We start from the raw sequence: 234,182 nt of genomic DNA on the forward strand, positions 1-234,182 counted from the left end.
GAGTAACATAATCGGAGACAGCCTCGTGTGTTATGTCACAGAACGCTTGGGTTTTGTGGTCCGCATGCCTGGGGTGGAGTCACAGCTCTGTGACTTGACAGCCTCTATTTCCCCAGCTGTGAAATGGAGACAGCGTTGGGTCTTCCCCGCAGGGACTCCATGAGGACACTCGGTGCCAGGCCTGCAGGAGAGAAGAGCTCCATAAACCTGCAAACGTTGGTGGCTGTCACCTCATTGTCTCTTCACTCCCCCCGGAGAGGGAGGCACCGGTGTGAACAGCCCCACTTTACAGATCAGGAAAACTGAGACTCGGGGGGCACTGTGTGCCTCCTCACACCCGAGCCTCTGGCTCAAAGCACAGTGGTTTGAGCCCGCACTATTTAGATTCAGCGAGACCTGAGTTCTCATCCTGCCTCAGCCATTGTCTGGCTTTCTAAGTGCCCCCCCAGTACGCACACTCCAGATGCTGCAAACATTGTGACTAGCAGCTCAGTGTCTGACCCGGGGTTACGGGGTGATGGGCGCAGTCCCGCCCTCCAAGAGCTCACAGCCCAGCTGCGGACACAGGCGAGGCTCGCCATTCAAGGCGAGACCTGAAGAATGATTAAGTTAGCTGGGGGAGCGGTGTTAACAAACAAGAATTCAACCGAGTAAATTCGACGATCTAACTGGCTTTATTCAACAATTCATGAATCTAGTAAATAGAGCGGGCTCGGAGGAGCTGGACAAAATGGAAGGTATTTATGGGAGAAACTGGACAGACAAGACAGTTGTTAGCAAAAAAAGAACAGACCATTGCAGGCAGCGCACCCTCCTTTGGGGGAGGGCTCAGGCGTCCTGTCAGGCAGGTGACCTCACTGATCGGGAATTTCCAGACTGATGGATGAAGGTCCCGTTCCTGGGAGGAGCTGACACTGTAATTAAGTCCAGTTTGCCGTCCTGGGGCAAGTGATTCCACCCCACGCCTGTCGCTTCTTTCATTGACGATTGTTTCCCCTTTTCCTTTGGATCAGACTCTCGGCCTGAGAGATGTGACCAATTCAAGGCATGTGCACGACTCTCGGCTCCCCGCTCTGCACTTCCCGAGGTGTTTGCTGATCCCCCGCGTGACAGTCACGAGTTATGGCTCCAGCTTCACAGTCTTTAAGTTGGTCATTCCCTTCGCTCCTTTTTTGACCTCCAGTCTCAGGGAGACCATTTGCCTGGTGGTCAGTGGCTATGAACACGCATTTGAAGGTTTTGAGAGGACACAGTGCCCCAGGGAGACGGTTATGATTACAACAAGCAGGATCATGCCAATGTTCGGAGGGCACCTCCGAGCCGTAGTCCCCAAGACTCCAACCAATCAAAGACCCCACTGAAGGAGTCGCCCTCTTAAGCCAAGTGGCTTGCTTAGCGGTCTTCTATAGCTGAGTTCCAACCTCCCCAGAAGCGTTCGCCCAGGCGCAGCAGGTGGTATTGGCTGCGGCACAGACGCCTCCTCGCTCAGCTAAAAGGTAACCCAGGGCTGTCTTGTTACCAGGAACAAGCTTGGCCAGCGCGTCTAAGGATCATTGCTGGGCAGCTCCTGTCTTAGCAATGGAATCTGCAGTGTCTTCAAGAGCTAAGGAGACGGTCCTGATCACACTCTCATTTGTACTCGCTCCTGACCAGGGAACGGCCTATTCACAGGGCTTGCCGCGTCTACCCCTTCGAGCCCGGGGTCAGCCAGGTGTTAGCGCATGCGGGAAGGGAATCTCCTGGCCTGAAATAGAGTCACCCTAAATCCCCCACAAAGACAGGTGCTGCTGGCGAGGTCTCTCAGCGAGGGAGGGCAGATCTGACCTGACAATCATGGGAACGTGGGGGTGAAGAGACTTCTAAGGGGGGTTGAGCGTAGTTTTTGGTCACATTAGGGAGAGAAGAGGAATTGGGCACAGGGAGGACCAGGGCATCTCTAGCATCATAAATAGATGAGAATCTTTGACGACAAATCCAGCTTCTGAAAAGTTACCCCCCTTAGCGATGGCCTGGGAGATACAGAGGAGGGCATTATCTTTCCAGGCCAACGCTGGGATAAAGGAAAGAAAGAGAAGAGGAATGGGTTTCACGTTTAGTTAAAGTAGGAAGTCTCAATCCCCTGCCTCGGGCAGAAGCAATCTACCACGTCCGCTGCTTCTCTTCCCCGTCGATCTGATTCGGAGCTCGCCAGCGTCTATCCAGGACCGGGTGTCGGAAGGAGCCTTCTTCAGCTGTGAGACGTGTACCCACAGCTCACGCCTCCTAGTTCTTCAGCAGTGTCTCGGTCAGGAGCACTTGGTAACGTCCCTTCCAACAGGGCTCGAGGGCTGTCTTCCTCTGATGATGCTTCCAGAAGACCCAGTCCCCAGGTTCCAGACTGTGGCCAACAGGATCCCTCGAACTGGGATCGGGGAGGCCTTCTTTAGCCTGTTGATGACAGGCTTCAGTCTGAGACATTAAAGACTGGCAGTGGCTGGTCACACCGGCATGGAGTAACAAGGGATCAGAGGGCGGTCGTGTGCCGACCGACTCCGGTCTCCCAGTGGCTATCTCATGTGGAGTGAGTTTATGTCTCCCAAAGAGGGGACTGCAAGCAGTGGGCAAGGCCGGAGGCAACACCTCACGCCAGGGGGCCCAGCAGTTTGAGCAAGTTTAGAAATCTTGAGTTTGAGGATCCCGTTAGTTCTCGTGACCTTGCCTGACGATTGACAGTGACAGGGGCAGTGATCATTCTGAGAGGTTTGGAGCACTTTCATGAAGGCTCACATGATTTGCCCAGTGAAGTGGACACCTCGATCCCTGGAGATTGTGGAAGGTATGTCCCAAGTGGGAAACACATTTTCCAGCAGTTTCTTTGCTGCTGTGAGGGCAGTGGCCTTGTGGCAGGGGGAGGCTTCAGCCACCCAGAAAACAGCCAGACAGTAACAAGAACATACTGATCATCCATCCTGGGTGGCAGTTGGATGAAGTCCAGCTGCAGGTGCTCGAAGGACCAGAGGGAGGAGGTCTGAGGCCTCTGGGGACAAAAATAGTTTTTCCAGGATTATGCACCTGGTAGGTCAGACATTGCTGGGAGGCTGTTTTCACACTTTAATAGAAGTCTCCCCACCAATGTCGATTCATAATTTGAGTCATCTTAAATGCACTGTGGTGTGTGAGGGAATGTCCATTTTTGATTGGGGTCCCAGAGGACATAAGAAAATCCCTTTGTTCCCATAACATCCCCAAATCAGGGACAACCCCAAAGGCATCCGGGCTGTCAGTGTCAATATCTGTGGTTTGTCCTTCGGATAACCGGCACGCTCTGCGAGGGCACTGGGCTAAAGCTGGTGGGAGGTTTCCCCGCTGAAGTCGTTGACATCGCGTCGTAACAGCAATCCAGCGTGGAAAGTCCCTTTCCCGTGTCTACAGGGTGACCTATCAACAAACGAGATTACATGAGGATTAAACAGAGTCTCACAGATCAGGACTCGGTGTCACAGAATGCAACGGTATTACCCGCCGGGCGCAGGGCTCGCCTGCGTCGGGCAGAAGCGGTAAGGCAGCCGGATTGAGGACGTCGCAGCAGTTGAGATGTAGACTAGCCGGTGAAAGCAGGAGGGTCTCGTAGGAGCGGTCTGCTTGCAGAGAAATTTCGAGTCGATTCACATTTAAGACGACTTTGGACAGTGTGTGGAGTTTGCAAATCAATGTCATTTCCTAGAGTTAAATCTGCTCAGGCTTCCACTCACTTTGCAGCTGCGGCTACGGCCTTACGAGAGCTGGGACGGGCATGGGCAACAGGACCAAGACGTAGGCGACAAGACGACAGGCCTGGGTTTACTGCCATGCTCCTGCCTGGGCGTCCCCAGGGCTGGGTTCTCTCTCTTCTGCACAAATAAAGTGAAAAGACTAAATATTTAGGTAGCCCTGGGGTAGGCGGTTCTTACAGAGCCTGTTTCAGTCTTACAAAGGCCTGCTCACATCAATCTTCCCAAGGAAGGGGCTCAGGACTGACATTGTAGTAGGCTCATCGAGTGGGGAAGCCAATAGAGGAAAATCAGGAACCCATGGTCTGCAACAACCAGCCAGGCCTACAAATCCACCGAGCTGTGGCTTGGTTGTGGGTCTAGGAAATTCCTGGATTAGCTTAATTCTTTCTGGAGCCGGCTGGATTCCATCAGCGCTTAGATTATGACTCAGGCAATGAACAGCGTCCAGAGATGACTGTAGTTTCTCCTGAGAGACCTTGTGTCCTTTTCCAGCCAATTGTTGCAGCAAATAAATGGCATCCTTTATGGCCGCCTCTTTGGTCACTGCGCACAGCAAGAGTTCCTCCACCTGCTGTAAAAGGGTCGACCTCCTGGGTGCTTAAAGCTTGGTGGAGCACTTGAGAGAAGTGAGACGGGGCCCCAGTGCACCCTCGAGGCATGATCGTCCCAGTATATTGTTGATTGTTCCAAGTGAAGGCAAATACTGTCTGTGGGGGTCTGCAGGGACACTGAAGGAGGCTGAGCGGGGTCCACAGCAGTGACCCACTTGAGTCTGGTGGAACTTGTGACACAAGGGCGTTCAGGTTCCGAACCACCAGGAATCGGGTTGTTAGTATAGTAACTACCTTGTTAGTAGCTCTTGAGTCCTGGACAAATCACCATCTGCGCCCGTTAGGTTTCTGAACCAGCAAGATGGGCATTACAGCCGCTGTGCAGGCGTGACCAGCCTCTGGTGAGTAGGTTTTCTCCCACGTGGACGAGGTCCTGTGTGGCCGCAGGCTCTAATGGACACTGAGGCAATTTGGGGAGAGGGTCAGTCACATCTATCTGAGCCATTACCGTTTCCACACGTTTTACTCTCCCGCTGTCAGTATTAGAAGTAGCCACAGGTTTTCGGGCACCTCAATCAAACTAGGGCACGTTTGCTGGATTCTCCCTTTTCTGTGTCAAGGATGGATTGTAAAGAGCATAACAGGTCAGGTTCGGGTTGGTCAGGACATTCTAAGGTGAGGTCTCCAGCGGAGGCAAAAACGCACCAGGCCTTTTAATTTAGAAAGGAGACCTCTGCCTGACAGAGGGACAGAGGCTGTGCCACGTGGCAAGGAGGAGGCTGATCAGTGAAAGGTCCCAGAGTCATTCGTCCTGGTTGAGACAGAAATTCTCTCTGAACTTTATTGGATGCCCCCAATATGGAAACTTCCTTTTTACTTCAACGATTTCCCGTCCTACGGCGGTGGGGTCCAAAGTGGAGAGTGGAGCTCCAATATCAACTAGAGGTGGGCAAGCTTTAATGCTCGCTTTACTTTCCCCTTGGCTGTGTAAGGGAATTATTGGGAACGGTGACTGGGGAACCCTTGGGGTCCTGTCCACTGTGGGAGGGGCCCTCCTTTGGGGGGAGGTCTGAGGACGTGGGATAAGAGTTTCTGAGTGCCGTCTCTTGGCCAGTGCCTGAGGTGCTTACAGCCGAGGTGGTTGCAGGTGTGATCCTGCTCCAGGCTCCTTTCAAAATGCTCAGCTCTAGTCACGAGTTCAGCCAGGTCGTGGCCTCCCATCCTATTTTCTGCCTTTTGCTCAATCCGCTAATCTCAGGAGATAATCCATTTACACAGAGGGCAGCTAGAGCAAGCGGGGCGACCTCATTTACTGGATGGAACCCAGAACGCTGGAGGAAAAGGGCTTCCAGACGGGCTTTAAACTCAGCCACAGGGCCGGCCCGGTGGCACAGCGGTTAAGTTCACATGTTCTGCTTCGGCAGCCCAGGATTCGCTGGTTCGCATCCCGGGTGTGGACATGGCACCGCTTGGCAAATGCCATGCTGTGGTAGGCGTCCCACATAGAAAGTAGAGGAAGATGGGCATGGCGTTAGCTCAGGGCCAGTCTTCCTCAGCAAAAAGAGGAGGATTGACAGTTGTTGGCTCAGGGCTAGTCTTCCTAAAAAAAAAAAAAAACTCAGCCACAGATTCACCTGGTGGTGTTTGCCTGTTTGTGCAACAGATCAATCCATGTGGGCAGAGAAGACTCCAGAAACAGCTCATAAAAGTTCAGTTGCTATTTTCCAAACCCTTTCTGGTCAAGGAGCTCGAGCAGCATCCTCGGGGCCTACCGTCCTGCTTCCTGTGTCCGTTAGTGGGGCTTCCCCGGCTCCTCCCAGGGCGCACACAGCTGGGAGCAGAGGCCCCAACAACGGCTCTAAGTTCTTCAAAAAACCTTGGGGGCTCCTCCCTGGGTCTAGGAAATTCTTTTACTCTGGCCCTCAGTTCAGGCTCTGACCAAGGGGTGAAGGACACCTGGGCGGGGGGGGGGGGCTCGTCTGCAGCCTCAGGTGGTTTCATTTTAAAAGGTGACTGTCTAACGGTCTCGGAGCGCACAGGCGTTTCAGACAGACTCGGTAAACAGAGCGCTCGGTGAGGAAGGTGGGCGGTCGGAGTCACGTCCATCCTCTCATCTTTTCTTTTAGGAACCTCTGTCTCCTTAAGTTTTCACTAGCCTTTTGTAATGAGTGTTTCAATGACGTTATTTTGGAACCTTGAAGCCTTTTGGAAGCTTCTGCACACCAGTTAAAACAGGCACTCCATCCCATCTCTTCAGTGTGGGATCCCTTGCTCTCAAGGGTACTTCCTCAGTGAACAGTCTCGTCTAATTGGAACGGTCCCCACCGTGGCCACTGTCATTCTAGGCTGTTTCCAGCAAAGCTTGGTCATCTTGCTAGATATCTGAAACGTCTGGGACTATAGTTATCATCGTCCGGTGTCACTTTACAGGGAAACGTTCTGAGAAATGCGTCACTGGGCAATTTCATCATCGTGTGGACATCAGAGCGTCCTAGCTGGTTTGGCCTACTACACACCTAGTGACACGGTCTGGTCGTCTCTTGCTCTTCAGCTACAAACTTGTACAGCATGTGACGGTACTGACTACTGCAGCAACTGTAACACAGTGGCAAATACTGTGTATCTAAGCATATCTAAACACAGGAAAGGTACAATAAAAATACCATGTAAATGATAAGCCAGGGTACACCTGTACAGGGCACTTACCATGCACGGAGCTTGCTGCACTGGAAGTCACTCTGGGTGAGTCAGTGAGTGAGTGGGGAGTAAATGTGAAGGCCCACGACGTTACGGGACACCACTGCACACTTTATAAACACTGTCCACTTGGGCTACACTACATTTATAAAAACACATTTTTCTTTCTTCAATAAGAAATTAGCCTGAGCGTACTGTAACTTTTTTTACTTTATAAACTTTAATTTTTTTAACTTTTTGACTCTTTTGTAATAACTCTTGGTTTAAAACACAAACACATTGTACAGCTATATAAAAATATTTTCTTTCTTTATACCCTTATTCTATAATCTTTGTCTATTAAAAATTTTTTTATTTTTACTTTTTAAACTTTTTTGTTAAAAACGAAGACACAACACACACGTTAGCCTAGGCCCACACAGGGTCTGGACCATCAATATCACTGTCATCCACTTCCACCTCTTGTCCCCCGGAAGGTCTTCAGGGCAGTAACGTGCCTGGAGCTGCCATCTCCTACGATAACAATGCCTTCTTCTGGAACCTCCTGCAGGACCTGCCTGGGCTCTTCTTGAGGAGGTTTCACTCTTTTCAGAAATACGTCCTTGGCGGTTTGCCTGGTTTGTTTCTTTTTTTCATTAAAGATTTGCTTGCAAGCAGGTAATGCACCATGAACATTTCTCTCTATTAGAGAAAATCTTTTGGTATTGAAGTCCGTGTTTTCAAACTTTTTAAGGAGCTTGCTGAGGCCTACAAAAGCTTCTGCTAAAGCCTTCCCTGAGAATTTTCTTGGGGGTTCTTTTTGTTCTCCTGCAGTTTCCTTTTCTCTCGCCTCTTCTTCGGCTATGAGTTCCTGTTCCAGTCCCAACAACTCCTCATGAGTCACTTCCTCAGGAACCCCCTCTAGGAGCCCCTCAGTGTCGTCCTCATCCACACGCAGGGTAAAAGCTGTTTGCCACCTCAGCCACAGCCTTGTGGATTTCTGCAACCTCCTCATCCTCGGCAAACCCTTTGAAGTCATGGACGAACCTCTTGAGGGTCTTCTTCTAGACGCCAGCATACACTCCTTGGTGACACCGCCCCAAGGCCCAGCAAGGTTCTTGATATAGTCCGAGATGTTATACTCCTTCCAGAATCGCATCAGTGTCTTCTCAGTGTCTTCCTCAGTTGCAGCAACAGCTTGGGCAAAGGTCCTCCTCCAGTAGGTGGCCTTAAAAGCTTCTAGAACTCCTTGACCCATTGGTTGGATCAAAGAGGTGGTGTCTGAAGGAAGAAACACCACTTTGATATGGGGATAAAGATCACCAATAAAAAGAGGATGTCCAGGATCATTATTAACAATAAACAAATTCTTGAAAGCTATGTTATTTTCCAAAAAGCATTTCTCCATTTCATTGGTATAGCAATTCAGGAGAGCGTCTTGGAAGAGGAGCTGGGTCATCCATGACTTCTTATTGCTCCAGTAGTACACTGGCACTGTGTGCTTCTTGGCTTGAAGTGTGTGCTTCCACCCCACGCTTGAAGGCCCTGGGGTTCTCACTGTGCCGGACCACAAAGGGTTTCAACCTGTAGCCTGCAACACTGCCCCCAAGCAAGACTGCCATCCTGTCCTTAACAGCCATGAAACCTGGCACTGACTTGGCCCCCTTATGGATGAAAGTCCTTTCAGGCGTCCATTTCCAGAATAAGGAGGTTTCATCCATAGTGAATACTTGTTCTGGCAAGTAGTTTTCCTCCACAATCGGCTTATCTAGAGTTTCCAAAATTTCTTCAGCCCCACCGCTCGCAGACTCGCCCCTCCCTTTCACGTTGTGTAATGGGTAAGGATTCTTCAATCGTTTAAACCACCCAGAGCTGGCAGTAAATTCAGTGCCACAGTCGGGTCCAGCCTTTTCCTTCAATATTGCAAACAAACATTTTGCTTTGGCCGTGATCATCATAGTGCTGAGAGGGACCCGCTTCTGTGTCTGGTCTCCAATCCAGGTCACTAGAAGTTTCTCCATGTCCGATCTAGGCTCTTCTCAAATTTTTGTTAGTCTCATTGCCTTCATTGAGGTAGATCCTTTAACAGCTTCTGTCACTTTGTTCTCTTCTTCAAGACTGTAGCTATGATGGAATGGCACCTGCCTGACTGGCAAGCAGTAACCATCACTGATTTTCCACCTTCGTGGTTCTTAATCACTTTCAGTCTCATCTGCAGGTCCATCACTCGACATGGCCTCTGACTGGCAACATTAGCAGTGGATTTTGTGGACTTAGGGGCCATGATGAACAAAATGACATGAGATGAAATCAAGCACAAGAGAAAATGATGCAATCAAGATACATGGTAAGCAAGAGCTGTATGAGGCTGCTGCCAGCAACGGCATACCGTTTCACAGTAAACTTTTTTTTATATATAGAAAGACTACACTCTAAAATAATAATAAAAAGTAATGTATAGAAAATACATAAACCAGTAACATAGTCCTTTATTATCAAGTACCATGTACAGTCCATGATCGTACGTGCCATGGTTTTATGTGACTGGAGCACACCAGGTTTGTTTACACCAGCGTCACCACAAAATGCAAGTAATATGTTGCACTATGACATTACGATGGCGACGAACATACAATGGCCACGACGTCACTAGGCAATAGGAATTTTTCAGCTCCATTATAATCTTATGAGACCACCATCATATATGTGGTCTGTTGTTGACAGAAACATCGTTATGCGGCGCATGACTGCACATAAAATCAGCAGGTGTGCCAGAATGTGGAGCACTCAACTCTGGATATAAAGGATCCCATCTGAACAAAATTTTATTCATCCGAGGCCTCCCAGTGGACCCAGTCCAGCCTAAATCGGACCCAGTCCAGTTTTTAAGTTGGACCCAATCCAGCTCTGGCGGGTAACCACCAAGAATTCCCATGGAACTTTGGCAAAAGCCTGGGGTTGCCGTCTGAGAGGCTAGGGGTGTGGCTCTGGGCAGACCTCCACCAGCTCAAGCCGACCTCCCGGTAAAGGAAAGCCAGTTAGATCGGGAGCTCGAGGCAAAGACAGTGGAGCTCAAACCGAGAGGAACTCACCAACGGTCCCGGAAATGGCGAGAAAGACAGAGAACTCAAAGCTTTCACAGGCACCACGCCTGTTTCTCATTGTCCCCAAAGCTGCTGGAAGTTTCCTTTGGTCCTGCTGCTGCCACCAAATCTGTTAATGCACAAAAATTCAACAGACTAAATTTGAAGATTTAATTGGACTTATTCAACAATTCATGAATCGGGCAGCATCTCACCTAGCAAGTAGAGAGTTGTACAAAGTGGAAGGTATTTATAGGCAGAAACTGGGCGGGACAAGAAAGTTATTAGCAAAAAAAAAAAGAAAAGAAAAGAAAGATTTGTCACAGGCAGCTCATCTTTCTTTGGGGGAGGGCTCAGGGGTCTTATCAGGCAGGTGACCTCACTGGTGTTGATCAGGAATTTCCAGACTGGTGGTTGAAGGTCCGGTTCCTGGGAGGGGCTGAAACTGCAGTTAAGCCCCGTTTGCTGGCTCCACCCCCGGCCTGTTGTTTCATTCCTTAACACCATTAGCAGTCACTCCCCATCCTCCCTCCCTCCAGCCCCTGGTAACCATGCCTCCACTTCTAACTCTACCAATTTGCCTCTTCTGGACATTTCATGTAAATGGAATGTATTAGTCAGCTCCAGCTGCCATAACAAAATGCCATAGACTGAGGGGCTTAACCAACAGAAATTACTTTCTCACGGTTCTGGAGCCTGGAAGTCCAAGATCAGGGTGCTGGCCTAGTCAGGTTCTGGTGAGAGCTCTCTTCTCGTGGATGCCACCTTCTTGTGGATGCCACCTTCTTGTGTCCTCACATGGTCGGCAGGGGTGGGGGGTGGGGGACCACGGGAGGGAGAGATGCGATGTGGTTCCCTCTGGTATCTCTTCTTATAAACATCTCATTCTTTTCTGTGGCTGAGTAATACTCCATCGTGTGGCTAGAGCACATTGTGTTTATCCATTCATCTTGTCACCGAAAATAATCCATAACCAATCTATAAATGAAAATTTGGGAGAGTTTATTCTGAGCTGAAATCTGAGGACCATGGCCCGGGGCCTTTCTTCCTGAAGGAAGAAAGGGCACCGAAGAAGTGGGGTGCACAGAGTGGTTATATACCCCCAAACAGGGTGTTTTACATATGATTGAAATGTCCCTCCCACAATAGTCACAAGATTGCCCTGTCGGCACAGCGCTTGATGGACACAGCAGGTAGTGGGTCTGCTGTCTCAAAGGGCTAGAAGGAGGCAAGTCTATTGTCTCGAGCTGGGCAGTCACAGGTGAGCGCAGCAATCAGTTTCTAGCCTAAGGAAAGATGCTTAATCCTTAAGGAGACGCCAAAATTGGGAGGGGGAGGGAAGTTGCACCTTTATCTCAAGGGCCTTTGTTCTTGCCATGGGGAATATCTAAAGCAGATATACAATGCATGCTCAACAGCCACGGTCAGGCCCTTTAGGAAAGACAAGGTCAGGCTGAATTAGGTTTATACCAAATGGCTTCCTCATATTCTCCAATATATCCTATTGCTTGCCATTTTTATTTGTCAATTTATTGATGGACATCTAGGTTGTTTCCACTTTGAGGCTATTGTGAATAGTGCTGCTGCGAACATTTGTGTACGGCTATTTTCGTAGACACGTTTCATTTCTCTTGGGTTAGATACCGAGGAGTGGCATTGCTGGGTTATATGATAACTCTGTTTTTTTGTTTTGTTTGGTTTATTTTTCCTTCTCCCCAAAGCCCCCCAGTACATAGTTGTGTATTCTAGTTGTAGGTCCTTCTAGTTCTGCTCTGTGGGACACCACCTCAGCATGGCTTGATGAGCAGTGCCAGGTCCAGGCCCAGGATCCAAACTGGTGAAACCCTGGCCTCTGAAGCCAAGCGCCTGAAGCCAACCACTCCTCCACAGGGCCACCCCCAGTAAGTCTATGTTAATGCCTTCATTTCTTCCCCTGTTCATTCATTCATTCAGAAAACATGGGGCAAACATCCATGAGTTATTCAACTTCACCATATGCCAGACATTACAGTTGGAGGCAGACTGGAGGCAGGCTGCCCCAAGGAGGAGCCCTTCTTAGTACTGAGATAGCAGACCCACTACCTGCTGTGTCCATCAAGCGCTGTGCCGACAGGGCAATCTTGTGACTATTGTGGGAGGGACATTTCAATCATATGTGAAACGTCCTGTTTGGGGGTATATAACCACTCTGTATACCTCACTTCTTCGGTGCCCCTTCTTCCTTCAGGAAGAAAGGCCCCGGGCCATGGTCCTCAGATCTTAGCTCAGAATAAACTCTCCCAAATTTTCATTTATAGATTGGTTATGGATTATTTTTGTTGACAGTACTTACTGCAGGTTTCCTGGAGGAGGAAGATGAGTTAGGAAAGGCCTGCTCTGATTGCTATCCCCCAAAACCCTTAGTTATTCCCCAGGACAGGCTACATAATTTGCAGGATCCAGTGCACAATGAAAACACGGGCCCCTTGTTCAAAAATGACTAAGAATGTTAAGGTGTGAACAGCAGGGCATTCAACCAAGGGACCCCTCTAAGCATGGGTTCTTTGACTCCAAAATGGAGAGCACGCTATTACATCCCCGATCCCCACAGGGCCGCTCTAGGAGGCTCCAGCCTGAGGGTCTGTGGAGGCAGTTAGTGAGCTGTAAAAATGCTCCAAGTACCACATGACGTCCTTCTGATCACGGAAAGGTTACGTTGGCTTAAGTTCTTCACACTTAGTAAGACGCGGAGCCATCAGTCCCATAGAAAGTTTTAAAATTTTAAGCTTTGATATTTAAACTCAGTATCTCAAAAATAAACATTAATCAAATCAATCATTACTTAATCAAATTAATCTGTGTTGAACTGATTATATTTAATAGAGCGGGAGCTATTTAGTCCCACGGAAATAGTTAAAAACTATAAGCTTTGATATTTAAACTCAGTATTTCAAAAAATGACTAATTTTTGTGTTGAGCTGATTATTTTTAAGAAAGGGGAAATAGTTAAAAACATTTAAGCTTTGGTATTTAAACTCAACATCTCAAAAATGATTACTTTGCCAGCTGCTTATGTTTAATAGGGGGGAGCTCTGTCCTCCGATCAAAGTAACTAAAATTTGAAGCTCTGAGGGTTAAACCACCACCACTGCGAAGGGCCACCTCCCCACGGGGGCACGCGGGAACCGGCGGCTCCGCGCGGTCACGTGACCCTGCGGCCCGTCACCTGACCAACGCGCGGCGCGCTGAGCCCTCACTGCCGGTGTCGTCGGGCGGCGGGCGGCGCTCGGGCTCAGAAACCCGTCACCGGGGGCAGGGCCTCCGGCGGCGCCTGCGCTGTAGTGAGGCCGGGCGCGCGCGCCGCGGGGGCGGGGCCGCGCGGAGGCGGCCGCGCGGAGGCCGGAAGGAAGCGGGCGGAGGGCGGGGCGAGCGAGGGAAGCCCGCCGGCCCGCAAGACGGCCGTCGCGGACTGATGACGTCGCACAATGGCCGGCCCCCGCGGGTAGTGGAGCCCGTTTGTTCCGCCCGCGTCGCGCCTCGAGCCGGAGCCTGTGAGGAGCGGAAGGGCCGAGGGACGCTTTCCCCGCGCCGCCCCGACCCCAGCGGAGCCGTGGCCCCCTCCCCGCCCTCGCGCTGAGGTAAGCGGCGGCGGCGGCTGGAGCCGGGCCGGCGGGGAGGGGAGGCCGAGGCGGCCGGGCGGGGAGCGTGGCGGCGGCGCGGAGCCCAGGCCTGGGAGCCCCGCCGCCGCCGCCTCCGGGGAGCGCTCCGGGCTGCGCCCCCGGCCGCAGTGTGGCTCCCGGGCCCCGGAAAGGGGCCGTGAGAGGGGCACGATCCCGCGTTCCGTCCGCGGCGAGCCAGCCTGGGGCCCTGGACGCCTCGGAGCCCGAGCCCCGCGCGGCTGCCTCGGCGCCCCGCCGTGGAGTTGGTTCTGCCGGAGCTGTCATTTCTCTTCCGGGACGTTCGCGGGGCACATGTTTGCCGCCCGCACGGGGGGGACACGCAGGTGGGCCCTCGGCGGAGATCGGCGGGGCTGTCGATGGGCTCTTCAGGAACTTTGAGCTCGCTGGAGCCTCCTGGAACTTGCGCCCTCGGCGTTACAGTGTGCACAGGTTGGACGCGTTGGCGGTGCCCCAAGACGCGCGCCACTCTCTCAGGATATGAAACTTCCCTGCGCCTTTGGTCAGGAGCACCAGCGATGCCGGGTCCTTGGGATAAACTACTGCTGCTGGGATGCTGGGAGACTTGCCCCTGCGGAGACTTAAGTTTTCCGGAATGCTTTATGACGGCTGAGTTTGCCGGGTAGAGTGGTTGATCATTTAAGTAAGCTTTGTCCAGGAAACTCATTTGCAAGAGTAGGTCAACTTTCAGATGCATTTGGGGAAAAAGGAAAAGGAGGGTGTTTGACATCCGAAGTATTATTTGGGGGCGTAGCAATGGCTCTCATCCTTTCTCCTTTGAGACTCACCTTCATCCTAGTGCCCGCAGAGTGGTCCTTTCCCAGAGCAAAGGTTGGGATTTCAGGGTGAGCCTGAACCCAGGCTGATTCCCACCTCCAAGCCCTGGGAAGGGAGTCTTTGTCTGACAGTTTTACAGTCGGAGCACATGTGTGTAGCCCAGCCAGCTCTGGAAACCAGTCCTATGTGTTCCGAAGACTGGAACTCGTCTCCGGTTTGGGGTGGGAAATGTTCAAACATTGTAAGAAAGCCTTGTGGAATCATTTCAGAGAGCAAACAGGTAACCTGTGGCCTTGCTCATGTTTAAAGAGGTTGTTTTACTTTTTCACAGCTACAGATCGTCTCAAGGTGAGTACTTTCTCCCTGGGGAGTTTTTTGGTGGGCAAGCTTAGTCACTTTCGGGGTGGTATCTGTCACCAGCCTTGACATCCTTCTTTTGGATGTTGTAAATCCATGAAGTTACGAATCAATTTTAACCGGCCATCCTAGAACTGAGGCATTCACACAGTGTCTGCTCTATTGAAAGTTGTCATCCGAAAAGGCTGTACTTGGGTTTCATTGGTGCTCCTTTGCCAAAACCTCTTTAGAATTCCTGTTTCGGTAGTGAATGTATAAGCCGTATAAGGAAATCCATCTCATTCAATGCTCATGCCCCATTTTGACCAAAAACTGTCTTACCTGGTTTGGTAACTCACCTCCCTTACCAGACCAGGCTCTGAATGGCTTCCTGCGGTTTCTCAAAGTGAAGCACTTTGCTGCCCTTGAGAGTGCCAAGAGAGTGTTCTGCACGCTTCTAAAGGTCACTCAGAGAAGTACCCAAAATGCTGTGTGCTTTAGCACTGCCATTGGAATCACTGTGCAGCCTTCCAGGGTGACTGCTGGGAAATGAGACAGCCCTCACTCTACGTCTGAGTTCTGGTATACTCTTCTAAAAATAAGGCACTTGTTTCAAATCTTTCTGGTATGCAACAGGTAGTTTATCAAGTAACGAGATTTTGCCATTTATTCATTCATTTATTCATCAAGCATTTATCAGTCACTGTTTGCCAAATGCAGTAAGCAATGGAGACACAATGATGGAGACTTGTTGTTCCGCCTTGTGGATCAGAGGACAACAGTGTTCTCAATTTTGCCAAGAATGGCTCCAGGGTGGTTGTGTGAGAGTTGTGAGCCTGAGGAAGACGTGACCAGAGGCCCTCCATTTCCTTGTCTGCACTTAGGAGGCCACGTGTTTTTCCTAGTGCCTGACATAGAGCATGCACTCAGATATTTGCCACATGGAATTAATTTCACAACAGGACACAGGCGCCCAGAGAGACAGTTAACCTGCCCAGAGTGGGCCTGGAATGCAAGCCACCTTCTGACCCCAGTGACACTTCTCTTCTGTGCAGCAAGGTGTGACTCAGGGTGCTTCTAATAAACAGGTAGATTCTTCAGCATGGTTTCCTCTGCCAGGTGTTCAGTTCTGTGCAGCTTCAGATTGTACAGTCTCAAGAGGTTCCATAGGAAAGAAGAGCTGTGACTTCTTTCCTCAGGAAATTGTCAGGGCCTCCTAAGGGTGACTGTATGTCCCAGTGTGCCTGGGACAGCTCCTGATCATGCCTGTTGTGACTGTTACTAGTGACCCGCTCAGTCTCAAACGTGTCCCAGTTTAGATGACCAATTTTGTGATAGCTCTGCTCCTAAGTGCCAGCCACTTGCTGCGTTTGGGGAATACAGAGGTGAGTCTGAGCCCTTCCACTCAGGCACTTCATGAGGGGGTCTCCCAGCAGACCTCACAAACAGATAGCCTCAGTACAGCGTGGTAAGTATGGATACCTAATAGACGAATGTGCACTGTACTTTGGGCAGGAGTTCTTAACCTGGGGCCTGTGGGTGGACCTCAAGAGGTTTTGAACTCCCTAAAGTGGGAGATAAATTGCATATGTCGAGGATTTTCTAGGGAGAGGACCCATCCACTTCATCAGATTCTCAAAGCAGTGCGTGCTCCTGGAACGGCTGAGTGAGCACCGCTGACAGAGCGCTGGGCCCCACATAGTGGCAGGTGCACTCAGGACCGTGGGCTCCGCCACCTTCTGGTCAGCACCGAGAACTGCCTTTGAGAGTTGGGAAGTTACCTTTGCGTCCTTGGAATGGTGAAGTGGTTTCCATAATTTAAGCTGTGGAGGGCATGCAGGCTGAATAACATTCTTAAAATTATTTTCCATGGCACAGCAGCCTCTCGGGATCTTACTTTGAGTCATCGTTTCCTGTGGTGTCAGTAGACAGGTGTGCCCTTGGGGGGGTTTCTTTGATTGGATTCACGTTTGGTTTAAGTGCCTAAGATTCAAACTTCAGACAAGTTCACAATCATGAAATGAATGACTGTTGTCACAAGCCGAATCTCCTTGTGGTCGTTACCATCTTTACCTGATGGTCTATACAGATCACATAGTAACTTTTCCATCTATATGCAAATATGTGTTTTTCGTTCTAGAAGGGCTAAAATAGGAGTATAGATGGACCAGCGCAAACTTTAGAAGGGAGAAAAGAACAGACAGAATCTGCTGGTTCAGTACAAGTCCCCAATTTATGTGCGGGCTGTGTTCCAAAAGAGAACTTATGAAATCACTTTGGAACTCAGGTCCCATTTTCCTACAGAAACCATGGCAAGAAGTGGGGCTTGGTTCCTAGGCAGTGAGCAGAAGCTCATTTCACGTGTAGTACCGGGCTCCGACTGAGCACGCGCTCCAGAAGCAGCTCTGCGTGGCAGTCCTGGGATACGCACTCCATGGCCATGTGGCCCAGTTTCCTTGTGTAGGAAGGGGGACATCACTTATTTGGAAGGTTGATGTGAGGAAATCGGGCAAGAGCCAGACACAGAGGAGGAGTCTCAGCGGGCGGCCGGGCGGTGGGCTTTATTGCCAAGGTGGCTTTAGTAACCGAGTCCTGCTTTAGTATAGTAGGTCCTCAGGCGTTTGTTGAATGAAACTGTGAATGAATTACTGCTGAGTGCTCCAGGAGACTTGAACTGAATCTGACAGGGGTGATAGGAGGATGGGTTTGGGAAGTTGAGGATTACCTTTACTCATCTTCACATTAATTCAGTTTAAATTAAAATGTGTGGAGCATGCGCCAGGCACATTATTAGGCTTATCTCATCTGCTTGTTGCAACACCCTTGTAAAGAAGATTCTGTTGTCCCCATATTTCAGATGAAGAAGCTGGGGCCTGGCAACTTTTCATAATTTGCCCAAGATCCTAAAGCTGGGAAGCAGAGCTGGGGGTCAGGTTCTACTCAGAAGCCCATACCGATTGCACTATCCCGTATGTCCTGGAAAGGCACAACACCCCAAGAGGCAGACCTCCCGCCTGACGCTGGCACACCGGCACTGGTTCAGATACTGAAGTTAGGCACTCTTCTTCCATTTCCTACTCTGGGATTTAATGTCAAGTTTGCCAAAAATATAAAAAGCAATTTGGTTGGACCTAATCATAACAATGAAAACAAAGTAGAAACCAGTTTGCACCTGGGCCCCAGAAAAGGGCTGTTACCGGGTTATGAGAGTTTGTGGCTGTGAACAGGATAGTATGTTGAGAGGCCAGTGGTAGGTTCCAGGTTCGAGGGGTGTTTTCTGCAGAGTATCAGTTGTGTGATTTTTAAACTAGTTTGAGGGGACATTTGATTTTGGATAACAGTTGATTTAAGAGGTAACTTTGTTTCCAAGGTTGCACGAGGTTTTACAGTCATTATACTGTAAAATGAGAGCATCAGAACTTGTCAGGTTTCAGTTTGGGAGGGAAAAGGCTCACTAGCCAGTTCTGTGACTGCCTGCCTCTAGGCGCTGGCTCAAGCAGTTGGGGAGGTGAAAGCCGCTGCCCTTCTATGGAGAAGGTTTCATATATACAATCTAATGAAAACTATACAAAGATAAGGCATAGGATGTCATACATAGAGGAAAATCTTACATGTTTTATTAGTCTTATTAACTAGGGATGGGGCGAGGCTGCCAGTTTGCCGCTGGCCCCTGACCAATTGCTGTAACCACCCCCAGGCTCTTTCTGGAGCAGTTGAGAGTGCAGGGCCTGAGCAGCCGGCCCTGTCCTTGGTAGCATCTTCACCTTGCCCATTGCTGTGGCCGTGGAAGTACTGTGTGCAGTGATAGGCTCTGCCCTGTGCAGAGAGGCCAGAAAGCCACGGGGTAGCCTCAACTTTATCCATTTTCAGGAGAGTACGCCATTTTAGGACTAGCTGCTGCTGCTGCCTTTTTTTTTTTTTTCCTTGCTGAGGAAGATTTGCCTTGAGCTAACATCTGTGCCGGTCTTGCTCTATTTTTTAGTATGTGGGCTACCAGCACAGCATGGCCACTAACAGGATAGTGTAGGTCTGCACGTGGGAACCAAACCCAGGCCGCTGAAGCGGAGTGAGCTGGACTTAACCAGTAGGCTACTGTGGAGGGCCCAGGACTAACTTTTTAATAATTCTTTCCAATAGTCCTACCTCTGGAAAGTGCAGTTAGAAGACTGAAAAGTGAATCATTTTCAAAGCTGTCTACTTTTAAGTGACTTTGAGTAAACTGATTGGTTGTAAGTTTCTATTACTGTTTACCACTTAGCTTATCTAGAAAGTGATGAATTTTAAGTGATTTGTCCTAATGTGTGTTCAATTATAATAATTTCCATTAACAGCAAAAAAATGTTTTCAACTCCACGTTCAGATACCAACTTTTGGTATGTGTGTCTTTAAACATAGGTTGTCCTTTTGACAGTATAAATTTTAGATACATATTTATGTGATATATAATATATATATAAAACTATCATTGGTTATATAAGTATGTAAAATAAATTTATACATTTAAAGTATGTACATATACGCATGTAGGTTTCCAGATCTCACTGAGATAAGAAGTGGCATGACTGTGACATGCATTATTTTAAATAAAAAATTTTGAAGAATCATCTGAATGTTGAGCCCTGCACTCTGTCATGTCAGGCTGACTTGGTGGTGACTTGCTCTGCCTGCAGAGAATGGTCAGTGTTTGCTTACAGACTGCTTGGTGTCGGTTTCACGCACACACACGCTTGCCCCACCCGATGCAATCTGTGTTTAGAACAAATGGAGCCAGGTCATGTCTTTACACATTGAGGTGGGAAAACCAGAAAATACTCACTTTATAATAAAATCTAGATTAGTAAAAGTAGAAATGAAGTCTTCTCAAATCACACTGTTAGTCTTTTTACATAAGAAGTTACTTAAATATGTAAACTTTCCTGGCAGATTTCTTTTCCCATACATACCCATATTTGAACGGTGCTTCTCCACTTTCTCGTGAGAGTCACGGGGTGCGTGAACACCTTCTCGGCATCTGATGGCAGCTCCAACGTGAGGGTCTGTGCTGAGGCCCAGGTCTGCAGTTTTGAAGGCCATCCCAAGTGATTCGGATGGGGCAGTCAGGGCCTTACGGGGAGAAGTGTGTTCAGGAACAGGAGACGGCCCTCAACCTGGAAATTCCTAAAGGCGGGCCCGGGTTTCTGCTCCAGACCCTTCGGATGGCTCTAGAAAAGTAGTTGGAAGCGTGCCTTCAGTTTGGCTGCCTCATTCCATAATGCAAACTTTCTGGAATTTCAAAAGTTGTTCAAGAGTCCAGAAAGCTGTCCTTGTAATTTGTATCCTGTCGCTCACTCTCTTAACCGTTCTGGTTGCACTTGAGAGGGGAAGAGCTACGCCAGGTCTTTGCCAGCTTGTTCAGAGGTGAGGCACTTCACGCATGGCTTAGGAGCACAGTCCAGCTCATGGTGGCCATGTGTGTGGCGGCAGCCTCCATTCTCCCCAGTGGGACAGCCAGCAGCAGTGGTCTGCGGAGTGGAGTCTGGGCTTTGGAGGCGGTGCACAGGCCCAGCGAGGTGCGGGTCCTCATCCCGCCTGCAGGTCGGGGTGGGTGTGGCCAGGAAGGCCAGGGCAAGGCTGACTTTGCGTTTTCCTAAGTGCCGTGAACCTGTGTTCTCTTTTACAGAACTGTGGGTACCGATGGATGTGGCTGAGAGCCCTGAACGGGACCCTCGCTCTCCAGAGGACGAAGAGGAGGAGCAGCAGGGCCTCTCCGACGATGACATCCTGAGGGAGAGTGGGTCTGATCAGGATTTGGACGGAGCTGGGGGGAGGGCTTCTGATCTGGAGGATGAGGAAAACCCCGCCCCGGGACTGAGCCAGGAGGAAGAGGAGAGTCGCTCTGACGAGGAGGACCAGGACCAGGACTCGGAGGCTCAGGAGCTGAGCAGGGGCCCAGCAAGCCCCCCACGTGTGGAGGAGGGAGACGGGGGGGAGGAAGACCGCACGAGCGACCTGAGGGATGAGGCCTCGTCGGTCACCAGGGAACTGGACGAGCATGAGTTAGACTATGACGAGGAAGTCCCTGAGGAGCCGGCCCCTGCAGGGCAGGAGGACGAGGCTGAGAGGGCCGGGCCTGAGGGCGACGAGGAGAAGGGGGCAGGAGCTCTCGGGGAGGAGGGGCCCGCAGGTGCTCACGGTGTGCAAGACAGGGAGCCCCTGGAAGCTGCCAAGGAGAAAAGGAAAGAGGACGACGACGGGGAGATCGACGACGGGGAGATTGACGTGAGTATGCTCGAGCTGTGAACAGGGTGCCACGTAGCACCCCACCACAGGGACACCAGGACCAGGGCTCCTTCCAGGGTTGACTTGGGATTGGCTCGTCGCTCGGAGCACAGTGGGGGCGGAGGAGTGCAGGGAAGGGAGAGGACTGTTCTGGGAGCGGTCACCATGGTAATCGGGAGGTGCTAAGAGCCAAGGAGGCGAAATAGGCGCTTCAGAAAACTGGTGCCTGTAGTCGGGAGCTGGCCCACTCCCCGTGGACCCCCACTCACCTGTCTGTCTCTCTCCGTTGGATGGTATTCAAATGTCCAGCCCCCATTTTTTTTTAAGTTGTGAATTCCTTTTTTTAACAAGTCAAGTGGTAATTTCTCCCTTTGTGCCTGCTATCTTTAAGTAATATTTGAGTTAGCATTCAGCTAGAGCCATCATGGGTTTTAGTTCTTGTCAGGTTCTTAAGACGGAAAAGGCTCAACCGGCTTGGCTCCGGTTCTCTCTTTTTTAGGCGTTATAACTGTGCCCCATGGCCTGCCCTCTGGTGAGGGTCCCAGCTGGGCCAGGCTTCTTTGGAAGTGTCCCTGAGGAGACCCTCGGGACTGGATAAAATGGGCGTGTGCGTCAGAACGCCTCTGCTTTTGATCCAGCCGTCACACTTCCTTATAATTTGTGTAAATGATCTGGCCTTCAGGTTGAGGAGAAGGGGACACTGGAAATATATCATCTGAGATATGGGTAGGATTTTTAGGACAGATAATGCTGTTGAAAGCACTTGAATCGTGATCGTTAAGAAGCCTAGTTTTGGGGAGAAAGAGTCTGAAGTCCTCCCGAGTAATGCTTTTACTCAAAGGAGTTGCGAGGGGCAGGGCAGACGGAAGTAGCCCCGACAAGGAGACTGCTCGTCTGAGAGTCAGCCTGGTGAAAGGCATGTGGAATGTCCCAGAAACGTGCTAGGTTGAGGAGGGAAAGGTTGCTGGTGACATCCTTACCCTCAGGTTTAGCAGAACCTCCCACTGCTCTGGTGGTGTGTTGGCGTGTGTGTGCTCAGGTCATTTTAAAATGTGGCGGTGGCCGTGGTTGTGCTGGCAAATTTACAGGCTTGTAGACATCGCTTATCTAACTTCGTTCCTGAGAACAGAACTTTGCGGGCGTGTGTGTGTGTGTGTTTGTGTGCTCACAGCTTAGAATTTCAGATCTTGTATATTCTCACAACTAGGCGTAGGAGGTGGTCTCCTGAGTTACTAACTTTGCTTAGTCTTACCTCACTTAAAAGGATGTTGTCGGGACGTTATCACACAGGTGTCCTTAGGTTTTTCCGGCTCTGCTTCCTGTCCACTTTTGGAAAATTCACCTCTACCACAGGGTCGGCAAAGGGAAGAGAGATCCTGTGAGGCTCAAGTTAATCAATTTGGATGAAATTTTTGGCAGAAGATGAAATCGTTCGTTGAGGTTGCCCCTGAGTTTGGTTTTTCAGTGTTACAGAGAAAAGCCACGTCTGTGTCCTGCCACCAGGGAATGTGGGGTGGGCGGAGCTCCTCATTTCCGGGACGCTGCAGCCCAGGGGTTCTGCATGGCCCGTTTCCTGTTAAGAGAGGACCAGTTGCAAACTCTTTGTTCTTCAACCGTTGAATAAGTCTTCAGGGGACATTCGTCTACTCTCCTGACTTTCCATGATCATATGGGGTCAAGTGTCTCCCTACAGCTCCTGGGGGGCTTTGGCATCGTCACACCAGTGAGCTCTCCCACTGTGCTTAGATGTAGCGGTGTGGGACGTTGGGTCGAACTGAGCCAGCCCTGGAAAGCGCCCATTGTTTGGAGATTGGCTGGTTTCCCCTAGAAACAGCGTATGAAATAAAAATCCAGTTTGCCTTTCTTGCCCACTCAGATCCACGGTTGGTTGGCTGGCTTGGCTTGTTTTGCCCTGCATGGCAGTCTCTTGCAAGGGGCCCCACAGCCCAGTGGGAAACAGCGCGCTTCTGCGGGGACCCAAGCACAGCTTCCTTTAGCCACGGGTGGCGGTTTCCTTCCCACTCGACAGACATGCCTCCAACCCGAGTGCTCCCCGCAGTGTGCGAGGCTCCCTGTAACGGACTGGGGGGTGACAGGGCAGAGCAGAGCCCATCCCCACTCTGGGGACTGGCAGACTTTGGCATGGGGCAGGGACACTGAATGGTAACTTGGGCCCTCACGTGAGCACACCTGCCGTCCAGAAGCTTCTCTCCTTGAATTTTGCTCTTGCCCATGCCCAACTGCATTGTGGGCTCCTCCCCGTCCTTACCTGATGTCTTAAATGTCACCTCCTTTACGTAGGCTCTGCCCCCACCCCTGACTCTCCGCCATACCTGCTCTGCACCTCCATGCTTCCACAGTCTCAGTTAACCAGGTTGTTAGTGTGTTTGTCTCTGCTGCTCCCCCACCATCCCTGTCTCCAGGAACACACGTTCTCTAAGGCCGGACCTGCCTGGCTTGCTCCCCTCTGAGCCCAGGACCTGGCACATTGCAGGCGGCCAGTGACTGCCTTCTGAGCAGACAGCTGAGCCCCCACTGCTTTGGGGCGTATTACCGTGGAGTGCCTTGGAGATGTGGCGTGGCAGCAGGCAGGTCTACCCTGGGAAGCTGTTCGCATAGAGAGGGCAGGCAGTGCAGGCGCTGGGTGTGGGTGACCAGCCCCAGCCCTAACCTAACACTGTTGGAAGAAACCAGTGTAGATGCCTATCAGCTTGTATACAGATAACTACTACCAATTCATTTTCCTGCTCTCTGTCCCAGTTCCAACCCTTCACTCCCGGTCAGATCTCTGCTACAGGGTTTGCTCTGTGTCCCCAGCAAGCACGTATTCCTGTATCTTTCTTTCCCAAGATACCCTGTTAGCATTCCCACACCATATCTAGTTCCCTGACCCCATACATTTCTCAGATGGAGATGGAACCAGAGCTGTGCACTTGGGTCCATGAACAGCTTGCTCCTGGCCAGCTTTTGGCCTCGGCCCCATTGGGTGAAATCTCTGCCAAGTAACTCTGGTCCTGATGGAAAGCATGGGCTTCTTCCTGGTTGCTTTCGAACGCAGCTCTGGTATCAGGCGAGCTCCCTGGATGTTTTTATGAGGAAGAAACTTGCAGTCTGGCTTACACCTCAAAAATGTGTATTTGCAGACCCCTGAGAGTTTCTGTGCCTGGCAGGGGTCTGCGGCCCAGTGAATCCAAGAGGCTCGCTTGGTTCTGAGGGCCCTCCTGGGCATCTTCTGCCTGTTTCCTGCCCTGACTTGCTGGAAACAGCTAGGTGGAGGCATCTTAGAAGCTGTGTAGTTCACCCTCCTTTTAACTTGGGGAGCTTTTCTCTGCTGTCAGGGCATGCTGTCCTGCTTCATTCCCTTTTAGATTTTGGGTCCCTGGGACAGGGGAACTGATTTAGGAGGAATCACCCCCACCCTCCCCAACTTTTCTGCTCTCTTGCTAGTCTCCTTGATAGTGACATCAGTTTGTACAATAAATCCTTGAAATTCTGTTGTCTAAACAACACAGTTTGTGACTAAGGCCTTGAATTACCTCTATGTTTTTAGTGTGCTACCAAAATACCCTTCTGATACAGATGCCCTTTTGGAAGTGCCCCTTCTCTGCTCCAGTGGGGACGGGATTTTGCACACAGGACTGTGGGCCAAATATTTAAAGCAGGGTCCTGACAGTGGAACCTCAGGTGAGCCTCACTTAATCAGCTTTTTCCATTTTTTTCAATTTACCTGCTCAGGAAGCCACATTTATGAAAACCAGACGTGCCTGTGGTTTTGTTCCTACCTGTGCATCGCCCAAAAGAGTGAGCAGAGCCCACCACGATCAGCTGCCGTGTGAAGGTCTTCCTGTCTTTCTCTTGCACTTCTGGCTTGTCTTTCACCAGAACTGTTCCTTCCTTCTGGGTTTGTCTAGCAGGTGGATTGGTCTGCATGGGTCTCTGATTCACCTGTACAGGCTCTGGTCCTCCCGTCTTGGTCTCTGTACCCCCTCCTTTTTGATTACTGGGTTCTGTTTTTATATCTTACTTGTCATCTGGTTCACAGAATTTCGGCCACCTAGAGTATACCATCCCTTTGGAAGAGGGTGGGGTGTCTGTTTTATTCTGTTCCTCCTTTCATCGGTGACTCTCATGCTGGTAGGGTGGCCCGTCAGAGACAGCGGGACAGCAGCCACGTCCTAAGTGGACAGTCCACATGACTCTGGTGAGAAGTGGTAGCTCTCTGCCCACCCACATACAACAGGACTTTGAAGCATTTTCTCTGCTGGTGGTATTTTATATTTTCTCCTGTCCACTGCACCTGTTCCTTTTATATCTGGATACATAATATCTTCTACACAAGGTCTTCCGTAGCTTACCCTGGGGGCTGAGTTGTTCACTCTCTGCGAGGGCAAGGGCCCGTTCCTCTCAGGAGGCACGTTCATTGTGTTCATGCTCCTCCGTGTCATTTAGATGCTGAATAGCAGCGCTCCCCCGTACCCCGCCCCCAAAGCCTAGGAAGCAGCTGCCTGTGCCTCATTTGAGAAAAGAGCCCATGCACTGTCAACCACTTGAAGGACTAAGGCCTTCTGTGTCCCTCAACTCGGTTGGTCAGCACAGCCGCGTGAGTGAGCACAGGCCACCGTCCTTACCCTCGGCTGGGGGAGCCCAGGAGCTCTGAGAATGGAAAGGTTTCCTCCTTCGTCTGGTGGCAGACCTGGCCCGAGCTGACACGAGGCTGTGTACTGTCCCGTATTTACCCCATCATGGGGCTGGTCACACATCTCCTCAGAGCGATTGCTGTGTCCACCACAGGGTCCTGTTTCAGACCCCACTATATCGCCTTTCTGAAACCAAAACAGTTCTCAACTCCCGAAACATGGTTTGGGGTCAGGGCTGGTGGACCTGTGTTGTTGCCTCCGTTTCGCAGATGCGGAATCGGGGTGGAAGGAGACTGCACTTGGCCCAGGTGGCAGCACCAGGGTGGCGTCTGGGTCTCTGCCCTGGGGCCCGTGCCCTTGGCCGCAGCTGCTGCCCTACACGGCAGCTCTGCACGCTCGCTGTCTCCTTAGCCACAGGTGCTCCGGAGCCGCCGTGTTGCATGTGACTTCTCATTACATAAGTAATATACAGACCTTGTTGGGTTTTTAAGGAAAGTAAAAACCTACACAAAGAAGAAGGTAAAAATTGCCTAGGCCAGCGGCGCTCGGAGGTGAACACATTCGGGCGCTGCCTCTGAGGCGTTTCCGTTAGAAGAGGGGTCACTCGCGTGCTCGGGCTTTAGGGGAGGCCCTGGGCCTGTGCCTGCCACACACAGCATCTGCTTAGCCCCACAGCATCGCTGTTCCTGAGGAGACTGCAGCTCACGGTGGAGGGGTATCGGTGGCCACACCACCAAGATTCGAACCCAGGCCTTCCCCCAGCATACATATTTTATGAAGGCATTAAAATTGAATCTGCCTGTGAGGAATCACTGACAGGTGCGCCCGTGAGCCGTGACTGTCCTCAGCTGTGTAAACTGTGGAGCGCCTTGCACATTCCCACATTTCGGTGTTGGTGCCGTCTTAGCCAGTCCGGGGTGCTGTTTGCCGAGAGCCTCGCAGGCGTTGTCATTTTTATAGAGCCGCCAGTGTGCTCTGGCCGGACCACTAGGGCGTCTCCTGTCCCAGGCTCTCAGCTGTCTCTGGTCCGCTCCCACGTCAGGAGGCCTGAAAGAACCATGGACGGGCCATGCGTGCTGTGACAGCCTGCAGACAGCCGAGCACCGTGAGCTTGGCTTCAGAGATCCCTCTTGAGTTGTATTTGCGTGAAACTCTTCATGAGATTTAAGAGCCCATTTTAATCATCCATCCCTTGAAGAGCCATTATGTTAAATGAATGGTTAGTTGAAAATTCAGAATGTTATATTGCTGAATGAATTATTGATTATTTTTGTTTGTTTGTTTTTAATTAAAGGAGAGACCATAAATCCACCACACTGATGTGTACAGCCCTGTGTCTCAGTCCCAGCAGGTGTGGGGACTAGATGGTGGTGGTCCTGGCAGATGCTGTTCTGCGATCTTTGAGTTGACGTTAAATCATGAATTGTTTGCTGTGTGTGTCTAAGTCTGTTTACTGACCGTTTTAGTCGCTGCCTAGTACTCCCTTGCATGTTCGTGGGACTGCGCACCAGTCTTGAGATGGGTGGCTGGTTCTGCTGTGTGCTCTTGCAAACATGAGAGCATGTCACATCTTTGCAGAAACCCACACCTCTCTAAGTCTGCTCTAGCGCACTTACTGTGAATCCTGATTTCTGAAAAACCGTTTTTCCGTACTCATCATTTCAGCTGCTGTGCGTTGATTTCCAAGTAAAGCAGGTAGATTTGGATGGGTTCTAACTTTCCAAAAGGGTTTTATTTTTCTAATGAGCACAGAGAGAATCTGCTCCCAGCTGAGATTGAGCTTATGTGAAATGCCAGGCTAAGGTTTTCGTGTAGTGATCATTACTGTCAGGATGGTGGTACAAAGCAGGTACAGGCCAAAAGACCGGAGGAAAGAGATGTTCTGTCCCTTAGCATAAAATAAGCACGGTTGCTCTAAAACTTCAGGAAGTCGTTCTTCAGTTGGAGAAAATGGGGAGATATTGTTGAAAGGGTACAAACTTTCAGTTGTAAGGTGAATAAATTCTGGGACTTAAAAAGACTTGTATAAATGATTGACTCTCAGAAAAAAAAATCATTCTTTTGGCTCTCTTAAGGGATGTAGTTCTGAGGCATCTGTTCTTTTCATTATAAAATGCTTTTGAATAACTAAACACTTTCAAGGCAGAAATTATACAAATATTTAAGCTTTAAAAATAAGTCATCATAAATCCACGGTTTGACTTCGGCATTCCTTCCTCCAACAAATACTGACATTTACTCTGAGCCTGCCGCTGTGCTTGGACCAGTGACACAGAGTGAGCAGACAGACACAGGCCTGCCTGGTGGAGCCTCCAGTTCAGTCAGGCAAACCGTGACTGCATGACTAGTGCCGCAGAGGCAGAGGGTCCTGGGGAGCCCCTGTGAAGGGAGACGGGGACCCCTGGGGAAGGGGGCTCAAGCTGCGATCTGAAAATGAGAAGAGTTCAATGCTAAGGGAAGAACATGGTCAGGGTGGGATTTGAAAAGGTCACTGTGCACTGTGGAGAGAGTGAGGGGTGTCAGTTAGGAAGTGGTTCCCCAGACCAGGTAGGACTGGGCAGGAGTTTGGACAAGGGTGGCGCAGCAGGAGGAGAGGAGAGAGGGGTCTCCCTGATCTCTGCCCTGCATGACACCTTAGGTTGATTGCCCTAGGGCACTCAGGAACAGGCTGGGACATGGCAGCACTGAGGCGTTCCATTCTGGACAGACTGATAGATGTCAGCAGGGTGACCGGCTACCTACTTGGGCTGGGGCGATCCCAGGGGGTTCTCAACTGATGGGCACAGGTGGGAGTCTGTGTAGGTTGGAGGTGACTGAAGGGCGCAGGTGGGAGTCTGTGCAGGTCGGTGGTGATTGAGGGGTGCGGGTAGGAGTCCTTATGCAGGTCAGTGGTACTGGGCCCTGGGACTGGGAAGGGCACAGAGCAATGGTCCAGGTCGAGACTGCTCTTCAGAATCTCTGAGGGTGAGACCCACCCAGGCTTTGGTATTTTAAAGCTCTTGTGTTATTCTAAAGCTGGACAGGCAAGGTTAGCAACTCTGGACTAAGAATGAGAAGAGGAGGGCCTAGATCTGAGACGAAAGGTGGCTCCACAGAACTGACCAGGTGGCCTCAATGACCTGAGTCACCTCACTTCCCTTCTCCCAGCCCCCAGACTATTAAATCAGAGGAAGTTAGTGTTTAATTTTAAGGACATAAAATATTTTGTTTTATAAATTTTGTTTAAATATACAAAATATTAAAAACCTGAAGTGGAACCATGTCCTGCCCACAATTGCTCATGAAGGGAAATACAGAAGCCCTGCTTTGTACCATGCATCATGTCCCTCACAGAGTATTTTCACTCAGTGTTCTTTTGTGTAGTGCCTCAGTCTCCTAGGTAAGCTCTGAGACATCCCCATGTGTGGATGAGGGATCTAAGGGTTAGAAGATGTCCATGAATTGGTGAGTGGCCGAGACACAGGTCGTGTGAAAATATCCTTTCTGGTTTGGTGAAAACCATGTCAGTCGGTAGAGGCCCTTCCCACCCCTTCTCTCTTGTTAAGATGATTCCCTCTTCAAGTCACGTTGTCCTCTGTTTCAGGATGATGATCTGGAAGAGGGCGAAGTAAAGGACCCCAGTGACAGGAAGGTGAGGCCTCGTCCCACCTGCCGATTCTTCATGAAAGGTAATTGTCCAAGTGGGGCCTTGGTCCTTGGTGTGGCCTTTTGGCTTTCCCTGGGCCTGTGGTGGTGGTTCAGCCGTGTAAAGTGCCCTGCAGCCTACGCAAGGCTGTTCTTAGGGCCAGACGGTGGTAGTCTGTGGTGGCGGTGATGGTGGCATTGATGTTAAACAGTAGACCCTTGTACTAGTCCTTTCATCACTTTATGACTAACTCAGAGGGGAGCCAGCTTGGTCACTGTCACACTTGTGGTTCTACCGCACCCATTTATAAGAGCCCCATGACTGTAAGGTGGATAATATCAGTCATCTTTCTAAGTGGGCCTTTTTATAAGACCAAATGCCCCAGGCTCCAGTTATGACATCCTCCCACCTCTGTAAGGAGAGTTACTATTTTTCTGCAGGATGTAGCACAGCACATCCTTCATTTGGAATGGATTTCTGAGTAGAAAGGGGTGGCCTCTGAGCAGCAAGGCCTCTCTCCTGAAGAGTGAACAGTGTGAGTTAAGTAGCTGTAGCAGGTGGCAGTGTGACAAAGTCTTGTTGAAAGTCTTGGGAGATTTGGAAATGGAAATGAGACTTCCCATCTGGAAGTTTCTTGGATGTGCAGCAGCAGGTGGCACATTTCTGGTAGTTCAGCGTTTTCCGTAGACACGGGTAGGAAGGTGTTTTTCTCTTTCCCTTAATTGTGCTCTGACCCTGGATGACTTTGCTCGCTGACCAGCCTGCGTGTGCAGTCTCAAGTTCACGAGAGCTTCCTGTACTTCTCTTCCAGATGTTGTGACACCATTATCCACTCTTCTTCCACCAATATCAAATTCCATACCATTCAGAGGCCAGGTTAAAGGTACAAAATATACGATATTCACTCTCTTTAGAACCTCAAAGCCCCCCCGCTCCGGAGACCAGACTTCTCTCTCCTGGATCCAGAACACTGCTGTGAAGCCAGAAGGAAGGGGGGGCTCTGAGGGGCGGAGAGCGGCTGTGAACCTTAATGCCCAGAGGCCCCTCATGAGGCTCGGGGCTGCGTGCTGGCGGCACCGGGCGGGCGGGACCAGTGGGGCATGGTGGAGTCCCATCTTAGGGAGAGGGCAGGCTCTGCACTTCGGGTGGCCCTTGAACGATCCTATCCCTAGTGTCGAGATGACCCGAGGATGAAGGCACATAGACCTGAGGGACCAGCACACTGGGGACCCAGGTCAGCTTGCTCCTTGGGGCCTGTGGTCGTGGCCTGTGCTGTTGGCACGCAGTTTGACTCATCTGAGTGAGATGTGCATGTGATGTTCTCTACTGTGCGACCGTGTGCGCTGTGCCCTCAGGAGGGCAGCCAGCAGTCATGTGCTGTAGAGCAGACGTGACATTGTGAGCAGTGTAGCCACCCTAAGAAGGCAGATAAGCATGTGATACGTTTTAGAAAGCAAATTGTTACAATTGCTTAAAAGCTGGGGTATTTGAAGTATCGATATTTCAGAAAATTTGAACTTAAGCAGCAGACCTGTTTTTCATAATAATGAGGGAATAAATAATGTCAGTCCATCTCTGAAGTTTCTAGATTAAAGCAATGGACACAGATGTGAATACATACACGTGTTTGTAGTCGTTTCCAGTTAGCACTGTTCACAAACTGTGTGGTTCAGGAGCCTGGCCGGCCAGTCAGGACTAGCCAGAGGCTCCCATTGTGGGAGGCACAGTGTCCACTGTTCCTGCCACGGAGGCTCTGGTGCAGGAGCCCGGGGGTCACACCACTGAAGTAGTTTCCAGAATTTAGCACCAGAAGCACACAAACAAGTGAAGTGAAGTTATTCTGGCACTGCAGATCAGCACCAGGAGATGCCTGGACAGACAAGGATAGGAGGCCATCTCCACGGACGTCACCGGGTAGGGGCACATTGCAGTAGGAGGGGAGATGCCTCCAGGGTCAAACTGAGTGCTCAGTTTGTATTTCCAGGAGTTGAGACCCGTGGGTAAGGCTCTGCAGGAGGAACAGCTGAAGCTAGTGGCAAGCAGCCTTTTTTGCAGCTTAGTTAAGCTGAGCATGATCAGTAACTTGTTCCAGGAATGTATTTTTTGAATATATATTTACCTTTTCCTCTACTTTTTATTTATTCTGCAGAGTAATATGATATAGTGTGAAAGGAAATGGTTCATTCTGTAGGTGTTCTAGAACATATTTCCTGCTTTGTCTTAGTTATAAGAAAGTTTTTGGATGTAAATATTTTTACTTACCAGCAATTTATAAGCTTGGTGTTAAATTTAGATGAAATCCTTTTTTTCCCCCTGAGGAAGATTCGCCCTGAGCTAACATCTATTGCCAGTCTTCCTCTTTTTGTATGTGAGCTACACCACAGCATGGCCACTGATGAGTGGTGTAGGTGTGTGCCTGGGAACTGAACCCAGGCTGCTGAAGCAGAATGCACCAAACTTAACCACTAGGCCACTGGGGCTGGCCCAGGATGAATTCATTTAAAGTCCCTCCAATAGCAAGAGAATTGACTTTAAAAATAAAAGGAAGTTTGTTGCATTTGGCAAGAACATGGAGAAATGGAACCCTTATACAGGTCTGAGGGGAATCTGAAATGGCACAGCTGCTCTGGAAAACAGGCTGGTGGCTCCTCAGAAGGGGAAGGATAGCGCCACCACATGACCTACAAGTTCCACTTCTGGGTGTCTATCCAAGAGAAATGGAAGCGGGTCACAAAAACTTGTACATGAATATTCATGGAAGCATTATCCCCAGTGGCCAAAAAGTGCAAACAACCAATGTCCGTCAACTCATGAGTGGATCAACACAATGTAGCACATCCATACGGTGGACTGCTATTCAGCCGTAAAAGGAGTGAGGTCCTGACACTGCCAGATGGGTGAGCCCTGAGGACATCATGCTGAGTGAAAGAAGCCTGCCCTAAAAGGCCCCATATTGTGCAGTCACACACATATGAGCTTCCAAATTAGGCAGATCCATAGAGAAAGCAAGCAGATCAGTCATTGTCTAGGCAGGGGGTGGGGGGTGGCTGAGGAGTGCAGAGTTTCCTTCTGGGGTGATGAAATGTTCTGGAATTAGATAGTGGAGATGATTGCACAACTTTGTGGCTATACTGAAACCCACTGGACTGTAGACTTTAAATGGGATCGTTTTATGGGATGCGAATTATATCTTAATTTGAAAATTCTTTTTAAAAAATTGGTTAGTTATATTTCTATTACAAGTTGTAATTTGCAGATTAATCATTTAATTCCCTTAGCGCACACATTGACAGTTGTGACCATTGACAGCAAAATATACTTAGAAATACAAATTGAAACATTTTAAAGCACCGATGCTTTGATAGGTATAGTTTTATTTCTCATGTGTTTGAGTTGAATCATCAAGACACGAAGTTCTGTCCACGAAGGCATAAATAGCATGTTCTTTACACTGTGTCCTACCATGGGTTTCTGGTGTGCCCAGCTGTCATCAGTGTCCAGCCCAACTGTGGGCCAGGCTGCCTTGTCTCTGCTCCTTCCTATTCCCACGCTCTCTCTTTTAATTGTGATACAATGCACATGATATAAGATTTACCATTGTTAAGCGTACAGTTCAGTAGCGTTGAGTACGTTCATCTTGTGGCCATCACCACCATCCACCTCCAGAGCTTTTTTTTTTTTCCCCAAAGATTGGCACCTGAGCTAACAACTGTTGCCAATCTTCCTTTTTTTTTTTCTTTTCTGTCTATTTTTTCTTCCCAAGTCCCCCCAGTATATAGTTGTATATTTTAGTTGTGGGTCCTTCTAGTTGTGGTACGTGGGACGCCACCTCAATGTGGCCTGATGAGCGGTGCCATGTCCACGCCCAGGATCCGAACCTGCGAAACCCTGGGCCACCGTAGCGGAGCACTCAGCCACAGGGCCGGCCCCTCCAGAGCTCTTTGCATCTTGTAAAACTGAAACTCTACCCCCATTAAACACTAACTCTCCATCTCTCTCCTCAGCCCCTGGCTCCTGCCATTCTACTTTTCTGTCTCTGAATTTGATGCCGCTGAGTACCTCTTATAAGTGGAATCAAACAGTATTTGTCCTTTTGTGAGTGGCCTATTTCACTCAGCATAATGTTCTCAAGGTCCGTTCATGTTGTAACATGTCAGGATTTCCTTCCTCTTTAAGGCTGAGTGATGTTCCATTGTGTGGATGGACCACATGTTTATCCATCTATCCGTCCAACGGTGTTCACTTAAATTGCTTCCACCTTTTAGCTATTATGAATAATGATGCTCTGAACATAGGTGTGCAAGTATTTCTTCAAGACCCTGCTTCACATCTTTCTGGGTCTGTACCTAGAAGTGAGATTGCTGGATCATATGGTGGTTCTGTTTTTAATTTTTTGAAGAACTGCCAGCCTGTTTTCCACAGCAGCTGCACCATTTTACATTCCCACCAGCAGTACACAAAGGGTCCCAAGTTCTCCACATCCACGCTAACACTTATTATTTTCTGATCTTTTGATAGTCCTAATGGGTGTGAGGTCGTATCTCATTGTAGTTTGATTTGTATTTCCTTGATGATTAGTGATATTGAACACACTTTTGTGTACTTTTTGTTCTCTCAGTGTTCTCTTTTGTGTTTAAAACAGCAGGTCTCAAAGAGTGGTCTGTGGCCCGCTAGGGGTCCTTGAGATTGTTTCAGGGGAGCCCTGAGGTCAAAACTATTTTCATAATAATACTAAGACTGTACTAGTAGTCAGCGGTCAACCACTATGCACTCACAGTTAAAGAATGCCAGTTTCACTCAATTATGTCTGTGATAGAGCAGTATGAATTATAATTAAATTTCATACTTGAGTACGGATCTTTTTTTTAAAGATTGGTACCTGACCTAACATCCGTTGCCAGTCTTTTTTTTTTTTTTCCCTTTTTCGTCCCCCCAAAGCACCCCAGTACATAGTTGCATATTCTAGTTGTGAGTGCCTCTGGTTGTGCTATGTGGGACGCCGCCTCAGCATGGCTTGATGAGTAGTGCCATGTCTGCGCTCAGGATCCAAACTGGCAAGACCCTGGGCTGCTGGAGTGCACGAACTTAGCCACTCAGCCACGGGGCTGGCCCCCTGGATCTTTTCTAAAAAACAACTTTATTGAGGTATAATTTACATGCCATAAAATTTGCTTATTTCAAGTGTACAATTCAATGATTTAAAATTTACCAAGTTGTGCAGCTATCACCACAATCCGGTTTTAGAACGTTTCCATCACCCCAATAAGACCCCTCAGTACCTGTCTCTTCAATAATCAATATTATGATATGGGAAGCGCACGTGGAGCCCCTCGCTGTGCACAGAAGTATGAAGCCTGTCTCCAGGGAGGCCGCCCGTGTGCGGTTTGTGCTGTGAGCTGAGCCAGCCGCTCTCCCCAGGGAGTGCCAGGTTCCATCACAGGGACAACTGAGCCATGCCATAGTGACACAGAACCAAGTCTCCTCAAAGACGAGCCAGGTGAGCCTGCTGCTTCAAGGAGAACAGCTGCCAGTGTCTATGACTACCGAGAAGATTCCAGCTTGCACGTGAAAATGAGAAATTTGGAGAGCCTGTGACCCCACTGTGAGCCTGACAGCTTTGCAGTGTTTAATGACTTGCAAGTGACCACTCCCTGGTGTTACAAGGTCATGCCTGGGTAGGAGCTCCATTACCCGGTCAAGACAGACCAGTGGACTCCAGTGGATCAGTTGGAAAAGTAACAGGACAGGGTTATGGAGCCCACGTGGCAGCTCTGAAGAGGCCTTCACTTGTCAAGTTTAGCATCAGAGTATCCAGAGCATCTGAAAAAGCTGTTAAAATAAACTTCCTCATCCACCTACATCTCTGAGGCTGGATTCTCCTCACCTGCTTCATCCAGAGCAACCCATCGCAGCAGACTGGATGCAGAAGCAGACGTGAGAATCCAGCTCTCTGCTGTTCTAGTGTCAGCCTTAGATTTGCAAAAAGGAAGATGGTGCTGCTCATCTCAGCAAGGATTTTTTTAAATATAGCTATTTTTCATAAAACGTTTATGTTAACCTGTTACATATGTATTATATCTTTTAAGTTTTCTCAGTTTTAATTTCTACAGTAAATATCGGTAGATATAACCTGTATAAACAAAGGCTTTTTGGGGTCCTAAGACCAAAAAGTGAGAGAGCCACTGGTTTCTAGTCTACATTATTTACAGAGAAGAGCCCAGAGTTTGTATGCAATTGTTGGATTTTATGCCTGTTAGAATACGTATTTGTAGATGTTAGGTTTGTCCTTAATATTTAATTATTAGATTTTTATATATTCTGCCTCCTTTTCATGAAGTTTTTTTCTTTCTTTTTTTCTTTTTTGTGAGGAAGATTTGCCATGAGCTAACATCCGTTGCCAATCCTTTTTTTTTCTGGTTTTTTTTTTTTTTTTTTTTGCTTGAGGAAGGTTAGCCCTGAGCTAACATCTGTGCCAGTCCTCCTCTACTTTGTATGTGGGACGCCTCCACAGCATGGCTGATGGTGGAGTAGGCCCACACCCGGGATCCAAACCTGCAAACCCAGGCTGCCAAAGTGGAGCATGCCGAACTTAACCACTCAGCCGCGGGGCCAGCTTCTCATGAAGTGTTGTTTAAAAACCACAAAGCACATTAAAGTTCATTTTGACTGTCCCTGTATTTATTACCTATTCTGAATTATTCAGAGTAGCAGGAAATGGGACCAAGGAATATTTAAGTAAGACCATTATATCCGAAAGTCTTTGTTTAAAATTCTATCATGAAGTAAGTACTTGGTTTGGAAAATAGATATTATAAAATTATTTCAACTGTTCCAGTAGGATGCATCGCGGATGCAGTGACCATGCAGTCTGTAAATGATACCCGCACTGCACTGGACTGCTCACCAGTCTGACCATCAGAAACTTAAAAATCTGGTTTCCAGACCTACCACACACACACTCCCACGTGTGCCACAGGAGCGGGTATCTTCTTCTCCTGACCTTTCACACCTTGGGAGAGATGGATTCCTTGGGTTGGTCCAGCGTGTGGGTTGTGACCAGCAGGTTGCTGGCATGGGAGACGTGGCTCTCGCTTCCTGTCGTCCGTGTTGAGTTTCCTGGATTTCTGCTGAGCGACCCTTGCAGGTTTTCTGCGTGTGTCGTGTCTGTGTCACTGATAGCTTGGGTTTGTTGCTATTGAGTTTGCACGTTCCTTTTTTGTAGATATATTGTTTAGTGACAAAAAGCAGAGTTCAACATGGAGTGTCTGATATAACCAGGAAAAATGGGGATGGACACCCAGACTGATTGATGACCCCTAATACGTTGATAACCTCAGATGGCAGCTCTGGAGACGGAGACTTCACAGCCTTCCTTTTAGAGTCTCTGGATGCTTTGTTTACGTGGATTCCTTTTACTAGTCTTATTATGAAATGTTTCACATACATAAACTAATATAATGAGACAGGCATAAGGACTAATAAAAAAATAAAACAATTCCTGACATGCCCACCATCCGTTAAGAAAGAGAAGATCTCCAGGCCTTTGAAGCCTGCGCACAAGGTGACGGAACTCATCCCGCCGTCCTGCCCCCCACAGCTCTTTGCATTTCGCTTGTCCCCTCCGGCTCATTGCCACGTCCATATACAAAATCCTTCCATCATTTTTCCTGTCAGAGTCACAGTCCACAAGAAGTTTATGTTGTGAAATTTCATTTAGAAGCCGAAGACCACATAATTTTAAAACCAGAAGATCTATTTTTGCTTTCATTTCCTGAAGAATTTTTTTTCCAAACAAATTCCTTTTTTAGATTATGAAAGTAATGTGTGCTGACAGAGTCACGACAGTAAAAGATAAAAGTCTTTCTCCTTCCACAGTCCCAACAGTTTGGGATATATCCTTCCAGACTTTTTTCTACACAGATAAAATTCATCTTTAAAAGGCTGTGGGAGGGGCCGGCCCCGGGGCCGAGAGGTTAAGTTCACGCGCTCCGCTTTGGCGGCCCAGGGTTTTGACAGTTCAGATCCTGGGCGCCGATATGACACTGCTCCTCAGGCCATGCTGAGGCAGCGTCCCACATGCCACAACTAGAAGGACCCACAACTAAAAATACACAACTATGTACCAGGGGGCTTTGGGGAGAAAAGGAGATAAAATCTTTAAAAGGCTATGGGATCACACCATTTCTGCTGTTCTGTTGTGCCCACATTTGCTGGACATTGGTCCGTGCCGTACGTGGGGACAGCCTGTACTTCTTCCTGGAGCTGCTGCTTCTCTTTGGTGACCGGGGTCCAGCATATGCTCAGCAAGGATCTTGGTGCCCAGGAGCAGGGCGCCCAGGGAGTTGGGCTCTGTCACCCACCGCCCGCATCTCTGGGGGTCACATGCGCCTGCCCTCCCTCTCACTTTCTCCCTTGTTTCTTCTCATCCACTGGCTCCTCTGTCCTGCTGCCAACGGAGCGAGCGACCTTAAGCACTCAGCCACCGGGCCAGCCCGCCGTAATTATTTTTGAGCCTGTGTGCATATTACCTATTCAAAAAATTAAATTTTTAAAAAGTGATTCATTCCCTAATTGAGTTAAAAACTTAGACTTCTTGCCTTCTGTGCTGAAAAGTCAAATGATTTCCTTGAATAGTGTTGGTGTTCTGTTGCTGAGTAATGCTAAAAGGTGACCTTTATTGTTTTCTGTTTAACACACTTTTAAAGTACCAGAAATATCCTGAAATGGTTTGTGAGGCTTTTGATAAGAGAAACGCACATGTACAGAGCTGGTAAAGATAATCCTGAGACAGACTTGCAGACTTCTGGTTGTTTTTAGGCATCTTGCTGATCTTTCTTTCAGTGTGAGTGGTTTTTTGGGTCAGAATGACGATCTTGTTCCGGGAGTGCCCTGAGCCCCTGGGGCACAGAGTCTCCTAAGCAGTGAGCCCACAGAGCGGGGTCCAAGAGAAAAGCTCTTGGACTTTTCTGTTTTCAGGGGAAACGAACTGTTCACAGAGTGACTTTGGAACAGGGCCTTGTTTCCTCTAACATGTCCCTGGCCACCTCCAGGCACCCTTTAGCAAGTGCCACTTGCATGAAGTCCCCCTGCCTATAGTCTGGCCCAAGACTGTCCAGGGCCGCCTGCTGGGGAACTCATGTGTGTGCGCGCATGTGCGCACATCCACGCACACCTGCTGACAGGTGAGGGATGGGGGATGCTGTGCTCGGTTCAGGTGTGAGGAGTGAGTCCACGCACTCTTGCACAGCTGCCTGGCCTCATGGGGGGAGATGACGGCCCAGCAGCCTGCTCTGAGCCCTGGCCCTGCCACTGCAGCCATCCATGCTCTGGCTCGTGCGCCCCGTGGGGTGGGGAGGGTCACACCCGTGGCCTGTGAGTGCCCTTAGTGCCATCTGGCACATCACAGGCCCTCAGTACAGCTGCTGCTCCTGGTACCGGGAACCTGATTCAGGGACCCATTCTGACCTCCTTGTGTTTCCACAGGGAACTGTACGTGGGGGATGAACTGCAGGTTTATACATCCTGGAGTCAACGACAAGGGCAACTACTCCCTCATCACCAAAGCCGAGCCTTTCCCGCCTAATGGCGCCCCACCTCTCGGACCTCACCCACTGATGCCGGCCAACCCCTGGGTGCGTGAACGCCTCTTCTCTTTAATTGCTAGCAAATCAGACATCTAAATTCTGTTTGTGAATCTCCAGCTTAAGGCACATTAGTATGCCATGTGTAAAAGTTATTTCTGTGATATCTCAGAGTCACAGAGCCGTCTTCCAGATGCTTCCATGGTCTCTGTGTAGTGGTAATCTTAGACTCAGAGCTGCTGTGCTGGGGCGGAGCCAGGCTTGGAGGAGAAAGCAGGCAGTGTGTGGCCGACTGATGTGTTAGTTGATGTTTTGCTCCTCTGTTTCTTTATAGATTCTAACGTTTTGTTTGCTTTCTCAACTTTTCCCTTCTCGTTTTTTAATAGGGTGGGCCAATAGTTGATGAAATTTTGCCTCCACCTCCTCCAGAACCCCCCACAGAGAGTGCCTGGGAACGAGGACTCCGGCATGCGAAGGAGGTAACAGAGTTCAGCAGACACCTGAGAAGAAAAATACTAGTGGTGGTCCTTGCACAGAACTAGCATTTCTTTGGTCCAGAGACAATGATCAAGAATTCAGTAAAGCCTCCGAATTGAGGGGTGTATTTCTGTGATTTCTCTGAAGAGTGAAAGAATGGAAAAGGATGTCTGACTGTCTCTCCAAAATGTGCTAGGTCATGACAGAGCCCAGGAGGCCAGAGAGGCCCCTCCTGGAACACAGGCCCCTGTCTTCATGTGGCCTGAGCAGCACCAGGCCTCCCCTCTCCCCACGCCTCCCGCGAGGCAGAGCTCTGGCCCTGGGTGTCCAGGCTTGTCATGTGTGGGCACCAGGCCTGCTTTCTGAGCACCCACGTGGGTTTCTCTTCACTGAGGTGGCAGACTAAAGCAAAACCGCTCTCCTCACGCCCTCAGCGCACACTCAGCCACCCCTTCCTCCAAGACTGGAACGCTTCCGTGCGCCTTTTCTGCCAAGAGCAGACTACTTACTTTCATCTCCACAGTCGGTCCTCGTCACTGATGGAATCTCTGGGACTCCCTGGTTCAGGGCTGGGACTATTTCTAGGAAGTGACAAGCTCTGTCACCCTTCCCCACACAAGGGTGAGCTCCAGGGCGCTGCTTGGTGGGCCTGTCCTGAGTGCTGGGTGCAGCTAGGTGTGCAGAGACGGGGTGTTCCAGTCCCCGTGGAAGGCGCGTGGGATCCTGCACCCACCCCAGGCCCACAGCTTGGCGCACCTCACCCGTTGAGCACTCCCCATCGGGCTGCGCCAGCCACGGCTCTGAGGGCCAGTCCCTTTGTTTTTCCTGCAGTAACTAGTTTTGGCTTCTTTTTTCTTACCCTGTAGGTTTTAAAAAAAGCAACCATTCGAAAAGAACAAGAGCCCGATTTTGAGGAGAAAAGGTTTACAGTGACCATTGGTGAAGATGAACGGGAGTTTGACAAAGAAAATGAAGCTTTCCGAGATTGGAACTATCGGATCACGAGAGATGTCAGAGACACAGCGTAAGGACTGGTTCTGCCTCTTCTTTCCCTTCTGAGAGAGAATGGCATTTCCCCAACTGGGGGGCCGGGCTTGGGAGAGCAGTGGCACGGAGGTTCCCCGAGGCCTGTGGCTGGTGCCCGCCCCTCCCTGCACTGAAACCACTGCCCTGCCCTGAGTGAATTGCAGACGTTTTGCAGTTGGCATTCCTCATTTTTTTGCTTCTATGAAGGGAATGTTTCAGCTCTGTACGGGCCCAGGTGACTGGGGAGGGCTTGCTCCCATTTGGGTTCTTACCAGCTCTGAGAGTTTTCCCAGCTGTTGGAAGACCCTGAAGCCCCTAGCTCTCCAGTCCTCCTGCAGTCCCCCAGGACCCGGGGAAACGTGCAGTTTGTCACTAATGCCCAGGAGCATAGCAGGTGGGACCCTTTTCATTGTAAATGCTGCCTTAATTATTTTTCTACCAGACATTTGATTATGAGTCTTTTAAAAGATGATTACAGAAGAAGTACATGTGGTTGAAAAACCTGAGTCAAATCCTCAGAAATTGTGTGATGTACTAAGTACAGCTCTCGTCTCCCAGCGCTCCTATTCCAGGGGAGCCTGGCTTTGTCTTGCTCACTTCTGAGGCGACAGAAGGGACCAGGCTTCTGAGCAGCCAGTGCAGAGTGGGCTCGGGTCGGGGACGGCCCTAACTCAGTCACCTGAGCTGGCTCCAGCATCACCCTGGTCCGTGGCAGCACTTGTGCTTTTGTGTTTGCTGCTAGAAAGCCATAATCGCTGATTCCTGGCTAAAACAACAGGAAAAGGTACAGAAAATAGGCACACATGCAGTGCTTGCTTCAGGATCCAGTCGTGTTGACCTGGACCCGTGACAAGGCTGTCTCAAGGCCCTCTTGGCCCATGTTGGCTCCCCAGGCTCTCTGCTTGCAGGGATGGGAGGGGAGGACGCTTGAGTGGTCCACGCCTCTTGTGGCAGGTAGCAGCTCAGCGGTCAACAGGTGGAGATTTAAAGATGTCATTCAAACTGCTCTGTGTTCTAATCGTGTGTGTGGAGACAGTGTTAGATCACAGACAGGAGCGTGTGAGTCAGGCTGCGTCTGCCGTGTCCCTGTGGCCATATCCCTACAAGTTTTGAGGCCTCGCCTTTTTCTTGAGTAAAGTGAGGGTGGTGCTACTGTTCTTCCTGCCTCCGGGGCGTGTGGAGTCACAGGAGCCAGTGCGCACGGAGGCACTCAGAAGAGCACAGCACCTGCTCTGTGTGGTTACTGTGCCTGTGAGCAAGGAGGCTTTAGAACCTCGGGGCCATCCTCGACACACTACTTCCCGTCCCTGGCTGGAGCAGGACCTTGAAAGTGCCTGGTGGAGCAGCCCGAGGGGCAGATCTGTGCTGTGCACGGTGGCTGCACAGGAGCTGTGTTCTAAGGCCTGTCCTGGGTGTAGGGCCAGGCTGACTGGCTGCTGGCTCCGCACCTTCCCTGCTGGGCCCTCAGGCTCTAAAGCCTCCAGGGACAGGCCTCAGAGCCAGGATGTGACTTGTGTTTGTGTTTTGTTTGTTTTTGAAACATATGCTGTGCATCAGAATGAACCTGGGCCTTTTGTGACATGCATATGCCAGGCCCCACCCAGACCTGGTAAGTCCAGACCTCTGGGAAGAGGGTCTTGGCATGTATCAGGTGGGAAAGTGCCTCAGCTGTTTCTGCTGGCACTCAGGGCAAGGGCTGTGTCAGTCAGGGTCCACCAAGCGGAGGACACACCCGCCTCCTGTCACGGAGAGCACTGAACATAAAGACCTGCTGTCTAGGGGATAACAGAAGCAGAAAGAGGGGTAGCAACTGCAGGAAGGAGCTGCCACCCCAGCGGGAGGGAGGGAGAGAAGAGTTTGGAACTGTTAAAACTGAGAATCTGGGAGAAGGAGCTGGAACTCAGTCTGCTGAGGAGGGGACACTGGCCAGCTGTGGTAGCATCTCCAAGGTGGGTGATGAGGCCAGGCTGGGGAAGTGAAGGGAACTGCTGCTGCTGGGACAGAAGTCCTGCTGACGGGAACAGAAAGGAGACCAGGACAGAGCGAGCCCTTCTCCGCCCCAGCCGGCCTGCTCCCTCTGGCACCCGCTGTCGGCCAGCCCTCGCTGGAACAGCTGGCACAGCAGGGTGCACTTGGCAGAGTGTGAGGAGGGTGGCAGAGAAACCCGTCGGTAGTTTACCACCGGGCTCGAGGGCCATCAGTGGAAGACTCAGCAAGACCAAGGCTCCTGGTTCCTGCTTCCTGGGACCTACTGTGCCCACGCACTCCTTACCCAGTGGCGCAGTAGGCCTGTGATAAGGTTACAGCCTGTTGCACAGGGGAGGGAGGGTGGTAGAAGGGACTGAAGGCTGTGCTTCGCAGGTGTGGTTCCTGAGCCAGCAGCAGCACCCCCTGGGGGCTTGTTAGAAACGCACTGTCAGCAGTCCTAGGAAGGGTGGAGCCCAGCCGGCTGTTGTTAACAAGTCCTCCAGGAGACTGCAGTGCCACTGAGGCCTGAGGGCCACGGTTGCAGTTCTGGGGTGTAGGCCCACTGACCTGACGCTGAGTTTCAGGGAAAGAAAAAGTGACTAGTTGTCACACAGCCTCTCAGCATGGTCAGGTTCTGGTAGTTAGGAACCAGGTGCTGTGTTGTAGGACCAGTGGGAAAAGGTGCCCGTTCTAGAACTCTTGAGGAAGTGTTCTGAGGTGGTGTAAAGACCAGGAAAATGGGTTGCTTCTTTCTACCTTGTTTTGGAATTAAACAATTTGTCTAGCAGGACCACTTAAAGTGATGGAAAAATACTGCTTTTCTAGACAGACACCCCCCAATTCATAGCTGTAAAAGTTCCTTTTCCAGCACCTCAAGCACTTCATTCAGATGCCATCTGACCTGTGAGACCTCATGCGCAGGAGACATTATGAAATGTCTGTGCCTGGGGCTGCGGAGACAGTGTACCAGAATGCTCCACTGAGTCCCACGCAGGGGGAGTGCAATCCAGAAGACATAGGGACCCCCAGGAATGCATAGGGTGTCACCTGCGAGGGGTAAGGTCATTGGAACAGAGCTTCATAGTAAACCAGGACCACACTACCAGGCACGTGTCCAGGGCCTGGGACTGCGCACCTGCCAGGTATGTCCTCCGAGACGTGCCCGAGGAGTGGGCTGTTGCCTGGTTGTGTTTCGTGGCAGCATTTTTGTGTGTTCCCGAAGAGAGAGGCCCTGCCGGGCTGGTGGGCAGCCCAGGCTTGGTTCTGAGGGAGATGGGCTGAGGGAACACCATGTGCCCTGTCCCTCTCGGCTGTATCCTCAGACTCCGAGAAATCCACAGGAGAGAGGCCACTTTCATTTGGCTTAGCAGCTTCCTAAAGGCATTTGCCCGTACAGCCCTCCCTTGTGAGGAAGCACACCCTCATGCCCACCTGGGAAAGCATTTTCTGGGGTCTTAATTGGCTGTGTGTGGTGTTAGTCCTATATTTTTAAGATCACAGGAGAAGTCTATGCTTCGGGGCCCGCGCTGTCATCTCTTCCTTTCTGTGTAACAAGATGCTGGGCTGCCGCAGGCCTCTGCAATAGGCACTGTTTGTTGTAATTAAAGATTATCTGAGTAGTGTGAAGATTTGAGCATGAGAAAGATGTCTGCCTGTTTGGAATGGAAAAGAGCTGTCATTAGCAGAGCCAGCCGTGGGTTAGTCCCTGCCAGAAGTGCTGGAAATGCTGGAGGAGAGATTTCCTAGAAAGCAGCCAGCCGAAGGCCATGTGGACAGCTGGAGATATGCGGCAGTGAGGGCAGCATCACAGCCTGCAGAGCAGGGGCCTCCCAGAGCGGGGCCTCTGCACGTATGGGCACCTCAGTTTCCCCATCATTTTACCCAAAGGAGAGAGTTGGTCTGGAGCCAAGAAAACCCTGAAAGAACCTCCTGGGGTCCACCTGTCGCCAGATGCATGTTTTCCTCTCCACCGCCCCCCTGGGGTTCACAGCACCCCTGGGCCAGGTCCTCTGGGTCGGCGTGCACAGCATCTGGCCCTGGTGGGCAAGGTGGGGTCTGCTGTTAGCTTCTTCCCAGTGGTTGGTCATCTGTCCTGTCCCTGTTGATCAGAAGTCCACCTTTGCCCAGCCAGAGGCGACCTTTATGGAATGTATTGGTCTGTTTCCAGACTTGTGCTTTATTCCTCTGGTCCACTTGTTCCTGCACATGCCAGGCTTCCTGTAATGTTGTAATGTCTCAGAGGGTGTGTCCTATCTTTTCCAGAGTCGTCTTGGCTGGTCTTACCTGTCTGTTTCCATGTGAACTTGGGGATCAGCTTGTCTAGCTCACTGGTGTTTTTACTGGGATTGCCCTAAATTTGTAAATTAATGTAGGGAGAGCTGACACATCTTAGTGATGTCCAGTCACCCTATCCACAGACCAGGAACGTCGTGTCATTCATTCACACATGCTTTTGTGTCTTCCTAGAGTATTTTACAGAGTTTTCCTCAAGTAGGTCCTGCACGTTTCTGGTTAAATGTGTTTTGTTCTTAAGTATTTTTTCTTCTTTCTTGCGGTTGTAAATGAGGAGCACTTACCATGTACCCGTCTCCTAACTGGTTGTCATTTGTGTATACGAAGGCCTTGGTTTCTGTAGGTTAATTACTGGGCTCTTCTGGCTCTTGGAATTGGCTCTATCACCAAGTCAGTTTTCTGGGGACAGCATCATTTAATTTGCAAATTGGGATCTTTTCACCCCTTTTCCCCTTCATCTGCCTCTCATGGGCTCCCTCATCTGACAGCGTTGGCGGAGCCTCTGGCACACTTGGTGGGTCATCAAGGAGGCATCAGCCTCCTCATACTGATCCTACAGAGATGCCTCCTCTGTTCCCGTTGAGTAAGATGCTGGCTTTAGTTCTGAAGTGTATATGTATATTTTATCACGTTAAAGTATCATTCCCTGTTTTCTTGAGTATTTTCATCAGGAATGGGTATTGAATTTTTGTCACAGACATTTCATCATCTGCAAACGTAATCCTTTGACTTTTCTCTTTAGGTCCATTATGATATGTAGTGTATTCACGAATTCCTAATATTGACTCAACTTTGCTTTCCTGGAATAAATCCCACTTAGCCGTGGTATATTATTTTCTTAATGTGGTGTCAGATTCTGTTTGCTAACATTTTATGTAACGTTTTGCATTAATATTCCTAAGAGATGAGATTTATTTTTTACTTGCTCTTTTTTCAGACTTGAGCCTTATGCAGATCCTTATTATGACTATGAAATAGAGCGGTTCTGGCGTGGTGGGCAGTATGAGAACTTCAGGGTGCAGTATACAGAGACGGAACCGTACCACAATTACCGGGTGAGTGTGACTGGAGTGTGCACATCTCAATTGCATTCATCAATTCGTTAAAATCACCCCTTTTGTTGTTTATAGGACTTTATATGGGCTATATAGTGTTGGCAAACTGTACCAATTTCAAGCCCCAGTTGAGTATAGAGAACTAATTCAGATCCGTGGATTAAATTTGGTAATTTGAACAGAGACTTCCTTGAGTTTATCTCCATTCTAGTCTGGTTTTTGTAAAATTAGATTTGCTGGTTGGGTTATTGATACGCATTTGCAGGGGAGTGTGCTGCGCCCTCTTCTGGCGCTTTGGCGACAGTGTTCATGATGATGGTGCCCTTCCCATGTGGCAGTGAGCGGGCTGAGTGCGGTCCTCTGGCCTCCACCAGCCGTACCGTGTTGGACTAAGGGAGGGCTGATCTGCACTGGCGCTCCTCTGAGGGTTTAGTGTCTGTACAGATCCTCTGTGCTTCAGGCTTCGGGTCCCTGATCTGGTGCTCTTAGGGTGAGATGATACAGCTGCCACTGGGAAGAGATCAGTCAGAATCAGTTCCGCAGTTTTTGTGCTGTGACTTAAGTGACAGAGTCATGAGTTTTCAGGACCAAAGGGAACTGCCTGGGAACCCCTCAGATGGTGAGCTTGTGGAGAGGAGAGGACTTGGTTGACCATCTGAGCCCCTCTCCGCTGTAGAGCAGGCTCCTTGCTGGGGTCGGGCTGCAGGAGTGCGGTGCCTCGTGCCAGGCAGGGCAAACTTGGAGGTACCAGGGGCCTGCGGGAGTCTCTTTGCACCACGTTCCCTGCTGTGTCCAAGGGGCGGCCAGCATGGGGTCCGGAGTGCACATCATTTCCCACGGGCCACCTGAGGCCCAAAGCCTGTCTGTGTGCTGCAGTCTGGGCTGGATTCCGTTTTAACTTTGAGTATTAGAGCAAAGGAATGAGTAGGAACAGAGTAACCGTTCAAACAGGTGTTGGAGGATTGTGCTTAGGAAAACAAGAAGCCACCGTGTTGGGGTGCCCACCTGTTGCAGACACGGCTGAGCAAGGTGCTCCGGGCGCTGCCCGAGGCTGCAGAAAGCCTGGCCTCTGTTCCCACCGCGGGGGCTGCTGCCCGGGCGCCCGTGCAGTGGGGTGGGGGAGCCCCTCTAGGTTGTGTCGCCTCTAACCTGGCGCTGATCGCGTTTGGCGGCGCTGCGGGAGCACTCGGCCGCCCTGCGCGTTCACTCCGCTCTGCTTGCTTCCGCAGGAGCGCGAGCGCGAGCGAGAGCGGGAGAACAGACAGCGCGAGCGCGAGCGGGAGCGGGACCGGGAGCGGGAGCGGGAGCGGCGGCAGCGGGAGCGCGAGCGCGAGCGGGAGCGGGAGCGCGACAAGGAGCGGCAGCGGCGGAAGGAGGAGTGGGAGCGCGAGCGCGCCAAGCGCGATGAGAAGGACCGGCAGCACCGCGACCGCGACCGCGACAAGGAGCGCGAGAAGGAGAAGGAGAAGCCAAAGCCCCGCTCCCCGCAGCCCCCAAGGTAGGCGGCCGGAGGAGCGCGCGGGGGCTCGGGCTCGCGGGTAGGCGCCTCGTGGGCCGCGCTGCCCGGGCGCGGGGAGGCCTGGAGCAGGGCGGGTGGTCCGTTAGGAGGCGCAGAGCTGGATGGAGGGTCTTGCGGCTCGACCGAGGGTGGCTCCCACCCTGCGGTACGGCACGCCGTCTACAGTGCTCGGCCCGCGTCCAGCACAGAGGAGGGCGCGCCAATGCCGGCCCAGCGCCGGCCTGCCTCACCCAGTGAACACGTAGCTCAAGTCCATCCGCCGGTGTCCCGCATGTGCGGAGTGGTGGCGCCGCCGCTGCGACTTTAAAACGCTCTCGTTCCCGAGAGGAGGCTCACAGCCGGCGGCTCCACGCTCTGGTGCGCGCTCCTGGCGGGGCGCATCGCGGGTCAGGACTGAGGGTCCTCGTGGCTGCCCACCCAGCAGGGTGTCCCCGGGCTCCTCCACGCGGCCCTGCGCCCCTCTTCGTGCCCACCGGCGCTGCGTGGGGGGTCGCGCGTCCTCCGGTGCGGTTGTCTCCGCCTTCTGGCCGCCCTGAAGGTGAACGTCCCGGGCGCGGCTCCCTCTCTCTGGGCGCACGCCTCGGAGGGACCTGTGCGGCCCGTGCTCCGTGTTTTCCCCGGAGGAGCCGCCGGACCCCAGCGGCGCCGCGCTTACGTTCCCGCCTGCCGCGCGCGGGCCGCCTCTTCCCCGGCCTGCCCTCCGGTCCCGTCCGCGGGGCGCGCAGTGCTGTCGAGCATCCTGTCGTGTGCTCAGTGGCCGTGGGTATGTTTTTTTTGGAGAAACGTCTACTCAGATCTCTTGCCCATTTTGTAGTTTGGTTGTCTTTATTTTTGAGTTGTAAGACTTCTTTATATATTCTAGATACGAGTCCCTTATCAGCTATGATTTCAAATAATACTTTATCCCTTTCTTTGGGTTGTCGTTCCGCTTTCTTGATGATGTCCCTGTTTTTTTTTTTAAATTTTTTTTAAGGGAAAGCCTCTTATTTTTTTCCCTAGCTTTATTGAGCACAGTTGACCTATCACATTGTGCGAGTTCAAGGTGTGCAGTGTGATGATCTGATAGAGGGACATAATGCAAAACAGTTATCACAATAAAGCTGGTTAATACCAGCATCACCTCACACAGTTACACTATGTGTGTGTGTGGTGAGAACATTTAAGACCTGCGCTCTTAGCAACTTTTAGGTGTACAGTGCAGTATGCCAGCTCTAGTCACTGTGCTGCACATTAGCTCCCCAGAGCATATTCACCTCATAACTGGAAATTTGTGCCATTTGACCACACCTCCCCATTTCTCCCACCCGCCCCCCCCCCCCAGCACGCGGCAACCACCATTCTACCCAGCGTCTCTGATTTTGGCTTTTTTAGATTCCACATGTAAGTGAGATCATATAGTGAGAACAGAGAGTCTTTCTCTGCCTGACTTATTTCACTTAGCATAATGCCCTCCGGGTCCATCCGTGTTGTTGCAAATGGCATGATGTCATTTTTTATGGCCGAGTAATATTCCCTCGTATATACAGTCATAGCTTGCTTAATGACGGGGTGCATTCTGAAAAATGCATTAGGAGATTTTGTCATTGTGCGACCATCATAGAGCATACGAAAGGAGAACAAAATTCGCCATCCTAAAATGTGTCTCTTTAACGTGAGGATTATTTTAGACTGATTTTTTTTTCTTTGGCTCCCCAAATCCCCCAAGTACATAGTTGTATATTTTTTTTAGTTGTGGGTCCTTCTGGTTGTGGCATGTGGGACGCTGCCTCAGCATGGCCTGATGAGCTGTGCCATGTCCACACCCAGGATCCGAACCTGTGAAACCCTAGGCTGCCAAAGCAGAGCGTGGGAATTTAACCACTCAGCCACAGGGCCGGCCCCTAGACTGATTATTTTTAAGAAATAAAAGACTCACAGTTTTTCTTCTCACCTTCCCCTTAACTGCCTAAATAAGAATTCAGTCAGATAAAAAAAAAACTTGTCTCAGGAAGTGAACTCTCACCTTAGCATCACATGAACTAGGGGGAAGACAAGGAAGAACCTAGAAAAGCCGATTTGTTGGGCTCCCCTCTGTGTTCTTCTGTTTCTAGGTGGCCAAACACTTGTTTTCCAAACGTCACTCCTTGTCACCTACCTGTGAATTGCCTTCCTTCCCTTTGAAGTCCTTGACGCTCCCCAGCCCCAACATCATCTTCTGTCTTTAGCTGAGGATGGTATTTAACGTGAGGGCTTCAGCCATTTTAATGAGTTACTGTTTTCCTGGGTTTCTCCCAGGTATACATGTTACTAATCTTTTGTTTGTTTTTCTCCCCTTGATCTGTGTCATGTCAATTTAATTCTTAGACCAACCAGAAGAAACTAGAAGGGTACAGGAAAATTTCTTCCTCCCCTACAGCACTTACACAAACCTACATGGCAGAGCCTACAACACACCGAGGCTAAATGGCAGTAATCTTAGGGCGCTGCCATCGGTGACTGACATGCCGTTATGTGGCACGTGACTCTTGATACCGCCACTTCTGTATCCGTTCATCTGTTGGTGGACACTTGATATTGTTTGCAGGTCTTGGCTATGGAGAATAGTGCTGCAGCAAACATATCGCTTTGATAGTGAGATAGTGCAGATATCTCTTTGATAGTAATTTCATTTTCTTTGGATAAATACCCGGAAATGGGATCGCTGGATCATATGCTAGTTCTACGTTGTGTGTGTTTGTGTGTGAGGAACATTAACCCTGAGCTAACGTCCAATGCCAATCTTCCTCTTTTTGCTTGAGGAAGATTGTTGCTGACCTAACATCTGTGCCAACCTTCCTCTATTTTAAGTGGGATGCTGCCACAGCATGGCTTGATGAGCAGTTTGTGCTAGTTCCGTGCCCAGGATCCAAACCTGCAAACTCCAGGCCGCCGAATCAGAGCACGCCAACTCAACCACTCTGCCACTGAGCCAGCCCCGTGGTAGTTCTATTTTTAATTTTTTGAGGAACTTCCATACTGTTTTCGTAGTGGCTGCACCAATTTACCTTCCCACCAACAGTGCACAAGGGTTCCCTTCTCTCCACATCCTCTCCAACGCTTGTCACCTCTTGTCTTTCTGATCACAGCCATTCTGACAGGTGGGAGGTGATGGCTTATTGTGTTTTCAATTTGCATTTCCCTGATAATTAGTGATGTTGAGCACCTGGTCATATACCTGTTGGCCATCTGTGTCTTCTTTGGAAAAATGTCTGTTCAGTTCCCCTGCCCACTTTTTGATAGAATTATTTGGTCTTTTGTTGTTGAGTCATGTGAGTTCCATACATTTTTTGGATATTAACCCCTTATCAGGTAGATGGTTTGCAAATATTTTCTGCCATTTGATAGGTTGCCTTTTTATTTTGTTGATGGTTTCCTTTGCTGTGCAGGAGCTTTTCAATTGGATATAATCCCACTTGTTTATTTTTGCTTTTGTTGCCTTTGCTTTTGGTGTTATATCCAAAAATCATTGCCAAGAGCAATGTGAAGGAGCTTTTTCTCTGTTTTCTTCTAGGAGTTTTATGGTTTCAGGTCTCATATTTAGGTCTTTAACCCACTTTGATTTAATTTTTGTGAGTCATGTAAGACAGGGTCTAGTTTCATTCTTTTGCCTGTGACTGTCCAGTTTTTCCAGCACCATATGTTGAAGAGACTGTCCTTTCCCGCTTTGAGTATTCATGGCTCGCTTGTCAAGTATTGATTAACCATAGATGTATGGGTTTCTTTCTGGACTTGCTGTTCTGTTACATGTTCTATGTGTCTTTTTATGCCAGTACCATACTGTTTTGATTACTGTTGCTTCATAGTACAGCTTGAAATCAAGGAGCATGATGCCTCCAGCTTTGTTCTTCTTTCTCAGGATTGCTGTGGCTATTTGGGGTCTTTTGTGGTTTCGCACAAATTTTAGCATTGTTCTGTTTCTGTGAAAACTGTCATTAGAATTTTGGTAAGGATTGCATTGAATCTGCAGATGGCTTTGGGTGTATGGGCATTTTAATAATGTTGATTCTCAGTCCGTGAGTACAGAACATCTTGCCATTTCTTTGTGTCATCTTGAGTTTCTTTCATCAGTGTCTTATAGTTTTCAGTGTCCAGGTCTTTCACCCCCTTGGTTAAATTTATTCCTGGTATTTTAGTCTTTTTTGGCTCGGTTCTAAATGGATTGTCACCTTTGTTTCTTTTTCAGATTATTTGTTGTTAGTGTGCAGACACGGATCTGGGTCTTACGTGTGGGTTTGTGTCCTGCAACTTGACTGCATTGGTTTTATTGGTTCTAACAGTGTTTGGTGGGTGAAACCAGACCCTCATTCCTGTATCTTGTCCTTTTGATTGGACGAGCTCCTTTCCTGTGTGCATCTGTTTCTGACAGTAGATGTCAGGACAGGAGTCTTCCGTTTTAAGGTTATCTGTGGCTGCAGCAGGGCCCCCGGTTTGTGTAAGTGCCGCCTCTGACTGTTGTCATCCTCGGGGTTGCAGTGAACTGACCTCCCTAAATTTGCTGGGTTTTTTCATACTTTCCTAACATTGGGCAAAGTAATGTTCTCAAAGAACACTCAGAGTAAATCCCATAGTTTAGATGCGCTGAGAGTTTGTTCTTTAAGAGACTGCATTGATGAATCTTTTTTTACAGTAATCACTCTTTCAGTTATCTTGACGTTTATGTATTCATTTGAATGGAACAGCCTGATCCTGACTCTCTGTTGTTGGTCCCTTTGAAGCCCCTGTTTGACAGAAGCCCTTTCCCCTAAGCTGCACAGCGTTTCCAGAGTGGACTCGGTCCTGGGGCTGCGGTCCCCGTGGGAGCACCGCTGGGAGGAGGAGGCCCAGCTCCCTTCTGCTCACGGCCGCCTCTGCACTTCATCAGCCGCACCCCAGCCCAGCCTGTTCTCGCATCCCCCACTCACTCCTGTCTCCCTACCCTGCTTTATTCCTCATAGCTCTTCTCACCCCCTGGTGTCATACAACTTGTTTACTCATCTGTTGCCATCTGTCACCCTTCTAGAATGTAACCCCCTGGGGAGCACTGCAGTCTCAGAACATTTGCTGGGTACGCTGAGTTGTGGCTCTGGTCACAGCCTGCGTTTTGACCTTATGTGATGCAGTGAGTGTTGTAGGACAGGGAAAATCACAGACTGAATTCTGCAAACAGAACTAACTCAGTCTGCTTTCCAGCCAGATTCATCAAATGGCTGTTTTCATGCTTATACAGACTGTTGGTCTGAGAAGCAGAGACACATGTCTAGGTCAGAGTGTCACTCTGCCCATGTGACTCCATGGATGCCTGAGTCACATCAGCAAGTCCACTTTACTGGTTTTGTCATTTACAGGCGTATTTACTCTGGCCACAAACCCCCTTCCCCAGCCCCTGCTAACATGTCCTGTTGTTTCCAAGAAGCCAGGCAACTCTTGCAAGTCAGAGGTCTATATTTCCAGCTCAGGGACACTTACACACACGAGTGTGCTTTGAGAGTGCCTGTTGGAGGGCAGCTGCACAGGTCAGCTGTGTGTCCCTGCTCGTCAGTAACCCAGGGACAGGACGGTGTGTATGAGACAGGCCCATCTGGTGCTCATTCCTGTTTCCACTGCTGCTGACCCCACGAGAGGAAGTGTCACTTGAACCCACAAAGAGGGTTTTAAAGGCCGTAGCATTTATTGGCTCGGCCCCCAGGCAGCAGGTCACTGTGAAGAACAGCCTCCGTCGCTCTGTTTGCACAGCCGTGGGTTCTCAAGTGAGGGAAGGGGTCGCTGAGGACTCAGCCGCTCCAGCAGGTCAGGTTCAGGAGGCGGGACTGAGTGAGTCCTTCCTAAAATCAGAGCAGCTCTCTGCTCTCCAGCGGGTTCTGGCCTGGTTTGTCTCCTTCTGTGGGGTTCCGGCCTCTCCTTTTCTTCCCAGAACTCTCAGCGGGCTCCTGTGGGCCTGCGCCCCCAGCACCTGCTGCCACCAGCAGAGGCAGGGCACTCCCCATCACTTGGTCTGAACTCAGCCTGTCTCACTGGCACTAGGGAGTCCCGAACCCCAGCTTTGATCGCCCTGGCTGGAACCCTGCCAGCCCACTGCCAGAGCAGAATTTCTAGCATGGTCCTCCTATTTCCTTTTCCTTGGATCAGCCAGAGCGGGCATGCCCACTTGTTCAGGACGTGGCTGAATTTCCCTACAGTAAAACGTTATATGATCTCCCTTCCATACTATATACTATACTATAAAGTAGGCTTTATTTGTTTAGCTCTTGACAGGTTGAGGATTTTTCATCAGCAGCTGAATGAAAAGAACTTTTCTCACCTAAAACAGAAGAATGACATAACTCCATCCAGGAGGAGCCTTGAGAAGCTTTTGTCTTCAGCCACTGCCTGAGGGACTGTGTACAGTGAGGCAGAATCCACTGGGAATATTACTTGCAGGGTCCAGGGGCCATCAGTCAGAGTAGATGATGATAAACTTTAATGAAGTGTGATGATTCTTCTGTTTTGTCTGTGGCCAGCAAGAGCTCTTTAACCCCAGCCCTGCCGTTGGCCAGGAGCGGGAGGCGCAGGCACGCACCAGTGAGCCGTGGGATGCGCCATTGCAATGCCAGGGGCCCCCTTCCTCTCGCCCGCCGCCTGTCAGCCGTCTTCCCTTCACTTCTCCCTCACCTGCCTGAGCTGCGCCCCTCTCGGGCAGGCGGCGGGTGAGCTGTGTTCTATCAAATGGCCGCCCCAGGAATTCCTTGTCAGCTTTCCTCCAGACCTTGTAGGCTCAGTACAATGTAAGGATGTTTAGAGATTGTGTCACTGTCTTGGTCCAGGTTTTCCTGCGGTAATTACGCCTTTTGAGGCCTCCTGTCCACTCCCACATCAGGGCTGTTTTTAGACTAAACAATTCTATGGAACACATCAGTGTAAACAAGGGAAACCCCTTTTGTGAAGCCTCCTCCTGATCCTTATAGCCAAGCCAGTGGGGCATGCTGTATCGGGCGGGGCCGAGGCAGGTAATTGGGGTGTTGATTGGCATGTGCAAATTAATTTCATTCTCAATAGACATAGTAATTGAGACTTCCTGGAGGAATTGCCAGACTGCCTGCTGTCTTTAAAGATGTTGACTAAACACTCCAGTGTACGTTTGAGGCCTGACGTCCCTTGGGGGCGAAATGACAGGCTTCTTATTTCCTAGGGGATCCGCTGCACTGTTCCTGCCGTATCCTCACCCTCACTGAAGCCTGCTCGTTTCCCACTGGGGTAATGGGCCGTCTCAGGGGGCCCTCGCCCCGCACAGGCCATCAGTGCAAGTGCTGGGCAGGCTGTCACTTCGCCCTGAGACCTGCTCTGGCATGAGCATGCTGACCTACCTGTCTCCAGTTTGGGGTACACTGGGGATCTTGGTGCATTGGAGGCGGGCAAGTGTACATCGCTTTCTTCAAGGGAATCTGTGACTCTCCCACTTTTGAAAAAAATACCTATCAGATTTCCCTCTGCTTTCGGTGACTGTTTTCCTTCCCTGTTTTCTTGGGCGCAGCTGCTCCCCAGGCCTAGCCCAGTGCTGGGGCTGGTGGCTCACGGCTTCCTCTTTGCTCTGCCTCAGCAGCCGTGGCTCATCACCACCTTTCAGTGCCATCTCGTCCCATTGGTGTCCTCATCTTGCATTTTGGAGTTCATTGATTTCATGGACTTGACCATTACAAGTTGTGATTGATTGCGTCTAGACCCCTATGTGGTGTCGCACACCTTTGCTGCTCCTGAGTGTGTCAGACAACCATACCCAGATGGCTGTCAGCAGCCACACAGGATGTGCGTGACCTGGGGAAGCAGGATGGCGCCGTCTCCTGAATGCCATGCGATGGGCAAGTCACCCTGGCCTCGAGCTCCACTCCCAGCTCTGGCATCACAATGCTCCCTGATGAGCCAACGTCCAGAGGTGGCTCAGAGAGGCCCCTCAGCATGTCACCTTGCCTTTAAAGCAGTCACTCATCTTTCTCTTGCTGCACAGGACACTCCCCTGGGAATTTAATAAACCTTTTGCCTTTCTGATCTCTCATTCGAATCCATCCTGGGCTTGGCCTAATTGCTTGTTTCTGAGAAAGTCATTGTGCCCAGGGCATTTTTGAGGAAAAATGGATCCTGTTTTTTAACTTCTTGTTTACGTACCCACTGAATTGTCCAGAAGTTGCCCAACTGTTTGAGAAAGATGAAAAGAGAGGTAAATAGTGGTCTTTCATGTACGCATATCTAAGTATAGACATCTGACGTCACTAGGCATTAGGTTAATAGAGACAAATACAAATACAGTCATGAATTAGAACCAGGTATTGTTGAGCCTCTTCGAACAGTCCTCTCCACGGTTATAGCTGTGCATTCAGTGTGGGGAAGTAGAGACCTGATGTGAAAACCTAACGCAACGTTAGTAGTCTTGGAAATGTCGGAAAATGTATTTGAGGGACAAGCCCTCACCATTGAAACAGAAAGTCTTAATGACACTTGCCCACCACTTGAAACAGTGCAGGTTTTTCTTCTTTCTGTTCACCCGGAAATTAAAGTGTGAGTGGGTGGGAACATGTGTCTCACCCTTCTTAGCAGTTGCCTTTCTCTCAGGCCAACTTGCTTGTGATTCAGTTGAAGTACATATTCAAAGTCTGTGCATTACAGTGGCGGCTCTCCAGCCCTGGTTCCCCTTGCTGGAGAGGGCTGTCTGTCTTGCCCCACCTTCTCCAGCCTCACTTGGAAGAACGGTCGGCAGTGAGGGCAGCCCTTCGTGGGCAGAAGCTCTGTTCGATCTGAGGCCGTGGCTCAGGACCAGGCTCTGGGCTCCTGGAATTGTCAGGGTTCTGGGATTTTGCTCTGTGCCTCATCGGGTCAGCGTGCACTTGGCCTGTGTTGCAGGCCTTCTGCTGGGTCCTGTAGGGATCACAAGGTTGAGAAACGTGACTAGGAGATAGAAATTCTGTCACTTTCTCACTTTCCCTGAGAGAGGGCCAAACAGCTTGGTGGAGGCTGGAGGAGGGTTGTAGCCAGCTGGGTGGATCATAAAAAAGTCATAGTCCTGGACGGGGGACTCGTGGGCTTCTGCCGGAGGTCGGTGTTCCAGAGGGAGGGACTGGCTGCCAGGCTCAGGGCTGCTTCAGCTGGCGGGCGTCCACCCCGCTTGGGGGGACGGGCGTGGTGTTTGGGCAGAGAGGGGGGCAGCTGGCATTGGGAGCTGCTCGGATGTCCACAGGGGGCTGGGCGGGAGGGGCCCACCCAGGAGTCCAGGAGAGAGATGTGGCAGCCCTGAGCCAGCACTTGGGGACACAGGGACTCCATTTGGGACCCTGTGGGCGGTTTCCTTCAGTTCTAAGAGAGGTGGCCAGAGTACAGGTCTTTTGTTTCATGCCCCACAAAGGTTCCGATTCAGGTAGTATAGAGCTGCTGTGAAGGGCGGCGTTGTGAGCTGTTCAAGAAACACATGTAAGCAAGTGCAGTCTGGGAGAAGTCCATGTGCTTCGAAGGCCCTTCTCCCAGATCTGTATCAGATGTTGAATGTTTTGCTTTGAGAAGAGGCCTTCATTCTTTTTATCTTTTTTCGTCTTTGACCCCAAACCTGGAGCTGCTCAGGTCGGAGTTTCCTGACACTCTTGCATCATGGGCACCGCACACCTGTGGCCGCTGATGTAAGAGTGAGGCGTGTCCTGAGTTGACTAAGGGCCCTTTGTTGTATTTGTGTGACAGTCGTCACAGGTACAGGTACAGCTGACCTTTGCTCCTTGGAGTCTCTCCCCTGTGGCCTTGAGCACAGGGTCAGGTGCCTGGGAGATAAGATTGTGTTGTGGCTGCATCTGGGGAAGGCACTTGCTCCCTCCCAGGGTACTGGAGGGTTTTTTCCCCTCTCTGTTCAGAAGTGTTTATGCAAATTCCAAGTCTGTGCTGCCAGCTTTGGGTGCTGGTCCTCCTCACCGAGGTCCTCGCTCCCCATTCGGCTCCCTCTGCATCTTCACATGGCACAGGGGCTTTGGTGGGTGGCCGTGTAGAGGGGGTGGCAGGCCTGTTGAGGTCGTGGTTGGTTCATTGGTTTCTTTGTCTTTCTGGTTTTCCAGGTCTCATTAGCCTCTGCTCTGGCTGTTGCCATTCAGTGAGAGAAGGGCTTTGGCTTCAGGTGCCTTGGGCTCTCTCAGAAAGCAGAGGTCCAGCCCTACTTCTCTGCCATCAGCTGGAGGCCCAGGTGTGACCCCAGCCCCACAGTCAGAGAGCAAACCTGTCAGGCCACCTTGGACGCAGGTCGTGGGCCCGGTGGTCAGAGGTGCCGGCCTCCTCCAGGAGTTGCGGAGCACGTCAGCCTACGCTGTGTCCTCTAGTTACTGTTGCCTTACCACCTGGGTCGTGTTTGACCTCCTGATGGGTGCGGGACGAGTGCTGGCCCCGAGGGTGGTGAGCTCAGAGAGCTGAGGACTGACGCCAGCAGCACTGTGCTCTTTAGGAGCCCTTGTGCTCTAGCACCTTCCGTCAGTGAGCAGGACCTTGCCTCTCCTCGGAGGTCCCCACGAGAGGTGAGAATATGTCACTAAGACCAGTTTTTAGTAGAATGTCTAAGTATGTACTAGTCAACAGTATTAAAAGATTTTCTTTACAGAGATGGAAAAAATTTTAAATAACGTTTGAGATGTGTTCTGTAATAAATGTAAAACATGGCAATTTAGGAAAGTTTGGAAAACTTTCTAGAAATAGAGAAGTAAGGAAGAAGAGATGGCCTGGAGAGGATGGCTGCTTTTGCATGGTGGCCACACTCCCCAGATGCCGCACACAGTGGCTGTGGGGCCAAGCATCTGGGGGCATTGCCCATCTTGCTCTCTCTCCCCTCTCCAATATTATATTAGCATTTTCCCCAAATGGATTTTTAGTGGACTCTTTACTGACAGTTCATTCGGTCATTTTTTTCTTTCCAAAACATCTACCATTAAAATTGATGATTTTAGTTGTGCATCCAAGTCTGAAACCATTTCTTCCTGGTTTGGGTCCCCAAGTCTGGGCACTGGCACAGTGAATGAGAGGCTTTGGGGCTCCTCCAGGCCTCTTTCTGGCACTGTTCAAGGAGCCAGCTTTTATTTATTCATTTATTTATTTGAAGATTGCCACTTGAGTTAACAACTGTTGCCAATCTTCTTTTTTTTTTTTTTTTCCTGCTTTTTCCTCCCCAAATCCCCTCAGTACACAGTTATATATTTTAGTTGTGGGTCCTTCTAGTTGTGGCATGTGGGACGCCACCTCAGCATGGCCTGATGAGCGGTGCCATGTCTGCGCCCAGGATCTGAACCTGCGAAACCCTGGGCCGCTGAAGCGGAGCGTGCGAACTTAACCACTTGGCCCCAGGGCCAGCCATGGAGCCAGCTTTTAAAACCTGTAGTCTTATCCTCAGAGCAAGTGAAGGAGTCTTCCCGGTGAGTGTTGACTCTCAGAACCTGTGGAGGCCTGTGCTGGCCACGTCTCTGGCCTCATATGGTTTTCTTTTCGTGCCATGGTGGGGGCAGGGTCCCCATGGCTACAGCAAGAACTTGAGTCCTGTCGTGGCTGCATCATGAGTCACTCCCTGGGTTTCCGCCTCCTTCTCTCTCCCTGTTAGAAAGGCTGCAGTTGACAGAGCTGGGCCATTCTGGTGACTAATGGGAAACCTGGTGGCCAAGGAATTCCATTTCCTGTTGCAGCCTCAGAATGACAGTAACCCAGGAAGTGTAAAGGTGAAAGCAGCGCCCGGGCTGCCTGGAACAGGCCGGGGCTGTCCCACAGCTTCACTGCCTTCTTGGGCTTTTCCAGGAGGCCACGCTGAGGAGCTGGTGTGGCAGCAGCTTTCAGGCTTTGGGGCTGAGATAGCAGGGATTTTAGGCCTCAGTTTACTGTGTCCCTGGGGCAGTGTTAAGTGTTAGGTGTTGGGCCTGATAGGTGTGGAACTTGCTAGTTGTAGATTGACTGACTAAACGGTTCAGAAAATATCAACAGGCAATGGTTTTTAACTGTTAGGATGTGATCTAACTAGATGCTAGTCACAGCAAAGCCAGGTGTAGACCAAGATGCTGGTGGTGGAGAATCCGCAGTAACTAAAAATCAGTCCCAAAAAGGCAGGATCTTTTATGAAGAAAACTATTATCCTTTGCTGACACCCGTAAAAGAAGACATGAAGAAAAGGCAAGATGCTGTTCGTAAGTGTAATACAACTTTCAAATGCAAAGCCCAGTGGGACTAGGGGAGCGGGGTCTGACAGCGCTGCTCAAGTTCCTCCATAGGGAGACATAGGCAGGACGCACCAAGAAATCTGTGAACATTAAGAGTATTGGGAATTTTGACTATGTTGTGGCCCTGTCTGCAGATGGGCTTTCAGAATGAGAGTAGATAGATTAATGGAGAGCAGAGCCCGCGAGCACTCCCCCCTCCCAGTAAGAATTTATATACATCAAAGGCGGCCTTGCATCACACGTTCAGGACAGAGAAGCTTGTCAGCCAGCCCTGCGGCGATGGTCAGCAGGGGAGGGTCGTGGATCGTCCCCTTGTGCCGGACCATACGTACCAGATACTAAAACAGACTAATTCCAGGCACACCACAGAGTAGGGTTGAAAGGCAAGAAACTCCAGATCAGCTAGGATAAAATGTAGTGACTGTGACCTGGAGTGGAGAGGGGCTCCGCGAACCTAAAGGAAACTACGCAGAGAAGAGGTTGGTTTGACAACTGAAAGTGTCAGCCACCACCGCCAACACGGTTCACACAAATAGCCTGGGGAAATGCAGGGCCTTCGTGTGTGAAGAGCTTCTGGAAGACTGGCCAGGAACAAAGCAGGCCGCCAACACTCACAGGTGGCCAGGAAGCCCGGAGGATGAACCTTCCAGGCCTTTGGGACCTCAGGCAACAAACGGGAGCCATTTCTGTGGACGCTGTTGCCCAGCTTGGGGCTGATTTTCGACTGGGTGGTACTTGTGGTCTTTGTGGCGCAGGAGCCCAGACTCGTTGAGAGCGAGGTCACTGGGAACCTCGCACAGCTGGGGAGTCTCACTTGGTTTCACTTTCAGGGAAAGTAGTCAACAACTTACCAAGAACCTGTAAAATGCTCCTCTCCTGTGGCCCACTGACTCCACTTCTGAGGAATTTGCGCTTAAAAAGACAAGACGTCCATAAGGATTTATATATAAATGGTCATTTTTTTTTTCTGCTTTATCTCCCCAAATCCCACCTGGTACATAGTTGTATATCTTAGTTGCAGGTCCTTCTAGTTGTGGCGTAAAGGGTCATTTTAATGTTGCTTTTTTTTAAGTTAGAAACAGCTAACAGTATGGAAATGTTCGGATGTTGTGACGTGTGACAGTGAATTATCACATAGTCAAGACCACGTGTCCACAGATGGACGACGTGGGAAGAGAGAGCCCCCTTGCTGGCCGAGCAGTATGCAGGCAGGTCCCAGTTGTGTTCAAAATTAGTGTGAGTGCACACGTGAGTGTTCATCAAGGAAAATACGAGAAAGGTGGGGAGGGGACGCAGAGATGCTGGCATTGGCTGTCCCCAGAGAAGAAGATGATGAGATTTTTATTTCCTTGTTTCTACTTTGTGTATTTTCTGAAAATTTTAAATTATATGATTTTTTTTTTTTTTTGAGGAAGATCAGCCCTAAGCTAACTACTGCCAATCCTCCTCTTTTTGTTGAGGAAGATTGGCCCTGAGCTAACATCCATGCCCATCGTCCTCTACTTTATACATGGGACACCTCCCACAGCATGGCTTTTGCCACGTGGTGCCGTGTCCGCACCTGGGATCCGAACGGGCAAACCCTGGGCCGCTGAGAAGCGGAACGTGAGAACTTAACCCCTGCGCCACTGGGCCGGCTCCTATATGATTTTTTAATTAATAAAAACATATATCACAAGGCCAACAGATGCCTTCACATTAAACTGCCATTAGTGGTTCTGGGCCCCTGCACTTTGGCTGTTTTCAGGGAAGATGTTTTGGTTTGTGGGGTGTTTCTGTGGGGCGCAGGGCACCCTGGCTTGGTCTCAGCTTCCGCCCAGCACGGCAGAGCTCCCTGCTCCCCCTTTCTCTCCACCCTGAGCTCCTGATTGGGGTGGGCGGGCTCACATGGTCAGGACTCCGTCGCCAGCTGCCTCCCTCCTGGGAGGAGGGCTCCTGGGTTCTTCTGGTCCACTGGCTACCGCAGAGTGTGGCTTTACTGTGAAGGCTTTGATCTCGTCTGCCCACCGGTCACAGCGTGTGCAGCCCCACCGGGATCCCGGAGAAGTTGCTGGTCGGGCCTTGTACTCTCCTCTCACTAACCCACTAGCCCTCAGTCTTGACCACTGGCAGTTAATGGCTTTTCTCTGGGCGCCCCTGTGACCTTCTCTGGGCTGCTGTCTCCTTTCTCTCTCTCTGGGGCTCTCTTCAGGATGTTCTCTGGGTGAATTAAACCAGGCTCTTTAAACCTAAGTCAGAGAACAAAGGAAATGTTTAAGGCTTGGGTTGATAATTCACCAACTTTCTAATGCATTTGAAAACAAACGTACTTCATTACCCTTTAATTTCATAAGTGTTTGTTGTGCACCCCGGGTGCTGGCTCTAGAGGGAGTGTGTTGGAGGAGCCAGCTCCGTCCCTGTCCTACCCAGAGCTCGCAGGGTGGTGGGAAAGATAGGAATTCAGTAAGTACCAGTATGGGAGGTGCCATGAAGGAGAAAGACATCCCCCTGAAAAAGCTGCGTGTGCGTGGAGCCTTGTGGAGAGCTCTGAGGTTCTGGTTCACGGTGAGCTTTGTTGTGAGGGGAGTATCTGCTGCCTCTTGTCCAGGACCCTTTAGTTTTCAGGCATTCCCCAAATAAGCCAGTGCTGTCACAGTCCTCACCTCTCAGTTTCTTTCAGCATACAGCAGTGCTGTCAAGTGGAAGGTGGCCTGGGAGTTACTAATAGCTCTGTGATTTTAGCCGTCAAGCTGAACCACCAAAGAAGGAGGTCGCCTCTGCAGGGCCACAGGTGAAGCGAGCCGACGAGTGGAAGGACCCTTGGCGCCGGTCCAAGTCTCCCAAGAAGAAACTCGGGGTGTCAGTCTCCCCTAGCCGGGCACGGAGGCGTCGAAAAACATCAGCCTCGTCAGCCTCAGCCTCCAATTCCTCCAGGTAAGGAGGCCGCTGCCCCGAATGGCTGCTCCATAAGCGTGGCAGGCCGCGCTGCGCCCTTGCTGCCTGAGGGCGAGTCGGTGGGGCTGAGGGGTGTGGCTGGCCAGCAGATTGTGGAGTGACTGGGGCGCTAGAGCAGCAGCGGCCAAGTGGACAGATGGAGGAGCTTCGCATAGCCCAAAATAAACACCGGGTCAGCCAGGACACGGGTGGCCCAGAATGGAGCACAGACCTGGCCTGGGAGGCAGGGAGGAGCAGCGCTGCCCTAAGTCGCTCTGGGAGGGACGCTGTGAGGCCGAAGAGCAGAAGAAGGGCTTGAGCCCCATCATCTGCTCTGTCTGTCCCCTTCTCCTGCGATTTTGGCTAGCAGCTCAGAAACGTGTGTGCATGCTGGGCCTGAACGGCCGAGTGAGGATGGCGGGTGAGAGCTGAGTCTCCTCGCCAGAGACAGGAGTACAGATGGGAAAGGGGCACCGGGAGGAGTCTGGGGTGTTAGAGGGGCCCGGAAGGGTCAGTTTGGGCTCAGGGTTCACTGCATGCACGGGTGGACAGATAGAGAGGTACACACACGGGTCAAACATGCTTACCTACACACGTGGCGCACATGTCCTGGCTCTGTCCACCAAGGGCCCAGGAGCTGTCGCTCCGCAAAAATGAGCATGCCAGCTGTCAGTTTCTAAACACCGTTCCCACCAGAAGGGGGACTGGATGGCAGTGTCTCCACACAGGTGTCAGGGGGTGTGCATGCACGTGTAGCCGTCATCCAGCACAGTGGGCAGGCGGCCAGAGGAAGACTCAGCCCCCGCCCCTTCCTCGAATTGTGCAGGTCATCATCACGGTCGTCGTCCTACTCTGGCTCTGGCTCGTCCCGCTCCCGGTCCAGGTCCTCGTCCTACAGCTCCTACTCCAGCCGGTCTTCCAGACACAGCTCATTCTCAGGCAGCCGGTCCAGGTACGTCCCCGCGGCCCAGCAGCTGCAGTGGATGTGGGCACCTCTGGGTGCGACCCACAGCGTCTAGAGGTGCCTGGGTGGTGACAGGTCTGTCCTGACGTGTTTGTCCAGGGACTCAGTTTTCAGAACAGAGTCGCTAGGTTGTTTGTCCTGTGGTCGATTCTGAAATGGAGCACGCAGCAAGATGCCAAATAAACTGCAGGTGCTGGGAGTTCTGAACACAACGCACGTCAGTCGGTGGTTCAGAAGCAGCACCAACGCTGGCCTGTTTTGGGGGTTTGCTAAAGTGAGAAATAAGGCAGCTATGGGGTCAGCGCCAGCCCCAGCCACACCATGTGTAGCTGCACTGTCCACTGGAGGCGGCCAGCCACACGTTGCAGTTCACTTTCCAGTACAGTGAAAATTCTGAAGTCTGCGTGAGCCCCATTTGGGTGTTCACATGTAGAACATTTCCATCTTCACGTGGAGTTCTCGACTGTTCTAGGAGGATCAAACAAGTTGTGTGTTTTCCCAGTTGAAAAGAAAGAGGCAGACTCTGTCTGGAGTTGTAGAGGATTCTTGGTTGTTGTTGGTGGGAACAGTCTTTGGTTCCGTGATTAACAGGAAAGTGCGCTCTGTCTTTGGTTCTTGAGCTTCCCAGCGGTCACGTTGCCATGTGGCCACCTGTGCACAGACCCGATGTCATCGCGCCCCCTGTCCAGCCCTGGAGAAACCACTGGCTGGCTTAGTCCCTTTCTGTCTCGTTCTGCCAGCCTGAGTGAGATGCCCCTGTGGGGACCCCACCCGGCTCCCCTTCCTCTCCCTTGGCCCCGTTCAGGGTTTAGTTGGGAGAGGAGAATCCTAGCCTGGAGGGAGGCTGCTGTCCTGTAGCTTCCTCCTTGACGACGCAGACGCTCACCAAGCTCTCAGTCCTGTCTGCGCCCTCTCTGAGCTCCACTGTCACTTTGCTCTGTCCCCGCACGCAGCACAGCTCTCCCTGAACGCCACGGGAGTAGCTGTGGGGGCTCTCATCCCAGTGAGTGAACAGAACCCCACGCAGACCCCCCACACACACTTCTTTGGGAGGCCTGTCAGCAGATGTGCCAGCTTGCGGTGGGCTGTTGTCCCCAGTGTGCCCCTTGCTGGCAGTCATCTTAGGTTGCAGAGAGGACCAGAACAGCATGAAGAGACCACCGAAGTCACTAGATCTGATGTTCAAGTTGACATTTTTAGTGGGGCAAAGAACAAATGGAGTAGATTACACGTGGGGCCTGTTTTCTGTGAATGTTGGATCTTGTGCAGAGTGACAGCTGTGGGAAAGAAAAGCACACTTCTTTCTAAGGATGTCTAGAGGGTCAGCTGTGGGCACCGGGCCTCACGCCCTTCCTGCCAGGAGTATAAGCAGCACCCAAGGGCAGCAGAGGAAGGCCGCCAGTCGTGGGGCAGTCAGGGTTGCTGCATGTAGGAGGCGAGGTAGAAGGCAGAAAGGACGCTGATCAGAGCATCAACGATAAGAGAAACCATGTGTGGCTTCATTTCAGAAACAAGACTGATGAGCCGTAGGGAAGAACCCTGAGCCACGCTGAGACATTTGGAGGTTTAGGGAGTCATAGTCGGGGTGAGGAGTCACCTCCAGTCTGTCCTCCATGTGTGCAGTTGGTGACACTAGGCGAGATTGGGAAAAAGGCCTGTGGCGTTGTCTGAGGTCAGGGCTGGGGGCAGCTGTGAGGAGGCCCAAGGTTTCAATGGCGGGAGAAAGAACCGCCAGCTCGGTTTCACGGGTGGCCAGGCCTTCACACTGAGTGAAGCACGGGGCTAGCCTCTGGGGCCAGTAGGAGGAATTCGGCAGGAACCTGGCTGCCCTTCCCTGCGGGTGTACCCCAAGGAGGGAGCTCGACTTCCTCATCACCCAGCTCTGAGAAGCTCCACTCGGGACCCAGCCCTGTGTCCCAAACTGTCCCTCATCAGCTGCAGAGTAGCCTCCCAATTGGATCCTAAGCTTCTTAGCCATTTCCACAAGATGGAGCACTCTCTTCACTGCTCACCTCCCCTCCGGGCCCCGCTGACTGCCAACCAGGACCGTTCCTGTGTCCGCTCACTCAGCAGAGCGCTCCCCTGGCCCATGCCGCGGCTGCCCCTGGGTGCATGTATGTGGCCACTGCGGACAGTGACAGGAGTGCTGCCCTGCCTGCTCCCCGCATGGGGGCACTGGCTCTGCAGCAGCCCCTTCTGAGGAACGGGCACAGGGAGGGAGTGACCCCGAGGAGGACGTCTTGGCGGGGACACCATGCTGCACTGTCTTACAGAAGCTTCCTGGAAGTCAGCTTGGGCATTCTTCCCCATCTGCTGCCGCGGCGGCCCCTGCCAAGTAAAGGGGTCTGAGGACAGGAGAGGAGACAGGCGTCTCTCCTGTGCGGCTCTGTCTTTGAACATCGCAGCCGGTGTGACTGCGGGAGTCTGCTGTTACTTTAGCTGTAGTGGTAGTTTTGCTGAAAATGTTGAAAATCTTATATGACAGATTCTAAGTAGGGGAAAAACCGGCCAACCCATGAGCCTTTCGAAGGCTTACCTCCTGTGTGATGTCATCGTGAATCCCAGTACAGAGGAGTCAGCAGCCTGGCCAGGCCGTGCCTCCTGGAACCCCTCCCAGCCCAACGGCCCTTTCCCAGCACTCTTTATCCATCCTGCTGACACCTGAAACTTGTGTCGAAATGGAGCTCGTCACAGTTTCCTTCAGCTGGAACACTCCCCGGGCCAGCCCCTACCTCTTAGCGCTGTCACGTCTGTTCACAGGCCTGCCTTGTCGTGCTCAGAGCCACCCTCAGCCCCTGCTTCAGGTCCCCACTCAGCCCCGAGCAAATCTGCCCAGTTCCCCGGCTTGGTCCTCGGTCCCTTGGTCTTGCCATGGCCAGGTCAGGCTGTGTCCTCTTGTAGGAGTTTCATAGGAGCATGGAGAGCAGAGCCTGTGCCTTTTGCATCTTGCCTTGGGCCCCACGGCCTCCAGGAGGACCACCAGCACTCTCCTTTCTCCTCTGATGGTGTACTTCAGGGAATGACCAAGGACTGCCTGAAATCCATTTTAAATCTGAGGCAAATCAGTAGAAACTCGTGGTGGCCTCTCTGTGCATCTGGGGCGGTGTCCCCAGTGTTCCTAGGCGCAGACCAGGCCGCATGATGTTCCCTCCTCATGCCTCTGTTTCCTCCCTAGGTCCCGGTCCTTTTCCTCGTCCCCATCCCCATCCCCGACGCCTTCCCCACACAGACCTTCCATCAGAACCAAGGGGGAGCCAGCCCCGCCTCCCGGGAAAGCAGGGTAAGTGCTCGTTGTCAGCCTCTCAGGAAGCTGGCACCCTCCAGCCTTCTCCCTCCCTCTCATGTCTCATCTGGGGAGAAGCCCAGTGGGAACTGCACACGGGACCCTTGGAAGGTGTGCAAAGGCCACAGGGCACAGACCTGGCCTCACTGCCCGCTGTGGACCTCAGGGCCACATGGTGACAGCTGTGCTCCTAGGAGCAAGTGGAGGGCCCGCAGGCAGGTCGGAGGTGGTTTCCCACCATGCTCCCCCCGGAGCTGTGTCTTGCCCACAAAAGGAGCAGCCCTGCCAGACTCCCTCTCGTCCTGCACCTTTTTTCCTGCTCCTGGAACCGGTCATATTGATCCTTCTCAACAGATGCGACTAACGTGAGAAGTTAGAAACATTTAGAACTTATTATGTGAACGTCATGACACCTAGCATGCAAGGCCTTGGGTCGCAGCCCCAGAGTGAAGGTGGCCTCCCCTCCTGCAGCTTCCTGGGCACTTCAGGGCACTCGGAGGTCAAGGTGGCCCTGATACCGGAGGGCCGAAGCAGCCCACGTCTGCGCAGACTGGCCTGGCTCCTGTTCCTGCCACACCGCCGGTCCTGCTTTCGGACTCGTTCTCACGTTGGTTAACTGGTTAGCAGGAAGTAGCCCGGCACCTCCTGCGTGGCAGGCAGTGAAAAGCTCTACACGGCAGGGTTTTTCGTCCTGAATGGAATCTGCTAACAGGCCTCAGAAACACTTAGAGAACCCTGAACAGCTCACTGTTAGACAGCAAATGGTGTCGAGGTGTGACATGTCCGATGCCCCACACCATCTCCGTTGTAACGTTCAACGGCCTAACAGACGTGAGAGCCCGCCGTTTGGACCCCTCAGCCTCTGCAGAGGCTGTGCCAGCGCAGACTTCGTACAGATGACGTCACATGGGCACACGCTTCCTTCTTTGCGTCTCTCTCGGCACAGACTCCAGCTGACCCTGATGCTGTGCTGAGCGGCTCGATTCTGCCCACGACTGTTTGCTGCTGCATCCACTTGTTGACAGGGTTTCTCATACAGTGCTGTGCGCCGTGCTCCAGCTGAGCCACGAGTTCAGTGCCATGAAGATAATTTGCACAATACTTTTGCCACGCTAACAGTACTAAGAGAAGCTCTGGGGGCCATTTTCTTCACTGCAGTGTGGTTCCCACACGTGAGCGCACCCAGCACCGTCAGAGGGCCACCTCATGTCTGGGCAGGAGGTCGAGGGCAGCCTAGGTACATGGTCTCCAGCGAGGCTGTGTGGGGGCCACATTCCTGAGGGAGCACGGCACCAGCTCTCAGTTCTTCTGTGGGCTCTTCAGAGGCACCTCCTGTTCCTGCGTTTCAGAGGGAAGCGGGATGGTGCTGGGCAGAGACGCTCCAAGACCTCAGAGTGACATGGGATTGACAGGAAATGGCCTCTCGTGTCTGTGCCGACCTCGCGTCCCAACGATGGGACGCCACGCCCTGAGGTTGCCAGCAGGGCCTCCTCTGCTGCCCAGCCACGTCTGACCCTCCCTCCGTCTCCTATCACAGAGAGAAGTTGGTGAAGAAGCCAGCCCCACCTCCAGCCCCACCACAGGCCCCTAAAACCACTGCTCCCGCTCCTGAGCCCGCCAAGCCAGGAGACCCTCGGGAAGCCAGGAGGAGGGAGCGACAGGCCAGGACCCCCCCCCGGAGGTGAGCGTACTGGCTCTCGGGGACCCTCGAGGGGATTTCCACATCTTTGGTGCCAGAGCTGTCAGGGGGGCACTCCCGAGCCAAGCGGCTGAGGCTATGGGACTGTTCTGACCCTGACTTGTGTGTCTTTGGCAGCCAGGTCACCTCACCAAGCCTCAGTTCCCCCATGAGCATGATGGGAGGTGTGAGCCCGTCCCACTGCTCCACTTGAGGAGAGAAGGCACAGTTGTGAGGGACACGGGCACTCTGGACGTTAGAATCTTCCTTGGACAGAGGCGTTGGTGGGGCGGGGATGCTGATGAGAAGAGCTGCACTTAGAGTAGAGCCCTCCCCTCTTCAAGTCGGTACAGGTCCCCTGCTGAACATCTGTGCCAGACCTGCAGGGAGCCTGGTTCTGAGGAGGGGCTGGGCCTCTGTCTGCTCTGCAGAGACGTGAGTGGGGGCCTTTGTCTTCTGTTGCAGGCGGACCATCAGCGGCAGCGGCAGTGGCAGCAGCTACAGCGGCTCTAGTTCCAGATCCAGGTCATTGTCAGCATCTCTCTGGCTCCATTAGCTTCTGCCTCTGTTCCTTCCTCCCAGTGAGGTCCAGGAAACCCTAGGAAGAGGTCACCTCAAGCATGGCATCCTTCTCCCTCAGGCAGCCTGTGGCCTTCTGCTGGCGAGGGCTGGCTGTCTCCAGTCGGATGAAGAGAACAGACTGATGCTCACATAGTTGGCAGGCCTCCCCAGCAGCTCCAAGCGCAGGCAGCTGCCCGGCTGCAGTCTGTCCCAGGAGCGCCAGGACAGGCTGGGGGAAGCCAGGTGCTTCAGCCCAGCGGGCCCAGGAGAGGCTGGCACAGAGGCAACCATCCTGTCCCTGTATGAGGGCTGGGTCCTGCCCTATCCTTGGTGCCCAGGGCAGCCAGGGGACAGCCATTAAAAAAAAATCTGAGAAAAGAATTTTGCTGTTGTTTAAAAAGATGACAGTATTCAATCAGTCCTTAGATTCCTTAAGTCAAACTTTCTCTTCATTTCCAGCGAGCGGATATTTTACATTTGCCCAAATCTTTCTAAATAGGTTTACAGTCCTAACCTTTAAAAACAAAATTAGACTCTGTTCCTACCACCCCATTCTGGCATCTGATGGCCTTAGGAAGCAGTGGTTGGTGTTTCCTGGAAGTGTAAGAGACTGACGTAGCAGTTTTGTGCCTTTCAAGTCCTTGTGTAGCGTGAGCTGTGACAGAACCGAGGACCTGTGAGCTTGGCGCTGCGTACGAGCTCTCCTGAGCCACGCAGGGTTGGGGCGTCTGCCTGGTGTCTGGCCTTCCTGTGGGCTGAGGCTCTCTCCTCCTGTTGTGCATTGTTAACCAAGACTCTCAGTTCTGTCTCGCCAACTTTGGGGTCACGCTTAGTGTGTGGCCCTTCCCCGCAAACAGCATCGCTGCTCATTGTACAAGGGGGCCCGCGACTCAGTGACGTGGGCGTCCCTTCACTGTGTGCACCTTTCATGAACTACCCAGAGCCCCCCTGAAATCTCAGGCTTGGTGGCTACACTTTAAAAGTGGGAATTGGGGAAAGTGGACCTAGAAGCCTGCACCAGTTTCGCGGCCTCCAGCCCTGTCCCATGTTGCAGTCAGGCCTGTGGTCACAAGCATGCTTGTGTGTGCCCAGGTCTCTGAGTGTGAGCAGCGTCTCCTCGGTGTCCAGCGCCACGTCAAGTAGCAGCTCAGTGCACAGTGTGGACTCAGACGACATGTATGCAGACCTGGCCAGCCCCGTGTCCTCAGCCAGCTCGCGGTCCCCCACCCCAGCCCAGACCAAGAAGGAGAAAGGTACAGTGGCTCCAGAGAGGGTGGCCCTTGGTGGAAAGAGGCTGTGTGTGGAGCCCCCAGTGCTGTCTCTGCACACATGGTGCTTGGCTGGGACCTCATCCCTCCTCCAGGTGGCACACGGGAGGCCGTCGTGCCGCAACAGTCATGGTGACTGAGCGTTTCTCATTGGCAGGAAAGTCTAAAAAAGAAGATGGTGTTAAAGAGGAGAAGCGGAAAAGGGATTCGTCTACACAACCGCCCAAATCCTCGAAACCTTCCGCAGGCGGTAAATCCTCCCAGCAGCCCACGACCCCCCAGCAGGCGCCCCCCGGGCAGCCCCAGCAGGGCGCCTTCATGGCCCACAAGGAGATCAAGTTGACACTGTTGAACAAGGTGAGGCCGCGGGCGCTGCTGGTGGGAGCCCCGGGGAACGCAGCGCCTCAGGGTCGTCCTGCTGCCGGAAGCCACTTTCCTCCTGAGATTGAGACCAAGTGGGGACCAGCAAGTGGCCTTTGTGCCTTCGCCCCTGCTTGTCCTCCTGCCCTGGTGGACAGCCTTGTGGGAAGTAGAGGGATGTGTGGGCACGGGGTAGACGAGTCCCCATCGCACGTCCTGGGGGATCAAGTGTCCGGGGCTGTGGGTGCTCTGCCTGTCCCCAAGGACGTGCATCCTCGGCCGTTCTCCATGTGCCTGGGCCCAGCCAGTCCACAGAGCAGCACTGGGACAGACAGCAGAGCACACTTGCCCTCTGCGAGTTGATGTCCCTAAGGCCCCGTGGGACTGGAGGAGAGGCCAAGTCCACTGGAGCCCCGTCCCCGGCTAGTGGCCCCCACAGGGAGCGCAGCATCTCTCAAGACACCTTCGCTACGGAGAGTGAAGGCCCTGAAATCATGGGCCCTGCTTCATTCGGGGGCGTGGGGGAGCCCCAAAGGAGGGACTGTGGGAGCAGAGAGCCGGCGTGGGTATGAGGACCCCCTGCTCCGCCCCTGCGCTGTGCGTGTCCGCCCCGGTGCTGGGCCAGCCCAGCCGTCCTCAGGGTGCTCCTTCGTCGTTTCAGGCGGCTGACAAAGCGAGCAGGAAGCGATACGAGCCTTCCGACAAGGACAGGCAGAGTCCTCCTCCAGCCAAGCGGGCTAACGTGTCCCCAGACCGAGGTGAGCCCCGCCTCCAGAGCTCCAGCCCTCCGCAGGGTCTCCAGGCCACGGGGACTAGGACCCCGTTTGTTCCCAGAAAGTATTGAGTACCCCAAGGAACTTAGCGTGTGGGTTCCATCTGTCAATATTTACGGTATTAGAAGTTAAAACTAACAAAAATTGCTTAATATTTGTTTTCAAATAACACTGTGAACCACTGTGCTTACCACAGACAACGTTCTTATGAAAAATAAGAATGTCTCCCAAACAGAAGTTAGCAGAGCGGCGTTAGCCTTTCTGTCTTGTGAACCTCGTTGATGTCTGGCTGGCAGACGCCGGCCGGGTTCCCGTCTCTTGTGATGGCACCAACCCTGGGCGTGCGAGGATGAGAGTGCAGAGGGCAGGCCGTGTCTCACTGTCGCTCTGAGAACAGTGTGACCGCGGGGACCCCATGGTCTAGCAACCGCCCTGCTGGCCCGGGGCAGGCAGAGCGCCTTGCGGCTGCGGTAACAAGCAGTTTGCGCAGCCATCTTCTTAGATCGGGGCAGGCGGGGGTGCAGGGCCCGGGGCCGCCCCCGGCACAGCCACCTGGGCCCAGAGCCTCCGCCTGCCCCAGGGAGCCCGCCACCCGGCAGCAGTGTGGCGCACACGCCCGATTGCTGGGCTCACTTTTACTTTTTAAATTGCCTTGCCTTTTTGTTCCCCATTTGAAGACACTTATGAGTTTCTTCAAAGCAAGGAGAGAGAGTTTTGTTTCCTTTGGATAGTGAGAGTTCCGTGGCCTGTTGGACGCTGACTCAGGAACCTGGAACCCAGATCTGACCTCAGCTGGGGTGGTTTTCCAGTACAGTCCACGCTCCCCTGACCCCCGCTCTGCCCTTGGCCTCCTCCTGTGACTTGGGGCAGCTGCACTGAGCTGCCACGACTCTGTGGAACAGGGTCACTGGTGTCAGTGAGGCCGCCCATCCCTGTCCATGCACGCCAGCCCCTGTGCTGCTGCCCCATGTGTAACTGGGACCCTGGTCTTATTGGCCCATGTCACCCAGGTTCTCGGGACCGGAAGTCAGGTGGAAGACTCAGCTCCCCAAAGCCAGAGCGGCAGAGAGGACAGAATTCCAAAGCATTGGTGGCCCCACCAGACAGGTGAGTGCCCTGCCTGGGTCCTGGGCACACCACATGGGCTCCTCTGCCACGGGGAGGGCTAGCCGAGCCTCCCTCCCCAGGTGGAGGCCCCAGCCTACAGCACGAGCCGAGGGGCAGGCCCCGAGACAGCAGGAAGGTGGCACTCAGCTTACATCTGGAGGCAGGAGAGTGGCCTGGCCTGCTTCTTCCTCTGCCCCAGCAGCCGGCCCGAGAATTCACAAGGGCCCGTGGCACCCGGCTCATGGGCTGCGGGCAGGGGCAGGGGGTGTGGGGCGGGAAGTGGTTGCAGCTCTTTCCTGTCGGGCATAGGAAGTAGCTTAGGTTTCCTTTTCCCAGGAAGTGGGCTCCAAGTCCCTGTGCACCTACGCTGTGTAGCTGGGGGTCAAGGGGAGGGTGGGTACAGGACTGGGTTAGCTGTGCCATGCGCCACACACACCCCTGCCCTCGGCCCACAGTGCTGCTTCAAGCTGGGGTTCGGCCTAGGGGAACCTCACGCCCTTGGGGCTCCTCCTGAGTCCACAGTGACAATCTGCCTTACTGCCAAGCGAGGGCGCATCCGAGGCCCAGAGCAGGAGGAACAGGTTAGCACATCACCAGGCGAGCCCCAGACACTGGGCCCCCTTCACCCTCCAGTCTCTGCTCCACGAACTAGGGGAGCAGGGGGCAGTGGGGCCCACACCTGACTGGCTAGGACAGGTGTCCCTCCACGGGAGGGGCTGCCTTCTGCTCGGCAGGCACAGCTTCTGGGGTCCTGGCCCCCAGCTAGGCCTGCCACGCCTGGCAGGAGGATCATGGCAAAGAGGGGAGGGGCCCTGCAACCCCCTGACGACCTCCTGCCCCTGCAGGAAGCGCCAGTTGTCACCGCAGTCCAAGAGCTCCAGCAAGGTCACCAGTGTGCCCGGCAAAGCCTCAGACGCTGGCGCCACCACTGCCACCGGCACCAAGTCAGGGAAGGCCAGCACGCTCTCACGGCGGGAGGAGCTCCTGAAGCAGCTCAAAGCCGTGGAGGATGCCATCGCGCGCAAGCGGGCCAAGATTCCCGGGAAGGTGTAGGCCAGCCGTTCCCGCGAGGGGAGAGACTCAGCTGTTTTTATAATAGGGTAAGCACAGCCATTTTGGATTTTGCAGTTAATGTCTTATCTTGGCTGTGAGTCTTTTTAAAAATTAAAAAAGAAAAAAAAGTTCCTCAGCTGGAAAAGAAGCCACACACACACAATGAAGATGACGCTGAATCCCAGCCTTCTCCCGACCAGACCGACAGTCCCTCCCAGAGCAGGAGTCCCGCCGGACAGGTGGACAGGCAGACAGGCCGGCCGCACGGCGAGGGCACGGCACCAATTCCACGTCACTTCTCAGGCCCTGACGCCCCGTCTGGCCTGCCGCTCCTCCTCCTCCGTCTCCTTTTCCTCCCTCTGCTGTGTCGTGTTCACACCACGCCACCCTCCTCGCTGTCGACAGGAACGGACCGGAACACCGAGTGCTTCTGAGCGGCCTCTTCCTGGCCCCACCGGGCTCCGGCTCAGAAAATATATATATTCTTGACTGAAGTCTGATTGGGAAATACTTCCTGTCTTTTATTTTAAGCATCAAATTGTTTTAGTTGATTTAAAAAGGAAAAAAAATACAGAAAAAGACCAAAAAAAAAAAAAGGCCAAGGGTATTGTTGGGCGTCTGTCTAATGTGGAGGGTCTTTTTTTGAGGGGTCTCCTAAAATAAAATATTTTGATAAGCAGCTGTGTTGCCCCAGTGGTGCTATCTGCATGTGCCTGTCGGGCCTTGAGGGGCCCTGACTGAGGGAGGCTGAGAACGCAGGGTCCCACTGGGAGGCCCCTGAGAGTCGCTTAGTTCTGCCAGCACATGGCTCTGCCCTCCGGCCCCAGCCCCTGGAGCCCCACGCCTCGTCTCGCTCCGTGTGGCACTGGCCTGGCAGGGATGCATGGGTTCTGGAGTCCTCCCACGGGAGCCGGGGTGCCTTCCCTGCAGTGGGCCCTGGGCTGGAGAGGGCAGCAAGGACACTCCTCGGGCCAGGCCGACCCCAGCCCGACAGCCAGTTCCCCAGTGCCTTAAAGGTACCCTCCAGTCCCCACGCAGATAGGCCGCTGTGAGAGGTCCGGGCCCGGGGCCACTGTCATCTCACTGCAGAGCAGAAATGGGCCGTCAGCCGTTGGAGCGGGGCCCCGCACGCCCGCTACAGCCCTTGCTCTCCGCTGGGAGACCCGGGGCTGGCTTGCGCCTTCCATGAGATTGAACTCGCAGCACAGTGCCCGTCGGCCGCCAGCCCCCTCACGCCTGCACCTCCGCTCTCAGATCACTGTGCAGCGAGTTCCACGAGCACTCGCGGGCCAATGCCCCCAGCCCACGCCGGCACCCCCGCTCTGGTTCTGGGCGGCCCTGCAGGGCCCAGTGGCAGGAGCACCAGGCTGCACTCTCGCTGAGCAGTGACCTGCCAAGCTGCGTCCAGCTTCCTGGGTGCGTGCCGGGCGCTCTGCCCCGAGGCCACGTGGCAATTACGACGTGGGCCGGGAGAGATGGGAGGGAGTGCCTGCCGCCGCGGGACGGGCCTGGGCCTCCTGCATGGACTGATTTCCATTTGACGTCCGCCTCCTCCCACAGCACAGGACACGCAATACATCTCTCGTCACCGTGACCTCAATCGTGTGTCTCAGCAATTTTTGAAGGCATATCTGACTTGCCAGCAGGTCAAAGCCAGGTGCACAGAGAACTCCCAGTGTCCAGGTGGGTGGCCTTTGAGGATAAATGGAGCCAGAATCCAGGACACTTGGGTACTAGCCTGTCCCTTTGCACTCTGTGCCCCCAAGCCACTGGGCCCACAAGCCAGCCATGCAGTGACTGCCCCTCTAAAGCTGGAGCCCCCAGGTGAGCCCACTGCACAGGTCTCTGCTCTGAGCCCTCCTTGCCGGCCTGACGGGTCCCTTCCTATCCCAAGCAGCTGACCCCAGCCTGGCCTCTGACACCGGGGCTGGAGCCACCGCCCTGGGTCCCCTCCATCCCAGCCGGGTTTAAGCTAGCTGCTTTCCCTTTGCCATCTGGGGTCGCGGCGCCTGGGCTGGGCTGGGGCAGGTGCCTGTCCTGAGAGGTGAGGGCCACACCCCAAGCCAACTCTGCCCCCTCCCCAGCCTGGTGGCCTTTGGGAAGAGGAAAGTGTCTTATGCGTCATGGCCCTCCGGGGAGCCCGAGGGCTGAGGGCTGAGGTCCTGATGGGGTGACCATGCCCAGAGTGGGCGTGGCAGCCAGGGCCTCCACTGGGGCTCTGCCTATAGGCTGCTCCTGCCCGTCCACAGCCAGAGCGCCTGCTGCGCTGCGGACCCCCACCCCACCCCCAGACTGCCCCTTCCCTTCCCACACAGGCTCCTTCCAGCTCCAGCTGTGCTCAAGCCTGCAGCCACCTGCCCCGCTCCTGATCCCCCTCTCTCTCGAACGGATGGAAATAAAAGGGAAAGGGTTTGTTTTTTTGGCTTAAATTTTCCCAACTCAAATGTGGAATCTAACCTCCAGCAGCAAGAAGGAATACATGACACCCTGCCCCGCCCAGCCCAGCACCGCTGTCATCTACTTCCTGCGCTGGGACCTGACCCCCCGAGGCCTGGGCCTCCACCTGCCCAGCTGCCCCCAGCGCCGGCTCCACCAGCACAGTAGCCCCTGCTGGCCCGTGAGCCCCACCCACGGACAGTGCTTGGCCTTGCTTGGCAGGAGGGCTCGCGAGCTCAGGCTGAAGGAGACGCAGGCCCTGGCCTAGGCCCCAGGCAAGCAAGCAGGGACCCTGCCCTGGCAGCGCCCTAGAAGGGTCATGGACAAGGGTGAGGTGAGAGGTCGTTCCTGATGGTGCAGAGTGCTGTGAGCACAGGACACCCGGCAGTGTCATCGACTGACCATGGGCAGGGCTGCTGGGGCCCAGGGGTCGGGAAGCCATGCCCATGGGAAGGGGGAGATGGTATTGTCGTCCCCGCTTCACAGATGAGGGGGCTAAGTCCTGCCACCGAGCCTCCCTCGAGGATGGGGAGAACTAGCCTCGAGCCTGAAGAGCCTGGAGCCAACCCCTCCTGCAGGCCGCCTCCCAGAGCCAGGTCCCCTTGGGCTGCTTCTGTCCAGCCGCAGCTGCAAGGACTCTGAGCCACAGGCTGGGCCACACCAGAGGTGCCCAGAGAGACTGGCCCTGGTGCGTCTGTTCCTTTGTCCCCAAGCTTCTGCCTTCCTGCCTTGGCCTCTGCCTTTTCTCTCTTGCCTGCCTTCCATCTGCCTGTCTCTGCGTTTGTGGAGTCTCCTTGGCTCTCCGCCTGTGCCCTCTGTCCATCTCCCCCTCCCGCATCCCCTCCTCTCCTCCTGCATCTCCATCTCCTCTCCTTGCACCTCCATCTCTCAGGGCCAGGACTTAGGGTGTGGTCAGCCAGGCCTGGGACGGGGGTCTTCTGGGACACTGCCTCCAGGATGCCCTCCGGCCTTCCTCTGGTGGCTCCTTTCCAGTCTTGCCCAATCCGGGACTTCTGTGCTTGCCTCAGCCGCCGCAGGAATGAGGCACCGCCCAGCCCCCGCCCTGCGTCCTTCCGGCCTCGCGACCCCAGCCCCCGGGCCCCTCGGGCAGTCCTCCCAGGCCCGCGGGACAGCACCCCGCGCCCGGGGAAGAGTGGGCGCACAGCCTGGGGCCAGGCCCCACCCGCGGCTATTGAGAACGGACACGGAGAATGCCGAAGGTCACCCCGCGGGGCACCGGCCAGGCTGCGCTGGACCTGCATCCGCCACTCTCGTGGGTGGGGACGCCGCAGCAGCCCCTGCAGGCGACACATTCACGGCCTTTTCATTCCTACGTGAGCCTGCGTGCACGGACTCCCGGCCCAAAGGAGGGTGAGGCCGCGCACCTCCCTCCTCCTGCCTCCGGGCACCTCCCTCCCCTCCCTGCCAGACTGACCTCCAAATGGCCCCGCGAGTGGGTGGCACTGTCACCCCGCTTTACCCGCGGAGGAATCCGGGCTCGTCCCTCTTCCCTGCATTCTGCGACACTCATGGAGCCCCTTGGCGCCGGGCGCAGCTCTGTGCTGGGGACACACAGGTCCGCTGCAGGTGCGGTCCCGCCCCTGAGGGACTCACCTGCTTCGTTGGGGGAGACAGGAGGGACTGGAGTTTTTCTGAGCTCCCCGCGCCCCTACAGGGAGGCCGGGCTCAGCTCAGCCTAGGGAGGGTCTTTTCTCCATCGCCCCAGCGGAGGGTGTCGGGGCTCAAGTTTGTCCAGATCTGTTGAAGCCCCAGCCCCAGCGCCTGTGAAGAGCGTGCCCCTCTCTGGGAAGAGGGTCTGAGCAGATGTGATGAAGGGGAAGCTCTTGAGATGAGGGCATCCTGGAGGAGGCGCAATGGTGAATGGCCTCAGAAGACAGAAAAGGAGGGACAGGCACAGGGAGAGGCCACGTGAACATGGAGGCAGAGGTTGGGGTGACGGGTCTACCAGCCAAGGAACCTCAAGGATCACCAACAGCCACCAGAAGCCAGGAGGGAGGCAGGAAGGATCCTCCCTCAGAGAGCCCAGAAGGGACCAACCCTGCTGACACTGATTTTTGACTTCCGGCTTCCAGAACTGGGAGACAATAAATTTCTCTTGTTTTAAGCCCCCTGGTTTGTTATGGCAACCCTAGCAAGCCAATACAGGGGGTGAGCTCCCCATTGCAGGAGGTATGCAAGCAGAAGATGGATGGCCATGGGCAGGGCCATTGTAGGGAGGAACAGCCCTGGGGACTGCATGCATCTATCCACATCTAATGGGAAGAAGTAGAGAAAACGGTCATGACACAGCACCTGCTGCCGCGGCATTTCCTCCAGGCCACCTCTGGGCAGGCTCTCCTTCCATCCTCACCTGCTCCCAGGAGAGCAGCGAAGCACCCTTCCAGGTGCAGACACTGGGGCCCCGAGTCACACGCTGCTGAGTGGAGCTGGGAGACCAGGCGTCGCTGCCTCCTCCGGCCCCTTCTCTTGGGGGTCTTCATGTCCCTTGAGTTTGCAGCTTCAAATGCAGAGAATGGCGCCTTAATGGTGTCCGTCCTGGCACCTGCCAGCGGGTGAAGAAAGACTGGAAGGCACCTTGACCACCCTCCCTCCCCAGACTCTCCTCAGCTGGGCATTTCAGGCTCTGACTTGAGAGGGCCAGGGCAGATGCCCTCGGGGAGGGTCTGGGAATGTGGCCAGGCCCCCGGGGGACCCCAGCAGGCCCTCCCCAGGACAGCGTCCAAACCCTAGACATTCGAAACTTTGCAAGACCTGGCCCCCAACTGTCTCCTTTTCGGAACAACAATGGTGCCGCCAGCACCCCCACCAGCCAGCAGCTCTGGGGTGGGGGGGCAGGCTGGGGGCTCCTGCACCTCCTTAAATAAAGCTCCTTAGGATGCACCACACTTTAAAGTTCCCGAGGCATCCTCACCCCCTCCCTCTCAGACTTTCTAGCTTGAGCTTCTGTTGAACAAAGCCACCAAGCCCAGCACAGAAACCCGAAGCCACTCGCCGGCAGCCCCCGAGTCTCTCCCGGAACCTGCCCCACCTGGGCAGGAGGGCGCGCTGTGCTCCACTTGATCTGGATCATCTCAGGTGAAACATGGGACCAACCACACATCCACCAACAGAGGACAGGAGAATCAACCCCAGAGAAGTGCCACACAGCACATGACATGAGCAAGCCCACACCCCAGCTACCCGGGCCACCAGGTCCAGACAGCAAAAACCTAAAAAAGCAAGTCGCAGAAGGATCCTCAGGACGAGACCCTTTTATAGAAGGTTCGCGAATGTCACACAGGCAGGACCTGGTCACGGCTCCCTTTGCAGGGGCTCAGCCTTGGATAAGGTCCCTCTGGTGATGGGGGGAGGGTAACGGGGAGGGTTGGGGTGGGGTGGGCATGGCCTGCCCTGGGCTGTGAAGGAGGGGACAGTCAGAACCGCCGGGCGGGAAGGAGGAAGCACAGCCGGGCACTTCCCCAGGAGGAAGCGCTGCCCGGATTTTCCCCAGGTGTGGCCAGAGGTATAAAGGGCGCCATGAGCCAGCCGCCACCAGGTCCGCCACCAGGTCTGCCACCAGGTGCGCCCCAGGACCGCTGCCAGGTGTGCCAGCCGCTCCGAGCCCAGCCGCTGCGATGGTGAGCCGCTGTCTCTCCCCAGCCCCCACCTGGATGGTGCCGCCTGGACCTGAAGCGGTGGCGGTTCGCTGACCCCTAAGCTGAGGATGTCGGGATGGGGTCAAGGAAGCCCCTCAAATCTAGGGGCAGGAAGCATCCAGGACCCAGGAGCCTGGTGCACTGAGGAGCTAGAGCTGAGAGGCTAACCTCTTGGAGCCTCAGTTTCCCCAACTGTAGAGAGAGGGCTGTACCCCCTCTTCCCACAGGGAACAGGGCAAGCTGGGGTGGCAGTGAAGTACCCCTTCCCCGGGTGCCCCCTGACCACCCACCGCCTATTCCAGCAGATCCTCCCTGGCCTCCTGCTTCTGCTCTGGCTGCCCACCAGCATGGCCCGCCACGGTCCCCCACTCTGGGGCAGCCTCCACACCCATGGGACTCCGCGCTGCTACTCGCCTGAAGAGCTGCCCCCGGGCCAGGTCCCCCCACACCTGCTGGCTCGAGCTGCCAAGTGGGAGCAGGCTTTGCCAGTAGCCCTGGTGTCCAGCCTGGAGGCAACAGGTCGCAGGAGGCGGCAGGAGGGGCCTCTGGCTGAGACACAGTGCCCGGTGCTAGGGCCTGAGGAAGTACTGGAAGCTGACATCCACCAGCGCTCCATCTCGCCCTGGAGATATCGGTGAGGGCCGTGGGGCTCGCTGGGCACCGGGGTTCCCGCTGTGTGACATTGAGCCGTTCCCTCCCCTCTCTGGGCACTGGCTTCCTGCAGACTCTCTGTGCCTCAGTGTTTTGACCCATGAAATGAGATAATCGTCCTGACCTCCAGCCAGCCAGCCCCACAGACCCGGGGGGGCAGGGCTCCATCAGATGAGCTCCTGCTTCCACTGATGTCTCCGAGGCCTCAGCCCAGACCTCGGCTACCAGGGTCCCCTAGGAACATCCTGGGGCCCCCACTCGAGCCCCTGCAGGGGTTGGGCTGGATCCACTGGGGAGGTAGGGAGGGGGCTCCTGTGCTCTGGGAGGGCATTGGTGGACGTGGGCAATCATCACTTATTGAGCACCAACTGCATGCAAGGTGCGTGCCACATCAGCCTCGGAGCCCTACCCCCTCCCTGCAGCCTGACCCCCTTGGCTGTCTCAGGGGAGCATCCCTGAGCTCGCAGGCAGCCCGGGCTGCTGGCGGGAAGGGATGTGCACCGACTGCACAGGCCCCCTGTCCGCCCACCGCCCACTGGCTGAGGCCCTCTGAGGGCCGGGACACTCACCCTGTCTGTCCCCGCAGCGTGGACACGGACGAGAGCCGCTACCCGCAGAAGCTGGCCTTCGCAGAGTGCCTGTGCAAGGGCTGCATCAGCACCAGGACAGGCCGCGAGACTGCCGCGCTCAACTCCGTGCCGCTGCACCAGAGCCTGCTCGTGCTGCGCCGCCGGCCCTGCGCCCCGGACGCCACGGGCGTGCCCGTGCCCGGCGCCTTCACCTTCCACGTGGAGTTCATCCGTGTGCCCGTCGGCTGCACCTGCGTCCTGCCTAGGACGGCGCGGTGACCGCCGGGCTCAGCCGTCCCCACCGTGCTGTGGGGCAGGATCGCCTCCCGCACTGGACTGTCGGGGTCTCTCAGAGGCCCCCTCTATTTATATGTATTTATTGGTTATTTATGTGCCCTGGCGCGCCCCAGCTCTGCTGCCCATGGGGTCCCTGGACAGGCACTGAGGCTCCAGGCCTCTGGTTTGAGGAAATACCGGCGGAGACCAGGTGCTGGAAGGGCCGCATCCCCGGTGCCCCGAGGGCTGACCCCGGCGCTGGGCAGTCCCCATCTCCAGACTCAGTTTACCCTTTCACAAAAACAGACAGTTGGGCTGGAAGGAAACTTTTACTCTTCCAGAACTTCTTAAAACAACAGAAAAGGTGCTCTGGTGGCTCCCTCCATGTCGGTGGTCCTCCAGGGTCCCCTCGCCCCATCACTGGTCTCGGGCTGGTCCAGGCCCCCCAAGCTCCCTCTTCCCAGCGCCCCCACAAGGAAAAAGCACCCTTCTATTTGTAAAACAATTATTTATTTTAAATGTATTATGTGGTATTAAATTGATAAACACTCCCCAGAGCACAGCATTGGATGGATGCGCCCCTCGCTTTCACCCCTGCCTGGCCCTTGACACCCTGCCGGCCCCACGGGGGCAGCCACTGGCCCAGATTCTGGTGTGTCCTTCCAGAAAGGTCTCTGTGTGACCCCCGGCTTCGTCCGGGGTGGGGTGGGCTCTAACAGAGTGGGACACGGGTCCCCTGCCGCCCCTGCAGTTTCCATGTGGTGGTCCCTCCCAGCCTGGGGACAGGTCTCGCTCCACAGCCCAGCCATGATGCAGGCAGGCCCCCTCCACAGTGGGGTCTGGGCGTGGCCAGGCCTTTGCTAGGACAGCGAGCAGCCTGTGGACAGGCGTCTCTGAGTGTAAACTCCTGGGGTGTCGGCTCAGGGGACGCGCCTTCGCTGCCTGGCTGAGCACCATCACCTTCGAGGTGTCTGAGCCCCCCCAGCCCCAGCAGAGGCGTGGGCAGATGTGAAGACCAGTCTCGTGGCCCAGATGCCCCCTCAGGCTTCTGCCCCTGCCCCGGTGACCTGCCAAGCTGGTGGCCAAGCTGGCTGGTGCCCCCAGGCCAGGCGCCCCACTCTTACTGAGAACGTCCAGGATCGGAGCACATTCGGGCTGTTACAGTCGGTGGCATTTTGTTAAGGGGCACAGGAGCGCATGGCCTCAGCAGAGGGAAGTTGTGGGAAGGGGCTCTGGGGCAGTTGTGGCTCAACGCCCCTTTGGAGCCTCAGTTTCCCCGCCTGCGATGTATGGGCCTGGCCTGCTCAGGGCTGACGTTGGGCTGTGTCTATGTCAGCACCTGCCTGCCTGCCATCGTCACCCACTGACTGACGCCCACTGCGTGGGTGCCCAGCAACAGCGGAGGAGGAGACCTTTGTCTGAGCCTGGAAGGGCTCCCTGGCGGCACGTACTTGCTGAGTTTTCACTCTGTGCCTGGCACTGGGGACAGCGCCATGAACGGCCGGCAGTGACTGCCACCACACGGCCAGCAGGAAGGGCTGGTCTGCTGTGGCGAAGGAATTAGGGACAGGGCGCAGGGACGGGGGAGGGGCTGCAGCTCCGCACCGAGGGCCAGGGTGGCTGCAGCCCGCGCAGATGGAGGGCCACCCAGGGGCCCGTGTTCCAGGCAGAGGGAGCAGCCGTGCCAAGGCCCTGAGGATGCGGCGTGCCCGTGTCTTAGGCTCCAGGGAGGTCAGTGTGGCTGGAGCCTACGAGCGGGTAGGGACAGTGGACCTGAGCTGTGGGACGGTCCTGGGCCAGAGCTGGGGCTTCAGAGCCGCCTGGCGGGTCAGCGGCAGTGCTGGGGATGGCCTGCAGGGGGTGGCAGAGTGGGGAGGTGACAAGGGCCATCCGGATTCACGCTAGACTGGGTGTGGGGGCGTGTAAGGGGTCGAGGTTTTGCTGACCTCCCAGAAGGCCAGAGCAGCCGTTCCAGCCGGGCTGCATTTAGACACTGGCCCAGTGGTGAGCGTCGCCGACAGGGCAGGATGTCCTCCCCGGAACGGAGAGGACCCCAGCCCCCAGCGAGCGTCGGAGGTGCTGAGAGGTGAGGGGTTAAGGGCTGTTCCAGGCTTTGGGAGATGGGCGCCTGGGGGAGCCCAGCACAGGGAGGGGCTGCCCAGGCTGCGTGGGGGCCAAGCCACACAAGCCTCAGCCAGGGGCAACCGGGAGGACCATGCCCAGCCCACACGTGGGGTGTGTGTGTGTGTACGGGGGAGGGGTGTGTATGGGGCGTGTGTGTGTATGGGTGTGTGTGGGGTGTCTGCAGCACCAGGACTGCAGTGAGGGGAGAGGACCGGCCAGAAGCCCCCCGCTGGCCTGGTGGGGGCAGGAAGGACACTTGCCCCAGCAGAGGAGGGGCTCTCCCCGCCCCCGGCCCCGCCCCCATCTGCTGTCCCTCTTCCCTCCACCCAGGCGTCCCTGGTGCTCTGAGGGGACACGGCCCCGGGAAGTTCAGTTCCAGGAGAAACCCAGACACCTGGAATTCCATGTACCGTATGTCACAAAATAGATGCCACACCCCGATTCCCTGTAACACTGAGAAGGATGGCACCACTGCTGCTACTCAACGGGAAACAGGGCCCATGGTTCTGAGGGTGACCCTCGGCACCTGGGGGGCCACGCACCCCCTGCAGGAAGAGCCACACGCAGCTTTCATTTCTTTATTGTGAGGCCGCTGGGGAAGCGGCTTGAGGCTCTGGTCACACACGGTCACACGACCTCATCGGTCACCGGGATGGGGTTTTCCTGGGGGCCGCTGGGGACACTTGTGGCGGCCGCGGACTCCTCCTCGCTGAGCTTCTTGCGAGCCTCGGCTGGGGGGCGGGGCGGGGGGTTGCTGGGCGGCTGCTTGATGGTGGTCCCGACCTGGGGGCGCTCTTTGGGTTTGGGCTCGATGGGGGTCCACTGCTCACCACGGATGGCCGCCTGCAGGACACGAGGGGCTGGGCCAGGGGGCCTCCCGGGGCCCACCCCCACTCCTGCCCCCACCCCTGCCAGGGAACAGGGCGGGATCCAAGTCCGAATCTGCTAAGACGTGAAGGGACTGCGGCTCAGAGAAGTTAAGTGACTGGACTGAGGCCACACAGCCAGGACCAGGCTCTGCCTGACCCCAAACTCGAGCTATTTCACCATGCCAGGAGGGGCCCACAATGGGGAAGGGGCTGGAATCGCTGGGCTGTGCACCACTTCCGGGTGCACATTCCACGACCAGGGACCAACCGCCGGCAGGACAGGGAGGCCAGGCCTGGGCGTCCAGCACACTGAGTCAGGCCAGCCGGGCAGCTGACAGGGTGGCAAGGCCCAGGAGGGCGGCCAGGGAGAGCAGGGTGCCCCTTTCTGCCCTGGTGGGCGGCACCCCCTCACCCTGGACCCACCCCAGCCTGGAGCCTCCCGGGGCACCCAGGCACGTTGGGGCTTGCAGAGCGTGCAGCCCACGGAACTGCCTAAAATGCAGGCTCCTGGGCCCTGCACCCCTGCGGCGGGCCGAGCAGGCCTGCGGATGTGTACTTTTAGTTGTATAGCCCATAATGTTTGCCAGCTTAAAAAATACGTGATACCATATAATTTATGAAGCATAAGAATAAAACGAACATCTCTGATCCCACCTCCTAACTTGAAGACGAGAACATTCTATCCTGAAAAGTAAAACTATGAACTCGATGGATGAGAACACAGGAAAACACGGCGTGTGGGCGGGAAAGACATTTTGAACAAGCACAAACCATAAAGCAGATAAACCCACAGACAGATGCACGTCTGTGCCCTGCTCAGGGGAGGATGTCCTGGGGGGAGACGGCAGACCCTCAACAGGGATGGAGAAAACATTTACAGGGTCTAAACTCACGCAGGATCATAATCAAAATACACAGGAGACTCCCGTAACTTAGAAAGGAAAAGACAAACCCTAAGAGAAAAATGGGCCACGGCCGCGAGCCGGCGTCTGGGAGGAGGAAGATGAGCCGGTGAAGCCGGAGGAGGTGCCTGGAGCCCCACAGCGCTGAGAGGGGGCGGAACCGCTGCGGGGCGGGCACCTCGGCCCCCGGGGGGAGGGGCTCTAGGCGAGGAGACCACTCACTCGGGAACGCAGGGGCTGACCCCTGACTCCGCAATTCCGCTCCGGTTTAACCCAAGGAATTCTGGCTCAGGGCCCAGCCGCGTGTGGCAGGGAGCTGGGGGTGCGTGGTGGCCCCGGGGGTGCAGAGGCTGGACGTGGGGATACACACTCGCAGCCAGAGAAGCAACAGAGAGCCGAGCAACAGGAAGGAGTCCCACGGGGGAGCAAGCCCGCCAAGGGCTCCTAAGGACACACACAGACAACAGACGGGCATGGAAGGCTGGGGAACAGCCGGCATGGGGCCCACGCCCTCTAGAAATTCTGCTCTGGGTGTCCTACACATCTCAGCCCCCGCAAACCTGCTGGGCAGCTTGGGAGAACGGCCACGTGCGTCTGCACTGTTAACGAGCCCCCAGGAAGTCTCCTGACGGCCCCCCAAATGGGAGCAAGGCTGGTTTAGTTGAGGAGAGTCTGGTAAGTGGGTCCCAGTCCAGGCTGGGCCTCAGCTGGCTGTGTGACCCTGGGCCAGTGCCGCCACCTCTCTGAGCTGGGAAGTGAGCACAGCGCCCCGCTCCCGCCCCCGGGCAGGGCTGTGGTGCAGATTAAAGGAGACATGCTGGGAAACAGCCAGTGCACACTAGGCGTGCAACAGACAGCAGCTACGGTCGTCACCATCCCCACGAGGTGAGCAAGGACACAGGCTCCTGGCCTTGGCTCGCCCTGCAGAGCCAGCTTCAGGGACCGAGGTATCAAGCACCAGTGGGGCTGACCACAGAGGACACTCACCAGCAGGTAGATGCCGCTTGCGATGGCCAAGCAGGCTGTCCCCAGGATGGTGGCAAGCAGGAAGCCCGCAGGTACCGACAGCCTGGGGAGGAAGGGAGGCTCAGAAGGGCAGTCAGAGGGGGTCTGCAGCCCCAGGCCTCGGTCAGAGGCCACAGGATCTCAGGACAAAACAGACGTAAGCGTTCTGCCCCAGGATCCCAACGGAGGGGACGCCCAGCCCGCCAAAGGTCGGGCTTCCCAGCTTGGGCCCCTTGAGCTGCTCTCTGCCTTGATTTGGCCGCAACCGTTCTGGAGACACCGGCTCTCGGCCCCCAGCCCCCACGCTGGGAAGAAGCCCCAGAGCCGGAGGGCACACGGTGTCCCGGCCTCCCCGGCAGGAACCACAAACACATGTGCAAGGCAGCCACCCAGAGCCGCCCCGGTGAGCCCAGCCGACCCCAGGACCCTGACTCCTGACTTAAGCTGCTAAGGTTTGGGGTGAATTGTTAGATGGCGAGAGATGATGGGTGTAAGTTTGGGGACCTCTGGCAGAGCCTGGGACCTGGGATTTTGTTGGGAAAAACATCTGGGCTGGGAGGGGACTGGAGCTCTCCTGTGCGGGCAGCCAGGCCAGGGCCGCGCGTCCCGGGGAACTCACCCAAGGTGCAGGAAGGCCCGGACGTAGTAGTTCCTGGTGAGCGGCCCGAACAACTTCACCACCTTCGTCATGTACTTCTGTCCACTGGGTGGGGGTGGGGACAGACCATGTCCTACTCAGCGCCCCCGCCGCCCGCCCAGCCCAGGCGCCCCGCTTCTTTCCGCCCAGGACCATGAGGCCACAGCAACTGGGCGGGCACCAGCCTTAGTTCGCCCAGGAGGACAAACGGGTTGGCACTGGAGCCTCGGAGGGATGGGACCAGGCTCCTGCAGGGCCACTGGCAAAGCATCGCAGCCCTGGGACAGACCCCAGAGCAGCGGTGGAGGGGGGGACATACACACTCACCATCTCTCCATGGTGGAGCCCTTTCTCCTCTTCCCCCGGGGGTACTCCAGCAGGCAGACAAACACACCTGCTGCACTGACGCCGCAGTCAAGGAAGAGCCCGGCTCAGCCTGAGGGCCACACTGAGCCCCCTTTGCCAATGAGAAAACAGAAAGGTGCAGCCACTGCCTGGGGGTCACACAGCTGGGAAACAGCCTGGTGGCCACTTTGCTGCCTGTCCTTGGCTTCCAGAGGGCCTGTAACAGCCAGGCCAGCAGGGCCAGGAGGGGACGGAGGGTCCAGTGCACTCCTGGACAGGCCCAGGCCGGCAGGGGAGGGTGGCTGAGAGAGGGGGGAGCAGAGGGGACCCCAAGCATCCTGAGGCCTCTGCACCGGCCCTCAGGGCCACTGGCCTCCCACCCCCTCACCAGGACCCAGGGACTTGAGCAGCTCTCGGCACACTGTGAAGGGCTGTGCCCCCAGGGGCAGCAGCATCTCTACCCCAAGCCCGCCAGCGCTGCCCATGGTGGTGCCGGGCCCCGCCCCGCCCTGGGGTCCACGCTGGGAGGATACATGGAGTACACGCCGAAGTACCACTGGGCGAACTGGGCAGCAGTGGCCACGATGCCCCCGGTGATGAGGACTGCGGGCAGAGGAGAAGCGGGTTAGCAGGAACCCCCGGGGAAGGGCGTGCCCGGCCATCCCTGCAGGGCTGGGGTCCATCGGCCCACACAGCGGTGCCTCCAGTCCGTCAACACCTTTGCCCAGGAGGGGGCCCGAGGCGGTGCAGAGCCCGGGGGAAGGGAGGACGCCTCCCCCGGGAAGCACCGGCCGTGACGGGGGCAGGGCTGAGGGAGCCGCAGGCAGGAGGCGGCTGGGACTCTGCCTGGACGCGCTGCTGGAGCCCCGCGAGCCCTTGTCGTTTTGGGTTTTGCTGGACGCACTTACAGACCACGCACGCTGCTGACTGTGCGTCAGCTCCCGGGGCCTCGCACCTCGCAGGGCCCCGCCTGTCCCTGCACGCTGGTCGGATTTTAATACTCCCACCGCCGCCTTTCAGTCGGCGTTTGCCAGCTAGCCGGCCCCTTTACCCTCAGCCCTGTGGGCCTGGCTCTCTGCAGGCCGACGAGCGGCAGGATCTGCACCTCTTCTCCCCAGGAATTCGCTTTTTGCAATTATTTTATCGTGGTAAATAACATAAAACTTTCCATTTTAGCCTTTTTAAAGTGTCCGGTTCTGTGGCATTAAGGACATTTATATTGTCGTGCAGCCACCACAATCCATTCCCAGAATTTCCAACGACTTATGGCGGTATAATTATTATACAGTAAAATGCACAGGCGTGAGCTTGGTGATTTTTTTTTTAAAGATTGGCACCTGAGCTAACATCTGTTGCCACTCTTCCTTTTTTTTTTTTCTTCTCCCCAAATCCCCCCAGTACATAGTTGTAGATTTTAGTTGTGAGTCCTTCCAGCTGTGACATGTGGGACGCTGCCTCAGCGTAGCCTGACAAGCGGTGCCATGTCCATGCCCAGGATCCGAACCCGTGAAACCCTGGGTCGCCAAAGCAGAGAGTGCGAACTTAACCACTCGGCCACGGGGCCCGCCCCAAGCCTGGTGAATTCTACATGTGTTCCCCCAGAGACGTCCCCCCAAATCAAGATTTCCATCATCCCAGAAAGCTCTCTGGTGGCCCCAGCCAGATCACACCTAGAACCTGAAGTCTGGCTTCTCTTGCTCAACAGAAGGCTGTCAAGGCCGTTCCCATGGTTTGCGTGGATCACTCGCTCCTGAGTTTTCTTTTTTTAAGGAAGATTAGCCCTGAGCTAACATTTGCCACCAATCCTCCTCTTTTTGCTGAGGAAGACTGGCCCTGAGCTAACATCCGTGCCCATCTTCTTCTATTTTATATGTGGGATGCCTGCCACAGCATGGCTTGCCAAGCAGTGCCCTGTCCGCACCCGGGATCCAAACCAGCGAACCTCTGGGCCACCGAAGCCAACCATGTGCACTTAACTGCTGTGCCACCAGGCCGGCCCCTTTAACAGTGTCTTGTTGCTTCTCCTGCCTTCTGCTGCCCTGAATGAACTGTTTAATTTAAATCCTTCTTCCTAAACCACATGTGGGCTTTAGGATGTGTAACTTCAATCACAGCCTGTTATTAATTATTATAGTCGATACTTACTCACCGGTGTCTTCACTCTTGTATCTTGGATCTTTCTTCTGGATTCAGTTTTTCTCTTGCAGAGGCATACCCTTTAGTAGCCTTTTCAGTGAGGGTCTGTGAGTAGTAACTCTCTAGATACCTGAAAATGCCCTCATTCTGGAATGAGTTTATCTGGGTATAGAATTCATCTTTTTCTCTCAGCACCTAAGATATCATCCCATTGTTTTCTGGCATCTATTATTGATGATGAGAAGTCTAAAATCAGCCTGATACCAATCCAGTGTTTTCTCTGATAAACTTTAAGATTTTCTTTAATGGTCTGTAATGTCACTACAAAGTGTCCAAGAAGGGATTTGTTTTCCTTTATTCTGCAAAGGACTTTGTTTTCTGCTTCAACCTGAGATTTCTGCATTTCTGGAAAATGCTCTCCACGATCCTCTGTGTCGCCCCCTTCATTCTACGGACTCTCCCGAGACCCTCACGCTACCTGTGGTGGGTCTTCTTGTACGTCGTACACGACTCGGCTTCTGTTTACCACTTCCCACCCCTTCACCTCTTTGAGCTGAACTCCCTGAGGCTTCCTTCGATCCATCTTCCACTTCACTGCTTCTCTCTTCATCTCCATACAGTGTTCACTTCATCCAGTAACCTTTAATGACTTTTCATCTTTCCTATTGCTAGACATTCTGTTAGTTTACTTTTTGCATCGTCCTGCTCTTGTCGCATAATTTTCTGTTCTTCCATCTCCTTGAACGTGTTTAAACACGCACCCTCACTCCTGCGTCCCTCCCAAAGGGCACTAGAAGCGCTGGTTCTGAGGAGGGACATCCTCCTGTTGGTGGCGCCTGCTGACTCTCCCTCCGAGTGTTTGCTTCTGCAAGGGGTGGGACGCTCGCATGCTGCACCCAGCGGGGTCTGTCTGCGTCTCGCGTGCCCTGGCTGAGGAGACGCCCCAGAACACGGCTCCACCGGGGCCTCTGCTGGGGGCCTGCAGGAGTCTCCAGTCCTGAATCCGCTGGTTCTGCATTTCTAGGTCCCAGGGTGGAGGAGACTCAGCCTCACTCGGTGCGCAGCACGGGCCAGCTCTGGGGTTTGCCTGGTCTGTGGCCATCCTCGTCCAGGCCCACGCAGCAGGCAGCGAGCTCCCCGGAGGACGGCTGTCCAGCGCTTCTTGTTTTGCATGGAAGGATTGCCCTGAGGGAACATCCTCTTTATTTCCCCTCCCCAAAGCCTCACTGCACGGTTGTAAGTCCTTCTAGCTCTTCTCTGTGAGCCGCCCCCACAGCACGGCGACACACACAGGTGGTGTGGTTCCGTGCCCGGGCAACGAACCGTGGCCTCCAACGTGGTGAGAGCACAGCGCCTTCCCCACGAGGCCATCAGCCTGGCTCTCCCGCTCTTGCTTCTGCAGGCAGCCCCTCCTGGCTCCGGCCTGCAGCCTCGGCACACAGCTCAGTCTCGGCGCTTCTCCACACAGAGGCCCCAAGCCCCAGGCAAGCCTGTCGGGCCGCTTCCCCAGGCCCCTTCCTTCGGCCCAGCGCACCACCCTGAACCTCAGTCTGCTGTGGCTGCCAGCAGGTCTCATTCTCAGTGTTGAGCTCATGACACATTAACTGTGGGCTGCGCGTCAGCACTTCCGCGAGCTGGAGGAGAGGAGGGTGGCCTCCTCGTGCGCCCAGGCTCACTCGTCCCGGGTGTAATCGCCCCATCTCGAGCTTCGGGTTTGCTGCCTGCCATGAGCAAGAAGGCGCCAAGACGCCACCGGCTCACCAGGGAGCAGGAGGAGGGCACCCTGACAGAGCTCCTACTGCGTGCACGGCTCCTAGGAGGCACTGGGACGCAGCAGGGACAAGACAGAAAAGGCCTCAGCTCTCAGGGGGCTTGCAGTCTCGTTGAGGGGACAGAAATAAACACCACGTAGCAGTGACCTAGAACAGGGGACGTAAGGAAATGTAGATTGGGTGCTCTGGAAAACTTCTCTGAGCAGGTGACATTTGAGCTGAGAAATGAATGGAGGAGCCAGCCATGGAGGCTTCAGACAGAAGAAGCCGCTTCTGCAAAGGCCCTGCGGTGCACAGCGGAGATCCGAGGACAGAGAGGGGGAGGGAGGGCGCCAGGAGGCAGTGGTGGCAGAGTGGCCAGAATCTGGCTATATGTTTCGAGACGGGAAGCTGCGGAGGGTTTTTGGCAGGAGGTGACACGATGTGATTAGATGGTTTTTTTCTACGATAAAAAGGAAGCCTGTTGGACGCGGCTGTCGGCAGGGCCTGGCCGGGCCCGAGCAGTCCAGGAGGCTGCAGTCCATCCTGAGTCACGAAGAGAAGTCAGCACAAGGAGGAACTCAGAGCAGGAAGGGCCCCATCGGACAGTGGCCGAAACTGAGCCATGGCTTGTCACTTCCCCAGGTCTTGACCTCGCCGTCTGTAAAGTGGACGAGAGCACAGCTCCGGCCTCATGGCGGTCGCACACCAGCTAAGGCAGGGCGGGCAAGCCTGCACACATGGGGCACGCCGTGGCCGGGCCACTGGGCCATCACGGTCCGTACCCACGGGGACTAGCCCCCAGGCCCCCAGCCCTTGGCATGCTGCCTGCTGTCACCCTCTACTTCTCGGGGTGGGGCAGGGGAGGAAGGGAGGCTGGTCCGCAGGGGTCTGGGGATCCGAGGCCTCCCAGCCCACAGCAGGCGGGGGGACAGCCTAGGAACAGCTCTGGGGAGAAGTGAGAACTACCCGATTCACTGAGTTCTCAGCCACTCGAGATGCCGAAACAGGGGTGACCTGTCTGGACACAGAACAGACTGCTGGGCCCCACCGCCCAAAGCTGCCCACCCCAAATGTGACCTGACGGGGCGGCCGGGGAGCCTGCGTCTCCCTCTGCTCCTTCCCCTCCCAGAGCTGCGCCCCGGCTCCTCCCGTGCCCAGGTGGCAGGGGGGCCTCAAGGTGGGTCCCCGGTAAATGGTGGTGGCTGGGACCCTCCTCATGGCCACATTCTCACACTCCTCCCACCCACTCCCACTGGGTGCAAGTCCTTCCTGGGAGGGGCAGGTCCCCAGAGGCAAGGGGGGCAGAGCCTCTGAGCAGCTTCCTCTTGTCTCAGACCCTACACCCTCCTGAACGGTTCCTGCTTCCAATTCCAGCAGGCAGCAGACCCCACTGCTCCTCAAGCAGACCCCTGAACACAAGCTGGCAGGGTGGCGGGGCCCTGCCATCCTCCCCAGAAGCAGTCCCCAGGAGTTGAGCTGGGAGGGGCTCACTCTGGGTGGCTTCCAGCGGCCTTGTGAAATGCTAGATGTCCTTCCGCACAGACTGCGGGCTGGGCCCCAGATGGAGAGTGGTCACCCCCACAGGCCGAGCCCAAGCTCCTGGCCAGGAGGCAGGAGGAGGCCATCCGTGCAGCCCAGGACCCCAGGGAGGGAGCCCCTTATGACCCCTGGGCAAAGCCCTCACTCCAGGGCACCAGGGGCCACAGGGGCGGGTCATCCCTGGGGTTTTCCCAACCCTGAGGGGTGGTGACTCCCCGGAAACCACCGGGCTGCAACTTCCTCTTTCACTCCCGGGTGGAGGAGTGAAGAGGAGTCAGGTGGGGGGTACAGGGGATGGGGGTGGGAAGGGGGTGGCACATGAGTCTGTAGGGGCGAGAGGGTCTCCAAACCCCCTCTGTAGCCCGAGGTCCCTGATAGCCTGGCCAGGCTCCAGCCCACCCCGCCCAGGGGCTGCCCCACAGCTGCAGGTCCCGGGCGGCAGCGTCTCAAGCCCTGACCCCAGGCTGGCACTCCCACTTCCTGGCCAGCAGCCTAGGGTCTCTGACCCCTCAGGACCCTAGCTCCCCACCCCATCTCCAGCCCGCCCCTTTCCTCCGCCTTCAGTCTGGGGTCTCCAGCGCCCCCACTTCCCCAGCCCGCAGCCTGCAGTCGCTGACTCCCCAGCCCCGGTTCCAGCCTGCACTGCCAGGCCGCAGCCTGGGGACTGGGCGCCCCCGGCCCAGCCTGGGCCGGCCCTCTGCAGCCCCGTCCCAAGCGTGGGGGCCCGCCGCACTCACTCAGGCCGGACGCCAGCGCCTGCTCGTTGGCCCACATGGCCCACTCGATCTGCCCCATGGCGGCGGCGGCGGCTCGGCTCGGACTCGGCTCGGACTCTGCGGCCGCGCTCCGGGTCCCTCTCCCGCCCGGCCTCTCGCCCTCCGCCCCTCCGCCCCGCCCCGCCCCGTCCCGCCCCGTCCCGTCCCGTCCCGTCCGGTCCGGAGTTCCGGCACCGCCCCCGCCCCGCCCCCAGGCGACAGGCCCAGCCAGGCGGGTGGGATAGACTCGGGTGCTGCCGCAGGAGCCTTGCCCCACGAGAGCCTGGCTGGAGCTCAGGATGCGGCCCTCCCGGTCCCATCAGGCCGGCTTCCTCGGCGGGTCGGCGCCGGCGCAAGCTTCTCCGGCCCAGGCGTCCCGGTCACTTCCTCCTTCCCGGCGCGCTGCACCTGGGCGCAGGCCACCACTCTGATGCTCACTTTGTGCCGGTTGCCTGCCCTGCCTACTCGCCCACCACCGTTAATCGGGGTCCCCAAGCATCCCCTGGCCGCTAAGGACAAGGGTGGTTCCTGTGAGCAGGTTGGGTTCCTAGAAGGGCTTACAAAGGTCGAGCCTTCACTGCGCCCACTGCAGGCTCCCCGCCAGGCAGCAGGGCCTCAAACCAGGAGCCCCGGAGCTGGGGCCTGGGTGGCCCCGCCCTCTCTGGAAGTCAGCTACTAAGGACAGTGGTGGGTCCAGTGCCCACTTCCCCATCATGCAGGTGTGGCCCAGGTCAGACTGCAGGCAACCCTCTGCTCACAGGACTGACAGGGGAGGGGCCAGGATGTGCAAAGCTTCTGGGAAAATCCCAAATACACGAGTGCTGGGTCCTGTGCCTCCTCCGCCCACCCCATTCAGGGTCACAGCCCAGGACCCGCTCCAACTGCAGCCTCGCTCACTCTGGGGCATCTGACCCTCCAGGGAGTGAGGAGAGGCGGGTCAGAGAGCACAGGCACCCAGCTCCTTCCCCAAGGCCCGCACTGCGGTTTGGGAAGCAGGCGGGGCACAGGGCCTCCAGAGGCAGAAGGCGGCTCCCTGGGCAGCAGATCCGGGGTCAGTAACTCTCCATGTTCCACGTCCTCACACTGCCAGGCCCTCGCCAGCCCCAGGGTGCGTGCTGCCCACTGTGTGCACAGGCCCTCTCAAAGCAGGGACCCCGGTGGGCAGCACCTCCCGGGGCAGTAACTCTGCATGTTCCACGTCCTCACACTGCCAGGCCCTCGCCAGCCCCAGGGTGCGTGCTGCCCACTGTGTGCACAGGCCCTCTCAGAGCAGGGACCCCGGAGCACTGGAACCAAGAGGAAGCACGCAGCCAGGAGTCAGCCACACCAGCTTTATTGCCAGCTCGCACCTTGGTGCTGCTCTCCCGCCTCCCACCCGAGACACGCCACTGGTCTTCTTATAAAGAAACGGTCCATCCACACCTCGTGGCCCGAGTTCGAGTCCGGTCCCCAGTTGGGTAGAGGAGCCATGGGCAGCCACCATGCTGCGAGCACTTGGGAGAGGTTTCCAGAGGCCTGCGGAGGCTGCTGCTCCCTGCACGGTGACTGTCCTCCAGCTCCGAGGATGGATGCCCGACTCCCCCTCGTCTCCACTGATCAAGCTGCTGTTCCGGGGCAGTGGGAGTGGCCCCAGAGCACGGGGCCAGAGATCCCTTCCCTAGGGGGCAGTGGCAGCTCCACCCGCCGTTGGCTCGATCCTCCAGGTCTAGATCCTGATCCCAGCTCCTATCCCGGCAAAGCGCTGGGCGCAGGCCAGGAAAGGTGAGGCACGTGATGGGGGGCCCGCTCCTGACCGCCTGGACACCTGCAGGTGGCCACTCCCCTGCCCCAACTCGGCCACAGCCCACTGCCCAGCCCAGAGCCAGGTGGCCACCCACAAGTCCCAGCAAGCACAGCCCGGCGGCCGCCACACCTGGCTCCCCAGTCCCAACGAAGCGGCCCCTTCTCCAAGCAGCGGCCAGGGCTCCTGCGGAGGCGATGGTCAAGCAGCTGGCTTTGGTAAGCCGTCGGGGCCCAGGAGGTGAGCGTGGGGGTCGTCCAGGACTTGAGGCCCGGGCCCCACCTGGGGTGTGGAGGAACTGATGTCAGATCAGAGATCAGGGAGGGACAGAGTGGGCCCCAACCTGCTGGCTAAGTGCAGGGCAGAAGCTAACACCTACGTGGGGATACCCAGGCCCTGTGCCCAACTCCTCTGGGCAGAGCGACATGGTCTCCCCATTGCGAGTGCCCGGTCAGTCAGCCCCCATCCCCCAGACTTGGGGTGGACAGCCAGTCACAGGACGGAAGTAGAAACCTCGGCCTGGGTGCAAAGGTCATGGGGCCTGAAATAGGGCGGATCCCAGGGAAATCCCGGCTCAGCAGGGAAATTCCTGCTCTGAGTAGGAATCCTGATCTGCTCCTGGGTGGGGGGGTGTGCATGAGCCCTGAGGGTCCCCAGGACCCCCAGCACCTGCCTGTACCCCGAGGCTCCGCCTCCCCAGCCCCACTCTCCCCACTCAGCGGCGCCCAGCGCAGGGCGTCCTTAGATGTCCGCCTTGAAGGCGAGCGAGCGACTGAAGGAAACAGACTGCAGTGGGCGGCACCCTCTGAGAACCGATGGGGACGTCACTGCCGCGCCTGCTGTGTTGTTAGCAAGTCGGCTTCCCGCTGAGACAGGGGTGAAGGGAGCTCTTCGCATGGCGGGCGCCCGCCCCCGCACCGTGCCAGGCTGAGGGCTGGGTACCAGGCCTCACCTGAGTGGCGATGATGTATTTGATGCCGCCGGGGGTAGGCTCCATGCCCAGCGCAGCTTTCAGCTCGTCTGAGAGCAGGGCAGGCCTCACGGGCAGCCCCTTCAGAAACCTGGAACGGGAGGGAGGACACCTGGGGGTCCATCAATGGGAAGTGTCAGAACGGGCAGGTCCATGGCAGGAGGCGCAGAAGTGGCAGCTGAGGGTGGGGGTCGTGCCTGCCAACAGGTATGGGGTTTCTTTTGGGTTGATGAAAAGTTCTGGAACTAGACTGAGGTGCCGGTTGCACGCTGACTGTATTTAATGCCGCTGCACTGTACACTTCACAGCGCGCGAGACGGTCCACCGTGCGTTACCTGTGTTCCCACACACACAACGCTAAGCAGGGCTGGCCAAGGGCCTGCCTGGGGCACGTGAGGGGAGGGATTCAGAAAACCTTGCGAGGTTTTGGGGTCTTTCCTTGCATGCCTGGCCCACAGCTACCTTTATGCCCAGTGGGACAGCTCCACTTAAGAAGGAAACACCTCAGCCCAGGGGCATGTCTGTCCCAGGTCCCTCAGGACAGTGAGAACCTGTGAACCACCCCTTGGGGGACAGGGCAGTGAGCTCAGAGGGCCCAGCCTCCAGAGCCATCCCACCGGGGGGAGGTGAGGATCCCCGCCCACCCCAAGAAGTCAGTCCTGCCCCGTGACAGTGACAGACGAGAGGAGCCCACACACTTGCAGCACGTCCCGCAAGCAGGTGTCCCCACACTGAGGAGACAGGACGTCAGAACAGCTGGATGGAAGGAATCTAAACGGCCGTGACAGCGAGGCCGCAGGCACGTCCACACAGGAGCTGTGACGCTGCACGCAGGTGCGTGTGTGTGTGACCACGGCGCTGGGATGTGATGGTGAGGTGTCTGTGATCACAGCTAGGCACACTTGGTGACATACTGCCTGTCGTCCCCGGGGAATCAACGCCTGCTGCGGACGCCCCTTTCTGCACCCCGATCTCGGCAGAAGACCCTGCTCTTCCCTCCATGGCCTCCCAAATGGGGGCACCCATGAGACTCACTTGTCTCCATTCGACTCAGGGGGGAAGCTGTGCCTCACAGCAGCCACAAACTCAGCCATGGTATCGTCCAGGGTGAAGATCACGGCGTTGGGGCCCGCGTCAAACGTGTATGCCACCTGGAAGTGCAGGTCAGCATTACAGCCTGCACGGTGGCTCTCATCTGCCTTGGAGACCCGGGCCTCCCACCCCTGGGCTGGGGCCTAGACCAGCTCCCAGGCGCCCACGGGGCCAAGCTGGAGTGGGGTGGTGGGGTGAGTGAGGGGCTTCCCACACCAGAGCCTCGATGTGTGGGCTGCGATCCCCCGGGGGTAGTCCAACCAAAACGAAATGACAGGACAGGAACCGCCGGCGCCCTGTGCAGCAGCGCCCAGCAGGCTCTGCGAGGCCCTGTCACAGACCCCTCGCACGTGTCACCACCTGGTCTCACTGCAGCTCCTCCCTCAGGAGTGCCCGCGCTTTCCAAGGGGGCAGGGTCAGCGCCAGCCCCTGCCTGCCCCTCACTCACCTTGGCCTGCCCGTGGTGGGCATTGAAGCGGTGCACCAGGTGGATGATGCGCCTGGAGGTGTCGTTGAGGTAAGAGATGGGTGGGAAGGTGTCCAGACAGGTGGCGTGGAACTGGTTGCTGTCCTTCATGGTCAGCTGGCCGAAGGCCTGGAAGTCCCGCTCCATGACGCAGCGGGCCATCTCCGCCATGCGCGCTGGCACCAGCGCCTCGGCCCGGAACTGCAGGCACACGCCGCCCGTGAGGCACTGGCTGCTTCACAGCGGAGCGTCCAGAGCGCACTCCGGTCGGAGCTCCGGCTCGGCAGCAGCCCCACCTGGCCTCCGTGCCCAGTGTCCACAGGGCCCACAGAGCAAGGAGCTCGGCTTCAAAGGACGTGTGCTAGGACATGCAGGACGCGCCCTGGGGAGCTGCACGTCCCCCCCCGTGCTGGCCTTACCCGGAGCAGGGGGCTGGTCTCCACGCTGGTCTGCATGCCCACCGTGCTGCCCGTCAGCTTCTTCTCGGCACTCACCTGCGAGGAGCAGACAGCCTGGACCATGCCCCGAGGCCCCCGACCCGTGCCATCCCAGCCCGTCCATCCTTCCCCTGCACTGGAGGGGGAGCGGGCTGGGAGCCAGGGATGTGGCAGGGATGACGCAGCTCAGGGAACAGGGACGTCTAAGTCAGCAGCCCTCCTAGCACTCCGTGGGGGTCCCCTCCTCGCCCCGGTGAGCCCGTGAGCCAAGCAAGCCGTGCCCCTGCCACTCCTGGCACGCCCGCAAGGACCCCACCACGCCGGCCTCACTCACCACGAGAATGAGGACTCGGAGTTCGGGCCAGTGCGACTCAGGGGCCACCTGCCGGGCGACGCTGTCCTTCCCGTCGGCCCGCTGCCCCATCTGCCACTCCACGAAGCCGCCGTACAGGCTGCGGCAGGCGCTGCCCGAGCCCCGGCGAGCCACTTCTGAGAGGTCGCCCTCGACCCCGTAGACCTGGGCCAGGGTGTAGGCTGCAGGCACAGGGGGAGGCCGGGCTGGGCGGGGTGCCGGCTCAGGCTTGCTCAGCGCCCCATGAGGACACGCCCCACGGGAGGTTAGAAATCCCGAGATGACGGAGCTCCAGCCGCCAGCTCCCGCAGTTGGCATTCGCCCACTCACCCCCCCGGCCCGCACTCAGTGTTCTCAGAGGCGCCAGACACGGGACCCCTGGAGCCCTCGGAGCTGCCCAGAGGGGACCCTGAAGGCCGAGCGCCGAGGGGCCAGGGTGAGCTTCTCCGAGGAGAGACAACAAACTTGGCCCTCAGGGTGCCATGTGGGGCAGGGACACAGGCGCAAGGACCTGAGGAACGTGCCTGCACAGGGTGCCGGCAGCGTGGGGCATGAGGGAGCAGCGCTGGGCCGGTCAGGGGTCAGATGCCAGGATGGAGATGGGGGTCCATGAAGCAAGCTCTCTGCCCCTCGACACAAGCCCCCTCCTGGCCTGGCTCATGCAACCTGTCACCGAGGGTGGTTCAGGCCCGAGCACAGGAGTTGACTCGGGCCACAGGTCTCAGTGGCTATGGGGACGGGATGAGCCTGCTGGAGAGTAAGCCGATGCAGAGGAGAGCAGAGCTGGGACTGAGAGGGAGAGAGATGGATCCCTAACAAGGCTGTCAGAGACCCTGGAGCCAGCTGCACCTGAAGCCAGCCGCACTCTGTGGAATTCTGTTACACAAGCCAAGAACCTGACCCTGCTTTAGGCGTAAGCTGGTTTGAGGTGGATCTCTGTCATGTACAACCTAGAGAGTCCTAGACATGGAGCCCCCAGAAGACTTGAACCTTCAGACCTGTGAGTGACCAAGGCCTCGGCCTCGTGCAGCGGGCTCCCTGAGGGCTGCCAGAGCATAAGACGCCAGGAGCCGCAGCACAGCACTGGGGGGCTGGGTCTCCCTGCGGGCACCCACCTAGGCAGGCATAGCCGGCTGCTGAGGAGGCCAGGCCTGCAGCCGTGGGGAAGTTGTTCACCGACGCGACGTGCACCTTGTAGCTGAGGCTGAGGGGCAGCGGGTCCTCGTCACCAGCGCTCCTCCGCTTCCGGGCCAGGCGGCGAACTGCGGGGAGGGGCACGGTCACCAGGCAGAGCCGGCCCCCACCTGCTCCTGGCGCCTGGGCTGTCGTGGGTCAGGGAGGGCGGGGGCACAGCTGCGACCTCCTTCTCGGGGCAAGGCCCAGACCCCAGAGCCGAAGCTGGCCGGTGCTGACAGGCACTGCACTGTGCCCAGGGCGCGGGCAGCCAGGTGGGGTGAAGCGGCAGCAGCATCCTCAGTGCCCAGGGCAAGGGAGCGCCAGGGGGAGGAGCAGGCCTCGCGGCCCCCACTCACTCTCCCTCAGGCAGGCCTGCAGGCGTGGCTGCCCCACATCCTCCTCCCGGCCATTCAGCCAAATCCGGTCCTCGGTGAAGTCCTTGCTGATGGCAGCCGTCGTGGTGGTTTTTAACTGAGAAAGAAAACGCAGGGCCACTTCAGGGCAGGTGCGGGCCAACCCCGATCTGCAGGGGAGGCCTGTCCTCCACGGCCCTTCCCAGGCGCCTGCTCGGGGGCAGGGGCGGCCTTGCCGGGACACAGGGAGGTGAAGGCCAGGGCGGCCACGCCAGGTGATGGGGAAGGCCGGCAGACACGGGGCAGGCTCGCCCAGGCCGGCTCGCCACACAGGACGCGGCCCACACTTCCACTCCCACAGCAGAGCCCCAGAGCTTGGCTGGGGGAAGGAGGGGACGCGGACCTCCAGAGGAGAGCCGGGGGCACTGGGGTCTGTGTGTGCGCGCCATGAGCCTCTAGAACGGCGGGCGATGGAATGGACATTGCTCACTGGCTGGGGATAAGTTGCTGCCAACTGTTTAAAAAAGTTTAACAAAAGTTTAGTAAATATTTATTTTGGGGCCGGCCCAGTGGCGTAGTGGGTAAGTTCCACTTAACCCGGTTTGGATCCTGGGCACAGACCTACACACCGGTCATCAAGCTATGCTGTGGTGGGAATCTCACATACAAGAAACAGAGGAAGATTGGCACAGATTTTAGCTCAGAGAAAATGTTCCTCACCAAAAAAAAAAATGTATTTTGGTGCTTACTGCCAGTCCAGCCCACACTAACCTGGTCCTGGTGCAAAGTGACACTCAGAGAGGAGTTGATGGGCAAGATCAGCTCCTCATCTCGCTTTCCCCCTGGAACAGACAACCCAAGGCAAAGCCAGTCAGTTTCCCGGCCCTGCAAACCAGTGCACTCTTGCCCTCATCCACCAGTGCCCCACCCCTCCCCACCTGAATTCCCCAGTCACCCCTACTCCCATCCTACAGCTGCCCCATCCCCCTAGACCCTGTTCTCTCACTGCACAATCTGATTCCTCTTTCTGCTGTGCCCCCGCCTTCAGGCAGGCCTCCTGGATTGCTCCTCAGTTGACTGAGCTCCAGGTCCCAGATTTGAGCTGGAGGCCAGTCCATCTCCCTGCTTCATTGCTTCTGTTTTATCTTCTTTCGCTCATTTGACAAATCACCTTGGATTTGTCTAAGGCTAGCAGGTGCTGGGCGCTCTGACTGTCAGGCTCTTGCCGTCTCCTCCCCAAGAGGAGCGGCCCCAGTTACGGAAAACTCCTCACATCTCCCTGCCCATACTCCCTGGAGACACAGAATCACCCCACTCTGCCGAGCATTTCCACTCCTGGCAGCTCAGAGCAGACATGGGAAACCTTCCTGAAAGACCAAGAGGTCTAAACTCTTCGTGAAGCACACACAACGCGCTGCACTCTTCTGTGGGGGTCTCTGGGGACGGCGGACAGCGACAGGAGACAGTAAAGACTAACACCTGGCGGGTGATCTGTGAGAGCCCAGAAAGAGACCCACATACATACCCCGACCTGGTTTTTGACAAAGGTGCAAAAGCAATTCAATGGCAGAGGAACGGCCTTCACAGCAAACGCTGCTGGAGTAAGTGGACACCCACAGGCCAAAAACGGGACCTGGGCCCAAGTCTCAGACCTCACACAAAAATAACTCAAAAGGCATCGCAGACAAATTCAACACGTAAAACTATAAAACTCAGAAAAAACACAGGAGAAAGTCTTCAAGATGTAGGGCTGGCAGAGAGGTCTTGAGCTTGACACCAGAAACATGATCCATAAATGGAAAAAGGGACACACTGGACTGCACCAAAATTCTACAAACTTTGACTCTTTGAAAGACCCTGTGAGGAGGATAAAAAGACAAGCCACAGCCTGGGAGAAAATATCTGCCATCTTCACATCCCACAAAGGATCAGCACCTGGAATACACAACGACCTCAACACTCAATGGTAAAAAGCACACAGCCAAGCAGAACGTGGACCAATGACACGAAGTGACACTTCACCGAAGAGGACACACATGGGTGGCAAATAAGCCCTGAGAAGGTGCCCAACGCCACTGGCCAGCAGAAAATGCAAACAAAACCCACAATGAGATAGTGCCACACACCTATCAGATCGGCTGACTGACACCAGAGACAGCGCCAAATGCCAAAGCTGTGGATCACACACAGCTGTTTGGGAACGGAAATGGTACAGCCACTGGGAACACAGCCTAACGGTTTGCTTGAAAAAACCCCTACACCCAGGCGTTGCACTCCTGGGCATTTATCCCAGAAGAATGAAAACTTAGGGTCACACACAAACCCACACACAAAAGTTTACAGCAGCTTCATTCGCGAGAGTGCCAAAGTGGAAACGAGCAGCTAGCTACCTTTCCAAGTTTGCGAAGCACCCTGCGCCGGTCCACCCCAGGAACAGGACCCAGCGCTAAAGGAGGGAAGAACGGGTGCCCGCAGCCACCCGGACCAACCTCCAGAACTAGGAGTGAAAACAGCCAATCTCAAAACTGTGTCCTGCATGATTCCATTTACCGACCATTCTGGAACGGACAACATGCTAAGGCAAGGTGGGCAAGATCCTCGAGGATGGACATTCTGTGTCAGACCGTGTCCACGGAGCATCCCGGCCCCCCGGGGCTGGACGTCCATTAGGGACCGTGTCCACTGAGCGTCCCGGCCCCCCGAGGGCGGACATCCCTCAGGGACCGTGTCCATCCAGCCTCCCGGCCCCCCGGGGCTGGACATCCCTCAGGGACCGTGTCCACCCAGCCTCCCGGCCCCCCAGGGCTGCACATCCCTTAGGGACCGTGTCCACAGAGCGTCCCGGCCCCGCGGGGGTGAGTCTCCTGACCGCACGCGGACCAACCACCACCCGCCCCTGGGAGCTTCGGCCTCCCCGTCCGCGGCCCCCACGCCCGCGCACTCACAGTATTTGATGACCGCGATGTTGACCGGCGCGGTGCAGGTCACGGCCACCAGCGGCTTCTCCGACGCCATGCCCGAGCAGCACGGCGCCACGAGCCCGCTGCCGCCTGCCGCTGCGACCCCAGATGTTCACGCGCCGTCCAACCAGCGGCGGGCCAGCCTCACGCTCTACCTCTCAGCCAATGTGCGAGATCGGACGATGAGCTGCCGACGTAGAGCCCGCCCCCGCTGGCCCGCGGACACACACTGGCTCTGCGCAGGCGCGGGAACCTATCCAGACACGGAGTCCGCGCAGGCGCTGACTCTGCGCAGGCGCGGAGCCTCCCCAAGGGCGGGAGTCGGCCCAGGCGCCGGGACTGCGCAGGCGCTTGGTGTAGCCAACCCGCGAGGGCCTGGGACCTCGGCTGAGGGGGTCTCTCTGGTGGGTGATCCTGGGCTGAGACGGGAGGCTGGCCCTCTGCGGGGGTGGGGCTGAGCGGGACGCGAGAGGTTCGACGCCCCCAGCAGCTCTGGACCGGAGGCTCGGAGTGACCGCGCCGGGGTGCCGCCGGGGCCGAAGGGCAAGCGGGCTCCCAGCACGCCAGGACGTGGCGCCCCGGCGTCTCCCCGCAGCGTAAGGGTCCCCCGCGCCCCGCCGCCCGGGATCCTTCCAGCACCCCTGCAGCCTGAGGGTCCCCTGCACCCCGCCGCCCGGGGTCTCCTCGCAGCCTGAGGGTCCTCCACGCCCCGCCGCCTGGGGTCTCCCTGCAGCGTAAGGGTCCCCCGCGCCCCGCCGCCCGGGGTGTCCCCGCAGCGTAAGAGTCACCTGCCCCCCCCAGCCGGGGTCTCCCCGCGCACCACAGTCTGAGGGTCTCCCCCGTCACGCCGCCCGGGGTTCCTACGGGCTCCCCGCCCCATCGGCGGATCAGTGCCGCTGGGTGGGCGGCTGCTAAGGGATGAGCTGCTTCAGAGATGGACGCCTTCAAGCCCCACTCCCCTTCTGAAGCTCCGTTTGAGCAAGGACTCTTTTTCCACGGTTGAAGTGGATTGCCGCATTTGTATTGCCTTGGGTTTTCTGTTGTGGTAAAATAGACGTAGTGTAACTTTTACCGTCTTAACCCCGTTTAATGTACAACTGTGTGGCGTTAAGCACATTCCCGTTGTGCAACCGTCGCCACCATGCTTCTCCAGAACTTTTTCGATATCCTGAACTGAAACTCCATATCAAGCAATAACTCCCAGTTTCCCCCTTCTCTTCATAAAAATTTATTTTTAGCTGTAAAGTGATTGCAGTGTCAGTCAAGATAGGAGTCCGCAATGTGAAGTCTCCCACCCTGGCCTGGGCCACCCAGTTCTGTTCCCGGAAGTGTCAGTGTCGTCCATTCTCTGTGTACCCATCCGTCAACATTTTATGCATCATACAGGCAAATAGCTTTCTCCCCACCCTGTTGTTTCCTCTTATGTGTTTCTTGGAGAACATCCGATTCCTACAAAAGAGCTCCCCGGTTTTGTTGTCTGGAAGTCCCATAATTTGCCCAGCTCGTCATCAAAAAGTGAACCGCCAGCCTCTACCACTCGCTTTGAGAACCCCGACCAGTCCAGGGTCCCGGTGCGTCGGCCGCTGCCAGCTCGTGGCGGGCCCTGCTCTGTTGCAGGCTGAGCAGCGCTGCACCTATGCCCACCTTGCTGTTCTCATGCCCAGTTCCATCTCTAAGGGGCACTACTCTCTTCACAGGACAAAGTCAGTGTTGTGGGGATCCAGGGCCGACTTGGCTGGGGCCGAGCATTTCCAGCTGCGGAGTACCTGCCAGCACCCTGGGGGAGAGGGCAGGAGAGGGCAGCGGGGCAGCAGCAGAAACGGAAAGATCACCGCGTACAGAGCGGCCGAGACCGGGAAGGGCCGGGACCAGAGCCCGGCCGGCACTTGGCGTGAGCACTGGTCTGAAGGCCCCCTGGCCGGCCTTCCTGCTTTCAGGCTTTCAGAATTATCCTTCCGTTCTCTCCCTCTTCCAGGAGTGGTTGGAGAGCTTTCTTTATTTTATTTTATTTTATTTTTTATTTTGAGGAAGATCAGCTCTGAGCTAACTACTGCCAATTCTTTTTTGCTGAGGAAGATTAGCCCTGAGCTAACATCTGCTGCCAATCCTCCTCTGTTTGCTGAGGAAGACTGGCCCTGAGATAACATCCATGCCCATCTTCCTTTACTTTATGTGTGGGACACCTGCCACAGCATGGCGTGCCAAGCGGTGCCGTGTCCGCACCGGGATCCAAACTGGCGAACCCTGGGCCACTGAAGTGGAACGTGCACACTTAACCACTGCGCCACCGGGCCGGCCAAGTATAGAGCTTTCTAATAATCACAAAACAAAAGTCCTGAGCCTCGGAGTCTCTTCTGAACCTTGCTGAAGTTGTGTATGCTCCTCTCTGTTCATTCGCTAGCTTTTATTGGGGTCCCCCTCCAGCAGGGCACAGCATCAGGTGAGGCAGGAGGTGACAGCCTCGTAGTGGAGATGAGACAGCTCCTGACAAGTGAACAACAGTACGGCAGAGACCTGCTCCAGAGGCCCCAGGGGAGGCAGTGACTCACGGAAGATGCTGGGACTGCCGAGGTCCCACAGCAGAGACAGGGCTGCCTTTCAGTCTGCAGAACGACTCGGTTGTCACTGTATCTTGAGAGCAGAAACTATTGGTGACATGGATGAGTTGGAGCAAGGACCCCCTCCAGGCAGGGAGACCCCTAAAAGCTTATCTCGGCAGTCGGTGACGTCCGATGTCTGTAGGCTGTAGGCTGTGATAGTCGGTGGCGTCTGTCGTCTGTTGCGACACAGACCATGGTAATTCGTGTGTGATGGAAGAGCTGGGCCAGCAGTGGAGGGGGCAATAAAAGCAGTGTGAGGCCTCGAGGAGTGTGATGGGAGGAGGGCCTGGGGGCAGAGCCTGAGGGCAAGGTGGGTGAAAGATCATGGCAGATTCCCTCTTAACAGCTCTAGAAGATGCCGACTAACCTGCCGGGGCAGGAAGTAGATCAGTGGTTCTGGGCTGGGCTGAGGGGCGGGGGCAGAGGAGGTGCGTAGGGGCATGACGAGGAAGCTTACAGGGGGTGGGATGTGTCGTGTCGACTGGCGTGACGGCTTCACAGGCGTGCACAGATGTCAAAGCTCATCACAGTACACTGGGCACACGTGCACTTGCCTGCAGCCGGTGACGCCTCAGCAAGGCCGTGTGATTGTGCCGAGCTTGTGTCTGAACTGCCAGGGGCAGGGGTATGAGCTGAGGGCTCAGAGGGGAGGGAGTCTGGCTCCCGGCTGCTTTAGGTTTATTGACTGGAATGGGTTCTCCTGTTGTCCGAGGGTGACTAATGTGCTCCTCGTTTCAGAGCCATGGATGTCATCTTTGCTGAACTGCTAATCTAAAAATATTTGCCCTTCAGTTTTGGAACCAAAATACACTCTTTGAACCGGGCATAATGCCTTGAAAGTGGCGTTTTGAACTCAGAATCAAATGATGATAGAGGCAGCACAAGATGAAGTCCCCCAAGTGGGGAAGTGGAGCTGAGCATGGAGGAGGGAGAATATGTCACTGATGGAACGTTGAGTGTTGAGGCTCCCTTCCATCATTTCATTATTCTTGTCTTTGTTAATCCATCCTGGAGTGCAGGATCAGTGACATCATTTGAGGGGCCCAGTGCAAATGAAAATGTGGGCCCCTTGTTCTTGTTTGAAGAATTTCAAGATGACAACAGCGGAGCCTTCACCAGAGCACGGGGCCCTCCTGTGTGGTCTTCACCACGATGTGGAGACACAAAGAGGTTGTCCCTGCCAGGACGGGCGCCTGAGGCCTGGCCTTATCTGTCTGCATGGTCCCTACTCCTCCCTTTTGAAATTATTGACATTTTTTCAGTGCTCCAGGAGCAGTTCATGCCACTTCTAGATTCCACTCGCGGCTCCCCATGTCTGCCCCTTGGGGGAGGGGAGAACCGGGTTGCGTCTCCGCTCTGCCGCTGGTGGGGTGGACTCTGCAGGCCCCAGGCCCCTGTGCCCTCCCACTTCCTACAGAGTCCTTTCTGCTGGGAGCCTGTTAGCAGGTGTCATGCCTGCAGGGAGCAAGTGTTGATGGTCCCACTTTCTATCAGCAGAGACAGAACAGAGGAGAGGACGTGACTTCTAGGTTTTTAGTTTCTTCTTTATTTCTCCTTAGGGATTAGTCTTGGGGATGCGTGATGGGTGTGGGTGAGGAATTGATGCTCCAGTCAGAGCTGCCAGGAAGCCTCTGCAAGGGGGTGGGCAGCCAGGAGGCCAGGTGATGGTGTGCCCCCCCCACCTGGAGCGCCCTCACCCCGGAGGCATGCTGAGGAAGAGGAGGGACGACGGTTCCAGACCTGTGCCAGGAGGCCAGCGACTGGCTGTGCCAACAGCGGAGGAAGCAAGGAGCCCGCCGGCCTCTGAAAGAGCTGCTGTGTCCAGCAGGAAAGGGGCATGAGAAGCATTCTCAAGTTCTGGGGAGGCGGAGTCTGGCAGCTTCAGATCCCGGTCCCAGCACGGAGCCAGGAGACTCGGCAGGTCAGCTCCCCTCCCATGCTGCGCCTTCCACCCCTGAACCGGGCGAGAGCAGCCTCCACCTCAGAGGACCAAACAGACTCCGGGAAGGGTGCTGGGGGCGCCGGTCTGGGAGGGCTGCATCAGTGTTGCGTTTTTAAATAAGACAAAGTGGGGCCGGCCCGGTGGCGCAGTGGTTAAGTTCGCACGTTCTGCTTCAGCGGCCCGGGGTTTGCTGGTTCGGATCCGGGATGTGGACACAGCACCGCCTGTCAAGCCATGGTGTGGTAGGCGTCCCATATATAAAGTAGAGGAAGATGGGCACGGATGTTAGCTCAGGGCCAGTCTTCCTCAGCAAAAAGAGGAGGATTAGCAGCAGATGTTAGCTCAGGGCTGATCTTTCTCAAAAAATAAATAAGATGAAGTGGTTTTGAAAGGAAGCTCTTAGGCACTGAATTGTGTCCTCTGAAAGTTTGTGTGTTGAAGCCCTAACCCCCAGGACCTCAGAATGTGACTGTATTTGGGATGGGATCTTTAAGGAGGTGATTAAGTTAAATGAGGGCACTCGGGTGGACCTGAATCTCACAGGACTGGTGTCCTTATGAGAAGAGGACATCAGGGGCCCGCCCTGAGGCTGCCTGGTTAAGTTCATGGCTCTGCTTTGGCGGCTCTGGGTCGCAGGTTCAGATCCCGGGCATGGACCTACACCACTGTCAGCCATGCTGTGGGGGTGACCCACACACGAAATAGAGGAAGATTGGCACAGATGTTAACTCAGGGACAATCTTCCTCAAGCCAAAAAAAAAAGAGGAAGATTGGCAACAGTTGTTAACTCAGGGAGAATCTTCCTCAGCAAAAAAAAGGTGAGCAGGACACCGACACATACAGAGGGACAACCACATGAGGACACAGGGAGAAGATGGCATCTATATGCCAAGGAAAGAGGCCTCAGCAGAAACCCCCCTGCTGACACCATGGTCTCACACTGCCAGCCTCCAGGACTGGGAGACACTGAAGGTCTGTGCCACAAGCCGCCGGGGCTCTGGTGCTTTGTTACGGCCACCCCAGCAAACTGATGCACAAGTTATGATACAGTGTGTTCCTCAGGTCCCGAGGAATCAGGGCACAGGGCAGGTGTGCTGTGCATACTTAACTAGAGGCAGTAACGGGGCCCCCCATCGCGCCTCCCCCCCCCCCCAGCATTCTGCGGGTCTTCAGAGGCACCTTCCAGCCACGTCGGCCAGTCTGATCTTCCTTGAAAGGTTTATGGTTCCAACAGAAACAGCTTCCAGTCTCATTGTAAACCAGCAAGACAGAACTGTGCGCCCGAGTGCGGAGGGCTGAGTATTAACTGAGCGCCTCCTGTGTGCCAGGTGCTGTGATGCCCTTGGTCCCGCAGCCCGGCTGTTCGCGGCAATGTCTGCCTGGCTCAGCAGAGTCCACTCCAGGTCCGTCTTCGGATCCCCTTGGTCTCCCCGCCACCCTTGACCTCCCCTCTCTTCTCTGCTCTTTGCCTTTTCTGTCGTGTTCCTCAGACCCTGGTCGGCTCTGTAGGATTCAGAGCCCTCCCTGTGTTCTCAGACTTCCTCCAGCCCGTTTTCCTCCTGCTCATCGCACCTGCTCTCCCCGACCAGGGCGAGGAAGGGAACCCGGCTTCCCATTCCCATGCTGGAATTCCAGACCCATGAAGTGTTTCCTTCGGGGTCCCGGGCAGCTCCCCTTCCTGCACATCCTCCCAGCCACCCTCTGACCATCTATCTCCCCCTACCCTGGCCCCAGGATCTGCCATCCTGATCTGGAACCCTATTTCTCATTTCCAAGTGACAGGAAAGCTCAGAATTTCTTGTTAAGTGGCAACATAGTTTAGTGGCTAAGATTACAGACTGGGTTTACATCCCAGCTCTGCCACTCACCTGCTGTGTGACTTCAGACCAGCTGCTCAACCTCTCTGTGCCTCAGTTTCCTCACCTGTCAGAGAGGGATAAGGTAGTTCCTCCCTCACAGGAGATAAAGCCCTCAGAAGGGTCATGTCAGTGTCATGCCACTTTGATCACGGTCAGCGTTCATTTATTATTGGTCCCAAAAGAAGCTCCTGGATGAGTGCAGTCGCCTTTCAGAAGAAACAGGCTGTTCATGTGGTTAAATCGGTGAGTAAATAACACGGCTGCTTCTAGACCTTCCTGTTTTCCAAAATGAGAGCTCCTAGCAGGCCGTTGCTTACTGTGTGCACATGGGTGGGCGGCCTCGCCAGCTGGGCCGGCCGCTGCATCCTCTCCACGCTCACCTTGGCATCTCTCTGCCTGAGCCACTCATGAGGGAACACTTCCTTCATCGAGGGGCTGCGTGCACCCCGCTCACCCGCCTTAAAGGCCTGCTTGAGCTGTCCTGCACCACAGCCCGCCTGGATAAACTGATCCAGGGCTGGACTCACGCAGCCTGGATGAATACGGGAGGCTGCTGGCTGGGCCTCCTGGGCTGGGGATGGTGCTAAAGAGAGCAGATCCCTGTCCAAGGATGGGAAAGGCCGCAATTGTGAGATTAGCCCCCAAAATGGAGAGAAGAGAGAAAGAAGGAAAAGGCTGGTTTCGGCTGAGCCTGGCCCTGCTCCATGTGTCCCATCAGCCGCTGGCGTCCGTCGAGTGGCTGTCCCAGATCAGACGCAGGGTAGGCACGTGCGATACAGACGTTGCTCCCATACGGTGGGGTTCATGGGAGGAGGTCACCTCACTCACGATGCCAAGGATTATGGGCTTGAGCCTGAGGCTGCAGGGGGCTGTGAGCGGGTTGTGCAAGTGCACTGGGGTGCAGGGTGGAGGACAAACCAAAGGTGGAAACGGGGGAGCTAGAAGGATTCTTAGTTGTCCAGCTGAACTTGCAGGAGCCTGAACTAAGGCGATGGTGTGAGGATGGAGATGAAGAGATGGTCTGAGAAACTCTAGAGAAGCAGTTGACTAAACATGGGGTCGGGCATGTGGGGGCCCCTCGTGGTGTGTATCGGGGCCATTCTCACCAATGCAGCAGGTCTAGTCTGCACGTGTGATGAAGTCACATGGCCTCAGGGATTCCTTTCTAGAGTCAGTGGATAAAGTGGAAAACACATAGGAGTTACCCCACAAAAGCCCCTAAAGCCCCTAAGAAAGAGGGCAGAACCGTCCCCCGCTGAGCACCGCAGGCTTCTCCCGCACTGGGCCGGGCAGCTGCTGCTTTGGCGCCAGTGGGTTCGAGTTCACACGCTGCGATCACGTGGGGGGTTCACCTGTCTCAGAACCTGTCATGCTCTTAAAAATTATTGAGGGCCCCAAAGAGCTATTGTTTATGTGGGGTGCATTTACATATCTACATTTACCCACATTAGAAATTAAACTGGAGGGCCAGCCCGTGGCCAAGTGGTTGGGTTCCTGCGCTCCTCTTCAGTGGCCCAGGGTTTCGCTGGTTCAGACCCCAGGCGCGGACGAGGTGCCACTCATCAGGCCGTACTGAAGCGGAGTCCCACATGCCACAACCAGAGGCACTCACAGCTAGAATACACAACTATGTACTGGGGGCTTTGGGGAGAAGAAGAAGAAAGGGGAAAAGAAAAGGATTGGCAACAGATGTTAGCTCAGGTGCCAATCTTTAAAAAAAAAGTTAAAATTAGTACATTTTTAAGAGATTTGTTTATTCATTTTATTATTTTTTTAATTAATTTTTTTTAAAGATTGGCACCGGAGCTAACATCTGTTGCCAATCTTTTATTGTTTTATTTTTATTTTTATTTTCCGTCTTCTCCCAAAGCCCCCCAGTACGTAGTTGTATATTGTAGTTGTAGGTCCTCCTAGTTGTGGCATGTGGGATGCCACCTCAGCGGAAGCTGTGCCATGTCCACACCCAGGATCCAAACTAGCGAAACGCCGAAGCAGAGCCCACGAACTTAACCACTTGGCCACAGGGCCAGCCCCTGTTTATTCATTTTTAAATCAATAATAAACCCATCACACGCTAACATATTTTCGTGAAAAATAACTATTTTCTGAAACACATTTTAGTGGGGAAAGTGGCATTATGTCGCATTTTTGCAAATCTCCATAGCGTCTGACCACAGGTGGAGCCACCAGCTATGCCGTCTGCTGGTGCGTGGGAGGAAGCTCAGCCCTCACAGGTTTGTGGATGGACACGTGCTCACAGCTTTCAGATGACTACGGCTCTTTCTTAACAGCACATCAAGACGCGACCAGGGTATCTCTTCCAGGTTAGCTGCGACGTGGAACTGACAGCTGTCAGTGAGTGCTCCCTGCCCTCGGTTCCACTGAAATCCATTGGTCCACCCTGTGCTTTGGGTCTTGGGCCCCGGGCAGTATTTTGTAACATCTGCATCGGTCATTTGGAAAATACTACTTCACTGATTTATGCAGAGCTTCCAAATGTTGACATGTTTCATTTTACATCAAAAAATCACTTTCTCATCAGGAAAGTCTTTAAGCATGGAGAGCTGCCCAGCTTTTAGTGGAAGATAAAAGTTTCCAAAATTGTCATTTTCCCTTGAAAGTGTATAAGTGTTGCCGTTGGCAGTGAATACCGTCGGTTCTCGAAGTGGCTGGCGCACTTGGTTCTGTCTTGAGAAAACATCTGCAAGGACCCAGGCCAGTGTCACCGTGGCGTGTCCCGTGAACACGGCGCTCTGTGGCAGAGCAGCTGGCTTGGCTCCAAGCCGCACCGAGCACGCTCCTCCCGGGAGACGACCCTCGCACTCCGGAGGCTCAGAGGGGCTCCGCACACACGTCCCGTTCCTTCTTCTCTCAGAGCAGTAAAGGCACCAGGACTCAGGGCTGAGGGTTAATACAATGCAGGATGTTCTTAAGCTGCATTTGCTTTTCCAAGCGCGCATGGTGGGGAAATGCCAGGACTCCTGGTGCACTGTGGCGCCTCGGTCCATGCAGACACGCCGGCAGGGCAGCCCCACCATTCTTGCCCATCAGCGTGTGTGCCGAACGTGGGGAGTCTCCCTTAGCACAGCCGCCCTGGAGCCAGGCTGCAGGCAGTCACCTGTGAGAACTACAGGCATGGGGGTGCATGTTCTGAGAGAGGAGGGAGACGACCCCACCAAGGGAACTGGAGCCACAGGGATAGTGGGCCACGCCTCATCCACGTGTGCCGTGGAGGGTCCAGGGGCACAGCAGGCCACACCTCCTCTGATGCTCAGTGAAGGGAATGGCAGCAGGGTCAGGCCCCCGACTCTCCTCAATCTCAGCCCCTTTTTGATCAATTCAGAACAGTTGTATTTCAAAGGTAAATATGCAGATCTCAGAGAAGAGTTCCAGTGATTCCAGGGCCCACCTTCCTTCCCGCCTCTCATGTCTGAAGTGGAGGTGTCCCAGGTCCCCAGGCCTGTGCCAGGGGAAGGCAGGGGGGCTGGTGTTTTGAACTGGGTAAGCAAAGCTGAAGCGACTCGGTGTCTTCCTTAAGGACCAGTAGCAGGAGGATCCTTACTGGGAGAACAAAAGAGGAGCCGCAGGGGCAGAGGTGTGGGGAGGGGGAGGCAATGGGTGCTCCCAGGTCAGCCTGGGGCAGAGTTGGCCACACTGATTGACGTCTTGTGGGAAGGCGGCCTCTAACCTTTCCACATGATACTCAAAGATGCTACGCCCACTAGACAGGGGTCTGAATCGCCACCCCCTGCCACTCCCGCCCTTCGCACCATCCGTATACTTCAGCTGTACCTGGCGCTCTTGGCAGCTAAGGATGCCCCGGACAGGTGCCAGACCAGCTCTGGGGCAGCTCGGTGGGCTGGGCGGGGGCAGCTGGGAGGAGAGATTTCCTGGAGCCAGAACTTGGCGGTCAAGAAATGGACATAGACTCTAAGAGGATAAAGGGGGTAACTTGAGGATGTCTCTAAAGTTAGCAATTATATTTTATTTCAGGCGTCCTGTGTCTTTTTTACCATCATGTTTACTTGGCACTCTTCCTGAATTCCGAAAGAGAGTTTAGCACGATTCCTTTTTACAGAAGCGGAAACCAAGGCTCTATAATGGAATTGACCCGAGCCCACAGAACGACAGAGCCGGAATCAGAATGCCTCACCTCTGGCTCTGGTGAGGGCACCCTCGTGTGCCGACAGCCCCGCAGACTCCCCCAGCTCGGGTACAGGGACGGAGGAGGCCCGCGGCGGTTCCAGCCTCCTCTGAGCCTGAGTCTTGGCAGCCGAGGTGCTCTCCCTGGAATGTTCCGCCATCCACAAGGTGATGGAGGCCTGGAAACTTTTGTTCCATTGCACTTTGCCAGGGAGCTATACTTAGCCACCAAGTGGAGGCCAGGAGTGGGTTCTCTGAATATAGATAGTAACAAGTGGACTATTTTCAAACTTCCAGAGAACCCCCCAGAATATTCTGGGCCAAAATGATATTTATAGACCCCTCTGGGCTTCTGGAAGGGAGAGCACAGCCTTAGCGCGTCGGCAGCTTTCAGGAGAGAGGTTTCTTTCAACGAGGAGTGGGGCAGGGACTGGGCCACTGAGAGCCCAGTGTCCCTCTCACACCTGTTTCCAGGCCTTGAGCTCGGTCACAGCGGCCGGCGCTTGGAGCTGAGTCAGAAACCGCGGAGGCACGCAGCCCCGGGGGGGTTATGTCCTGTGTACTGTGGGGCAGTCCCGTCCCCAGCCTGTCCCTCGCCGTCCTGGGAGCACTTTCATGCTGTGAAGATGCCGTCCCCGCCTTGGCGAGCTCGCTGCCTGGTGTTTCTCTTCTCCAGAAGTCTTTGATTTCTTGGGCTTCTGCTTTCGCCCAGACTCAACGGACTGCAGTGGAAAGCCCTGCGTCCCTCTCCTCTGGCCCCGGGCCTCTCGTCCCTCCACCCCTGCTCCCGCCCTGGAGACGGGCTCCGACAACACCCCTGGAATAGTGCCATCAGAGAGCCTTCTTTAGGGAGAAAAGTGAAATGTGATGAGTAAAGTTTGGTAGGAAAAAGAAGGCCTATAAGTGAAGAGATTCAGATAGCAGCCCCGCAACGGAAGAGCTGGCCAAGCCAACTTCACCCGGGGTCAAGTGTGGACTGGAGTCAGAGCCCCTCCTGACTCCCATTTGTAGGTGCAGTGAGAGGGCTCCAGAGACCCAGCTTCTCAATGAGCATCCCAGGGAGGACCTGATGCTCAGGCAAGACAGTGAGGCAAGGCGAGGTGGGGAGCTGGGCCCCAAGTGGGCGGCGTGGCCCACGGTGGGGACATGGTGGCCTTGCTGCAGTTGGAGTGGCACGTGCCCCACTCATTCCATGTCAGGTCCCTGGCAGGTGATCAGGCTTTCCCTCCCCCTCAGTCACCCCCCCCCCCACCGCACCCCTGCCCTCCGCCAGCCCAGATATAAATATAAGAGCCTTTTCCATGGGCTGGTGCAGAAGGGCAAGCATTGGGCTTTATTTTAGGCCTGTGAAATTCCCTCCTTCATACCCAACAGGTGCATCGCCCCATTTAGATATTGGGGCCCAGAAATAGAACACAATTTACAATATAGCTTCCTTCAGGCATCTGGATGCTATAAAAAAAAAAAAAAGAGCCCTCCCGTGAGGTGGCCGGACGTGAACACAAGTGAGGCTGCAGCTCTGGCCTCGCCCGGCCTGAGGAGGGGCTGCCATGCAGCAGAGGGGCCTGGAAGACAGCGGGAGGGAGGGTCAGCAGGGCCCCTACCGGGAGATGGAGGAAGTGAGGGACAGGCGCAGGCACGCGCTCAAGGGGGGCCATATGTGGGGAGGGGATCCACATGGCCTCGGAGCAGTAAATCCATTAGTTAAAATCGACTGTTCCTTCGAGTCTTTATGGACTAGGGGAGAAGAGGATTCGACGCTTTCCTTAAGCTCAAGCACAGGGACCCACCAGGCATCTCTTAGCAAACCATGTGTTCTCACTAGCTGTTGGGGTGAATGGTGTCTCCCTCAATTCATATGTTGAGGTCCTGACCCCATAGCTGTGAATGTGGCCTTATTGGGAAATAGGGCCTTTGCAGACGTAGTCAAGTCAAGACGAGATCCTTAGAGTGGGCCCCAACCCAAGATGACTGGTGTCCTTAGAAAAAGAGGAAATTTGGACCCGGAGAGACACGCACACAGGGAGACCCATGTGAAGATGGAGGCGGAGATGCGGGTGAAGCTTCTACAAGCCGAGGAGCATCAGAGATGCCAGCAGACCAGCGGGAGTCGGGGGTGAGACCTGGGGCAGACTCTCCCTCGGCCTCAGAAGGAACCAGCCCTGCTGGCACTGTGGTCTGGGCTTCTGGCCCCCAGACGGCGGAGAGTGGACTTCTGTGGTGTGAGGCGCCCGGTCTGGGGGACTTTGTTACAGCCACCACGGCAAACTGATACATCACTAAGTGGCACATTCCCAGCCTGCAGTTCACGCCGTCTGTCCCTCGAGGGACAGCTGATCCCTGTGGCGGAAGGCAGCGCTGTGGGCCCAGGAATGGGAGCCTGACTTCCTCAGAGAGTGTCCTCATTCCACCAGCTGATATGCAGGCTGGAGGAGGGGCTCTCCTAGGTGGTCTGTTTCATTAAGGTCACCCTTGGTCCAGAGTAGCCCAAGATCAATGTCATTTCCTCTGGGATGTCTGCAAGACCCCTCCAATGGCCGTCATCAAACCAGCTACCCAGGGCCCTTCATCCCTGACAAATGTCAGACAGAATCTTCAGGTGGGGACCACCAGGGTTGGGACTGCAGCCCCCGGGTAGCTGCAGAGTAAGGTCCCCTGTGCCCGGGTGTGGTCCTGGTGAAGGCTGGCATGTCCTTGCGCATGGAGAGGAGGCTCAGCAGGGCTGGGCAGCTCAGGGCCGAGGGGCCTCTGCTGCTTGCCATGAGGCTGCCTCATTCTGTCCCTCGGCCGGGGCCAGAAGTGGAGCCGCCGACAGCAGGCCAGGCTCCCACAGGGACAAGCAGGTAGATGTCCCCTCCCAGTGTCAACGACTCAGTCAGTCACCGTCAGACTCAGGCCGCCTTCCTCCTTCTGGGTGCCACCCTCCAGGGTCCAGCCAGAGACGGCTAAGACACACTGGCAAGAGTCAGGACCAGTCCAGCGGGTGACTGGCCCGCGTCTAGGGGTGAGAAGAGTCCCCATACAAGAAGGGAATGCAGCTTCCAGGCGGGGCAGGATGCTGGGCCAGGTGCCTTACGGGCCGGCATCCGGGCCGGCTTGGAAAGGCATGTGTGTCTAGGGCAGGTGCGGAAATAGCCCCTCAGCTGCAGTGCAGATGGCTGTAAGGATCCAGGAGAGGGGGTGCAGACACCGGACACACTCTGTCCTCTGAGACTTTGGGGAACAAGTGCCTGCCAGCAGACCCATGGCCTTGCCTCCGCCCTCGGTTCCCAGGCCCCTCACACCCCTCACCCCCAGCGTGAGTTCACGCCCCTCAGTTGTTCCTCCATGCTGCTTAATGCCGTTCCCATCCCCAGCCTGCCTCCGGCAAGCTTTGCTCCGATCCCACAACACTTCACAGCTCGGGGCCCTTGCCCCAGTGTCCCCACTCTGTGGCTGGAAGGGCCCAAACTATCCAGGACTCCTGCTGCCCCTGGAAACTTCTCAGAGCTCGGCCTCCTCCCTAGACCAGGGGTTGGGCAAGACTCAGAACTTGAGAGGACAGCGGGCAGGGCTGCGGGCCTCCCAATGCCCCACGGTCCTGGGGGAGGCCTAGCTGCATCCTGACACGCCTAAATCCCCTACTGCTGCTGCATCTTCGGGACAGCCGGGTGAGGTGTGTGTGTGCGTGTGCGTGTGTGCACTCGTGACAGGAGACACTTGGGCCAGATCCCAGCAAAGGCACGTGGAGGTGAGCCTCGAGCTAGCCCTGCCCACGAAGGCTGGACCGTTCAGTGTGCTCAGCACGAGTCAGAACTGTGGGTTTCGAGTTGTGAAGGGATCCAAAGGCGGCCTGGTTCGTGAGCTTAGCGGTAGGAATTGTCCATGCCGGCCTCCAGCTCCCGGCAGTCTTTCCCTCTTGGAAGAAGAGCATAGTAAACCAGAGCAAGCTGAAGAAGAGCGGCGGCTCTCGTGTGGATGGAGTCTTCCCGGGGAGAGAAGTGTCGTCCCTCTCAGGGGCAGGTGGCCGGGAGGGCTGCAGGAGCCCCGGCTCACGCTAACGCCCACCCTCGGGGCTGCTCCGGAAGCGGGTGGCGAGCAAGGAGAGGAGACACGCGGCCGAGCGGGAGGCCAGGCCCCTGCCCTCCCAGGATGACCAGCTCCTCTGGGTCCCCAGGCGGCATGGGGCTGCCAAGAGGGGCACCAGCCATCAGCTCTCGGGGTGCGGTCCTGTCCCTCCTACCTGCACCGCGGCGCCTCTCAGGACCCGGGGCAGCAGCCCGACTCCGCGTGGCGCGCCAGGAGCGACATGCGGGAGAAGGTCTTGGCGCAGCTCTTGCATTGGTATTTCTTGGTGTCGGAGTGTGTCTGCAGGTGGGCCCGGAGGTTGGAGCGGTCGGCGAAGGCCCTGCTGCAGTGAGAGCAGGCATACGGCTTCTCCCCTGAGGGACGAAGAGGAGCCAGGTGAGCGACCATCGGGGTCCAGGCGCAACGGCCAGAACAGTACCATGGGAGGTGGCCCCAGGGCTCAGGGGTCCCTGTTTATCAATGAAGAACCCTGTCCTTCCCCCATGGGCCCTCACAGTGATTCCCGTGCATTGACCTTCACTGCGCCTCCCTGGGAGATGAGCGACGGGGGTAGGGGCCTCAGCACCTGCACCAGGAGGAAACACCAGGGCCGAGAGGCCACAGGTGCCCGAGGTCAGACTGCCACACCTGGGCAGGACTGCAGCATCTGAAACCCTTCCTAGGAGGAGGGATCTAGCACATTCCTTTGCTGGACCCACCACAGTCGCTAGATCTTTCTCTGCTTCTGCCAGAGCCCTCCCAGGGCCCTTTGCGGCCCAGATCTGACCGGGAGAAGGACCAGGAGCCTTCTGGCAGCTGTTCCCGCCCCCTGAAGGCCAGTTTACTAAGAAGGCGGGCTGGAGGGATGGGCCCTCATCCTGGCACAGGAGGCAGCATCCAGGATCAGCTTCCGATCCTTGCAGCCTCCAGGCCACCTCCGATCAGGAGGACTAGAGATTTAGACAAAGTCCTTCTGTGGGGACCTTGGTCCCAGGATGACCCGGACAGATGTTGGAGTCAGGAGAGTCATCGGACCCTCTCTGCCATGTGGAGTGGCTTCTCGTCCTGCAGCCCTGTAGTCCTGACAGGGTCCAGCCTGCAGTCCCTGCAGGGCCCAGTGCTTCTGCGTCCCTGCTGCCGGACACCAGGGCCGGCCTCCTGCGGGGCCTCCCCGGCTCCAGACCAGGAGCCCTGAGTCCCTGACCTTGTGTGATGAGGCGCTCTGAGGACACTCTCAGTGAAGAGTCAAGGAAAACAAGACGGGATTTCCAACCTGGAGAAAGGCTCCAGCACAACCCTCCTTCCCAGCCTCCACCCAGGTGTGACTCAGAAGATTCTAGCCACGGAGCCGAGACCTCAGGCTGAGGGAGGCGCGTTACAGAAAGTGCGTGTTGCAACTGCGGGCCTGCGGCCGCGACCAGAGTCTTCCTCCTGGGCCGTCTGTGCCCGTCTCTCACTCTCACGGTGCGCTCGGCCAAGACCCAGACTCCAGGCGGAGAGCTGGGTCGAGGTCCAGTTCAGAGCAGGCCACTTGTGCTCTTTCTAGGCAGAATTCTGTAATCGGCAGAACGAAAAGGCTGCCGCGCCCAGGCTCCTTCATCTCTGAGCTCCGCTCCCTCTGCCCACTCTGTCTCTGTCTTCTTCTCCCTCCACAGCTGCTCCTCTCCCCATCATTTTGCCCTCTGCTCTGCTGGCCGTCCTCCCACCCGTAGACAGGTTTGCTCCCAGATCCCAGCCGCCATCTCTGCCCTTCGGACAGGCTTGTGTGACCCCGTGCTCCTCGCCCCCAGGCCAGGCCTGTCTCGCTCCCTTCTCCTGCTGCTCTAGAATTCTAGAAGGCTGTGGAATGTGAGAAGTCAGACCCGACCGCAGCCCTGCACCTTCTGTACTTTGCTGGGTGTTATGGGTTGAATTGTGTCCCCCCAAAGAGATGCATTCACATCCTAACCCCCTACCTGTGAATGTGACCTTATTTGGAAATAGGGGCTTTGCAGATGTCATCAGGTTAAGATGAGGTCACAATGGAGTATGTGGACCCTGAATCCAATATGACTGGGTCCTTATAATAAGAGGGAAATCTGGACACAGGCACAGACAGGGAGGAGAGACCGTGTGAGAACGGAGGCAGAGGTTGGAGGGAGGCTGCCACGAGCCACGGACACCTGGAGCCCCCAGGAGCTGGAAGAGGCCGGAAGGACCCTTCCTAGAGCTTCTGGAGGAAGCGTGGCCCTGCCCACACCTGGATTTCAGACTTTGAGCTCGAGGACTGGGAGAGAGAACATTTCTGTTTTGAGATCCTGGTTTGTGAACTTTGTGCCGGCCGCCCTAGGACACCGAGCCACGGGGAAGCAGAGGCTGGGTGACCAGCCATCCTCTTGTTTATAAAATTAACCCCTCCCCTCTTCCAGCCCCCAGGTCCCACCCTGCCCCAACCAGATCCCTCTCTTGGACCCCTCACCGTCCCACCTGTGTGGGTCCGGATGTGGCCCTGCAGCAGCCAGGGCCTGGAGAAGGCCTTGCCGCAGAGGGTGCAGACACAGGGCAGCGTGTGCGTGCGGACGTGCATCTTGAGGGCACCCGGGCTGGCGTATTCCTTGTCGCAGTACTTGCAGGTGAAGCAGCGCGGGGCCTGAACGTGGCAGTGCAGCTGCCGGTGCCTGGCCAGCCCGGCCGGCGTGTGGTAAGGCTTGAGGCAGTGGGAGCACTGGAAGCCCCCTGAGGGGCGGGGGCCCCGCTCAGCCCCCAGCAGTCTGTCTGGAGCCTGGTCCCCATGTGGGCCCAGGATCGGGGGCCACCGTGTGGGCAGAACCAGCAGCGGGGGAAGGTTGAGGTGGTTCAGGCTGTCTTTGAGGGGTACACTGGGGGCCCAGCCAGCCCGAGACTCTGCCCAGCTGACTTCCAGGGGGTCTGGCCCAGAGACCCCCCGAGCTTCCCTGTTCAGTGGGAGGGGCAGGGAGATGCGAGCGACGACAGAGGTGCAGTCCCAGGGCCGGGCGGGGCCAGCAGGCGTGGCAGGGGCTGCCTTGTCTGGGAGGAGTAGGGGCACCACCAGCCCCCCGCAGGCGGCGCAGGAGCCATCGGTTTCTGGAAGGTGAGGAGAGAGAACAAACGGTGGAGGCTGAGTCCCAGGCCTGCGCTTCCCGTCTAACTTCCTGATCTCATCTCCTGGGAGATTGCAAGACGGAAGATGCCAGACCATCTTCTGGGCCCACCACAGCTTGGCATGCGGGGAAAGGTCCAAGAGGAGGGAGGTGTTGGTGAGGGGAAGCGACGACGACGGCTGCAGCCCGGAGACCACGGGGTCTAGAGGAGCAATCTCAGTTCCTCTTTAAAAACAAAGAAAGAGCAACATCTTACAGGATTCTAAAACAGCCGTCCTGGGGTCAAGGAAGGGCCCCTCACCGCCAGGGCAGGGCAGGCACTCCCTCTGAGCCCCGACCCTCCTCAGGACCAGCTCGGGCGGCACCCTCCAGGCTCCCATGCAGTATTCATTCACAACACTTGGCAGCAGGCCACCGCGTGGAAAATAACTAATTAGGCTCCAGTCACCTCCTGATCACCCCTCGCCCATCATGACGTGGGTGCACTCGGCCCCCTGCCAACACTCCCGGCCAAGGCATGCTGTCCTGGGCGGTGTCACACTGCCTCCTGGATGGGCTTGCCCTCAGGCTGCTGCTCCCGCATTTGTGGGCCAGCATGCCCTGTGCTTGACCCAGAGGAGAATGGCGGAAGCCCCCAAAGTAAACAGGTTAGCAGGTCAGAGTGAAATTCTGCATTTCCCCGAAGCCTGAGTCTCCACACAGCCGTGTCTTACCATAGGTGTTGAAATAAATCTCTGGCTCCGTTTCTACCTCTGGGCCAAGGCTTAGGGCAGAGAAAGACAACCCAAGGAATGGGAGAAAACATTTGCGAATCATCTATCTGATAAGAAACTAGTATTCAGAATATATAAAGAACTCTTGCAACTCAACGATAAAAAAGACAAATAATACAATTTTTAAGTGGGCAAAGGATCCAAACAGACATTTCCCCAAAGAAGATTTACTAATGGCCAATAAGTACAGGAAAAGATGCTCAACATCATTAGCCATCAGGAAAATGCAAACTAAAGCCACAATGAGATGCCATGTCACACCCACTAGGATGGCAACAATTAAAATTAGACAATTACAAGTGTTGTGAGGATGTGGAGAAATGGGAAAGTGGAAGGGTTCCCACCCTCCACTCTCCCCTAACCCCACCGTCTTCCACCCCAGTATCCCCAGTTACAAAATCGGCAGGCCAGGTTTCTGTCCTCCCAGAAATGAGGGCAGGGCAGTGACAGGCTAGGAGACAAACCCTGTCCGGGAGGCCAGTGCCAACCCCAGAGGGAGGGCAGGGGAGAGGCAGCCACGCTGGGTGCTCCTGATCCCTCACTTCTGCTACCCCTTCCCCAGTCTTCCCCATAGCCTCTGGGTTGGCTCACTTTTTTATTCATTCTGTAGGTCAGATTCCTAGAAAAGACTTGTCGTCAGGGGTTCCCTAGGGGGGCCTAAAATGGCACTTATTTAAAAGGAGAGAGTGAGGGACCCCAGACCTAGCACCTCAGGTCTGTCCTGGGGTAACATCCTAGCAGAAAGGGTCACCGTGGCCACCCAGCTCTCCAAAAGCTAGAGCCACAGTGAGGAGGAAGAGGATTGGGGAGGGGAAAGTGGAGGGGGAGAGAGAGGGGGAGAGGGGAGAGGGGAGCAGAGAGCGCTAGCGGGCTATGAGGCTGTTCTTGACAAACCATCAATCCTGGGCCTTCCTCAGCTGCTCAGACGTGCACATTCAGATGGTAAAGTGGGCTGCACTGTATGACTGGGCTCTAGGCAATGTTTTTTAAACTTTTAAAACTATAATCCATGTAAATTCAATTTTCCATCATATATATATATCTGAAACAAAAGTTTCCCTTACCATAAGCGCTGCACTCTGATGGCTTCTGTTCTAGTTTATTTTATAAAATTGCTGGTGGTGACATTGAGTTGAGGAGCCAGTCCCAGGAGGCGCCCCCTAGTGGCAGTGGCCTCTGTATTGATCCTGGGACTCCCTCCCCACTCCGGATCTGAGTGCACTAAAGGCTCGCAAGGGGCACCTGGCCTCCTCAGTGTCCCTCCTGTCCACTCCCTCTGAGTCACTGAGAAGTCCCCCAAAGGGTCTCTGCCCCAAGAAGCTGCTGAGCTGGGGGAATGGCGCTGACCATCTAGAGAGGCCTTTGTCCCAGGGACTTCTCATGTCCCTGTGCCTAGCAGGGAATGCAAAAGAGTGGCGAACGCTGGGTCCTGGAGGCTCATCTCCCCACTGTGCCACCGGGGGAGGACTGCAGCTGCTCAGCCCATCTGCCCCGGGCAACCCCCACTGGGGTGAGGAGAGGCAGAAGGGAAGGAGGCCCACAGGAGGGGTGAGAAGGCGTTGGGGGGCCCAGAGGAACGCTGGACGAGCTGAACCACTCTTCCCCTCCCCTCCGCTCACCACCCTAGCCAGGATGCTCTGGGGGAGCCCTCAGACGGCAGCCCTAGGTCGCCCTCCGTCTCTCTCCTCACCATCTGTGGGGGCATTCCCAAATCTCCTCCACCAGGAAGGCGGCTCTGGGATCCCCTTGGCTGGGATGGGCGCGCGAGGCCACAGGGGGAGAGCCCCCGAGTGACTGGGGGCCTGGAAACTTCTCTAAGTGGGGAGAGAATCCCCACCCGCTCTGCCCGACGAGCAAGTGGTTCCTGAAGTCGAACAGGTGCCCGCGGGCTACCTACTCACCTCCAGCCCCAGGGTCTCTGCCGCCACCGCCATGCTGGCGAGCTGACTCCTCTCCTTCCACCTGGGACAGGTGTCCCAGTTCCCGGGGCCGCCCCTCCCGCCCGCCCCGCGGGAGCCCGAGCCCTGGGCGTGGCCTGGGGAGCGGGCATCCCCTACCTCTCTGGGTCTCCAGCCGCCCGTAGTTGGGGACCCTGTGGCCGAGGTGCGTTTTCACCAGGAAGGAGCGCGGCATGCTGCCCTCGCGGCGCGGTCCCACTGCGTCCGCCGGGCGCCCGCGGGCCGCGGCCGGCAGGTGCCGGGAGGGCCAGGTTCATTAGCATAGCGCACCGCCTCGGCCAACCAGCGCGCGGCGCGGCCGGGGCGGGGCCGCGGGGCGGGGCTTAGGGCCACGCCCAGGACAGGTGCGCGGCCGCGGGGGAGGGAGCGCGTGGCCGCCAGGTCCTCCCCACGGGACTTCGCTGGCGCGCGCCGCGAGTCACACCGACCCCTGGGACCTGGCGCACCCACCCACCGTGGACTAAAGGGCGGAGGTCAGGGCTGGTGGAAGCCGAGCCGGGCTGCCGTCCACACGGCGCGGGAGCGTGCGCAGAGCCCAGACTGAGAGAACCCTCCGCTCCGGCCGCCGGGACACCCGCCCCACCTCCTGCGCAAACCCGCCTCGGTAGGATGGATGAGCGCGAGCCCAGAAGTCTAAAGCTGACGCTGCTGACCAGCCATGGTGGTGACCAGGGAGTCAGCCAGCCTAGGAAGCAGTGGCCCTTTCCTGGTGGGATGAAGGCCCAGAGGGTTCCCTCCCTCTGGGGACAATGCTTTAGGAGCTGGCCCCAGGCGTCCAGGAAGCTCGTTTGGTTGGGAGAAGGAACACAGCCTCCAATTCTGGAACTCCAGGGGGTTCACACATGCCATTATGGGAGGTTTAATCAAAGACGGCAAAGCGTGTGCACCTGCAACAGCCTAGTCTGTGACCTGGGTGGCCATGTCCCTCCTTCTGTGTCCTTTGGAATCCTTAGTGCCACAAAGAGCTGGGAAAGTCAGGTCTGGGTATCTGGTCCCTTTTGATGTGGACATTTCATGAGTTCAGGGATCAGATGGGGCCGTCTCTAGGTGGAGGGACACAGCCCCCACTAGCCCCCAAGAGCCCCTGGGCATTTCCACCGCTTCACAGCAGGCTTGACTTGCAGGGGGTGCCACATGACAGCCTGATGCTCTTTGCCAGCTGTGGGCTTGGGGGGGGCAAGGTGGAGATGGCAGTGAGTCTGCAGAAGAACCTGTGGAGAGACAGTGCGGAGGAAGGGCCATGTCACACAGTGTCTTACGTTCCCACAGTTTTGCAAAGGACAAAACTGAGGCTCTAAGAGACTGTGGAATTGGGACCCAGGCCCACACTTCCAGCCTCACATGAGGCGTGTGTGCCCCTGTCTGTGGCTGAGTGAGGGAGCATGGAAGGACAGATGGTGCACTGCAGGGAGAAGGCGCGTGTCTCTTCTGTGGGCCGCGGCCTGGCACCACGCTGCCGAGAGTGTGGATTTCAGAGGACACGTGGCTGCCTTCTGCTTATTCACCTGTTCTGTAGCCTCGCAAGCTTCCTATTTATACCCTCTCTTCCTTCTCTCCCCCTCCTAGACATAGATAACACTTGCAAATACCTGGGCCAACCCTCCACCACACTGTCCTTCCTCACCCAGCCGCCCATCATGTGGCCGCTGGCCAAGGTGACTGCCTTAATCCCCAGAGAGATGCTCACGTGATTCAGGGAGGCCAAGCACTCGGGGGAGAGCCCGCCGATCCCATCCCGGAAACACCCCAGGGGTCCCAAGGGTCCTTGGAGCACCTTTGGGGTCAGGGCTGTGAATTCCTTTCCCAGGGCTGCCTTTCCCAGATGACCCTACAGGGGAGTTTGAGGTCCCTACTGACTCTCAGAACTGCCCTCCTGTGGTCACGCGGACTCACTGTCAGGCTGTGACTCACAGGGTCGTGTCCCGGCTGGACCTGAGGACGACCCACAGCGGAAAACCTCAGCGTCAGCCTTGTCCACGTCTCTGCAGCCCCAGAGGGGGGCTGTGGCTGTCCCCATCCGTTCTGCTCTGTGTCCTTCTGTCCTCAATTCGGCCACTTTGCCTGGCAGTTAAGCCTCGTGCCCCACCGCCGTGGGAAACCCACTTCCCACCAGCTCCTAGAACTGCCTTTCTCTCAACCAGAGCAGACTCGTCGGGAACCAAGGTCCCCACTTTCCCGCAGAAACCACAGTGGGCTGCTTTTGACACCTAGGACCTTGGGGATGACAGCTTGCCCAGAACCAGGCTGCCAGATGGGGTGTGCTGTCCCAGGACCCAGGACAGATGGCTTCTCACACTGGGGGCACTAGCCATGGCAACAGCAGCCCCCTGTGTCAGTGTATAGAGCATTTATTGAGAGAGGTGGGTGTGGCTAGACGTCCTGACTTGGGGCAACCCCATGGCTGTCTAAGGCCATGGACTTGTGGAAACTTAGACTCAATGCTCCAGCTCCCAACATCCGGCCAGTGTGTGCTTGGTCACCCCCAGTGAAGGGGAACTCATTACCACTTACAGCTGCTCATTCTATCTTGGGCCTGATTGTCAGAGGTGACACTGGTTCTTGAACTGGGGTTCAGTGGACACAGCCTGTGTGACATGGGGCTACTGACAGGAGACATTGTCCCTTCACACGCAGCTTGTAAGACAGGCCGTAGAGTTCTAGATACCTTAGGGCATGCCAGAGAAAGTGACGGATGCTGAGAAGGGGCTCCTGGGGGCTGGGGCAGAAGAGGTGAGGACTGAGCAGGGGGCCAAGCAGGGATGAAAGGTGTGCATATGTGTGTCAGTGTGTGTGCATGCACGTGTGTGCAGGCCCATGTCCTGTACGATGTGCACAAGCATGTGTATTTGTGTGTACATCCATGTGTTTTGCGTGCATGCGTATGTGAGGTCTCAGGAGCTGTTTTGTGTGACACAGAGGTCAGGCATGAGTGGGTGAACCCAGGGACTTGAGGGGAGGGGTCCGCATCTCGGTGGCCAGCTCCGCGCCCCGCCACATCCTCTCAGAGCTTCTTCTCTGTCCACACAGTGGACCAGCCCCCTCGTCCCCCAGAGGTTGTTTGAGAGACTGGAAGGGTCACGTGTAGGTGGTTCTCTGTCACAGAGAGGGGCTGAACATCCCCGTCTTGTTGATCTGCCCTTCCCAGAGTGTCTGCACCTCAGCACACGGTCTCATGTGCACATGGTCAGTGTGCTGTGTTCTCTCACTCGGCCTCCAGGGGGACGGAGACCAGCCAGGGGAGGCGTCTCGAACCTGTGCAGCAGCCTCCATCCGAAGAGCCTGAGTCCTGCCCAGGAGCATGCCCAGGACGCCAGGATGCACCTCCCGGGCCCGGCCTCCTGTTGACACACAGCCAGCCCTGGGGCAGGCTACCAGAAGCCACTGACTGCAGGACCTGGAGTCCCTTCCAGGCACGTCCTGAAGGAGCCAGCTGCGAGTCTGTTGGGTCCAAAGGTGCCTTCTCCACTGGCCTGGCCCGCCGGCCACCATGTTCAGCAGATGCCTCTGCGGGAGCCCAGTTGGTTCTGTCTCCGGGCTGGGTCAGGGCAGTGGGTCAAACTCTCGAGGGGGCCCTCAGCGAGTCTGGCAGCAGCCGGTGGCTCCAGCACCCTCCAGAAACCCATGAGGCGGCTGAGAGCAGCCCTAAGGAGAGCTGCAGCTCCCAGCTCCCACCCCTTGGGGGCGGGTGGTCTTCCTTTCCAGGTGGCACCTTGCTGGAGCTCACGCCCAGCTGGCCCCAAAGAGAAGCGACTGCCCGGCTCCCGCGTCTCAGCGTGAACTGACAACAAGCTGAGGGCTGCGCTAGGGTCGACTCGTGTCTCCTGAAGAGACGCTGCAGCCCTTACCCCTGCACCTGTGCTTGTGACCTTACCTGGAAACAGGGTCTTCGCAGGTGCAGTAAAGATGAAGTCGTTGGGGTGGGCTCCAGACCAAGGACTGGTGCTCTCATAAAGGGGAAATTTGGACACAGACACACCCAGAGGGAAGAGGACGTGAAGACACAGGGAGAACGTGAGCCGACGGGTCAGAGTGGTGCAGCTACGAGCCGAGGAGCACCCGGGGCTGACGGGGAGCAGAGGGGAACGGACAGATGCTCCCTCACAGCCCTCAGAAGGAACCAGCCCTGCCAACACCTAGATCTCAGACTTCCGGCCTCCAGACTGTGGCAGAATAAGTTTCTCTTGTTGAAGCCACACAGCTGTGGTACTTTGTTACAGCCGCCCCAGGACGCTCATGCAGACAGTGGCCTGGCCAAGAGGCCGCAGGCCTGGACTCGTCCTGATTTGCTGGGAGGGCCCAGCTGAAATGTGGCAGCTGTTGGTTCAAAAGGAGAACTAACCTCAGCCCTGCAAACCTGAGATGTGCTCAGTTTCTAGAAAGAGGCTGCATTGGTGCCGTTTGCAGCTCCCAATGCCCTCTTCTTGTGCCTGCCCGCCCCCCACCCCAGTGTTTCCAGAGGTTTGGTGTCATAGACTCCGCGAAGGAGGTGCAGGTCCACCTAGCAGCCTGGCCAGCGCCTGCCTCTTCTGCTCTTCCCTTGGAGAAGAGCCCAGACCGAGAGGGGCCAAGTGGCTGGCTGCACCTGCCATGGTCGGAGGAGCCAGGTCTGTTTTCAGCCGGCCAGCTGACTTTTTCCTTTGCTGAGGCCCAGGCTCCGGGTGCGACGCCAACCAGCTCACTGTGTGCTTCTGTTCGATCGTCTGAGAGTGCACTGTCAGAGATGCGCTCCTCGGGCTGGCTGTGCTAAGGCGCCTTTGGACCCTGCCTGTCCTTGTGAGTGAGGTTCCTCCCCCACCAGTGTGTTTTGAGAGGGACTGAGGTGGGGAACTTTGGTTTCTACCAGAGTCCTGGGAGGGAGTTCGGCGGCGTGGGGTGTCAGTGCCGTGGGAGGATGGCCTCAGCAGCCTTTTCAGAGACGTCTAGGAGGGGCTGGCTCACCGGTGCCCCCGGGGGGCATTGTGTCATGAGGACACACCCTCCCTCGAGTTGGATCCTGGGGCAGAGGCGTTTCCGGTTCCCCATAGATGCCTCGGGGCTTGTCTAGGTGCCCAGTAGGAGGAGCTGGCGCTGGGCCCAGCACAGGGTTTGGCCTATTTCCCCAGGGCTCGTGAGCCGAAATCAAGGGGGCCCTGTGTTAGATGACCTCCAAGAGATTAGGGGGCACGACTCTGCGTACCAGGCCCTTGACAGTTGCAGGCAAGCAGGGGGACTCACCGTTGGTTTTGGCGCCAGGCCCCTGTGCACTCTTGTGTTTCCCGAAAGGACTGGAGTCTTGCAAACCCCAGGCTGAGCCGAGCCCACCAGGAAGCCCCTCTGCAGTGGGTCTGCATGGCCTGGGCCCAGCCCCTCTGTGTCTGCCTGCTGTCGAGCGCTCCTGCAAGAGGGAAGGGCGAGATTTGCGGCCAGTTCTCAGGAGCCCCAGGGCTAATGAAGGAGCCCGGCCAGGGACAGGGGGCTCCATGCTCTGGGCATCCTGTCTTCAGGTAGGCTGGTCACCTGTCCCCTTCCTAACAGAGAAGGTCACAGGTACCCAGGGACCTGGAGGCACTTTCTAGACAGCAGGGTGCATGTGGACTCCCTGCGCCGTTATGTAACATGAGAGGAAGGGCATGGCCCCCAGTTGCAGACACCCCACGGCATAGGGGCCGGGGCCCAGTGGATGTAGGACTGTCTGGCTGTGTGCTGTGGAGATCAGCGGCCTGGGATTGTCGATCCTTGCTTATGTCAGGGTAGAGGGAGACCCTGGCTTCCAGGAACTCCCAGACTGAAGTGTGTGGGTCCATGAGTCTGAGCCGCATCAAGGTCCCTGTGCAGCCCAGACGGGTTTCTGGAGGGAACCCCGAAGAGGGGCTGGACTGGGCTGAGGCTGTGCCCCCGCTGTGACCTGGGCCTCCTCATGCTCGCTGGGGCAGTCCCACCGGCCTGGGTTTCAGACATTTTCCTCTACCTCGGATTTTATCCAAAGTGAAAGGGAGGATCTGCTGAGTTCCCAGTCCATGGGATCTGCTGAGTTCCAGCTCGCACATGTCCCCCACATGGTTCTAGGGTTCACTCTGATGTCCTCCCCTGGGCAGACTGTCCTGGACACTGAGTCGCCCTGTGTCCCGTGTGCCCCCATGTTGCCCCGTGTGTCTGTGTGGCCCCGTCTGGCCTGGGCCTGCAGTGGCAGGGACAAGACGGAGGCCATGGCTGGATGCTGTCCTGTGGCTCTTGGCCCTGCGGTCACGCTGAGGGGCCTGGAGTGGACTAAGGTCCTCAGGGCCCTCGGTGGAGGCCTGTCGGTGTCAGAGGACTCTAAGATGCTCCTGGCTCCTCCTTCCTCCTCCCAGCGGCCCACCACGGTGAGGAGCCCTCAGCAACGTAGTGGGTGCCGAGGCCTCCACAGGGTGAGACTCAGAGGACAGTCACCCCGGCGTCCACTCCCCGAGGGCAGGAGGTGAGTAAGGGGTGCTGGTGAGGTCGGGACCTGCTGAGACGGCCCTGAAGCAGCCTCCAGGGCTTCCTGGCGCCGAGGGTCATGACCGCTGCGAAGCTGCCTGGGCGTGTGAGAGCAGCACCCGTCCTGTTCCCCTGGGAGGTGTGGACGGGCCTGGCTGGTGGCCAGGTGGGGGCACAGTTGCTGACAGCAGCCCTGTTCTCAGGGCTGAGGGCTCGGGGCCTAACTAGCGACGGGACACAGGCCCACGTGGGCGGCCCAGAACCAAAGCTGCTGCATGTTCCACGCAGGATGTGCTGGCAGCTTTAGGGAAGAAGCAACAAGGGTCCTGCACCAGAGGATGTACAGCTGGCCCTGGAGAGGCCAGTGCTTAGGACTGCCGGGCGCGCTGGGAGGCTCATGAGGGGACGAAGGCACCGAGTTGGAGGGTGGAGAGGAGATGGGGGCAGCACAGAGGGAGGGAGAAGCATCCGCACCTGGCGTCCAGTGCCCAGCTGGTCCCAGCACTGTCCAAACTGGCACCGGGTCCCCTGGGTGACTGGCCAGGGCCATCCTGAGGCTCCCCCCGGTTCTGACAGACCCTGGTCCCTCACCCCCGTCAATGAGGCCCTGGGGATGTGGCCTTGGGTCTGCACTTGGGGGCCATGTCCCTGGCAGGCGGTCGGGAGGTCAGGCAGGGGGTGTGGCTCCCTAGGGGCTAAGGTCCGGGGACCCAGCTCCCCTGGCCTCCTGCAGGAGGGGCTCAACTACAGCACCGGCCTTCCTGCCCCATCAGCCCTGGGGGAAGCTGAGACTGGACTCGGATGGCTCCCCTAGGACTTGCTGCATCACAGGCCTCCTTCTGGAAGGCAATGGAAAGGACAGGCCGGCCTGCAGCTCCGCTGCACCCTGGAGCCTGGCGTCCATGGCCAGTGGGGTCAGAGAGTGGTCAGAGGCGAGGTGGGGATAGTGGCTCCTAACAAAGGTGTCTGAGGCTGACTGCTTCTCAAGGGGGCAACCCGCCCAGATCACAGCTCCCCCTCGAGTGACTGCTTGTGGACACTGCTGCTGGCCCAGCCCTGTGGAGGCTTCAAGCTCAGGAGACCCGGCTTCTCCTCAGAGGAATGGACCAGAACATAGCCCTGCCTGGGGAACCAGACTAGCAACGGATAGTGGAGAGCATGGCAGGAGTGTGGCTCGCTGACCAAACGCCAAGACATTGGCCAGCAGGTGATTTTTCTTGGCTTTTAAAGGCCCACGGTGACTTGGGAACGGCAGGGGTCAGTGGCACTGATGGTGGCCCCAAGTGCCATTCCTGGCTGGGTGTTTCACAGGAAGTCCTGGTGCCGATGTCTAAACAGCTCCGTGCAATGCTCCAGCATTCGAGTGAGGCTCCAGGTTCGAGGGCTGAGAGCACAGGCTGGGGCACCAGGCAGGCTGCCAGGTGGGCTGTGGCGCACCAAGAGGCAGCAGTGGGGGAGAGGGGCTGCCATGCGAGGACCATGGCTGGGGCGCCAAGGTTTCACATCAACGGAGTCCCAAAGACCACCCCAAAGGCCACTAAGGCACCTGTGGGCCCCAGAACCGGCCCCATCCAGACCTGCCCCAGCCGAGGGATTCCAGGAAGTGCCCACCCTGCCAGCCTGAGGACGAGGAAGGAAGCGAAAGGCACCAACACCCAGCAAACCTTTGCAGAAGTTCCAGGGGACCAGATGTGGTTCAAGAAATAGGATGTGCTCTGGGAGAGAGAAAAGCAGGCCAGGAGTGAGAGCACAGGCTGAGGGAAACCAAGGCCAGCAAGGGCCCAGGAGAGTTGGCAGGACCAGCTGGCAGGGGGCAGCTCAGCTCCTCGGAACATCACAGGCAGGACAGCTGCCCGACAGCGCCCCTCCTGGCCACTGTGTTCTCTTTACGGGTGACCCTGAAGCCAGATGCGTTCTGAGTCGGGACGGCCTGGCGGGGGGTGCACACCTGCAGCCCTCAGCACAGGGAGCTGCAGCAACTGCGAACCAGCCCCCTGTGTTCAACATTCGCAGCATGAAACCTGCCAGTCAAGGCTGCTATAGATGCTTTGAAACATTTTATTTAAATTTTTTTAAAGACAGCAATAATTTATGCCATGAACCGAACGAGTACTGATGAGTGCTTTCTGGCTGGACCCACCACTGGCCAGGCCCACCCCGACCAGGCCCCCGAGCTCTGCCACTGCTAGGGGCGGCCCTGCCTGAGGAGGGCTGTGGTCAGCTTTGGAAACACGACAGCAGGGCCGAGGCCATGACCGCAGGCAGGAGGAGGCCTCTGCACCACTGGGGAGGCCTCAGAGCAGACCCAGCCGCTGCAAGTGGCCGGGGGCTTTGAGATTTCTTCCTGGTTATTATCAAAGGGAAACCGACAGGCTGACCAGAGGAACCCGGGAGAACGGTGAGGTGACCTGGGGACGCGGCCACTTCGGTCCTGCGCACAAGTGATGCCCTGCAGCTCATCTCAGCTGCAGCGTTTGCCCCGTCTCTCCTTCCCTCCCCTGCACCAAGACCAAAACTGCTTATTTTTGATTGTTTTTTTAAAAAATATAATTTTGTAAATGTTCCATAAAAATACTATTGTTCCTAATCAAACACAGATATTGCAATAGGAAGAGTAACTGCTCTGTCTTTGCTCTATAAAATGTGAAAAGGTCATCACACCAGATAATATAGAAAAAGTGCCAGGATCTCCAGGTATCACAAAGCCAGTACCAAGGGCACAGGGGGCGGTGCTGCCAGAGGCCGGGTGGGCAGCTCGGACCCCTCCCACGCTTCCCTGCTCAGCAGTGGGTCCTCCCGGCATGGGGAGGACATCATGGCTTTGAGACAGACAGACAGCCAGCTGCTCTCAGCCCCCACAGGCCGGCACTGCGAGGGCCGCCTGCTCAGCCTGAAGCACCGAAGAAACCAGCGACGCTCGGCCAGGAGCACAGGCAGCCGTCCTTTGACGGCGAGGGCACCGTGGTCTCTGCCGGCCTCTGGTAGGCTCGGGGACCCCTCCTCTTGCAACAACGGAGGCTCCACCTGGCCCACGAGGCGCGGTCCCGTGCAGGCGCTGGGCCGCACAGAGCCAGCACAGCCCTGTCCCTCGAGGCAGGAGCGCTTGGTTCCGGTGGCTGGGCTGCGCCTTCAGTTCTCCGAGAGAGACAGGGCCAGGGCAGCCTGGAAGGCGGCCTCCTCGTCGATGCTGTAGTCCTGGAAGACAGAAGTGGAGTGGGCCAGGGGAACGCAAGGGCCGGGCGAGCCGGCTGTGCTGGTGGCCTCTCAGAGCTACCTCCTCTGTCCGGTCACCCCAGACTAGCGCTACCACTTCCAGTCTCCCCACCTCCCTGCAGCACGACCCAGGTCACAGCCCAGGCCGAGTCCCCAGGGTCACGCAGCAACTGCTTGGTGGGATGTTGAAGTGCTGCCCACACGTGGGGGCAACATCTGGCTTCTCCCAAGGTCTTTATCCCCCGAGGGCAGCGCGGGCCGTGCAGTGTGTCCCCAGCAGACAGCTCGCCCAGTGACCGAGGCTGAGTGGGTCTGTGAGGACACGTGGGACGAGAGCTGTTCTCTCATCTCAGAACACTGCAAAAACAGGGTTCTGAGATGAGCAGAGAAGCCAGAATCTTCACAGCCTCACAATGAGGACCCGGGCAGACAGAAGTGCGAGCGATTAATCTCACCAGCCCTGGCGCCCAGAGGCTGGAGGCTGGAGGGGGACTGGACGGACAGGACGGACAGGGCAGGGAGGGCAGGGCTGACCTGCTGCAGCTGGAGAGGGAGGGAGCCAGAGGTCCTTCCATGGGATGAGAGTCCCTCTAGCTCATCTCTAACAGGCACCTTGAGGGAGCCTGTCACCCACTAAAGGTACCAAGGTACTCTCTGTCCCAAGGCCACTGTGCAGGGCTGGGGATATGGTGACCCTGCCACGGCTGCTGTAGCTGTGGCCGCCTCTCCCGGAAGGGCTCCATGTGAAGTGAGCTCGCTGCCCAGTGGTGAGGGACCCCGCAGAACAAAGGGGCCGTCACGGGACTGCTCTGTGCAGACCCAAGGTCCCGAGGCCCCTGGTGTCCACGCGGACCTGATGGCCATAGCACCCCACCACAGGAAGCTCCCACAGGAGCCAGGGGAGCCTCCGCGTCCAGCTTCGTGGTAGCCGTTGGGGCTGAGGCTGCTTATGGGTAGGGAGACACCCACCACGAAGGTGTCGTAGGAGAACTTGTGCCGGTGGAGCAGGTGCTGTAGGAAGTTGGCGCTCCTGTAGCTGGGGTCGCCCCAGGGCATCGCTGAGCAGATGGGGCACACCTGCAACAGGGGGGCTGGGTGAAGCCGCACTCGGGGCTGGGAGCAAGCCCTCCACCCTGGGGTCCCAGGAGGGCCACCTGTGGGCGGACAGTGGGACTCAGGCACCCCTGGATGCAGGGGGCAGGCTCCGCGGCAGGCGCAGGTGCTCACCACGCGGTTGGGGTCGCTGCGGTGGTTGTCCACGCAGTGCTTCACCAGCTCCTGCTGGTCCAGGTTGCGGGCACCGCAGTAAGGGCAGGTGAAGGTGGACCTGTTGGGGATGGCGCTGCGGGGGTGGGGAGTGTGAGTGGTGGCCAGGCCAGCCTTGCCCACCTTCCTGCCGCCTGCCCCGACCCCATCACAGGCTTGCCGTGCCCTCCCCTCTGTGGGCTCCGGGCCACGGGCAGGAAGGAGGCCCAGCCAAAGTGCCAAGGACTGCGGCTGCCATGGGCACTCTGCTTCCCCCCTGCACACCCCACTGCGACCGCTCTGGAGCTCCGCTCGCCACCCAGTCCACTCCCAGTCCCTCCCCTTCCCCACACGCCTGTGCAAGCAGGGGGAGGACTGCCCTTCCACCGCCTGCCCTGAGAGGAGGCGTCTGTCCAGCCCCAGCCTTTCTGGGGGCCACACTTCCTGCTGGGAGGTGGCGCCTGGGCCCTCCTCAGGGTCCCCTTCCTACAGGGTGGCGAGAACCTCCACAGAGGGGATGCAGCAGCTCCTCCTACCTCCTCAGGGTGGAGCTGCACTGCCCCCACCCAGCAACGCAGGCCAGGCGCTGTCCCCACAAGGGACAGGGACCCTGAGCACCCCCAGCAGGGTGGCCTACCTGGGGATGGGCTGGGACGTGGGCACCACGGGGACGAACTTGGGACAGTTGGCCATCTGCTCCTGGACCTTCATGCAGGAGGAGATGTGTACCCTCATCTTGGCCAGTGTCACCTGGGAAGAGAGAGGTGGGGGATGGGGGTCAGTGGAGGTCAAGGCCTCAGGTTGCAGAGGGCGAGGGAACGACCAGCAGGCAGGGGAGGTTCCTGGAGGCCTCTCTCAGGGGCTGCGTGTCCCTGCTAGAGAAGAGACGCTGAGGGAGGGAGACACAGGCCAGGACCCAGAGGGGCCGCCAAGCTCCGTCCAGCAGCAGGTGCTCACAGCTTCAAGGTGTGGCAGTGCAGGAGGCAGGCGTCCAGCCACCAGCCCCGGACAGGAGCACGCCCTAGTGGGGCCCTCGGGGAGCTGCAGAAGGGCAGGGACGGTCCATGGGGGACCAGGAAGGGCATTTATCCCTTCCTAATGGGAGCCAACATACAAAATCCTTTTAGACAGCTCAATGTCTGACAAAACTCCTTACCGAAAGTACCAAACCAAACTGGACCCACCCCAGCACAACCTTCTCCTCGGCAGCCCGAGTCATGCATGCTGGCCGAGGGGGAAAGCTGGCTCAGAACAGGGCAGGGGAAGGGAGCACTGACTCCGGAGAGCTGGCGCGGGGACCCTCGGGCAGATGCAGGTGAATGACCAGAAGGAAGAGACGGGGTAAACCCTCCCTGGGGAGTGGACGCCACCAATTCTGCCATGTCACCAATGCCAAGAAGCTGGGGTCAACATCTCACAAAAAGAAACCACCTCACAGAACCAAGGAAGTGGCGAGGGATGGCCGAGGAGGGACAACTGCCTCCATGAGCGCATGGGGCCCTGTCCCGGGTGAGGCCTCTGGGGCAGCAGGAGAAGGTCCTTCCAATAGCAGTCAGGCTCCCAGCTCTGCCCAGGGCTGGCGGACACTGGGAGAAGCCCGCCCCCCCAGGCCCGCCCCGTGGCCCTGCGTACGTGTGCGAGTGGACAGAACCGAAAATGCTGCAGCAAAGGGCAGGGCTGCCTCGCGTGTGAAACTCCAGGACTCTGGTCTGCTCTACTCTCTGGGGGAAGAAGCCTGCCAGGGAGGGGGTGGCATGCCAGCTTGCAGGAAGCCACAGCAGCCCCCTCACCATGGACCTCAGGGCAGGCCCTGGACATTCAGACCTTTGACCTTTAGGACAAAGCAACCAGGGGTTGCTCCCTTTTGTGCCAAGTTGACGGAACTTGTTAACCCGAGACAGCAGAGTCCGACAATGGAAATTCAAAATCAGCTCCCGGGGCTGAGGCCTCCCCACCCCTCACACTGGGTGTAGGGAGGGTGGTGGGTGAGCTGTGGGGGTGAATGGGGGGCACTGAGAGCCACGATGAGCTACAGGCGCCCAGCACACCAGATGCTCTCAAGCTGCCTGTGACACACACCGTACCACCGTCATGGCTCTCCCCTCAGCGGCATGGCTTGCAGTGGACAGGTCACTAGGGTGTCGAGGCTGCATATAGGGTGGGTTTCAGCTTAGATCGTGTCCCTGCATTGGCCCCAATACACATGAGCGACCCAGAGCCCAGGCCAGGCAGTGGGGTGTGGGGACGTGATGTGGGTGGGGAACCTGCAGCCATAAGCGGTGAGCAATGCGGTGGGGGAGGGGCCTGAGAGGAGCCACAGGTCCCACAGGAAAGACAAGCAGCCCACGCCCAGTTCCTCTGCTGGACAGCAGGACTGGGCCTGAAGCTGCCTGGCCAGAGCTCCCACCCGGCCTCAGGATAGCCTTGTGGGGCGGGGTACCTTCTTGTTGCAGCCCCGGCAGGGTGCCTTGTAGGACGAAAGCTGCTTCTCCACGTGGGTGGCCTTGTCCACCTTCTTGGGGTCGAAGGGCAGGCGGCACAGCGGGCAGAGGGGGGACGGCACCTGCAGGCACGGCTGGAGGCACTCCCCACAGAACCTGCAGGGGGTGGGGGACATGAGCCTGAGGGCCGCCGGTCACATGGTCCTCGCTAACCACCCTCTTGCTCCAGCGCACGTGAGGCAGCTCCCCAATGGTGTCAACAGCAGGCTGCTAGAGATGGTCACTTGTGTGCCCAAGTCCCACTGGCTGGATGGCATCTCTGACTAAAAGATGACCGGGGTCCCCTCCCCGCCATGCCTCTCCAGGACCTGTGCCAGCCCTGGTCCCAGCGAGGGCTCTGGCTGCAGTAGGTCTGGGCTCAGCCTGCCCATCTCACCACCATGCAGAGAGGACAACACCTCAGGGGGTTAAGGGGACACAGGGACAGCACAGGGGGACCCTGGAGGCCCTCTACTCACTGAGCCCTGAGGAGTAAAATCACTAACGATGGTGGGAGAAGAACTGCCGGCCCTGGGGCCCAGGACTTGTGGGACAGGGTAGGGCCAAAGCTGGCAGGGTAGTGTCACCAGCCTTGGGACAGTGCCCCCTCCCCAGGCAGGAAGGGCTCTGGCTTGGCCTGAGCAGAGGCTTGGTGACAGAAGGGGCTGTGCTCAGGCTCTTTTCCGCCAAGCAGTGACGATGACGGCCCTGGGCACCCAGCACCTGAGGCTCCTCGCTGCCCTGAGCTCCTGAACTGGTCCTTGAGATGCCAAGCTGCGAGGACGGCTGGCTGGCAGGATATAGGTACTAGCAGTCCCGTGTGTGCGGCCCCAGCAGCGACACGGTGCTGTACTTACACCCACCCCCACGCTGCAGAAGCATGCTCATCGCTTGGGCGGGAGAAGAGGCGGTCAGCAGGGGACACCAGGCTCCAGAACTCCCAGTGGGGAGCAAGAGGGAGAAAGAGCTTGAGCACAGGACCACCTCACTCCAGCTTCATAGGAACTGCTGTGGGGACTGCTCAGCCGCGACGTGGGACTGGGGACGTGGAGACACTGAAATGGGGCCTCCACAGCCCCAGAAGAGCATCCTCAGCCACAGGAAGGGGATCAGGCCCAGACCCACAAGAAAGGTGGCAACTTCGCAGACTGCAAGAAATCTGCAAGAAATCTGGGTGCGCACAATTCTACTCCTACCTGTGCATTAGGCAGGCTGGGCCGTGGGTGGGGACAAGAGCTGTGTGGGACAGAGGGGATGTGGGAATGTTCCCAAGTGTACAGAAGACTCAGCTAAGCTAAGGGATCAGCGTTCTCTCTGCCATCAGGAGATTTTCACCTCCTTCTCAAGAGAAGGCAGCTGAGGGCGATCCAGAGTCCCGCCTGCTAGGCCTCCTCCTACATGCTGGCTTCCAGTGCAGCCGCCACCTGGCTTGTCACTGCTCATGTTAACATTTGCAGAGAGAAGGCCCAGCTCAGCCTGATGCCTGAGGCCCATGAGAAAGCAGAGTTCCGACACCCCTCTTCCTGCAGCATAAGGAGGTCGGCCCACTTGTCACCACCTCCCCCGGTGAGGGCTCGCCAGGCACCACCCATAAGCATGCACGGGAGACACCCACGCACCCACCCCTTGGCGCTCTGGCGAGGACTCCAGGGCTGCCCCCCTCACGGACCCCAGGACCTGATTAGCCGAACAGCCAGGGGAGGCCTCTTACTTCACCCCATCGCTGGAGGAAAGTGCTGGCAAGAGGGTCAGACCTGGGAGGTCACATGAAAACCCACATTAGGGCTCACAGCAGCGCCAGCCACAGAGCCAAGAGTGAGAAGAAGCCAGTGTCCTCAATGGGTGACGGACACACAGAATGCAGCCTGTCCCCATGTTGGGCTACTGCTCAGCCACAGAGGGAGGCAAGTGCTGAGCCACTACCACTCAGATGGCCCATGAAAACGTGACACTCAGTGAAAGAAGCCGGTCACAAAGGGCCACACTGTGCAATTCCATTTACACGAAGTGTCCAGAACAGGCAAATCCACAGAAAGCAGATCAGTGGCTGCCAGTGAGGGGTGGGTGGCATGAAGTTTGACTGCTAATGGGAACGAGGTTTCTTTTTGGGGTAAAGAATGTTTTAAAATTGACTGTGGTGATGGTTGCTCAATGCTGTGGATATACTAGGAACCCCTAAGTTGTACACTTTAAATGAGGAAACTGTATCTCAGTGAAGCTGTGGAAAACACACACAGAAGAGGCCACAGGAGCCACTGGGGGATGAGTCACCACATGAGCAGAAGGCAAGGTCCCAGACAGGCCTCAGGAAGGGTACATCCCTGGGGAAATGCACAGAAGGTTGGAGTGAAGGGCGCCTCCAGAAGGAGGAGGCAGGGAAGCTTCGGCATCTTGAGGAGGTATCCACAGCCCCCGCATGACCCCTGGACTTGCCTGCCCACCCCACAGTACTGCCTGTCTCCGTGTCATGGTCCCTGAGGAGTCAGAGGCAGAACCAGGTGTCCATGTGGCAGCCCAGCTCACGGCCTAGTTTCCAGCATCATCGCCACGGTGTGCTGAGTGCTGCAGCAGACAAGCAGTGCCCACTTCTCCAACAGGAGGTTCCTGCCAGCGTCTGCCCAAGGGGCTGGTGCCGAGCAGCTTCTCAGCTGAAGGAGGCAGCTGAGGAGCTGAGGAGTCTGCTCTCCCACGCCAGACTCATGGGTACAGCTGGAGCAGCCAGACGGCCACCACGTGGACTCCCGGCTACAGCGGCACCACCAATGTGTTTCACTCCTGTCCTGGCCTCCTGCAGGCACAGGTGCACCAGGACGGGCCAATGTCTCAGAGAAAGGCAAGCAGGCCAGGCCCTGGGCACCCAGAGCCATCCCAAGCAGCAGAGGCCAACTTTCAAAACCTTTTCCGGGTGGTCTCTCAATCGCTCACGTCCTGGCCCAGCTGACTCGGCTCACCCACATGCAGATCCACATGAGCTGCCTGTGGGCCCAGGCCTCTCTGCGCCCTGACCAAGGCCTGTGCTCTCGATGGCCAAGCAGGAAGTGACAGAAGCTCCTGAGGCCTCTGGGATCCCACCCAGGGAAGCCAGTTTGTTGGCCTGGGTGCTGGCAAGCAGAGGGTTGTACAGGCTCAGTGGTCCCCAGGGTCTCTGTGGTCACTGCTGCAAGAGTTCAAGGTGATGGGGGCGCTGAAGGGGGTGGGGGGAGTGGCTAAGAGGCCGGCCCAGGCCTGATTGCCCAAGCTCAAACCCTGGCTTTATAGTGACACTCAGGAACTTTACTCAGCCTCTCTGTGTCTCATTCTCCTTGCACAAAAAAATAATGACAGTACCTGCCTCACAGGGCCATGGCATGCAGGCAGTACTCGGAAACCATCTACTTTACCACTCCTCATGGTTCCCCTTAAACACAAGCCTTTTAATTTTCATGACCTCTGTTCGTTAACAAACTGCAAGTAGAATAGTTAGCTGGAGGGAAAAATGTGACAACGCGGACTGGAGAGAATAAAAGAAAAGATATACAGGCCAGAGGCAGCCTGGGGCTGAGCCCAGCCCCAAACAAACATGAGCTGGGGGAGGGCCCACCAGAGGGTTAGAAACAGCCCTGCAGCTTCTGTTCTGGATGCGGCTCACTGCTGCGGATGTCCCCGACCCCTTCCCGGGAGCTCTTTCACAAGCTAAGCTGAAGGGCCTCTTGCCCCTGGGCTCCTGTTCGAAAATCCTCTCCCTGGCTCCTGTTCTTCGGTCCCGGTGCTAGAGCAGGGGACCCGACCCATACGAGGCTGTTCTCACCACCAGAAACTCTACTTTGTGGAAGGAAACTGCTGACAATCAGGTGGCCGTGGAGGAGAAATAAGCAGACCACCAGCAAACTTTCTTTGAAGGAAAGGCATGAGCCTTTGAACCTGTGCTCATGTGCACACATGCCTTCATGACACTGGACAAGGGACTCGGGAAAGTAGGAGTCAGAGACAGAATAGCCAGGAAAACCAGCGAGGAGATCCAGGGAGAAGGTCTGTTTAAGGCAGACGTTCCAGAAGAGGCTTGCGCAGGACCGTCTCACCACCAGACCAGGGGTCAGATTCTGCCGAGGAAGGCAGGGGGAGGGGTCAGACTCTGCCGAGGAAGGCAGGGGGAGGGGTTTGCAGGAAATCATGCTTTCGCAACAGCTCTGTGTGGCTCTGCTCTCTGAAAACCACATTTTAAGAAAAGACTTATTTGGAGGAAAAAAAGATAGAATATACAAGTTTGTGCAGACCAAGAGACTGGAAACGCTGCAGCCCAGGGCTGGGTGAGTGCTGATGCCAAGGGGACACCACCCAAAGCTGAGGAAAGGATTTCTTAGGCCCAGGACAAGCCTTACAGGTCTCTCACTGAGGGACTGGGAGAGGCAGAACACACCTCCAAACACCCACTAATACGTGCTTACAAGAAGGAGGTCCTGTCAGGCCCTGCCAAAACATCAAGCAGCATGAAAGAGCGAGAGGCGCAGTGCCCTTCAGGACAAGTCGGCAGTGCTCTCCTGGTATGGGTTAGCACCTGTGCTGCCTGACACCGGAGGAAGGAAAGTGAAGGCTTCCTGGATCCTGATACTGTCCCTGCCACCTCCCTGGGTGCAGAGTAGTCACACAACTAGCCAGTAGTTCCAGCTCCCTCTTTGCATCAGGAGCCTCCTAAGTCAGCTGCTTTTGTTTGCAAAATGTTCTGGGACCTCCTACCAGCCTAGGTGAACCTCTAGCCCAATTCCTTGGAGTGACAGCCCCGCCGCCTCAGCAGCTCTGCTAGCAGCCAAGCCCTCCTGCCCCCTCTCCTCCCCCTGCTCATTTCACTCCAGCGCTGTATTATTCAGCCACTTGGGAGAATCAGACACTCTGATTTTGGTTCCCTCCCAACCAGGCTGGCAGCTCTGAGAAGACTTGAGTATAGCTCTCAGCTGGGAGGAGAGCCACATCCTCAGGTTTCTGTTCCTAAAACACCCCAGTGGGCCCTGGTGCAGCTGGAAACCCTAGCAAGGTGCTTGGCATCTAGTCCCCTGAGGTCCAGCCTGCCTAGCTGCTCAGTGATCCAAGTGGCCCAAGTTCTCCACCAAAAGAAAACAGCACCGGATCCAAACAAGCCCCTCTCCTAACTTTAGGGAACTCCTCTACTCTGCAGTCAAGACAAGCAGACAGCGGTCTGAACAAGAGTTGACAGCAAAACCCACAAGGCATTTATTTACAACTGCCGGCCCCAGTCTCCACGAAACTGAATCGAAGGCGACTGGCGCAGAGGTCGCGCCTGCTGCCCTCTGGGTACCTGGGGAGGCCCGCCGAGCCGTCAGCAGCCCCGAGGACCGCGAGGCCCGGCAGGGCTGCAGGTCGCCCCATGTGCCGACCGGTTGGCAGGGGGCTGGGCTAAGGCTGGAGAACGCGCCCAGAGGGCAGGGGCGGCCTGTGCAGGGAGCCCGGCAACCCCGGGCCCCGCGTCCTCCGGGCGCCGTGGCTGCGCCGGGCCGCCGACCCCTCCCCTCCCGGAGGCCGGCGCACTCACGTGTGGCCGCAGCTGCCGATGGCCACCGGCCGATGGTAGACCTCCAGGCAGATGGGGCAACTGTACTGCGCCTCCAGGCCGCTGTCGCCGCCCGCGGGCCCGCCCGGCGGCTGCCGCTGCTGAGCCGAGGCCACCAGGCTGCGGAACATCGCCATCCCGGGGCCAGGCCCGCCGCCACCGCCTCCCCTGTCCCGGCCCGGCCCGGCCCGGCCCGGCCTGCCCCGCGCGTCACGGCCGCGACGGCGGCGCGATGACGTCCTTAGGGCGCGCCCCGCCTCCGTCCCTCGCGTCACGGCCGCGACGGCGCGGCCGTGACGTTCTCAGCGTGCGACCAGCTGCAGCCACCGCGGTCTCCAGCGCGACCCGGCCCAGCCATGTGCCAGGTGGGCGAGGACTACGCGGAGCCCGCGTCCGAGGAGCCCCCGCCTCGGCAGCCTGGGTAAGAGCTGGGCGACCGCACCTGCCCCTCCTCTGCCCGGCGCTCCCCGCTGGTGGCGAACCCTGCCCCGAGGGCCCGGCCTGCGCTCTGCCATCAGTCCCGGGCGCGGCGCTCCGGGAAGCCTAGAGGTCGCTGAGGCCGGGGCCCAGGAGTCCAGGGGTCCCCGGGGAGGGTGGGCGCTGAACCTCGCTGCGCAGCAACCTGGGCGTGGCTGTGAAGCCGGTGGTGAACATCCCAGGAAGGAACTTCCACTGCTCGCTCGCATCTCTAGTTGTTGTAGCCGGTGGGGACGGCTCCGCCCCCGACCAGGCTGTTCTTACTGGGAGAGAAAGTTGATCTCACTGTCGTTTCCACCCACTTGCTCCGTTTCTCCCCTCCAGGCCACGCAAACTGTCTCTCTTTTCGTGCCATCTCTTGAGAGATTGAGAGGTGGACTTTATGTGCCCTGTGCCGGCTTTAACAGACAAAATTACCCTCAGGGCCCTTGTCTTTTTTCAGATTGGTAGTTTGGATAAGACACAAGCCTTCGTTTGTGTGTGTACAGCCCCAGTCTGACCTCTCTCTCGTACACCCGCTTGGGGTGAGAAACAACACCAGTATGCCCGAAGGCTGCTGGAAGGGGTGTGTAGTCTGTGTTCTTGTTCTCTCTTCTTTCCATGTCTCCAAAGCCGTGAACAGAAGTGTGTGAAGTGCAAGGAAGGCCTTCCTGTCGTGGTGATCCGAGCAGGAGATGCCTTCTGCAGGTGAGGCCTGGAGGTGGGGAGAAGACCTTGGCAAACACGATCTCACTCAGCAGCCAGGATTGCTCCCCATTTATGTAACTGTAATTCTTGCTTTTAAAAGCATTAAGTCACTTTACTCCTACTTGTAATGTTGCTCCGGGAGACCCTGGTGTGTGGGAGGAGTGTGGTTTCCTGCATGGGTAATGTTCTCTCATCAACCATCTGTGGGTCAGGTGGCGGGAAGGTATATGATGGAGTTTTGGGGAGAGTGGGAGTGAGAGTGGGGTGAGGTGTGGGTGAGATGAGCATTTCCTGGCAGCTGGAACACATCCACGGCAGGTTAGAGCATCCTGGGCAGGTGCTCTGGGTGATGGCCTGTTTTACTTGTGAGGGATAGAGGGATGGAAGGAGAGCTCCAGCTTTCCACCAGCTCGGGGGGGTCTTCAGACAGGAGCAGAGGCTTATTTCCAGAGGGGCCTGGGCACAAGCATGTTCCATTTTGCCTGAAGGTTTCTTGTGGCCCTGTTCCATCATCCTTGAATCATCACTCTTCCAATGTCTGGTCACATTCCCTGGACTTGTAGCTCCATGAGGGCAGAGCCTGTTTCCCATTTTATCCCTGTTAATTCTTGGTGATGTTGTATGCTTTGTATAGCAAACAAACGTCTGTTGAATGAGTGACTGGCTCACGTTTTTAAGTTGGTTTCCAAGAGTCTTGGATTCTGCTTTCTAAAATGTTACAAGAGAGAAACTAATGGGATTAAGCTGTTTTCCTAAAAACTCATCCCTGCCGGTCTCTCAGGTGCCCAGTAGAATGAGATGTGTGTTACCAGCAAATACACGTTAGGTTTTAACCACTTGGGGCATGTGAAAATGACGATTGCCCCAGTCTGCCTGGAGACTCTGATAAGAAGAGAGTTTGCAGTGGCTTCAGGTGAGGCTGGCAGGGCTCCTGGCCCAGGGCTCCCCTCCTGTGCTTGTTGGTCCCAAGAGAAGGTGAGAAGCTGGCTTTCCAGGTTGTGGACTTTGGCAGTCTAGATTTTGAGCAAGTTTCCTCAGTGATTGTGAGGATCAACACGGGTGGGCAACCCTGGCCTGGCCCCCAGGGAGAGTGCGTCTGTGTGTGCTCAGGGAGCCTCACCACACCGCGACCTTCCTGGAAGTCACTTCCTGTGGCTGGTCACCTGGGGTCCCTGGAGCCCTGGCATTTTGCTCTTGAACGCTGAGTTGACTTACTGTCTGCAGAGGACTCTGGGGTATTTGGTTGGCCCCTCTTGAGAGGTGCCTCTTCAGCGTTAGGGGGATTGCTGTGGACACCAGTGTGTCTGAACGGGAAGGAGGGGGTAGACAGGCCAGACAGGGCCAGGGCAGCTCTCCTGCAGCATTGTCCACCGCTCTACTGGAGGTGCTGTTCTCCCCTGACTGCCTGCTGGGATTTCTAGGGGGGCTTTTAAATGCAGATACCCAGGCCTCGCCCCTATACATTCTCACGCAGTTGGCCTGAGTGGTTCTAATGTGCAGCTAAGGCTAAGAACCTCTAACCTGGTGAGCCTAAGGACCAGCTGGAAGGTTTATCAAGAATGAAGATTCCAAAGACCTGCCCTGGAAGCTCTGATTCTGTGGGTTTGGGGAAGAGCCCAGGACTCTGCATTTGCAGGAGCCTCCCAAGCATTTTTGGTCCAGGTGGGCTCAGCGCACTAAAGAGAAGCCAGTGTGGGGCTTCAGGGCCCTGGGCACCCCCTGCAGCCTGCTGAGTGCTTCCCCTCTCCCCGAGAGCTGGTGCTTCTTGTGTGGGGGTCCTGGATCAGATCATTGACTCTGCTGAGGGTGGGTCATGCTGGCCTCACCCTACACATACCTGTGTCTGTCCGTTCCACCAGCTGCATCTTCCTGAGCACTTGTGGGGGCAGGTGGCTCCTGGGCTCTGGGCCCCTCAGGCATTGGTTCATACTGGTGAGGATTGGGGGGGGGACCCAGGCAGGCCTCCCCATGTGGCATGAGGCTCATCCTGGGGCAGCCACAGCTGGCGAGAACTGCTGAACTCTGGCTCCCCTGCTGGTCTCTGCGTGGAGCCTCAGCGTCAAGATGCTGCTTTTAAAGATGGAAGTTGCTAACAGAAGAAAACGTAACCAAGTGGAAACTTAGGCTGCTGTTCAGAGAGGCAGGTGTGAGCAGCTTGCCCATCTCTGTGTGGAGGGCAGGCGGCCTGGGCTGTGTTGCCGCAGCTGCTGGGGGGTGTGTTGCAGGGACTGTTTCAAGGCGTTTTACATCCACAAGTTCAGAGCCGTGCTTGGGAAGAACCGGCTGATCTTTCCGGGTGAGAAGGTAGAGTGCGGGGTGACTCCTGTGGGGTCCCTTGGGCCCTGGCTCTCAGCCCCTGCTACCCCTCCCGCAGGTGGCCTGTCCCAGCTGCACCCACTAGCCCCTCCCGCTGTCCTACACCTGAGTCCTGAGGGTGGGCTCACGCCCAGGGCGTCCCCAGGGGTGGCACACTCGTATTGGAGATGCAGTGCCTCCAGTGATGTCCCTTCTCCCTCAGGTGCTCCTGGCGTGGTCTGGAGGGCCTTCGTCCAGCTCCATGGTCTGGCAGGTCCTTGAGGTGCGTTTCCACACCATCCTCCAGGGCCCAGGCTGCCGCCCCACTGACCTCCAGGGTAGGGGGCCGGCACCAAGGGGCTTTGCTTGAGGCTAGAGAGAATGGCCCATTCCCCAGCTGGGTTGCCCAAGGGGTTCTCGGATGTGCATACAAGAGGTACACAAACCGAAAACTGCATCTGGAGTACCCAGCCGTTTAGTGCTCTGTCCACTTGCTTGACTACGAAGAAACATAGTCGCTGGAAAATGGGTCTCGCAGCATGGCAGAGCACCACTCACTGTGTCTCGGAGGCCATGGGGCTCCTCTCGCTCTTGGGAGTGTATCTGGGACAAGACAGTGAAATATGAGTGGGAGCCTTGGGGGATGTAGAGGGGCCCAGCCCAGCCTGGAGCAGTGTCCTTAGGTTCGAGGGGAGACCCGAGTGAGCAGGGGGCTGCTGGGTGCAGTGAAGAGAGTAGCGTGTCAGTGGAGAGGGCAGCTGGCAGCAAGGCGGGGAGAGGAGAGTGAAGTGGGGCTGAGTGTGGGGCTGCGCTCTGGGCGTCCACAGGCCCAGCTCAAAGTGTGGGAGGCAGGCTTCTCCCGATGGCACTGCGGCACCTTGGAGGCCTTAACCTGGGGGTGGGACACACAGGGACTATCTGCACTCCCTGAGCGGGACGCAGACTAGAGGGGCTGGGGAAGAGGGTGCAGCCACAGGGTGGCAGTAGCAAGGGTACAGGAGGCGGCCCAGGCCTCCAGGGGGGACTTCTCTAGTTGGTTTTCTGCTCTCAACTCACAGTCCTCTAAACCTGGCCAGACAGTGTGAGATGAGTGCCTGCTCCCCTGGGTCATTGTCCCGCACCTGGCACTGCTCTTCCCTGTGATCAGCGATGCCTCCCTTTTTCCACGTTGTTCTGTTCCATTCTGAGTCGTCAGAGGTGCTTGAACAGGGGGCTTCCCCTGGGGCATTGATAGCAGGTAGGGACACACTGGCGAGGGGTGGGTTTTACTAGGAGGAGCGAAGATGCCCAGGCAGGGCTGCTGTGAAGCGAGTCAGGCTGTGTGGCCTCCCCATGGGGCCTGTCTGGCACCTGGTCCACAACGGGTGGGGGTCACCGCCCCTTCCTGGAGGGCATTCAGTCCAGATGGAGAATGGTCCCTGCCGGGACAGTGTCGCATGGCTTCTGGTCATGAGGCTGAAGCCTTGTCCCTTCCCCCTCCAGGGCCTGAGTCGAGAATCTGCCAAAAGACTGCGTTTTGTGCCAGGGATCGTCTGTATTGATGGTATGCATGGCTGTTCTCCCTGGCTGCTTGGGGTAGGCCTCGCTGAAACAGCTGGCGCTGTGCCCACGCCACGGCCCTGGTGGGTGCCCTTCTGAAGACAGCGCACATGTCCTGCAACAGACAGCACTGCTATTGTCTTAAGTCTCACACCGTCATTGGAGTTGGGCAGGAGCCTCTGCCCACTGGGTCATGGGCACTGAGTAAGCCCTCCACCCGCTCCTGTGGGGTGGGCTCCCAGGCTGGTCTTTAGTGCTGAGGTCAGTCATGCCCCCCCGTCCCCCAAAAACGTCCCCAAGGAAGATGGCTCAGCATCCTGTGGTTTCTACAGAAACTGCCACCCTGCAGAGCACAGCCTCGTGGGATTTCTTTTGTGGTGTTGGCCCTCTCTCACCTGCTGGGGTTCTTCTCCTGTCAGCCAGGACTCTCATTTCTGCCTGTTTTTCAGAGGGAGCAGCCTGTGGCCTGAGCCCAGAGGCCAGAGCAAAAACCCTGGCCGAGATGAAGCTGATCCTGCAGACCGTTGGCTTCCCATGGCATGTTGTCGCCTTAGAAGAGGTGGGTGTGCCTGTCCCTGTTAAAGGCCACTGGAGGTGACCCCTGGGTGTCCACGAGGGGCATGTGCCTGCTTGTCGGAGCCAGTCCCTGGGCCTCCCGTCCTGGGTCTGTTTCTCCCCAGTATGTAGAGAGGTGGGCCTGGGCCTCATGCTCTCTCCCCCATCCTCCTCTGCCCTGGAAGGTGTTTGACCTGCCACCATCCGTGCTGCGCTGCTTTGCCCAGGAGCCAGTGGAGACTGAAGGGGCCTATAAGGCAGCTGTGGACAGTTTCCTCCAGCAGCAGCATGTGCTGGGGGCTGAAGGGGCTGGGGACAGCCCCAGCCTCGCCCAAGGGGAGGAACAGCTGAGCTGGCCCTGCACCCAGGATCCCCAGAACCCCCAGAGCCCAGATAGGCCACCCACAGCTGCCCAGACTGAGGCTCTGTCCAGACTCTTTGACTCCGTGAAGACCCTGACAGCCAAGGAGGAGCTTCTGCAGGCACTACGGTGAGCCCCGCCCCTCCAGGCCCTTGAGACAACTCCCACGGGGTGCCTGGGCCTGCCCCTGCCCCACCTGGGCTCCTGAGACCCCCTGCCCTGCTCTGTAGGACCCACTTGATCCTGCATGTGGCCCGGACCCATGGCTACTCCAAGGTGATGACAGGAGACAGTTGCACACGCCTGGCCATCAAACTCATGACCAGCCTGGCACTGGGGAGAGGGGCATTCCTTGCCTGGGATACGGTACGTGGGTGCAGGCCACCAGGGGCCCCTCCTGCTGTCACACCTCTGGCCCTTTCATTTGAAAGTAGTGTCTCGTGAATCAGTCCTGGGGTCGCCCACATGGAGTGGGGAAGCCTGTGACTCCCCAGCTGGGAGGGAGGGAGGGGAGCTCTGAGCCTGCTCACTTGAGTGTGGTGAGAAATGTCCCGCCCCTCCAGGGCTTCTCAGACGAGCGGCACGGCGACGTGGTGGTAGTGCGGCCCATGCGCGAGCACACGCTGAAGGAGGTTGCCTTCTACAACCACCTGTTTGCTGTCCCCTCCGTTTTCACGCCAGCCCTTGACACCAAGGTGAGCCGCAAGGATTACACGGGAGGCCTCCCCTCTAGCCTGGAGTCAGAGGTCACTGGCACACCGTTGGTGGCCCGAGCTGTGTCCACACCAGCTCTCTCGCCCCAGTGCCCACTACCTGGTGTCCTAGCAGTGCCTCCCAGCACTCTCGGAGCACACACAGGGCAGCCGCATGCCTTGGCGGGGAGGCGCCCTTGAGGAGGAGGGGCTCTCAGGGAGAGGAGGTAGCCGGCCTCCGGTGCCCATGTCCCTGGGAAGGCCAGGTCCTCAGCTTGGGGGTCGTAGACACGGAGGAGGGGACGATGGGGCAGGACGATCTTTGTCAGGGACAATTTATATTTACATAATTTTAACAACTTAAAGTGTGTAACGACAGGGATATTTTAGGAGTGGGTGCCCCACTCACCCCGCCCGACACGGTAGACTCTTGGGCCAACAGTGTAGAGAAGCCCACGGCCCCGACTCTAGGTGGCCCCTTGACCAGACCTGGGGGCTACCCCTCTGCACTGGGGCCACTCCTGCAGCTCCGCATCCAATTGTCCTTAGGCCCCTGAAAAGGCCAGCATTCACCGGCTGATGGAGGCTTTTATGCTCAGGCTGCAGGACCAGTTCCCCTCCACAGTCAGCACTGTGTACAGGTGTGTGATTGTGTGTGCACATGTGCGTGTGTGTGTGTGCGCGTGGGCCTGTGGGGCAGGGAAACGAAGGGGTGTGGGGTGCTGAGCCCATCTCCCTGGTGCTCAGGCCAGGGTGGGAGTAAAGTGGTGACAGTGCCTTTGTGCCCCATCCCCCATGCCCCCAGGACAAGTGAGAAGCTGGTTAAGGCCCCCAGGCATGGCTGTGCTGCCAGTCCCCCTGGCCCCCGCTGCCTGCTCTGTATGTGCGCACTGGACATCGACACTGCTGGTCTGTGTCTGCCTTCCCCAGGGTGCTCAGAGGAGGGCATTGGCGAGTGGGTGTTGGGGTTCAGCAGCCCCCTGGTCCCCTCAGCTCCTCTCTACTTGCAGACAGTGCCACGGCTTTTGGGGCTCAGACTCCCTTGCATCTGTCCCAGACGCAGCCCCCCACCCCACCGCCCACTGCACCCTGCTGTTCTGCAGGGATGGGGCGGGTGCAGGGCTGCTGTGGGGGGGCCAGGCCCTGCGAGAGGTGAGTCCTTGCCCCGTCCTGTCCACCCCATGGCTGGCCCCTGTAGCTGCACGGGGGGCGGGAGCAGGGGGACACCTCAGGAACATGTTCTGGGGCAGGGCGCTCCCTCACTGCGCCCGCGGACCCCTCGCTGAGGGCCACGACCGGGCACACAGGTGCAGCTCTGCTCTCGCAGGGAGGACCCCCGAGCCTGCGTCATCGAGCAGCTGTGCTACGGCTGCCGCGTGAACATGAAGGACTTGGTGAGTGGACGCCCTCCGTGTGTTGGGGATATGGGAAGTCCTCCTTCAGGGCATGAGGGGGGCAGGTGGGCACTGGCTCGCCCACATCGGCTCTCTGTTGCAGCCCTCCGTGGACCCCCTGCCACCCTACATCTTGGCCGAGGCCCGGCTCCGCAGCCAGAGGTACCAACGCCCACTCTGCTCGGGGAGCCCTGGGGGGCCTTGGGGCGGAGCGCCTGCGGGGCCACTTCCCACCCAGCTGCTTCCCCAGGGCCTGCATCGAGCAGCAGATCCAGGAGTACCTGGTTGAGGACAGTGATGATGAGGCGCAGACTGGCGAGAGCTGAGCCTGAGGACGAGTGTCCTGGACCAGAGACACCCAGGGTGCCAGGGCTGGGACCTCTGCCACGCTAGAGCAGGAAGGCAAGGACGGCAGACGGCATGTGATTGTCCGTTTGTATAAATAAAAATGTTTTTTAATTAGAAAACTCTACAGTACGCGTGGGAAAGGGAGGGCCGGGCTCCCTGGCCCAGTGTAGCCGGCTGTGGGCTGCACTGGGCCCAGCAGGGATGACGGGAAGGGACAGCAGTCCTGCGCTGGGCCATGGAGGGGCCACAGCTTCCTTCTGACAGCAGCATTAGGGCTCAGTGGGCCGGGTGGACATGTCACAGCTGGTGGCCTTGGACTGGGGTGTCTGCTCCTGTGGCCCGAGGAACGCTGCCCACCGGCCTGCCGGGCAGCTCCTTCATTCACGGTGCATGAGGAGCTGGTTCCTACTCCTTCTCGCGGGTCCACTTGATCATGGTCTCGGGTGAGCGGTACAGGAAGATGAGCTTAGCGTACAGCTCCTCCTCCAGCTCCAGCTCCCGCGTCTCCCGCACCAGGAAGATGTCCTGGCACAGCTTGAGGATGCGGTCCACGCAGGGCAGCTCCTCGAACATGATGGAGTGCGAGATCTCGCTGAAGAAGCCGCGCACGAACTTGCCAATGACCAGCACGATGGACACGTAGAGCCCCATGATCCTGTGGGCAGGGGTGGTGAGTCCTGGGGGCTGCCGCCCAGAGCACACCCTGGCCCCCGTGCCACATACTTACCCGTAGCCAGCCAGGAAGCCCAGGCTGGGCGGGCTGACCTTATCACTGAAGATGACCATGGGCAACAGGTTGCAGTCGGTCTGGCAGTCCTGCAGCTCAATGACCCACCACTCAAGGAAGCCGGCGGCCCCCGAGCCCACAAGCTCCCTCCGCAGCTGGATGCACACACTGAGGTAGTCGGCCTCTTCATCTGGGTCCAAGCCGGGAAACCGTCAGGGCCACAGGCCACCACCCTCTCATAGGGCCGAGGCCCAGCCCCAGCCCCAGCCCCCAGCCCCTTTGCCCACACTCACTGGGCTGCAGCTGCTTCACGGGGTTGGCTTCAGGTCCATTGGGGGCACGGATGTACTTGGGAAAGAGGTTGGGGATGACCCTGTGGGGAGGAGGCCAGTCGGTGAGGCCTGCCCCAGCCCTCTTTTTTTTTTTTCTTTTCCTGAGGAAGATTTGCCCTGAGCTGACCTCTGTTGCCAATCTTCCTCTTTTTCTGCTTGAGGAAGATTGTCCCTGAGCTAACATTTGTGCCAGTCTTCCTTCACTTTATGCGTTGGACACCACTACAGCGTGGCTGACCAGTGGTGTAGGTCTGTGCCTGGGATCCGAAGCTGTAAACCCAGGCTGCCAAAGTGGAGTGCACTGAACTTAACCACTGTGTCACAGGGCTGGCCCCTGGCCCAGCCCTCTGGGTGCCCCCACAGCCCCCACTCACACTGACTGGTCCGAGGTGCCCTCGAGCAGGCTGGCCAGCTGCCGCCGTGCAGTGCTGTTGGGGGCTAGGTCCAGGGTGTGCTTCTCGTTGGTGTATTCCACGTTGCCGCCCTTGGCCAGATCCCTGCAAGCAGAGGACAGTGTGACCCACTGCAGGGCACACCCTGCCCCGGCCCCACCCAAGTGCAGGACGCACCTCTGGAAGTTCCAGGTGAAGCGCAGGGTGATGTCGGTGGTGCCGTTGTACAGCTCCCGTTTCATCTGGGCCCGGCTTGGAGGGCTGATGCGCCACAGCGCCCCAGAGCTGCCCTCGATGTGAGCCGTGACGATGTCCTCAGGGCTGTACTGGCTGATAAACTGCATGGCCAGCTGGGCACAGGGTGGCACCTCAGTGGGGTGTGGCCAGGCCACCCCTCCCCTAGGCTGTTGCCTCCCCGCAGGCAGACCCAGCATGGGGCTCACTCACTGGGTGGGGGTCAAACTGCCTGGACAGCTCCTCGTAGGCCTGGTCTGTGAAGGGCACGATGGACGGCTGCTGGGCACTCATGGTGAACAGGGGCTAGGAGTGGGAACGGGATGGGCCATATGGCACTGGGGGAGCCTCCCCAGCCTCTGCCCCCAGCACCCGTACAGTACTCTTCACAGTCTGTGAGGATGAGAAAGCAGAGGAGCCCCCACGCAGCGTTGTCCCCTGCCTCCCCTGGCTGGAACAGACAGGTTGCCCCTCACCTCATAGCCGCCCAGCTTGAGGGTGACAGTGACATCAATGGGCTGGTTGACAACACCAACCACGGAGCGCACGAGGGACATGAAGAGCAGTGGGAACCAGATGATGGCCACGAGGAACAGAATGATGAGGCCGCCCATGCCGTACTTGACAATCTTCTTCTTTTTCTGCCCCTTTGGCTGCGGGTATTTCTGGGGGGGATGTGGCAGAGGCCACCCGCTCAGCTCTGCCTGTCTCCTGCTGCCCCACGCCCTGCCCCCATCCTGCTCCGGGGCGGCAGGCACTGTCCAGACCCTGCCCTCCCTGCCCCTCCCATCCTCACACGGCCATGGGCTCAGGTCACCCAGTGGCCCCACAAAGTCAGACCTCAACCACATATCAAAACTGCAAAGCTGTGGCAGTGGAGACTGTGGCCCTGCCTGGGGACAGATACAGAATCGAACTGCGAGCCCAGAAACAAGCCCTCACGTTGAGAGAGGACACGGTGGGAAAGGACGTCCTTTATAACAAATAGTGCCAGGAGAGCTGGACACCCACATGTGAAGGATGAAGTTTGGACCCCTATCTGACACCATATACAAAAACTAACTCAGATGTAAGACCTAAAAAACGTTTATGGGCAAATGTTCGTCACGCTGGATGTGGCAGAATGTTCTCAGATCTAACACCAAAAGCACAAACAGCAAAAGAAAAAAATTAAACTGGACGTTATAAAAAATATAAAGATCTAGTGTTCAGGATAAAGAACTACAACTCAACAAAACAAGCAAAGCATCTGAATAGATGGTTTTCCAAAGAAGATGCACAGATGGCCAAAACGCACAGGAAAAGATGCTCCGTGTCACTGGCTGTGGGGGAAATGGAAATCAAGGCCACAGTGAGAGCCCACCAGGATGGCTAAAAGGAAAAATCACACAACAAGTATTGGCAAGGATGTGGGGAATCAGACCCGTGTATGCCACTGGTGGGATGTCGATGGGGCAGTGGCCATGGGAAACTGAGGCAGCTCCTCAAAAAAGGAAACCTAAAGTGCTCATGTGACCCAGCAGTCCCACTCCTGGGTATGCACCCAGGAGAAAAGAAAACTGTCCACATAATCTTGTACACGAGTGTGCTTAGTGGCATTTTTTACAATAATCAAGAAGGAGAAACAAACCCAAGTGTCCATCGACATTTGGAAGAGCTGGATAAAGTGCAGCCCATTGACACGATGGAATACGACTCAGCCATGAAAGGGAGTGGAGTCAGACAGGCTGCAGCCCGGATGGCCCTTGATAACACGCTGAGTGAAAGAAGCCAGACCCAAAGGCCACACATGGAGACCCCGTGCCTGTGACCTGGCTGGACAGGCACGTCTGTGGAAAGCAGATGGCAGTGGCGGGGGGCTGGGGCAGTGAGGGGACAGGGTTCTTCTTGGGGTGATGAGCCTGTGCTAAAGCTGCCTGTAGAGATGGTGGCACCACCCCGTGAATATGCCAGAAACCACCAAATTGCACACCTTAAATGAGAAAAATCTCGCACTGTGTGAATTATCTCAATAAAGCTGCTAAAAACTGACAAACCCTTGGCTGACATTTCAGTGCCCCACCTCACGCCATGACCCACAGCCTAGAGGCCAGGCCTCTTCTGGGCATTTGCTCTGGCCGCTCCGCCAACTGCCTGTACCACAGGGCCCAGCTCACCATCCCTCTCCTAAGAAGCCTCTTCTGGCTGCTGGGAGGAGTTTCAAAAAGATGCCCTTTCTGGCCCACGGTGGCTTTCTGCCTTCATGCTGATGTGGGCTCTGAGCACCATGTGGTTCGCACCGCGGCATGTTGGCCCCAGCAGGGAGTAACCACTGTCCCCGCCCTCCCTCGTACTCCCACTCTGGGCCCGGCACCTTCTCCGTCTCTCGGCTGCACTTGATGATGAAGATGTTGGCGTAAATGTCCTCCACGCACATCCAATTGGACAGGGACAGCGTGGTGTCCGTCCACACCCAGTCCATCACAGCCCGCAGCTCCACCAGGAACGGCACCAGCCGGAACCTGCCCAAGGCCAGGGCACTGTCAGGAGGGCCCGAGGGAGGGCATCCTTGCTCCTCGCGCCCCCGGCCTGGCCCACACTCACCCCTGGAAGAGGAAGAGATTGAGGTGGTTGTACTTCTTGGTGAGGAAGTTGCCGAGGATGCGGGTAGGGTAGCCACAGCGGATCTGGTAGGCGGACAGGGCAAAGTAGATGCACTTCACAAAGTACCACAGCTGGGCCACCGCGTTCTGGCTGAACATCCTGAGTGAGATGGAATAGGAAGGCCAGGTCAGGGCAACCCGCCCAAGTCTGGGGGCCAGAGCCCCAAGGTCCCTGGACCCAACCCCAGCTCTGCCAGGCACTGCCAGTATGTCTCTCTGGGGCAGGGCCAGAGGCCCTGGTGCCCACCTCTCGGTGACAGCAGGCAGGATGAAGAACATCCAGATGTGAATGGCTAGCACCAGGACCACCTGGAAGGCCAGCTTGCCCAGCACCGTCTTGCGCAGGTAGAGGGCACGGTCGACCACCATGGTGCTGAACTGGATCAGAAGCATGACCAGGAAGGCCTCGGGCACCTGGTCATCTGACAGGGATGACGTGATGTCCCTGGCTGCTGAGTGCTTCTGTGGCCGGGAGAACAGATGTCAGGGGGAGGCGGGACAGTCACTGGGCTCTGCGCACACCATGGCCCCGAGCCCTGGCTCACCCCAAAGGCCCAGAAGCCGAAGATGATGATGATGAAGTCGACGACATCAGCCAGGAACATGAGGGCGTACACGTCGGTGGCCGCACGGTACTTGGTGTGCAAAATGTCGTGGAAGAAACGCTGCAGGGGCTGGTACACACTCTGGGCCCTGCGGGTGTGTTGGGTGGTGGTCAGCTTGGCGCTCGCCTCTGTGCCTCCCACCTGCCCCACGGCCCCTGGCCGCTCCCAGGCTGGATCACTCACAGGAACAGGCAGAAGCTCTGCAGCCGGAGCCCGGCCTCCCTCACTCTTTCCCTGGGGTGGCTCTGCCTCTTCTCTCTCCCTGTGGCTGCTGCTTTCTCCTTCTCCTGTTCCCCATCCTCGGCTTCTGTAGGGGGGCAGCCACTGATGACAAAAGTCCACGGGGGGCTCACATCACCCCCTTTACAGACCAGCAGACTGAGTACAGGGAGCTCCCCAGGGCCGCCAGCAGCGGTTGTGGGTGGACAGGGCCATCATACCAGTGGTTGCCAGGCCTTTGGGCCCTGTGCTCTCCTTCCTCCTCCTCCTAAAACGCAGACTGATGCGCCTCTTGTCGCGGGGCTTGAGGTCCACTGGGGACTCTGGGGGCCCGTCACTCACTGCCACCTGGATGTCGTCCTCGATGGGGGCCACAGCCACCCCTGGCTCCTCCTGGGGCCCCGTGCCCACCTCAGTCTGGAGTCCCAGCAGGGCCGGCTCCTCCTCAGCCCCCTTCTTCCCACTGCCCCTGTCATGGTCCTTGGACAGCGGCTCCTCCTCGTGGTCCCAGAGGCCGTAGCACTGTGTAGGAGAAGGAGGGCCATGAGGAGGCCACGTGGCCACACTGGGCAGCCCTGGGACCAGGCAAGACGGCCAGGCCCACCCTGGACCTCACGACATCCGCTTTGCCTCCTGGAAGAAGACAGCTCGGGGGCGGGAGGGGTTTCGCAAGGTGCCCGCCCACCCAGGCGCGTGGTGCTCACCAGCAGCTGGGAACGGTGGAAGAACAGGGCCAGGAGCTGCACCAGGTCGCACTTGATATAGCTGTCGCTCTTCTCCAGGCCCAGGATGCGTGGCGGGAAGTAGGGCTTGTTCTCATAGCGCCGAAGCACCGTGTGGCTGTTCCAGGGGAAGAAGCCAAACTGGAACAAGTACTTGGTGACCACCGTGACCTGCAGGGGAGAGGGGTCAGCACAGCAGGGCCGGGCCCCCACCCAAGCCCCTCCGGTCACCACCCACCTCGGTGAAGACGATGGCCGTCATCCAGAAGCGCTTGCTGGGCCGCGGGATGGACAGCATGGCCCACAGGAAGACCAGCACAGGCAGCACGAGGGAGGCAGCCGAGGCGGTGACCATGTGGTTGAGGACGATGATGAAGTAGCAGAGCAGCTCCGAGTGGGCGGCCACGCACTGGTACCCGGCCTGCAGCAACCGCAGCACCCGGCCCTGCCCCTCTGCGAACCGCTCGGCCTCCTCCAGCTCCGGGATGCGCAGGCACCTGCGGGGACCACACTCAGGCCCCCGCCGTGTCCGCAAAGGCCGGTCTGCCAGCCTAGCGCAGGCAGCTTCTGCGCCAGGGCTGCCCTGAGGCCAGGGCCCACCTGCCCACCCGCCTCCACCCCTTGCCATGCACCTGTGGAGGAGCAGCTCGCTGGCCGTGCGCGTCCAGATGTGAGTGTTGGCGGGAAGCTCCGAGGAGCCATGCAGGGCCACCCTGGACTCGGTGAGCATCTCCTCGCTGCTGCTGCTGTGGGTGTTGTAGCCAGTACTCAGGGGGCTGCCCGTGTCATCGGTCATGCTGCTCAGTGGCTCCTCGGCCCCCAGCCCACTGTGGGAGGGAAGGCCAGTCACGGAGGCTGCCTCTGCTTTGCCCGGGTCCCTGGGGTGGGGCGGGAGGGCTTCAAAGTCCCTGGTGGACAAGGGGCCAGCTGGCCACATGCCTGGGGGGCTGTGTGCCCCTGAGTACAGTGGGGTAGGTGCCCAGACTGGCCCACACTCTGGGGCTTGAGGGCAGGCTGTGTGGGGTGGGTCCTGGCTCAGCAACCAAACCCCTGAGTCCTGCACCTACCTTGACGCTGTGCTTGGCGCGTCACGGGCCTCCGAGGGGCCTGGTGGCGCAGCCTCAGCCTGGCTCGTGTACAGCTGGTCCAGCAGGCCCCGGTGCACTTCTCCGCCCTATAGGACAGCCGAGTTGTCCCAGCTCTGTTCCGGCCCAGTGCAGGGTGGGCCTGGGGCGGTGGGTGGTGGGGGCGGGGGCAGTGTCTGGGTGGGCTTGGGCAGGCGCAGGTTGGGCGGGGGTGTGATGGGGTGTGGCATGGCGCAGTGGTACCCACTCACCCTGAGCAGTTCCTGCGCAAGCAGGTAGCGCTCGGCGCGCAGCACATTGCTCATGGCGCTGTGATGCCGCGTGAAGGTGTGCAGCCAGCGCGTCAGCCCATCCACCAGCGCCTGCCCCAGCACCCACAGGAACTGCATGGTGCTCAGCACTCGCTGCATCACGTGGCTGCGGCCTGAGGAAAGGACAGTCTGGAGAGGTGGCCAGTGGGAGACACCCAGCCCCCAGCCCCCGACACTCTGCAGCCCACGCACCTGCCACCTCATCCTCAGGGCCCTCCACCAGCTCCGCCTCCTGGCCTGGGCCACCTCCTGGGCACAGGGGTGCTAGTTAGTGCCTTGCGGCCCTGCATCCCCCCCAAGAGCCACACGTGGCCCAACTCACCCGTGGGCAGCTGCCCTGCCTGCTCCTGCTGTGCCCGCTCCTGCTGCTGCCGCCTCAGCACCGTCTGGGCATTGGTCACCCATGCCTGGTATGCCATCTGCAGGCCGGGGCCTTGGGGTTAGCGCCCTGCCTCCCAGGACCATTGGGTCCCATTCAGCCACCTCTGAGCTCCCAAGGAAAAGGGGTCTGGGATCAGGTGTCCCCGCTGGGGACCTTCAGCTGGGGACAGGGCAGTGCACGCAGGCCCTCAGCACACATGGCTGTCACTTGGCGCCAGGGCCCCACACTGAGAACTGGGGACCCAGAGATGGACAAGCAGCTCCTGGCCCAGGAGACAGATGTGTGTCCAGCAACCATGCTGAGCCCTTCCCAAAAACCAGGCCACCGACGGCCACCACAGGCCTGCGTGGTCAGAGTCAAGACCCAGGAGGCAGTGGGCAGAAGGGCATGTGGCTGCCCACCTGCCTTGTGGACTTGGGGGTCTCAATGGGGGTGGGTGCTGGGCTCCCCGGACTGCCGTGGAGCTCCACGGATGGGAAGGCAGGCAGGAGACGCTCCCACCTCACCTGGAAGGCGCTCTGTGCCGACGGCCTGGGGTCCTCGGGCTGGGCCTCCTCCTCCTCCTCCTCGCTGTCAGACTCGAACAGGAAGTAGTCCCCAGAGTGGATGACTGCAGGCAGAGTGGAGCTGAGCGCCGGCCTCCCACCCACAAGACCCTCCAGTTCATTTCTTCAGTTTGGAGGGGTCCCAGGACAGGCTGCACTGTGCTGCCCAGCTTGGGTTCCCTCAGCATCCTGTGACCCCCAGGACCAAGGCCACATGCACCCTTCCCGCAGAGGACAGCCACCGTGGCTGGAGACAGAGCAGCAGGCTAGGGGACGGTGACACATGCACAGGACACAGCCAGAGCGGTGGGACGAGACCAGACTGGACGAGAGTAACACAGGGCTCAGGGCCAGGGAAGGAGAGGGCAGATTAGCAGTGAAGATTCAGGCTTCTGAATCGAGAGTTAGAAAAATGCAGGGCTTGTTGTTAGGGACCCAGTTAGATGGAGACCCAGCCCCTCACTCCTGTGTGGCGGGGCAAGGCCTGAGAGCCCACGCGGCAGGGCTCCCAGGGAATGCAGGGAAAGGAGAGCACAGGCTGGAGGCCAGTGCAGGCGAGTGCCCTCTGCCTCAACAGGAGACAGCAGGCGAAAGGGGGCAGCCGCCTGGGGAACAGCAGGTCCCACAAGGTGGTCAGGGCAGGCCAGGCTGGGGCGGTACCTGTGGCGTGGTCCAGCCAGGGCCGCCACCACTGTCTCCGTGGCGGGGAGGAGCCCCCTGGACTGCCGGGCCCTGTGGAGGGGCAGGGCGAGCATGAGCCAGCGGGAGAGGCAGGGAGACGGGGTGAGCATGGCCCCCGGGCAGAGACAGACACGCAGCCCCTGCAGCCAGAGGGGCCACATGGTGCCCTGGGGGCAGAGCTCAGCCCACATGTGCAGATGGACAGTCATGGGCCTGCTGCGTGGCCTGCGGGGACAGAGAATGACCACACGGCACAGGACAGATGGGCGAGAAGCCCTGTGGGACGTCACATGGCACAGACGTGTGCAGGCTCTAGCAGGCACGAACACGCCAGGGCACCAGAACCCTCAGAGGCTGTGTCCACACTCACCTGGCTCCTGGCCGGGGTCCAGGGGATCCTGGGGGCGGCTGCGGCCCTGCCTGTGCTTCTCCTGCTTGGCCCGGATCCGTTCCATCCTGTGGGGTGGGAGAGGCAGCTCTGAGCGCCAGGTGGGTGGGTCAGGAGACCTGGGGCGCCCACCCCAGACGGCACCTACTGTCTTTTCAGCTGGGCCAGGGACTTCTCCTCCGCCCTGCGGTGGAGGTCGATGCTCTTGAGGTTGGCAGCATTGTAGAGTGCGAAGCCCCTGTGAGGAGGGACAGGAAGGCTGGGCACACAGCTCAGCTGCACAGGCTCCCAGGCCTCTGGGCCCGGCCCAGCCCCCATGGTCCTCCCTGCTCACACCAAGGGCCAGCTCCCCACCACGACACCCGCCTTGTCATGTGCTGGTGAAAGGGAGGAGTGGCCTCCAGTCTCATAGGTGGAAAATGTGCTAGTGAAGAGGCGTCGGCGGGATAGCAGCCCTGGCCGCCCAGCCACGGGAGGAAGGCCCTCCAGTCGGGGTGCACACTCTGGCCGGCGTGGGGGCAACAAGCTGACGGCAGAGCCGGGCCGGGACCGCTCATCATCAGTCAGGCATTCAGGCCTGTGAAAAGGCCCTAGGGGTCTGTGGGCCTCGGTTCTCCCCCCAGGGGACGTGTCAGTGTCATGGAGAGGCGACGCCTGCCCTAGAGGGCCCCGGGGGACCTGAGGCAGGGCCAACCTGGAGGCCAGCAGAGCGGTGGCCTGGAGCTCGGCCCTGACGTGCAGGAAGTAGTGACTGAGGAACACACGGCGCTGCAGCAGCAGGAACAGGAAGCAGACGCTGTCCCAGAGGACGCCGGCTTCCTCCACCGGCAGCAGGCAGTCCTGGTCCCTGCTCAGCATCTCCTTGGCTGCAGGACAGACACAACACGGGTCAGAGGCGTGGTCAGCGTCAGGGGCACAAATCAGGGACGTGGGTCGGGGTACAGGCCAAGGACAGGGGTGTGGGGCACAGGTCAGGTGCATTTGTTGGGGTCAGAGTCAGGGAATCCTGGAAGCAGCGCGTGTCCCTGAGCGGCTCCTCCCCTGGCATGTCCTTGGCCCCCAGCTGCCTGCCCTCGCCCACTCACGGTCATAGTAGCCTTTAACGGTGCACACGAGACTGAAGAGCTGGATGACCCAGCAGAAGTTGCTCTGCATTTGCTCCACGAAGACGCAGGACAGGAGCTAGGGGTGGGAGGAGGATCAGCCTGGGCCCACCGGGTCAGGAATTGGGGGTCAGGGCTGGGCGGGCTGGGCTCACCGAGAGCATGTTCTTGGAGATGATGACGGTGACGTTGTAGAGAATGAGGCAGTCCCACAACACGAGACGGGCGTGCGTGTCCTTCTGCAGCAGGGTGGTGCCGAAGAGCAGCAGGTAGAAGCAGGCCAGCAGGTAGCCCAGCCCGAAGATGCTGATGCGGGTGGCCCCCGTGACGAACACCACCACCAGCACCAGCCAGAAGAGGTAGCGGAAGACGGCCACCTTCAGCATGTCGAGGTAGGACCTGCCGGGTGGGGTGTCACCGTGGCGCCCGGGTCCCCTACCTCCCCCGGCAGCCTCAGACCAGGAGAACTCCCTCTGCTGCGAGGTCAGCATCCGCCCCTCGTCCTGGCCACAGGGACACCACTGGCAGTGTCTGTCCCAGGCTCGGTCCTAGCCGGAGCCTGGGGACGTCTTTCAGCCCTGCTGACCAGCTGCCGCCGCAGCCCCGCAAGCCCCCAGCCCTGAGAGGGCTCCTCAGGCTGCCGCCACCCCGAGACTTACCTGCAGTGGATGAAGTTGGGCACAGGGTTGGGCTCCCCACGCAGCGGCTCCAGGTGGTCAGTGTTGACGCCAGCCATGTGTTGCCACTCCTCGGTGCGCTCGGCTGAGAACACCTGCCACTGCTGGGAGGCGCAGAGCAGCAGGAGGAAGTCACCTGCAGGCACACGGGAGGCCACTTCTGCACTGCAGCCCAGGAACCACTGACCATGCAGGGGCCTGGCCACGACGGAGTGGCAGCACGCATCCCGCCCGGCATTCACCGTGAACCCAGACCAGAGAGAAGCAGCAGTGAGTGTGCGTGGGCAGACACACAGCTACCTGTGTGAACGCGGGCCCGTGGTGTCTGCACGGGTGGGGTGTGCACGTGGATGTCGAACACGCCTGTCTGTGTACACGTTCTGTGTCTGTGCATGTACACGTGGCTCTGCATGGACCACGTGTGTCAGGAACAAGGCCATCATGCGCCTCACTACACCACGTGGGCACCCACCCCTGTGTCCACACCAGTGTCCACATGTCTACCCTGCAGCCACCTGTGCCCACACCTGTGCCCACCCTGCATGCACACCTGCAACTATCCCTGTGTCCGCAATTGCAGGCACACCTGTGCCCATACCTGCATGCACCCCTGCGCACACACTGGTGAGCAGAAGCGTGTCTGCGTGGTTGGGCGTGCACATGTGAGGTGGACCCCTCAGTCTCACGGGGATGTGCCTGCAGGATGGGGCACTCATGGGACAAAGGCCCCCACTGGGGAGCTGAAGGATTAGACCGGCCGGTGAGGCCTGGACAACATGCTCCTCGCTGGCTGGGGAGGAGGGCCCATGCTTGCCCGCTGCCCGCGTCTGTGTGGAACCTCCACGGCCCCCTGGGAGGCCGGCAGGTATGCGTGTGGATGAAGGGTCTGGCCGGTGGGCACTCACTGATGAGGTTGGTGGAGTTGGGGGCCCTGAAGAAGTCCGGCAGGTACAGCCACTTGATGAGTGCGGAGTTCATGGGGATGGCCTGGCTCCAGCGCCACGGGTAGTCTGTGGGTGAAGGGTGTGTGTCAGGCCCCAGATGTCCCGGCCTATCCCCATCTGCTGGCCAGCGGCCTCCAGGAGCCCCGAGTCCACAGGAATCATTCTTACACCCACTTGCATGTGTTCACACAGTCTCAAAAACACACCCCCTCTCACTTGGCGTCTCGAGAACATGTGGGCCCAAAGATTCTGCCATGTTCTTATGTACACACTTCTCAGGCACAGACTGAGCCCCAGGCCCCCAGGGGATGATGAATCAAGTGACAGTTAAGGGTAATGGCCAGTAGGTGGGCAGGGCGCCTGGTGTGGACGGGCCAGGATGAGACATCATCACACACCCACCAGAACAGCTACAAGAGAAGACAGTGACAACACCAAATGCTGGGGAGGACACAGAGAGAGTGGGTCACACTCACTCGGCTGGGGTAAGGTAAAATGGGACGGCTGTTCTGGGCATCAATCCCAGAGAAGTGAGAACCACATAGGACGTTCACAGCAACTTTGTTCCTAAGAGGCCCAAACTGGAAACAACCAGAGTATTACCTGGAGGGAGTCAAACCAACCACGGTACATCCAGCCAGGAATACTACTCAGGAAGGAAAAAGAACAAGCACCGGTGCGCACAACCCAGAGATGCTCCTCAAACGAGTTTTCTAAGTGGAGGAGGCCAGCCCTAAAGGCTCCATGTTGGACGCATCCACTCACATGGCATTCCGGAGAAGACAAAACTATGGGGACAGAAAACTCAGCGGTTGCCTGGGGGTGCGGTGGGGGAGGGGTCGGACTGACTGCAAAGGGGCCGCATGACGCAAAATTCGGGGTGATGGAAATGTTCGGAAGAGAAATGTGGGGGCAGACATACACCTCTGCGCCCCGCTCAGAACCCACAGAATTGTACACCACAAGGGGACTTTACTGTCCCAAAAATAAACATCAACCGGATGGCGGGGGACCCAGGACCGAGCGCAGACTAAGTGAGTGTCACTAGACAACAGGCATGGGACGCACCTACCGGGAGGCAGGGGAAGGAACCAGCCTAAGCAACCTGGGAAAACGGTGTGTGACAGAAGGAACAGGGCTGGCCAAGAGGGCCAGGCAGCAGTGACGTGCACGGCGACAAGCACACGCAGTGCCCAGCTCTCGGGGTCTAAAGCCCGCCCTCCGTGAAAGGGGCCGGGCTCCGTGGGCAGGGCAGGGCAGGGAGCACGGGCTGAGGCTGGAACGTCTCGTGGAGCAGACGCAGGGTGTGCTTGGAAGAGGCCGGGCACGTTGAAAGGGCCAGTGTGGACGGCAAAGCAGACAGCAATGGGACTGGGGCAGCACCCGAGGAAGAAAGCTCCAGAGTCCACACAGACACAGACAAACAACTGAGCGAATAAATGGGAGAAGCGACAGCTCTCCCTTACCAAAGACGCCAATTAACAACAGGAGAGAGGGCCGTGAGCAGACCTGATTAACAGCAGCTGCAGGCAGATCCCGCAGCGATGCTGAGGTTAGCAGGTGGTCACTTAAGGTGTCTCCCCACAAATAAACATGTACTAGTTACAAGGAGAAAAAGACTAACTTCACCGTGGAGAGACCCACAGACAGCGCTGTGCCTGAGTGACGAAGGGTAATGCCACCGGGATGAGACAACCTGGCCCCGCTGTGATGCACTGGGTGGACATTTCAGAGCTGTGGCATTCTTGCCAAAAGTGCATAACCTGGTCTAATTTTGAAACACCAGACATTCCCAGATCGAGGGTCATTCTACAGAATAACAGCCCTATGCTCCTCAGGTTTCAAGGTCATGAAAGGGGAAGAAAGGGGAGGAACCATCCCAGCCCGGAGGACACAGCACGACCAAGTGTGACGTGGGCTCTACACGGGGTCCCAGCACAGGAAGCGGCATCGGGCTGGCTGGGGAGCCACTCGTCTGCAGTTCGTCCACAGTGGGTGGCACTGCGCCAGCGCTCACGTCTCCGCTTTGGTCACTGCCCAGGGTCACGTCAGAGGCTGAACAAGGGACAACTGGGCAAAGGGCATTTGGGAGCCCTGCACAGCTCACAACCCTCTTCACTCCATGTAACAAGTTAACAAAACCAAGCAGAAGGGAACCAAGCGCTGACACAGAACGACATGGGGAATCCCAAATGTATTCTGAAGGATGCAGCTCAACAGTGACGTGCCGCCTGAGTCTCTTTCTAAGAATTCTGGAAAAGGCAGAGCAGAAACGGTCAGATCAGTGGGTGCCAGAGGTGGGCAGCCAAGGGGGCTGCCACATGGGCGGGGACTTGGGTGCTGGACACTTGTGTGTCTGACTGTGGTGGCGGTCGCAGCTCTCTATGCTTGTGTCCAAACCCTAAAAGGGGGAGTTTTCCTGAGCATGAACAAGCCTCGATGGACCTGACTTTCAAGGACAGAGACAGAGCATGTCAAAAGCACCAGCTTGAAGGGACCCCCGGCCAGCAGTGACCCTCTGAACATCAGGGACAGCAGGGCTGGGCTGTGACACGTTAGACAAGAAGGGCTCCGTGGATCTGCTGACGAGAAACAGAAAGATGGGAGGGCAGGAAACCAAAGCTCATCTTCACAAACAAGCCAGCCGGCAACCGCGCCAGGAATCACACATCGAACGCGCCCGTCTGAGAGTCCCGCCAACGGCCGACTCCCGAGAGTCGCTGGATGCGGACACCGCCCACGGTGGAAGCAGAGCCGCAGCCCCTCCCCAGGGAAGGCTGGGGACCCCGGGACAGGCCAGACGGCCAACTGGACGCCACTTGTGGCCTTGCTGAGGACAGCACTGCTGTGGGCCACTCCTGCCACAGCGTCTGCCAGTGTCTAGCGTTTGGGAACAGCTGACAAATCTAAAGTCACAGCTCTCTGCAAACCCACCGCCTGACTCTGGAAACATCATGAGAGTCGGGCCCAAGGAGACAAGGGGATAGCCACATGCAAACACCTGACCCCAAAGCAGAGCCACAGCCACCCTGGATGGTGCCGCAGAGCGCAACAGCACACCAGACCAGAGTGTCGTCCAGGAAGGGGCTGCTGCATGGGGCCCTGTCTTGGGGTACAGAGGGCGCCCGCCCTCAAGCGGCACTGGGCATGGAGCCCCACAATGGTCTCTTCTCCCAACTTTTCTGATTGTTTGAAGCTCTTCAAAATAGAATCTTGGGCAAAAAATGAAAATAGAAAGCAGTGGACGCAGGGAGACCAGCGAGAGGCCAGCACCACCACCCGAGATGGCACAGCTGTAACCGGCCAAGTCATGGAGGGAGCACTGGGGGCACTCGGGTGGGCGCTGAGCCAGATGGACTCACTGGGGCCGGGCCGTGGAGGAGTGAGGCCAACTCAGAGCTGGGGGAGCCCAGAGAAGATGGGCAACACCCCTCTGCTTCCACGCAGCCACAAGGCCTAGAGAGCCCTGGCCACAGCCAGGCACTGTGGCTCACTCAGCACTTGCCCCCAGCGGCGGTCCCCGCTCACCGATGCACAGGGCGGGGGGGACGCCCAGGCACAGCAGGTACTGGTACAGCAGGAAGAGCGCCAGGAAGAGGCAGTAGTTGGGCCAGAGGCGGGCGATGGCCCCGCGGCGTCGGCGGGCGAGGATGGCCACCAGCCAGCAGCCATGCAGGATGACCATGAAGTTCATGCGCTGCCCGATCACGTTCACGGCCATCAGGAAGCAGACCTGGGGGCGGCAGAAGGGGGAGGAGGTGAGAAGGGGACACAGCGAGCTGGTGGCAGGGACCTTCTTAGCTCTGCTTCCGGGCAGCCTCAGGCCCAGCCAACTGGATCCAGGGACCACAGGTGGCACAGGGAGGTCAGGCAGGCTCGGACTGGTGCACCCTCTGCCTTGAGGTGTCCGGCATTGTGCACAGAGTACGGCCAGGGTCCCAAGCTCACAACAGCCCACGCTACCCTCCTGGGAGGGATGGAAAGGCTGGACATGTCTCCATCGTGCAGGGGGGGGAAACTGAGGCTGGGGGTGCTCTGTGGCAGAATTGAGACTCTGACCCTATCTCCAGCCTGCGTCCCGGACCCCCTGCCCTCACTCCACAGGCCCCTCTCCAAGTGCAAGCTGACCAGGCCCGGGAGGACCCAGTGCCCTCCGTGGTCCACCGCCCGTGCCCCCAGCTGGCCTATGTGGGCTTGCAAGACGCGGATGCTCAGCAAAGGCCCCACAGAGGGAGGCAGGGACCCCCGGCAGCTGAGCCCTGCCTGGAGAAGGGGCTAGGGTCGACACCCGGCCTCACCTCCAGCCCAAATTTGTAGAAGAAAAAGTTGACGAAGTACTTGAGGCAGCTGAGCAGGTCCTGGTCCAGCCGCTGGCGGGTGCCGTCGGCGCAGACGGCCTGGGCGGGCAGCGGGGCCAGCTGGTGCTGGCGGCGGTGGTGCTCCTGGCGCCGGTAGACCACAGCCTCGAACACCAGCAGCAGCAGGATCTGCAGGTGGTTCTGGAAGGAGGGAAAGAACAGTTACAGCCCGTCCGCCCTGCCCACCCCGGTCCCCGGGGCCACCCCGCCCCGCAGCCCCCAAGCCTCTCACTCACCTGGATGTAGCCCAGGTTCGGGAAGCCCTTCCGCACCCCAAACCAGTTGGCCGGGTCAATGGGCCCACGGTACAGCAAGGACTGGTTGATCTCTGCTTTCTGCAGGTTCGTGCTATTGGGGAAGGGCTGGGGGCGGGGACGGCGTGAGCACCCGCTCTCCATGGGGAACTGGATGCTGACCCCACAGACCACCGCCTCTGCCTCGCACATCCCACTCCAACCACAGCTCCCACCGGGTCTGGGCCAGACCACAGCTGCCTCCAGCCAGGAACGTTGGGGGATGTCAGCCTCCAACCCTCCTTAATGGGGAAGAGGACAGGGTGTCCGGGGATGGGGAGGCCACAGGCAGGGGCTGAGGAGGGTAAAGGAAAGCGCTGGGCCTGAGCAGCCTTCCCGTCCCAACCTGACTCGGGGCCCCCTGCACTCCAGGAGACGTCTGGCCTCAGCACCACCTCACACCATGACCTGTGCTTTGTCGGCCAGGTCAGGACACTTCTCTGAGCCCAGACACCTTGGCGTGGGGAGTGGGCCCTCTGTAGGCCAGGCTACCCTCTCCAAGAAGCCGCTGGCCGGGGGACAGGCCCTCTGCATCCGTGCCTCCCCACTCTGAGCTGCAGCAGCAGCCCCCGCGGCCGGGCCCGTACCTCGGTGCAGTTGCTGGAGTACTCGTGGGGGCTGACCACCTTGAGCTGGTAGAGCATCTTGCACACGATGATGATGCAGGTCCACACAGTGGACAGGCAGGAGGCCATGGGCCGGAAGCGCGGGTAGGGCAGGGCGAAGGCCCACAGCACCACCAGCAGGAGGTTCATCACCGACACCTGCGGGTGGCAGGCACACGGGCAGTGGTGGGTGGAGCAGCACCCCCTGCCCAGGCCCTGCGATCCGCAGCCACCCGCACGTCCTGGCTCCATGGAGGCCAGCAAGGGTGTCCGAGTGACCCCACTGCAGACGAGGAAGGTGCGTCCCACTCTCACCTCCTTCAGGGCCACCCAGACGGTGTACAGGGCCACCAGCTTGAAGACGTGCAGCTCCAGCAGGCGCCCCACGAACACCTGTGCGCAGGTGACGATGTCCGAGAAGCCGGCGGCCAGGTCCAGTAGCCGCTCGGCCACCAGGCCCCACTTGTTGGCTGTGGCTATGGGGAAGGGGCCACGGTGAGGAGGGCTGGGACGCCCGGGCCTCGGGCTGTTCTGTCCCACGTACAGTCAAGGCTCCGCAGCTCACAGGGCTCCAGCACACGACCCGGAGGCTCAGCCCTCAGCACGCTGCACTCGCCTCTTGGGGCCACAGCCTGCCCCTCTGACTTACCTTCCAGGACCAATGTGGCCTGGGGGGGGCCAGCCGTGCTCAGCCCCTCATCCCTGGGGGCCTCCTCCTCCTCCTGCTGTAGCAATGGGGTCCCACTCACCAGGTCCTGCCTAGAACAGAGCCCCAAAGTGTCATTTCCTACCCACACTCCTGGGGTGGGCCCCAACCCACCCTCACCCTGCCCTACCCCTGCTCTCCTGGAGCTGACAGAAGCCCTGCCTGTACCCCCTCTGCTCTGTGACCTGTGTTGTTTGTGCTGCAGCCCCTAGGCCGTGAGTGGGCCAGCCGACATTCCACCCCTGTGACCCCCAGCGCCTGAGGCCCCTCAGCATTTGGAGTTGGGGGCCGAGGCCTTCCCTCCTCTCCAGGTCCCCCCTCCAAATTCCTCCAGCCCCCTCCCCCTCCCAGACAAGGCCCTTTTCTGTGCTAGGTCAGGGGTGACACCCTGCAGACCCCCAAGCCCCCATGAGCCGAGCCTGGAGCCTGTGACCCTCGGGGGTGGCAGCGGCGGCAGGCAGCGGGCGGAGGGCGCACCTGTGGGCCGGGCGCGGGCGGTGGACACGCTCCAGGTCAGTGAGCTGCATGAAGGGCTGGTGGAAGTAGTGCAGCTGCAGGATGCAGGCGAGCAGGAAGAAGCCGGGGATGAGGATGCTGGAGAAGAGCTCGGACACGCTGAACTGCTCCAGGCCCAGGTCCCCCAGCCTGGCGCGAGGGGGCGGCTGTCAGCACCAGCCCGGCCCAGCCCCGGGGCTCCCATGGCGCTGGACCCTGAGAAGGTGAGCGGGCCCCCCACCCGACTCACTGCTCGTCAGTGAAGCCCGTCAGGTTGCGCCAGTACATGGGGAAGTCCTGGAACTGGAAGGTGTAGACGGCGATGAGCACCAGCATGGTGTAGGCCACCACCAGCCACCAGAACACCTTGAGCAGCTTCCGCCACAGGCTGTAGTAGACCTGTCCAGAGAGGGCGCAGTGAGGCCCAGCCCGCGCGAGGGCCCCGCACCCGCCGCGCCCGCAGGTACCTGGAAGAGGGTGAGGCAGAGCAGGAAGAGGAACATGTAGACGATCTTGTAGACGACGAGGCGGCCGGCGAAGCTGACCACGATGAACATGCCCGCACACACGTAGATCCAGTATTTGGCGTAGATGCCCGTGACCAGCTTGCCCAGGCTCCGGAGCAGCGTCTGTGTCCGCGTGGGCTCTGCGGGCCAAGCCGGCGGGGAGGGGACTGTGGCTTTGGGGTCAGGCAGGAGGGGGCTGTCCCCTGACTGCCCCGCCTGCTCACCTGTGTCTGCCACGGTCACCTCCGTCAGCACAGTGGGCGCCCTCGCCCTCTTCAGCAGCTTCTCCTTGACGAACTGGCGCAGCAGGAGCCAGAAGGTCAGGGTGCACAGCAACTGGGGCGGGGGGCAGGGGGCAGGGTCACCAAGGGCCGGGTGGCCCGGCACCCCTCCCAGAGCCAGGGTCCAGCCCAAGAAGGTGTGAGCCCCAGGGACGGACCCTCAGCAGCCCCCACCCAGCACTGTCCCCCTGACACCGTTCCCCTCCCGGCACCGCCTCCCATCAGGGCCGTCCCCCCAGCACCATCCTCCTACGGGGACAAACTCACTCTCATATATACACACACACACAATCCACACATAAATGCACATGTTCTCACACACAGGCTCCCAGGTTCATACCTGCACACAGATGACCAGGCTCACACATTTCACACACACAAGTTCACGTGTTTGCACACACACTCATGCACATGGGCTCACACATCTCACACAGTAAGATATAACCCACTGGTCCCCCAAACACATGACAGGAAGTAGCACAGACACCCAGGTACAATGACACTCTGGCATACACCTGTCTGATGGAGGGACACGGTGAGGGCACAAAGGTTCCTTGAGACCCGGAGCAGCAGGCAACACTAATGGAGCCCGGGTCAGAGACACAGGGACTGTGCCTCCAACAATGCGAGGTCATCACTCATTCACTCGACAAACACCTGGGCCCTGCCCTCCCTGAGCTCCCACTCCCCTGTGGAACTGAACAGACTGCCCTGTCACACGTCCTCCTGCCGAAACCCAAGGCACCGCGTCCACCCACAGCGCCCGGGCGGGGCGGGGGACTCACCATGGCGCCCAGGTCCAGGCAGGGGTAGCGGGTGTGCTCCAGCCCCAGCTGGCGCAGGCTGACGGGGCCCAGGGTGGTGGGCAGCTCGGGGCGCAGGTCCATGGCCCACACGTAGCGCAGGCTACACAGCACGAGCCCATAGAGCAGGATGAAGGGCGAACAGAGCGTGGCCAGCTGGTGGCGGCTGCGCACAGTCCAGATGAGGCAGGCCCAGAGCAGCAGCACGAAGGTCAGCCAGCTGTGGTAGGTGATGCTCCACACCTGGCAGCGGGGCGGCGGGCAGGGCTGCAGGGTGCGCACCCAGGCCCCGACCCTCCCACAGGTGGAGCAGTGGTGGGGCCGCGGGGAGGCGCTCAGACACTCCCTGTCGGCCCAGAGTGCCACAGCATAGGACACACACTCACACTTGCGCACTCACCACGTGTGCTCTCACACACGCATGCATGCTCTCTCACGCACCCGCCCACCGGCTCCATGTGCGTACACATGCGGCCCAGTGGGTCACAGCTCCATCCATTTCTGATGACGAGGCTGCCATCTGCCTCCCAGGTGTCACGTGAGAACCCGCGGGAAGGGCTGGGGCTGCTGCTCTTACCATCATGGCGATGAGGGCGCACACATAGCTCTGGTCCATGATGAGGTGGCCCAGGCCATGCAGTGGAGACGCCTCTCTGTGCTCAGCCAGCCTGGGGTGCACTAAGGGGTGGGGGTGGGGGTCACCCAGGGAGTCAGGCCACCAGCTGGGAAGGCTCCAACATCATAGGCCAGAGCCCCTCACCCACACCTGACTTTGCCCTAAGATGTGGACAGGTTGCTGGAGCGGGGCCCTGGGGCAGGGGCCCAGCGAGGAGGAGGGAGCCGCAGACAGCAGACATCTCCCAGTGGGCACAGGGGCAGAAAGCATCCACAGAGGGCTGGGCTTCTGTCTGACTCAGTTGTCAATGTGTCTGTGACCCTGAGCCAGTCCTTGCCCCTCCCAGCACTTCGTTTCCCAGACTCTGACCCCCTTCCAGCTCGTGGGCATGTAGGTCCCCAGGGTGCCAGCTCTCAAGGACAGCAATTTCAGCTCCTGCTTCATGCAGGGACAGTTCACAAAATAGAAATGAAGGCTTAGGGCAAAGAGAAAAAGCACCAGAAAATACGCCTCCTTGTGGGGCTCCGCCAATGCCAAGCTCCGGGGCCAGCACCCGCCTGGACAACAGCTGGCCACCCTGGGCCGCAGGGCCAGCCCAAGGCAGAGCTGTCAAGTTCTTTGCGGGCCTGGGGCAGGTGGGGAGGGGGTGGGAGACCTGGAGCCTCCCCTCCCCCAGGGTCTCAGGGGCTGGGCAGCAGCATGGCCCCCCGCCTGGCCCTGGGCAGCCAGATGGGCGCAGCTAGAGGCCAACAAGGCGAGACCACCTGGTGACCACCAGGGGGCAGCACCGGTGTGCCCATGGCAGGAGGCGTGCCTGGGTGGCTAAGGGCGCGCCTTACTCACGGGGGCGCTGCTGGACGGGGCTGTGGCTGGTCAGGTCGTGAATGATGCAGTTGTCGGCCTCCGAGTCAGGCCCCGTGGGCATGGGCTCCATGCACTGCAGAAGCGACCCCAGAGCCGGTCAGCCGAGCCCGCAGGCAGATGGGCTCCGGCCCCACTGCTCAGCCCAGACTCCTCACCTGGACAGCCCCCTCCTCCTTGGAGGCCATAGCCCGGGTCTGGCCCTGGGGCCACTGGTCCACCTCGGTCAGCTCCACCTCCCGCTCCTCGTCGGCCCCAGCCGCCTCCTTCCTCTGCAGAGTCCAGAGGCGAGAGCTCAGCTCCCCACTCCGTGCATGATCGTGGCCTGAAGGGGGCGGCTGGGCAGCGCAAGTGCGCTGGCCCCGAGCACTCACCTCGTCTGCGGGCTGGTGTGTGCGGAGCTTCAGGAGCGAGGTCACCGTGTAGCAGAGAAGCAGCAGGATGCCAGGGCTCACGTAGACAGGCCAGTCATGGCTGGTGTTGAGGACCAGCACATGGGGACTGGAGCAGTTGGTGGGGGACACGAAGTCCTTGAGACCAAACACCCTGCCCAGAGACGGCACATCACCGACTGCCAGCCTCAGAGGCAACGGGGCCAGCGAGCAGGGCCAGGGCGAGGGGAAGGAGGGGGCCCGTGCAGGCGAGCTCTTACCTGGCCCAGATGCTGGTAGGTGGGAGCATGGCCTGGGCGAAGGGAGTCTGGTAGCAGTAGAGGCAGATGAGATGACCGGTGCCAAAGCAGCCCACCATGACGCAGATTGCACTGAAGCCCAAGGGGCTGATGGGAAAGTGGCAGGCCCACCAGGTGCAGATGGCCAGGAAGACCAGGAAGTAGACGCTGGAGAAGGCCGACGGGTGGGCGATGCCTGCAGGGCCAGGCAGAGGCAGGCAAGGTCATACCAGGCGGGGCCGTGTGACGGCCGTCTCATTGGTCAGTGGGGAGCTCCAGCAGGCTGCCAAGACCCCTCCTAGTGCGACAGCCAGTGTGGGGTCCCCGCTCCCCACTGCAGTGGTACCTGCCAGTGCCAGCAGCATTATGGCCAGGGTCCGCCCAGCGGCCACCAGCAGCCAGTGGGCCGTGATCCGGAACCGGGCAGCCAGCCGAGACCTCTGCTTGGGGGCCAGTGCAGGGGCTTCCCAAAGTCCTGCCGGAGAGCCTGTGTCCACTTCCCTCTCATCATCGTCCTGCCCAGGTCACGGGGGGGCAGGGGTCAGTCGTATGGCACTCGGGACACTAGGAGGCACTGGGGCCACACCGGCACCACGCTGTCCGCTGCCCCTCTGAGGGCCATGGGACTGCCAGCCCCGGTGTGGACCCGCACCACCCTCCGTGCCCGGAGGTCTACCCACCACCTTCCTGCTGCCTCACTCGAGTTCACAGCCCTGAGGCCTTCCTGGAGGCGGCGCACCTCGGCCCCAAGACAGGCTCCTGCCAAGCCTTGGCACTCATGATGACTGACCTGTGCAGGCCGACCTCGGATTATTCCAGAACTCCTCGAGTGCCTGTTATCTCCCCATCTGGACCAGGGAGCCCCCGAGCACAGGGAAGGCCCCACAGATTCTTGCACGTGTCCCCAAAGCCCCTGGACCCAGGAGGAGATTTTTAAGAAAAGGAAGGAGAGCAGCACACGCACTTTACAGTTTGCAGAGCACTTTACACAGAGCCCTGCACACAGTCCCAGGTGCTGATGCAGCACTTTCTTTATAAGTAAGACACAGGCTCAGAGGGGACCCCAAATGACACAGCTGGACAGTGGTGGCGCCCATCTGCTCCCTGCTCCCTTTCTGCTGCCCGTGGGGCCTCTGGAGAGTGAGGGGTGGGCACCAAGGGACACAGCAGGTGCAGGGTATCCTGGTGCCCCACCAGCTCTTCCGGACGCGCGGTGCCTGGAGGCTGCCCTCTGGAGGGACGAGGAAACAGACGGCCCCTCCAGGCCTCACCTGCTGTGGGGTGGGGTGGGGCACGGGATCCACCAGGGTCTGTGTCCCTGCCCAGCCTCAAGGTTCCCCAGAACGGAGCTGTTTCCTGGACGTTGGGCGGAGCCAGGGGAGGCAAAGAGAACCCGGACTCTGCGTCAGGCGCCCCGCGTCCCCATCTGTAAAATGGGTGCTGTGCATGTGCCCTTCCCAGCAGCTGAGGGGCACTTGGCGTCCGAGCGGAGAGCACAGGCTCTGGAGCCAGGAGACCTGGCCGAAGCCCAGCTCCAAGTCTCCCATCTGTGCAGCCTCGGGCAAGTCACCTAACCCCTCTGTTTCCCGCCTGTCAATGTGGGTGAGACCAGGCAGGAGAGACGAACCAGACACAGGTCCTGCCCTCACCAAGCTGGGGGTCTGGAGGCCCCAGGGAGGCCGGTGAGCTGTGCGTGGAAGGAGGGGAGGGGTAGACCAGGGGAACGGGGCCCAGGGTAGGAAGGACTGAGACAGCGGAGCAGGAGCCCTTGAGGTCAGGGTGCCTCTGTCAGACCCTGACTGTGAGGGCTGGGGGCCCGGCCGCCTGGGACAGGGAGACGGCCGGAGGGCGCGGCAGCCAGGCCTGGCTCCCCCGCCCACAGCTGGTCCTGGCCCTGGCCCTGGGAAAGTTTCTGGGAAGGCCCGTGAAAAATGAGCGTTTCTGGGAGTGGGAGGGACAGAAGCAGCTGCAGGGTGGACGCACAGGTGCTTGGGGCCGCCTGCGGCGTCCAGGCCGGCTAGGCCTGGCTCCGGCCCGACTCGGCACGTCCCACAGGCCCACAGGCTCAGCAGAAGTTTCCACATGTCTCCGCACCTCCCACCACAGCCCGTCTGCCCCCTCAGGGCATGTGCATGCGTGTGAAGTCAGGACGTGTGCACGTACGTGGGTCATGTGCAACTGTGTGCACGTGTGGTCCTGCTGGGCAGTGTCGTACGTGCAGAGGGCATTTGGGTTGCTCCTGGCTCTGGTCTCTAAAAGTGGGCACCTGGGAAGGGTGCCCCTACCTCCTCGCTCAGCGTCTATACAGCCGTCTGGGGTTGGCAGGACACGCAGGCCCCTATCTGCCACCGAGGACGCTCGAGTGACGGGGGCCTGACCCAGTGCCCTATAGACCAGAGTCCAGCCTCCAGGTGCCGCCAGGGCAGCACGTGCTCTGAGGGGCGATGGCAGCGTGGAGTGGGGCTGAGCCCGCCCACCCCAGGTTGGGGGATGAGTCCAGCCTTTCCCGGCAGAGCCGTTCTGGGAAGGCCCAGCTCCACTAACGAGGAAGCCAGAGGCAGCCCTGGCCCACGAACCCGCTGGCACCCACACACCACCGTGGGGCTGGAGAAGGGCCAACCGAGCTGGGAGGCCCAGGGAAGGGGTGTCCCGAGGGCAGCCAGAAGGGCAGTCCCAGCCCTGGCTTCCCCCACAACTGCCCAGAGAAGCCCCTCGACCTCCAGGCTGCGTTCCCACTTTGAAATGGGGCATCAGTCTTGCCCTGCAGGTCGAGGACGTGGAGGGGTGGGACAGGGGCCACATGAGCTGCAGGCAGAGTCGCCCCTGACCTGCTGTGTGGCCCTGGGAAGCCCCTCGCCTCTCTGGGCTCTCTGGAGGTCAAGGCCCTAGTGCCCAGCAAGCATCAGTTGGACAAGTAAACGCTGGGACTTGGTGGTGGGGGGGTGGGCCTGTGGCTGCCAGGGCCTCCCCAGAGGGAGCTCTTGTGCCGGGATCCCTGGATGGAGCCCGAGGCCAGGTGTGGGGGGCCAGGCTGGGCTGGCAAGCGCAGCCTCAGTGCAGGGCAGAGGACACTGAGCCTTCGACCACAGAGGACATCAAGGGCCCAGTGCTCAGCCCCACCCGAAGAAGACCTCTGGATGGTCCCTCCAAGGACAGTCTGACTTAGGGCCTCGCTGGGCTCTGAGCCTGCATGGCCCCGCCCTGCCCGCAGCCCCACCGATGATGCCCCTGCTGTGGGTGTGGCTGCTCAGCGTCTGTCCATCTGTCCACCCGTCCCAGGGTGCTCCCTGACGGCCGGCACAGACCACCCTCTGATGCTGCTGGTTCCCTACTGCCCTGTGGCCACCAGGAGTCTCCTCCAGGAAGGGTCTGAGGGCGCAGATGCTGGCTGGGGCTCCCTGCACGTGTCTGCCTGAGAAGGAGCCCTGCCAGGCCCAGGTCTTAGAGGGGCACGCCACACTGCTGCCCCCCCAAGGGGACGACACCTCTCTCCCTGGTGTGTCATCTCTTCACAGTGAGCACATACCAACTCTCACAACTAAAGAGTCCATGTTTGTACTAAACGAACATAAAATCGTCCTCAGACAGCTGGACACAGCCCTAGAGAGCCCTCCCTCTGACACGCGGTCCGGCCCGCCCGCAGCCCTCACCAGCTCCCGGGTGTGCTGGCGCCGCTGGGAGTCCCGTGTGAGGCGCCCGCAGAGGCCGAGGCACACGGAGGAGACCACCAGGATGCCCAGGTCGGGGGCCACCAGCCGGACGGTGTTGGGGATGTCCTTCAGGTCCAACCTGTGAAGGGCAGGGAGAGCCTGCGGGTTGGCCCAGGAGGGTAGGTGCCGGGGGAGCGGGGCGTGGGGGACCCTGGGTGCTGGAGGCTCCAGCCGCAGGCCCAGGAAATCCCAGAGGGATGCTGGCGGGGCTCTTACCTCGTGACACCTATGTGTCGGGAGAGGGTCTCCCAGGGGCTGCCTGCAGAGGAAGGCACAGGACCTGGGTCAGGTGGTGAGCACTGAGCAACCTGCTCCTTGTTGCCAGGAGGCCCTCAGGGGCCAGAGTCACAGAACCCCTGGTCTCCAGGGCACCCGTGACTGGTCTCAGGGATGCTCGCAAAATGCTGTCTTTACCAGTAGGGAGACTGAGGCCCAAGCTGGCGGACTGAGGGCCCACCTGTTCCGCCTGGCAGACCGGGGATTCACGGCCCAGCTGGGCGGTGTGTGGCCACGGCAGGGCAGATAGGGCTCTGGGAGCCGTCAGCCGTGGCCGGCACTCCTTGGGGGCTGCCAGGACCTGTGCGCCCTCGAGGCACCTGACGTCTCAGTTTCTGAACCAGGAGGGACAGAGTCATCACAGCATAAAAAGAGAAGTCGGTGCGGACCCTGCCCACCCCCATGGCTGAGCGCTGTGCTGGGGGAGCGGCGCCAGGCAGGGCCCAGGGGTGGGACACCCCAGCCAGGCAGGGGGATTGGAGCCCAGGCTCCCTCATCTGAGGAGCAGGTGCTGATGTCAGTGGAGCTGGGAGGGCTGCATGCCAGCTAGAGATACTGTCCAAGGGGTGAAAGGGCGCGGGGTGGGGGTGGGCAGGGCTCCGAGGGCAGCTGGCGCCACCCAGCCGAGTCTCTAAGCCCCAGTAGCGCGCACCAGAGGAAGATGCTGACAGGGAGGAGCCTGTTGACAGGATCCAGCCCCGTGAGCCGGATCCTGGGTTCTGGGATCAGCACAGTGCAGTGCTCGGCCCAGCCCCACAGCGGCCGTTACCGGGGCACTTAACTGGGCCAGCTGGACGCAAATCACAGACAGGTACTCAGGGGAGGCCCATATCAGGCAAGGCCTGGTGAGGCAGGGCAAGCTGACCTCCCCGAGGACACTGACACTGAGGCCCCACAGGGCTGGAGTGGCTCCCTCTCTCCCCTCCACCCTCCCCAGGCCCTCCAGTTAGCTCCCCCAGGCACCCCCTTCCCGATCCTCGCTGACTCACAGCTCGGTCCCAGAAGCTGGTCCAGGTGGGGCACGGTGTACAGACATATCTGGAAGGCAAAGTGGGCTGCCAGGAAGAGGAGGCTGAAGACCAGCAGGGCTCGGAGGAGGCGGCCAGTGTGACCTGTGGGCAGAGCAGGCGGGGGTGAGGCCAGCACGCGGCCAGGCCTGAACGGAGACGGGGAAGGGCTCGACCCACGGAGGCCACTCAGCCCGGCTCTCAGCCCTGAGCCAGGCCACGACTGCCTGGCGCAGGACACACACTGAGCACGGACACGGGGTCCCAGGGGGCCATCAGCAGCTCACTCCATGCCATGCTCGCTCTTACCCACCCCGCCAACACTGTCCCACTGACCGTCATGGCCCTCGATTATAGACGAGGACACAGGAACAGATGGGAAGCCACTGGCCCACATCACACAGCAGGAAATGTGCAGAGCACAGCACACCCAGGCTGCCCACCGCCTGGGTCCTCCCCTCCCTGGGGCGGTGGGGCGGTGGGGCAGTGGGGGCAGGAGCCAGAAAAGAGAGGGATGGCCCCCGGGCTCGGGGAGCCCCCTGCAGGGCTGTGCGCGTATCCAGCAAACCTGTCACTGCGCAGTGTGGACTGAAACAGGCACCAGCATGGGCGGGTGGAGGGGGCAGGGCTGGGATCTCGGCTCTCAGAGGAAGTGGGGCGAGCCTTGCCATCCTGGTGGGGTGTCGTAGGGCTAAATGCTCCCAGCGTGTGCGCGGTATGGGTCACTGCAGAAACAGCGGCTGCCCACATGCCAGCGCCTGCTGTGCCAGGTGGGGCTAGGAGCCTCCCAGGCCTTATTCACCCATCCCGGGGGCCCCAAACCCTGCGGGAGGCCCACCCCACTCGGGAGAAGCTGAGTCTGAGAGCCGGGCCCAGGAGCCCGAGCGCAGGCCAGGGTGGGTGGCCCCAGACAAGTGCCTGTTCCGCACATCACAGAACCCGCTCCCCGGGAAGCAGGACTCGGCCCACCCAGCAGGGAGGTCTTGGCTGCAGGGAGAGGGCTGGGCGGCCATGGCCTGTGCTCAGCATGGACTCTGGAGCCTGGGGTCACCTCTGCTCTGTGAGTGGGTGGGCAGCTCGCATCGTGCAGGGGCCCTGGACCAGAGGCCTCCGCTAGGGTTCTGCTTCCCGCACTCTGAGCCCTGGATCCTGGGTCTAGGATGTGGGCTGTGGATGCCTCCTCCTCCTCTGACCCAGGGCCTTTCAGCAAGGGCCCCCGGGTCCTCACCCCTGCTGGCCAGCTGACTGGTCGCCAAGAACTTGCAGAGCAGCCTGGGCACCTCTCTCAACTTCCCAGAGCTCGGGGACAGGCAAGGTCACCATCAGCCAGGACCTTCTTTCTCCTGCCCTGAGGCCGGCGAGCTCAGGGCCCATGTCCATTTTGTTCACAATCTTGCAGCATAATTGCTGTTTGTTAAACAGACTCAGAATTGGCCTGTGTCCCCTTCCCCAGGTTAGCCTAGCAGATGACACTCTTGGAGTGACACGTGAGTGTCCACAGTGAAGACCGAGTCCTTCCGCAGTCGCCTGCTGGCTCATCTGACTTTACCAAGGGAAGCCAGGATCAGAGAGGGTGAGGGACTCCCTGGGCAGCCCAGCGAGACTCCCAGACAGGATGTGGACAGCTCCACTGCCTCACTCATTTCTAGGTCCCTCCTGGCCCTGACATTCTGACCCTTCAGTTATGGCCTCTGACCCGCGGTGGGCGAGCGAGAGGGAGAGCAGGGTGGGGCCTGTGGGAGAAAGCGCTGGCGGGAAGGAGGAATGGAAACTGAACGGGAACAACTGGCCCTCGGCCCGGCTGGGCCCCTCTGCTCAGAGCCCCAGGCCAGAGGGAGAGGCCACAGGCCTCCTCACAGGAGGACAGAGCTGGGCTGCCAGTGGGGGGCCGTGCAGGGCTCCCAGGGCACAGAACCTTCCAGGGGCCGCCTGCTCCGCCTCCCCACCCGGAGCCCACTGGAGCCACAGGGCCAGGAAGGAAGAGCACCCCCGTGCCCGGCTCACCCGTGGGGCTCCCCTCCTGCAGCTGTGGGAAGTCTCAGGGGAAGATGCGGCAGGAGGGCACCCGGCCCCACTCCGTGGACTCACCCGCTCCTGAGCCACAGAGACCTGAGGGCAGCCTTGGCCGTGCTACCAGGACCGAAGCCTCGAGCGCCAGGCTGATGGGCTCCTCATCCACTCGAGAGCCCACAGGCCAGGGAGGGAAGGCCCAGGCCCAAGGCCCCTCGGCAAGAGGGATGCCCTGACCACCTGGCCCCTGCCCGACCACCTTCCCGTCCAGCACTTCTTGGACATCTGTCCAGCAGGCATGTCAGAGTTAACACTGCCCCTGCCGCCCCCTCTCCTTCTTGCTTCACTTCTCTGCTGGCCACACAGTGTCCTGGACCATGAGCCAGCGCAAGGCCAGAGGGGCCAGAGCCCTGGGCCTGCAGTGTTGGCACTCCCTGCCCGGCCAGGCCTGGAGCAGCAAGGGAGCAGAAGAGGCCGGGAGGCTCCACCAGGCACCGCTGGGATGGGAACCCCATGCTGACCTGTGGGGCAGACAGAGGCCGAGGCAGGCGCCCCAACCTGGCCTTCTCCTCCAGAGGCAGCTGTGGACCCCCTTTACTTGCCAGCACCCCAAACGTCTGCCTCTAACAGCCCCCACACTCCTGGAGCCCCGAGCTCCTGACACCTCCTTGGGGTCTGGTGGCATCTCAAACTCCTGCACCGCTGAGCCCCAGCCCCCCTCACCCCGTCAGCACCTCCGCCTCGCCTCCTGCCAGTCTGACCCCCAGGGAGGGCGTCTGGCCGGACCCCAGTCCAGGGGAGACCCTGCCCGGCACTCGGCACGTGCTTGTCCCAGCTGTGCTGCTCTCCCGCCATCGCCCCCGAGCCCAGCCTCAGGCTGGAAGAGCAGCCAGTGCCCTGGGAGTCACAGGGATGGTGGACAGCAGGGATGGGCAAGCCCAAAAGGAGCTCTGGCTTTGGGTGGGCAGGGGGTCAGGAGGTGAGGGGCCCCTGCACGTGCCCAGGAGGGACAAAGGGTGTGGTGGGGCTCACGGGAGTGCTGCAACAGGTCCCCGTGGACGCCGAGGTCCGGTCTTGAGTGCGGGACGGAGCCATCTGCGGGCAGGGGAGGAGCGGCTCCGGGTGGGCGCGGGCTCTGGACCCCACACCACAGTTGCAGGAAGGTGCTGCCTGCCTCTCTCCTTGGGGCCGAGGGTCACTCACTCCTCCACATGGGGCCTACATAACGCAGGGAGCATCATGGAAGGACAAAGACCTGTTGTGGGGCAGGAGGGAGTCCACGGGGAATGGCCTGTCCTTGTCCCTGCTCCCTGCCCCATCCTCTGTCCATGGTGGGGAGGGTGGGCCCAGAAATCACCCATCCCACGGAGCAGGGCTCCCCCGCAGGGCGTCAGCTCGGGCAGGACTCTACAGGGAGATGGGAAGTGGGGCTGGGAGGCTGTGGATCCCAGAGCAAGGAAGTGGGGGGACCAAACGGGGTGCACGAAGAGCAGCTGTCTGATCTGTCTGACCCTGAGTGGGAGCCCTGGGTCTAAGCCCCCAGAACTGGCCTGATGGGGCTGCTCAGTCTGCAAAGGCTCCAGGGCGTCCCCTGCCCTCGGCAGTGGCCCTGACTCCCGCTGCCACCAGTGGTGGCTCACAGACCACCGGCCTGCCGCCCTCCGGGCTTCCCTGCTGCCCCTTCAGTGTCCTCCCCCCTCCCCCTGCTGAACCGCCATCCACGAAGGCCTGGCGCACAGGACCCTCTTCTGGGGCAGGTGCAGCACCCACGCCAGGGCAGAGCTCCTGTGCCGTGAGGAGCCCCCACCCAAGACAAGCTGAGCAAGGGCCGAGGCTGGTGCGTGGGGTGCCTGTGGGGGTCCCTCGGAGTGGCACACAGGGTGCTCTAGTATGTGCTCTGAGAAACCGAGGGAAGGGGCACCCTCCAGATGTCCGAGGCCCCATCAGACGGAGGGTGGTCCACAGGCGGGGGCAGAAGAGGGATGGGCCAGGGGGTGAATCCAGTCTGAGCCATGAGGCCCTGGGGGGGTCCGCTCTGCTGAGACTGGGTGGGGGCATCATCTGCTCATAGGTCTGAGACTCCAGGATGCCAGCGTCTGGGCAAGGGCGACGGGATTACTCACAGGGGCCTCTGGTCCCTTCATCCCACCAATGTTAGGCTCCTCACCCTCTGAGAAGCAAACCAGACTGGCCCTTGGCCAACACACCCCACCTGAGTCAAAGGCGAGCTGAGGCCTGAGGGGCAGGGCCGCCTGGGGAGTTTTGCTCTAAGGCAGGGACGGGGCCTCCTCGGGTCCCTAAATGTTAAGCAGGTCACCAGGAGCTGTCCCCGGGGTCTACTGCAGCTTCTGTTGCACCTCCACCCTGCCCTGCCCTTCTTGGGGCACATGGGTCCCCGCCCGCCACCCCAGCCCCCATGCCTGGCCCACCCCCAGAGCCGGGCACGATGACGAAGGAAGGAGCCAGAACCATCCTGAAGAAACACTGAGAGGACACTCCCACCTCCTCTCCTCCCTGCACAGGGAGCCCCCTTCCCGGCTCCCAAGGTCAAGCGGACACCCACGCAGGGATGGGGCCAGGGGTCAGAGCCCACAGGGGCCCAGGCAGCGTCAGACCTTCCACCGGACCTTCCACCGGGGGCAGACGCCCAGGCCCGGCCGCTGCACAGCTCACAGCCCTCGGCCAGGCGCTCAGTCACGGGCAGGCCTCACATTTTCCTCTCTCCCGCCCGGAAAAACCCAGCAGTCCCCCTGTCCTTGAAGGGCCTCTGAGTCTGGACCGATAGACAGATGGACATCAGGCAGGGAGGTCTTCCCAGTGCCCCTCCCCTGTTGCCCAACCCTCCCGACTCCGGCCTCCTGCCCTGGCCAGGAGCTGCGCGTCCTCACGGCTGACTAGAGGAGAGTGTTCCCAATTGCCTACAGGGCATGAAATATTTACGGGACAGGCGGCTTTTAGCCGAGGGCCTGGGAACAGACAGAACTGGCTCCACAGAGTGAAGAGGAAGGCATGATGCAGGCTGCCCAGCAGGCCCTCCCCGGGGAGGAGGTGGACCCTGATGGCTTGAGTTGGGAATCGGCCGACAGCTGCCCCAGCCGGCCTGGGAGGGGTGTGGTCTCAGGTCCCCAGCAGCTTCCAGCAAGGCGCCTGTGCAGGGGCCCTTCCCCAAAGGCTTTATCCTCTCTGCACCCTGACTTCTACCCGCATTCCAAGACCAGCGCCCTCTGCAAGCGCCCGGAGCAAGGAGGGGGACAGACGAGGCGGTTAGAGCCAGATGTGACACTCCAGGGAGGGGGTGACCTGTCACCCTGTGGGAGGCAGAACATTGCCCCCCCAGGGATGTCCACACCCCAATCCCGGAAGCCTGTGGATATGTTTTCTTACACAGCAAAGGAGGATCAAGGTCGCCAATCAGCTGACCTTAAAAGGGGAGCTGATCCCGGATCCCGGGGGGGGCCCCACGTCATCACAGGGTCCTCACACTGGGAGGGGGCGGGAGGGTCACAGAGTGACGGGGGTGACACACGACCAGCCATTGCCAGCCTGGACGAGGGAGAGACGGGCAAGGAGCCAAGAAGCCAGAGAAGACGAGGAAACAGATTCTCGCCTGGGGCCTCTGGGAGGCACCAGCCCCGTGACACCTGATTTTAGCCGAGAGATGGTGCTGGTTCCGCCCCTGACTGTGAGAGGCACACGTATGCCATTTAAGCCACTCGGTGCAGGGACTGGTCCAGCAGCCACAGGACACTCCAGAGGCCCCAAAGCAGCCAGTGTGCTGCACCCAGCACCCCCCGAGGGCGGGGTCCTGTCACCCTTCACGATTCTCGGCCAAACCCTGGCCCTGCTTTGTCGCCCATCCCTGCCAGGCCTTGGGGCCCACACCACCGACAACTTGCTTCCTGGAGATCCCGTCTAAGGCCTGGGCACCTCTCCTCATGCTCCAACACCTAAGGGCCCTTCCCACCCACAAGCATGCATGCAGCCTTGGGAACACGGCCCTGAGTACTTGCTCTCACTGAAGAGATGGGACAAAAATGGACACTGAAGTACCCAGAGGGTGGGTGGGAGGGGCCCCAGGATGGAGGGGTTGGGCCCCTGCCACTGCCTGCCCCCACGTCATCTGGCTGCAGGAGAGGGAGCAGGGTGCCCATGTGGCCCTGTCCCCCTCCAACAGGTGACAGCTCTCAGCTCCCAGCCCCTATTGGATGGCTGTGCCATGGTTGTCACTGTCTAGACCCTCCTGTGGCACAGCCCCTTGATGGGCCTTCCCACTTCTGTCTGTCTTGTGGGCACAGAAGCCTGCGACAGCGCCCGCCCTCCAGGAGCTCAGAACCTAGGAGACATGTGTGCCCAGCTACCCAACCTACGAGGTGGTTGGAGGTAAACTGAGGCCCCTTGGAACGCCAAGAGAGCCAAGATGGGGCTGGCCCTGGGGCCGAGTGGTTAAGTTCACGCGCTCTGCTGCAGGCGGCCCAGTGTGTCGTTGGTTTGAATCCTAGGCGCGGACATGGCACTGCTCATCAAACCACGCTGAAGCAGCGTCCCACATGCCACAACTAGAAGGACCCACAACGAAGAACATACAACTATGTACCAGGGGGCTTTGGGGAGAAAAAATAAAATCTAAAAAAAAAAAGAGAGCCAAGATGGAGCCTGACTCTGCGAGGGCAGGGAGAGCTGACGTGGTGGCTGGGCAGAGGGGCTGTGTGGACGGTGCTGGGGGCTGGGTGGGGGATGAGAGAGGGAGCCAGTGGGAGGACGGCCAGCCCACAGCACTGGGCCTGAGCCTCCTGATGGGGGGACGCCCAGGGATGGAGGAGTCCATCCGACCACCCCCATTACCTTTAGCATGCTCCCTGAAACACAGGTCAGAAAAGAGATTCTGAAACTAGCCGGAGGTCTATGACAAGAAACGAGGCTGCTCGTCCTTTACCCACGGCTGTTAAACCGCAGAGAAAGTCCATTGCTGCCCAGGGCTTCGGCCCGAGGCCCAAGACCCCCCTGCTCCCAGGTGCCTGGGCTGGGTCCACCTGGACAAAGACCCCGAGACATGCCCCCCAGCCCTTACCTCGGAGGCTGTGCCAGGAGGGGCCCGGGAGCCAGGGCAGCAGCAGCAGGAACAGCAGGTAGACCAGCGAGAGCGCGTTGCAGCGGAACAGGCAGGCTGCGGGGAGGAGACAGGTTACCACGGCCGCACAGCAGGGCCAGCCAGCCCCACACCCCTCCCCAGAACCTCCCCCAGCATCATCCCCACGCCACCCCAACATCTCCCCAGAACCTCCCCCGGCATCTCCCCCCATGTCACCCCAACATCTCCCCAGAACCTCCCCCAGCATCTCCCCCCACGTCACCCCAACATCTCCCTAGAACCTCCCCCGGCATCTCCCCCACGTCACCCCGCACATCTCCCCAGAACCTCCCCCGGCATCTCCCCCACATCACCCCACACATCTCCCCAGAACCTCCCCGGCATCTCCCCCACGTCACCCCACACATCTCCCCAGAACCTCCCCCGGCATCTCCCCCACGTCACCCCGCACATCTCCCCAGAACCTCCCCAGCATCTCCCCCACGTCACCCCAACATCTCCCCAGAACCTCCCCCGGCATCTCCCCCACGTCACCCCGCACATCTCCCCAGAACCTCCCCCGGCATCTCCCCCACGTCACCCCAACATCTCCCCAGAACCTCCCCGGCATCTCCCCCACGTCACCCCACACATCTCCCCAGAACCTCCCCCGGCATCTCCCCCACGTCACCCCGCACATCTCCCCAGAACCTCCCCAGCATCTCCCCCACGTCACCCCAACATCTCCCCAGAACCTCCCCCGGCATCTCCCCCACGTCACCCCGCACATCTCCCCAGAACCTCCCCGGCATCTCCCCCACGTCACCCCGCACATCTCCCCAGAACCTCCCCGGCATCTCCCCCACGTCACCCCGCACATCTCCCCAGAACCTCCCCCGGCATCTCCCCAGAACAGCACCCCCCACACATCTCCCCTGAGCCTTGCCCCCAGAACGTCGCTGCCTGGGCTGGGCTGGTCGTCCCTGTGAGGCTGCCCGCCTGCCTGCAGGTGTGAGTGACTGCTTAGCATATGACACATCCGTCTCTCAGCACACACTGTCACACCATCACGCTGCCACACTGTGTCCTCCTACAACTGGTTCTGCACCCCAAATTCCATTTGGGGGTTGTTCCACATGGACCCAAGTGGCACAGGTCACATGTGTCCCAGGCACACATGACAATGTGGTGTCCACCCTCCTGTGGGCAGATACCAAGGTCGTGACTGATTTTCATAACTTGCTTTTTCTCCTTTTTAAAGTTTTTTGTTTTCAACCAAGATACAGCACAACTGACTTTGGGATCCAGCTCCCCAAGCCTTCAGTCACATACAGCCATGAGGATGCCCACGTGCGCCCAGCAGCAGCCCCATCCTGGCACCCGCCACTCACCCGGCCCCCACGGCCATGCTCCCCAGAGCATCCGCACGTGGTATCGCACATGGCCTCAGCCCGGCTCCTGACCTGCCTTTGCGAGTGGCCCATGTCTCAGTGGCTTGTTCCCGCCTCTCCTCCTATCAGCTCAAACACAGTCTTCCCACCGGGGGCCCTTTCTGAGCCTGGCCCACTTGACGCTGTCTCAACAACGCACATCAGGGTGGCTGGGGACCTGGCCTGCTGTGTGCTGGCGGAGCCTGTGTCCCAGAATTGAGGGTCATCAGGAGATGGCGTAGGAAATGCTCTGTGTCCTGATGTGGGTCTCATCACCAGGGAACTGGGGGCCCACCCAGACTTTCCTGGGCTACCCGAGGGGGCTGGGCCAGCAGAGGCACGACATGCTGCCACGGGGGCCAGCACACGTGGCACTGCTGGTGAGCCCCAGGGCTGCAGCCACCTCTGCCTGCCCCGCTCCTCAGTCGCTGCTGCTGGTGAGCAGGCCCAGGTTGACCCCAGCCCTGTCCACCCAAGGCCCAAGAGGACCAAGCAGACCACTGCAGGCACCAGTGCCACCAGGAATCTGTCCCCTCCTGGACAACCCAGCCTCACAGCCCAGACATCTGTGACTGAGCAAGGGGACCCGATTCCTCTTCTTCCCACCTAGAGGCACGGAAAAAGCCTGCCCTGGACACAGTCCCTGAGAGAGGGGCCCAGGATCCCACCCCCACTTCCTGCCCCCCAGACTCCCGAGACCTCCAGAAGCAAGTCACCCGCCTGGCAGTGACTGAGACCTCCACCCAGCAGCGACCTGGACAGCCAGGGCCGAAACCCGCTGACCTGAACTTGGCCACGGACTTGGCTACACAGACCATCGCCCCTGGGGGCCAGCAGAGCCAGGCGGGGTGCACTGCAGTAAGCCCTTTGGCAGCATGTCTGGGAAGGATGCCAGCAGATCGCGACTGTCCGGAAGAGGCATTTGCACCCCGCCCGGGGTCCCCTGGGGGTATGGCCTTGGCGCCTAGCTGCCCGGATCACAATGACCTTCCCGGGGTCTTCTGGAGATAAGGACATGTGAATGGCGCTGAGGGAGCTGCTACCGGTCACTAGCTGGTGACGATGGCACCCTCTTCTGTGCTAGAAGGAAGCATCAGTCTTGGGGCCCCTGTGGTGCAGACAGGCCTTAGCTGGACACCCTCAACGGTCATCCCAGAGGCCGGGACAGAGCAGGGGCTCCTCCCTCACAGAACTCAGACTACTGAGACCCCGCGGCCCGCTGCCAACACTCGACCCCACGCCCAGGCCCAGGAACACCGGCAGAGCCAGGGGCGGTCCACACCTCCTCCTCACATCTTCAGGACGCAGGACAGCTTCTGGAGGGGGCCCAGGTTGGCTCGCCCATCCCCCTTCTCCATCTCCACCTCCCTCCGAGCCTCTGGCCCAAATAGGGGCTCAGGCGCTGCAGAGGCGAGAGGAGATGGTGGCTAGAGGAGCCAGCACTCCTCGACAGAGCCATCCGCCGGCCACGCAGCAAGTCCAACTCTCAGCCGGACCTCATAGCCTGTGTGGTCAGCTCATCCTCCAGGCCTCAGTTTCCACATCCATACAAGGGGCTTAACACCACCTGCCTGAAGGGGTGTCAGGAGGGTTAAACTGAATCACGGGTGTGAGGTGCTGAGTGCAGGGCCGGGACGCAGGGCTTCAGTCCCTTCCAACACCTGACCAAGCTCCTCTCAACCCAGCCATGAGGAAACCTGAGAACCATGTGGTCAGCGTGGTGGGCCCCAAATAGACTCATCGCAGACAGTCCGAACTCCTGACCTGCTGCCTTCCTTTCTGGACACACAGCACCCCTCTCGCTCCCCTAGGAGTTGTCCCTAACGTCAGAACGCCTCCTCCTTCCATTACGCATGCCAGCTATAGTGATCAGCTCAACTCTTTAAATCTAAAGTTTTTCAACAATTATACATTTTCATAAAAAAAAAATCAATCTGATCTGGCCCAAGAGGAGGAGGGAAATGCGTCTCAGGCAAAGGCTTCTCAAGTTCCTTCTTGTTTCCAGCGTCGCACTTTTCAGCCTACTGGGTTTTGCCTCTCTCCCCACCACAGCGCCAGCCCCAGCATTGTCCCCAGAGAGGGCAGCACCCACCCTGTTGTACCAGCCTGGTGAGATCTTCTCTAGCCAGGTGTTCATCCATCCATCCATCCATCCACCCACCCATCCATCCATCCATGCATCCATCCATGCATCCATCCATCCATCTATCCATCCATCCATCTATCCATCCATCCATGCGTCCATCTATCCATCCATGCGTCCATCTATCCATCCATCCATCCATCTATCTATCCATCCATCCATCTATCCATCCATCCATCTATCCATGCATGCATGCATCCATCCATGCATCCATCCATCCCATCTTCCAGTCATCCAGCCAGCCACCCACCCACCCATCATCCATCCATCCAACCTTCCAGTCATTCACCCATTCATCCATCTGTCCAGGCACCCATCACACCTACCCATCCAGTCTTTCATCTACCTGCCCACCCCCCACTGGAGGAACTCTCTCCTGAAGATCTGCTCTGAAGGCCCCTGACCTGAGGCACTCCTGTTCTGATCTGCCAGGGACACCAGACACTGAACAAGCACACGTGACCACGGATGGTCTCAAAAGCCTGTGACAGGGCATCTAACGTGGCACAGGCACCAGGGAAGCTCCCAGAGGCGGAGCTTCTTAGGAAGAGGGATGCGGTGGTGCCTCCACATCTCCCACGGTCTCCGCCGGGCCTGCGAGCAGAGCCTGCGGCTGCGGCAAGAGGAACACAGGGTCACTGTCTAACGGGGGCAGAGTTTCCGTTTGGGAAGATGAAAAGTTCTGCGGATGGACGGTGGTGACAGCTGCACGATACTGAGACCGTACTTCATACCGCTGAACTGTATGCTTAAAAATGGTTAAGATGGTAAATTTTATATGTATTTTACCAAAATAAAAAACAAGCAGACAGCCCCTGAAATCAGTGAAGGATTTCAGAAACCAGAACCCGAGAGCAGGGGCCAGCCCAGGCCGGCACTGCGGCTGCCAGTGGAGCCACGAGGTGCGCGGGCGCCGGGCCTCCCGTCCTCTCCCCACCCCCAGGCTGAGCAGGAGGGAAAGAATCTCCAAGAAGCTCTGGCTGCCAAAAGCGGGAAATCAGAGACAGAGTCAGAGGGAGCGGGGTCAGAGGGGAGGGTGTGGGAGGAACTTGGGAACCGACGCACAGCAGCCCCAGCTCAGGGCACGGATGGCACCGCCCCCACCCTGGGAGGACCAACTGTGGACCACAGCACGCACAAGGCCTGCCTGAGAGTCCCTCATTCGTTCATTCATTCATTCATTTAACACACAGCTAACGCCCTGTGGAAGGCACTGTCTAGGCTCGGGGACACAGCAAACAGTTAGAGAAAGGCCAGGAGGTGAGCTCTCTGCCCACACAGACGAGCACGCTGAGCCTTCAGCTCTCCTGGGGGCCCCGGGATGCTTCCAGCATGGCCCGGCGCAGCTGTCCCACCAGAGCACCCGGCTCCCCCAGAGACAGGCTGAGATGGGCTGGCCCTGGCTGGTCTCCCTGACTCCATCTTCTGCTGTCAGCCTTGCCAGGAAGCTGGTACCAGGCAGGCGGGTGGTGCCCGGACAGCCCCAGATGCCAGCGCAGGGGACATGAGCTGGGAAAGCTGCACCCGCTGGCTCCCACCCCAGCAGGGCAGCCTGGGGGGCAGGATAAAGAAGGGGTTCAGGTTATGCCCCCAGTTCATTGTCCCTCCCCAGTGAGCAGGGACTGGGGGTGGGCGAGAGGCCAGCCAGCAGAGCAAGAGTGACCTCGGCCAGCACGGGAGCAGAAGAAAACTGGCCTAGATAGTGGACTCCTGGCCAACGCTCCACCCCGCCGTTGCTCAGATGAGGAAACAGGCTCTCAGAGGAGAAGGGCTTTCGTAGTGGTACAGCCAGGACTTAGGTCTTTCAAAACATCCCTCGTCTATGTGGCTTGTGGGGCTGCTGGTCTAAGTGCCATGAACGCGGTCTCACTATGACTGTGCCTGCTGAGGAGGCTCAGGGCATCAGAGCAGACTGCCTGGAGGAGGTGGCATAGCTTTTGGCTAAGACATGAGCAAGGCTGGAGGAGGTTTCAGTTAGCCTCAGGTTCCAGCAGACAAAGAAGAAATCCAGCTGGGGAGGAGGTGGGCACCAAAGACTTTCCAAGAAAGGGGGACAGGGCCTGCCTTGGGGCAGCTCACCTCCCCAGCCCCATCAGGAGCTGCCAGTGGCAGGGCAGTGACCTCATGAGGGAAATATGCATCTTCCTGAGCCAGGAACAATAGGATGGGGGTGGTGCGGGGAGAAAGCGTGCTGGGCAGGAAAGGGCTCCCTGGCCGCCTGTCCCCCCGACCAGCACAGCTTAACCCTTCACAGACCCTTGCCCGAACCCTCACCCGAAGGTGCACTGGAGCCCAAAGGCCCTGGCCCACATCCAGCCGGCCAGATCCTTGTCCTGTAGAGGAGGAAATTGAGGCCCGGAGAGGGAGGGACCGACCCCTGGTCTCCACTGGTGCCAGGTCAGGAAGGGAAGGTGGGGAGAGGGACGGTCCATGCAGAGGGCCGGACACCATGGCCATGGCCACAGGGAGACGGTGTCTGCCAAGGGGACATCAGACACATGGGACCCTGTGTCAGCATGTGGTTCCTGGGACGTGTCCCTGAGGCTGGCCTCCAACTCAGGTGGGAGAAGAGCCGCGAGGCTCTGGAACTCGCCGGGACCTTCCCTGGCCCGTCCTTCCTACAGGAGCTGGAGTGGGGGCGCCTGCTCCGAGCCTCGGTTTCCCCATTCGAAGAGTAGGGTGGACACGCAGCATGAGGGCTGTGGTGGTGACAGGTGGGCAGGTCCCCGGCTCGTGGGGCCCTCACCCAATCCTCCCTCTGAGCAGGTGTTTTGGTGCCATTCACAAGGAGCCTGTAGGAGACAGGTGTGGCCAGTCGGACACAGTGCCGAGGTGCCTGTGCCCATAGGCCGGCATGGGCGGGATGACCTGGGCTCACGGGGAGTAGTGACCGACGTGGTGGAGGGATGCTGTGCTGCGGCCAGCATGAGCACTGGGAGCTGACAGGACAGTGGGCCAGGGAGAGATGGCAGGAGGCTGCCGGGTGTCCCAGAGAAAGGCAGCGAGGACGGGGGACACACCACGGCCATCGCCATCACTGTCCCCGGGCACTGCGAGGGACATGTAGTCACCTTTAGTTTGCAGATGAAGAAACTGAGGGAGACCCAGGGACACAGCTGACACCCTCGTAAATGGCGCAGGTCCAGGCCAGAACATGGAAGGCGGGTGGGTGAGGGTCACCCCAGGCCAGGAGGAAGGGGCTGCCAAGCCAGCCCTACAGGACAGCTGCAGACAAACGTGGAGGGAGGTGGCTCAGGACCAGCTCGGCAGAGGGGACAGTGGCAAGCAGGGCACATGGCCGTGCCCGACGTGGGAAACCAGGGTGGGGCTAAGAGGTGCTGGGAGCCCAGGGCAGAGCTGCCCACCCTCCCACTGGGCCAGAGGGGTGGCCAGGGCCTCTGTGCAGGGAGGAAACAGAGTCAGGATGGCAGGGGGAGGTGGCAGGGTCCAGAGTCCGGGGGCTGCTACCCCACCACACGGCCACCCCTCCTCCTCCTTCTGTTTCCTCCTCGGGGTGCTGCACGGGGCACCCGAGCTGCCTGGGGGCCAAGGGAGAAGGGCTGATGGCCGTGGGCTGGGGCATCAGGAAGAGGTTCTGGAAGGAGGCGACACGGTGGCACACAGCCCACGCCAGGAGTTGGAAAACTCGTCTTGGCCCCACTCTGGGCCTCGGTCCCACTGCCTGTGACACAGGGGAGCCAACAAGCTGATGTCTGTGGTCTGTGGGTTCTGCCCAGCTCTGCAGGAGATGGGGGATGCCTCTCTGTGCCTCAGTTTCCTCATCTGTTAAGTGGGAGAGATTGTAACTGCTCCCCCTAGGGGGTGCAACTGAAACCGCGCCCAGCGTGTAGCAGGAGAGAACTAAGGTGGCCTAGTCTCCAGGCACCATGGGGCGCCATGAGCCCCAGGCAGCCGTCGGCGCACCACGGTTCCTCTGTGTGACACTAAAGCAGAAGGAGCATTCGTTTACGCAAACATAAAAAGGCCCGGAAAAATCTACATCAACCTGATGTCAGTGTTTACCCTGCAGAAGGGTCCTAGCAGTATCTGTACGGTCTCCTTTTTTTTTTACAAGGAGAACATTCTCACGCGTTACTGGAGTTGTTAACGAATGAACGGATGGAAAAGAAAAGATGGGAGGAAGTGTACCAGAGGGGCCGGGTGCAAGGCCCAGGCTTTCCTTTCCCAGAGGGGCTGCAGGCTGGGAGGGACGTGAGCCATCTGAGTCCTGGAGCACCAAGGCAGCGGCAGGACTAGACCTGGGGTCTCCGGACCCGGGTGGGCACCTCGTGGGTCTGCCTTCTGCCACCAGCCGGGCTAAGCTCCTCGGAGCCAGGCAGAGCCCAGGGACGAGAGGACCAGAGTCCCCAGATGACAGCTGCCAGGCCAGGGCAGCGGCTGGGGGCAGGGGTCCTAGTTCGAGTCCCGCCTGCCCCCAGCCGCTGCGTCTCCCTGTGAGCCCTCGCTCTGCCTTATTTGGCTTGGAAGAGAAGCCCATAAACACTTCCCTACCAGCTTCTGCCAGTAGGCCAGCAGGGCGAGAAGAGGAGGAAGAGGAAGAGGGAAGACAGACGGGGCACGTGGAGGCTGCCTGGCTGTCCTCTGCCCTCTGGAGACGCCCAGGCAGCTGGGTCCACAGCCCCCACAGCAGCCCCCACAGCACTCGAGTGGCCACACCTGCCCCAGCCCCCCAAGGCAGGGGACAAAAATCCAGAATCTGGTCTGAATCCAGACCCAGACCCAGACCCAGAGGTGACTCAGGACTTAGATCCATCCCCTTTCTAGAAGAGGAACGCTGGCGAGGTCGGCCTAGGGCATAGGGGGAGCCGGCCATCTGAGCGCCCCCCCACCCTTTGGGGGCAAGAACTGTGGTGGGAGTCAACACAGGCAGGGGGCCTGGCGTCTCAGAGGCCCTGGGCACGCAGGGCCCTTGGAGAGCATGCAGACCGGGAAGTGGAGGGTGGGAAGAGGAGCTGAGGGCCCTGGCCGGCCCACACCAGCCCCGCCAGCCACGCCCGTGGCCCAAGGAAAGCCTGGTCCTCCCAGACACCAGCCACTCAGCATCCTGTGCTCCAGTCACTCGCCTCCTGCTTGTCACCTGCTCATCACCCTCTGTGAAACACTCTCCAGCACATGCCTGCCTGAGACCCCGTCCCCCGCCAGCGCCCACCACCCCACAGGCCCACCTAGTGAGGGGCAGCCTCTCTGCCCCCTTGGCGACCCTGGCACTGGCCACACACTGGCCTTCGGGGCTTTACTGGACAGTCACGGGGCTGAGACCCTCACGGCATTCCCGCTCCCCGCCTGGCCCCGAGCCGAAGGACGGAGGGAGGCCCCCTCCTGCCTCACGGAGAGCCGAGAGGAAGCTGGGGAGCTCATACCGTCACCCCTTCTAAGGGCTGGCGCAGATCCCGAGGCGCAGAGAGGAAGAGGTCTAGAGCCTGTCACAGTTTACAAAGCTCTAAAGGAGCTTCACAGGAAAGAAACCGAGGCCGCCACAGAACGGAGACCACAGGACTCACACATGGGCTCCTGGGGGAGGCCAGGGCAGGGTGAGGGGCCCTCAGCAGCCGTGGGCAGGAGAGGCCGAGGGGCACAGTGACCTGCCTGGAGCCTGGCCAAGAAGCCTGGGGCACTGCCGTGCTGGCCAGGGTTTAACCAGCATGGTGTTCTGGTTTAACCAGCATGGTGGGGCCGGCCCAGCAGCGCAGCGGTTAAGTGCGCACATTCCGCTTCGGCAGCCCAGGGTTTCACTGATTTGGATCCCGGACGCGGACATGGCACTACTTGGCAAGGCATGCTGTGGCAGGCGTCCCACATATAAAGTAGAGGAAGATGGGCACAGATGTTAGCTCAGGGCCAGTCTTCCTCAGCAAAAAGAGGAGGATTGGCAGCAGATGTTAGCTCAGAGCTAATCTTCCAAATCAATCAATCAATCAATCAATAACCAGCATGCCATCTGGGTAGCTTGGTGTCTGGGTTTAACTAGCATGGTGTCCAGGTTTAACCAGCATGGCGTCTGGGTAGCTTGGTGTCTGGGTTTAACCAGCTCAGCGTCCGGGTTAGGAAACCTGGCTTCACGGTCACCTGACCTGAGCAGGGCCAGGCAGAGACGGCCAGGCCCCCTCCCGGCACCGCTAGCTCCATGAAGCCATGGTGAGTGCCCAGGGCTGAGGGGGCCTGATGGCCACTGTGTGCTGGGCAGAGGAACCCCAAAGTCCTCCCACTCAACCCCCCCGGGTTTGGAGAGCACCCACCAGCTTGGAGCCGGGCCACGCTCCAGCCACACTGGGCCTACGCTGTTGGTGAAACACCTGACTCGTGTCGGCCATGAGGCTCCGAGGGGCGGGGGACAGCAGCAGACAGGCAGCAGCGAGGGGTGGACGGAGGGGACTGGACCAGTCCTGGGGGCTCCTGATGGTGTAGCAGCAACAATGCCGTGGGGGCAGGCTTGAGACCCCACAGGAGCCCAGGCCGACACCACTGTGCCCATTCCACAGATGCACAGACCGAGGCTGCAGAGGACGTGGCTCCCCCAGGTGATGGCAGCTGAAGCAGGAGGGACCTGAACCCCTGAGCCCGACCTCTCAGCCAGCACTGCCCTGTCCCAAGGAGCCCAGGCTGGGGGTGACGGGTGGGGCAGGGTGCTCCTGGGGGGTGCAGGCGGCCTGGCCTCACTGACCGTTTACAGGCCTCCTGACCCCAAAGTGTCTGAACGTGGAGTCACCTCCAGGTCCCCCCACCACAAGTAGACGTTCTCTGCCAGGCAGACAGGTGAGCAAGGAGGGGCTCGGCCATCAGTGAAGACCCACCTTCCAGCCGAGGAAACATTCCCCACATGGGACCCACTGCTCCTCTCCCAGGACCCTCCCCACTGCCCAGGGCCGGAGAACCACAGTGGCCTTGGCCCGTCGTTGGTCCTGAGCTCTGCTCCCCTGAAAGGTCACCACCCTGCCACAGCGACCCCTCCACCCACAGGGACGCGCCCAGATTCCAGGCCAGCGGTGGGGCCCACCTTCCACAGGGAGGGACCCCCATGCACAGACCCCCACCCTGGGCAGGCACCAGGCTCCCATCTGCACAGCCACCTCCACAGGTAAACAGGCAGATGGGCGGGCGCCCAGGAAGGGGCATTTTACGGACGCAGGGCCCCGACGCGTCGCAGCCCCCACACTGCCCACACCCACCTCCACGGGGATGTGGTTTGGTAATACCACCCCACCCACCAGGCCACCCAGAGCTTAGAACCCGATGGAGGGGGCCCACAGTGAGGGGGTGACACAATCAGCCCATCATGAGGTCCCCACAGCCAGCAGCTGGCACAGGAAGCCCTGCTGCCACACGGTGGGTGGGAGAGGGAGGCGGGCCTCATCCTCAGGTCACTGCCCTCCTGGATTCCTGCCACCAAGACTCCCCAGGGACGGGCAGGACCCCTTCCAGCCTCAAGGAAAGGGGCTCCCAGCTGCGCTGCACCCCCAGACTGTGAAGGGCAGACCCCACCATGCGGTGACTTTCGCCAGGTCATACAGGGTCCTCGCTGCACTGCTGTGAGTGCTCCCAAGGCCTGGCCCTGGGCTCCATGCCAGCGAGGGCCTCCTGTTGGGCCATTTGTCAGATGGGGAGACTGAAGCTTGGTGGGCCCAGCCGGGCTGCCTGTGTGGACATCACGTCCTCCCACAGCCTCACTGCTCTCCTGGAGACCGAGCTGCGACCTCTGTGCCTCTGCACACGAAGCTCGGTACCATCTGCTCTTTCCTGGACCCGCAGGCCCAAACTCGCAAATGCCACCTTGGTGGAACAACCTACATGCGACCCGCACACCAGGTCGCCGGGGACAGACAGCAGCTCCAGGCAGCAGCCCCTGACAACAGGAGCATCCGTCCACGGGCGGCCTTGTCACAGAGGGCGCCCATCGGGAGGCACAGATAGAAGTGGGCATGGTGACAGGACAGCAGCTCGGGGATGGGGCCAGGTGACACCTGGAGATCCAGGTTATGATTCGTGTCTGCCCAAGTGTCCAGCTGGCAGCTGGCGGCTAACATCCTCCGCTGGAATGAGGCCACCGCACGGAGCTGCCGCCTGGAGCAGGAGGGTCCGTGCTGGCTGCCCTGGCACACCCGCAGCTCCTCTAGGAGAGGGCAGCGGGAGGCAGGGAAGGCGCGAGGCTGACCGTGAGCAGAGCTTGCTGTGGGCCCACGGCAAGTCACTGCTTCTCCTCTGTGACCTTCGGTCTCTCATCCAGAAAGTGGGGACGGCAGTCCTGGCCCTGCCCTCCCAGGGTGACTGTGAGGATCTCTGAGACAGACGTGCAGGAGCATCTGCCTGTGGGGGTTCCCGCAAGCGTCGGGGGAGCGAGCGTGAGGGGAGGGCGAGTGGCTTCAGGAACCAGAGTTCACTCTAGAACTCAAGCAGGTGCACACCCAGCGCCCTCACCACCTGGAGCTGCTCGCTGGTTTCCCGAGCGCACAGAGGAGGCCCAGGTCTCCCTTCCCCCCACCCTCCCTGCCTGACCCCGAGAGTCCAGAGGCCTCAGACCACACAGATTAGCGCAGAAAGGGGTTGGCCTCAAGCTCTGGGTAAACAAACACGCTCCAGGACCTGGAACTGCCCCCACCCCCACCTCCACCCCACCCCCGAATTCCAGGCTAATGGATATGACTGGTCCTGCAGAGGCGGCCCCACTGGGGGCACCTGAAATGATGGGTGTGATGAGGCCACGCCGCACAGGGGACTTTCCTGAACCAGGACACAGGCCTCTCCACCAGGCTGTGCACCTCGTCCTCAGAGGCCACGTGCCTGGGCACCCAGCACCCCTCACATGGACAGAAGCTACCCAGGACTGACCACCAGACAGGGCCTCTCCCACCCTCAAGAATGGCCCTACCCAGAGCCGCTCAGGCCTCAGGGCAAGGGTGGCCACCTCGCTCCTGCATGCAGAGGGCAGAGGATGCAAGAGTTTGACACGGGGCCCGCACGAGAGCACCCAGCCAGTGAGGTGAGCCAGCTTGCGTGGCGGGAGAGCGTGCTGCACATTAGGACTCAGGCTCTCTGCTGCAGGCCCCCAATTAACACACACAGAGCAGCTGTCGCGTGTCAGGTGTGCTCATAAACCCAGTGATGCGGAAAGGAGCAGGACAGCCAAGGGGCCACCCTCAGCGACCAACGGTTTCCTGGGTACAAAGGTGGACAATTAACTAGCACACAAGAAACACAAGAGAATGAGATGATGAAAACATGAAGCCTGCGGGAGCCAACAGGGCGGGTGCTGCTCAGATGGGTCCTGAGCAAAGCCCTCTCCTTTGAGGGAGACGGGACCTGGCCGGGAAACCCCGCAGCAGCACATCCAGTGCAAAGGTCCTAGGGTGGAAATGCCTGGGAGCTAGCTCTCAGGGGACCCAGAGGAGGGCAGGGGGCGGGTGTCGAGGTGGGACTTGCTGTGACACACAGCACAGGCCACATGCAGTCTCTGGGTCTCAGTCACAGGAGACTGGATCCTTTTGAAGGCCCCTCTGCAACATTTTCCCATCAATTTTTTATTGTGACAAAATTTAGCATAACCCATTCTAAAGAGCTGCGGTCCTCAAAGGGGGGTTCCCAGGCCACACCATCGGCATCACCTGGAGATCTGGTAGCAATGCAGATTCTCAGGTTCGCCCAGACCCGCAGGGCCAGCCCTGCAATCCATGTTGTAACACCCTCCAGGGACACGGGCGTGCCCTGCAGACGGAGACCCAGTGCTCCGGAAGGTTACCTCAAGAGCTGGAAGGAAGCAGGCGTGTCATTTTTCCAACTTAGAAGGAGCAAAGGCTTATTCACTACAGTCCACTTGCCACACCTGTCCTTTGATGTGTGGCATCCAACCTGACGGTGTGACCGGGGACGTCCCCTGGGAGATCAGTGCCCTCTGTCCTCGTTACCTGGCAGGGGTCACCTTGTCCCTCTCGATCTCTGGCTGCTGCCTTCTTCCAAGTCGTGTCTCTCCCCCAGGAGCATGGCCCACAGCAGCCGGGCCAAAGGTAGCGGGGGCTTCCACAGAGCTCTGGGCTGTGACTGCCTGCCGGTGCCACCCCTGAGGGCTAGGACTGCCTTTCCAAACCTGGGGGTCCACCCCAGGCAGACTGGGGCCCACGTCTACCCCCAGCTCCGGGCCTGGGACACAGGTTGGGGTGCTGACCCAGAGCCCTGCCCTGTGACTCAGTCCCCCGGCCTGTCTGCTCTGGCTTCTGCAAAGGTCCCAGAGCCTGGTCATAGGCTGGCCCTGTTCTCTAGGGCCCTTCCCCTGCACCTAGGGAGGAATGCCACCCGGCCACCTCCTACTGGCAGGTGGGGGCGGGGTCACTGGCTCCAGGGGGGCAGCCTGGCCAGGTGGTGGAGGGGGCCCCTTCAGAGCCCTGGCGTCCCCGGGGATGAGGGGCCGAGGCCAGGGTGGCACAGGGCAGGCGTCTCAGTCAGGGTGTTTAGGAAGGTGGCTGGGGTCATCTCTGCACATTTCAGCAGGACACGGTGTCAGGTCCTACTCAACCCGCCCCCTCTGTACCTCGGTTTCCCCTTTAGGGAAATGGTACAACAATGCTCCCCAGCAGATGCCAGCCCCAGCACAGCGCCTGTCCCCAGAAGGCACCCCCCACTGCCTTCTGAAGTGCGTCACAGAGCTTGTGTGATGACCGGGTGACAGGTCGTGCTCGGGGCGGCCTGGAGAACTTGATAAGCTATCTCCATCCGGGACAAGGGCACTGAGGTCAGGGGACGTGCCGGTCACGCTGGGTGCTCAGCTCTGCGTGCTTCCTCAGAGCGGGCAGGCTGGGAGCGGGGTAACGGGCCTCCGGGCTAGCGTGGTGGTGAGCTGATGAGTCAGCTTGGCGAGGCCACGGCCCCAGCGTTTGGTCAAACACAGCCTGGACTGTGGCTGGGAAGGCAGGATTTAGGATTCACACTTAACTCTGTGGACTCTGAGTAAAGCAGGTGACCCTCCCTGACGTGGGTGGGCCGCGGCCAGTGGATGAAAGCCTTAGGAGGCGGGACCGAGGCCCCACGGGATGAGGGAACGCTCAACAGCCACCCTGCGGAATGCGGACTCAAGATCAAAACGTCAACTCTTGCCTGAATTTCCAGCCTGCCAGGTTGTCCTGCAAATCTCAGACTTGCCAGCCCCACAACCATGTGAGCCAGTTCCTTAAAATCAACCTTCTCTCTCTCTCATGTGTACGGATGATGGACGCACGTGCGTGTACCCATATGCACATATGCGTTACAGGAGATAGCCCAACTACCGAGACCCCAGCGGTCCTGTCTCTCTGGGGAACCCTGACTGACCCCTGGTTTCGAGAGTCTGCACTGTGCACACCAGGCTGGCCCATCTCTCTGAGACCCGGGCCCAGGAAGCTGCTCTGGACGCTGTGTGGCTCAGGGCTGGGTGAGCAGCGTGCGGGGGCCCCGCACGTCCTCTGGAAATTCAACAAGCCCATGAAGTGGCCAAGGGAAAAGTCAACACGGTCCGCTCATAACAACCAGCCTGGGCAGCGGCTCAGCCCGGCCCCACCCAGGAGCCAGCCTGGGACAGGCCCAGCCCACGCTGTGCTGAGCACCCAGGCACGAGGGGACGGGTGCAGGCCTCCCCAGGCTGGAACCCTGGACTCCATCAGGCTAGGAGTGGGCCTCAGTTTTCCCCTTGTGTGAAAGGTCACTGACCAGCTCAATATAACATTCACTTTCCTTTTCTTCTCTTTGCAAAAGGTTTTTAGCTGCAGAGAAGCAGAGAAAGTAGGCGCTCTGGTCACAGAAAGTAACAGCCAGCCCCGCTCCTCCGGCACTGTCTCCTTGCCTCTGACATGCTTCTCCTGCCAACTCATATTTTACCGAATGAAACTCCACTGACGAAGCTGAAGGGCCCTTTGCTCATCTCCCCACAATCCCTCCCTCCTCCTCTCAAAAAGCACTTGTGAATTTGGGGATATGCTTCCTGGAAAGGGCCATTTTCTGAGCTCTGGAATCCCATCCGGGGTCATTTCCAAGCGGGCATGCCGGGCCTGTGGCTGTGGTCTGTCTGGGGCCAGAAAGAACAAAAGAACCTCAAAGCATGCTGACCTTCCTGGGCCAGGCCCTACACCCGCCCCAGAGGGCCCAGCCTCGCCCACACTCCTGCCAGCCCCGCTGGGCCCCTCCCAATTCCCGGGAGACCAGAACCCAGAGGCCTGGCGAGGGGGCAGGCCCTGGCCTCGGTATAAGCAGGCCGGCTTCTTCCGCTCTGAAGTCAGCGCTGAAACCGCCAGAGGCATGAAAAGGCATGAAACCAGAGGGGCTGAGAGTGGCTGAGGGGAAGCGATGGCTCTGTGCAAAGCCCTGCCCCCTCCCCGGCCCTCCCCCAAGTGCGATGCCCTCAGCTCAGCCCAGGCGCCGGCCCTGCGCTCACAGGACAAGCACACGCCCGGTGGAGGGAGGCCCCACTGCTGTCTGCTCACCCGGGAGGGGCTGTGTTTGGGAGGGTCACAAGCCAAGGCCACTCAGCCGATGAGTGACAGAGCCAGCCTGGCCAGCTCCAGCCTTTAACGTGGGGCCGCCTCCCGGGCAACCAGGGAGCAGCAGCCCCTCTCAGGACTCAGAGCAACGAGGGGAGCCGAGGACTGGGACTCAGCTCCCTTCTAGGCGCCTGCCGCGACAGGACAAAACCCATGCCCCCTGACACGCCCCCAGCCTTCGCAGATGTGCCCACAGCTCCTCGACAACCGGACTCTTCCCTAAGCATCCACGCGGCTCACACCCGCCGCCCCCACGCAGCCCTCCCCGCACTGCATACGTGGCGGGCACGCCCCCGTGTCCTGCCTACCTCCCTGCCACCTTAATTCAACAGACCCTCCAGGCCCAGGCTTGCAACGTGGGACCCACGAACCCCTGAAGCTCTGAGCTGCCTCAGATGGTGGGGGGAGGGGCCGAGGCACAGGCCGTCACCCAAGGCTGGGCCCAGCCCTGCAGACTTCCAGAGCAGCCGGCGCAGGCAGCTGCCAGCGGCCTCTCCTCTAGCACCACTGTGGCACAGTGGGCGTTTCAGCATGCTGCCTGGCGCCTGCAGCCCCTCCTCCCATGCCCCATCTGGCCCCGGGACCACGCAGTGGGGATGGCAGGAGTGTCCCCACCACCGGCACGCTGGCTCCTGGTGATGGATAAGCTCCCCAGATGAGAGCAGAAGACGATTAAGCAGTCACTTAAGAGCACAGCGAGGCCAATCCCTGCACCCTGGGGGAGGCAGCGGTTGGGGACAGGGCAGTCCTGGCTAAAGCTATACATCCAATTCCAGGAAACAGGGGAGTGAGAATGAAGACCCAGCACACTGCTGGCTCACCCTACATCCTGTTTTTATGGAAAACTAATCTAATTCCTAACTGTAAAGCAAGCAGCCGACATCCGTGGGGGTCCCTGGAGGCCATGATGTACAGGCCCCCCTGAGGCCTGAGGGCTCCCTTGGTCCGGCGTGGCCCAGTCAGCCTCCCCACCGCCAGCTCCACTCGCGAGGGTCAGACCCTCTATCCCAGCATGCCCCCACCCCTCGCCCCAGACCCTTCCTGGCAGCGAGGAGCAGGTCAGCTCTCGTCCACCCCTCCCCCCCACCATCTCAGCTGGACCCTGCTCCTTGAAGGCCTCAGCCAGTCTGCGTGGGGACAGATGTCACCTCAGGGCTGCCGCCCATGATGGGCAAGTTGGACGCACCAGAGATGCCACGAGCTGGAAGGACCTGATCCTGGGCCTGGCAGACTTGTGGCTATAGGACTCAGGCTTTGGGGTCAGAAGAGCCTTGGCCAGAGGCCTAGTTCCACCTCTGTGGGTTGCGGTCCTCTCTGAGCCTCAGTTTCCTCACCTGTAAAAGGGGGACGCCAACCACATCCATGCAGAGGCTGAAGTGACTAAGGTCGTGATTGGAGCACCAGCATCATTTTCTTTATTCACATGAAGGTGTTTGCCAACGCCCACCTGGGGCAGGACCTGCGCTCCAGCCTGAGGGCCGGAGGCTGCTCTGAAGATGCCAGCCACCTGCCCAAAGCCGCAGAGCCCTGGGAGCAGAACCAGGCCTCACCGCCCACCTTCCACCGCTGCACCCTGACCACAGACACCCTTCCAGGCCCCTCCTGCTCCTCAGGGTCAGAGGTGAGCCTTGGGGAACCTGGAGGCTCGTCGACACAAGGAAAGAAGCCTAAAGCGGCATCTGGCCGGCTCCCCCAGCCCCAGGCCTGGCTGCCACTGCGGCTCCCCCCGGGTCCCCGCTAACAGACAGACAGGACAGACGTGTGGTTCCTGTGCGCCTCCTCCAGCTGCTGTAGCCGATGGCAGGACACCAGTGAGGGCCAGAGGGCAGGAGGGCCAGGGAGCCGAGACAGGTGGGCAGGCCTGGTGTCAACTCCTGTACTCAGAACGCCAAGTGGGGCTGTAGAAACCCATTCCCAACGCCTCCTCTACAGTGTCCCTCTCACCTGGAGAGGTCCCCAAGGCCAGGGCCGCCCCCCCACCCACACGCAAACACACTCACTGGCTGGGGTCCCTCCCCACCTACTCTGTTGGCCAAAAGCACACAATTCGATCCTTGCAGCTTTGATCTAGACGGATCCCATGGGAGTCTGAAGGCACAGGCAGCCCACAGGGACAGCCTGACACCCATTCCCTCTGCAGCATGCCCCGGCCTCTGTGCTTGATGCCAACCACACACTCGCCCTCCTGTGACCCAGCACACGGGCCCCAGAGCTGATGTCTGGTTCCATCCCTTCCAGCTGTGCAACTTGGAACTTGCTTAAGCTCTTCAAAGTGCGAACCTTTGTGGTGCTGCCTTGAGGACGGCACAGGGTCTCACGGGTGGGCAGCCACACAGGGCACGGCTGTCGTGCCCCTTCCATCAGCTGACTCCCAACCCCGTCCTGAGAGCAGGGAGCTTCCAGCCAAGGCTGATGATGGCCCCCAGTGTGCAGGACCCAGCATCCTTCCTCAGGGGGGCTAGGGGCATCAGGAAACACTCTCAGCTGCCAGCACTCTCAGGAGCTGGGCAAGGTGGCCCTCAGTGTGGGCTCCCACCACCCCAAGCCAGGGCTCCATGCTGGGAGCAGGGGCTTGTGCCTGCCCAACCGCTCCCTCCTCCCTGGCCTGGGGAGGACCCTCCCACCAGCAGCCCACAAAGTCAGTGCCCTCAGTGCTGTCCTGCGGGAGTGCCCAGCACTGTGACTCAGCCAGACCCAGCAGGTTCCACTGTTCCCGCCTGAGCGGTCAGCCGTGGGCTGGGTGTCCTTGCTCCGACGCCCGGTCTCAGCCATGGGACGTCACCAAGCCATCAGTCAACTCGGCCAGGACTCCTCACCTTACCGGCAAGGCCACCAACATGCCCCGAGGTCTTTGGTGAAGAGCTCCCTAATCAGAGCGCTGTGACAAGCAGCTGCAGGGGGCAGGCTTCCTTGGGAGGCACATGCAGCCCGGCCACCCTGAGATGCCATGATGGAGAGACTCGTCATGCACCCGCAGCCCGAGGCAGAGCAAGGGCGTGGGACAGGTGGCACCACCCCTGCCTCTTGCTCAGGTGGATTTTGCAAGGTACTTCCACCCACACCACCTGGCGGGTTGTCCCCAGGGCCATGAGGCCACACGGGGCAGGCTATAATCTTACGAGTGGAAATTAAACCAAGTGGGGCGTGGAGAGGGCCAGTGGATGGAAGGGTGGCTGCAGGTACTGGGTGCCTAGAGTAGCAGGTTGGTATGTCCCACTTCTAAAGGTGGAGAGTCCAAGGCCCAGAGAGGCTGAGTAACTTGCCGCAGGACGCCCAGCAGCAGAGCTAGGACTTGGAGCCATGTCTGACAGGACCGGCTGGAGGCAGGAGGAGAAAGGTGACGAGAAGCTTGGCCTGGGAGCTTTTCCAGGCCACTGCCTCTGCTCCACAGGTACCCGCCACCCCCGCAGACAGAGGAAGGCACGTGTTGCCTCCCACCCCACTGGTTCTGAGGACACTCATTGCCCGGCAGCTGCTGGGCACACAGGGGCCACGCACGTTCGAGCCTGAATCCCAGCACGGCCACACTCTGGAGCACCCCAGTGACAGTGTTCAGGACAGGGCAGAAGTCAGCAGAGGTCCCAAGGCTGCCCCAGTGGGCCCCACCTTTCACCTGCACAGAGCGGGGCTGGGGCAGAACAGGCGCCACGGTGGTGACACAGGCGGCAATGACGTCCAAACACCCCGATGCCCTGGGGCCGGCCTAGCAGGAGGCTTGGCTCCCCACTCGGCTGCTAGCACGACCATCCCACCACCACCGAGACCCCGGGGTCCAACATCTCGTGTCTCCAAGGGCTGATTTCCCAGGCCTGTGTCAGAACTGGGAAGAAGTGGCAGGAATCCTGGCCGCCTGCACGGAGGCAGTGAGGAAGCTGCGGATGCAACTTATCGTCCAGTGTCCAGTCAGCCTCTGGGGCCGTGTGGCCCAGCCACTGGCAGGAGCTACCACCAAGGGCACTGTTCAGGGAGGAAACCAGTCCCAAGTTACAAGTGACCAACGGACAGGCCAGGGATGGAGTCCCTGGAGGATCTCACACGACGGCCCTGCCCCAGGCAGGCCGGGCTTTGCGAGAAGCAGGTGCCCCAGCTCCTTTCCCCATAAAATAGTTCCAATGCCCTGCCATCCCCTCCTCTCTGAGGGGTGACCCTCGGCAGCTCCCACCTCGTCCTTAAGTCACCCGTGCCAAGGCACAAGCTCCTGAGGCCACCTGGACAGGACGCACCTGCCCCTGCCCCTCGGCAGCACTGTCCTCCCTGACAGGGCCCACTCCGTCCAGAAAGCCACAGCCCCCACACGGGCCTCGCCCGCCCCGCAGGCTCCTGAAGACACCGCTGGACACCCTGCCGGCTCCCGGCCCCTCGGGAGGCCTGGAAGCGTCTCGCAGGCTCTGGAATGTGATATGGCCTGTCCAGCCCAGAAGCTTCTGGAGCCTCCTCTGGAGGCAGCAATTACTCTTCTTCCCTCTGCCTCGTGCAGCCTCCACCCCTGAGGGTTGGGGGGTCCTCCCAGCTGGGGCTCCTCGGTTCAGAGCGGGCCTCTAGAGGAGCATGGGCCCCTGGTCCTTGCCAATACCTCTTGGCGTCCTGCCCTTCATTACGTGTTTCCACGATGGGGACCCTGGGCAGACAGAGAGGGACAGGACGGCCGCCGAGAGCAGAGAGCTGAGGGGGGGCACCCCCGCATGGGGAACCGGGACGTGATGTCTGCCCAATTTAGGGGCATGAGAGGAGATGGAAAGGGAGAAGACGGGCCTCGATCCAGAAACAATCCAGAGATGTGTGGACAGGAGATGGTTTGGTGGGAGGCGAGACTCTGGGAGTGAGCACGGGCTCCCTCCCTGTGAGCTGCTGCCTGGGCTTTGTTTATTCAGCATAAGCCAGGCCTCACTGTAGAAGGACTGAGAACGGCGGCCCCCACCCCCCAGCCCTAGCAGGTGTCTCCACCTGCAATCCCAGGGGCAGAAGGGCACCCAGCGTCCCCCGGCTTCCTCAGGCAGAGGACACAGGGACACAGGACCCTGAGCTCACCCCCACCCTCCAGTGTCCAGGACCCGTGTGGAGCCTCCTCTGGGCCAGAGATGCTCTAACACTTGGCCTCTGTGCTGACCTCCTTCTCCTGCCGTCATACTATCTGCCCATTTGTCAGGATGGGGACACTGGAGCAGGGGAGGTCCTGGCCGAGGTCACGGAGCAAACAGGTGCCAGGATCACATGGCTTCCCCTGAAGAATGAGGCTGCCCCACCCGAGGGCCCCCTCAGGCACCACCCCGGGGCCCACACAGGGCCTCAAGCCTCTGCCCCTCGGTCCTCCAGGTTCCTCAGCACCACCAAGCCCCCTCCTGACCTCCAGAGATTAGGGCCCTCCTGGCCGCCTCTCCCTGGCTGGAAGGTCTGCGCCCACTGATTACGCGGCTCCCGCAGCAGGATGGAAGTGTCACAGCTGGGGCTTGGGAGCCGGGTGCGGGGTGACCCTGAGACCCGGAGCATCAGAGGGCACAGCTTCAAGCAGGGTCCGCGTGTCACAGCCTCCGCCTACGTCCACTTCCCACCCGCAGGATCGGGCAGTGGCCGGCCTGGCCCTGACCAGGCAGGGTGACATCAATGAAGAAGCAAGGCATGGTCAGCAAGATGGCTCTGCCCAGAGCGGAGGAGCAATGGCTGTGCGGCCAGGGCCAGGCTCTGAGCTGGCCTGAGGGCCGAGGGGACAGAAGAGGGAGCAGGACGCGGTGCTGGCCCATGAGGAATGTGGCCATGCTGCCGAGGACTCACAGGAGCCCTTCTACTGGGGAGAGGCCGGGAGAGCACTGGGACACATGGGGCTGCCTGGTGTCAGACAGGACAGGCCCCAGCGCCAGGCTGCGCGGGATGCCCAGACGCCACACTTGCCAAAGCACCTGGGGGTAGTGCTGTGGAGCCCTGAGAGCATCCTGTCCCTGAACTCAGGGTCCAACGTGCGGAGTCTGTCCGAGGGGGACAGCCAGAAGAGGGAAAGTCAGGCATTACACCGAGCGGTCCCTGTGCCCCTGGGAACAGCAGGCAGATCAGGAGCCCAGGTGGTCACAGTGCAGTAGCCAAAAGGAGCACGCTCCATCCAACAGGGGGCCTGGGGAGGCCACACTGAAGACAGGGCATGAGACCCAGGCAGGCCGGAGACACCCAGGACAAGAGGGGCAAGCAAACGGGTGGCCCTGGGACAGGGGGACAAAGGCCCTGGGAGGGGAGCTGAGAGGGTCTGAGGGCTAAGCAGGCAGACGAGGGGTAGGGGGCTGAGCAGGAGGACGCAGGCGGGAAGCAGGAAGCACAGGGCAGGGCCTGGAGGAAGTGGGGACCAGCCCAGCCTGGGCGGAGCGGCCACCCATCAGGAAACACTGAGAGGCCCCTGCCTGCCAAGCACCCGGCCACAGCCGCCCCCTCGATGGGGGAGGAGAGAGGACTTTCTGGCAGGAAGCTGACCGTTTAAACAGAGCAGGTCACCAGTTAGCAGGACTTCGAATTAAAGACACCTGCTCTTAAAAACACTATTAAGAAAATAATTAGGACCGGTCAGCCACAGGCAGGGAAGCACATGCAGGACATGTGGCTGAGAAAGAGCTTAAACCCAGAACCTGTAAAGAACTCCCACAAGTCAAAAATAAAAAGACAATCCAATTTTTTTAAATGGGTGAAATATTTTTAGAGACACCTCCCAGAGAAGATGTCGAAGGTGATGACCATCACTCGGCACCCGAGTGACGCAGGTTAGAGCCACAGGAGACGCCACTTCGCGCCCACGAACGGGTTGAAGTCAGAGGTCCACACGCCATGTGCAGGCGAGGGTGTGGGCCCCAAAGCCCCCCTGCCTCGCTTCGGGGTGTAAAGACACTACCTGAAGAAGCAATCACGGCGTCCTCAAGGTGAGCCATGCGCCCCACGCCCAGGCAACCCCACGCCCAGGGGTGTAGGAGCGAATGAAAGTCAAGTGTGTGCACAGAGGGACATGCAGCTGGCAGCCTCGTGCTGGCAGGACAAGCACCTGCGGCCCGTGCAGATGGAGGAGCCATGCACGGGCACAGCCACCTGGACGGCTCCCACAAACACCGCGCTGAGCGACAGCAGTAGACACGAAGGCCATGGCCCTGGTGGCCCCTCGAACGTGAACCCCACATGCAGGCAAAACTAACTGGGGTGACAGAAGCCAGAGAGTCGTGGGGGGGTGACCGGAAGGGGGCATGGGGTCCCCAGGGCAGATGCATTCTCTATCTGGTTTGGGGAGGTGGTTATATGGACGTGCTCAACTGTCAAAACCCGTCCCCCAGAACATGGAAGATGAGGCCTTTGTCCGCTCACAATGTCTCATCTGAAAACACACTGCGTGGACTGGGCGCTGTCCTCCATGGGATTATGTCGGACCCCAAAGCCCAAAGCAGGACCTGCACACGGCAGGTTCTCTAAACATGTGTGTCAAGTGAATGCCCGAAAGAAGGCAGCAGAGGGACCATGTGTCAGCCACAGGAAGATGGTGGCCAAGGGAAGAGCCCGCAGGACCGAGGTGAGGACAATCTCGGGGTGTTGGACAGGATAGAAGCTGGAGGTTTGTGGGGACAAGGCATGGCTGGAGCAAGGAACTGGGGAGTCACCAGGTGCACTGCCATGCTGAAGGCATGGGGCCCGCGGGCTCCCCGGGAGGCAGGACTGTCAGCGTCAAGAACTCAGGTGCCAATCGGCACTCCAGCTCCATTATATCACCCCCATGTCCTCCTCCGTGACATGTGGCCACCACCGCCCACCTGCTGGAAGTCAAGGTGCTCACTGTGGAGCGCAGCTGCCAGCAGCAGGCGGGGCATTGGCAGGGACTCGCTCTGAGGGGGCACTAGAACGTCGGGGACCCTGTGCCTGGCTGAGGCAGCAGGGTTTTCCCAGTGGGCAGTGGGCAGCTCTCGGGGCTTTATGTGGAGGAACAGCTGCTCAGATGTCTCTGGAAGGCCAGCTGGCCGTGGGACACATCTGGACGCAGAGCCAGAAGCCTGGGGCAGGAGGGCGGAGAGGCCCCTGTGTCTGTCCAAGCAGAGGACACAATGGCAGTGGACATGGGCAGAGGCTGCAGAGGGCTGGGGAGAAGAGTGGACAGTGAGTTGGAAAAACAATGCAGAGGCTTGGGCCCAAGTGACTGGTCAGCTGGAGGAGGTGACCAGACAACTTCAAGGACGAAGAGGCAGAGCCAGTGCCCAGAGGAGCAGACGGAGGCCGAGGGCCGAGAGCCGGGTGGCTGGGGAGCTGCTGCCCCTGATCCACATCGGAAAGGCAGCTTGTAAACCCCACCTGGACTTTGGTTAGCAGGGCGCACGGGGGGCCTGCCGGCGAGCGCAGCGCCTCACACAGGGTGGCCTCAGGCAGTTCGGGCAACCTGCTCCTTGTAAACAGCACAAGATGGGGGACAGACAGGCGCGGAGAAAGCCTGGTGCTCAGGAGCTGCCGATGGTGTTGTGTGGTGGGGGGTCATGGTGGCCATTATCACCCCTGGCCACACGCAGATGGAGAGATGGGAAGGAGGAAAGCTGGAAGTGCTAGGACAGGACAGGGGGACGGTGGCTCCCTTTCCCTCTTAAAACCCCTTTAATGTTGTTAAAATGAGGTGGTGTTTTAACCATAAACAGAAATCAAGTAAATGAGAGGAAGGGAGGGAGGGAGATGGACCCGGGGCCCCAGCGGATCCAGGAGGTGAGAGGCCAGGACCCAGGCCTGAGGCTGCGGCTCCTCCTCAGAGGGCCCCCCGGCCTGGGAGCCCACCCTGGTCCCCTCCTGCTTCACCCGTCCGGGCCAGCCACAACCACGGCCACGGTCACAGCCTTTGGCTGCTCCTCCAGGCCTGAGGAATCTGTTTACGTAGCAGTTTTGTTCTCTTCCTTTCCCCCAGGGATCCACAGGAAGGCCATCCAGGGAGGAGGCAGGAGAGCTGGGGAGGCAGAGGCCTAGCTGGCACACCTGGGCCCTGCTGGCGCCGGAACTGAGCCGGGGGCAGCTGGGATGGGGCCTGAGGACGCGTGTCCCTCGCCCAGCTCAGCTCCCTGCAGGGGGCAGCTCCTCCCCAAGCCCCCCACCCCCACCTCACGGATGGACGCCCCCTCCTGCTCTCAGTCGGCCCCAGTCCCCCTCCTGCTCTGCGGGAGCCGGCTGGCTCTTGGGCCCACTTCAGCCGCCCATTCACCAGCAAAGGAAACCACAGGAGGTGGCCGAGGCAGCCACTGTCCCTCTTTAGCCGGAACCCGAGGAAGGAGAAGTGGTCCCAGCTATATATACTTATGGAGAAAAACAGTGTGCAGATCGGAGCCTGGTAAACAGCCGGCCCGTTAGAGGGAACCTAAAAATATTCCCTATAATTATGTTATTAAAACACACCAGAAAAATTGACCCACCCCACTCAGCAGAGGCCCCGAGACGGCTGCAGGGACGCGGGAGGCTACGCACGTCGGCCTGAGGGTGCCCTGGCGTCACCCAGGGGCTGGGCTGGCCCGGACACTGCCCCATCGCCCTGGGGTGGTTCTCATCTCCCCGACTGGCAGCCTCCCCCAGGGCTGATCGCAGCCACCGGCCTCAGCCTGTCTGCTCATCCACAGAATGGGAGGATCCTGACCCTGTTTCCACCCCTGAGAAACACTCCCCATGAGCAACAGAGGGGGACATTACTGTGACTCCAAAGACCTGGGAGCCACCTAAATTCCCAGGAGGGGCACCCCAGTAACCTCAACGCCACACAGGGAGGGAGAGGGGAGACTGAGTGGCGGTGTTGCGGCTGCGACGGCAGACACATTTCTGCTTCGACAGGAGCAGACAGGCCTGGAAACGGGCAAACCAGAGGCTTCCTTCTGAGAACAGGGGAGGGGCGGGCGGGCTTAAGGTTAAAAGCGGAACTTAACCTTATCTAGCATTTCACTGTCTTATGGAAAGCATTCATAGATTATTTGTGCAATTAAAACGAAATAAAAATCAGAACAGGGGAGGGGTTCCAGTCTTGGGTCCCTCCAGCCCTTTTCCAGGCCCAATCTCCCTACCCCACCCCATCCAGCACTGGAGCCCTGAAGGAAACACACCCCCACAGCACCCCCATCCACCAAGCCACCCACCCGGCTCTTTCTAGAGACAGAGTCCAACTGTGGGGGCTGCCCTGGTCTGGGGCCGGGAACTGCTACCCTGCCCTGCCCCGCCCCAGCCTGGCTGCCGACTTTTCTCCCTCCAGCAGAGTGACCTCCTCTGGGGCTCACCTACCCACAGTCCTGCTCAGCCTGGACCCTATTCTGTAGGGCATTATTTGGGGACCCCGTCTTGCAGGGCACTATTGGGGACCCCGTCTTGTAGCACATTATTTGGGGACCCCATCTTGCAGGGTGCTATTTGGGGACCCCATCTTGCAGTGCATTATTTGGGGACCTCGTCTTGTTGGGTGTTATTTGGGGACCCCGTCTTGCAGGGTGCTATTGGGGACCCCATCTTGTAGCACATTATTTGGGGACCCCATCTTGTAGCACATTATTTGGGGACCCCGTCTTGCAGGGCGCTGTTTGAGGACCCCGTCTTGTCGGGCGTTATTTGCTGCGCCATCTCTTTCCCATGTGCGCTGAAGCGCGGTGAAGCCCAGCAAAGGCACTTCCAGAAGCAAAGCGCCGCGAGCTGGCGGGACCCCAGACCTCCCTCGGCGGCCAGGAAACCGCGGGCTGGTTAGAAGGAGAAGAATGAGCCCAGCCCCTCCCACGCCGCCACCACTGGCCCTAAACCAGGACGTCGGCTCCTGGCGCCCGCCCAGAGCTGGGCCCTCGAGACCCGGATGAGCGAACGCTTGAATGAACTCGGGAGGCGCGGGCAGGGTCCGCGGGAGCGCGCAGGAACCGGCGGGGCGCGGGGGGCCGGCAGTCCCCGGGAACGCCCCTGGCTGGCCTGGCAGCCCCGTGCGCGCGGACCCCAGCGGTGGGTGGCCCCTTCACGCGGCTCCCCGGAGGCCCGACCTGGCCGTCGGCCGCCAGCACTCCGGCCGGGAGCCGAACATCTGGGAAAGTGCTCTGCGCCCGGCCTGGTGCGCCGGCGTGGGAGGGCGGCCCTGCCCCGGGCGGCCGGGGACGGGGAGCCCAGAGAGCTGGAGCAGCCTCCCAGTTTTCACTGTCTCGTTTACAGGGGAGGAAACTGAGGCCCAGAGAAGGGGTGAGGCAAGTTCAGAGAAGCACAGAGATTGCTGCCGCCCACGACCTCTCCCTCCCCAATGCGGCCTGCCCTGACCTGGAACTCCACCCCAGGGCCCCCAAAACTGACATCCTGCCAGCAGGAGGTGTGGAACTCACCTGCCTGGAGAAGGAAAAACTCCACCCTCAGCTTCATCCCTCCTGCCCCTGATCTGGTGGGGGCGTGAATCCCCGTCCCCAAGCCAAACGTCGCCAAGCCGGGTTCCTCACCCAGAAAACAGGCTGAGCCAGAGGAGTTCAAAGGTCAAGGGTGGGACAGAGCTCAAGGGTAGAGCAGGTGGTCCTGCCCCACCCCCAGGACAGTCTCAAACTGAGAGGGACAAGGAGCTGGGGACAGGGACACGGCCACCCTACTCCCCTTGAGGGAAAGCACGCAGCAGACACTCCTCGCGGGCGCTGCCAGGCAGCCTGTGCGCCATGTTAGCTGCTTCTGTGACGCCTGCGTCTTCACCACGAGGAAGCACAGAACTGCTTTGGTAACCAGAGGGAAAGAATCTACGTCAAAAAAGAATCCACATAAAAAAATGTCTATATATTTCGAAAATAGATGACAAAGACCAACTTTTGTTGAATTCTAAGGAAAAGGGGATTTCTGAGGACCAGAGTGGCCATGCATCGCTTCCCATAAGAGGTGGCTCGCACCGGGGGGCTGAAGATTGTGGTGGCAGGAAGGGGACCTCTGTGACTCCTCGGGGATGGCCCCATCTCAGGATGGCCAGGAAGGCGGGCCCCGGCAGCTGCGTTCAGGGCGGATGGGGCCCCTCAAGGTGAGGTCGAGGAGGCCGCCCTTCCTCCTCTCCATCTCTGAGGACCGAAAGCAAATTCAGTGCCAAGTCAGAATGGGAGAGACGCCACCCAGGAAGCAGCCCGCCCCACGCGGCCAGGAGCGAGACTGGGCACTCCTCCCACCCACAGCCACGACACTTCCTCTGCAGGACCCTTCCCTGTGGGGCCGGGGGCTCTCCAGGCCTGGCTGCCAGCAGGATGACCCCAGAGGGATGGCCACAGGTGAACCATGCTCAGCTTCTGGGTGGACCCCCGCCCTTCCCTCAAACACGTGCACACACCCCCTTTCGGTCCTGTCAACCAGGCGCCTCAGTCTTGCTGACTCATCCAGTCTTCCTGGGGGGCCAACACCAAGGCAGCATCCCTTCCCCAGAGGAAAGCAGGGCCTGCCCCAGCTCTGAGGCCACCAGTCCTGGGTGCTCTCCTTCCTAGTGGCACCCGCAGAGTGTGGCCTCTGGATGGGACAGACCACACCTAAGCTGGCTCTGAGAGCCCAGCATGGTTCACCCCCAAGGGGCTACTGGGCAGTCCTGGATCTCACACCTGCACACGAACAAGGCCGTGCGTCCAGGCCTCCGCTGTCTCGTCGAGAGGACCCCGTCCTGCCCGCCTCACAGGGGTGTTGAGTCAGCGCTGGTGGAAACACCACGAAAAGGAGGAAGTGTCCCCATTCTAAACGGCAGCACTTCTCAGTAATAATGAGTCTGGCGCAGGGGCTGGCTGTGTGCGGTGGGCGGGCCTGCCAGGGAGGCTGGTCCTACAAGGCGAAGCGACACTGCGGCACCGGGTTTGTTTCCGCCATCGGCGAGGAGGTTCCTGTTCTAACCACCTGCCTTTCGGCTCCGTTGTTTGTTCCTGGCTGCCCCCGTTAGGTCAAGAGTCAGGAGGCACGGCCTGTCCTGTGGGAATCACAAGACGCCCAGCCCGACATCCCTCTCGAAGATTCCAGCTCTGGGTCCAGACCCCCCAGGTGAGATGCGGCAGCGTCACCCCTCCCAGGGGGAGTCGGGGAGTCTCTGCCACGAGGAAGAGCGTTCTCTTCGTTGTCCGGGCAGTGCTTCTGCACAGGGAGTGGTGTGGGGCTGAGGGCACTCCAGGATGACTCAGACCCTCGCCTCGGCTGCTGCCCGAGCCAGCATAGGGCACCAGTCTGACTAATCTCCTCTGAAGGCTTTAGACACACCCGTCTCTCACTTCCAAAACATGCAGAACTCACCCTTTCTAGCCTCAGAAAACAGCGGAGCAAACAGCCCCCCCACCCCAGCCAGGCCGGCGGGCCTCGACATCAGCAGGACGGTGCGAGGCTCCCTCGGGAGCTGCCCATGCCTGCGGGAGCCAGCGCCAGAGTCTCAGGTGTCGCTGGGCAGCGCCTTGGCGGCTCCACGTCACCCTCCCCCAGAGCTCAAGAAACAACTCTGCAGCCCGCCCCACACGCGGCACAGAACCCAGGTGGGCGTGGCCCGGATAGCAGGCTTTATTATTTTTTTAATTAATAGACTTTATTTTGGGGGCAGTTTTAGGTTCACAGAAAAACTGAGCAAGAAGTACAGAGAATTCATCAACAAGCTCCCTCAGGTGACTCTACTGTGGCCCAGGTGGGAACCCCACGTGAGCGCCAGCGCAGCATCCAGAGGACCAGAGAATGGTCCCCGGCCCACCCCGCCCAGTGCCTGTAGAGGCGGGAGCTGCCACCAGAGAGCCGGAAGAACCCGGGAAGAACCCGGGACCCCCGGCTAATTCATGGATCAACAAACTCCAGCCCTCAGGCCAAATCTGGCCCCACCACTTGTTTGGGTACAGCCCACAAGCTAGGAGTGGTTTTACATTTTTTAATGGTTGGAAAAAATATCAGAAGATTTCGTGATGTGAAAACATTTACTAGGGGGCCCGTTACAGAAAAAGTTTACCGACCCTGCACCATGAGATTCCACCACCGGGGAGCCGCCCCTCAGGAAGGAGCCCAGCTCCGATTCCCCCCAGGCCTTACAGGTCCCCTCCCTGTGCTCAGGGGGCTGCAGGTGCGGCCAGCAGGGGTGAACCTGCTCTTCTGAGAGCCTTCCCTGTCACTCCCCCCAACACTGCCAGCTCCTCCACCGACCTCTAGCTGGGTCTGTTCTGCTTGTTTGTACCGTCTGGCTGTCTAGAGGCCCGAGGAGGAAACCAAGCCGGCACAGAGCACAGCCGGCTGACCCTGCGCTCTCCGGAGCAGAGCCCAGGCTGTCTGTCCACACAAGGGCTGACTCAGACCCTCCTCTCCGGCCTCAATGGTTTTCATTGATTCCTGTCCTGAAAATGTCCCCAAGCTTCACCACCTTTCTCTGCTACAGATCAAAACATGGTCTGTCTGGGAGCCACAGTGCAGGCTGCTCTGGGTCCCCTGCATTCCTGGCCCACGGGGCGTCTACTCTGACCTGTAATAGACGCTGGCAGAGGCCTACCTGGAGTGATTGAAGAGGCTCTGGAAAGGCTTTCAGAATAAAAACACCCCCACCCGCCATGGTCTGAAGGATTTCCACCCAACAGACAGACTTTCACAATGCAAACCACTCTATCTTTCAGTGAATTAATTTAATGAGACTGTCCAGCTCACGGCCACTAGGACAGCCTGGCATGGAGGGGGCTGGGGGCTGGGCAAGGGGTGGGATGAGCTCCTGGGTGCTGTGCTCTCAGCACAGTGGCCGCAGGGAAGGGTGCAGAGGACAGAACCACAGCGACATGCTTTTCGGAAGGGGCACCGATGACCCGGCCAGCAGGGGACACTGATGCCAGAGTTGGGGACACCCAGCTCTGATCCTAAAGCCAGAGCCTCCAGGGGCTGTTCTCCCACCCAACCCAGGGAGCAAGCCAGGGCCGGCGGGCAGGGAGGAACCCGGACTATTCTTTCCAAAGCCTGGGCCTGCCCCAGTCCGGCTGGCGGGGTGGGGACGGGAAGGGGAAGAGCGAGGGCCTGAGCCCAGGGCACGGACGTTAGTTCTGCTCTGCAGGATCCAGATTAAACAGCTCCAGGCAGGAAGCCCGCCTTCTCCAAGATTGGTCAGGAAGTCATGATGCAAGTTTGCGCTTTTTTTTTTTAAACACGAAAGAGAAAAAGAGATTCGTGCCCCCCTCACCAGCACTCCGGCCCTTCCCATAGGGGCAGACAATCTCCTCCCTGGCCGGCGACCCTCCTCTCCAGCGCCCCGGGCGAAGGCACCAGCCGCGCTCTCGGGGGCACTCGCCTCCCGCTCCCGTGGGCGCCGGGGTGCCATCCCTCTGCCACCCGCTGCCGCCCTCCCAGCCCGGCGCTCGGACGGGGACCCCGCCGAGGCCGCCCGCGCCGCCCCGGCCTCCCCGGCGCTCTCATGCTTCTGGAATGCGGGCGCCCAGGGCCGCGCGTCCCGGGGAATCTCTGCGCCCGCCCGCGCACGGCCCTTGCCCGGCCGGGAAGTAGGGAGCGGGGACGCAGCCCCTGTCCCAGCCCAGAGCCCGCCGCGCCCGCCCCACTCACCGGCCAGGAGCGCGAAGGGTAGCAGCAGCCAGTAGAGGAGAGCGCCGAGCACGTGCGGCTCCATGCCCGGGGGTCCCGGGTCCCGGGGTCGCTGGGCCGCCTCGGCGCTAAGGGGCGGCACCCGGCAACCGGGGCCGACGCGCCATGGCGCACAGGGCGGGTCGCCGCACGTGCGGAGCGCCGCGGCCAGTACCCCCGGCTGGTCGGCGGGGACCCGAGCGCCTCCGCGCCCTCCTCCTCCTTCTCCTCCTTCCGGTGCCGACGGCCGGGGCCCGCGTCCGCTGCGGCGTCAGCCCTGCCCCGCGGCGGAGCGCAGCGCGCGGCTCTCGGCGGCCGAGCAGGGCCGGTCGGCGGCTTAGCAACTCCCTCCCTCCCTCCGCCCGCCCGCCCGCCCGCGGGCCTTTATAAGCTCGGCCCCCGCCCTCAGCCGCGGGCCCGCCTCCGCGCTCCCCCGACGGCCCGGCGCGCCCGCCACCCCCTCCGCGGCTCCACGCGGCTCCACGCGGCCCGCGTGCCCAGCCAGCCCTCCCGGCCGGGGCTGGCAAGCCGGACAGGAGACCCCCGGCCGCGGGGCGCACGTCCTAGAAGAACCCCATCCCCAATAGCCTTGGCGCCGCGGCTCGGTGTGCGCGCGGGGGCGGCCCTTCTCCTCCGGCTGCCCCGGCCGAGCGCCAAAGACCGGTTCCCTAGTGCCCGGCCTCCCCGGGCAGTACCCCACGCGCAACTGCGCCCCGCGTGTCAGGAGCGACTTTCGCTTTGCTCCCACAGATGTGAAGTCGTAGCGCCCCCTGGGGACCGCGAGGTGGCTCGGGGCCCGCCCGCAGTGCCAGTGCCACAACCAGTCTAGGGGTCGGATGGGAGGCCCCGCCGCTCCAGCCGCGCCGGCCGCCACCTTCAGCTTGGCCCTAATCGCAAAGTGGAGTGATGACAGCCAGAGCACCCGCCAGGCCTGTTGCCCCTTGAGTGGACAGGCCAGGGCTGAGTCCAGGGTTGCCGGCATTTCACCCAGGCCACTAGGTTGGGCCTCTGCCACCCTTGAGGTGGCTCGGAAAGGAGAGGGGGAAGGGCCCCACAGAGGGAGAGGCAGAGCCCACAGTGTGGCTGGACTCAGGCCAGCGTCCCAGACTCTCTGTGTAGGGAAAGAGCAAGGTTGAGGGGTGGGGACCCCAAGAGCCTATGCCCAGCACTGACCAGCTCCCCACCAGCGACTGATGCCAGGCTGTACACAGGCCCAGACTCTCCCACTCTTCAAAGGCCAGAAATGTGGACTTCGATGAAGTCTGGCATTTAGGTGCTGACTGGCCTCCCCACCTCTCCTCCTGCCTGCTGGAGCCTCGTAACTCCTGACTGCGGTCCCATCTGACCCTGGACTTTTTCTAGGTCCCTCGAGACTTGTAGCCTCGGAGCTCCTCCCAAGGGCAGAGCCAGAAGGAGGCTGGAGATGTGGGGTCCTGCTGATTGGGGGTCCCAGGAGCCGCCTGCAAAGGCTGCCTGTTCCCAGCCTCTGGTACAGACAGCTGGAGCTGCCCCCCAGGTAAGGCCGGATCTGGCTGCCTTGGGTCATCCCTTGTCAGGGGTGGTGGCCAGGGTCTCCGAGCAGCATCCGCATCAACGGAGATGACCAAAAGGCCAACACACATGGGTGCCACCAGCTGCTGGCTCCCTGGCCCGGGAGGCCTCCCTCCTTTCTGTGCTCAGGGAACATCTCCGAGATTGGATGGGGGCCCCAAGCGGTGGAGTTGTGAAGTACTAAGAGGAACCATGTCAAAGTGGACTGAGAAGTAACACGTAACCGATGAGGGACTGCCATCTGTCCCCTCAGTTATCCCCCATCATCCTTCTTAATCAGGCTGTGGCCTGGCACAGGGAGGGCAGGAAAAGAGAGAGAAAAGCTCACCTGGAAGCCAGCAGTGGACATGGGCAGAAGAGACACTGCAGCAGGGTTAGGGCTCCTCTCACCCTTTCCTCCGCCTGTCCTGCCCTTATAATCATGGGGACAGCTGGGGGCTCCCCTCTGGGGACACTGATAGCGACCTGCACAGGTCCACTGACCCCAATCCCAACCATCCAACTCCCCCTCACCTGCTCAGGGCAGACCCCCCAGACACACCACCTTTTAGTGAAGTGCCCACAGTGTCGGAAGGCAGACCTGCCCAGGGCAGAGGGGCAGCGGGCGAATCCTGGGCAGGCATCCTCACCTCTGTGCGGGCCCTTCTCTGGGCTCTGCCCTCAGGAGTAAAATAAGAGGGCTGAGGTGGACAGTCTCAGAGAGCTGTCCACTCAGCATTAGCAGCAACACCCTAAACAAGGGATTTTCAAATCCGTGCACAGGTAGGAAGGAAGACTCGCGTGAGCCTCCGCCCCACCCACTCTGGTGTGTCAGTGGGAGCAGCTGTTTTACATGTGGGGGGCGTGAGACAATCTTGTTTGTATAAAGGGTTTCAATGCAAAAAAAGAGAAAAGTTTAAAAACCAGTCTTTCAAGCTAAGTCCTTCTAAGGCTTAGGACATAAGGTTTTAGACTCTTTCCCAAGAGCAAGGGCGGGGGCCGGGGGAGGCGGGCGGGGAGGCAGGAGCATTTGGGGAATGGGGAGGAGGGGAGGAGAGCCCTAGAGCGGCCGGGCCCACAGCCCCCAGACCCACCCAGCTCCAGCGGCTCCCAGTGCTTCCCGCGTGGTCTGGCCCTGAAAGAGCGGCTACAAAGAGACAGGGAAATCTGAGAACCTGCCCTGCAGGTCTGCTGGAACGTCTGCTCTAAGAATTGTGAGTAGCAAAAGACTAGGAAAAAAAGTAACTGTCCATCCACAGGAGCTGCGAAATAAGTTACAGTGTATCCTGCTGCACAGCTGTTAAAGAGAATCCAGCACTCCCCGAGCACAGCTATGGAAGAATCTCTAAGATACAGTATTACAACTGGGAGAAAGCAGCATGCCTGCCCACAAGCCCCCTGCCCGGACCCTGTCTCTGGGAGGGAGCATATGGTCATTGAAATACTCTTTTGCGCTGTTTTGATTTTTTGCTATATACATGTATCAGTCTATTCACAAAATAAATTTAAGATGAGCACAGTGGGGACAGATTCTCAGAAGAACTTCCTGACCTGCCTACTTGCCAGGCAGGAGGCAGCGGGGAGCCCAGCCTGTTCCGCAGCCCAGCCAATCTGTTCAGTTCTAATCAGACCCCCTTTGCAGATGAGAACACAGGAGCCAGAAGGGGAAGTCATTGCCTAAGGACAAGCCAGGCCTCGAGGCCAGCTTTCCTGATTCCAAGTCCAAAGCCACTTCTGTCCTGCCACCCCCCAGCTCGGGGTCCTATGAGGCTCCTCATTGTGGATTAAGATAGTAATTTAGTCTTGGATGAGCAAGAGTGGCCAGGTCCCCCAGGGAGAGAGGAGGGGCCGGGCAAGCGTGTCATTGAGGGGACCTGATGACTCAGGTTAATTTGTCCCCAAGGGTAATATAATCATTGTTGCTTGACTCTACCCAAATGGCTGAACAGATAGATACAATGTGGTCCATCCATACATGGAATGTGGTTCAGCCGTAAAAAGGAGTGAAGCACCAACACAGGCTACAGCGTGGAGGAGCCTCGAAAGCATGGTGCTCAGTGAGAGAAGTCACACACAAACGGACAAAGAGGGTAGGAGTCCACTTATCTAAAGCATCTAGAAAAGGCAAGCTCATAGAAATAGAAGGTAAATTCGAGGTTGCCAGGGGCTGAGAGGAGGAGGCAAGGGGAATTATTACTTAATGGGTATAGAGTTTCTGTTTGGGATGGTGAGAAAGTTCAGGAAATAGTGGTGGTTACACAACACTGTGAATGTCCTTAATGCTACTGAATTGTACACTTAAAATGGTGAAAATGCTCAGGGACAATCTTCCTCAAGCGAAAAGATGAAGATTGGCAACGATGTTGTCTGTTGCTTCCAAATATTGTTTTCCTGACTCCTGGCCAGAGACCTGATGAGATTGGGCGAGTTATTTGTTTATTTCCCTGAGTACATTCCCACTGAGTTTCCCCAGCCCCTCTTCCTGGAAACGGAGAACAGGAATCGATCCAGCGGAGAGTTAGCCCACATCCTGCTCCCGTCAGCAGATCCCAGGGTTCTTGTAAGGGACACGTTCCACCCGGGCACAGGGCTGGCCGTCAAACTGTCCCCTCCAACCCACCTGCCACCAATCTAGAATTGGCCTGGTGACTCTGCTTTGTTGCTGCCCGAAGGCCCAGCATTCAGCTGTCCCCTGCAGGACGTAACTGCACCAGAGTCAGCAGTGGCGCTTGGCTCTGCACCCATGGCTCCAGGTCAGGTCTGGAACCTGCCTGCTGGCCTCGGGGCTGGCTGAGGTGGAGGGTTAGAAGTTGGAACCCACTACGCAGAAACATGCCAACAGGTGCCTGCGGCCAGGAGCTCTTTACAAACGGCTACAAGGAGTCAGGCGGCACTCACACCCACACCCGGAGAGGGAGCTGCTGGTAAAGGGGGCCCGATGAGAAATCAATCAGCATTTTCCATGGGAACCCAACTTTCAGAAGCTTGTTTTCCTCCTCCCATCTCAGCAGTAAAACTGGGGTCTGGCTGGACAGGATGACAGGAGGGCCAAAGGAGAGCAGGGGCTGATGGCCTGCCCCTGAGCAGCAGACACGGCCTGGAGCTGCAGCCATGAACCTGATCATGTCTAGTGTCCCCTGAGGCTGACCAGCTAGCAGGGCAAGCAAAGGTGAGGGACTTCAGAGAGGTGACACACACAGCTAAGACTGACGGCCCTGCTCTGCCCTCCATAGCCTGGCCCAGGCCAGCGTCTGCTGCCTCTCCAGCTCTGCCTGGGAGGGAGCAGAAGGATGACCGTCGCTGGCAGCAGTGGGGTCGAGGCAAAGATGAGGGTGTGGCAGGGGCAGTCGAGAGCAGAGGCCAGGTCAGGGAGAGTGAGCTGCAGTGTGGCTTCCCTGGGAAATGGGATCATTTCCACCGTCCAGGTGGTTTTTAGGATTATATTGGGGGGAAGGCTGTGAAAAATGTCCAGCATCAATACTTGCTCAAAGCAGGTGAATGAAGGAACAGAGGAAACAGGTTGACGCCAGCACGGAAACGCGAGGAACTCCTGGTCTGGTGAGAGTTAGGGAGTCCCTCCTGCTTGGCCAACCTCAGGGTACCCTGGGCTCTGCTCATCCACACGTTCCAGCCAGTGCCCAGCATGATGTGCAAAGAGGCGAAGGATGCATAAGATGGGCCACCACCTCCTCCATCGATTAGGATCTGGGGGCCAGGGGTCAGCAGGGCACCAATGGCTTTAGAGAAAACCAGGGGCGTAGCAGTTAAGCTCTGCATGTTCGGCTTCAGCACCCAGGTTCTCAGGTTTGGATTCTGGCTGCAGACCTACTCCACTCATCAGCCATGCTGTGGCGGCAACTCACACATAAAGTGGAGAAGGATTGGCACAGATGTTAGCTCAGTCTTCCTCAGGAAAAAAAAAAGAAAACCAATAATACTCAAGGGTTTCTAACACATGAAGCAACTGAGCTCAGAGAAGGAAAGCGCCTAGCTCAAGGGCAGTCTGTGAATGACCTACCCACTGTCTGCCGCCCCCAGGGGTACTGGAGAGAGGGCTCAGGCAGGGAGACGCACAGCAGGAAAACCTGGGCTGGCTGCAAGGACTCATGGGGCCTCTCCGTGTGGAGGATTCATTCCTTCCAGTCCCACTCAGCCACTCTGAGCCAGGCGCTGAGGGGGAGGATGCGCCTGTTTCTCAGCAGCCAAGAAACACGTCGTGGGAAATCCCGAGATCTCACCACCCCAGCAACACCCCGAGGGAAGCCAGGACAGAAACCCAGGACTTCCGGGGCAGCTGCAGCCCTGACCCGGTGCTCACTGGCCTCCTCCAGCCTTGCTGACTCACCCACCCTCGCATCTGGGCCCACCACAGTGGCTGGCTCTCCTGGGGGCCTGGTGGGAGCTGAAAGAGGAATGCGCAGCCTATGTGCAAACTTGGCTGCCCCCTGGGCCTGCCCTTTCCCTGCCCACACTGCTGGGCTTGGAGCTGCCAGGTCAGCTCAGGGTGGAGCAGGGCCGGGCACACCCTGCGCCTTCCTCAGTTGCAGGAAGCTCCCCAACAATGGAGGCCTCACTGATAAAGCCCCCGCTCCCCTCAGTCTGAGCCCTTTCCAGGTTCCTGCTGGTTGCCCATCCCGGCCCATCAGTACTACTGGTTTTCCTTAATGTCACTGGCATGAAACTGACCACTGGCTCCTGGCGGGGGTCCTGCTGATGGAAGTCACTTGCCCACTCGCTCAGGCTCAGGGAAGGAAGGAAAGTGTCCCTTGCCAGTCGCAGGTGGACAGTGGGCAGCAGGCCCCAGCTTGCTGGAGCAGAGCACTGGCGAGGAGGAGCAGGTGGAAGAGCATCCCCTCCTGCCTGGGGGCCCCTGGCTGGGAGCAGAGGAGGGAGACATGAGGCTCTGAGCATCACGCCCGAGGCAGGTAGGCACAGGGAGCCTGACCACTTCACCCCTCTCCTCATGGTCTTCGTCAGCCCCAGCCACCCCTAGGGTCTCGGCACCCTGTTCCGGTGCTGTGGCCACCCACCACATTGCCCCATCCTCTGCACACCTGCGCCAACCATGTAGGGCTGCTGAAATCGCCAGTGTCTTGCTCTCTGTCACACCCTGCTGGAATGCCATCCCCCTACCTTCTCCGCAAACTTCCCCTCATTCTTTGGGAACACCTCTGAAGTCCCTGATCTGCCAGCCCTCCTGACTGCCCAGGCAATACCATGCTCTGCCGTGGCTGCCCCAGGTGCCTCCAGCATCTCTCTGTGACAGCCCTGATCTCTCAGGGTGTAACCACCTGGGGCCACAAGCCTGGGGTCTCTCCAGGGCTCTGTCTCAGGTGACACTGCACTCCTGGGGCCACCCAGCCCTCCAGAGTGGGTGCGAGGCCAGTGCCTTTATCAGATGCCATTTCGAAGGGCTGACCACTGACAGTGGCTGCCAAGCAACCAGCTCAGTGTGGCCATATACAGTGAGGTCACACAGGCCCCCACCCTTGGCAGAAAGGGAGCACAGCTGACCTTTGACCCATGGGAGCCAGTGGAAAAACTCTTCTCCTTTCTCCCCTGGACAGTCCTGAGATGTGATCTGCTTGGCTTTTTCAGGGACGATCATCCACTGGCTCCTCCGTCCCCTTCACCCCCTCTTACCCCTCACTCCCTGCAGCGCTCACCCAGCGAAATCCTACACCAGACCTCGCCCCAGGATCTGCTTTCTGGCTGTCCAGGTGCAGAGAGCCCCCGCCAAGAACACGTATGTGAGTTCTGAGGCAGTCCCAACAGGGCTTGGTCTGCAGACGGGGCAGACCTACAGCCAGGAGCCCCTGGCCCCACCCCCGCCCAGGGCAGTGCTTCCCACAGACACACTGACCACGCGATCCCCCACTCATTAGCAGCCTCCTCTCTGGTTCCTCTGAGCCTCCCGACCTCACTGACTGGCCTTGGCACGGAGCTGGTCTTTAACTGTGGCAGAGTCACGGGCAGGCTCGCCAAGAGTCAGAGCCGCCTGCGAGCTGAGCACCCTGCACAACCTCGGCATCGCGGCTGTGGAACCCGACTGTCCAGAGGAGGTTTGCTTGGAAAGCATCCTGGTCCTCTTACAGAAAGAAATAAGCCAGGCCTCCCAACATATGGGATCGATCACTATTTGAAGTGACCTTTGCAAAGAGAGGCCTCGACCCAGGGGCAAAGCAGAGTTGTGCTCTCTGGAAAAGTCGCCTCCTCCATCCTCCTCAGAGCACATGGGTTTGCAGCTCCGCCCACAAGCCAGTCAGCGTCCAGGGGGCTGAGGGGTGAATGTTCTCTCCTCAGACCTCGGGGCTCCTTGCTGGCTCTGCCCCTCACAGGTCAAGGCCGTGGGACCTCCCCTTTCCCTGTTCCCATCCTGAGGTCCCCACCTCCTCACCACAGGCTGGGCTCAAACAAAGTGAACCGAGAAGGAGTGGAGCTACTCAAGGCCCCATGCCAGTCACCTGCCGCCCTGCAGGCCTTTGCTCACCCCTCCCTTCCCACTGCCATCCTCTCTCAGCCACTGCAGCCACGGCCTCGCCTCCTCCAAGCCTCCTGCCCCACTCAGTCCTCCCCACAGCAACCAACGGGCCTCCTGTTAACATGGATCTGTCCTCCGCTTCCCTCCCCACCAGCCTCAGGAGGAAGTCAAAGGCCTTCGTGGTCTAGTGACCACTCCCACCCTGGCCGCAGGTTAGACTGCCCCTCCCTTCAACTCATGAAGCCCCCGGTCTGGGCCTTCCTGGACTCGTACGTGGACCATCAGGCTCTGCCACCATTCCTGATGGCCAGTCAGTTGTTGGTCCTTGAGCTCTGCCCTCAAGGCAGGCACACCGCAGGCTTGCCCCACTGACCCTCATGACGCCCTCGTGTTAAGAGTGTTCCCGTGCCCATGGCCACACATGCAGGTCTGTAGGCCAGCCGGCACCTGACGTCATCCTGAGTCTACCCCCACCGCTAACCCAACGCCAGAGGCTTCTGCCCAGGCAACCACGTCAGCCTCTCTCTGGATCCTGGTTCCATTCAGGCTTGCTTCCCAGCCAGGACAGTCTCTTCTCTCTGAGGCTGAAAACACCTTGCACGCCCTCTCCCATCCACACATCGGGCTCACTGCCGGACGCCAGGCCCCTGGCTCCTGCCCCGGCTTCCGAAGAGCTGCTCCGTGCAGCTCCTCTGCAGCTTCAGGTTGCAGTGGACATGCTGCTCCCACCCAGTCTGCCTCGCCGGGTGAGGCTCTCCCAGGGGGAGTTCACTTCACAGGCCTGTTTAAGGTGTGATACCCCACTGGACGCTTGCCGTGGTCCGCTGGGCTCTCAGCACAGTGTCCAGCGCATAGTGGGAGCTCAGTTAATACTGCCAAATGGACGATCGTCTCACTCCAGAGCCTGACCTCTTAGGGACTGAACTAACCTTGGATTCTGCCAGGCTATGAACTCCTGGGATGCAGGACACATGGATCTCACCCTGGATCTGGAGTGGCTTGTGGCAAGCCCTTCAAAGTCATTGTTAAAGGAGGGACAGGTACAGTCCCTCAAGCGTAGCCCATGGACCACGGCGACAGTCACGAGGGGCGCCTCTTAGAAGGGCAGATGCGCACCCTCACCTACGGGGGCCTGGCGGAGGCTGGGGCGGTTCCAGAACAAGCCCCTGCGTCTTGGCCGGCCTATGCATTATTTCTTAGGTTATCCATGCGGCTCCAGGCATTCTCCCTTGGGCTCTGACAGTCATGGAGGAGTCTTGCCACCTCCTACAGAGGAGCCACCTCTGCGGCCAGCGGTGCCAGGGAGGGCAGCAGGTGTGGGGCAGGCGGCCCCGTTCCTGTGGACGAGCCCGGCCTGGCGGGGCCCTCGGGCTGCAGCGACCCGGGGTGACCCGGGGTGAGCCCCCAGAGGCCAGCGCCGCGGCTGCGCCTGTTTGTCTGGGAAGTTGGAACTCGGGGGCCGGTGGAAGCTTCCGTGCTCTGCGCACGGCCCCGCCCGCACGCCGGGGCTCATCCCGGCCCCGCCCCTCCGCCTCTAGCCCCGCCTCTCGCGAGCACACGGTCCCGCCCACGGCCACGCCTCCTCCCGAGCCCCGCCCCCAGCCCCACTCTCCTCGGGCACTCTGCCGCGCCCGACCTCGCCCCTGCGAGCCCCGCCCCGCCCCTGGAGCCCCGCCCCTAGTAATCAAGCCCCCCCCCGGCTACGCCTCCTCTCGAGCCCCGCCCCGCGGCCATACTAGCTCCGCCCCCTCCTCGGGCCACGCCCCGTCCGAGAGCCTCGCCCCGCCCCTCTGGGCACTAAGCCCCGCCTCCCGCCGCCACATGATTGACAGCGCCAGGCTGCGCCGCTGCTCTGCCCTCGCGGATCCGCGTTCACGGGCTGGTGGGGCTGGGGGCTCGAGGTCTTCTGTCCCGTCACCAAGGGCGCCTTCCTGCGGCTGTGGGGCTCTCGCACCGTCTTTCCCATGTGTCCGGCCTCCGGTTGCGGGTGCCTGCTGTGGAAGGAACGCCCACCCTGCTCCCCTCCCAGGCCGTGCCCCTGGGCTGTCTGGAGAGTCCCCTGCGGACTGGGGCAGGGCCACCGAGAACTGGGCCTGCACCTGTATTGACTTTCAATTAATTTTAAACACTCTCTGCAGTTACCAGAAAATTTTTACATCTATTCAGATCAACTTGGGCACCGGAGTCCAGGGTTCCAACTATGAATGTCCTGAAGTCTAAGTAAAGATCAAATATTTCCATGACAATCTCCAAATTGAGATGTGCTGTAAGTGTAAATTACGCACTACACTTAGTGTGATCAGTACTAGCACCTCGTACCAGTGATGGTGGTGAGGAAAAGAATGTGAAATGTCTAATTAGTATGTGGGTGTGTTTTTTTTTGAGGAAGATGAGCCCTGAGCTAACATCTGCCACCAATCCTCCTCTTTTTGCTGAGGAAGACTGGCCCTGAACTAATATCTGTGCCCATCTTCCTCTATTTTATATGTAGGATGTCTGCCACAGCATGGCTTGCCAAGTGGTGTGTAGGTCTGCACCTGGGATCTGAACCGGTGGACCCCGGGCTGCTGAAGTAAAGCATGCAAACTTAACCACTGCGCTACTGGCCCAGCCCCTAATTAGTATATTTTATACTGATCATGTGTTGAAATGATAATCTCTTGGATATAATGGGTGAAATACAAATACATTATTAAAATTGCAGTCACCTGCTTCTTCTCACTTTTTAATGCAGCTGCCGGAAATTGTAAATCACACTTGCGGCTCCCGCACACACTGGATGGCGCTGCCCTAGATGCTCAGACATGGATCCAGAGCGTGCGCCCCGCCACACCCTGGTGCTCTCTGGGACCACGCTTGCGGGGATGGTGGTCGTCATTATCACACGGGAGTTTGAGGCTCTGTTCACTCTCCTAGGACTCTCACAGCAGCCCGAGAGTGGCTTCCACTGAGGTCCCCAGATACAGATGAGGAAACTAAGGCTTGGAGATGAGAGGAGACTTCCAAGTCATTCAGCATGTGGGCAGCAGCACTTCTCCACTCTCCTGCTTGGTCCCATCCCATAATGGTCCAAGGCTGTCCAGTGGACAGTGAGCCAAAGTGCAGATGGATCCTGGCTGAGACCCAAATGCCTTCATCAAAGGGGAGAGCCGCCTCCAGACCTGGCCGCGGACCTTGTGTGATAAGCCAAGACGATGAAACTTGCCCCTGGGCTGCAGATGACTGGCTCTCGGCAGGGCCCAGGGGATCCCCGAAAGCCTGAATTCCACCATTAGTCTCTGGCTCCTCTCTGGTTTCTGGGGAAGGAAGAGTGGCCGACTGAGAGCTGGAGGTGGGGGTGCAGAGCTGGCCCCTGGTGCACCAGCTCTGTGGCCTGCGAGTTTCAGCTTCCTCACCCAAAAATGGGGTGGTAGGTTTGCTCTGAGTGTGCATAGATACGATTCCAACCACAGGGAACAGGGCCTGCATACAGCCACGTCGAGAGAGGCCAGCTATTACTGTTTTGTGAAATTGCTTTGAAAACAGTAAGGCACTGCACCTCCCTGGGTGGTAGTCGTTGTGTGCAAATGGCACCAGGATACAACAGTTGAGAAGCGGCCATTCATGTCATGCATGCATTGAGGAGGCAGACTGACAGGTCCAAACTCAGAATCTGCTGAAACTCTAATCATGTTTTGGAATGTGGTTAAAATAATGAATGATGATGGTGATGGTGGTGATGGTGATGATGGTGATGATGGTGATGATGGTGATAGTGATGACAGTGATGGTGGTGATGATGGTGGTGATGATGATGGTGATAATGATGACAGTGATGGTGGTGATGATGACGAGCCCCACCTATTTTCACTGGCTTTGGTCCCAGCATTGTGCTAAGCTCTTTACCCACAGTTAATCCTCACAAGCTCCTCATGGGCCAAGTATGATCACTCCTTGTTATAGATGAGAAGACTGAGGCTCAGAGAGGTACAGCCCCTGCGTGGAGTCACACAGCCAGATTCCACGTGGACTGTTTGACTGCAGGTCCTGGCATTTGCCCACACTCCTCCTCATTTCAAGTCAGAGTTCCTGAATCCAGACTCCAGCTCTGCTCCATGTCGTGTACACGCCTAAAAACTACTGAGGACCCTCAGGGCTTTTGTTGATGTGGGCTATATCTATCAACATTCACCATATTAGAAATTAAAACTAAAACTTTTAAAAACAGTCATATATTAAATCATTAAAAATAACAGTAGTAAACCCATAACATATATATATGTGTGTGTGTGTGTGTGTGTGTGAGGAAGATTCACCCTGAGCTATCATCCATTGCCAATTCTTTTTTTTTTCTTTTTGCTTGAGGAAGATTGGCCCTGAGCTCACATCTGTGCCAGTCTTCCTCTACTTTGCACGTGGGATGTCCCCAGAGCATGGCTGATGGTGGAGTCAGTCTGCACCCAGGATGCGAACCCACAAACCTGGGCTGCTGAAGTGGCACACGCAGAATTTTAACCACTTGGCCACAGGTCCGGCCCCCTCACGTATTTTTTTAATGAAAACTAACTGTATTTTCCAAGACAAAAAATTTTAGTGAGAAGAGTGGCATTTGTTAACTTTTTGCCAGTCTCTTTAAGGTCTGGCTTAATAGGAGACAGCTGGGTCCTCACAGCCACTCCAGTTCCTGGCTGCCAGATGAGTCATCTGGGTTGAAGTGTGTGAAGAAAATCTGGTCTTGCACAGAGACGTACCCAGGAGGGGAGTATTTCAACAGCCTCTCCAGATAGCTGAGGACATTCTTCTTTGATAAGTTTATGAAAATAGTTTTGACCCCACGCCCCACCTGTTTTTTTTTGGTGAGGGAGCTTCACCCTGAGCTAACATCCTTTGCCAATCTTCCTCTTTCTTTTCTTTTCTTTTCTTTTTGCCTGAGGAAGATCAGCCCTGGGCTCACATCTGTGCCAGTCCTCCTCCACTTTGCATGTGGGATGTCCCCACAGCACAGCTGGTGAGTGGAGTCAGTCCGTGCCAGGATGCGAACTCGTGAACCTGGGCCGCCGAAGCAGAGCACATGGGAACTTTAACCACTCGGCCACGGCCACGGCCCACTTTTGAGAACTGCTCTGCTGTACACACGTGGTCCTGTGTAGACACGGACGTGTGTGTGCAGCAGACACTCGTGCAGCCCCCCAGGCCCCTCGGCCTAATCCAAAGGTCACTGCAGCCAGTTTCCCTCTCTGCGGACAGCTTCCTGGGTCTCTCTGCCTGAGGGTGGAGCAGTCCTGACACACGTAGTGGGCTGGGGTGGGGGGGAGGGGGTGGCTGCTCAGGGCCCCTGGGAGCAGCCCCACCCGGGAGGATGGAGTCGGTGCGTGAACTCCCGGCTTCCTTGGTCCAGGAGGGACAGTGCTGAGAGTGTTTGGCTGTGTCCCCCAGAGGTCCCTGAAGGGCTGGGGCCCCGGTCACCCTCGGCAGTCACCCTTGGCAGTCACCTGCTCGTGAACACGCCTTTTATCGGCTCCTGCCCGCCCTGTCTTACTTCCCCACTCCTTACTTCCTGAGACCATCTCCCAAATAAATGATTTGCCCCAAATCCTTGCACCAGGGTCTGCTTCTGGGGGCATTCAAACGCAGACTGCACACTACACCTGTGTGTCTCTCACATGTCACAACAATGAAACCGCAGTAAATGTGCTCTAAAACTACAGGACAGCCCCGTGAGGTGACCACAGGGACACGGTGAGGAGGACTTCACCTGTCCAGGCAGGGAGGACGCTGCCTGGGCCCAGGGCGCAGCGACAGAACGCGTGGGAAGCGCCAGATTCCCAAGGCCTTAAGGTGCAGCTGTGCACCACCGCGAGGCTGAGCTGGGCCTGAGGTCTGCGGGAAAAGCCCACCAGAGACGGCGGCAGTCCCACGGGCCAGCCTCCGGGTCAGCAGTTTAGGGTATCCCACGGCTACTGAGTGCCGACCCTGTGCCAGGCCCAGGACAGGCCCTGCTCGCAAGGAGGTGAAGCCAACCAGCCTTTCCAGGAGTTGGTGTGAGGGAGAGCCAACTCGCTCCAGCCCAGGATGCTGACCGCCTGCATAGGCAGATGGGCTCTGTCCTGGCCCAGAGGGGCAGCTTGGCCCACACAGGCTGTGCAGCCTGAAGCAAGTAGTTCAACCTCTCTGGCCTTGATTCCCTCGTCCATGAAATGAGCATATTCACAGCACCTATATCCTAGGTGGCTGGCTGTGTGGACCAGACACATCAACATGTGGAGATGTCAGGACCCTACCTGGCACGGGGTAAGCACTCATGCTCTGGCTGCTAAGATTCGGTGCTGGAATCCCTTCTCCTGGTGGCACATGAGGGATGGAGCCTTCTAGGCCGCCCCAGCCCGTTGCCTTCTGACCGCAGCAACAGGAGGCCCCAGCCAGAGCTGCCAGCTCAGCCTGTCCTGAATCTGAGCCACAGAGGCCACACAAGATAACGGATGACCATTGCTGCTCTAAGCTGCTAAGCTTTGGGGCGACTTGTCACGCAGCAGTAGAGAACCAGCACACCTCTTCGGGGCCACAGATATTCAGCAAATGTTTGGGTGCTTACAATTGTGACAGAAATGAGTTAATTGAAGGCACAGCCCTGATTATTCATTCACTGATTTAATATTTTCTACTATGTTTCAGGTTTTATGACATAAAACCATATTCCTCTTGTGGCATTTAAGGTCCTATGTGATTGGGCCTGCCTTCCCACCTCCCTCAATCTGCTCCAGCCACCAAGCCATCTTTCTGTTGCTGTTTCTGCCACAGGGCCTTTGCACACACGGTTCCTCTGCTCTGATTCTTTCCTCAGATCTTGCCATGGCAGCTCCTTCTTGCCATTCAGGTCTCAGCTCACATGTCATCTCCTCCAAGAACCTCCCCGACCCCCCAGATCTAAAGCGGCTCCCCAGTCATTCAATCCCACGGCTGGGTTTTATTTTCTTTATTTGAAATTATTATTTTTTAAATAATTTTTTTCTCTCTCCACTAGAATGTGAGCTCCTTGAGAGCAGGGGCTGCACCTGTTTTGTTCTCAACCTTGTGCGTAGTGGGCCCTGGCTGCCCAACCAGGCTCCCAGCGGGCACTCAATAAATACTGGTCCATCAAATGAATGAAAGCACAATCCCCAGTCTCCAAGTTTCTCCAGGGTAAACATCACGGACAGTATTCTAGCCCCTTCTGATCTGGTCTCTCTCCCCTCAAGGCATTGCAGCCAGGCTATATCCTCTTAGCGTTCCATACCTGTAAGCCAACATGACACTTCAGGTGGAAACTGAGCAGAACAGAGCAGAGAAGGGCTTTCACCTCCCTTATTCTAGACTCTATACTTTTATTAATGCTGCCTCATATGGATCAATCTTTGTGACCATGCTTTAATCAAGGCTCCTTGGGTTGAGAGAAAGAGAAAAAGAAGCAAATGTATGGGAAGGAATCAAGGCTACGTTGTAAAGTTGAAAATTGAGACCAAATCGAAAACCATTACAAATCATTTGAGTTAGCTGCTGTGTCTGGCTGTCTGTCCCTGGGGCCACATGGCCTTCCTCGCTCTGTCTCCACACACATGGTGGACGGTGGCCAGCCTGCTCCATCTTACTTCCCACAACCAGAGGAGGCGGAGCGTTGATGCCAACTCGAGTCTGGGTCCCAGAAGAGGACCTGCCTGGCTTGCTGTGCGCCTTTGGTCTAACCAGCGGTGACGGTGAGGCGGGGGTCACAACGTGTGCAGCAGTGGCTGAACTCTGTCATTGGAGGTGGGCCGGGCAATTTTCTGAGAATGAGCCGCTCCCAAGGCTGAAGTCACCCAAGGCCTCCTCTCATGGGGTGACATTAAAAATATGTGGCAGTGGACCAGCCAGACCCTGTGCCACCACACGGACAGGGGCAGAGCGCTGGAGCGGGCTGAGGCCCCTGCTGTGCGGCAGCCCCCTTCCCACTGGCTGGTTGAGCAGTGACTGCAGACCACGTCCTTAGGTCCCCAGACTCACAAGGCTTCTGAAACCTCGCCCCTCATCCCACATGGGGCAGGCACATTTCACCTTCCGTTCTGGACTCTACAAGACCCAGGTGAACGGTCCTTTTAGGATTCAGCTCATCCCCGGAGTCATTCAGGGCTTGCTAGGGCCCGTTTCTGCCTCCGGGCTCACGCCCCAGGGCTGGCCGACACAATAACCACCCGTGCTCACCTCCTTCCTTTCCAGGAGTCCCCTTGAGGGGTCACACCATGTGTGACGGCAGAGGGGGACGGCCCCCTGAGGTGGTCTCTCTGGATTTCTCATGATCCTGGGGCCTGCCTCCAGCCCCTCACACAGCCCTGGGGGGGCAAGAGCCCAGCACAGCTTCTGTGGTTTCAGGATGGAGGGTGGGCAGGCGGCAAGACCAACAAAAATGCTGGTGGAGTCTGCTCAGCGTTTGGAGGCGCTGGGGAGGCCTCCTGGCCGCATCCTCCCCACCTGCTTATCTGCAGAGGGCAGAGGCTGGGCCAGACAGCTGGCCAGAAGCCTGACACTGAACAGTCACTTGAGGTCGGCTCAGCTGCCTCTACCTTTCTGAGACCAGGTGTTTATTTCGAAACGTGAAACTGAGAGTGGGGAGCTGTTTTGTCGCTGGGAGAGAAGACAGCTCTCACCCTCCTGATGAGCAGCTATGAGCCAAAAGATTGACAGGGTCCCCTTAGGAAGAGACTGTGCCTGTAATTTATGCCCCATTACAGACATAGAATCCTATGAGCTTCCTCTCTTTAATGCACAGCAACACTTGGCTTCGGAGTGTTCCACTTTGATGCAGGTCAGTTTCTGCCTCTAACCCCCAGCCACCGTTTTTTTTTTTTTTGGAGGAGGATTAGCCCTGAGCTAACTACTGCCAGTCCTCCTCTTTTTGCTGAAGAAGATTGGCCCTGAGCTAACCTCCATGCCCACCTTCCTCTACTTTATACGTAAGATGCCTACCACAGCATGGCTTTTTGCCAAGTGGTGCCATGCCCTCACCTGGGATCCGGGCCTGCGAACCTCAGGCCGCTGAGAAGCGGACCGTGCACACTTAACCGCTGTGCCACTGGGCCGGCTCCCCAGCCACTGTTTTGACTAAGAAATTTGGGCCGGCCCAGGGCTGAGTGGTTAAGTTCCTGTGCTCTGCTTCAGCGGCCCAGGGTTTCGCTGGTTCCGATCCTGGGCACGGACATGGCACCGCTCATCAGGCCATGCTGAGGCGGCGTCCCACATGCCACAACTAGAAGGACCCACAACTAAAATACACAACTGTGTACTGAGGGGATTTGGGGAGAAAAAGCAGGAAAAAAAAAGAAGATTGGCAACAGTTGTTAGCTCAGATACCAATCTTTTAAAAAAAAAGAGAAATTTTACACGATGTCCCAGAGCAAACAGACTAAAACAGAACTGTAACAGGGCGTCGCCTTAAGAGCGCCAGCCACAGCCTCCTGCACTGATTGCGGCCCGCTAACCACGCGCTGCCGGTGCCTACATGATGCAGATCTAGTTGCCGACCCCTTTATTACACACGGGACACTCGGGGCCTCCCCCAGCGGCGGCGGCGACCCCCAACTTTCTCGTCATTTTGCAGGTACCATGGCATCACCCAGCCGACGTTTCAGTTCCTGTAGCTTCTTTTTTTTTATAGGCACAGTTCAGGCTCTTTACGGAAAACTTGGAGAAGATGGAAAAGTGAAGCCCCTCTCAGCCCGCACCTCATCCCGAGACAACCCTGTGACTGCTCCTCCTCCCGACCTGCAGACGCAGGACCGGACGGACCGCATTCCCCGCGCGAATTCTAGCGCCAGCGTCTCCAGTGTCCAGACAACACAAGCTTTACGCTTTAAGAACCAGCACTTCTCTTCAATTTAGCCATTTTGAAGGCAACCCTTTTTTTTAAAAAAATAATAGCTCGATGGAGATATAGCTCATGTATCATAAAGTTCACCTTTAAAAACTGTGTACAACTCAGTGGTTTTAGTAATTCGCCTAATTC

At 58.2% G+C, this 234,182-nt stretch overlaps 8 protein-coding genes and 3 long non-coding RNA genes across 33 annotated transcripts; 5 read left to right on the forward strand and 6 right to left on the reverse strand.

Annotated features, from left to right (window-relative positions):
• Positions 1-658: 658 nt before the first annotated feature.
• On the reverse strand, positions 659-13,399 carry LOC123281729 (uncharacterized). Its single transcript, XR_006521410.2, has 4 exons — positions 13,268-13,399; positions 10,740-11,040; positions 10,072-10,192; positions 659-3,417 (listed from the first exon to the last, which is right to left on the reverse strand). It is a non-coding gene; the product is annotated as an uncharacterized lncRNA (long non-coding RNA).
• Positions 13,400-13,486: 87 nt separating this feature from the next.
• Positions 13,487-74,090, forward strand: ZC3H18 (zinc finger CCCH-type containing 18). 2 transcript variants are annotated; one of them, XM_044761039.2, is made up of 19 exons: positions 13,516-13,679; positions 20,491-21,089; positions 29,310-29,394; positions 30,163-30,234; positions 38,835-38,983; positions 39,319-39,411; positions 40,276-40,433; positions 45,633-45,750; positions 46,980-47,248; positions 62,173-62,364; positions 63,191-63,316; positions 66,504-66,608; positions 68,149-68,292; positions 68,755-68,814; positions 69,943-70,103; positions 70,276-70,475; positions 71,140-71,236; positions 72,262-72,358; positions 73,204-74,090. In XM_044761039.2, exons 2-19 carry the CDS (start codon positions 20,505-20,507, stop codon positions 73,409-73,411), a joined length of 2,919 nt encoding a protein of 972 aa, XP_044616974.1. In that variant the 5' UTR covers positions 13,516-13,679; positions 20,491-20,504; the 3' UTR covers positions 73,412-74,090. The 2 variants fall into 2 exon arrangements, with proteins under 2 accessions (XP_044616976.1, XP_044616974.1); XM_044761041.2 differs by lacking the exon at positions 30,163-30,234 and having other exon boundaries at positions 13,487-13,679.
• Positions 74,091-79,286: 5,196 nt separating this feature from the next.
• Positions 79,287-81,550, forward strand: IL17C (interleukin 17C). Of its 2 annotated transcripts, none has more exons than XM_014836597.3 (3): positions 79,287-79,485; positions 79,806-80,137; positions 80,741-81,146. In XM_014836597.3, the coding sequence occupies exons 1-3, from the start codon at positions 79,483-79,485 to the stop codon at positions 81,000-81,002; spliced, it is 597 nt and encodes a 198-aa protein (XP_014692083.1). In that variant the 5' UTR covers positions 79,287-79,482; the 3' UTR covers positions 81,003-81,146. The 2 variants fall into 2 exon arrangements, with proteins under 2 accessions (XP_014692083.1, XP_014692084.1); XM_014836598.3 differs by having other exon boundaries at positions 79,352-79,485; positions 79,809-80,137; positions 80,741-81,550.
• A 2,137-nt stretch (positions 81,551-83,687) lies between these two features.
• On the reverse strand, positions 83,688-93,213 carry CYBA (cytochrome b-245 alpha chain). The gene is made up of 6 exons (XM_044761037.2): positions 93,048-93,213; positions 87,415-87,484; positions 86,864-86,938; positions 86,519-86,602; positions 85,882-85,963; positions 83,688-83,966 (listed from the first exon to the last, which is right to left on the reverse strand). Exons 1-6 carry the CDS (start codon positions 93,103-93,105, stop codon positions 83,751-83,753), a joined length of 585 nt encoding a protein of 194 aa, XP_044616972.1. The 5' UTR covers positions 93,106-93,213; the 3' UTR covers positions 83,688-83,750.
• A 1,047-nt stretch (positions 93,214-94,260) lies between these two features.
• On the reverse strand, positions 94,261-102,804 carry MVD (mevalonate diphosphate decarboxylase). 2 transcript variants are annotated; one of them, XM_014836593.3, is made up of 10 exons: positions 102,637-102,776; positions 100,463-100,533; positions 99,695-99,809; positions 99,278-99,424; positions 98,145-98,344; positions 97,793-97,867; positions 97,356-97,574; positions 96,851-96,966; positions 95,798-95,906; positions 94,261-95,127 (listed from the first exon to the last, which is right to left on the reverse strand). In XM_014836593.3, exons 1-10 carry the CDS (start codon positions 102,704-102,706, stop codon positions 95,047-95,049), a joined length of 1,203 nt encoding a protein of 400 aa, XP_014692079.1. In that variant the 5' UTR covers positions 102,707-102,776; the 3' UTR covers positions 94,261-95,046. The 2 variants fall into 2 exon arrangements, with proteins under 2 accessions (XP_014692079.1, XP_014692078.1); XM_014836592.3 differs by having other exon boundaries at positions 94,377-95,127; positions 95,798-95,927; positions 102,637-102,804.
• An 11,703-nt stretch (positions 102,805-114,507) lies between these two features.
• Positions 114,508-123,333, reverse strand: SNAI3 (snail family transcriptional repressor 3). The gene is made up of 3 exons (XM_014836595.3): positions 123,174-123,333; positions 119,709-120,326; positions 114,508-117,616 (listed from the first exon to the last, which is right to left on the reverse strand). The coding sequence occupies exons 1-3, from the start codon at positions 123,247-123,249 to the stop codon at positions 117,435-117,437; spliced, it is 876 nt and encodes a 291-aa protein (XP_014692081.1). The 5' UTR covers positions 123,250-123,333; the 3' UTR covers positions 114,508-117,434.
• Positions 123,334-126,291: 2,958 nt separating this feature from the next.
• LOC139042353 (uncharacterized) lies at positions 126,292-130,719 on the forward strand. The gene is made up of 4 exons (XR_011499016.1): positions 126,292-127,847; positions 128,337-128,557; positions 129,404-129,510; positions 130,501-130,719. It is a non-coding gene; the product is annotated as an uncharacterized lncRNA (long non-coding RNA).
• Positions 130,720-131,552: 833 nt separating this feature from the next.
• On the reverse strand, positions 131,553-142,217 carry RNF166 (ring finger protein 166). The gene is made up of 6 exons (XM_014836591.3): positions 141,975-142,217; positions 136,411-136,567; positions 134,608-134,720; positions 133,953-134,067; positions 133,695-133,802; positions 131,553-132,707 (listed from the first exon to the last, which is right to left on the reverse strand). Exons 1-6 carry the CDS (start codon positions 142,127-142,129, stop codon positions 132,642-132,644), a joined length of 714 nt encoding a protein of 237 aa, XP_014692077.1. The 5' UTR covers positions 142,130-142,217; the 3' UTR covers positions 131,553-132,641.
• Positions 142,218-142,254: 37 nt separating this feature from the next.
• On the forward strand, positions 142,255-150,994 carry CTU2 (cytosolic thiouridylase subunit 2). Of its 17 annotated transcripts, none has more exons than XM_014836585.3 (16): positions 142,256-142,413; positions 143,082-143,156; positions 145,382-145,460; positions 145,675-145,734; positions 146,934-146,994; positions 147,440-147,549; positions 147,731-148,035; positions 148,137-148,272; positions 148,470-148,601; positions 149,148-149,239; positions 149,404-149,507; positions 149,592-149,750; positions 149,906-149,992; positions 150,096-150,154; positions 150,231-150,394; positions 150,857-150,994. In XM_014836585.3, the coding sequence occupies exons 1-15, from the start codon at positions 142,349-142,351 to the stop codon at positions 150,279-150,281; spliced, it is 1,575 nt and encodes a 524-aa protein (XP_014692071.3). In that variant the 5' UTR covers positions 142,256-142,348; the 3' UTR covers positions 150,282-150,394; positions 150,857-150,994. The 17 variants fall into 17 exon arrangements, with proteins under 17 accessions (XP_070356630.1, XP_070356631.1, XP_014692071.3 ...); XM_044760704.2 differs by having other exon boundaries at positions 150,243-150,394; XM_070500532.1 differs by having other exon boundaries at positions 149,609-149,750; positions 149,926-149,992.
• Positions 150,426-216,540, reverse strand: PIEZO1 (piezo type mechanosensitive ion channel component 1 (Er blood group)). Of its 4 annotated transcripts, none has more exons than XM_014836580.3 (51): positions 216,163-216,540; positions 184,595-184,690; positions 177,499-177,621; positions 176,450-176,492; positions 176,174-176,312; positions 172,870-173,038; positions 172,506-172,719; positions 172,228-172,399; positions 172,012-172,125; positions 171,836-171,929; positions 170,954-171,054; positions 170,359-170,619; positions 169,517-169,628; positions 169,254-169,432; positions 169,037-169,185; positions 168,769-168,936; positions 168,235-168,344; positions 167,901-168,061; positions 167,568-167,744; positions 166,924-167,049; positions 166,628-166,828; positions 165,858-166,062; positions 162,291-162,395; positions 161,368-161,521; positions 160,864-161,107; positions 160,691-160,787; positions 160,300-160,471; positions 159,754-159,843; positions 159,588-159,673; positions 159,197-159,268; positions 158,498-158,601; positions 157,932-158,028; positions 157,802-157,858; positions 157,550-157,722; positions 157,281-157,387; positions 156,846-157,040; positions 156,452-156,710; positions 156,196-156,384; positions 155,713-156,013; positions 155,456-155,579; positions 155,213-155,360; positions 154,915-155,129; positions 154,609-154,767; positions 154,379-154,526; positions 152,502-152,690; positions 152,239-152,331; positions 151,969-152,141; positions 151,774-151,896; positions 151,361-151,440; positions 151,068-151,257; positions 150,426-150,995 (listed from the first exon to the last, which is right to left on the reverse strand). In XM_014836580.3, the coding sequence occupies exons 1-51, from the start codon at positions 216,224-216,226 to the stop codon at positions 150,746-150,748; spliced, it is 7,572 nt and encodes a 2,523-aa protein (XP_014692066.3). In that variant the 5' UTR covers positions 216,227-216,540; the 3' UTR covers positions 150,426-150,745. The 4 variants fall into 4 exon arrangements, with proteins under 4 accessions (XP_014692066.3, XP_070356629.1, XP_070356627.1 ...); XM_070500528.1 differs by having other exon boundaries at positions 156,846-156,959; positions 169,254-169,459; XM_070500526.1 differs by having other exon boundaries at positions 169,254-169,459.
• LOC123281497 (uncharacterized) lies at positions 213,509-219,234 on the forward strand. Its single transcript, XR_006521049.2, has 3 exons — positions 213,509-213,645; positions 217,543-217,696; positions 218,970-219,234. It is a non-coding gene; the product is annotated as an uncharacterized lncRNA (long non-coding RNA).
• Positions 219,235-234,182: the final 14,948 nt, after the last annotated feature.

This window comes from Equus asinus, chromosome 28 (genome assembly GCF_041296235.1).
Source record: "Equus asinus isolate D_3611 breed Donkey chromosome 28, EquAss-T2T_v2, whole genome shotgun sequence".
NCBI classification, from domain to species: Eukaryota; Metazoa; Chordata; class Mammalia; order Perissodactyla; family Equidae; genus Equus; species Equus asinus.

Excerpts from the sequence above, each read along its gene's own strand:
- CYBA (XM_044761037.2), bottom strand. The coding sequence starts at position 93,105 with ATGGGGCAGATCGAGTGGGCCATGTGGGCCAACGAGCAGGCGCTGGCG. Across the intron at positions 86,939-87,414 it reads TACTTCGGCGTGTACTCCAT|TGCAGCAGGTGTGTTTGTCT; the intron begins GTATCCTCCCAG and ends CTGCGGCGTCAG. Across the intron at positions 83,967-85,881 it reads CAAGCGGCATCTACCTGCTG|GCGGCCATCCGTGGTGAGCA; the intron begins GTGAGTGTCCTC and ends CGTGTCCTGCAG.
- RNF166 (XM_014836591.3), bottom strand. The coding sequence starts at position 142,129 with ATGGCGATGTTCCGCAGCCTGGTGGCCTCGGCTCAGCAGCGGCAGCCG. Across the intron at positions 136,568-141,974 it reads ATCGGCAGCTGCGGCCACAC|GTTCTGTGGGGAGTGCCTCC; the intron begins GTGAGTGCGCCG and ends CACCCCCTGCAG. Across the intron at positions 134,721-136,410 it reads GCCGGGGCTGCAACAAGAAG|GTGACACTGGCCAAGATGAG; the intron begins GTACCCCGCCCC and ends CTCTCTTCCCAG.
- PIEZO1 (XM_070500526.1), bottom strand. The coding sequence starts at position 216,226 with ATGGAGCCGCACGTGCTCGGCGCTCTCCTCTACTGGCTGCTGCTACCC. Across the intron at positions 172,400-172,505 it reads CCTACCAGCATCTGGGCCAG|GGTGTTTGGTCTCAAGGACT; the intron begins GTAAGAGCTCGC and ends GTCTCTGGGCAG. Across the intron at positions 155,361-155,455 it reads CAGAGCTTCTGCCTGTTCCT|GGCCCAGAGTGTGTACCAGC; the intron begins GTGAGTGATCCA and ends ACACACCCGCAG.
- IL17C (XM_014836597.3), top strand. Across the intron at positions 80,138-80,740 it reads ATCTCGCCCTGGAGATATCG|CGTGGACACGGACGAGAGCC; the intron begins GTGAGGGCCGTG and ends CTGTCCCCGCAG.
- MVD (XM_014836592.3), bottom strand. The coding sequence starts at position 102,706 with ATGGCGTCGGAGAAGCCGCTGGTGGCCGTGACCTGCACCGCGCCGGTC. Across the intron at positions 99,425-99,694 it reads GCAGGCCTGCCTGAGGGAGA|TTCGCCGCCTGGCCCGGAAG; the intron begins GTGAGTGGGGGC and ends CCCTCCCCGCAG. Across the intron at positions 97,868-98,144 it reads TCCGAGTCCTCATTCTCGTG|GTGAGTGCCGAGAAGAAGCT; the intron begins GTGAGTGAGGCC and ends TGCTCCTCGCAG.
- CTU2 (XM_070500529.1), top strand. The coding sequence starts at position 142,349 with ATGTGCCAGGTGGGCGAGGACTACGCGGAGCCCGCGTCCGAGGAGCCC. Across the intron at positions 145,735-146,933 it reads TGGTCTGGCAGGTCCTTGAG|GGCCTGAGTCGAGAATCTGC; the intron begins GTGCGTTTCCAC and ends TTCCCCCTCCAG. Across the intron at positions 148,273-148,469 it reads CATTCCTTGCCTGGGATACG|GGCTTCTCAGACGAGCGGCA; the intron begins GTACGTGGGTGC and ends CCGCCCCTCCAG.
- ZC3H18 (XM_044761039.2), top strand. The coding sequence starts at position 20,505 with ATGGATGTGGCTGAGAGCCCTGAACGGGACCCTCGCTCTCCAGAGGAC. Across the intron at positions 39,412-40,275 it reads GACTCCGGCATGCGAAGGAG|GTTTTAAAAAAAGCAACCAT; the intron begins GTAACAGAGTTC and ends CTTACCCTGTAG. Across the intron at positions 71,237-72,261 it reads TAACGTGTCCCCAGACCGAG|GTTCTCGGGACCGGAAGTCA; the intron begins GTGAGCCCCGCC and ends CATGTCACCCAG.
- SNAI3 (XM_014836595.3), bottom strand. The coding sequence starts at position 123,249 with ATGCCGCGCTCCTTCCTGGTGAAAACGCACCTCGGCCACAGGGTCCCC. Across the intron at positions 120,327-123,173 it reads GCGGCTGGAGACCCAGAGAG|AAACCGATGGCTCCTGCGCC; the intron begins GTAGGGGATGCC and ends CTCACCTTCCAG. Across the intron at positions 117,617-119,708 it reads CCACATCCGGACCCACACAG|GGGAGAAGCCGTATGCCTGC; the intron begins GTGGGACGGTGA and ends TTCGTCCCTCAG.